At 41.1% G+C, this 254,360-nt stretch overlaps 5 protein-coding genes across 8 annotated transcripts; 1 reads left to right on the top strand and 4 right to left on the bottom strand.

Annotated features, from left to right (window-relative positions):
- Positions 1 to 7,679: 7,679 nt before the first annotated feature.
- Positions 7,680 to 8,550, top strand: lrrc10 (leucine rich repeat containing 10). The gene has a single exon (XM_078567566.1). It carries the CDS (start codon positions 7,708 to 7,710, stop codon positions 8,548 to 8,550), a length of 843 nt encoding a protein of 280 aa, XP_078423692.1. The 5' UTR covers positions 7,680 to 7,707.
- A 14,272-nt stretch (positions 8,551 to 22,822) lies between these two features.
- Positions 22,823 to 44,571, bottom strand: cct2 (chaperonin containing TCP1, subunit 2 (beta)). Its single transcript, XM_078567870.1, has 16 exons — positions 44,437 to 44,571; positions 41,768 to 41,842; positions 35,317 to 35,382; positions 34,993 to 35,104; positions 34,373 to 34,449; positions 32,026 to 32,138; positions 30,926 to 31,128; positions 30,123 to 30,223; positions 29,881 to 30,008; positions 29,645 to 29,748; positions 27,729 to 27,848; positions 27,448 to 27,576; positions 25,026 to 25,129; positions 23,675 to 23,774; positions 23,417 to 23,558; positions 22,823 to 23,072 (listed from the first exon to the last, which is right to left on the bottom strand). The coding sequence occupies exons 1-16, from the start codon at positions 44,437 to 44,439 to the stop codon at positions 23,042 to 23,044; spliced, it is 1,608 nt and encodes a 535-aa protein (XP_078423996.1). The 5' UTR covers positions 44,440 to 44,571; the 3' UTR covers positions 22,823 to 23,041.
- A 1,548-nt stretch (positions 44,572 to 46,119) lies between these two features.
- On the bottom strand, positions 46,120 to 143,287 carry frs2a (fibroblast growth factor receptor substrate 2a). Of its 3 annotated transcripts, XM_078567895.1 has the most exons (8): positions 143,184 to 143,287; positions 130,096 to 130,182; positions 78,630 to 78,740; positions 72,206 to 72,297; positions 66,001 to 66,187; positions 58,702 to 58,860; positions 51,859 to 52,022; positions 46,120 to 48,721 (listed from the first exon to the last, which is right to left on the bottom strand). In XM_078567895.1, the coding sequence occupies exons 4-8, from the start codon at positions 72,269 to 72,271 to the stop codon at positions 47,765 to 47,767; spliced, it is 1,533 nt and encodes a 510-aa protein (XP_078424021.1). In that variant the 5' UTR covers positions 72,272 to 72,297; positions 78,630 to 78,740; positions 130,096 to 130,182; positions 143,184 to 143,287; the 3' UTR covers positions 46,120 to 47,764. The 3 variants fall into 3 exon arrangements, with proteins under 3 accessions (XP_078424021.1, XP_078424020.1, XP_078424022.1); XM_078567894.1 differs by lacking the exon at positions 130,096 to 130,182 and having other exon boundaries at positions 143,184 to 143,276; XM_078567896.1 differs by lacking the exons at positions 130,096 to 130,182; positions 143,184 to 143,287 and adding an exon at positions 103,049 to 103,249.
- A 13,621-nt stretch (positions 143,288 to 156,908) lies between these two features.
- yeats4 (YEATS domain containing 4) lies at positions 156,909 to 172,935 on the bottom strand. The gene is made up of 7 exons (XM_078567868.1): positions 172,522 to 172,935; positions 162,508 to 162,627; positions 161,909 to 161,975; positions 160,706 to 160,800; positions 159,904 to 159,996; positions 159,420 to 159,507; positions 156,909 to 157,474 (listed from the first exon to the last, which is right to left on the bottom strand). The coding sequence occupies exons 1-7, from the start codon at positions 172,570 to 172,572 to the stop codon at positions 157,305 to 157,307; spliced, it is 684 nt and encodes a 227-aa protein (XP_078423994.1). The 5' UTR covers positions 172,573 to 172,935; the 3' UTR covers positions 156,909 to 157,304.
- Positions 162,510 to 247,294, bottom strand: cpsf6 (cleavage and polyadenylation specific factor 6). Of its 2 annotated transcripts, none has more exons than XM_078567867.1 (10): positions 247,142 to 247,294; positions 236,399 to 236,617; positions 235,479 to 235,582; positions 233,407 to 233,552; positions 232,392 to 232,562; positions 228,022 to 228,523; positions 226,852 to 226,967; positions 225,959 to 226,112; positions 222,694 to 222,894; positions 162,510 to 162,627 (listed from the first exon to the last, which is right to left on the bottom strand). In XM_078567867.1, the coding sequence occupies exons 1-9, from the start codon at positions 247,199 to 247,201 to the stop codon at positions 222,699 to 222,701; spliced, it is 1,668 nt and encodes a 555-aa protein (XP_078423993.1). In that variant the 5' UTR covers positions 247,202 to 247,294; the 3' UTR covers positions 162,510 to 162,627; positions 222,694 to 222,698. The 2 variants fall into 2 exon arrangements, with proteins under 2 accessions (XP_078423993.1, XP_078423992.1); XM_078567866.1 differs by lacking the exon at positions 162,510 to 162,627 and adding an exon at positions 209,434 to 210,540.
- Between the last annotated feature and the right edge of the window lie 7,066 nt (positions 247,295 to 254,360).

Below are 254,360 nucleotides of genomic sequence, written 5' to 3'. Positions count from 1 at the left end.
TCACTCATTGATTCAAGCCCCACTTCAGGGACTTGAGTACATAATCTAAGATGACACTTCAGTAAAGTTACGAGTGAGTGCTGCAGTGTCCTTTGGATGAGATATCAAACATAGGCCTGTTCTGCTCTCTCAGGTGAATATAAAGCTAGGGTGGTGGAGGGGGGCACTTGGGGGATGGAATGCAATGGCCAATATTTAGTCCTCCACCAACACAACTAAACAGGTTATTCTTTCATTTAACTCATTACTGCTTGTGAGACTTTGCTATACACAAACCAGCTGCTATATTTGCCCACACATCAACATTGACAATGCTTCAGGGCACTTGTCATGAAGAGATATAAATATTTATAATGTTACTGGAAATTATTTTTTTTAAATGGAGGTTTAGTCTGTGTCTGTGTTAATTGGATTAAAGCCAGCTAGTCTGGGTGCTTTGATGTATAGCAGTTTTGAGATGTAAACAGTAAGGTAGAGGGTACATTTGCATTTTGTTGAATAGAGCATTCAAGAGTGGGAGTGAAATCTTGCACCTAGCTAGGAGACACCAAGCAATGTTTATACTACTAATAAAATTGGTACTATGAAAGGGGTTCAAAGGGCCTGGTGAGGATTTACATTGAAGAGAAAAACTGGGTTTAACAGAAAGGAGTTTGTGTGTGCAGGTCAGATGCATGTAAGGTCTAAGCTTGTAAGCCGACCACTGTGTCTGCGAAGGAAGAAATTGAAAGGAACCTCATTTTGAATTTGTAAGGTGAAAATGCTTTGCCTGGTGTCTGTTTAAGTCTATTGGTTATTGTTGCCTTAGTGGAGATTAATTTGGGAATTTGTTAAAAGTTATGATAGTAGTAATTTGTAGCCATGCATGTCTGTTTAATTTGCTGTAAATTAATAAATGTTTCATTTCGAGAACTAGTGGTCTTATTCCTGAATTAGAGCTGCAACTCAAAACATACCAATTGAAATTTTAGGTTATGACAGTTGTTTAAAATTTCCCTCTGAAGGGCAACAATGGTGTCAATAATGATGACATTATTCCAATGAACGTAGTTTATGTTAGAACCTATTGTGGGCTGGGAATTTTGGAGTAACTGGAATTCCAGGGGAAGGAGGAAATGGATAGAAAGTAAAGGGGAGCTAATAGAGGGAAGACAGATACAGCAATTCACTGCTCCCACTTGAGTGGTAACAAAACATCCCTTGGATAAACATAGCTCTCTCTATATTCTAATATATACCCCGTTGTTACCTCCTATCAAAGGTACCTGATGTCAATATTCTCAAAGGTGACTCCAAAAAATACCTGCCTGATGTCTCTACTTGGTTGTGTTGATTGTTTTTGGTGCAATTCAACTAAAATCACAAACTACATACAGTGTAACTCAAGTTTCTATGATTGTCTGCATCAAAGCTGGCCCAGCTCCCAGGATGAGCTAATTACCATTGGGAGTTTATATTATTATGACCAGGTGAGGAGGAGTCTAATGGCTCCCCTCTTTGCCCTCTCTTCGTTTGACTGCAACAGATTATTTTGTTTGAAAACAATATACTTGCCAATTCACTGAGTACTTAATTGTTTTAAGTGCTGTGATCATAAAAGAACAAATAGACAAGTTTTATTGAGTTTAACAAATAAAGATGTACTTAAACTGATTGACATAAAATTATAAAATGCGCACCAACTTTCACACACACATATGCACACTCCAAGTTCCCCCACACACACATACAGATTACAGAGTGAGGAAGGATAAATTGGCCAAATTAAGAGTCCATAAAAAAAGTAAGAGTATGCAGTCTGTAGTTTGGTGACTCAGCTGACTTCAGGTTGAATTCAATGGTCTCAATGCTTCCAATTTAAAGATGTAGATGACTGAGTTGGTTGTTCTTCTGGAGACAGTAGTGCTGGATTGAATTCTTTGAAGAAATCTTTGTCTGCAGCAGGTGATCATGGTCAGAAAACAGGGCTCAAAACTTACCAGGTGGGTTGCAGGAAATAGGAGGCAGGAGGGACCCCATTTAGGCCTTCTCCCTAAGCAGCTTATCCTCAGTTCTGCTGGAAAAACATGTATTTAAAACATACAAAGGGTTGGGTTGTCATGTGACCTTCCTTCTCCAACTGCTGGGGGATTCAATAAAAGACTTCGTCCGTGTATTCAAAAATTGGCTTGATTAGCTCATGTCTGGAAACTAACTCAGCTGAGATCCCATAGTCCAAGCAATTAATCTTAATGGCCCATCTCCAACAATTGAATACCTCAGGTGATTGCCATAGATTATTGCATTGTTATTGCCTCGCTAATGAGATGTGAGTCCTTCTCACCGAAGAAGCACTACACAATATCCACAGCCGAAAGAATAGGCTGGTTCATGACTATTAAGCCTCCAACAATGCTGCTGAATCATAGCCTCCAGGAGTTGTGTGGCACTGACCTAGGGATAATGTATTCTCAAATTTTCTCCCACTACTTGGTGCATCCTCACAACAGCACAGAGATTAGAAACACAACATGTGCAGGTTGGTAGGTGCAAACATCTATGATAGCATGTTGGAGGGTTAGCCACTTACCCTCCCTCCTCTGATTAGCTACATGTGGTGATAAAAACTTGGTTTTATGAAATAGAAAATTAGGACGTAACGCAACAGAAACTTAGGACCTGTGTGATTAATTTTTGGTTGGACTATTCTCAGTGATAACTTCACTAAGTTATACTGGGTATTGCTGAAAAAAGAGACATGCTATTGAAGCTTTTCATCTTGCACTCATCAGAAAAGCTATGTAAGATAAACCAACAGTAAAGGGAACAACAGTTTATACTGCATGAGAAGAGACAGCGTGGTCATTTAAAGTGAAAGAGTGTGAGGGGAACTGGGACTTTAAAAGTGAGAGAGTGAGAGAAGCGTGTGAGACCATTAAAGTGCCTGAGAGGGAAAAGTGCGCGGACAGCAGCTGATTGGTGAGTAGGATTGGTGAGTGTTTCTAGTCTTTAAAGTAAAGTAAGGTCTTTAGTTTGTGTTTAGATGTCTAGTCTTTTTTTCTCTTTTTCTTAACTATAGCTTGCTAAGTATAAAATTGATACTGGTGTGTATAAAAAAGAATTATAATAAAGTGTAAAGAGTGGAGTAATTAATAAACTGAATAAAATACGATAGCGATGGCAGGACAAGTAATGTGGGAGCTGCCGGACACCAAGGTGACCTAGAACAAACACATCTGTACCAAGTGTATGCAGCTCAAGGAATTTTGGATCCGAGCTAAGGGGCTGGAGTCTGAGCTTCAGACATTGTGCCACATCAGGGAGGGGGAGAGTTACCTGGATACTTTGCTCCAAGAGATGGTCACACCCCTCAGATTAGGTCATTCAAATTTGGTCTGTGATCAGGGAGAGGAGGGTGTGACTGCAGGTGAAGTATGTTTGGGGACCCAGAGGGTAGCGTTCGAGGAGCCACGGCCCCTGCAACTGTCCAACAGTTACAAGGTTCTTGCAAGCTGTGTGGATAGAGCGGGGACTGCAGAAAGGATGAGCGAACTGACCACAGCAGGGAGCCATTCCAGTAGGGGAGGAAATAGGAGCATAGTAGTGGTAGAGGACAGTATAATTAGGGGGATAGATACTGTTCTCTGCAGCCATGAGCGTGAGCCCCGACGGCTGTGTTGCCTGCCCAGTGCCAGGGTTAAGGGCATCTCCTCAGGGCCTCAGGGCTGGAGAGGAACTTGGAGTGGGAGGGGAGGGATCCAGTTGTCATTGTCCATGTTGGTACCAACGACATTGATAGGACTAGAAAGGAGGTTCTGCTGAGAGAATTTGAACAGTTAGGAGCTAAGTTAAAAAGCAGAACCTCCAAGGTAATAATCTCGGGATTGCTACCTGAGCCACGGGCAAACTGGCATAGGGTAAATAAAGTCAAGGAGTTAAGTCTATGAGTCTATGGCTCAAAGATTGGTGTGGGAGGAATGGGTTTCAGTTCATGCGGCACTGGCACCAGTACTGGGATAGAAGGGAGCTGTTCCAGTGGGACGGGCTTCACTTGAAACATGCTGGGACCAGTGTCCTGGTGAACAGAATAACTAGGACTGTAGAGGGGGCTTTAAACTAAATAGAGGGGGGGGAGGGATCTGGAAAGGGGATATGTAGGCTTACAAAGCAAAAGGACATGGCAGTCTTGCAGGGTAGCTATTTAGGTAATGATACCCAGAGTGTGACAGGAAGGGACAGAGCATACAAACATTAAAAAAAAGCAGCAAATAGGGTCAAAATGGGGAAAAACTGTAAAAAGGCAAAAGTATTGGCTCTTTACTTAAATGCACATAGTATTTGGAACAAAAGATGACCAAAAAAAAGGGAGAAAATAAACTTTGAGGGTAAACTAGCATGTAATATAAAAACAGACAGTAAGAGCTTCTTTAAATGTATAAAAAGGAAGAGAGAGGCCAAAGTGAACATAGGCCCCTTAAAGAATGAAGCTGGGGAAATAATAATGGGGAACCAGGAAATGGCAGGAGAGTTGAATAAATACTTTGCTTCAGTCTTCGTGGTAGAAAATACTAATAGCATTCCAAAAATACTAAATAATCAAGGGACAAAAGTGGGGTTGGGGGATGGGGGAAATAAATACAATAACTAACATTAGAGAAAAAGTACTAGGGAAACTAATGGGGCTAAAGGCCAATAAGACCCCTGGACCTGATGGGTTGCATCCTAGGATATTAAAGGAAGTATCTACAGAGATGGTGGATGCACTGGTAGTAATCTTCCAAGAATCCTTAGATTCTGGAAAAGTCCCAGAGGATTGGAGAATGGCCAATGTAACACCCTTATTCAAAAAGGGAGGGAGGCAAAAAAACAGGTAACTATAGGCCAGTCAGCTTAATATCTGTCATTGAAAAAATGTTGGGGTCTATTATAAAGGATGTAATAGCAGAGCATTTAGAAATACATAATCTAATCAAGCAGAGTCAGCATGGCTTCATGAAGGAGAAATCATGCCTAACAAATTTATTAGAATTCTTTGAGGAGGTAAAAAGCAGGATAGATAAAGGGGTACCAGTAGACGTAATATATTTGGATTTCCAAACGGCGTTTGATAAGGTACCACACATAAGGCTACTTAATAAGATAAGAGCCAATGGTGTTGGGGGTAGTATATTAGCATGGATAGAGGATTGGCTAACTAATAGAAGACAAAGACTTGGGATAAGGGGGGAATTTTCGGGATCGCAACCTGTAACTAGTGGAGTGCCACAGGTGTCTCAATTATTTACAATATATATTAATGACTTAGATGAGTGAATGTACTATCGCCAAGTTTGTGGATGACACAAAAATAGGTGGGAAGGCAAGTAATGAGGATGACACAAAGAATCAACAGAGGGATATCGACAGGTTAAGTGAGTGGGCAAAAACTTGGCAGATGGAATATAATGTGGGAAAATCTTGAGGTTATGCACTTTGGCAGGAAGAATAGAAGAGCTGGATATTATTTAAATGGAGAAAGACTGCAGAAGGCTGCAGCACAGAGGGATTTGGGAGTCCTTGTGCATGAATCCCAAAAAACTAACATACAAGTTCAACAGGTAATAGGGAAGGCAAATGGAATGTTGGTCTTTATTTCAAAGGGAATGGAATTTATAAATAGGGAAGTCTTGCTAAAACTATACAAGGTACTAGTTGGATCCTAGTATATGGTGAACAATTTTGTTCCACTTATCTAAGGAAAGATATACTGGCATTGGAGGCAGTCCAGAGAAGGTTCACTAGGTTGATCCCTGGTATGGAGGGATTTTCTTATGAGGAGAAGTTGAGTAGGTTGTGCCTGTACTCATTGGAATTTAGAAGAATGAGAGGTGGCCTTATTGAAACATATAAGATTCTTAGGGGGCTTGACAGGGTAGATGCTGAGAGTTGTTTCCCCTTGTAGGAGAGTCTAGGACCAGAGGGCATAATCTCAGAGTAAAGGGGCGCCCAATTAAAACAGAAATGAGGAGGAATTTCCTCTCTCAGAGGATAGTGAATCTGTGGAATTCTTTACTGCAGAAGGCTGTAAAGGCTGAGTCGTTAAATATATTTAAGGTTGAGATAGACAGATTTTTAAACAGTAAGGGAATCAAGGGTTATGGGGAAAAGGCAGTAAAGTGGAGTTGAGGATTATCAGATCAGCCATGATCTCATTGAATGGCAGAGCAGACTGGCCTATTTCTGCTCCTACGTCTTATGGAGAGCTGATTGGTTGGCAAGTGGACTCTGATTGGTAGAGGCATTGCCATGGAGAATGCAGCAGATAACAGCTAACCGTTAACTTGTTTCCTTTACTGATGTTTTATCTTGTGTAGCTGTCCTGGTGAGTGCAAGACGAAAAGCTTCAATAGCGTGTCTCTTTTTTCAGAAATACTCAAGTTCTGTACTACCAAATGACAATAAGTTAGTCTATAAGTTAACCATATACATCAGCAGTATTATGATGTAATGTAAAAGACCGAAATAAGACCAGATTTTGCAGCGTACAGTTGTGTTTTCACATTATAATCTACATTTGCGTAACAGCTAGATCTCAAATTTCTTCTCTTTACCGAGGATTTGGTAGAATCAATTTATATCTCACAGAACCCAACCAAAATAGAAATGAATGAGGGCGGAGAGTGGGGTGGGGGTTAGGGTGGAGGTGAGCTTTAGATAATAAGTACCTGGAGAGCAGCCAAAAAATACACAGTATCATGGGATGGTATTCTGAAAAGATAACAAGAAGCAGAGCCAGCGTGTGTCCCTCCTCTACCTTTGTGTTTGTCAGCATTCCTAAACACCCAATCAAAGGTGCATTAGGCAGAAAAAGTAAACAGTTTCGTTGATTTTTAAAAAATTATATAGGGTGGATGTGGAGAGGGTGTTTCCTCTTGCGGGAGAATCGAGAACCAGGGGTCACTTTTTTAAAAATAAGGGGTCACCCGTTTAAAACAGAGATGAGGTGAATTTTTTTTCACTCAGAGGGTTGAGAATCTTTGGAACTCTCTTCCTGAAAAGGCGGTGGAAGCAGAGCCTTTGAATATTTTTAAGGCAGAGGTGGATAGATTCTTGATAAGCAAAGGGGGTGATAGGTTATGGGGGTTAGGCAGGATGCATAATTCAGGTTACTGCCATGATCTTGTTAAATGGTGGAGCAGGCTGGAAGGGCTGAATGGCCTTCTCCTGCTCCTTGTTCGTATATAACTCTGTTGACACTGCAGCATTTTTTTTTAATTAACGAGAATTAAGCAAGCAATTTATAAGGACAATCGTTTTGGGGTCTGCCTTGCATTCAGCGTTGCCTGAGCTATGGAAATGAAGTCATGTGTGTGTGAGACAGAGCCGGCCACATACATTTCAACGGAGTGTGTGACCCACTGCTTTCGGGTTTGGCAACTGTCGCTGACGAGCATCACTTAGGGACTGTAGATAAGGAATGTGTGTGCTGGATTCTTAACAGTGCAACTTAACTTATATGGTCCTCGCTCTAAGGTCACGTTCAACTCGCTTTTCAGCCAGCACTCCCTCGGTTATCAGCAACAAAAAAAAACCCCTTCCAAGCTGCGGAAACCTGTCCGCAATCCCTTTTTAAAAAAAAACATTGAAGGGGGGTGGAGGGGGGGGACTTTCAAAAGCTCAGAGAGCATTTGGTACCCCAGGAGCAGCGGTACGACTTGGACCGACTGAAAGATGTAGTGGACGTTTGGAATGGGGAACGCTGTCCTGTCTGTCGTTGCCCTTTTCCCGTCCAAACCGTGCCAGAAGTTCCTGCTGGGAGGCGAGGCGGAGGAGATGCCCCCGGACAAAACGATGGATTTGAGTGGGAGACACCTGAGGAGGTTTCCCCTCCAGGTCTGCGCGTTCACCGAACTTGTCAAACTGTACCTGAGCGACAACAGCCTGAGCAGCCTCCCCGCCGAGTTTCACCTGCTGGGCGCTCTGCAGATCCTAGCCCTGGATTTCAACCGCTTCAGGGAGCTCCCCCCGGCGGTGTGCCGCCTCCGCCAGCTCTCCAACCTCTACCTGGGCAACAACGCCCTGTGCGACCTGCCGGCCGAGCTCAGCTCGCTGGCCGGGCTGAAGGCGCTGTGGATCGAGAGCAACTGCTTCGAGCAGGTGCCCGCCGTCGTCTCCCGGCTGAGGCAGCTGCGGGTCCTCCACGCCGGCTGCAACCAGCTGGCCAGCCTACCCCGGGAGCTGGGGCAGCTGCGGGACCTGCAGAGCATCTGGATCTCGGACAACCTGCTCGGCGACTTCCCCCAGGTGCTGCTGGAGATGAGCAGCCTGGAGGTGATCGACGTGGACCGCAACAAGATCCGCTCCTTCCCCAGCCTGGCCCACATGCGGAACCTGAAGCTGGTGATATACGACCGCAACCCGTGCAGGAATGCCCCCAGGGTGGCCGGGGAGGTCAGGAGGGTGGGCAGGTGGGCCGACTATCGCCCCGAGGCCGAGGGCAAAGCCCCGCCGGAGAGAGCGGCGGAGCAAGCCGGGGAAGAGACGGGCATGGAAACGCCGGAGAAGAATGAGCGCAGCAACGATTGCGGTTAAAAAGGTGCTGGAGTTTAAACACTGAAAGCAACTTAACCCCACCTGGCGTCTAAGAAATGCCATTTTCAGATTTCCAGTTTCGCTTTAACTATGCAGAAATACATGCAAAACACATGCTAATTGCACCGTTTTTTCTGTCTCTGAGAAATGTCACATAACAGGGGGTACACTGTTCTGCTAGTGGTAACTTGCCCCCGAGGACTTCAAATCCTTCACCCATTAAAAACTGGAGATGCTCAGCAGGCCAGGCAGCATCTGTGGGAGAGAGAAACAAAGTGAATTGTTTCAGGTCAGTGACTTTTCCTCAGAACTGGAAACCAAAGTTCAGGGATGTAATAATATATGTTAAGCAAGAACAAATGCAGGGGATGGGGTGATGTTGTTAGGACAAGAGGAAAAGGGCGCTAAACATTAAAGGCAAAGGGGATGATGGTTGCAAGGCAAATGGGGGTGGTAATGGAATTTCTTCTCTGAGAGGGTAGTGAATCTGTGGAATTCTTTACCGCAGAGGGCTGTAGAGGCTGGGTCGTGAGGTGTATTCAAGGCTGAGATAGACAGATTTTTGATCAGTATGGGAATCAAGGGTTATGGGGGAAAAGGCAGGAAAGTGGCGCTGAGGATTATCAGATCAGCCATGATCTCATTGAATGGCGGAGCAGACTCGATGGGCCGAATGACCTACTTCTGCTTCTCTGTCTTATGGTTACAAGCAACGAAACAGAAGATGGATATAGAGGAGGTGAAAACAGAACAGAATAATCACCAACAGTTGCTGTCCCAAAATAAAAACGGAAACAGCGATTATGACTTGGAATTGTTGAACTTGATGTTAAGTCTGGAAGGCTGTAAAATTCCTAATCAAAAGATGAGGTGCTGTGCCTCAAGTTTCCACTGAGTTCCATGGGAATAGTATAGGAGGTTGAGGACAGTGAGGTGAGAATGAGGCAAACAATTACAACGGCAGGAACTGGAAGCTCAGGGTCATACTTGCAGACTGAATGGAGATGTTCTGTGAAGTGATGTGTTTGGTCTCCCCAGTGTAGAGGAGACTGTAACGTGAGCAGCTTGATCTTGGCCCACAGAACTGACTTCTTCCTGTATTGATTCTCCATTTGTCCAATCTCTTCCCACTTACATCCACGACTCTTGCTTAAAGCCTATTAAATCTCTTAACTTTTTCCAGTTCTGATGGAAGATCATTGACCTTAAAAGTGAACTATGTTTCCCTCTCCACAAATATTGTCCGTTCTGCTGAGTATTTCACACTTTCTGATTTCTCATGTATTTTTTAATATTGTAAATAACAGGGTCTTTGGATGGCGCAGTACTGTACATTGATAAATCATCTCTGATCAAAAGACAATGGAGAAAACATAAAGGCTGCCAGGCAGAGCGGGAATATTAGAGAGAGCTATGGTGGAATGCAAAAGGAATAACACAAATCATGCGTTTAATAAAACGATCCCCCACCTCCCCAAATGAACTTTGATAATGGGAGACAATCCATAGAGGCTAACATTGGGGAAACCCATTACTGGCCTTCATGAGCATCACCAGACCCAAAATGGTGGGTTGCTGATATTTGTCATTCACAGTACCCAGAGGTCAAAAGCACCTCAAGAAAACTCTAATCACAACAGGAATCTGATGCCTCCCACAACACTGCCATTGCTTTGTTTTACAGGGCTGCTTCTGATAGTATGCTTGACATTGAAGTAACTAGGGTAGACAGTGAAGTAAGTAGGGTATTACTGTACATCCAACCTAATCTGTATCTGATCTGTGAACAAATCACTTGGTATCCTAAGTGGATATGTGTTTAATTCCACAACATTGGTGCAACTCGAGCACAAAAGTTCAGAGTTTTGTTTTCGCGTGATTTCATTTTAGGACTGCTCTTAACAGCTTAACAGAAAGTCTTCACATAGCATCGAGCAATCCAGTTACTACTAACATCTCAGCAATGATTCAAACAGAAGGCGATGGCTGCCAGGCCTCCTTGCATTGCAGTGGGAGGAAAGTGCACTCCACTTTTACACTCACACATCAAATCGTACCTGCTATTCTTAATTTCTTAAGAACAGTTTAGAATGCAAGGCAAGGGCAAAGCAAGGCCGCTATTTGGAAGTATTTGTGTTTCCTCCTACACCTTTACATTAGCAATAATGGAGAACTTCTTGTAACAAAGAATCCTGGGCTTATGCCATCTAATGCATCAACACTTTCCAAGTATGTTTTTTGTTTTGAGTACCTCCTGAGAAAATGCTCATGGAGGTAGAGATGTCTGGTTCTCCACAGTGGCAATTGCTTTCATGCTGACTATTTTGGATTTTGGCATAACTGCTGGCATGAGGCTGCATGGCTAAAATGACAAAGAATTGCAATTTCTGAGCAACAGGCCCAAAACCAAATCCTGCATGTTCACAGTTGCCCTGTTGTTACCAATGTCCACTCCACAGAAGTAGGGTGATTTATCACCATCTAGAATCTATTCAATAGCAGAAGCACTTCTATATTATAAAACGGTCATCATACCATCTTTCTGTACCAGTGTGCCAAAAAGTTTGGTGCAACATTGGCAAAGATAGTGTAAATGCCACTATTAAACTGCGATGCAGATCTCAGTTTAGATGATTTGCCCTTCATTGTCCTTCAGATACTACCATAACGCTTCCTATCTCTGAACAAAATATTTTATATCCATGCATTCCCTAAAGCTTTAGAATTCATAATGTGTTAATGTTTCTTCTAAGATATGTGTTTTCATTTCATGAGGGATGGGAGAGGGTCCTGTACCTGAAAAATCTCTATGTTCACATGCCAGATGCTGCATTTCCAGTGCTTTCTGTTTTTGTTTCTGTGGTGATTTAACTTGCTTCACTATCAAAATATATTTGCACAGGAATAATGTTTATGCTGGCCCTTTGTATAGCACTGTAACATGCATTCTCTGTTGCCTGAGGAAAGCAGTCTAGCAATAACCACAGGTTCTAAAACCCTTTTCCCTTGTCTCCTTTACGCTCACCTTTTAACAAGAGTGAAGAGCTTATGGATTTCTTGATCATTGAAGTCATCCATGTATTTGCCTCTGTTGCACCTCTATCCCCCTCCCCCCATTTAACCCATGGTGTTTTGTCTTTCTGTTAGGCTCTCTTGTTGTAGGAACCTAAGTATGTACTTTTCTTAAAATGAAAACAGTATATTTCAAACAGGAAATAACTTTAGATGAACATAGTGCGTGTGGAGCTGTCCTGAAGGCTCAATTGTTAAAGGTGGCATTTACTAAGTCACATAGACCAGAAAAGCTCTGGCTTAATTGCTGATCTGTACCATCTATACTGATGTCAGCGAGGGCAGCAGTGGTGTTTATATTGGCCAACACCAATAAACTAGCCAGGTCATTAGCTTTTATTGCTATCTAGTGATTCATATATATGCCGGGTGAAGTAGAATTGAGATCAGCTGTGATGTTCCCTTCCCATCTCCTCTCACTCCCCAGGACCAAATAGCAAAAACATTTACACTCGAGGGAGTTTTTAGGATTTTAATTTGAGCCAAATGTCACATGATAAAAGCCATACCTCAACATATTTCAGTACCTCCGAGGATTAAGGGATGAGGGATAGATATGGCACATTGACGATAGTCATTTATTTTTATGTAAACACTATTAAAACAACAACCACAAGGTCCTTGAATATTACTAATTTAAAATAAAGCACTGAACTAGAGTAAAAGGGCATTTCTAATAAGATTTTCAGTCATAGTTTATAAATTAATATCCAAATTCACTTTGTCCCTCATTACTCGTGAGTCATTCTTTGGCTTTTTTTAAACAATGCCTTATTTGGTAATTTTCCAACAATAAAGGGAATGCATGTCAGTAGGGGAGAATGCTCCAATCATCATGCTTCTGGCACTTTCCAGAACTTGTACTGCGCTTGTCCACAAGCCTGTCATGAGTGCTTCGATCTGGACTTAAAATATGCAAAATTGCTCACCACGTCCCATTTATTGTTTCAAAAGAACATCATAGTTGAAGCATGCACAATTTTTACCATTTGAAGGTGTACTCAAATCAACTTTCAAAAAACTCAACCACTACCCTCAGCATAACCAAGATATAAATGGAACAGTGGGAAAATGTGGCAGAAACACCTTATACCAATCTGACGGGTATGCTTAAATGATGATAAAACAAGGTCACCTAGATTTTCAGCTTCCACATGGAATCTTCAGAAACACCAGCAAACATTACTCACTCATTGTCAACAGACATCTTTCCTTATATGGAAACTGCTTATCCTACTTGATGTGGCTTGCGTATAACATATGATTTCCCCCCCCCATATTGTGTATCGTTTTATTTTCATAATATTGACAAAAACATTCGTGAAACAACTTTTCCTGCCACAAACTTCTGATTTTTTGGGATTTGAAACAGAAAAGTTTTGAATTTGAGGATTAAACCAGTAATTAATATGAACTGATATGTATGAAGCAGGTTAAGGATTGTAGTTTACCCTTTTCTCGTTTTAAAATGTAGGATGCATGGAGGCATGGATCCATGGAGGAGAATGTTAAGCATTTTCATGCTCTATTTATACCAGGATTTGAAGACTGGAATCCTTCCAAATCCCTTATCGCTCTCCTTTTCAATTGACAATATTAATGCTCATTGTTCCAGACCAAGATTTGCTGCAGTCTGCAGAATCTGTTAAACCTGGGTCAAAGCCAAATTGAAGATTCACCCATAGAAAAAGGCACTATTCATAACACAATGTTTCCAACCTAGAAAATAGGTTATCAGCAAACATTTGAGATTGCATACTTCTAATGTCCCGCTGCCTAACAGCTTTGTATCAAAGCATTGTCACAACTAAATGCTCATAAGACTTCCCTTTAAACTATATGGGAAGCATCTCAAAGATTCAGCTCAATTCGTCTTTGATTTGACCATGTCAATATCCTGGGTTTTCCATCTTCTTTTGATGAGGAAAATAAAAACTGGGTCCAGTTTCCAAAACGTATGGAATAAGCCAGGAAACAAGTTATCTGAACATTTAATTCTAAATACTTTAGAGATAATAGCACAGGTTAGATTGGGTGGGGAACAAAAAGTAAAATAAATAAAAATAGTAAAATAATATGAGCGAGGTTAGAAGTAAAAACATGGATGTTAGTATAAGGAAAATTAAAGTAACTTTTTTATAACATTTCTCATTTACTATTAATTGGTATTCCATATGGTTGAGGGGAGGGAGGGAGAAGGGGTAACAACAGAAATACAGGAAATGGAACATACATAGATGAGGGCCCTGTCAACTGCATGGAGAAGAATCCTTAGTTGAAGAGAAGGGAAAACATATCAGAAGCACTGGGGTGTGGCATCATCTGAACAGATGCGATGAGGCAGAGAAACTAAGAAAATGAAATAAAGTCTTTACAGGGTAGACGAAAGTGTAGACAATGTAGCTGTGGATAGGAAATCATCCACTATCCACTGGTGTTTAGGAATCCATTGTGGACAGTGCTGTGGATAGTGGTCTTATCCACACAAATGGAGACAGCAAAACCAAGGCAGGGAAGTCAGAGATGGATTATATTGTTGGGTTCTTCCAACACAGAACAGAAACCCAATTCTGTATATATTTAAAAACTTTATCCTCATTACTATTTTATTTTTAAATTGGACTTTTCTGCTGAACAAAGACAATGAAGATGGTTCACCCTCTGTCTGGAAATTATCCCCAGCAGTCTCCAGAACAAATGGGTTCTCTTAGTTTCGGGAATGTCACACCTCATTATGCCCAAGGAGCTTCTAACAGACCACCTGGGACTGTACAAATCAATTTCAAAAGGAGCTACAGGGACAACATTTGCATTTGATAAACCAACCTTGCTAGTGGAGTCTGTAGGCCTGCTGAGACAATGTTTTCCCAAATACCAGATCTTCAACACAAATGGCACCTCTTTCAACCCATAATGGCTGAGACATTATCAGAGCTGAAAACAAAGTCAAATTCCAGTTGCTGGATAAACATCCTTTGTTGAAGTTACTGAGGAAGGAAGGTCACATGACCCAAGACCCTGGCCTTTTGAGCAGTTTAGTATTACCTTTCTGATCTGTGCAGTCTGCTGTTTAACATCCAACTAGCAGGCCACACAGAAGCAAGCTCTGTCCAGATTGGACCACTGGCCCATCTGACCTGACTCTACTGGAAGATTTCACATCATTGCCTACAGAACCTATGTAATTTTCACATGCCAACTTCATCATGCGACATCAAAAAAGCACCTGAAAAACGAATCTTACAACTCTGCCTCCAGCTAGCCAACTATCAAAGGCCTATCTGAAAGACTTCGTCATTGATCTCTGACTTTGGGACTCTGGAACTCACATGAACCAATATTCAGTTTCTCTGTGGTCCTCGTACTACAAAACCTCCTTTCCTCTATCCCTTCCTTTAATGTTTGAATGCGGAGTGGGGCGTTGCTAACACTCCTTTTTGTGGGTTTTGAATATGTACCATAAAGTAACCTGCTAAATTAATCCTAACTCAAGTTTGCTGTGGGATTATTAGTAAAATTGGATCACACAAAAACCAAGTGGTTGGCAAAATACACCACAGCTTGTTCTTTAAAAAAAAAACCTAATTCAAAACACCTTCTGTTTACGGACAGGTGATAAGAGGAAAACAGTGCCATTTGAACTGACCCCCTCCTGTCTGTAACAGAAATTGGGAGCTCAAGTCCAGGATGACCCATTCGAATTTGACCAGAATCCAAATTTAAGACATCAGCCAAATCTGACATAAAGGAGCCAACTGGAAGTTAAAAGTAAAACTTGATGGCTGGAACGTTAAAAAAAACCCACAAGGACTTACCACAGCAAGTTCCATTTTTCCTAACACTAAGGAAATGGCAACTTTTGATGCATAGGTTTGGGTGAGACAAGGAGACCTAAATGGTGAGACACTAGCATCCCTATGCTTAGAGCAACTGAAAGCTGTAGCTAGGGAGGTAGAGTTGAAATTACCCAGTAAGGTGAAAAGAAGTCAACTGATCCAGTTGCTGGTACAGCATTTGGAGCTCATGTATCTGACAGAGCAGGTAGATGGGGAGCTCAATCCTGACTCCGAATTTCTTCCCCTAGCCAAGTTTGAGCTGGAAAAGCTTATGCTGCAGCTAGAATTTCAGGAGACAGAAAGACAAACTGAAGAGAAAGAAGAATTCCAGCTCCGAAAATTGGAAATGGAGCTATAACCTTAAAAGGTAGAGACACCAAACAGCTAGAAGCTGCAAAGGAAAACCTCTCTACCTGGTAGCACCCTCTATTTCCCTACCCCAGAACCACTCTGAGGCCCTCAAGAATGCTGGATTCATTCCCAAATTCGAAGAGTGTGACATAAAGTCATTTTTTTACCACTTATGAGAAAGTAGAAGGACAACTAAAATAGCTTTCCGGTATCTGGACATTTTTAATTCAAGGGTAGCTGTCAGGGAGAGCCCAAGAGGTCTGCTCCATGTTGGCTCCTGATGTGTTCTTTAATCATGAACAGACCAAGGCTGCCATCCTTAGTGCCTATGAGTTAGTCCCGGAGGCATATCGCCAGCAATCCTGGAACACTCGTAAGAAGCCCACCTAGACCCACATTGAGTTTGAACAGCTAAAGCAAATTGGGTCCGTTCTTTAAAAATCCCACGCACCTACGAAGGATTGTGTGATTCGATATTATTGGAGGAATTCAAATACTGCTTACCCTCTAACCTATGGATGCACTTAGAGGAGCAGAGAATCCTCACAGCAGACAGCTACGATCTCACCCATAAGCCTAGGCACTTATGCAGACCCTTTCCAAACCATTCCCATGACATTGGAAAGGTAAGCGGGGTTTCATAGATAGGAAAGGCCCTTCATGCAGAAACACAACACAAACGAGAGTGTGAGAAGCCCTCCTGCAGCCCGAAAGGAGAGCACCTGGAGACCGGTGTGTTCCCACTGTAATAAGTAGGCCACTCAAGACTTAGAGCACTGCAGGTTGCGAGGGAAGCCTGTGGGTCTAGAGTGTGACTCTGTTTCAGGTCCTGTCATGGTGGGATTTGTCCGAGCAGCCAGTAGCAGAAATTGATTTACTCCTCGGAAACAATTTGGCTGGCAGCAAAGTGTTAGCTAGCGAAAAAGAAGCCAACATCAGCCATCAGAAATCAGGAGGAGCGCAGGGAGCTGGAGAATGTCCTGAGGCCCCAAAGGGTGAAATAAAAGCCATAACCATTGAACAACAGCTGCTAGAATTTAACAAAGCTTAAGTTCGACCTGTTGAGTTAAAAGAAGTCCAGGAGGGGCCAATAGAATTTAAATCGGACCCACAGAAAATCCCAGAATTAAACGAGGCCAGAGAAGTCCCTGAGCAGGGAAAGAGATAGTGAGGGAGATGCCCCACGTGGTTGAAGAGCCTGAGGGAAGGCAAATTATTAAAATAGGCAAGAAAAAGGTTAAGGAATTGCCTGAAGAATGGTGTAGAAACCTTTTTTCCAAATTTAAATAGAGACGAAGGGAGTTCCCAAGCAGACAAGCAGATAGTGAGTGAGACACCTCACCCAGTTGAAGAGCCACAAGGGGATATAGCAGGAGCTTAACCTGCACTTGAGGGCAGAAGTGTTCCAGGTGACATGAAACAAGTTAGAGGGAAACCCACTCCTAAGCCAAGCGCATATGCTAAGGAGCCAATGACTGGCTTAGCTGATAGCTTCATGGCAAATTTAAATGGAGACCGGGTAAGTTCCCAAATAGAACCAGAGTGAGGGTGATGCCTCAGTTTGTTGAAAATAACAGGTAAGTACAGCAGGAGCTTACCATCCACCAGGGGGCAGAAGTGTTCCAAAAGACATGGAACAGCTTAGAGGAAATCCCATTCCCAAAGCAAAAGGCTAAGCATGGAACAGTAAAATTGCAGAGACCTAGGTGAAGCCCACTTTGAACCTCCTACTGTCCAACTGACCAACGGTGAAATTCCAACAAGATTGGACCCGATGCTCACCCACCTTAATGCAGAATTTTGAGGCAACCTGACAGGGCTGCCCACCGCATTTAAAGCGACCTGTAAAAGCACACCAGGCTGCATCACTGTAACCCTACCTGGTATGGATCCCTTTCCTAGGGCAATCTCTTCATCATCTGGGTCCAGAAAGGCTGGCCCAGGTTTGGGAGAAGATTATCTGCCTGTTGCAGTGCCAACCCATAACACCTTGCTGGAGCATCTCCGTTATGCTCGCACCCAAGCAGGATACTGAACTGGGATCCCTGAAAGGGGCCAAAATCGCCTTTAAAACCCCAATTTCCTGGCAATCAGTGTGACCACAGTGCCTGGGTTTGAACAACTGAACCCACAAGTTACCAGGGAAGAGTTAAGCTGGACAAGAGCTGCTCAGCCCTATTATCAAAAGATTTTGTACTCAGAGTGAGAAGCCCAGAATCCTTCTACAGATAGCCCAGAACAACCTGACCATTATTAACCACCTGGATGCCAACCGCCATGTAAAACCCCAGGCCCTTTGGAACATACATAATCAGGATTTGGACACTGTTCTGAAAGCAATGGCTTTGTTTACACCTGATCCCAACAAAGAAAATTCAGAATTCTAACCCTTGAATAGACTTCCCCACCAAAGACAGATTTTGAATGCCCCCTCAGGTCAACCTAAACGTTACCCACATCGCAGGGAAGGAGGCCCAATCCCGGGTCCAAAAATGCTGCAGGGAACTGACATTGCTCTTCTAGCTGTGTGTTTGACTTTCAAGTGTGAATGAGAGAATGACTGCATACCTCTTCCTGGTTTTCTCTCGCAAGACCACATAGGAAAAAATGAATTCTATTTCATTTTTTCCTAAGAGGGGGAAGGCCTGTTGGGTTTCTCTTGACACTGAACCCAACCCTGTGTATATTTAAAAACTTTATCCTTAATGCTATTTATTTTTAAATTGGACTTTTCTGCTGAACAAAGTCAAAGATTGTTGGCACTCTGTCTGGAAATTATCCCCAGCAGTCTCCAGAACAAAATAATTCTCTGGGTTTTGGGAATGTCACACCTCATTATGCCTAGAGCTTCTAACAGGCCACCTGGGGCTGTAAAGACCAATTTCAAAAGGAGCTACAGAGACACCATTTGCATTTGATAAGCCAGCCTTGCTAGCAGAGTCTATAAGTCTGCTAAGTCAATGCCTTCCCAAACACCAGGCCCTCGAGATGAATGACACCCCTTTCAACCCATAACGTCTGAGACATTATCAGTCCCAAAAACTAAGCCAAATTCCAGACGCTGGATAAACATCCTTTGTTGAAGTCACTGTGGGGAAGGTCACATGACCCAAGACCCTGACCTTTTGAGCAGTTTAGTATTACCTTTCTGATCTGTGCAGTCTGTTAACATCCAACTGGCAGGCCACACAGAAGCAAGCTCTGTCCAGGTTGGACCACTGGCCCATCTAACCTACAGAACTGATGCAATCTTCACGTGCCTACTTCATCTTGTGATATCAATGCCACCTGAAAAACGAATCTTACAACTCTGTCTCCAGCTAGCCAACAATCGAAGGCCTATCTGAAAGACTTCGTCATTGATCTCTGACTTTGGGACTCTGGAACTCACATGAACCAACATTCAGTTCCTCTGTGGTCCTTGTACTATAAAACCTCCTTTCCTCTATCCCTCCCTTTACTGTATGAAAGCAGAGTGGGACGTTGCTAACACTCCTTTTCGTGGGTTTTGCTGCAGGATTATTAGTGAAGTTGGGTCACACAAAACTGAGGGGTTGAGAAAATATGCCACAGCTTATTCTTAAAAAAATCCAATTCAAAACATCTTCTGTTTAAGGACAGCTGGTAAGAGGGAAACAGAGCTGTTTGAACTAACCCCCTCCTGTCTGTAACAACATAAAAAGGAGAGAAGGATGGAATTTGGAAGCGAATTTGATGAAATTTTTTAACTTGGGCCAATAGCAGGAAAATTACACTATTAATTCAGGACCTAAGTAGCACTAGAACAAAGGATATTCCATATATCCCACAAAAGCAAAATACCGTGATGCTGGAAATCTGTAATAAAAATAGGAAACGCTGGAGAAACGGGTGCAGAGGCAGAAGTGAGAGAAGAGCTCAGCATCATGACAAGCTTGAAATTCACTGAGCTGTGGGTCTAAGGGGAAGAAACTGGTGCCTTTGCTGAGGGTTGATCATTTGAGGTCAGAGATAAAGGTCAGAGGAGATAGTGAACGCAAGGTAAAGGTTGAAATTGGAAGAAGCAACAGACCAGAGGGAAAAAGTGAAGACATCATATTGGTACCCAAGAGTTGTTGAAGCTTACGATCCCTGATGCCCGAATAGGAAGAAGAATCAAAGTTCTTTGTTAAAGCACTTAATGAGGTTAACAATGAAACTGTGGACCAGGATAGCTGAGAGTAAGAGTGCATCAGTGCTGAAGAGGGAGATTGAGAGCTTACATATGGTAGCGCAAGGCAATAAGCCTAAATATGGTAAATCAGTGGTTCAAGACAAGCTGAACATCTTGGAAACAGCTGTACTCCCGACAGATCTGTAAAATGAAGAGTGGGATTTCAGTTGGAATCCACATGGAATAAGTTGGAGTCTAGGCAGATTTCTTCCCATCTCAGCTTACTTCCCTTGACCAGTCTCTTACCACCTACATCCACGACTTTTCCAATGCCCTCTGCCACTTTAGTCTTAGTTTAATTTAGTCTTATGCCCCTAACCATGGGCATCCAATCCCTCTACATTGCATTCCCCACTATGCCTAAGGGTTCTCTGCTGCTTCCTTGAATGGAGGTCCAAACAATCCTCATCCACCAACACCCTCCTCTGCCTGGCTGAACTTGCTTTCATACTGAACAATTTCTCCTGACTCCGCAGAAAAGTGTTGCTATGGCATGGCCCTAGCTGGGCCTGCCTTTGAGATACACGGCATTTTGTTCCAGTGCTTCAGTCCCCTTTTCCTCTCACATTGTCTGTGTTGTTGCCATTTCCTACCTCGCCTCATTTCAATGCTGCTCCCAGTTTCCACCCTTCTCACCTCTTCACATGGTCCATCACTGAATCTTCCCTTTCTCGACTTTTCTGCCTTCATTTCCTAGCCAAGTGAGCCCACTGACGCCATTTGCTGTAAGGATTCTGTTCTATCCTCGTAATTTCTCTGTCTCCATCGCATCTGTTCAGATATTGCCACCTTCATACCAGTGCATCCGCTGTCGTTTTTCTCAACTGATCATTCCATTCCACTATGGGTGATAGGGCTCTCAACTGTGTCTTTTCTATTTCTTGCACTTTTGTCACTCTTTCCCTCCCTCCTAGAAGCATGATAGGGTTCCTCAGCTTCCACCTTTAGTCTCCAGTCAAAAGGTCATCTTCAACTACTTCTGCCACCACCAAATAAATCTTCACTTCCTTCCAATCCCACTTCAAAACCCTGGTCCACTCCTCAATCTGCACCCCCCACCCCCCCTCCAACCAAGCCCTTCCCACAGAAATGCAATATCTGCCCTTTTACCTCTTCTTTTCCCATTATCAAGGACCCCAAACACTTCTAGGTGAAGTAGGAATTTACATCTTTCAGTTTAGTATACCATATTCACTGTGCATGCTATCTCTACTTCGGGGAGACCAAATGCAGATTGGATGACAGTTGTGTGCAACATCTCGGGTCAGTCCACAAGTGTGACATGGAGCTGTTGATCACCTGTCATTTTAATTCTCCACTCGATTTGCATTCTGGTCCCTGCTCAGTCTCCTACACTGCTTCAAGGAATAGCATCACATTTTTCAATTAGGCACTTTACAACCTTCTAGAATCACTGATTTCAACAATTGCAGATTGTGAACCTCTGCCATTTTTTCTGGCAGATGTTGTGATAATTCTGCTATTCTTGTTGACACCTCCTGTAAACCCATCTTTTTGCTTACTTGTCCCATTTCCAATTTTTTTGCTTGCCATTCTCTTGGTCATTTAAATCACTCTTGCCGTAACCCCAAACTTTGCCTTTTAGTTCTCCCTCTGCCTGTATTTTTAAAACTTGTTACATCTCTAGCTTTTTCCAGTTTTGATGAAAGGGCATTGACCCAACACCTGAACATTTTCTTTCCACAGATGTTGCATGACCCAAGTATTCCCAGTATTGTTATTTCAGATTTCTAGCACTCGCAGTATTTTGCTTTTGTATACAATCTTTCCTTATGTGGGAATACCAAAGCAGGTTGTTCAAACTGGAGATCAGCTTATACCAAAACTACTTTGCACTGGCATTAAACTTGTAATTTAAACTCACCTTTAGAATCCAGATCCCTCCAAAGCCATTTTAAAAATAGCACAAATAAAATATTTCCCAGGAACCTGACAAACCAAGAGTTCGGAATGAGAAAGCTGCTCGTTTAAATTTACTTCACCCTCCCATGTTTCGCACCACAGTAATAAATGACAAATGCTCCAGCTCTTTGAAAGTCTGCTTAATATCAAAATATGTCACACCAAAAATATTCACTGCATAGTAAAACACTGAAGTTCAAAAACTAAAGGATTTACAACAGAGAAGGCGTCGCATCTGTTTGGTTGTAGCAACTCCTTAATTGGGGCTACATAAGCATCTCACTTCCCCATATCCTTTCACAGCCTTCCTTTGCATAAAGTGATCCAATTATCTCAAGCTATGCTGCAGCCTCAACCTGAAGACATCTGTAGTAAAATATTCTACACTGAACAACCTTCATGAAGTTATAACTCCCCCTTTGTGTTAATCCTGAGTTTACTACTACTGAACTGTCAAATAATAAGTAACTGCTCAAAATCTTAAAACTTCTGATGTCAGTTAATAATTTGTTCAGAGAGGATAAGATCCAATTTTTTGACCCCTTTTGATCATTGCTTTAACCATTGTTATACCTGGTATAATTCTAGTGAGTCTTTTCATTGCTGTAACATCCTTCCTCCAAGAAGCTACATAGAATACTCAAAAGTGGCCCCACCAAGGCACTATACATATTCAACATCTATTGTTTTATATTATTTTACATTCATTAACTCGATGCATAAAGTTAGAATTCCATTCATCTTAATAATATTTTTTGCTCACACTTACAGTTTCAAAGATTTATGGAAACCTGAGAGCAGAATTTTTTCTCTCTCCTATTTTGTTAATAATCTATAGTGGGTTTTGTTGATCTTTCAGGAAAATATAAACAGATGCTTCAAGTAAACAGCATAAGGATTTGTGATGACAAAACTTTAATATAAGACAACCTGAATACAGCCTCATCTTCAAGAGCCTCATCTACAAGAAAGATCTTGTAGTTAAACTGAACCAAGACTTTTACTTAAATGTGATACAGTTTTATAAATACAAATTTTCTATTTTAGTTCTATTGGGTGATGTCCCGTGTTCACTGTTGGCACGAGTCCAAATGTTCTCATTATTGATGTTCATGGCTCAGCAAGGATGGTGATCAGGTACCCGTTTCCTGAAAGAGAGATATAATCTATATTACCAATAAACATTACAATTGTACTGACCATCATATATAAATGACATTACCTGCAATGTAGAGTTTACAAATAAAAGATGCAAAGGTGCAATCAACATATAGGATCTTCTCCTACCATTGATGCATTATATATATTACTAGACTTCCATAAATTAGTGCAGGCAGGGAATTTTGAGTGGCAGCACGTGAACACAAAAAAAAACAGAATCCTGCTCAGGAAATGTTTTTCTTTTTGAGCAGATCATATGCACACAAAGCATTTTTTTGTATTTAACAGTTTTATTAATCTTAGTCAATGCCTGGCATATATAAAGCTTTACCTTGGTGCTGCTTTAATAATATCATCTACGCGAAGAATCATTTCAGCAGCCTCTGCTGCACTCAACAGTACTTGTCTCTTCACTTGGAAGCTCTCTGTAATACCCATCACTGCCATGTCCCCAATGGTGCCATTGGTCATGTCTAACAATAGAAATTGCAGATTTTTACTTATTACAGCAAATCACTTTACATAATAGCCCTGAAGTCAATTTAAATGCATTTCAAGCAAATTCAAAAAGCTCCGCTGGGTTGCTTACCTAATCCATATGTTGTTTTCCCTTCGCTATGAGCAGCTCGCAACTGAGCCACTAAATCTGCACTGTCGTACCCAGCATTATCAGCTATAATAGTGGGAAGCTGGGGGTAAAGAAAAGCATAAATGCACCATAGGTAGAGAAGTGGTTTTAAATTTAACTATACTTTTTTTTTTATACAAATAGTGTAAAGCTTAGAAATAGTACATCAAATTGATTTGTTTTTTCACAATTTGCAGGACGTATGATCCTTTTGGTACACAGGACACGTGAAGCTTTTAGATTTTCATTATAAGTACAAGAAAGTTGTGTACTCAAGCATGGTCAGGCATCATATTCAATACTGACAAGAGTCAGCTTCACAGTGTGCTAATGGTAAGCAGAGGCTTAAAATAGTGTGAGAAAATCATTGGTGTACCTCAGCCATATTTGATGTGTTCAATTCAGCACCAGTGGAACAATTTGCAGAATGACTGATCAGATGTTTATAAGCATGACATGGCTAATGTACAAGATGGAAAGAACAAGCATCGAGCCCAGCGCTATAATCTGGAACCACTGATGGGAGTGGTTATTGCTGACATTACTAACTTGGTAATTTTGTGTGGAAGAATAATTTCCCAGTAACTGGTTTTCATTGGTAGATACATTCTAGTTTTACTTGGTATCTGTGATTAGAACTTAATTTAAAAGGAATAAAGTATTAACATCTACAATCTTGTGCTTTATAGTGCAAGTGCAAACTATGACAGAAGATGGAACTCTAGGTGATTTCCCCTCCATTTCAGAGTGAATCTCAACTCTGAACACGATTTAAATTTGGTGCATAACATGGTACAGAATTGAGCTGCCCATTAAGGCCTTTCCTTTGCTCACATTGTACAGCAGCAAATGTAGGAACATTAAACCAGTATGGATAAGTACGGTCAAACTGCTACCAACTCCATTTCTGCCATAAGTGAAACATGCCTCTGGCAAAATCTTATAATATTCATAGGAACATACATTTTCTGGAATTATTGGTTTGCAAGTTATATCAGTTTTAGAAATCTGCAGTTATTAAGAAACCAAGTGGATGGCTGCAGTTAAGATTATCTACTCTCAATAGTTCAAGTTAATAGCAATCCCCATAAACACTTATTAACTGGCATGATTAAACAACAATTATAAAAGCTTAAACATCACAGGACAGTCAAGTTAGGTAACAATTGCATACAAAATTATTTAAATTATATAGTTGTGTGCATTGAACAACTCTGGTAATCAAAGCATTGAAAGTTAACTCCCTATTGAGGACAGAAGGTGGCAAGTTGGGACTGTGGAAAGCGAGGTACAACCCTGTACTGAAACTTACCATTCCTAGTGCTTTAGCGAATGACTCCATTGCTACAGCTTCTTTCCCTGGTGTTCTAACAGCCAAATCAGACACAGCTTGTGCCATTAACATCTCTGAGCTGCCTGGAGAAAGAAAAGAGTCCTATCAAAAAGGTAATTATTGTATTGCATGTTAAGAAAATCTGGAACATTAGTTGCACCCCTCAAACAAGTGAATTTGCTCAGCATTCTTTCTGAGGGTGCTTCTGATTTGAGACTAGCTTGGTGGGTCAGATGCAGGACAAGCTGACAACTTAAACTGTCAGCTTCCATATTGCTTTTGCCATTAAATTATATTCTTGAAAAATGTCAACATTAGATACACCAATCTCCTTGATGTTGGTTCACATTTTTTGCTGTGGGGTTGTGTGTACTAAGATCGTCATCCACCCAAGTCCCAACACCAATTCGGCATTCACCTCAAGCTTTCCATGCATTTAGAAATAACCTACAATCCCTTCATTTTAAAAAAGAATAAAATTAAGCAGAGAGAACATGCATCCGCCATGTTTTAAGGCAACCTGAAAATACTTCACAATTAGTGAATTACTTCTGAAACATAGTTCCGGTTTTGCATAGGCACACAGGACAAGGTGGAGAACTAAAATGTTGACCAGGACAAATATTTGCAGTTATATAACACATGTCTTTGGGTGATGTCACTAGGGGAAGCTTTTAGAAGAGAAAGCCAAGCATGGATCCTTTGGGTACCCTAGATGAGAGTGGAAGGGCACATACCAAAAACAGGGCATGGGTTTTACGAAATAAGTATTGGATAAAAATCTACGCCCATGAATCATTCAATATACAGCACTTAATCTGTTAAAAGTTTTAAAATTAGACAAATAGACAAACCATTTACCATCATTATTGTGGATTACAATTGGTAACACACATGTCAAAGTATAATAATTTTCGGAATATTTTTCTGGTTTATTGTAAAGTAGGTTTATGGGGGTAAGTACAGTTAGGTCTGTCTGTGTATGATTTAATTACATTCGGAGTCAAGTAGACTGCATGTGTTAACTCTTCAAAAGAAGCTAGGTGCTTGACATGCTAATGAGTAAAAATGAATGCTGGTTTAGCATAAAAACAAAATGTTCTGCCGAAGGGTCATGAAGACTCGAAACGTTAACCGATTTCTTCTCCACCGATGCTGCCAGACCTGCTGAGTTTTTCCAGGTAATTCTGTTTTTGTGCTGGCTTAGCATGCAAGGTGTGAAGGGGGTTTGCATTTTTAGATAAATGAAGGGAGATTAGGATTTCGAAGGGATCTCAGTCCATTTACAAACGGCCAGACAAGCAAGGGTAAGGAATGTGTTTATTTTTCCCCAAGGGTTACTGACAATGTATTGTGACAACGTGAAAGCTTTTATGTTACGAGGGAGATAGTTTCAAAGACTTATGAAACAACAGAATTTACATATTAAGAGAGAAACATATACAAAGGAGAATGAGGCTGTGTCAGGAGAAGGCATTGTGAGATCTAACAGAAGTGTGTGAAATAGTCTTAACGAAGCCTCCAGTATTTTTGCAAAAGTCTGTCTACTGAAACTGAAGCTAGAGAAAAGTCATTTGGAATTCCACAGTCCAGTGTATTGTGTTAATTTGCTGGAGCTGTTTAAAATCTAAAATTTAGCTTTGGACCGTTGCCTTAAAGGAGGTGTAACAGAGTCAGGTTACTTAGGAATTTTAGGAGTTATTATGGTAGTAATTTGTGGTTTTATGTATGTGCTCGAAGTCTTTTTTGTTAATAAATATTTTAATTTAGTTTTTTTTAAAAAAAAACTTCAAAAACCTTGGTGGGCTTCTTACTTCTGAATTCAGTGCATACATCTTGAAATAAATACAAATTGCAAAACTGTTGTGATCAAGTTTCCCTCATGGATTTGGTCCGCCTGGTACACATCTGCCATGTCATAACAGCGCATCACCAATTTCATGTAGAAACCAGTGTTTCTTGACTCATTCACTCATTAAGGAGAAATTATCTATTGAACGTAATCCCATCTAAGTGGTATTAGCAAAAAGTTAGGAGTTTTGTAAAATTCACTTGATACATTGGCTAATGAACTGGGAACCGATAAGCAGGAACTAGCATTTCCACAAATCATCTTTTTGCCATGTATCAGTTCAGTAACGAGTTTAAAAAAGCACAGCAACACAGTGGCATCAACATTCATACATTGGGTGTTACTAAATTTGTCCAAACAACACTTCAGCACTAATCAAAAACCTCTTTAAATCACTTATTTAAAAAGTGAAAGTTTGTAGGGATTCCAGTAGGGTTCAAAATGCACGGTGGGCAAAATCACAGTCCCTGTTTCAAAGTTGGCACCTTATCTAAACCTAAACTTCTGAGTGATTGGCAAGCCATCGATAAAAGTAAAAAAAAAACATACCTCCACCATGAACAGTTCTAGTTTCTTTCACTGTCTGAGCAAGTACACAGAGGGCATCATGCAAAGATCGTTCAGCCTCATCTAGAATCTGCTGAGTGGCTCCTCGAAGAACAATGGTACATGCCTCACCTTTAGGATGAGTGGAAAGATATAGTAAGTGATGCAAGTTAATATGTTAGAATTATTATACACTGTATTTTAACAACTTTATCAAGAATCTTGAAAAATATCAAATTTATTAAGCTACTTAAGGACTTGTATTAATGTGAGCAGTTACCTACCTAGCTCTACTCCAGAGAAACGAAGTAACTTGTCCTCACCAATCATGACCTCTTCAATAACCTTACAGTGTCCCAGTTTAACCAATTCAGGATGGTCAAAGGTGGAAGCAATTTCGCCACCTGAAATTAGTCACAGTAGTTCACTAAACCGTTTGAGATCAATATTCATTAAGTGCATAAACACATTTTGCTCTCTCAACACTGCCGACACTTTTTTCATATTTTAAGAATTTCAAAATTTAATTTCAAGGATGAAAATGTTACAACAGGGTGCTCTACTCCAGAAAGTCAGTGGTGAATGATAGAACTGCAGCAAATCTTTACAGACTTTTATTATCATTTATTTAGAGTTACACATTACAAGCAAGCACCTTCTAACCCAACAACCACAGTTTGTCTGTGTCTGTTTATAGTGGAATCACCAGTTAGTTAATGTCCACCACCTACATACAACTAAACAAAATAATATACAGAGATTTACAAATTTCTTCATTCTCTAAAAATGTAATGTACAAATTCAATATTTACAGCTCTGGCCTACTCAGCATTAAAAAGTATGCAAAATGCAGTCTATTTTATCATAGCACATTTTAGAGTCTGTGAAAATAGCTCTCTTGGGATTGAAGTACTCTCCTACTAGTAAAATGATCAGGGACACTGGTTTAGAGTCAAAGGTTTACTCAAAGTTCAGTGATCAGCTACTTGTGGATCACAAAAACATAGTACAATATGGCCCTATCCCTCAGTTTTTCATCACTGGAACCAGTTCTGGGGCAGGAAAGGCCTGTACAAAGGTGGATGGGTCACAACTTGGCACAGCTGGAATCAATGATCCTTGGGGAAAGGGGATATTTAAATTAATTTGGGTGGCCGCCACTGGCAGGGTCAGGATTTATTGCCCAGCCCCAATTGCCTTCAAGGTGGTGGTGGTGAGTTACTTTCTTAAGCTGCTGAAGTCTATGTAGTGTAGGATACACCCACAGTTGTTAAGGAGGGAGTTCCAGGATTTTTAGTTTCAGGACCAGAGAAGGCAAGGCAATATAGTTCCAAGTCTGGATGGTGGCAGTGTTCCCATGTGTCTGCTGCTCTTATTCTTCTAAGTGGTTGAGTCTGTAGATTTGGAAGGTGCTGTTGAAGGTGAAGGGAATGAATGTTTAAGATGGTGGCTGAGATACCAATTAAATGTGCTGCTTTGTCCTGGATGAGCAGGTTTCTGTAGAGCAAGAGCTGCTTGATAGCACTGCCAACGACGCTGTCCATCTCCTTGCTGCTAATTGTGAAGCAAGTGATGGGACGGTAATTGGCCACATTGAAATGGTCCTGCTTTTTGTGAACAGAACATTCCTGGACAATTTTCTACATTTTGAGTATAAAAGAGTTGTATCTGTACTAGAGCAGCATGGCTAGGGGCATAGCAGGTTCTGGAACACAAATCTGCAGTATTACAGCCAGGATGCTGTCAGGACCCATAGCCTTTGCTGTATCCAGTGACTTAAGCTGTTTCTTGATATCTCTCACAATTTAAAAGGTGGAGGAATAAACTACAGGCCAGGTCAGTCATTGCCAGTGATTTGGAAATATTTAGAGGCATTAATCCTGGAAGAAATTAATTGGCATTTGGAAAAGTATGGGCTTAGAAATAAATTCAAGATTTCTAGGCATTTGACAACAAATTCATCATATATTATGAAATACCAGGCAAAATTGCCACATAAACTGCTATTTTGAAAAAAGAAATTAAATTTAAGGTTTAAAAAAATTAAGACCAGAATGTCTGGAAAATAAAATACTAAGAAATTAAAGGATAATGAGCAGATATATGCAAAGCAGATACCAATCTTTTGAAAGAAATGGTTCTGATGCTGCCCACTCAACTACAGGGCAAATGTGTCTTACAAGTTACTTCTTTGCCTTACCAGTTACAAGTGCAAGTCGCTCAATTCCAGAAAAGTCAGCATGTTCAATAGCCATGACACCTGCAGCACCAAACAACTGTTCAGGGTAATTATAAATGAGCTGCCTGAAATAAAGAAATGGAAATGTATTCATATACTGTTGCTTTTACTGCAATACTGAATTGAAAGAAAAGCAGCTCATTAATACAAATGATTTGCAAATCATAATGTTCTTAAAATAAAAATGCCATGACTACCTATTGATAAAACAATTAATCCCATGTTTCAGGATTCGTTCCACCTTTTCTTTCATTTTTTCCTTTTCAGCCAGTTCAATTTCTGCAACTTTTGCAGTAGAATCTACTCGCACACGCGAACCAAATATCTGTCAAAACATACAATATGAACAAATGTAATTCTAGTCACTTGTCCTTGCCTACTGGAGGCATGCAGTTTCATTAAGACCACAGAAACTGAACCCCAGACAATTCTCACCCACCTTAATTTTATCTGTGTCCATACTGGTGTTCGCTATCAGTATTTTTGCATTTTCAATTCTCTTTGGTTGGTTAACTCCAATTTTCTTATCTAAAAGAAAACCTGCAAACAATTGGACATACTTATTTTAAGATTTGAACAGTCTTGATGAGATCGATATTATCTTGATCTGACTAATCTCATCATTGAACATCATTACCATTTTCCAAAAACTCAAATGCTCCTTGAACTACTCATATTTATGCACTAGCCCTGCAAAATTTGTAGCAAGGATGACAAAAAAATTCCATTAATTATTGGTCAGCAGAATGAATAAATACCATATGGCTCATATCAACATCACAGCTAATTTTAATCTTGCAGATTTGGAAATGAAGGCAAGGAGAATTTGTTCAAATTATCCCTTCCCTCATTTGTGCAACACAGAAATAAATATTCAGCCACAAATGCACAGCATACACCAGCAAAAGATCTTGAAGACTTGGATTTAAGTAGGGTGGCTTGGTCCCATAAACTATGGGGTTTCTAATTATGAAAACGAGAAAGCCTGGGAGGGGGTTAGGACAGATAGGAAATATAGTTGTGGAAATCCACAAGATGCGTGCAAGAATATTGTTGAAATTAGACACGCACTGTCATGAATTCGAAGTAAACTGCATCAGGATTACACTAAAAGCTATTTTTAAATTACATTCTGGTATCATTATTTCAGACATCACTTAATCATTCTAAGGGGAACTCAAATTTTTTCTACTAGAAACTTATCTAGATTATAACATTTTTTCATGAATTTTGAAATGTTACCTTCATCCAGGTAGGAATCAATTAAGCTCCCTCCAAGTTTCTTAATCACATGAATAGCTTCAAGGTTGCCAGAACCTTTTAGCCTGACCACAGCTTCCACTGCCAGACTAGAAAAGTGACTTTTGTGATGAGTCAGCAGCTTGGAAGAGAGCGTGGTCCTGGCAATATTCATCAGGTCTTCACAGAATTTTGCTTCATCATCCCTGATAATAAAAAGGAGCCAGAGGGACGTCAAGAACATTTATAATTGCAAGGTAACGTAATTGTACAAGTACTCTAATTTATTATTTGCACCACCAATCTCATTTCAATTCTTTCAACTACTCAATTATGCAATCCAATATAAAAAGCCCTAATGATTAACATCAAACGATGCAAGGGGTAAACTGTAACCAGTTCAGTTTTTAAAACTGGGAAGTCACAGTATGTATTTCTATACCCGAGCACGAAGATATGAAGATCAGCAAATTATATGCAATCATTCTCTCCCCAACCAATAAGAATAGTCATGCCCATGGACTAGCTGAATATGCTAAATTGAAGTTTATCCAAGGCCAGTGATATGTTGGACTTCTGTTCTATCGTAAATGCAAACTGAAGAGCAAAGAATGAGATATTCCCTAAAAAAAAAATGCATTCATACAAGTCTTCCCTACGTAATTGGAAAACTAAGGGAAAGCATCTAACAGCAGCACAGGCTATAAATGTGTTAATTATTGGCTGATGATCAAAAAATCTTTTTAAATAGAAAATCTGAACTACTTGAGATTTTTTCTAGCATCAGCATATGCTATCTGAAATCCAAGTATATAAATCAAAATTGAAAACTTTAAAAGATGGTTCTAGACTAGTTTCTTTAATTCAAAGCATTTTTAAAATAACCTATCAGATCCAAAATAACTTAAGACTAAGTAGTTATCAATGAATTTCCAAGATCTTAAAACTGGGAAATTTGGCTAAAGGAAAATTAAGATTTTGCCTTGCAACATTTACTAAATGTTGAGTTAGTTAGAATGAAACTGCTTGATAAGGAAGATCCCTTTACTTTTTATATTCTAAGTCTTTTTTTCTAAATAAAATAAAGTACAAAATGATCTCACCCATGATCCACTGCAGCTTTTTTCAAAGCATCTCTTGCTGCTTGAGTTGCTTTCCTCCAGCCTGCAATAATTGTCTGAGGATGAAGCTTTTTAGCAATAAGTAATTCTGCTTCCTAAGAAGATAAAAAAAGGCCTATAGAATCGAACTCAGAAATAAAATCGCTTAGTACCAAATTTTATTGACAGCTAACCAAGCATATTATAGTAACATTTCCAATCAAACAACTGACTGGATTATTTGGAAGCAGAAAATTCCTCAGCGATAGCGAATAGTCCATTAATTAAATATTTAAGGCCGACAATTAATACCTGAGAGCAATTTAAACAAAATTCACAAAAAACATTCCTTTGCAGTAAGATTGCTGATTATATATGATTTCTTTAAAAAACACAACCAATATGCAATGAGAACATAAGCACAAACAATACAGAAATGGAGCTTATGTTAATTACTTCCTATGTAAACAAAACAGATTATTACACTGATGCATTAAACCACTGTCAGAGCAGTGTTACAGCAGTGATTCACTCAACGTCAAGCTTCCAAACTCAATGACAAGACTCAATTTGGAGGCCATGTGAATTATCTTGTGCATCCCCTAGTGGCAGTTGCAAAGTGGCATTTGTGGAAGTATTAATCCAACTTACTCCAACTTTCCATTCTGCTGTCAGAGGCAAATGTACTTATTTACTGTTGCCATTAAGAATCAGTTAACATGAAAATTCACATTAAAGATATCTCTGACAATGCAGCATTCTCTTCATTATTAAGCATTATCCTGGATTGATGTTTGAAAACTGGCTCACAAGTGAGCACACTGCCATCGAGCCAAGGTGATAATGTAAAACTCATCAACTGGCTCAGCTTCACGGTCTCCAGCAGCTTCGATTCAGTCACCACGTCTTCCTAGTCAAAACTCCTTAATGTCAAGATTGTCCAAATTGCTTTTACCTCTCAGACCTCCAGCACTCCTTAGATAACATTCACAACTGAAAAAATCTTGGAACTTACAAGACCACCTCACTTAGACTTTGAAAACTGAATACTGTGTCCTTCATTTCCCCAACTTCCAGCTTTCCCTCTGGCCTTCCATCCTTTGCAGTTACTGTTTCATCATATCCCAGTTCACTTATCAGATCCATGAAATCCACACACTACTTGCTCCGTCAATGGACTCCAGTCCCAGATTCTCATAGCCAGCCTCCTCACCTGCATAATGGCAACATCAAACACTATCTATTTCACCTGCAACTGGCCCATCATTCTCTTCCTCAAAAATACATCCTAAACTTTGCCATGCTTTCCAACTACCAACCTGTATGTCAAACATTCCCATCCCCTCCAAAGACTTGGAAAAATTGTCTATATATTCTTATCTTTCACCACTCCTTATTGGAGACTCCCTAATACGGTTTCCAATTTGCCCAAAGCAACAAGGCAATAAATCAAAATCACAAATGATATTTTGAGAGTATGTTACTGCTGTGTCTCAGCTGCCTTCAATATTCAACCAATCTGTCCTCTATAAAATATGCACAGAAGGTCATTTAAAGCTATAGCTCTGAGAAAGTAATGATAGGACATAAATGTATAATGTGAAAAGGCGTGAGGCCCTAAATTCTGTTTGGCAATCAATTCAAAAAACGTTGGTCATATAACATCAGACAGCACTGCATGCTCTGGTAGCATCAGACACAAGACTGATGCATACTACTGCTCTGTAGAGGTGCATTAGATCAATGATTTACCAATAATAAATTAAGTGACAAAATAGTGTTTCTAGCTTTTAAAATCTGTTAAAAGGGTAAAAGACTTATCCAACCCTATGCTCTTGTGCTCTGGGAATTTTAGTCACACACCCCTGCCCCAACCCTATGGTCTCCATGCTCCTCCTACTTCCTGGCTCTTAGTATCCACTGTACCCCTTTCCTCACAATCATAAAATGCTCTGAGGCATGCAAAGAGCATTATCGACCTGGAAGTTGTTGCCCTTCATTATTCAAAACATTCATTAGAATTTCAAAACATTTAAGGCATTCTTGTGCAAAGAAATACCATTAGTGCAATTTGGAATATATAGCAACATAGCCATCAAAATGGAGATATATTAATGGGTACTCAATTGTTTGCATATTTTATTCTGGCATTTAATACACACCAGCAAATACATCCTATTTATAATACCCTAAGATTAACATTTTTAATCATTTCCCATTATAAATTAACAAGCAGGTAACCTCTAAACAATCAATTGCTGGCAAAATACAAAAATGTTGAGATTGCAAAAGGATTCTTTTTTCTTTTGGCAACATTTTGCAATTGCACAAACTGAAAGCATTCACTTACCCTCAAGAGTTCGGCTGCTAACACTGTCACAGATGTCGTTCCATCTCCAACTTCTTCATCTTGTACCTTGGACAGCTCTGTTGGTAAGAGAACAATCAACAAACTATTTTCATTTTTTAAAACTCTCCAGCTAGGAATGTCGCTCAGCCAAGGTAATATGCTTTTCCTTCTCTACTCTACCCAAAATTATTGGTCTACCAAGCACCAACCCCAAAAAAGTCCAAACCAAACAAAAAAAAAAATCCTTTCAAGTTAACTTTAAGCAAATTTGAATACAGTATGCCAGTGTTGCCTCCACAAATGTACATATCTTATTTGCTTGCCAATATGAGGCTAACTACATGGTGCTCTCTTTGGGAGAATTTCCTGCAACAACTCATTCACTGAGCTTGAAGTGCTTGTATAACAGTACATTGAAAAGCTACAGCATAATACTTAGGCTGTAGAAACATTCAACTCAGACTAATGCACATTTCTACCCAGGGACAAATTAAGTTGAAGGACGATAGAACTGATACATTATTTAACAGGTCTTTCCCAATTCTACTTTTGAATCTAGCAATATAATTTCAAGGATTGTTTAAATTTTGTGTACAAGATCAATAATCATATTAACTTACCAACCAAAATTCTAGCTGCTGGGTTATCAACACCAATAGCTTTAAGGATTGTTGCTCCATCATTGGTCACTGTCACAGAAGAATCTCTTCCTCCACTCAGCAGTATCTTGTCCTAAAACAGGAATAAAAATTATTTTTTGGGTCTTGTATCCAGTCATAGAATAAATAACACTTTAAATATGCAACACCAACAGAATGTTCTTTCCTGTAAATGTTCAATGCTAAAATTAAAAGGTAGGGCAAATAACAATAAAAAAGCCTATAAACTCATCAAAAAGTGTACACAGAACTAAATTTACATTAAACCTGAATTTGGCTACTTACCATGCCTTTTGGACCCAAAGTACTTTTAACCAAATCTCCAACTGCAATGGCACCGACAAAAGACGACTGAAACAAATCATATACATAATGCTGAAAAGGTTTTATCCAATGCAACATAAATAAAATTCACTACACAACAGGATAAATTGTCAATAGCTTCATTTCCTGTGTTTGGTCAGCTCTGGATCAGCTCTCAAATCAGTCCAATTAATTTCTAACAAGCCACTAAAAAGTGCATGTAATTGACATTGATTAGTGATGTGATGGAAGTGCCAACAGTAAGGAGAAAGGAAGAAAAATATACCAGTCCAGGATTCCAATGAAAGTTGGAAAAGTCACATTGGAACGAGGCTTTGAATAAGAGTGCTGGGAGTTGGGTGAGTAAGGGCACCTTAGTCTCTTTCTAAAAATCTAGTTTGTTTGTATTTAACATCTAAATGAAATTTCCTGTTTAAATTCGAAATTTCACCCAGGCTTAAGCAGGGATATACAAGCTCTCCACTAGAGAGCAGTTGAAGTTAACAAATTAAGGAAACTAGATGAAACTGTTTTTCTATACCTGGGGCTGAGCTAAGTCTTTAGTTTCAAAGTTTACAAATACAGGCCTCTCAGTGCAACTTGGCACAGGAGTGCAACTTTGAACAAGAATGCTGGGAGTTGGGTGAGTGAGAGAATTAGGTGAAGGAGGTGCTCCTTTGCTTTTCCAACCTTTTCGCCCTATAGGAATTGGTTCTTACTCTACTACAGGGGATGAAGTTTGGCGAGTATCTGGTAAGTGGTTAAGGTCCATTCTATCCTTAAACTTTAAAAATAGTCCACGAACTGGTGGTAAGGTTAATAAAATATATAAGGGGAAAATAATTAATTGAATTAATTAAATTCATTAATTAAACTAATTAATTAATTAAAATAATTAAGCAGCTAATTTAAACACATTAAGCATGGCAGGACAGGTGATGTGTCACAGCTGTAACATGGGAGAGCTCCTGGGTATCATTGTGATCCAGGGCAAACACGTCTGCAGTAAGTGTTTGCGGCTCGAGGAGCTTCGGCTCAGAATCATTGAGCTGGAGGCCGAGCTGCAGACACTGTGATGCATCAGGGAGGAGGAAAGTTACCTGGATGCTTTGTACCAGGAGGCAGTCACACCCCTTAGGATAGGGTCTTCTTAGGTTAGGGACAGGAGGGTATGACTGTGAGTAATGCAGGCAAGGGGATCTAGAGGGCAGGAGTCCAGCCTTTGCAATTGTCCAACAAGTTTGAGGTTCTTTCAGCTTGTTGGGACGTTAGTGGGGGCTGCCAGGTGGATGAGCTGACTGGCCATTGCACTGTGGCACAGGAAGCCATTCAAGTGGAGGGAGCAAAAAGGAATGTAGTAATAGTAGGAGACAGTAGAGTGGGGGGAATTAAACTGGCAAATTACGTTCAGGGATAGGTCAATAGGGATGCAGTGGCAGACATTTAAAGGGTTACATTCCAACAAGAAAGAAAAATTCCAAGGGAGGACCCAGCACCCGTGGTTAACTAAAGTTAAAGATAGTATCAAACTTAGTGAAAAAGCATATCATTGCACAAGAATATGAAAAGCAACAGAGAATGGCTAGAAGAATAATGAAAAGGCAAAAATTAGAACACGGGAGAAAGCTAGCTAGGAAGATAAAAGCAGATAGTAAGAGTTTCTATAGATTTTTTTTAAAAAGTTGAGCAATGGTCCTTTGGAAAGTGAGTCTGGGGAAATAATAATGGAAAATAAGGAGATGGCAGATGAATTGAATAAGTATTTAGCATCAGACTTCACTATAGAAGGTACAAGAGAGTAACTAGGGAAAGAGTAGGGCCAATTAGGGGCTATAAAGGTAATGTGTGTGTGGACCTGGAAGACGTGGGTGCAGTCCTCAATGAATACTTTACATCAGTCTTCACAATGGAAAAGGACGATGCAGATATAAACGTCAGGAGGACTGTGAAATATTAAGAGGAAATTAACATAGAGAGGAGGTACTAGAGGGTTTAGCAGCCTTAAAAGTGGATAAATCTGCAGGCCCAGATGAGAGGTATTCAAGGCTGTTGAGGGAGGCAAGGGAAGAGATATCAGGGGACCTGGCAGTAATTTTCAAATCCTGTTTAGCCACACGTGAGGTGCCAGAGGACTGCTAACGTTGTCCCATTATTAAAAAAAAGGAAGGTATAGACCAGGAAATTATAGGCCAGTCAGTCTAACCTTGGTGGTGGGGAAGTTACTAGAAAGAATTCTGAGACACAGAATACATCTGCACTTGAAGAGACACGAATTAATCGGGGATAATCAGCATGGATTTGTTAATGGAAAGTCATGTTTGACATTTGATCAAATTTTTTGAGGAGGTAACTAGGAATGTTGATGAGGATGCATTTGATGTGGTCTACATGGACTTTAGCAAGGCTTTTGATAAGGCCTCTCATGGCAGACTGGTCAAGAAAGTAAGAGCCCATGGGATCCAAGGCAAAGTTGTACGTTGGATCCAAAATTGGCTGAGAAACAGAAAGCACAGGGTAATTGTACAGAGATGTTTCTGTGACTGAAAGTCTGTTTCCAGTGGTGGGGCGCTTGCTGTTTGTGGCATACATATATGATCTGGACTTAAATGTAAGGGGTATGATCATGAAGTTTGCGAATAACACGAAAATTGGTAGGGTGGTAAACAGCAGGAGGATATCAATGGACTGGTCAGGTGGGCAGAGCAGTGGCAAATGGAATTCAACCCAGAAAAGTGTGAGGTAATGCACTTGGGGAGGGCTAACAAGGCAAGGGATTATACTATGAATGGCAGGACCCTGGAAAGTACTTGAAGATCAGAGGGACCTTAGTGTGCGTATCCACAGAGCCCTGAAGGTAGCAGAGCAGGTAGATAAGGTGGTTAATAAGGCATATGGGATACTTGCCTTTATTAGCTGAGGCATTGAATACAAGAGCAGGGAGGTTATGGTGGAACCGTGCAAAACACTGGTTAGGCCACAACTGGAGTACTGCGTGCAGTTCTGGTCACCACATTATAGGAAGGATGTGGTTGCACTGGAGAGGGTGCAGAGGAGATTTACCAGGAAGCTGCCTGGGCTGGAGGGTCTGAGCTATGAGGAAAGATTGGATAGGCTGGGGTTGTTTTCCTTGGAGCAACGAAGGTTGAGAGGGGACCTGATAGAGGTGCATAAGATTATGAGGGACATAGATAGGGTGGATAGGAAGGCACTTTTTCCATTAGTAGAGGGGTCAATAACCAGGGCACATAGATTTAAGGTAAGAGGTAGAAGGCTAAGAGGGAAGTTGAGGAGAAATTTCTTCACCCAGGGGGTGGTGGGAGTCTGGAACTCTCTGCCTCAAAGGGTGGTTGAGCCAGAAACTCTCGTAACATGAAATATTTATATATTCACTTGCTTTGCCATAGCCTCCAGGGCTATGGGCCAAGCACTGGAAAATAGGGTTAGTGTGGTCAGTCCTTTGTTGACCAACCCGGACATGATGGGCTGAATGGCCTCCTTGTTCTGTAGGCGTCTATGGGTCTACAAGCAACATCCCAATAGCTGTAAATAAGGAGGTGCAAAGGAGCTTCATGAAGAGATATTAATGCATATAATGTTTTTGGAAATTATTTTTTTAAATAGAGATGTAGTCTGTGTGCGTGTGTGTGTTAATTGGATTAAAGCCAGCTAGTCTGGGTGCATTGTATAGTAGTTTTGAGATGTAAACAGAAAGGTAAAGGGTGTATTTGCATTTTGTTGAATAAACCAAAGATTGGGGGTGCAATCTTGCACCTAGCTAGGAGAAATCAAGCAATATGTTTATATTACTAATAAAATTGGTACTATGAAAGGGGCTTTATTGTTAGAAGAGGTAGAGTTCAAAGTGCCTGGTGATACAATGAGAATTTGCATTCAAAGGGGAGGCTAGGTATAACAGAAAGGAGTTTGTGTGTGAAGGGCAGGGGCATGTAAGATTTAAGCCTGTAAGCCTACAACTGTCTGTGAAGGAACCAAATTGAAAGGAACCTCATTTTGAATTTGTATGGTGAAAATGCTTAGCCTGGTGTCTGGTTAAGTCTATTGGTTATTGTTGCCTTCATGAAGATTAATTTGGGAATTTATAAGTTATGATAGTAGTAATTTGTAGCCATGTGTATGTTTTAATTTGTGGTAAATTAATAAATATCTAATTTAGTCTGATATAAAAACCTCTGGCGAACTGGTGGTCTTATTCCTGAATTTAGAGCTGCAACTCAAAACATACCAATTGAAAATATAGGTTATGACAGTTGTTTAAAGTTTCCTTCTGGGATTTTAAATAACTCAGCCTTTACAAACTGCTGTATCATAACAGAGAGCAAGGAACTCAAAATTACAGTCACCAGGGAAGTGGTACCGAGCAAATTGACAGAGCTGTGGGCTGTCAAGCCCCCAGATCCTGATGGACTTGGTCCTAGGATCTTAAAAGAAGTGGCTAGTGAGATAGTTAATGCATTGGTTTTAATTTTCCAAAATTCCCTAGATTTGGGGAAGGTTCCATTAAATTGAAATATAACAAATGTAACTCTTTTATTCAAAAGGGAGGAAGACAAAGCAGGAAACTACAGGCCAGTTAGCTTAACATGTCATATGGAAAATATTAGAAGTCGTTGCTTAGACGTTATAGCACAGCACTTAGATAAAGTCATGATAATCAGGCAGAGTCAACATGGTTTTGAGAGAGGGGGAAATCATGTTTCACCAATTTACTGGTGTTCTTTGAAATAGTAACATGTGCTGTGGATAAAGGAAACCGGTGGATGTATCGTACATAGATTTCCAGAAAGCATTTGATGAGGTGCCACGTCAAAGATTGTGAAAAATAAAAGCCTATGGTGTAGGGATAGCAGATTGGCTAGCTAACAGGAAACAGTAGGCATAAATGGGTCATTTTCGGGTTGGCAAGATGTAATGAGCAGTGTGCCACAGGGATCAGTACTGGGGCCTCACCTTTTTACAATTTATATAAATGACTTGGATGAAGGGACCAAAGGTATGGTTGCTAAATTTGCTGATGACACAAACATAGGTCAGAAAGTAAGCTGTGAAGAGGACCTAAGGAGGCTACAAAGGAATATAGATAGGTTAAGTGAGTGGGCAAGGGTCTGACAAATGGAGTACAATATGTGCAATGAAATTGTCCATTTTGGCAGGAAGAATAAAAAAGCATATTATCTAAATGGTGAGAGATTGCAGAGCACTGAGATGCAGAGAGATTTAGGTGTCCTAGTGCATGAATTGCAAAAGGCTAGTTTGCAGGCACAGCAAGTAATTAGGAAAGCTAATAGAATGTTATCATTTATTGCAAGGGGAATTGAATACAAAAGTAGAGAGGTTATGCTTCAGTTATACAGGGAACTGGTAAGATCAGATCTGGAGTACTGTGTACAGTATTGGTGTCCTTATTTAAGGAAGGATGTAAACGCATTGAAGGCAGTTCAGAGAAGGTTTACTAGACTAATATCTGCAACGGGAGAGTTGTCTTATGCAAGCTAAACTTGGATCCGCCAGAGTTTAGAAGAGTAAGAGGTGACTTCATCGAAGCTTACGAGATCCTGAGGGGTCTTGACAGGGTATATATGGAAAGGATGTTTCTTCTTGTGGAAGAATCTAGAACTAGGCCACTGTTTAAAATAAGGAGTCATCCATTTAAAACAAGAGATGAGGAGAAATATTTTCTCTGAAGGTAGTGAGTCTTTAGGATTCTGATCCTCAAAATGTGGTGGAAGTAGAGTCTTTGAATACTTTTAAGGCATAGGTAGATAAATTCTTGATAAGCAGGTGAGTAGCTACGAATATGGAGTTGAGGTTATAATCAGATCAGCCATGGTCTTACTGAATGGTGGTGCAGGTTTGAAGGGCAGAATGGCCTACTCCTACTCCTAATTTGTAGATGTGTTTTTCCAGGACATTATGATGGAATACTTTGAACCATACAGAAATCTCCTTAGACCACTCATCCCATTATTGACCTCTGAGCAACAATCCCTCTAAGTTGTGTAACTGCACAGTAATCATGAAGGTATTATGCAGACTGCTCACAAGCTGTTCCCTTTAAGATGTCGTTCATATATAAACATTGAATAAGTGGAGCACAAAGAAAATTTAGGATTATTGCCTCTGAACATTAATTGCATTATAGGGAATGAAACTAACAGTTCAACTACACTACAATAATCAGTTATGTTCAATCCAAATCTTGAATTCAGACATAAAAGTGACAAGATTATTAGTAAATAAGTACAAAAATGATTTCATTCTGAGCTCTACTGCTATTTTCAGCTAATCACATCTGCCCACTACTGCTACAATTTTGCTTTTAAACTTTTTCCAGACTGAATGTTTGTTAGATGTATTATTCCCATTTGCCAAAACAAAAAAACTTGGACCTCTTAAACAAGGAATTATTGCTTACCAGACGGGCTGTCTCAGCTTTTTCTTCATCGGCACCAGCTTTGAAGATATTCACAGGAGCAAATGAAAGGGAAGCCTATATAAAAAAGAAACTTAAAAGTAATTTCAAATGTAGCGAATTACCATCCCCACAGCATTTTTTAATTTATTTATCCCAACTTCTAAATACTACTGTATTGAAAAGTTGAACCACCTGTATTTGCTTGAATAATGCCAATCAAGTGCAGGTGCATCAGATTTAAGTGCAGGGATTTAAAACCTTACAACCTTAAGCCGCAGTGCTCAATAGAACATAGCTGAGCAGCTCTAGTTACACAGCACAGCAATTTCCCTAACAGCTAGTAAGAATACAGCAGTAAACAGAAAAGCAGCCACTGCAATTATTTTCCGTCCTATGAGCACTGCACCAACTCTCTTTTTGGCTTTTCGTATCTCTAAACACGACCATGTCAATGTTCTGGGCGGCCTCCCATCTTCAACATTTCATACACTAGCACTCAACCAAAACTCTGCTTCCCATATCTTAATGCTTTATTTTCATTATCTATCACTGCTGTACTTACTGACCTACATTGGTTCCTAATCCACTAATATCAATTTTTAATACACAAGGAACACAATCCTTGTGTTCAAATCCTCCATAGCCTCACTCTTCCCTCTCCCGGTAACTGCCTCCAGCCCTTTAGCCTTCTGAGAACTCTGCATTCCTCAAATTCTGGCCTCTTGAAAATGCTGCATTTCCTTCGAAAGCCAAAACTTCAACTGTTTCAGTCCCGGACTTCCTAAGCTTTTCCCCTTCTTACAAGGCTCATCTTAAAACCTATAACTTTGACCAAGCATTTGGACACCTGTTCTAATGTCTCCGTCAATTTTTAAAAACATAAAAAATGTACAGCACAGGAGGAGCCCATGCAGCCCATCATGTTTGTGCCAGCTGAAAAGGTGTTATTCAGTCTAATTCAACTTTATTGGCCCGTAGCCCTGAAGGTTACAGCACTTAAGCTGCATAAGACAAAACAAAAAAACTTGGACCTCTTAAGAAGCAGACCGTTCAGCCATCAAGTCTGCTTGGCCATTCAATGAGATCATGGCTGATCTGCTAATCCTCAACTCCACTTTCCTGCCTTTCTCCCATAACTGTTGATTCCCTTACTGATTTAAAACGTGTATCTCAGCCTTGAATATACTTAACGACCCATCCTCTACAGCCCTCTATGGTAAGAATTCCACCGATTTATAGCCCTCAGAAGAAATTCCTCCTCATGTCTTAAATGGGCGACCCATCACTCTGAGATTATGCCCTCTGGTCCTAGACTCTCCCACAAGGGGAAACAACCTCTCAGCATCTGACCTGTCAAGCCTCATAAGAACCTTTTATGTTTCATTAAGGTCACCTCTCATTCTTCTAAATCCCAATGAGTACAAGCCCAGCCTATTCAACCTCTCCTCATAAGAAAATCCCTCCATACCCAGGGTTTTAAAAAAAAAATGCAAAGGCTTCTGCTTCTACCAACGTTTCAGGTAGTGAAATGTTCCACCACCTCCGGGATGAACTATTTCCTCAATTTCCCCTCAAAACCTTCTGCTACTAATTTTAAATCTATGCCCCTGATGATTGATCTCTCTGTTCAGGGGAATAGTCCTTCCTATCCACTCCATTTAGGCTTTGCAATTTTATCCACCTTGAGCAAATCTCCCTCATCCTCCTCTGTTCCAAAGAAAGCAACGTCAGCCTATGCAATCATTCCTCAATGCTAAAATTCTTTATTCCTGGCAGCATCCTTGTAAATCTAGTCTGGACCCGCCCTGGTACTTTCATATCCTTCCTTTAGTGCGGCGTTCAGAACTGTAGGCAGTACCCGAGCAGTGACCTATTATTGTACAGAGCTCTGGCACAACCTCAAGCTCCAGCAGAGGAGCATGAACTGCTGCGTGGACTAATCGGGCTGTTTCTGTGCCGATTATCCTGTGTTAAGTACGTAACTTACCAACTTTTGTATTGTGTACTTCTGCTAATAAAGTATCCCATATATCTAGAGAACCATTTCGACCTAGCCTGATAAAAAGGTCCATGAATTGACTTGGGGGCGTTTGGTGACGATACCGGTGCTATAAAAATGCAAGTAGCAGTGGTAGTTGCTGAGCGCGGTGCAATTTATTCGCATTTTGCAGAATTGAGTGTCTCGGAGAGATGGGCCGCGCCTGCGCACTGACTCAGGATAACACTCCACCCCAGAAGGGCTAGAACTTTCCGTGATGCCGCTTTGTCCGCTCTCCAGATCGACATCGGGACAACCTCCTGCCTCAGACTCCGCGTTCGACAAAATAAAACGGCCAATTTTCTCCCCAGGCCGGGGGCTCCTACACCACCGTTTAATTTTCTGCTACTCAAGCCGATCCCTAAATCTAAACGCCTAAACAAATCCTCCCTCCCTCCCCGGGATCAGCCACCGCCTCCACCGGGAGGGAGGAGGGAAAAGTGAGGCGGCCCAGAGACGGTGCGTGAGCGCAACACGTGCTCAGCCGGGGAGGACAAAAGGTTCAAATCCCCTCCGCCAACCGACCAAAATCGTGGGAAAATACACATCGCCGAAACCACTGTCGGAAGGGCCACCCCGGCTATAGCTGCCGGTGTCAAAGACCCCGGGCGCTCCGACACCAGCCACCTACCATGATGAAAGCCCAAGCGTCGCCGTTCCCTCTGCCTCTGCCCAACCGCCGGATGCTGCGTCACCTTAACCCGGCTGCTATCCGCACCCCGCGAGCTCTAACTGTAGTCTCCGCCCCCTGAGACCCGGCTGTAATCCGTGCCTCCCAAACCCCGGCTGTAGTCCCCACCCCGTGAGCCCCGCCCCCCAAGCTCCGGCTGTAATCCCCGCCCTCTGAGCCGGGCCGCGAGCTCCGGCTGTAGCCCCCGCTCCCCACCCGGCCCCGCTGTGATCAGAATTTTAACGGCACGGAAGGCCATTCGGCCCATCGTGTCTGCACCGGCTCACCAAATGAGCATTATGAGCTATGCCGTGGCCCTCCCCTTTCCCCTGCATATTGTTTCTATTCAAATAATCTAAGGCCCCTTTGAATGACTTGACTGAACTACACTTCCAGGCAGTGCATTCTAGACCCAAACCACTAGTTGTGTGAACAAGTTTTTCCTCATCACATTTGCTTCTTTAGCATATCACTTTAAATCTGTGCCCTCTTGTTCTTGATCCTTTTACCAGCTTCACCCTACCTACTCTGTCCAGCCCCCTCATGATTCTGAATATCTCTAACAAAACTCCTCTCAGCCTTCTTCTCTCCAAGGAGAACAGTCCCAACTTCCAACTTCTCCAATCTATCTTCATAGCTGAAATTTCTCATCCTTGGAATCATTCTTATGCACTCTCTCCAATATGTTCAAATCCTTCCTGTAATGTGGCACCCAGAACCATACACAATACTCCAGCTGAGGTCTTACATAAATTCAGCGCAACCTCCTTGCTCTTGTGCTCTATGCCCCATTAACAAAGCCCTGGATACTATATGCGTTATTAACTGCTCTCTGCACCTGTCCTGCCACCTTCAATGATCTATGCACGTATATATCCAGGTCTTTCTTCTCCTGCACCCCCTTCATAATTTCACCCATCATTTTATATTGTCCATGTTCATCCTACCAAAATGCATCACCTCACTTCTCCACATTGAACTTCATCTGCCACCTATCTGCCCACTCCACCAACTTGTCTATGTCCTCTTGAAGTTCCACACTGGCCTCCTCACAGTTTACAACACGCTCAAGCTTCATATCATCTACAACCTTTGAAATTGTCCCCTGCACACCAAGATCTAGATCATTAATATATATCCCCGCCTCCTGAGCCCAGCTGTAATTCCCGTCCTGAGAGTGGCTACGAATCCCAGCCCCTGAGCCTCGGGTGGAACAGGCACTGGGTTAGAGATAAGGCTAATCTAAATTGTGTGATCACTGTGCTGGATCCATACAACTCCCTGGATTAGGTTAAAGCAAAATACTGGAAATCAAATAAAAACAAAATACTGGAAAAACTCAGCAGGTCTGGCAGCATCTGTAGAAAGAGAAACAGTGTTAACATTTCGAGTTCAAAATGGTCATATTGGACTAGAAACATTAACTCTGTTTCTCTCCACAGATGCTACCACAGCTGCTGAGTATTTCCAGCATCTTCTGATTTTATCCCTGGCATTAGGTGGTGGATTATTTAGTTCTCGCATTGTTCAGACTTGCTCACCATCCAGTCAGTTGGGCTGGCATCAGGCTCCACTTTGTTGCCACCCTCCACCTTTGAGGGCAGTTTCCACATTAGAAATGAATGGTAACCACGTCACCAGAGATGGTTGTTATTCAGCAAAAAAAAAGTTTATTAATCATACACTAAGTACATTGCTCACTTCTCGTGATGCAGCTTATTCCACAGTGAACTTCAAGAGCTGTTAAACGCTGAATTTCTGGGCAGCTGCCAAATACATAAACAATGATTTATTTAAAAAATTTGGTTTTACTTCAAAACTAGAGGACTCTTGTAAACCAGGTGACTGTAGCAATGATAAATGTTTGTAAAATCATCATTCTCATGCTACAAAAAGTATTACAATATTGGCACTTTTGACATTTGACAACCTCAGGCACAAAACATATGGGCATTCCTCAAAACCAGCAATTTTGGCAAACATCAGTACCTGAAATTCAAATAATAAAACATGGCAACGTCTAACTAATTTTTGCTTGGAGTATATCCTAAACTTGGTTATGACAAAGAGCAATGCAAGAAAAACATGGAATGTTTGCAACTCAAAACACCAAAAATGGGTAAAATATATATAAAAAAATTTACAACAAAATTAAGCAAGGATGTGCGCCACTCTGAGCTTGTACTATTTTTGTGCCCTATGTAAAAATAATTTTAGAACTATTTTACTACTTTTATACAATCACTATATTTATGCAGAGAGACTAACACTTTATAACACGTTAGAAAATTTTACAGTATTGTACAATACAAAAATAGTCAAGAAACATTAGATGCAAGTTCCATCTTTTAGTGTATCTTATAGTCTAGGAATTGATAACTGTAGCGTCTGTGTTTTTTTTTACAATTACTAAATGGCACTGTGTCGCTGACTGAAGGTTTAATATGACCAGTTGCTAATCATGTCAAAAGTACTCTAATTTACAGTCAGAGAAAACTGCAATTTTATTTTTAGAATGTGATTCCATTCAACAAATTAGACCTGAATGAAACTGGTAGAACAAAGTAAACTAGCAAAAGGAGCAGCACTGACAGTAAAGTACTTTGAACATAATGACTACAAGGCACAAACATGGTGTTTTAATGTCCTCCAGCAAATTCCTTTGAAATTGAGGGACATACTGCATTATATCCTCAGTCATGTTACACTATTGCATGGTGAAAGTGATTAATGCACATTCATACTTGGATTTTGGTTAGCAAAATCTCAATACAAATACAAGTTGTAAGCCCAGAATCAGTTAAGGCTAATGAAACAAACAAACAAACAAACACACACACACATACCAATCACAGTAGAAACTGCAGAAATTAAATTTAGTTAGGTATGTCATTTGCCTGCAAAGAATACACATACCATAAAAATTCTGTAAGAATTGCTGGAAAAGCCATCATAAAAGTAGACTTAGATATCTGCATCAACGTCAATGTTTAGGGAAGCGGCGTTTAATTCCAATTCAGTTAAATGGAATTAACATTGTAAAAGTGATCATGTTCTATAACCTAAGTTTAAACTGCAGAATGATAAAGTAAAAAAGGGTGCTCTTATGGAGTTCCTGCTCTACATGAATTCCCTTTAAACTGGCATAGCATGTAAGGCTCAAAATACAATATTCCTATAACTTTTCCTTAATTCAGTCTATTAACTTGTTAGATTTTAGAAGAGAGAACTTAGTCCCTGTCTCTTTATTTAACAAAGGTGCAACTAAACAAAATAGTGCCTCCTAGGCTCACATTGGAAGGTCAGTACTGTTATGTCTTGTTTTTCTTGCTGTTCCATCATCTCTTGGCAGTGCTTTCTGTAAGTTTGACATAGCAGCAGTCTTTTCTATGTCTATCATAGCATATAGTTCTGTTCGCCTGGTTGGAGTTTGTGGAAGTGGAGTAGTGGGTGTTTTTGGAGTCTGTGGGTTGTCTGAATCACTACCACCTTCCAAGTCAACTTGGATGTAGTTCAGCTGCCTATGTTCAAGACTTGGTCGCCTTATATCAAAATTAAAAACGCTTGGGGAACAATCCAGTTGTCGTAAAAAATCAACCTTGTGTAAGTTAGGCTGAACAGTTACATTCTCTGTATTGACATAGTTGTGCATTTGATCAAGATTAGTGTGATAACCATTCTGAGAAGGCGTCTTTGGTCCCAAACTATCTTCTTCATCTCTGCTTAGTTTGCGTACTTCCCACACTGGAGGCAAAGAAGGCAAGTTTTCATAATTCAAGAGTGCAGTCCTCCTCTGAGCAGAATTGTTGATATTCTGAGCATCAGTACTATTATTTGATATTAGTCTACTCCTCCTGCCTCCTGAGGCATTGGGGATTGACAGGCCATTAAGGTTTTCATACACTAGTTTGTTAGTAGAGGGTGCTTCCTTGCGCTCATCACTGTCATAACCAGTGTCCCAATCAGTACAATTAGTGCCACTGCCAGCACTTGTCTGCTCACTTCCAAGGGCTTCCTGTTTCTCCTTTTCCATGAGCTGCATTTGCACAGGAGTTGGTCCCAAAACAAACTTAACCCCTTCGGGTTCAAAGACAACTTGGGGGTTTCTCTCTTCGATCGAACAGCAATGATCTCCTAATTCTCTGTTGACATCACCATTTAAGGGTCGGAGTTCCAATGATGTTTGCACAATGGATCTGCTTTTCAGTTCTTCATGTACACCAGAGGTATTGACATATGTATGAACCTGTGGATAGGTGAAACACAAAGATATCATTGTTTAAAGAACCATGTAAAAGTGTGTGTTACACAATAGAAAAAAAAACATCAGTAGCAGAGCAATAATGTATTCTTACTCATGATTCATGGTTTTTCAAATATTATGGGTCAAATTTTGCAGTAGTAATGACAGCAAAACTGTCAGTGTTCAACATCATCACGCCTCTGAAAACTGACAGCAACTTCTGAAGTCTGCAGTTAAATGCAGAAATGCAGAAGTTGCTGTCAGTGATTTTACAGTTCTCCAAAGGGTCCACTGTTGAAGACCCCCCCCCCCCCCCCCCCCCCCCACCGGACTGCAATCAAGAAGAAATCACTTTTTTTTTTATTCATTCATGGGATGTGGGCTTCGCTAGCTGGGCCAAGCATTTATTGCCCTAGTTGCCCTTGAGAAGGTGGTGGTGAGCTGCCTTCTTGAACTGCTGCAGTCCGTGTGGTGTAGGTACACCCACAGTGCTGTTAGAAAGGGAGTTCCAGGGTTTTGACCCAGTGACAGTGAAGGAACGGCGATATATTTCCAAGTCAGGATGGTGAGTGTCTTGGAGGGGAACTTCCAGGTGGTGGTGTTCCCATGTGTCTGCTGCCCTTGTCCTTCTAGATGGTAGTGGTTGTGGGTTTGGAAGGTGCCATCTGAGGAGCCTTGGTGAATTCCTGCAGTGCATCTTGTAGATGGTACACACACTGCTGTTACTGTGCGTCGGTGGTGGATGAAGTGAATGTTTGTCGATGTGGTGCCAATAATGCAGGCTGTTGTGTCCCGACCTGACAAAAATTTTGCTCTTTATTAGTCCCTTGTCAAATGAGAAGTAACTGGGTTATTAAAAGAGTACTAAGTTCATAATTACTGTTGAACAGCCTCACTGTCTCTGACAAACTAATTTTATATTTGTGGAATGTCAAATTTCTGTATTTTGATTAAACATTTTTAAAATAATAAAAATTTCTTCATGATTTTTCAGCTTCTACTTTAGTCTCACATGTATGTCCCAATCATTTATTTTGCTCTCTGGGCACCTTGAGAAACCCACAACTTGACATCAGATTCAAAACAGTCTCGGGAAAGAGAAAATCCTTGCCATAAAGATGGGTAGCTTTCTTCAAGGTCAGTGGTGAGCATTTTTGCTTAGACGCTGACTGCAAAATCTAGGCCTATATTTTCTCAGCACAAAGTACAAGAGTATACCCTATTTTCAGGAGCTTTCTACATTAAAAGGTTCTGTAGATATAATGAAGAGTTAAGTTGAATCTTTAAAATCCTGACTTTCTCTCTTCAACAATGGTAGATAAAGCCAACAAAAACAAAGTGCTGGAAAAACTTGCTGAAGGACCATACAGTCCCCATCCACCACGACCCTCCTCCACCGGGCTGAACTTGTTCTCTCATTGAACAATTTCTCCTTTAACTTGTCTCACTTCCTCCACATAAAAGGCCTGGCTATGGACGTGGGTGCTAGTTATGCCTGTCTTTTTGTGGGGTATTTGGAACATTCCTTGTTCCAGTCCTACTCAGGCTCCTTCCCACAACTCTTTTTCCGGTACATCAATGTTTCGGTGCCGCTTCCTCTCTCATCTGGAACTGGAAAAATTAATCAATTTTGCTTCTAATTTCCACCCTTCTCTCACTTTCACATGGTCCATCTCCGACACTTTCCTTACCTTCCTTAACTTCTGTGTCTCCATTTCTGGGGAAAGACTGTCTACTAATATTCATTACAAGCCAACCGACTCCCACAGTTATCTCAACTACACCACCTCATACCCTGTAATACTCCAATCCATTCCATTCTTCCAGTTTCTCCGTCTCCATCACATCTGTTATGTTGTTACCTTCCACAATGGCGCTTCCAACATGTATTCCTTTTTCCTCAACTGAGGAATCTCCCCCACTGTGGTTGACATAGCCCTCAACCATGTTCGACCCATTTCCTGCACTTCAGCACTCACCCCTACCCACCCTTCCCAGAACTTTCCATCCCACTAGCCTCCACATTCAAAGGGTTATCCTCCAACATTTCCACCAACTCCAGCATGATTCCACCACCAAACACATCTTCCCCACCTCTCCCGTCGGCATTCCGAAGGGACTGTTACCTCGGGGACGCCCTGGCCACTCCTCTTTCACCCCCAACATCTCATCCTCTTCCCACGGCACTTTCCATGTAATCGCAGGGGGTATAACACCTGCCCCATTACCTCCTTCCTCCTCACTGTCCAAGGCCCCAAATACTTGTACTTCTTTCAATTTAGTCTACTGTATTCACTGCTCACAATGCACTCTCCTCTATATTGGAGAGACCAAATGCAGATTGGGTGACTGCTTTGCAGAACACCTCCGTTCAGTCCATAAGCACGGTCCCAATCTTCCAGTGACTTGCCATTTCAGTTCACCACCTTACTCTCATGGTCGCATTTCTGTCCTCGGCCTGCTACAATATTACAGTGAAGCCCAACTCAAGCTCGAGGAACGATACCTCATCTTCCCATTAGGCACTTCACAGCCTTCTGGACTCAACATTGAGTTCAACAACTTCAGACCATGAACTCTGTCCTCCATTTTGTATTTTTTTTTTTCCCTTAGTGCCATTCTGTATCTTATTCTCATGTTTGCTTTCAGACAACATTGACCTTTATTCTGCTATTACACTGGACCAATGCTTTCTTGCTTTACCACTATCATTTCCACTCTCTTTGTTTTTGGTTCCATGACATCTTTGTAATTTAATCTCCATGCCCTCTAACCGATCCCTGACCTTCCCTTTTGCTCCACCTGACGCCCCATTTTTTTCAACAGAATAAAACCCATCACATTTCTGCTTCTCTTCAGTTCCGAAGAGTCGTACTGGAGTTGAAATGTTAACTTTGTTTCTCTCTCCACAGAGGCTGCCAGGCCTGCTCAGTTTTCCAGCACTTTGATTTTACTTCAGATCTCTAGCATCCACAGTTTTTTTGTTTCTATTTTAGATAAATTGCTTTTGCATGTGCAGTAATGTTTATTAAAAAAAAAGTCTTTCTTTAGTTACATGCACCAAAATGAACAGAAACATTTCCTTTTATGCAATTTAACTACAAAAATTATTTTGGGCTAAAGCGTCACACTGTTCTTACTTGTTCCTCTGAAACTATCAGAGGGTGTGTTGACTCTTCATCTACTGAGGGCAGGCGTGCACTGCCTACCGATGGATGTCGTGTTGAAGGATGAGAGGAGCCATCTCCAAACGACGGATACCGAGGATATCCATTTGGTAAACTTGGTTGCACAAAACCTGGAGCTGAAAGAAATGACAAATAATTGCAGAAATATTTGTAAACCCAGCCAAATTACATTTTTACAGGCATGAAACTTAATTACAGTTTCAAAACCCTGAAATATTTATTTCCCGTGAAACCTTTTCTATTTTCATGTGGTCTGACACAACAAAATGTCCGCTGTAGCTTCAGCAGAAGAGCTGTAAGACCCTACAAAAATGGAAAAATAGAACTTTTCCAGAGTTACCACGGATCCTCCACTGAAATTAGAGTAGATAACTCGAAGAACGCCCCTGGAAATTCGCTGCCAATGTGTCAGAAATTTGACTGCTTCAGTTATTCAGCTGGTAGTGTAAGACAGAAAGCAGCAAGGCGAAGTCTGGTTACAACAAATATTTGCATTCTAATCCGGAATCTCAACCGCTAATTTAAAAAAGTCAAAAGCTGCATCTGAGAATTAAAATGACCAAGTATATTGATTTAAAAGCTGCAAAAAGCAAACAATTTCTGGTTAGTGGTCAATTTTATTTTTAGATGCTCATGCCCACATAGTAGTATATCCTGATTAATATTAAAATATCTCTTTTCATCAATGAAAAAAATGCCACTAAGTTGTTTGGATTTATAAACAAAGGATTAAAATTATGATTGCATTCCTAACATCCCCAAATTTAAAGTGTTCCACCATTCTTATTATAATTTTAATCCTATGCCATTAGATCAAAATTTACCTTGAAAACAGGAGTTTCTGTAAATGAACTATTCTAGTTGAATCTAAAATGAATAAATTAGATAAATAGCTGATCTTAACACTCAAGGCATTGAAGAATACCAAAAGGATGCTGATACAGGCCAGAGGAGACCTAAATTGCTTATCAGAAACAATCCCCCCTTTACTAAACTTGCTACAAAACAGGATGACAAGCCGGGCAAATTTTGTGCAGCAAATCCATAACAGGATTACTGGGAACTGTAAAGTCATCCATTTTGGACGCAAAAACGATAAATCTGAGTATTATTTCAGTTCTGTAAAGCTAGGAACAGTGGAGGTCCAGAGAGATTTAGGGGTCCAAGAACACAGATCACTAGACTGTAGTCAGGTGCAAAAAATAATGAAAAAGGCCCTTTTCAATCTGCCTGCAGCCTTTGATTTGGTTGACCGTAACATCCCCCTCTGACGTCCAACTGGATGGGACTGCATTCATGTGATTCCACTCTTGTCCAACTAGTTCTGGCCAGGGAATTGCCTGCTATGGTTTCTTTTCCTGCTTCTGCACTGTGACCTTTGGCGTTCCCACAAGGATCTATCCTTGGCCCCCACTCATCTACTTGCTGCCCTCAGCGAAATTTTCTGAAAACACGATATCAGATTCTATACATACACAGACGACACCCAGCTCTAACTCACCACCACCTCTACTGACCCCACCACAGTCTCTAAATTGTTAGGCAGCATGTCTAACATCCAGTACTGGATTTCATCCAACTAAATATTGGGAAGACTGAAGCAATTGTCTTGGGTCCCCATCACACACTTTGTTCTCTAGCCACCGACTCCACTCCTCTCTGGCAATTGTCTGATGCTGAACCAGATCATTCACAACCTTGGTGTCGTATTTGACTCTGAGATCAGCCTTCTACCACATAGCTGCACCATCATCAAGATCTTTGTAACATATCCTGCTTCAGCTTATCTGTTGCTGAAACCCTCATTCATGCGTTTGCTACCTTGAGGCTTGACTATTCAAATGCTCTCCTGCCCAGCCCAACTTTCACTCTCAATAAACTTGAGTTCATCCAAAAATTCTGCTGTCCATAACTCGCACCAGGACTCATTTACCTGTGCTCACTGATCAACACTAGCTTCCAGTCCAGAACCGCCCCGACTTTAAAATTCTCATTCTTGATTTTTCCCATGGCCTTGCCTCTCATTTTATCTGTAACTACCTCCAGCCCCACAACCCTCCAAGATCTCTGTGCTCCTCTAATTCTGGCCTCTTGAGCCTTGGAAAGATTGCAGAGCAAGTTCAACAGAAGGTTTCCAGGGCTACAAGGGTTACTTTATGTAATCTCTCCACAACTACCTTTGTATTCCATGGAATACTGAGATTAAGGGTTGATTTGATTTGGACTTTCATGATTTTGAAAGAAATTGATAAAGCAGATAGAGAGAAACTTGTTCCGCTGGTGTGGGAGTCTAGGACTAGGGGACCCAATCTTAAAGTCAGAGTCAGTCCATTGAGGAGAGAAGTTAGGAAACACTTCCTCATGCAAAGATAAAAGTGTGGCACTTACTCCCACAAAGAACAATAAATGCCAGCTCAATAATTTTAAATCCGAGATCGATAGATTTTTGGTAGACAATTGCATCAAGCGATATGGAGCCAAGGTATCTGGAAGGATCCGGATTACCATAATCTCATTAAATTGTGGAACAATCTTGAGGGGTCTACTAGTGGCTTACTCTTATGGTCGAGCTGCAATACAACTGAATCAGACAGATTAGATTGATGAGCTGAACTTTTCCCATCCTTTTTCATTTGTTCATATGACCTAGCTCAGTGCTTTCTGGGCCTGCCCATTGGACAGAAAGGATCCCCTGTAACTTTGGTAATTCTGAAGCCCCTGTTTCACATCTCACCATAAACATGGCACTCTTGCTTACAATTTCATCTCTCTCGCCATTCACTGTTTGAGGCTGAACCAGAATGTTGCAACCTCAGTATCCTATTCCAATCAGAACCGGGCTTCTGATCCCTTATCTTCTCCATTACATAAACGAGCTCCTTCCATCTCCAAAACATCGTCCATTTCTGCTCTACCTCAGCCCATCTGCTGCTAAGGTCCTCATTCATCCCTCTGACACCTTCACACTTGACTATTCCAATGGTCTCCTGGCTAGCCTCCCATCCTCCACTGACCATACACTTCAGCTGATCCAAAACTCCGCTTCCCGCATCCTATCCTGCACCAAGTCCCACTCACCCTTCATTCCTGAGATGGGTTGGGGCACACTGTTGCAGGAGAATTGGGGGAGTTGCACTCTGCATCTAATCATGTTTTGCTTTACTGAGACTGCTTCAAGGTAACCACTGAGTGTCTGAAATAACATTAACATTCCTCACTGTGACAAGTAGAAATTCGCACAATCTTTATTCCAAGAAGTAAGACTTCTGTTTATCCAGCTACATGTTTACAATTTAAATTATCAAATGATTTAATTTGGTACATTGGACTGTCACGACGTAGGTATCATAGGCTGATCACACGATCAGTAATTTTAACTGCGGCATCAGCATCTTTGTGACAAAATTGACAATTTGTGGTGTCAAGAGGAATGTGGCTACGTTTGTGACTAAAAATTGTGGACGTTTTAGGTTTGCTGGCACATACCTTTAAGAATAATTTTAAAGTGGATTTTTATTTTGAAAAACAGAAGCAATATGTATTGTCAAATGTATAAGATCATAAACGGGAAGGCAGATTATTATCTGAATGGCTATAAATTGAGAGAGGGGAATGTGCAACCAGACCTGGGTCTCCTTGTACACCAGTCGCTGAAGGTAAGCATGCAGGTGCAGCAGGCGATAAAGAAGGCAAATGGTATGTTGGCCTTCACAGCCATAGAACCATAGAAAAGTTACAGCACAGAAAGAGGCCATTCGGCCCATCTTGTCCATGCCAGCCCGAGGACACCCAGGTGCCCTTTCTAATCCCACCTTCCTGCACCCAGCCCATAGCCTTGCAGCTTACAGCACCTTAAGGTGCAGATCCAGGTACTTTTTAAAAGAGTTTAGAGTTTCTGCCTCTACCGCCAACTTGGGCAGTGAATTCCAGACACCCACTACCCTCTGCGTAAAAAAGTTCTTCCTCATGTCCCCCCTACACTTTCTGCCACTTATCTTGAATCCATGTCCCCTGGTTCTAGAATTCTCCACCAAGGGAAGCAATTGTTTTCCGTCCACTCTATCTATTCCCCTCATAATTTTGTACACCTCAATCAAGTCACCTCTCAGCTTCTTTGTTCTAAGGAAAACAACCCTAACCTATCCAATCTCTCCTCGTAGCTACACTTTTCTAACCCTGGCAACATTCTTGTAAACCTCCTCTGCACTCTCTCCAGAGCTATTATGTCCTTCCTGTAATGTGGTGACCAGAACTGCACACAATACTCCAGTTGTGGCCTCACCAGTGTTTTATACAATTCAACATTATACCCTTACTTTTATATTCTATACCTCCGCCAATGGAGAGCATTCCAAATGCCTTCTTTACAACCTTGTCCACTTGAATGGCTGCCTTCAGGGACCTGTGTACTTGTACGCCAAGACCTCTCACTTCATCTACCCCTCTTAGTATATTCCCATTTATTGTGTAATCCCTGTAACTGTTTGACCTCCCTAAATGTTAGACCTCACACTTCTCTATGTTAAAATCCATCTGCCACTTTACTGCCCAACCCATCTATATCGTTTTAGAGATTATGGCTATCCTCTACACTATCTTTGTGTCATCTGCAAATTTCCCAATCCTTCCCCCCACGTTCACGTCTAAATCATTAATATATAATACAAACAGCAAGGGTCCCAACACCGAGTCCTGTGGAACAGATGATTCGAGTACAGGAACAATTGTCTTGCTGCAATTGTACAGGGCCTTGGTGAGACCACACCTGGAATAGTGTGCGCAGTTTTGGTCTCCTTATCTGAGGAAGGAGTGCAGTGAAGGTTTACCCGACTGAGTTCTGGGATGGCGGGACTGACATATGAAGAGAGATTGAGTTGATTAAGATTATATTCGCTGGAGTTCAGAAGAGTGAGGGGTGATCTCATAGAAACCTATAAAATTCTAACAGGACTAGACAGGGTAGATACAGGAAGGATGTTCCTGATGGTGGGGGAGTCCAGAACCAGGGGTCACAATCTGAGGATATGGGGTAGACCATTTAGGACTGAGATGAGGAGAAATTTCCTCACCCAGAGAGTGGTGAGCCTGTGGAATTCGTTACCACAGAAAGTAGTTGAGACCAAAACATTGTATGTTTTCAAGAAGGAGCTAGATATAGCTCTTGGGGCGAAAGGGATCAAAGGGCATGGGGAGAAAGCGGGAGCAGGCTATTGAGTTGGATGATCAGCCATGATCATAATGAATGGCGGAGCAGGCTCAAAGGGCCGAATGGCCTACTCCTGCTCCTAGTTTCTATAAGAAATAGGTGCAGGAGCAGGTCATTTGGCCCCGTAAGCCTGCTCCACCATACAATATGATGATGATCATGGCCATAATTCCACTTTCCTGCCTGCCCTCATAACCCTTGATTCCCTTGTTGATGAAAAATTTGCCTAACTCAGCCTTGAATATATTCAATAATCCAGCCTCCAAAGATCTCTGAAGAAGAGGATTTCAAAGTCAAACAACCCTCATTAAAAAATTCCTCATTTCCGTCTTAAATGGGAGTCCCCTTATTTTTAAACTGCGCCCCCTAGTTTTATACTCCTCCACAAGGGGAAGCATCCTCCTCGCATCCACCTAAGTCCCCTCAGAATCTTACATGTTTCAACAAGATACACCTTTGATTCTTCTAAACTCCAATGAGTATAAGCCTAACCTTCTCAACTTTTCCTCATAAGATAACCCCTTCATTGCAGGAATCAGCCAAGTGAACGTTCTCTGAACTGCTTCCAATGCAATTATATCCTTCTTTAAGTAAGGTGACCAAAACCGTACAAAGTATTTCAAATGCGGTATCACTAAGGCCCTGTAAAGCTATGGCAAGATTACCCACTTTTATACTCCAATTCCCTTGCAATAAAGGTCAACATACCATTTGCTTTCCCTATCACTTGCTATACCTGCATGTTAGTTTTTTGTGATTCATGTACCAGGACAGCCAGATCCTTCTGTGCCACAGATTTCTGCAGTCTCACTCTATTTAAATAATATTCTGCTTTTCTATTCTTCCTGCCGAAGTGGACAAGTTTACATTTTTCCATATTATACCCTACCTGCCAAATTTTTGCCCACTCAAACTATCTATATCCCTTTGCAGAATTTTTGAGTCCTCTTCGCAACTTGCTTTCTGACCTATCTTCGTATCATCAGCAAATTTAGCTACCATACACTTGGTCCCTTCATCCAAGTCATTAATACAGGTTGTAAATAGTTGTGGCCCAGCACTGATCCCTGTGACTCTTGACTAGTTACAATGTGCCAACCCAATTTGCTGCTTCCTCATAGCTAATCAATCTTCTGTTCATGATAATATGTTATCCCCAACACCATGAGCTTGTCTTGTGTAGCAACCTTTTATGTAGCACCTTATCAAAAGTCTTTTGGAAATCCAAATACACGTCTACTGGTTCCCCATTAACCATCCTGCTTGTTTCTTTCTCAGAGAACTCTAATAAATTAGTCAAACAGGATTTCCCTAGTATTCCCTCCAATGTGCAATGGAAGTTTAGTAGTTCACATTGACACTGGATTTTCTGAGGGCTTGTTCATTCATGGCTTGCTGATTGGTAGTCTGTATTTTATTAATTGAACATTGCACCCAGTTGGCAGGTTAGTCAAAAAAGAGAACCTCATAGCTTGGAATGACGCTAAGTCCAAATTCACAGCAGAGGCATCCTTTAGCCACTTGGCCTTCAAGGTGAAGCTGTTTGCTTGCAAGAAGTATTTCAGAACAAAAACATAAATAATACTCACTGGTAGGTGTCCGTGGAGTTCTTGGAATATCTAATTCATTTTGTTGTTCGTTTCTTTCTACAACTGGCTCTTCCACTACACTGATACTGTTAGACTGCATGATATCCTGCAGCAAGTTGAAAATCTCTTCTGCTCGTGCACATTTGAAAGCAAAAATTCCTAAAGAACAATGGGTGGACATTAATGATTCAACATGAAATCAGCATAAAAGATTTTGAAATATGTATGACAGAATTAATTAATATGTACAATGATATATATTTTTTCCATTGACACATTTCTACAAGTTGAATAAAAATAATAGCAACATAATTATATACCACCTTTAACATAATGAAACATCCCAAGTTTCACAGGAACATTATAAAACAAAGTATGATACCAAGCTACATAAGGAGATATGTCAGATGACCAAAAGCTTGGTCACAGAGGTAGTTTTAAGCAGTGTCTTAAAGGAGGAACGTGAGATAGAGAGGCAGAGGGGTGAGCATATTCCAGAGCCTGGGGCTAGGCAGCTGAAGGCATGGCCAACAATGCTGAAGTGATTCAAATCAGGGATGTACAAGAGGCCAGAATTAGATAAGCACAGATATCTTGAGGGTTGTGGGGCTGGAGTAGATTACTGGGATAGGAAAAGTCGAGGTCATAGGAGGGATTTGAAAACAAGGGTGAGAATTTTAAAATCAAGATGTTGATGTCAATGTTGAAATGATGAAATCAATGTTTAATCATTTGCAAAACATCTTCCTTCCTCTTTCTCCTGAGGGCATTGGATCCATGCTGGAGTTGTGGTCCCAAGGGCTCTGCTGACTCTCCAGCATCTCACCCAAGTTCTCTTGAGACTTGACATTGAGTGCCAGCAGGCTGTTAGTCCTATGGGGCTTTATAGCTGGACACGATCTTCACCCAACTTCCAAACAGATAAACTACCAGCAGGCATCACTAGATAGCAATCAGGAACAGTCCCGTCCCATAGAAACATAGAAAATAGGAGTAGGTCATTTAGCCTTTCGAGCCTGCTCCGCCATTCAATATGATCATGGCTGATCCTCTATCTCAATGCCATACTCCGGCTCTCTCCCCATATTCCTTGACACCTTGAGTCTAGAAATCTGTATTTTTCCTTCTTAAATATATTCAGTGACTTGGCCTCCACAGCCTTCTGTGGTAGAGAATTCCACAGGTTCACCACCCTCTGAGTGAAGAAGTTTCTCCTCATCTCAGTCCTAAATGGTCTACCTCGTATCCTGAGACTGTGACCCCTTGTTCTAAACCCCCCTGCCAGAGGAAACATCATTCCTGCAGCCAGGCTGTCTAGCCCTGTTAGAATTTTATACGTTTCAATGAGATCTCCTCTCATTCTTCTAAACTCCAGTGAATACAGGCCTAGTCGGCCCAATCTCTCCTCATACGACAATATTGCCATTCCCGGAATCAGTCTGGTGAACCTTCACTGCACTCCCTCTGTGGCAAGTATATCCTTTCTTAGGTAAAGAGACAAAAACTGCACACAATACTCCAGGTGTGGTCTCACCAAGGTACTGTACAGCTGCAGTAAGACATCCTTGCTCCTGTACTCAAGTCCTCTTGCAATGAAGGCCAACATACCATCTGCCTTCTTAACTGCTTGCTGCACCTGCATGCTTGCTTTCAGTGATTAGTGTACAAGGACACCCAGGTCCCTTTGTACATCAACATTTCCCAATCTATCACCATTTAAATAATACTCTGCCATTCTGTTTTCCCTAACCAAAGTGGATAGTTTCACACTTATTCACATTATACTGCATCTGCCATGTATTTGCCCACTCAATCAACGTGTCTAAATCGCCTTGAAGTCTCTTAACATCCTCCTCACCACTCACATTCCCACTAAGTTTCATGTTGCCAGCAAATTTGGAAATATTACATTTGGTTCCCTCATCCAAATCATTGATATATATTGTGAATAGCTGGGGCCCAAGCACTGATCCCTGAGGTACCTAACCAGTCACTGCCTGCCACTCTGGGAAAGATCCATTTTTTCATGCTCTGTTTCCTGCCTGCTAACCAATTCTCGATCTGTGACAATAAATTACCCCCAATCCCATGTGCTTTAATTTTGCACACTAACCTCTTATGTGGGACTTTATCAAAAGCTTTCCGAAAATCCAAATACACCACATCCACTGGTTCTCCCTTATCTATTCTACTAGTTATGTCCTCAAAGAACTCCAAACATGATTTCCCTTTCATAAATCCATGTTAACTTTGTCTAATCGCATTGATATTTTCAAAGTGTCCTGTTATCACATCCCTTATAATAGACTCTAGCATTTTTCCCACTACTGGTGTTAGGCTAATCGATCTGTAATTCTCTGTTTTCTCCTTTTTCAAATAGTGCGGTTACATTTGCCACCCCCGAATCTGCTGGGACTGTTCCAGAATCTACAGAATTTTGAAAAATGACAACCAACTAATCCACTATTTCCATAGCCACCTCCTTTAGTACCCTGGGATGTAGATCATCAGGTCCCTGGGCTTTATCGGCTTTCAGTCCCCATCCCCAATGTTACCAAGGCAAACTGTAGCAATCTACAATCACCTGGCTGAGGATCTGATAATGCAGAGCAGAGACCAGGAATTAAGTCTTCATGGGTCCATATGGCTCAGCTATCTACTGGATAAACAATAAACCACTGTGGGGAACCATGTGCAGACTTTTTATTGATGCATTTAATAATTAACACAAAGCAGATAAATTAGGTCATAAGGGACAGTACATATTTGATAAATTTGTCACAATAAAGAAAGAAAAAACACTAATCGCATGATACTGTGGCAGGGTGGGGGTTGCGGGCTGAGGAAGACAATGCTGTTTAAACAGATAAACAACTGGTTTGCCCCCAAGGGATCAATCACATACAGTCAATGCAGGCACCAATGCCAGCTGTCTCCCCAGTATTGTACCTCTTTGTAATAAACAGCAGAGGGAGCTTCACTTACCACTACAAGTATAGCCAGATACCCCGTGGCGTCCACCATTCCCAGCTTTTTGATTTATTCTTCCATTGTAAGCATTAAGTCAGAGTCAACATTCTTGTTAATTTAAGTACTCAGTGAGAAATTATTTACTTTCTAAATACCAAAGCTGAATCATGATCTTCATGTGCAGTAAAAAAAAAATCAATTCTGATAAATGGATGCCACAATAACGCCAATAAGCATTTGGATTCATGCAAGTCGTTTAATCCTTGATTGATATTGAATGGAAAACACATTACAGTGCAATGTTTCTCCAAGTGGAAAATCAGATAGTCTCGTGTCTCCGAAAAGCTTCAAAATTGGTTCACAAGTAATGAAATATTGTGGAGTACCGAGATTATTCATGGCCTTGGCTTTTTTGAAAACAGCTAGATCCCACAAACAGTAAAGTTAATGATTGGTTAACATGATTTTGATGGTACTGATTTAGGGGAGAATGCTGGCCGGGAAACTGGCAGCGCTCCTTCCTCTTCTGAGTAGCATCACGGGGTATTTAATGACCTCCTGCACCTCCAAAATATGCAGATGGGATCGAAGTTTAACATGTCATCTGAAGGGCAGCATCACCAACTTTCCCTCATGACTGCATTGGAGTGTTATTTTAGGTTGTTTGTTTAATTCTTGGATTGGGACTTAGACGAAGAATGATGACTGGTATGGCACCTTGGTGTTATCCCACACCCCATGTATTTTCAGGAAAATTAAATATAGAGCCAAAGTACATTCTGACTCTGCATGAAATTATTTGGAATTTCTATTTGTAACTCTCCTGATGATTTAATTACAAAGCAGTGTTCACTCTAAAATATCTAAAGGTGCTGACAGAATGAATTGTTTAAATTATTTATCAAATGCAATGATGGTTGGCAAAATGGAGACAGGTTGGACCAAAAATTCCTTAGCCTGTGCTCATTTAGTTCATTGTAATAGGGCACTGAAACTGGCCTCAACACTCCTGTTTTGGAAGAAGGGGAATTGGCAGGAATAAAAAACAAGAGTTCCTGCTTCTGATCGTTATCCAGTGGCCCTTACTGGCAATGCAGGTGTATTAGCCTGTAAAGCTCTTCTAAGACGAAGAAAAATCATTAGGTATCTAATCTATCCGGTAAATATTCTTTTTCAATCCTTTCTGTGCTGATTGAATGCTCTCAGTTTAAAAAAAAATTTCCCTTACTCTCCTAAAGGCATTGATTCCTTTTGGGTTTATTGATCCATGGGAATTGCTTCATTTCCACCACCTGAACCAAATGGCTGTTATTCAACAGACTAGTGAAACAGGGAGCTCCACTGTGATGCCCCCTATGGTTGAATAGCCTGCTGACATACTGTCAAGGCTCACACATGAATAAAGGCCACTTGAGTGAAAGGCAGTAAAATCCATTGAAATTTATATCAGCAAGGAATCATCGCCTCCAGGAACAGAGGGGAAATTTGATGAGAAAAGAGAAATCATTCTATTGCTGTTGGTACCACTGCTGTTTCTAATTAACATAAATGACTTGGATAAAGAAACTCAATGCAATGTCGTCAAATCACAGATGATACCAAATAAAAGGGACAGGGAAATTGAGAGAGGGAGAATTAGGATGGGTGTGGAAAGGATGTTTCCTCTTGTAGGAGAATCTAGAACTAGGGGTCACTGTTTAAAAATAAGGGGGTCACCCATTTAAGACAGAGAGGGGGAGAATTTTTTTCTTTCAGAGTGTCATAAGTCTCTGGAACTCCCTTCCTCAAAAAGTGGTGGAAGCAGAGTCTTTGAATATTTTTAAGGCAGAGGTAGACAGGTTCTTGATAAGCAAGGGGGAGAAAGGTTATCGGGGGTAGGCGGGAATGTGGAATTGAGTTTACAATCAGATCAGCCATGATCTTATCGAATAGCAGAGCAAGCTGGAGGGACCAAGTGGCCTACTCCTGTTCCTAATTCATATGTGCATGAAATGAAAGTAGGCAGAGCAGTAGCAGATGAAATTTTATGCAGACAATTCTAAAGCGCTGCACGTAGAAAGAAACCATTTGAGACACATCTACAAAATGAACAGTGCTGAAATTGCCAAGGATGAAGGAAAACAAGGCCTAGGAATCTGAATAGGCTCTTCACTCAGCATGTCCAATTAGTACAGGACAACAATCAACAAAGCCAATAGAATGTTGAAAAGTAGAATACAAGTTAGAGAAAGTCACAAACAAACTTTGCACTGTGGGTACTGCTTCCATTTCTAGTCTCCAAGAATAAGATGACATTAACGTGCTGGATGCAGTACAGAGCATAGCCTTGAGGATGCCCCCTTACTTCAAAGGTATGAGTTATGAGAAAAGAATGGAGAAATGCTTCAGCCTAGGAGAGACACCTGAGAAGGTAATCTTTTAGAGATTTTCAAGAAAATGGAAAAAGAAAATTTAGAATTTACTTTAAATTGCAAAAGAAGGGCGAGGGGACTTTTTTTATGAAAGGGAAATGGTGTTTGACAAATTTGTTAGTTTTTTGAGGATGTAACTAGCAGGGTAGATAAAGGGAAATCAGTAGATATGGTATATTTGGATTTTTACAAGGCATTTCATAAGGCATCACAGGAAAGGCTATTCCACAAGTTAAAGAGCTCATGGGGTTGGGGGTAATGTATTGTCTTGGATAGAGGATTGGTTAAAGGACAGAAAACAGGGTAGGAAAAAGTAAGTCCTTTTCAGGCTGTTGCTAGTCGGGTGTTGCAAGGATCAGTGCCAGGGCCTCAGTTTTGATAATCTCAATCAATGACAGGCGAAAGGACTGACTGTAATGTATCCAAGTTTGTTGATGATACAAAGCTAGCTGGGAAAATAAGCTGTGAGAAATACAGTCTACAAAAGGATATAGGCAGGTGAAGTGAGTGGGGAAATAGATGGCAGGTGGAGTATGGAAATGTGGAGGTTATTCACTTTGGCAAGAAGAATAGAAAAACTTTTTTTTTTAAAATAGTGAGTTGTTGTTCAGAGGGATTTGTATATCTCTGAAAAGACAATATCAACAATGCAGGTACAGCAAATGATGTGTTGGCCTTTATTGAAATAGGGTTGGAGAACAAGAGTAAAGATGTCTTGCTGCAATTGTACAAGGTTTTAACAAGATCACACCTAAAATACTGTGTACAATTTGGGTCTCCTTACCTAAGCGTACTTACATGGCCTGGAGGGAGTGCAAAGAAGTGTTATTAGGCTGGTTTGTGGGATATGGGGATTAGTCTATGAAGAGAGATCGAGTAGATTGGGCCTATATTCTCAGTGGTTTAAAGATGTGAGAAATGATCTCACTGAAACACAACATTCTGCGAAGGCTTGACAGGATACATTCTGAAAGGCTACTTTCCCTGGTTTAAGAGTCCAGAATTAGGGGGCAAAGGGGTTTGTCATGCGGAGAACTTTCTTCACTCAATGTGAATCTTTCAAATTCTCTACCCCAAAGAACAATGAATGATTGAGTCTATTCAGGAAAGGGATTGATGGATTTTAATGTACGAAGGGAATTAAAAGATTTGGGAATAATGCAGGAAGGTTGAGTTAAGGTAGAAGATCAGCCATGATCTTATTGAATGGCAGAGCAGGCTTGAAGGGCCAAATGGGCTACTCCAGCTTCTAGTTTTTTTATGTTCTTAGAGAAACAAGAAGAAAAATTGATAGATTTTAGGACTCTGAGGGAATCAAGGGATTGGGGGGAAAAGTAAAGTTGAGGTCCAAGATCAGCCATCTTATTGAAATGATGCAGCAGGCTCAAGAGGAGGGATGGCCTATCCTGCTCTTATTTCTTATGGGATACAAGCTCCAGCCTGATAAAATGTACATTCAGGACTGATGTCTGTAAATCCTTCACACAAAGAATATTCAAATGGAATAGACTTTCAGCTAGATGCTGAAATAGGGAATTTTAGAATTATGAATTAATTAAGATGGTCTGTAAATAACTTGGTAAAGTCTAAACAACTATTTGCATTTATATTAGATGCTTAACATTAGAAAATATCCCAAAACATTCAATACAGCATGGAAATAACCAGTAAAGAAAATTAAACCTAGTGAATAGAGGAAATGCTAAGTTGAAACATTAGACGACATAATTAAATAGTGAACTGTAGTTAAATGGAATTTACAAATAAATAATGTGCTTCTGATTCTACATATATAGGAACAGTTCCATAAAATTCAACTCAAGTTCATAACAGGGCAATCCATCAAAGCATACATTTGAACATAAATGCTAAAAGAGACAGTATTCTTCTAAACCAGTTAAATAAGTGACAAACATACCTTGCCCAGTTTGACATCTCCGGCCACTTTCAAAAGAGAAGAGATTAGAATCATAGCCATAACGGCGCAGGCAGAGGTAGGGCCATTTCACAGGATCTCTCTTCCGTGTATGTAAAATCAATTCCGTGTCTGTAAGTTCCATTATACCAGAACCCAGCTCATTACCATCATCATCCACATTAATCACCTGGGGAAAAAGTGCACTTTTAAACCTTGGTGTTCTACAAATGAGGTGCCACTTGTACAAAAAAAAAGTTCCAACACAATTGTGTGTCAATCTTATTTCTATGGAATTAACTGTATGAATTTGGACAATCTAATACTCTGCTAATGGAGAAAGAGCTGTCTGAGTTCAAAAATACATACGATATGGTTTCTGGATTTCCAGCAGCTTGGGAAATGCTACACTGTTAAAAGCAGGGACCCTGTTTGTCCTAGCAGCCTGCAAAATACTGGTTAGGTTTAGAATTCTATCTATGCCCTGATTATGGCTCTAGGAATTTTGTATAATTCATTAGCAACTTGACTGTAAAGGTGAGAGAACAAAGTATAAAAGATAAACTTCAATTTATAAATAAATCGTGGTTGGCAGTCTGTAATCAGCAGGGCACCACAAGGATCAGCACTCAGGCCTCAGCTATTTACAATCAATATTAATGACTTAGATGAGAGGGCCGAGTATAATGTATCCAAATTTGCTGACGTTACAAAGTTAGGTTGGAAAGTAAGCGGTAAAGAGGACGCAAAGAGGCTGCAGAGCGATATGGACAGGTTGAGTGAGTGGGCAGAAGATGGCAGATGAAATACAATGTGCAGAAGTGTGAAGTTATCCACTTAGGTAGAAAAAAATTATAGAAAGATTATTTTTTGAATTGAGAAAGACTGGGAAATGTTTGCATTCAGAGGGACCTGAGTGCCCTTGTACATGAATCACAGAAAATTAATATGCAGGTACAACAAGCAATTAGGAAGGCAAATGGTATGTTAGGTTTTGTTACAAAGGGATTGGAGTATAGGAGTAAAGAAATCTTACTACAATTATACAGGGCGTTGGTGAGGCCACACCTGGAATAGCGTGCAGAGTTTTGGTCTCCTTACCTAAAGAAGGATATATTTCCCCAGAGATATTTCAGCAAAGGCTCACTGGACTGGTTTTTCGGATAAGGGGACTGTCCTGTGAGAAAAGACCAGGACAGTATTCCCTGGAGTTTAGAAGGATGAGAAATGATCTAAGAATTTTTTATGATTCCATTAAAGGGCTTGACAGAGTAGATACTGAGATCCCTGTCTGAGACATCTAGAACACAAGGTCACAGAATAAATCGTTGACCATTTAGGACTGAGTTGACGAAACTTCCTCACTCAAAGGGTTGAGAGTCTTTATAAATTCCTTACCCCAAAGAGCTTTGGATGCTCAGTTGTTGAGTACATTCATGACAGAGGTCAATAGATTTTTGGATACTAAGGGAATCAAAGGATATGGGGATAATGGAGAAAGATGGAGTTGAGGTGAAAGATTAGCCATGACCTCTATGAATAGTGGAGCAACGTTAGAGAGCCAAATGGTCTACTCCAGCTCCTATTCCCAGTGTTCTGAAGTAAATCACAACTTATTCAACCACCGCAACTACTCATACTTATATAACATAATTAAACCAGAACAATTCCTAGATTGGTCATTTGGTGAAACACTGATCAAACCAGTAAGATTTTGTTAGAATAACTATAATCGCTCACAAAAGAGCAGAACTGGCATGGATAAATCATTGGTTTGCAATGGTTTAATATTTCTGCCAAACAGCTTGTATTTAACAGCATAGTAATCATAATTATTAGTTAAGCTTGCAAGGACCTACAAAACATTTGCAGTAAAATTAGTACATTAAGTCCTTGTTTTAAGTTGCCCCCCATAACGTTGTTTCATTTTAATGTTGTTTATTCTTTAGGGCCTGTTTTTCCAATTTGCATCACCATTTTCATTTTTACACTGTCTGCACTCATACCCTCCTGCGCTGCATTCTGGGCCAGCTGCCGTCATGTTCTGATGCCGGAGTTGCTGCCAGAGGCCAAGGCTGTGGGGAAAGAATGAGGCCCAAGATCCAGGAGCAGAAGTGCAGGGCAGGGAGCCTGACCCAGGTTTAGCAGGATAGTCACTGCCACTTGGAGCGGTGCCATGGCGGCTCAGGACTAGAAGCTGCCAACCTTTGGGGGGGGTGAAGTGCGAGTAACCCTGGATTTGGTGGGGGGTATGGGGGAGGAAGGGAGCAGGGCCCTCGGCTCAATTTGTGGTCTGGGACAAGGGTTCGGCCCCAACTCAATCCGTGTCCTGGGACAGGGGCTTGGCCCCCCCACAGACCGTGAGGAAAAGGTCCAGGCTCCGAGGACCAGACGCAGATTTGGACTGGGAGTTGGCCAGGGCCTTGGGTTGTTGAGTCACTGCCCTGGGGAAGGGGTAAGGATGAAGGGGGAGAGGATGTGGGTGAGACAGAGAAGGAAACAAGAGAGAGAGAGAGAAACAGTATTTCATTTTGTACATTGTTTTTTCCAGGTAAGAAATGTTCGAAGGAACCCAACTCTGGCTTTAACATTGATTCCTATTGGGAACCCATGATTCACATAAAGTTGTTTCACATAAAATTGTGATTTTCAGGAAAACAACCACAACTTTAAGAGAGGATGTACTGGATCTTTAATGACACAATACTTCTTTAAATGCCATTCCATCCTTCCTATGCCATCCCCATCCCATTCCTGTCATCCCTCATGTATCATCCCCATCCCAGTCCCTACATCACTCCTCCTCCCCATCCCCCCTCCCTCCCATGCATTCCCCGCTCTCCCCATGCCATGTCCCCTAGAGGACCTTACACCAGGTGCTTTATATCAGATGGGCCAAAAAATTGTTATACTTGGTACACTCAGTACTCAAATATTACAATAAAGTTTTAAAATATCTAATTAACCAACTGTCATCCCACAGATGCAGAGCAACAGAGTTTTCCAGAACAACCTCACCAAACAAAGCACTCTGCAAAGCAAAGCCCTCAAACCTGACAGCAGTCATCTTTTTAAGCGAGTCTCCCCTCTGGGTTTAGTGGGCAAATCCCTGGTCAGTAAAAGCTCGCGTAAATTTTACCCTAAATCCATTTAAGTGCTCCAATTTTTTTTCTTTATTCTTTCAGCATTCTTTCTCTCTGTTAGTGTGTAGCTCTTGTTACATTGGTTGTTGTGTAGTCTCTAATGCTCACCCTCATGCCAAATCCCCCTGGCGATCAGAGCTCAGATTTGTTAATGTAGATACATGATTTCTGATACTTTCAAAAAGGTTAATTCCTGGCGATTTTATTTCAACATTTTCCAGAAATCTCCTAAAATATTTCAATGTTTTTGAAGAGAATTCATTACATTGCCAAATGACAGTTTTCCTCAGAGCATTTTCTATTTTCCCAAACAACATCGATATATTTTCAGACTCACTTTAGCACACTACTTTCTGTAACTAATACTGAAGTCCTCAATTTTTTTCCTGCAGCTTTTGCAAGAACTTTTTTCTGTTTACTGTTAAGAACATGCTAAAAATAAATTCAGCAGCTCCATTACTGAGATCAAGCAGATTTTAAACAGTAAATGAGATTAAGAATGGAGCCACAGGGTAAACTGATATTGAAGCATGCAAAGCAATATATAGATTTATTTCCTTCTTGAGGAACCAAGTTGAAAAAACAGTGCAAAGCACCATCAAATTTGAAGACTGGGAGATACGGTAGTCAGAAAATACTGATTAAGTCATATTCAACTCCGAACTTAAAATACTGAATGCTGTAAAAGGAAGAACCGGGGAAAGTAAAGACTTGCACAGTTTAGAGGAGTTAGGAAAGAATGAGACTTATTCGATGAGGTTTGATTTCAGGGAAGAGGAAAGGAGCCAAGGACAAAGGACATAAATGGAAAAACAGAATACTGCAGATGCAGGAAATCTGAAATAAAAAAACAGAAAATTCTGGAGGGAAAAAAACTCAGCAGTTGTGGCAACATCTGTTGAGACAAACACAGTTGACATTTTAGGTCTCTGGCCTTTCGTCAGAACAGAAAAGTTAGAGATGTAATAGACTGAGCAGGGGGTGGGTGGGACAAGGACAAAAGGAAGGTCTGGAACAGGGTGAAAGACAGGAGAGAGTGAATCACAGAAAAGTTAGTCCTCTAGGGCCAAAGGGAATGGTGATAGGGTAAGAAAATAAACAAAGAAACAAAAGGTGTGCCTAGAGCAGGTGTGCTGCTAACCATAAGGAAATAAATCTGAAACAAGTATCATGTCCTTAAGACAGATCATAAACTGTTTGCATCAAACCTTACTTTGTCTTTTTTCAGGAGGAAGACTTTGCTGAACCAAAAGATGGCTGCTGCTACAGGTCACATGATTCACAGGTTGGCTACAGTTTCTGTATATTTTCAACAGCAGTTAAAGGACAAAAGCTCAGCCCTCATCCTTGAGGAATCTCACACCTCCCATAGTGAGGACACATTACAGTAATAAAATCATGGACCAGCAGACAATCTGTCTCCCCAGCCTGGTCCTATAACCAAGAGAGAGCCATCGATAGAGCCACCGCAGAGGCACTAACAGCCATCAACTACCTCCAAAGGTGAACAATGGATTTTGACCAGAGGCATAGAAACTGCTTGTTAGCTTGCAACTGACTCATTAATGGGCAACATCACTAAACTTCTAGTCTTTGGAAAGTTTAAATTTTACATTCCTAGACTCGTAACTCAGTCTGCTGTTAATCTCTAGCCTGCAAACATCACAACAGGATTGCAGGCTGAACAACCACCTGCATCAAGTCCAATCCTCCATGAAGCCTGTTTCTCTAGAAGATACCTGCCACTGCCTGTTGATCAACCCAAGTCTTTGTATACCAGCCACCTGAACCGTAGCTCCTCCGTGAAGGAACCTTACTGGACTCTGGCAATCGGGTGAACTGATACCCATAGTTGTGGCTATCTTCCTTTTTTAGTTGGTCATAGTTATAACAACTCGTGTGTGTGTGTGTGTGTGTGTGTGTTGTGTGTGTATATGAAGTTGAGACCATCCCCCGGGTTTGAATGTATGAATAAACAACAATTCTTATTCAACTCTCAACAGAGTTTGCTGCGAGTCACTTTAAAGATTGACTTCTCAAACGAGGGTTTGGGGAACACACCTCAACCTATTTCAAAAATTAAAACACCTCTGCTTGCTGACAGAAGGCGAGAAAATAAAGGAGTTCAGGTTTGCCTCTCTCCCCTGTCTGTAACGCAAGAAAAGGAAATAAAACAAAATAGAAGACAGAATTTATGGTCTGAAATTGTTGAACTCAATTCTGAGTCCAGAAAGCTGTAAAGTGCCTAATTGAAAGATGAGATGCTGTTCCTGAAGCTTACGTTGAACCTCACTGGAATAGTGCAGCAGGCCAAAGACAGATGTCAGCATGAGGGCAAGATGAAGCTTAGGAAAGAACAGAGATGGAAAATGCAGAGAAGCACTGATCATAGGCATATCAATAAAATAAGTATGTCGTGCACTAGAAGTACATGTTGTATGCAAGAATTTTGATATCCAAGATTCATGGGAGTTGGAGAACTGACCTCTTTCCAACTATAAAGTTCAGAAAGTTATACTGGAAATCTGGATTTTGAGTTTCATGTAAACATTTGCCGTAAACCTCAGTGTTGAATGCTTCTAGTGGGCATTGTTTCCAATATCAATCTGAACATCAGCTAATGAGATCAGGCAGTCTTCTAAAGTAGTCATAGGTTGCTGGGTACACAGCTACACCTACAAAGCAGCATCTCTGGCAAGGTACCAATTAAATGCTGCAGTCATTCACCATTTCTAATATATGCTAGTAATAAATATCATGAAGTATATCTGAATAACGCAATATGTATCCATTTATTATTAGAGTGTTGTGATGCTCAACTTCACAATTTCAGCCATAACAATGGTTCATCAATCTTAATATCTTTTCTTCCCTGAAAATTTGTAAGAAAATCCAAATATATATGACTCAGTTCCACACAGAGGGCAGACGGGCTGGCGAACGAGAGGGCAGGGAGGGTGCGCGAGGTGGGGGAGAGAAAGGCATGGGGGGGGGGGGGGGGTGCGCGGGGAGCGCGCAAGAGAAAGAGCAACACAGTCAAAGAACAGTAAACTTGAACATGTTACCTTAAATTTTGCTTGATGGTCATCTGGGACAGTGTCTTTATCTGGACAGCTACAACAGCTACCCATGACTTCTTCAAACGACCGCCTGATCTCTAAAATAAAAACATTTAAAGATAACATATTGTCAAGTCAAAAGAAAGTATTTTCTATTTACATGACTTTGATTTTATAGGAAAACGTCAGGAGAGAGTTACAAAAGGAAAATAAATTTCACCTTACCCTAGGTTTTTTCATTTTGATTCTGCTCATACATAGGTTTTAAATTAATTGTCAGATAACAGCAGGTTTAATGTTAAAAAAAGGAGAACAGTATTCCCACCTCAGCCATGAGTACTACTCAACTCCAAAATTAAAGAATAATTTAAAGATTGCTATGATCATCATATATGGTTGTTGTTTCTGAATTAAAACAACATAAGTAAGTTAATTTTAAGGAATTTACCAAATAGCTGGGAGACAGGCTTCCAAATATGACCTTTTTTAAGTCTTCCTTATCCTTTAACTCATGGAGAATAATAACCGTAATGTAAACAATTATAGGATGTTTATTTTTTTTTGAATCAATGGCTTTAATAAAAGTGATCGCTGAGAAAAATAAATTCAGAACCCAGAGGATAGCTCTCCATTGTGTCTTATGTAAGTTTTAGTCCTCAGACATGCCTAATTGCCCTCTGACAATTAAAACCAATGGCTCATCACATTGGATAATGTATTAAACATTACACCTCACTCAGCAATAAACTCTTCTAACCAGCTCCCTGAGCTGAAGTCATTTCCATTGCCATCGATCCAAAAATAATTTGTGAAACCTGCTTTAAACAGGTCTCTCAACCAGAAAGGGCCACTCAGATGACACATCTATTGGTGTTGTTCCAACTGTCTACTGAGGAAGAGAGCTGGAATCAGCATTCTTGCTGTAGCTGGATGCTAATCCCGGCAGTTTCTATAACCCAAAAGGATCTCATTATCTGCTTCTCTACTTGCAGTTTTTGGAAAATCAGAATAAAGCATTTTCTTGCTCAAGTTAAAATTTTACATGTAACATTATAAAGACAGTTTAAAACTGTTTGGCTCCATCAAATTCATCTATCACAGAAATTGATTCAAAATGGAGGCAGAGCACTTAAATTAAAATTCATTTTCTAAGTACTCCTAAACCTGAATAAACAATCAAAAATGACTAAGTGACTTTGCACAACCGAGGAAGAATTCAGATTGATTGGAAGAAAAGGTGATCTACTTCTTTTTTGCATAAATGGAGATCATGACCGTGTTTTAAAATTAAGATGGTGATGTTGCAATTCCTGTGTGTTAAAAATGCATTTCTAAAATGTACTCCCTTTACATTTTTACTGTGAAACTGAAAAGCTCAATTATTTTTGTCCAACGATGAATTGTTTGAAGTGGGATTGTCACAATTGAAAATTACTTGTTTTGACTATTGCTTGTTAAAAGTAGACTTTGCTTTTCTGCCATTGCTTAAACATTTGCACAATTTTTTCAACATGACTACAATATCGGAGGAGGTCATAGCGCACATCGTGAAGAAAAAAAACGTAAGAAACCTCTAATCAAATTCAGTGATTTAAGTTTATCGAGAAAAAATGAACAGAATAATGAAGTTAGATCCCCAAAACACTTCTAAAAATTCAAAAGTTTTAACATTTAGTTACTATAAACCACTTGAAAACAGATGGAATTTGAAATCTGGCCTCCTTACACCAGTTAAAATATCATGTAATAAAATCAGAATTTGATTTAGTCACCATAAATCAATGGCCCTGAACCTAGAAAATGGCATCCTGGAATACATCGACATCTTCGTAGAACACTAGAACAGGATACAATCCAAACCTGTTTCTTTCTCCCTCCCTAAAAGCCCCAGGAAATTAAGAAAGTCCTTCTCATTTTATGCTCGACTGGCTTTGAAATTCTGTGGCCTGCAATTTCACTACCCTGGGTTCCGCCTTTGCCCGATATCAATCTTCCCTTTTCCTCCTTATTTGAAGCTTGACATAATCTACAAAGGATATAACGGATATTCAAAGAAAGAGGAAATCGGGTGCAAAAAAAATTCCATCCAATCATTAATTTCCTCATTGCTAATGTCTCTCGCAGTAAGTCTGTGATATGTATAACCTTTATGATGTATAGCTGGAGTAGTGCATAGAGCACACATCCCTACAGCCTATGGTTCAGTACTTTTATCACTTACAACAAAAGCTTTAGATTGCACAGCCAGCTCCAATTCATTAAAGGCAGACTACAGTAATGTGCTACTACAGTAACACATACTGTTCTTTCAATGTCATAAGCATGCCAGCTACCACTTCATAGATAGCACAGTGCACCTGAACTGTAATGCACTGCATGGAGGATGGACCTCACTGATGCTCTTTTTCTGAAATTGTTCTTGCCCATTTTTCCCTTGTGCTACATTTATGAATGCTCAGCCACTCTTCTACAGATTCAGGTTGAATATGTGTTATTTTCCAAAATGTAGCAGTTGTCATTCCCCAAACCATTGGTAATTGACCCAAAAGGTCTTGAGAAATGGATCACTTTAACTACTGAAGTCAGTAGTTGCTTGAATAGTACTTTTGGTATGAGTCTGGATTAAAGGGGCCTTTTTAGCAAATACTATGTCCATTACCTCTCCTTATTCACAGAACTATGTTACAGTATTTCACCCCGTGTTAGAATACTATCTTTCACTAGATCTTGGAATCAGACAGTATCATTCAGTTTGGAATTGGTATGAGACTCTGGTAAGCTGATTTGATGGTTCTGATATTTGGAGGAGGAGGAGAATCTGGTACATTAAGGGTTAACCTGGGACTGCCCACTGGGAAGTAAGAAGGCACCTGAACTAGAGCTTAGGTCAGCAGTGTAGAGCTAGGTAGCAACATGTAAGGACATGCCATGGAGTCTTTTCCATATCTGTATCCTGTACTTTAAATATGTACATAGTTCAGTAATGTTAATAGGCTTCTTGGTAACTTCCACGAGACTGCTTAATGAACTCTAAGCAGTACACACTACGGGTAGCAACAACCCAACAAAACAATATTCAGGCCACCAGGGACAAAGGCTTGACTCTCAGCGATTGCTGCAGTATGTCTTTTAAGCTGGAGCTATGAATCAAGTCCAAAATGTCGATTCAATGGTGCTCTACAGCATTAGATATGATCTGCTTAATCTCAACTCAGCTGAAATCACAGGGGTTCTCCATGTCTCCAAGCCACAATTCTCCCTTTAACCAATGCCAACTGAAAGCAGATTTCATTCATCTCATGGTTGTTTTGGGGATACTGAAGATGCAAACTAGTTTGCATACATAACAACAATTATCGCATCCCCATTACAAAATGTAACTGATCGTGTAATACACTGAGGCATTTCCCTGTGAAAGGTGTTATGTAAAATTTGAAGATTATATCTAAAACTATGAATCTTTTGACAAGTACATTGGGTAACAGGACTAGGCAGCACCTTCATGCTTAAAACCAATCTAGCTGGGTGATAAACAGCTGCCTGGATGGCGACGCTAATTAACAATTGGCATCAGCTCAAAGTCCCAAAATGAGTTCGCTGGTGTAAAGTCAGTAGCCAATGAGCATTCTGGTCATTCATTCTTGTTAAAAAGTCATCATAACCAGTGAAGTCCCTGGTCAGTTCAAGACTGTGGACTATTTAAAGGTCACTAACAGCCAGGTAAAACTGGGAAGACAGCAAATGGATAAGTGAACTGCTGCCAGAAGAACACTCATCGCCTCGAGGGGCATTTTTATCCAAAATACCTTAGAGTACTTGATTCCAAACCTTGTCAACCCATGTTTGGAATGTAGTGCAGTGGGCTTGACGAAAATGATGATAACCAGGGATAAGGACAGCATTGTTCACTATCTTCTCAATGAGAACAGCAAGTCTTTCAGCATTGTCAAAGCTGCAGAACCAGGTTGCTCAACAACACCAGAACACTTATGAAATGCCACTTAATATTTAATACCAATCTGCAGAAATAACTGCCAGTTTGCCAACAGACATTGGAATCCACAACCAAGAAAAGATCCTAGTTTAGATAGTACAGAGAACTTCATATTAAAGTCCTTTCATTCATTCAACGGGGAGAATGAATGTGTAGTTGGTGCCCTGCAAGACTCCAATATATAAAAAACCTGACCTGCATTTTCTTTCCAATCAGCACCTGCCCCCAATTTTTTTCTTTTCCTATACAATGTTCAGCACTATTCCCACAGGTAGTGCATCATGGTAGAGGACAGTTCCCAAGTCCTGCAATACCTCACCCAAGTGGCTTTCTTCATGTATTTAAAAAACTGGTCTTCAAACTAATGGTATTTCATAGCAAACTACAAAAAGTTCACCAACAATCCTGATATCCTTTATAAGTTTTAGATAAACTTATTTAAGGAGCGGAAGGTTATCTTTCGTGCTGAATTGGCGCATTAATGGCTACAGAGTTATATTAAGAGGGTCATACTCCAGAATGCATAATCTATGTAACTCCATTAGCACCAAGGAGTTGAATTCCAATCATCTAGATATAGATCCCAATAAGGTTACAAGCTCCCAAAACAGGTTTGCTCTTAAAAGAAAGCATCCTTCTCAAGTCTAAGAATTAGCAAATGTTCTCTTACTGAGCTTTTTTTCCATTGGAATGGGAATGGCAGCTAAAGGTGTTATATTATGGATCTAGGTTTAGTGCAATCAGCCATTGTATTCCAGTGCAGTGACCAAAAAGGCAGTTCCTCAAGGAGTCCTATATTTTCATCTTGAACATCCAGGGTTTACAAGATAGTTGGAATTGTACAATGGCATGACTGAGAAATACCTCAGATTTACTGTTGATGCATAAAATTTAAGATGGTTTTCACATTGATGGGAGAAGACTAGAGGAGTGTCAAAAATTGTCTATGTGATGGTGCATTCAGCTGCAAAGTGGCACCCTCACCTGAAGCATAATCTACAGTATTGAGGTATTTTGAATTTTTAGTTTCAGGACAACAGGTTCTAAGGCCCTCACTGGGTAAAATTGGTCTATACTGCAGCAGAGATCAAAGGCTTAGCTAAAACAAAAACAAAAATGCCTGGAAAAACTCAGGAGGTCTGACAGCATCTGCGGAGAGGGATACAGTTGACGTCTCGAGTCCGTATGACCCTTCATCAGAACTTAAGAACATAAGGCTTAGCTAAGGTGTCCCTTGTGGTCTTGTATGCTTCTTTCCAACAGGTCAAGCATCCTGGTAAACTAGCTCGGGTCACTCTTGTGGTTTATCCAAAGCTTGTGAGAAGCAAAATTTCCAATAGATGGGTGAAATTAATCCAATTATCCAAAACCTAAATGAGTTTATAGAAGTTGGCAAACTTTGTCCCTAATCTGTCTTGTTATTTAACTTATTTAATGCCCATTAGGAATATTACAATTAGCCTCAGCTTCTCCCACTTAGGGGAAGGCCAAGGGAAAAATAACAAGCAGGATTCCCACTTATAACTTCTTCTGCAATTCTTTCTGTAACATGTCCCCTTGTGGACAGGGCAGGATCGTGCTCAAATTGTTGTACCCCTCTAATCAAATCACCTGCTGACAATCATTGTTGTGGTTCACACAGGGAAAACAACCTCTCGGATAAGGTCTCATATGACTGTCAGCAGGATCTGTACCCCTGGTGCGCTACCCTTGTGGGAGAAATGCTGAAAATTATAACAGAAGTGAGAAAAAAGGTGTGGGCAGGTGCTCCACCAAATAAACTGTTCATGGACTAGAATAAATGGTTTCTATAACATTTTTAATATGAATTCTAATCCCATTTGTATGCATTTAATATTAGTTTTAAGAGCAATCTATACAACAAAAGACACTTTGAAAAACAAAACCAGAGCATGATTAAGACAACCAAGTTAGACACTGCACAGAACAGGTTAAAAGGTTGAAAGACTGCCTTCAGATTAGCTACAGAACATTAAAGTGCAATATTTGTTTATAAAACAAACAGCTCTCTTGAACAAGAATTTAATGTTATATAAATTAATGGAAAAGAATCTGGGTGCAAAGAAAACTTGAAGGTAACCTGCATTCCATCAGAATATTTAACTTGTTTTAAATTTCTCTAATACATTAAATTTGTCTCTTCTGAAATTTGATTTAATTTGCAATAGGCAATGTGAACAGTTCACTTAGAATGTCAGTTAAAAATCAGGGCAAGACTCTTCTGTCTCTTAAAGCTGGCTGACGGAAAGGCAGGCACACACAAACACACAGATATATATGCTTTATACATTCAAATTCCAAAATTCTTATCTATAACTTAAAAAGTACAGTCCATTAAAAAATAGAATTACACGTATTTTAAAGTTGATGCTTTCTAACCCACATCTCAAGCAAAACTCTTAAAAAATCATTTACCCAGACTTGGCCATTAGAGTTAATGCTCCCAGTCTCTCTCTTAGTGTCATGAATCCAATCATATTTCAGAAGTTCTGTGTAATCGTTGAACAGCCATTTTATATTTTCACCCTGGTAAACAGAGAAAGCAAATTATTGAAAACACCAAATCAGACATTGTGTAATACTTCATGGAACAACTTGCAGATGAAATCACAATTTGTGTGTGTACATTTTTTAAGCTGTGATCCACCTCCATTTCAAATAAAATTAAGATAATGATCATCAAACCAAAGTAAACAGTTTTAATTCCAGTAAATGTAGTTGGAAAAACTGGGACTTTAAGTTTTGAAACCAAAATACAGCAGAATTCTTGTGTTCAAATGACTGATGATAATGCCACATAATTACATTTTTTACATTCCACTACATCAAGCATGGGTTAAATTTAGCTTAGGCAGTGTTTCTCCCACTGGCTTTGTGGGTTTTTTCAATGTTTAACTAAGCCACGAAGACTTGTAAGATACCAGATTTGATCCTTAGTCTGTTCTATGTTAACTGATCATAGCCAAGTGTGAGTGTAAGGATACTGCAACTAGTTTCAACACCCTTTTGCTTGGAGGGGAAAGTTAGCTACAATTCCCACATCTGACTACTCTTCAGTGATCCCTAATAGAATGAGCGTGTGATCAGCTGAGGAGCGCCCCCTCCCCCTCATTCTCAGTCATAAAGCACACTAACAATGACAAACAAGGCTTATACATGAATAACAAACACTCAATTAATTGAGGACCCCTGGTTCATATGAAATTGTCTCACAGCACTGTCAGGAAAGAAGGGGAGGGGAACAGAGGAAAAAAGAAAATAAAAACTAAAATTGCAAATATCCTGAACCAACTCTATGTGCCTCAATCACAAATGGAGGAGGAATCAATAACTGGCACCTTTTCCCATTTACCATAGAAAACAGTTTTACAGTAGCATTTCTGAAGAGTAACTGCCAAATTTTAGGCAGCTGTGCTGTGCACTTGTGTCCATTAGGAATTATTTTAAGCTCTTTATCTTGGACCCCATAACAGCTGTAGGGAGAAGAAATTTTCATTCCAAGCCATCTGAACTAGATTCATGCAGCAATTTTTTTTTACAGCAGTTTTAATTTAACAGTAAAAGTACTGTTTTTCAACCAGCCGACTTGTTGCCATATTATCAATTAGTGAAACATTCCATTATATGCTACTACAAAACTAGCCAATTATACTGTACTGAAGTGTGCATTAATCACACTGTACAAGTTCTGTGTACAGCATTTAAACAAGAGATCGATGAACTGCCTTTGATTTTGTCCAGTACTATGCACCATTTTAGCATCAACCTTCAACGTTTTAACTTCCAGTATTTTTTTTTACAGTTACAGAGCTCACATAAATGGACTGAGCCACAGGATACAGACCACAAGTGAGTTAGGTCTAAACAGCATAGAAGAATATTCATGCCTTGGAAATTATTTCAAATTAACGAGGCTGAATTAGTTTTTGGGAGGGGTTGGAATTTTTCAAAAGCTCACTGTTTCAATCTTATGGCCCTAGCATTACTAAGCCTTTTTTGTCCAATTGATGCAATCAAAAGCTGCACAAGATTAACCTTAACTTGTGCTGTGTCAATGACTTAGACATCAGACAATTATACAATATAGCTAACTCAGGTTAGCATGATAAATCCAGAACATTCAACAGCTTTTTACTTTTGAGGAAAGTTGAAAATATTTGTCAAAAGCACCAACAGTGGAAAAACTATTAGAACTATTATACAAATTTACACAATAGGGATCAGCTCAGAGGAAGAAAGAAATAATCAGCCAAGGTTCCTGCTCCTGTTCTCTATCTATGACTCTATACAAGCATCTGACGCACCGTGCGGTCAGATACTGGTGCTCACAAATGATCACTTGAGCATTACACCAGGGAGTGGGAGGTCCCTATGGGTCAAGACCCCAAAATCAATGAAGATTGCCAGGAAAGGGAGGACAGTTAATCTTTAAAAGATTCTAAAGCTTTTTGGAATGACCAGTCATTTTCTTCAAAGTTTGCATTTCGAATAGTCCCCTTAAATAACCATCAGCTACTGCTTAGCTACTTTGCTATTGGAAAGATTTTAATCTTCTGCATGCTGGTGATGGGCCTAATAGATAATGGGCTCAATTTAATTTATTGCAATTAAGAACTTTTATTGGGGAGGCAGGTACACATGGATCACAAATATTTTTATTCAAATCCGAGTTTTGAAAGTGTTTCGTGGAAAAGGAACCAAACAAGTGGAAATTTCAAAGGCACTGGCCATAATTTTCCAATCTTCCTTGTAGTGCAAGAGGACTGGAGAATTGCAAATTTTACACACTTGTCCAAAAAAGGGGTGTAAAGCTAAGTCCAGCAACTACAGGCCAGTCAGTTTACCCTCAATGCTGGCGAAACTTTTAGAAACAATAATTCGAGACAAAATTAATAGTCACTTGGGCAAATGCAGGTTAATTATGGAAAGCCAGCATTTTTTGTTACGCGCAAATCGTGTTTAACTGACTTGCTTAAACTTTTTCGATGAGGTAACCGAGGGGGTTGAAGAGGGCAATGCCGTTGATGTGGCATACATGGGCCTGAATTTTTAGCTCAGCAGGCGGGCACAATGGGTGGGCCCGGGATCGGCTGGGAAACGGATTGCCGACCACGATCGGCCCCCAACCACGGTTTCACACTGGCTGGGCAATTAATGGCCAGCCAGTGAAACGCGCACTGAAAAGCTCAGCGCTGCCAGGTTGGGGGAGCGGGCGGGAAGAGGATGGGCGATGACATCAACGTGGCCGAGCACTGAGAGAAAACTCCCTGAAGGCAGAGAGCTACCTCAGAGAGCTGCAGACCCGAAAACCATCAAATAAAGTTTCGAAATGTCAGAAAAAAATGTCCAAGCATCAGAATCAGGCACTTGAAAATATAGGTGATAAAAATGCTGCCCACAGGTTTTTATTTTATTTCATAACGGAAACCTCATTCCCCCTTGGATGAGGTTTCATGAAAATTGTAAAGGCTGCCTGGCCAATTTGTTTGTCTGCTAACCGCAAGGTTGGACGGACCACGAAAAATCGGTGTCAATTTCTCCGTTTATGGGCTTAATTGCCCTCTTAATTATCGGCAGGCGTGCCCACCGACCAAACCATCACACGAGTGTGGAATGATGTCAGGACACTTGCTCAACGTCATCTCGAGTGATTTCACGTCTGATCAGGTTGGGCACCGCTCACCCGATCAGTGTAAAATTCTGCCCGTGGACTTCCAAAAGACATTTGATAAAATGCCGCACAACAGACTTGTGAACAAAGTTGGAGCTCCTGATTGAGGTGTACAAAATTATGAGGGGAATAGATAGAGTGGACAGGATAAAATTGTTTCCCTTGGTGGAGAATTCTAGAACCAAGGGACATAGATTCAAGATAAGTGACAGAAGGTGTAGGGGGGACATGAGGAAGAACTTCTTTACGCAGAGGGTAGTGGGTGTCTGTAATTCACTTCCCAAGTTGGCGGTAGAGGCAGAAACTCTAAACTCTTTTAAAAAGTACCTGGATCTGCAACTTAAGTGCTGAAAGCTGCAGGGCTATGGGCTGGGTGCAGGAAGGTGGGATTAGAAAGGGCACCTGGATGTCCTCGGGCTGGCCTGGACAAGATGGGCCGAATGGTGTCCTCCTGTGCTGAAACTTTTCTATGGTTCTATGGAATAAAAGAGACAGTAGCAACATGGATACGAAATTGCCTGGGCGACAAGAAACAAAGTAGTGGTGAACGGTTGTTTTCGGACTGGAGAAAGGTTTATAGTGGAGTTCCCCAGGGATCAGTGCTAGGACTGCAGCTCTTCCTGATATGTATTAATGACCTAGACTTTGGTGCACAGGGCACAATATCAGAATTTCTGGATGATATGAAACTTCAAAGTGTTGTGAGTCATGAAGAGGCTAGTGTAAAACTTCAAAAGGACATAGACAGGTTGATGGAATGGGCAGACAAGTGGCAGATGAAATTCAATGTCAAGAAGCCTGAAGTGCTTAATTTTGGTAGGAAGAATTCAGAGAAACAATAAAGTGTTCAATTCTAAAGGGAGTGGATGAGCAGGGGGACCTGGGTGTATATGTGAATAAATCATTGAAGGTGGCAGGACAGGTTGAGAGAGTGGTTAATAAAGCATATGGCGTCCTGGGCTTTATCAATAAGGGCATAGTGTACAAAAGCATGTTGAACCTGCATAAAACACTGGTTCAACCTCAACTGGAGTATTGCGTCCAGTTCTGGGCACCACAGTTTAAGAGGGTTGTGAAGACATTAGAGAGGCTGCAGAAAGATTCACGAGAATGGTTTGAGGGATGAAGAACTTCAATTATGTAGAAAGAGTGGAGAAGTTGGGGCTGTTCTCCTTGGAGAAGGCAGAGAGGAGATTTGATAGAGGTATTCAAAATCATAAGGGTTCTGGACAGAGTAGATAGAGAGAAACTGTTCCAGTTGGCAGGGAAGGATTGAGAGCCAGAGGGCACAGGTTTAAGGTAATTGGCAAAAGAAGCAATGGCGACAAGAGACCTTTTTTACTCAGCAAGTGGTTAGGACCTGGAATACACAGACTGTGTGTGTGTGGAGGCAAGGTCAATTGAGTCTATCAAAAGGGAATTGAAAAGGAAAAATTTGGAGGGCTACAGGGAAAAGGCAGGGGAGCGGTACTAAGTGAATTGCTCCTTCGGAGGATCAGCACAGACATGATGAGCCAAAAACCCTACTTCCATGCTGAGGTCATTCTACGATTCTAAGAGAATTCACATAAAAAAAAACAAAGTAACAGCTATGCTACTGCAGGCAGTTGACAATACTACAGCCTTTTATTTCAGCTCAAGTGGGTAGAAGCCTTGTACATTTTACACAATTAATTTCCATTTAAATAGACAAACCTCTCTCTGGCAAGGTGATAATGAAGAGTTAAAAATAAATCAGTAGTAACCTGTGGCAGCATAGCTGGCAGATTAGAGTACAAGATGGCTTCATAGGCATCAACACTATTCTGAGATCTACTCATCTTACCGAGTTGTTGTTAACTGAAGTGGTACCTGATATGTTTTCCTGCTATGATCATTCCTTCCTATTTCCTCCAAGACACTTCCAGCAACTCTTTTTGATGAGTATATGTATATTAAACCACACTTTCCCTCTGGCAAATGTTCTAAGCAAAGCTCATTTAAAATTTTTGGGCACAGGATCAGTCAGAATGACTGGGGTTAGCGACTATTTGTTTGTACTGGACTAATCTCTCTGGAACGTCTGCAATAAATAGAATACACGTCAGCACAGACTTTGGGGTGGGGGGGTGGAGTGTGCAGAGCAGTGGAGGTGGGGCAGCGAAGAGATTGGAATATAAGGAAACTCCTTATCTTCCCACTGTGAGCAAAGACTGTTCACAGTTGACTTTGGGTTTTTTGATTGCTACACAATGTGTTGAACAAAGTTGGAGATGCTGTCCTGACCTACATACAAGTTGGGACCGTAACTTTTTAAAAACTAACCTAATAATCAGTTTAGGCGGCCAGAATTTTAAGTGGATTTTTTTCTGGCATTTGTGTTATATTTATTAATGTAAATTGTAGATCAAGACAGAAATATTTTGAAATAAAAACAGAAAATGCTGGAAAAACTCAGCACGTCTGACAGGATCTGTGGAGAGAGAATCGGGGTTAACGTTTCAAGTCCGCCTTAATTCTTCTTCAGAAGAGAAGTAGAAATGTGATGGAATGTATACTGTTTATGGGAGGTGAGCAGGTAAAGCAGGATTAAAAAGGTCAGCAAAACAAAAACAGAATTGCCTGGAAAAACGCAGCAGGTCTGGCAGCATCGGTGGAGAAGAAATCAATTGACCACCTTCAACACCTCTTTGATCCTTTTGTCTGTGACATCTTTTGATTATCTTCTCCTCTCACTGCTTGCTTATCCCCACAACCACCCCACCCTCAACTTCTCTCTCCCCCTGCCCCCCACCTTAGACCAGCTTATATTTCACCTCTCTCCTAACTATACTTCAGTTCTGCCGAAGGGTCGTGAGGACTCGAAACGTCAACTGATTTCTTCTCCACCGATGCTGCCAGACCTGCTGAGTTTTTCCAGGTAATTCTGTTTTTGTTTTAAAAAGGTCAGCGATGGGAGGGGACTAAGGAGAGATTGACAAAGATGTCATGGACACAAGACAAAGGGAGCGTTAATGGTAGTGATGAAGACTAAAGAAGGTGCTTATATTGGCATAAAGGTAAGAAAGCACAGTGTGTTAATAGCAAAACAAGGGTCAGCATTCTGTGAAAGAACAACATAGAAACAAGCGACAGGGTGGCCTTGTAGGCAGTGGTTGGAGAAAAAGGATAAAAAAGGGATAAAAAGGATGAAAAAATGAATAAATGAATAAAAAGACAGAGGAGAGAATTTGTGGTCTGAAGTTGTTGAACTCAATGTTAAGTGCGGAAGGCTGTAAAGTGCCTAATCAGAAGATGAGCTGCTCTTCCTTCAGTTTGCGTTGGGCTTCACTGGAACGTTACAGCAGGCCAAGGACGAACATGTGGGCATGAGAGCAAGATGGTGTGTTGAAATGCAAGCGACAGGAAGGTCTGGGTCATGCTTATAGAGAGAGTGCAGGTGTTCCACAAAGTGGTCACCCAGTCTGTGTCTGGTCTCTCCAATGTAGAGGAGACCGCATTGGGAGCGGCGAATGCAGTAGACCAAATTGAAGGAGGTGCATGTGAAGTGCTGCTTCACCTGAAAGCACCTTGGACAGTGAGGAGGGAGGAGGTAAAGGGGCAGGTGTTGCACCTTCTGTGATTGTATGGGAAGGTGCTGGGGAAAGGGGGTGAGGTGTAGGGGGATTGGACCAGGTGTCCTGGAGGGAACTGTCCCTATGGAATACTGACAGGTGGAAGGGAGAGATGTGTTTGGTGGTGGCATCATGCTGGAGCTGGCAGAAGTGGCGGAGGATGATCCTTTAAATGTGGAGGCTGGTGGGTGAAAAGTGAGGACGAGGGACCCTATCATGGTTCTGGGAGGGAGGGGGAGGGGTGAGGGCAGAGGCGCGGGAGGTGGGTCGGACGCGGTTGAGGGCTCTTTCAGCCACAGTTGGGGGAACGCTCGGTTAAGGAAGAAGGAAGACCTGTCAGAAGCGCCGTTTTAGAAGGTAGCATCATCAAAACAGATGCAATAGAGGTGAAGGAACTGGGAGAATGGGATGGAGTCCTTACAGGAAACAGGGTGCGAGTAGTTGTAGTCGAGGTAGCTGTGAGAGTCGGTGGCCTTGTAATGAATATTGGTAGGCAGTCTATCATCAGAAATGGAGACAGAGAGGTTAAAATATTTTGACTGCCCTTTCATTTTACCAAATTGTCCTTTGCTTTTGCATCACACGAAGTGCAGTACTAAAATCAGGTAAACTGCTAGAGGCGCGAAGACACCCAGAAGAAATTTTGCTTTTCCAACCTCCAGGATAATTAATTAAGGTATTAGACTGGTTCAAGTTTTCTTTAAAACAGCTGTTCTCTTCAACTGTAGTCAGGTGGCAAACAATGAATTCTGTGTTTGGAGATGCTACCTTCTTTTTGCCTCACCATCCTATTTAAATTATATTTACCATGTACCATTATTATTTCTTTTCAATATGTAAGTGAACTTTTCTCTTTCCAGGGTACTCTGACATATCAATTAATGTTGTGGACTGAAAACAACATTCCATTGATTATCTCAACATGGAATGCTTCCTTTACAATTCTTGTCTGCCTCCAAATCCCTCCATTGCTTCATTTTACTTTCAAGTCCCCATTCTCCTCCAGCTCTATGTTCAAGCACATGCTTCTCTACTCTAGTCAATGTAACTGCAAGTTTCTTTTTCTAATTTCTTTAACACTGGAATCAACATGTGAACAATCGCTATTCAAATTACCTGCATCTGTAGTACAGAAAATAACGGCACAGATTTCTCTTTCTCAAAAGCGGTGAACGCAGAGAAGATGACTGTTTTTGAGGGCCACAACGGCACTGCAACTTCTGACAAACTGACTTACGCCAAAATCCAGAAATTGCAGTCAGTGCCTCAATGGGCTCCAGAGCTCATTTTGATGGTCTCACCATTCTGATTCTTAAAGCGGCAGGGACCATAATTCAAGAATTTTGCCTATTTGCCCACAACTCGCAAGAATTTTAAATGCAAAAGTTTACGACTCACAATCACAGGCATTAGTCAGCAAAGTTACAAACTAGGAGGAATAGGCCACTCAGCCCTTCGAGCCTGCTCCGCCATTCAATAAGGTCATGGCTGAACTGACTGCAAACTCCCATCACTCCCCGGTAACCTTTCACCCCATTGTTTATCAAGAATCTATCTACCTCTGCTTTGAAAACATTCAAAGGCTCTGCTTCCACTGGCTTTTGAGGAAGGAAGTTCCAAAGACTCACTACCCTCAGAGAAAAAAATGTCTTCGCATCTCTGTCTTAAATGGGTGATCCCTTGTTTTTCAATGGTGATCCCTAGTTGTAGATTCTCCCACAAGAGGAAACATCCTCTCCACATCCACCTTGTCAAGGCCCCTCAGGATCTTGTGTGTTTCAATCAAGTTACTTCTCAGTCTTCTAAATTCCAGTGGATACAAGCCTAGCCTGTCCAATCTCCCCTTATAAGACAACCTGCCCATTCCTGTCATTAGTTCAGTAAACCTTCTCTGAGCTGCTTCTAATGCATTACATCCTTCATTAAATAAGGAGACCAATATAGTACACAGTATTCCAGATCTGAGTCTGTTAGGAAATAGAGATAGATTAAGTTATATTGGTATTTGTGGGTGTTAGCAATGAGTTTCAGTTTTAATGTTTAAGTTTGATTTGTATTTCTGTATCTGTGCGTTAAGAAAGGTCAAATTGAGTTTTAATTTCACTTTAAAAGGTGCCTGCATTTCTAATGAGTGTTTTACGATTCTAAGCTAAGTTTAACAAATGACTAGAGAAACTGAGCTGTTGTCTAGCCACAGGTGTACACAGAAGAAACTAGAAACAGCAGTTTGATTTGGAAGCTGCTTGAGTTCAGTTGGTTTTGAAAGTAGCCACCGAGAGAGACTGGAGCAAAGGGGACAGATAGCAAGTCCCAAGCTAAAGAAAAAATCCAAGGGAGTGGAACAGAAAAAAGTCCCCAAGCAGACCTTCTAGTCAAAGGAAGGACAAGAACCTGGAAAAGGTCCTGTTAAGTGAAGTTAAGAGTGAGGGGCAGAGAGAAAGGCTCCAAGCTTCAGATTTAAAGAGACAAAAGCTGCAGAAAGCTGGTTTAAAGCTAGAATAGCTTGCAAGAGACCAGAAGGTCCAAAGGGACGGTTGAAGGTCTGTAACTCTTTGCTATGGGCATATGAAGCAGTGGTGTACTGTTGTTAGCTGAGTCAGAGAGAGTGTGCGCGTGTGGAAGATAGCTTGAATGCATGTGGTGACCCAGGGGAGAGGAACATTGGAAGGAGAGTTTGAAACCCTGGAGGTGAACCCTTGCAGAAGAGATCTGAGAGGGAGTGTCGGTTTGGGAGAAGATTCCAGAGCAAGTTCTTGAGCTTTTATTTTCCATAATAACATTTGATGTGGCACCTTATCTAATACCTTCTGAAAATCTAAGTACAGCACATCCACCAGGTTCCCCTTTATCCACAGCACATTGACTCCTTCAAAGATCTCCAATAAATTGGTTAAACATGATTTCCCTTTCACAAAACCATGTTGACTCTGCCCGATTGCCTTGAATTTTTCTAAGTGCCCTGCCACTACTGAGGGGATACGGCACTGTTGGATGGGCCCCTTTCAGGTGACACATTATACCTGCTCTCTCAGGTGGATGCAGAAGATCCCCTGCCACTATATCGAAGAGGAGTAGGCGAGTTATCCACACTGTCCTGGCCAATATTTATCCCTTGATCAACATCATAAAAACATATTATCTGGTCATTATTAATTGGCTGTAAAGCATTTGAACATCCTTAAGCCTTGAAAGGCACTATATAAAAATACAAGTTTTTCTTCTTTTCTCATATACTGTAATTTGAAATCTTCCCAGAGAAGCATTTTAAGAAGCAAGGAATCAGTACAACCTCTTTACCTGGGAGGGCAAATTACAGGAGATTTATACAATCTTTTGCAGAAAACCACAAAGAATCATGCAATATTAGAGCACAGAAACAGTTCAGTTGGCCCATAAAGTCTCTCTCCAAGAATCACCAAGTTTATACCCACTTTCATGCTCAATCCTCAAATACCTGAATATTCCAGTTTTTATAGCCACCAGTTCCTTTTTAAAATATCAGCTGTGTTTCACAATGTGGCCCCTCAATATTTTCAATGAATTTCAGCAAAGTAATCAATCACAACGTGGATTCAGGTCACACATCAGCCATGATTTCAGTGAACGGCAGAACAGGCTCCAGGGGTTAAATGGTCTAGTCGTGTTCCTATGTTCCTAATTTTTCCTGATCATAACCATAATACTCTTGAATATCTGAAAGTAGTTCCTTAAACCCCTCAGGTCTCATGGATAAAAAAGAAACAGTTGATGTCTCTCCTTACAACTGTAATTGCTCACCTCTAGTAGCATCCTCATCAATCTATTCGCCATTACTTTTACATCCTCCTTCTCATGACGGGTTGCACAAAACATCGGCATGCTAATTTTAGACTGTGTTTATACCATGGCTTTTATGTTGATGGTATTGGATGCTCATTAATGCAAAAGTAGCTGATTAACTTGGGAGGCTACTGATTACATGGAAGATAAGGTGAGACAACTCACCAGGAACATACAAATGAGTAGGAGGCCACTCCGCCATTCAATAAGACCATGAGACCTAGGAGCAGAAATTAGGCCAATCGGCCCATCGAGTCTGCTCCACCATTCAATCATGGCTGATAAGTTTCTCAACCCCATTCTCCCACCTTCTCCCCATAACCTTTGATCCCCTTATCAATCAAGAACATATCTATCTCGGTCTTAAATACACTCAATGACCTGGCCTCCACAGCCTTCTGTGGCAATGAATTCCATAGATTCACCACTCTCTGGCTAAAGAAGTTTCTCCTCATCTCTGTTCTAAAAGGTCTTCCCTTTACTCTGAGGCTGTGCCCTTGGGTCCTAGTCTCTCTTACTAATGGAAACATCTTCCCCACGTCCATTCTATCCAGGCCTTTAAGCATTCTGTAAGTTTCAATCAGATCCCCCCTCATCCTTCTAAACTCCATCGAGTATAGACCCAGAGTCCTCAAATGTTCCTCATATGTTAAGCCTTTCATTCCTGGGATCATTCTCGTGAACCTCCTCTGGACCCTCTTCAGGGCCAGCACATCCTTCCTGAGATACGAGGCCCAAAATTGCTCACAATATTCTAAATGTGGTCTGACCAGAGCCTTATAAAGCCTCAGCAGCACAACCCTGCTTTGATATTCTAGTCCCCTCGAAATAAATGCCAACATTGCATTTGCCTTCCTAACTACCGACTCAACCTGCAAGTTAACCTTAAGAGAATCCTGGACTAGGACTCCCAAGTCCCTTTGCACTCCAGATTTCTGAATTCTCTCCCCATTTAGAAAATAGACCATGCCTCTATTCTTCCTACTAAAGTGCATGACCTCACACTTCCCCACGTTGTATTCCATCTGCCACTTCTTTGCCCATTCTCCTAACCTGTCCAAATCCTTCTGCAGCCTCCCCGCCTCCTCAATACTACCTGTCCCTCCACCTATCTTTGTATCATCTGCAAACTTAGCCAGGATGCCCTCAGTTCCTTCATCTAGATTATTAATGTAGAAAGTGAAAAGTTGTGGTCCCAACACTGACCCCTGTGGAACTCCACTAGTCACCAGCCACCATCCTGAGAAGGACCCCCTTATCCCCACTCTCTGCCTCCTGCCAGACAGCCAATCTTCTATCCATGCTAATACCTTGTCTCTAACACCATGGGCTCTTATCTTACTGAGCAGTCTCCTGTGCGGTACCTTGTCAAAGGCCTTCTGGAAGTCCAAGTAGATAACATTCATTGGCTCTCCTTTGTCTAACCTACTTGTTACCTCCTCAAAGAATTCTAACAGATTTGTCAGGCATGACCTCCCCTTGATGAAACCATGCTGACTTTGCCCGATTTTACCATGCACTTCCAAGTATTCTGAAATCTCATCCTTAATAATGGACTCTAAAATCTTACCAACGACCGAGGTCAGGCTAATCGGCCTGTAATTTCACGTCTTTTGCCTCACTCCCTTCTTAAACAGGGGGGTTACATTAGCGATTTTCCCTGACTCCAGTGATTCCTGAAAGATCACCACTAACGCCTCCGCTATCTCCTTCAGAACTCTGGGGTGTAATCCATCTGGTCCAGGTGATTTATCCACCTTCAGACCTTTCAGTTTTCGTAGCACCTTCTCCTTGGTAATGGCCACCATACTCACCTCTGCCCCCTGACTCTCTTGAACTTTGGGGATGTCACTCGTGTCTTCCACTGTGAAGACTGACGCAAAGTACCTATTCAGTTCCTCCGCCATTTCTTTGTTCCCCACTACTACTTCTCCAGCGTCATTTTCCAGTGGCCCAATGTCCGCTTTTGCCTTTCTCTTACCCTTTATATATCTAAAAATACTCTTGCAATCTTCTTTTATATTACTGGCTAGTTTACCCTCATATTTAATCTTTTCCCTCATTTCTTTTTTAGTTGTCCTCTGTTGGTCTTTGTAGGCTTCCCAATCCCCTGGTTTCCCACTGCTCTTCGCCGCATTGTATGCTTTCTCTTTAGCTTTTATGCTGTCCCTGACTTCCCTTGTCAGCCATGGTTGCCTCGTCCTCCCTTTAGTATGCTTCTTCTTCCTAGGGATGAATTTTTGCTGTGTCTCCCAAATTACTCCCAGAAACTCCTGCCATTGCTGTTCCACTGTCTTTCCTGCTAGGCTCATCTCCCAGTCAATTCTGGCCGGCTCCTCCCTCATGCCTCTGTAGTTGCCTTTATTCAACTGTAATACCGTTACATCTGATTCCAGCTTTTTCCTCTCAAATTGCAGGGTAAATTCTATCATATTATGGTCACTTCCTCCTAAGGATTCCTTCACCTTAAGCTCCCTTATCAAATCTGCCTCATTACACATCACTAAATCTAGAATTGCCTGTTCCCTAGTGCGCTCCACAAGCTGCTCCAAAAAGCCATTTCGTAGACATTTCACAAATTCCTTTTCTTGGGATCCACTACCAACCTGATTTTCCCAGTCTACCTGCATATTGAAATCCCCCATGATCACTGTAATCTTGCCTTTCTTACACACCTTTTCTATCTCCTGGTGTATCTTGTGCCCCACATCCTGACTACTGTTCGGAGGCCTGTACATAACTCCCATTATGGTTTTTTTACCTTTGCGGTTCCTCAACTCTACCCACAATTCTACATCATCTGACCCTACATCATTTCTTGCTATCGATTTAATTTCATTTCTTACTAACAAAACAACCCCACCCCCTCTGCCAACCTGCCTATCTTTTCGATAGGATGTATATCCTTGGAAATTTAGCTCCCAGTCCTGATCCTCTTGCAGCCATGTCTCCGCAATGCCCACCACATCATACCTGCAATTTCAATCTGCGCCACCAGCTCATTTACCTTATTTCGTATTGTGCGTGCATTCAGATACAACACCTTCAGTCCTGTATTTCCCGTCCCCTTTCTATTGTCATCCCTTTATTTGATATACTTGAAGTTAGATTCCAAGCCCTTTCCAAACACTCTGTCCTATTTTGTGTTCTGGAGACTTTAATAGCCTCTCCTGGGCTCTCCTTTCTTTTCAGTTTTTTCATAATTTTCCATGAAGTTGAATCCACCCCCAACACGCTAACCTGCTGCTTTGTTTCCCATTAGTCATGCTTCTTGGAGTTTTACCCTTCCCTCACCCTCCCCCCCCCACCCCCCAAACTTTCAAGTTTAAAGTCCTGTTGACCACCCTATTTACCCTTTACGCTAGAACATTGGTCACAGATTGGTTCAGGTGGAGACCATCCCAACGGTACAGATCCCTCCTGTTCCAATACTGATGCCAGTGCCTCACAAAATGGAACCCCTCCTTCCCGCACCACTCCTTTAGCCACGTGTTTACTTCCCTTATTCTCACATCCCTATGCCAATTTGCACGTGGCTCGGGTAGTAATCCGGAGATTATAACCCTTGAGGACCTGTTCTTTAAGTTAGTTCCTAGTTCATGATATCACCAAACAGGTCCTCTTTCCTAGTCTTACCTATGTTATTTGTCCCGACGTGGACCACAACAACTGGATCCTCCCCCTCCCTCTCCAATATCCTTTCAAGCCGGTCAGAGATGTCCCTCACCCTGGCACCGGGAGGACAACATAGCATGCGGGACTCTCGATCCTGCTTACAAAGGAAGCTATCAATTCCCCTAATTATAGAATCCCCAACAACTACCACTTGTCTTTTTGCTCCCCCCTCTTGAATGGCCTCCTGTGCCACAGTGCCGTGGTCAGCTGGCTCATCCTCCCTACAGCCCTGTTCCTCATCCACACAGGGAGCAAATACCCCGTATCTGTTGGACGAGGTCAAGAGCTGAGGCTCCTCTGTTCCTGAACACAGGATCCCTCTACCTGCCTCACATGCAGTCACACCCTGCTGACCCTGACCACTGACCGGACTTGAGGTACTTAATCTACCAGGTGTGACCGCCTCCTGATACATGGCTGATCTGATTGTAACCTCAACCCCACATTCCTGCCTACCCCGCCGATAACCTTTTACCCTCTATCTAGCTCTGCCTTAAAAATATTACAATACTCTGTTTCCACTGTCTTTTTAGGAAGAGAGTTCCAAAGACTCACTACCCTCAGAAGAAAAATTTCTCCTCACCATTGTCTTAAATAAGTGACCCCATTATATTTAAACAGTGACCCCCTAGTTCTAGATTCTCCCACAGGAGGAAACATCCTCTCCACATCCACCCTGTCAAGGCTCCTCAGGATCTTAAAGGTTTCAATCAAGTCTCTTACTTTTCTAAATTCCAGCAGATACAAGCCTAGCCTGTCCAACCTTTCCTCATATGTATCATACTGGTTTCAGTCCTTAAAAAAAAATGCAAAATATATCCCACTTTAAAAAACTGTTTTCATGCTTAGTTTAGCACTGCCTGCCCTAGTGCAGGGATTACCGCCGGCTGCATGAGACCCAACAGTAAACATAACAAGGTTTTCTACGGCTAATGGCCTGGCAGCTGGCATTGGAGGATCCACCAGGTCTATCTTCAGATTGTAGTCTGCTGCGCAAGCCCTATGTATCAGGAACCATTGTTCTCATGGTTCACCATGTGTCACACACAGCATAAAGTAACTTCAGACAGATCCTCACTGTCAAGAACAGTGTCAGTTGCAAAAGGGTAGCAGTGTTTCCAAAGTTGCAAAAAGGCACTGGGGCACCACATTTAGCGACCTCTGATGCTTATCCAATCAACGCTATAACTTGCACCCTGAGGATGAGAATGAATTGACATCTGACAATTATTTAGCAAAATTCTTAGGAGCTGTGACCAACCCCAATAATACAAGATTCTGTCTTTATAAGGGACAGCTGCTACCCATAATCTGAAAAAACTCTTGTGCTTCTTAATTTTGTGTATAAGATTTATCCTTGAGACAAATGGCGCAGCACACTCAGTCCAGCAGTGGCATCTCTGCGAGTTAATACTGATCATAACAGGTCCATACATTTGAATCTTGATACTCATGTTCCTCATGAACTTAATACTCATAAGATTTACAATGCTGATATATATTGACAGTACAGCCAGGAACAAACCTTACGAAAACTGTCTTCCAAGCACAAAGCTGGCAGATGAACTATTACTGCTTTTCATATCCTTCCTCCATTCTGTCCTCTTCATGGATTCATGAGAATTAAATCCCAGAATGTTTTAGCTCTGCTTGCTTTATTCTTGTGCATACCAAAGTGTAAAAATTGTCCTTATCGACTGCCAGCAGTATTCAGGCTATTGTAATATCATTCACTATTAGCAAATTCAACCAACAAAGCACCTTTGGGGGAAAGAAAAATCATATACTTTACAACCATATATTGTCTGCAATGACTAGATTAACACATTTTTACTGTCTCAATATCTTAATCTACAGGCCTCCTGTAGGATTGTAACAGTGAATGTGTAGCTTAATTTAGCACACACAAACAGAATTACTATCCATTCCCAGTCAGTTTACATAGGTATGCTTTTATTTGGATACACTTAATGAACAACAAATCAAACCCTAAACTGAAAGTAACTACTGCTTTGGTCTCAGTCAAGACCAGTAACTCTATTAAGAAATCCAAAATCCCAGTTATTTACTGAAAGAGTGAAACCACAAGCTTCCATGTTTTAAACAAAAGAATTTTTACTATATGAGAGCAAAACAAAGTAAATACTAAATACAATCTTAGCTAACCCTAAAACCCAGAATCAACGCAAGTTAAACATGAATTAACAGGCAAATTGCAGTCAAATATAAACTATAAATTACCTGTACACATTAAATAGCAGATACAAATAGGACAGTTCTTATAAATTGGCTCAGCTGTCCAGTCAGCGTATAGGTCAATCTCAGTCACAAAGTCCTTCAAAACTCTGGCTTCCTCAAAGAATTTCAGCTCCTCTTCTTCTAGGGTTTAACCTGGTCCTCAGCCGACAACCAACCAGAGGTCCACCATCACGGTCTTCACGAAAAATGACAGACGCCTGCAGAACCTCCTCAACTCTGCTTACAATGATCTGGATGGTGTAGATCCAGCATTGTTATCTTTAAGTCACAGAAACAGTTGCAGCAACTATATCCTTGTTTATTCTGTTTCTGGATCTAGCCTCTGTCTTCTTCAGCCTGCTTGCACTGCACCACTGGACTCATTACCATCTACTGAACTCTGATGGCTCTGTCTCCTTTTATATGGTTTCATACAGTTTCAATCTTCTCAAAAGCTTTGGTTTCCAATCTCAGTTTTAGTCTTAGTTTCCTTGGAAACTGGAAGGCTGTATTTCCTTTCTCAGTTTCCTTCTTCAGTTCCCTTTTTTACTTTTCTTTTTCAATTAGGGTCTGTTTTTAAAAAATACACACTCCTAAACCACAGATTCCAACACACTACCAATTCATAATTAAAATAATGGTCAGGATTTCACCTTGGATCCAGCAAGTGCTGAGCCTCTGGATCTGGGTGTCTCATCCACTTGGGCTTTTGTTTTAGAATTAAAAGGGTTTTATCCCCTGGTTGGTTTTTCACCTAAACATTCATTTAATGATAATTATTTGACCACACCTACATTATATACAATCACTTTTATCATCTGTTCATCCAAGCCCTGCAGCATTCCACGTATAGCTGGAGTTTTAGTCTGGAGCAGCCACAGTTCCAGCTTCAGCCAACAAAGCACCTACTGTTTTCCTAATGATGGCCAAAATTCTTCAAAATGCTAAAAAAGGCATCGAGAGGGTTGCAAACATGCACCATAATGCTACCAATACCATAGCATTTTTCAGCTGCAATCATTTCCATAATGTTCAAAGGCTTCTACACTGGCCACGTTTTCACAGCTGTGTGCTGTCAAAATGCAGCAGATTATTAATTTGTTAAAGTCTTTGGCAACAGCGTGGTACTGAAATTAGAGTAATCCAAACTCTCCAGAATACTACCATTGAAGGGAGGCTGAGAGACATTTCCTTCTTTTGGCTCTGCAGAGTTACTTCATTATTTTGAGCAGGAGCTGTACTTGTATGCTAATCTCACAAGATTCATTAAGGGTATCTGTTAAAAATTGTGGTCTGATAATTGCACCAAACTGGAATGGTCTAAGGTTGTTAACTTAGTTAGCAAGCGACTACACCATGTGTAACTTCATTCATTGACCCTTTCACCACCACATTCCACAGAACGTACTGAAGTTTGGCTTCAAAGCAGTGATTTGTAGGTCAAACGATTAAACACAGTAACCATTTTATTTAGAGACACTGTATTAATAAATATGTGGAAAAACCAAAAGGTATCTTGGCAACATTTAAATTCCACAGAGTACATGGTGCTAGTAAATCTATTCAAATATGTCATGGGCTCATTTAACAAATACAACAGAAAGAGCATCTTGAAGCTCCTTTTGTCTTTTCCATTATGTGGTGGAATGAACTCTGACCTGCTGTCTTGCCTTCAATAGCAAAAACACGAATATTTCAAATCCTTTTCAGCGGTACTCAGGTTAATCTACAGAGATTATGTCATAGGCTTGAAAATGTTGACACATTACTCTTCTCTTTTACAGCACCTAAAGCAATTTCTAAATATAAAACTGTACAGTATTACATTAGCATTTTTTTGTCTTCAAGCACAAGCCATTTTCTTCCCCTACCTCAGTCATTTGCATTTTCATAGCTGCAAAAGGGTTTGGTACGCCAGCAGTTGTTTGTTTTGTATCTGTCAAGAAACATTTTACTAGCCAAGAAAGCAGCAATGTTCAGAAGGCCAGGTCTGAGAAAAATCTTCTATTACGATTTCACCAGATTTGTCCAAAGAGAGCAGATCTTGGTACAATATAAATAACAGCTTTGACCTTTACGGCTACAAATGTGTACATGTGTTGAACAGTACAGTACTTAGGTACACTTCAATACAGGCAATCACCTGCAGTGATTCCTGCCCAAGGATCTATCCTTGACCCTCTATTTCTCATCTACATGCTATGCCTTGGAGACATCATCTGAAACACGTTCCACATGTATACTAATGACACTAGCTCTACCTCACCACCAGCAGACATTTCCTTTAACTGAATATCAGGAAGACGAAGCCATTATCTTCAGTCCCCACCACAAAACTCCAAACATAGCCACCAATTCCATACCTCTCCCTGGCAACAGTCTGAGGCTCAACCGAACTCATTCACAATCTTGAGACCATAGCTGGCCCTAACGTGAGCTTCCAACCACATATCCTCGCCATCGCCAAGACCACCTACTTCCACCTCTGTAACATTACCCCATTTTCAGCTCCTTTGCTGCAGAAACCCTCATTTAGGCCTCAATTACCTCTAGTCTTGACTACGTGACTATTCCAATGCTGTCCTGACTGCCCTCCTATTTTCCTCCTCCATAAACTCTAGTTCATCCATAACTCTGCTTCCAGTATCCTAATTCTCACCGTCCTTTTCACCCACCACTCCCATACTCACTGACCTACCCTGAAGTGTTCCTGTTAAAATTCTCAGCCTTATTTTCAAATCCTTCTCTGATTTCACCCCTCTCTTTAACCTCCTCTAGCCCTACAGCCCTCCAAGTTTTTGCACTCCTCTAATTCTAGCCTTTTGTATATCCACTATTTTAGTCACTCTACCACTGACAGCTGTGCTTTCAGCTGTCGAGGTCCTAAACTCTGGAATTCCCTCCCTACACCTCTCCTGCCTCCATTAAGATGCTTCTTGAAACCAAGCTTTTGGTCACATGTCCTGATATCTCCTTATGTGGCTCAGTGTCAAATTTTATTTAATAACATTCCTATCAAGTGTCTTAGAACATTCTACTTCATTAAAGTTGATATAAAACTGCAAGTTGTGAATGTAGCATTATAATAATTTGAAAAAACATGCTTTACCAATATGATAAAGGTTTGGCACAGTATATACACACATACATACACACATATTAAATGACAAAGTTGTATATCGCTAGAGCATCTCAAACTAAACCAAAAAAACATAAATGTTGAAGACTAAGTGGTACAATTAGTTCGACACTGGCCTTTCCTCTTTTCAAAAATGTTTGAATCTAGCCCCAGCTGATTGAATGAAAGTCTTCCCTATCTAGCTGTGTGAGTTGAATATGAAGAAAGTTCAGACATATTAGTCCAATTCTTACTGCACAACACTGCCCCTATTTACAATCTCAGGGGTACATGACAACTTTGTGAGCGACATGGAAAAATGTCACTCAGATGCGGTAGCGGGGTGTTCTTTTGAGGGTAGTATTAAGGCTTACTGATGCAAGAGTTGCTGAGGGATTTTCACTCTGCTTTTAACTGTGCAAGGCTTTGGAGTACCAGATGCTTGAAGTGGAAAGTATTTCATTCCCGAGCATCATCAGTTTTCACCATCACATAAATCAGATCAGATTTTTTCACAAATAGATTTAAAAACCATGAATCATAATTTAAAATCATTAGGCATTGGTGATAATATGCAGGATTGCCTGAATAATTAGTAACAATTTAAAGCAAAAACACACAGCCGGTTTGAACTAGAATCAGTACTCCAAACAACAGTCTTGACCTAAAATGGGTTTAGCACAACACCATGATAACTTGAGTTTAATTTTACAAATGTAATGGTAGGAGGCCCATCCATTTTATTTCTGGTCCATATGGACTTCTCAGGCCACTTAGCTCTTGTGGGCAAGAGAGCAAGAGAGTGGTTTCTGAGCTTGTAGAGGGGTTCAGAATGAAGCTAAGATTCTCCCCATAACAGTGTGTGATATTGGGGTTCGGCAACAGTGAGTTGTGCTGAAAGGTGTTGGTACTTCAGCAAGCTGTGTCACCTTGACTTCCTAGAAATACCTCCACTTCAAAATTATGGCAAACCACAGGTAAGGAATTTAACATCTTTAATTTCTAGTCTAATTATTTCCCTTATTTTACTTTTCTCTTCCGATATACTTGTCTGCACCGAAACAGTTTTGTGCCATTTTTTGTCCACTTCGAAGAACCATGCTTAGGAAATGTTTTATTTTCTGTTAGCACTAATCATCAGCTAGCACTGCAGTAAGAATAATTGTTCCTGGGCTCAGAAATAAATCAATACACTTGAAAGTACCTCTACAAAAGCACTTTCATTGGGAAACTATTTTTGATATTTGATACAGTGCAGCCGTTCAGTCTGCAACTTTGCAAAATGCTCGATTTAAATTAATTTCAGACCTCAATTCAACCATCATTTAGGTCACCGCTGTGACTGTTTTCTCCTTAAAGATTCTTAGTCACCATCATCTTGCTGTGCCTGCAACACTTGGCACATTTTACAAACTGGTGTGCAGTTTTGGTCCAAATGGAATTTTTAATGTCAAGATTACGTGGCAAAAAACAGTTTGTATTATGGCTGATCAGCCATTTTGAAATGCTGAGATTTGAATTAGTCAAATCTCATGACGTCTTCTTCATAAACTAAGTGAAGTGTGATGGGATGCATATGCATAGGATTGGCCTGCATCATGCAAAGGCTCCCACTATCGGGAACAGCTACATCTACAGGACCAAGAAAGCTTGTTTCTTTCAATATTCTGCCAAGACTGACGAGGGGTGCTACTAATTCAGAGATGAAATGTTTCCAGTACAAGAATAGGGGACGAACAATGGGCCTGCAATCAATAGAATAAATATTTGGTCAGGAAAGGTGACTGAAATGCCTGACACTTGGGAAGATCTAGCCATCCACTCACTCAAACAGTGCTATAAGCCAAAGATATATTAGGCCACATCTTCATGGGATGCGGCTCAAGTGTTGAAACACAGGAGCAGTGTACAATCCCCAATCCTTCAGGCCAAACCTTGATGCACACACATCAGAGCTGGTGTAGGATTAAGGGTATCTGGGTCAGTACTTTATGAGGGAGGGGTGCTGACGGTTTCAAATGAATTGTGGTGGCTAGGTAAAACTTCTAAACTGCCAAATTAGCAGCACCACTGGATTATTCTTATACCATTTCGGGGAACTTCTTCATGTTTCCCTTCACCAAAATGGCTTTTGCTACTTTCTAAAACTGCCGACTGAGAGGTTCATGGAACAGTTCAGGGTGATTTTTTTCTGGAAAAAGTATCATGCTCCTTCCAAACGATCAACCTGAGATCATGCATTAAGCTTGCCACTGGGCAGTCAACTGACTCCTTTACTGCCACTCACAGGTCACTTAGTTAATGGTAAATAGCACAGACAACTTTCAAAAGCAAAATATGGAACACTTAGCCAGCATAGTTTTATCTCTGAAAGCTTAAACTTAAAATTCTTGTGGGTATGGTTCAAAAGTTAACTATGTTCGCCCACATTTATCACTGGATTCAACTGCAGCTTTCTTTGCTCTGGCCACAGTGACATGAGTATCAGGAATGTGATTATACCACCACCTGTCAATGCTAGAAAGTTGCTTTTTAACAGCAGGAAAGACTTAGTGAGAGTTACACAGCAAACCCAATATGTGTTGGATATTGATTCTTCAATTTGCGCTCACATTAAAATTTAAGAACATTTAAACAAAGTCAACATATATACAGTGTGGAGTTTCAGCAACCAGGACTTATGCTTTCGTTCTTTTCACTCCCCATGACAGCAGACCTGTAACTCATTTGCCGTGCAGCTTGTGACTAATTAGCCATGACATCACTTTATCGGAACCTAACATTTTGCAAGAATGATTTACAGACCACAGTTAAAGCAAGGTATATATTGGGAGTGTGATTATATCATAGAATCATAGAATATGATGGAGGCAGTAACATTAAACTTGTATTTTGTAATGAAGTACTTCTGATGCTTGTGCTTTCATCAAATGACCAAGGAGCGTCGTCAGTCAGTCACCAGGTGAAGACTATTCAACAAAATTACACAGTCCAGCTACAACAACAGTCTCTGTCTGGTTGCAGTGAATAAAAGCCAGCTTTTAAAGAAAGTGTGCTGTCAGCCTGCCGGTCCATTTGAGAGAAAAAAAATACTATAACCACACACAAGCCCCACTGCACAGACTTGTAGTTTCTGCATTACACCCACACAGCTTTCTTTGACTGTGTGATTAGAAGGGCTGATGCATGATCACACCAAATTCCTTCCTTCAGCTCACACATCAAGAACTTGCCCTCTTGGCTGCATTCTTTTTCTAACAACCACAGTAACCTTAGCAACCAAGCACTCCTATTATGACCAGCTGGTCTTTTAAAGCTGTCTATGCTAGCATCTGAACTTTTGTATCACTTCAAACAGGGCCAAGAGTTTACTTCAACTCCCACATCATTTTTTTCTAAAACTAGACAGCGGCCTAGTTTAAGCCAAGCTTGGGTCACAATTGACACCAAAAGGAAAAGGCTGCATCTCCTTAAATCTTGGGTCAGATGTAATGCCCTGCTACATAGATTGTGCATGCAGTTGTGTTTAGCTTGGAACCGAATTGCTGGGAAAATAAAAGATGCCAGGATGAGAGATTATTGGCAAATTTTGTTCTCTGCCTATTCCTTATGGCAAAGTAAACTCTCAAATTAACCCCATGTTAACACTGCTACCAGAGTAGCCTGAACCTTCCACCACATTGTTAAAAATGAATTCCAACTGTTTCGGAGGTTTGCGAGTGTTGCTTGAGCAGGCTTCACCAGGACAAACTGGAGGCCTGTTGGTTTCAAAAGGTATAAAAGGCACATTCACAGTCTTGAAGTGCAGACACCCAGCTCCGCCTCGGCAAATGAGCCTCAGCTCCAGAAGCTGACGGCAGCTCGGTCGCTTAAAAACGTGGTTGGATGGATCGACTGTTGGGATAAGCAAGGTCAATTTTACTTGTGCAAATTCATGGAGCCAGCATTTACGTTCCATGGGTTTCTATACAAAAGCAAAGCCCAGCAACTCTGGAGTCTGACTTTTAAAGCAAGAAAGCAATGAACGGTGCTTGCTCTGTGGAAGCAGGGTGCAGTGATGGCATGACAGTAAAAGCAGCTGAAGTTATAGAATTGCACTTGGTCTTGAACAGAAAATCTCTCAATACTTGACGTGCAATTCCTATTAACGGAAATTAACTGGACAGTGATCAAATAGAATCATAAATCTATGAATATCACCTTGGTCATCAACACTCCCTCAATGTTCTGCTTAAAATGAGAAAGAGTCACTGTTTGTAATAATTTGTAAATAACAGCAGCTGCTTTTTACAACAAATCTCGTCCAAGTTCTATTTATGTAAACTCTGGACTGAGTTGACCACACTGTACAAACTAACAGGAAAAACTTATTGGAATTCATGATGTATTATTGGAAGTTCATTTTATTTTGCTCAATTTTTCCCTCCTTCCTTGCCCCCGTACTATTTTGACTATTTATATGAAATTGTGCCGAATATATACAACTCATTCCATACTGTTTTCTACTTCAAGTCTTCATTTAAATCGGAATGCAAATTCATTAGGAAAATTACTCATTAACTAAGTAATTGCAGGTTACATAAGTAAACATACTGTATGGCAAAATGCTATTGTAAAAACAGCTTAAAAGACACACAGCTAAGACAGGAAAGCGTACATCACACACTCCAACTATAATCAAAAACAAATGACAACTTTATTAAAAAAAAAACTGGTTTACCTAAGCAAGTGCTAAGACCTGAACCGCTGACTGACTGACTTCCATTTTGCCACACATGCTGTTTGACCTGCTGAGTATTTCCAGTCTTTTTTCTGTTTTTGCTGTCCAAATTCTAGCATCTGTGGTATTTTGCTTTCTGTTTAAGTGTTGCAACCAATTTATTTTGTAGGAAAATAGCTGCCGTTGCTCTGACCACGTCTGAAACTATTAAGGCTGTGACTCAAATCTTCTTCAGATCAAATCCAAAGTTATGTACGGCTAAAGTATGCAACACTACAAGGATGGTGTCATTAGCAGCTGCCTGTTCCAATTAATTGAATGGAGGTACAGTATACTCCACATTCCATGGGCAACCAATCCAACCAGAGAAAATATGATCAAACAATAAAATTACTGGAATGTTTGATCCAATATGACTGTGCCACCAATCCTCAATTTTTGTTGAAAAACACTGCAGATGCTGGAAATCTGAAATGCAAAGGGATTTATAAAAATTGAACATCTTCTTTCCTCCTAGTGTTTTTGCAAGAGACTTTAGACCTTAACTATAGACTTAAAATTAGTTGGGACAAAAATGGTTTCTGCAATGAAATGCAGTTGGAGGTAAACTATGCACAAATTTAGCACGGTAAGCTGGATAATTTAAATTTCTCTCTTTTAAAAAAAAACATGCGCAACTTTAGGAAATAGCCATATTTCTTCTGGCATTATTTAACTTAATTTGAAATCTCATGTGAACATTATGGTTAGCCATAGTAAATTCAAAGGTGATGTTAAATTATATAGTAAGGTAAAACATTTTCTGCCTTTGATTTCATACAGTTAAGTGAATATATTTTATACTAAAAGAAAAATATATTTGCTTCAAACAGTAATTATGGTCATTGCAGACTCCCACTGCAATGACTCAATTATACATTTGAATTCAAATTTAAAACAAGGCAGGTCTGCACTGGTCTTCAATCAACTATTTATTCCAAATAGTGATGAAGGAAAATAAGATTTTCTTTACCAAGAAAACATTCTCCTGGATTATAATTAGTCTGTTAATTCACCTCTTTAACAAGACAGTAAATGAAAGATTGTTCTGAACAATTAAATACCGCTAAATTTAAAACAGTCAGGTAAAGGTTCTTTACAGGAGTTAACTCTGTCAAATTAGAAGAGTTTGCACTCAGCAAGTTTGACAGTGAATGTCTCACTGCCCTATAACGCTCCTTCTACACACCACTACTCCTCTCACATTTATATGCAACTATGATGAGTTTCTGCAAAATTAATATTTATTCAGTACATAGATATAAAAGGCATGCAAAATATCCTTTGTTATAACCTTTTTTATGCACACTTTATGCCATCTCAAATTCATGCAGGCAATGACAGTAGATCAAACAGGTCTTCAGGGTTTACTCCCTCTTATGCCAGAAGACGCATCTTCAATACTATGCTGAACATCTTATATGTTAATGAAAACAGTGAAACCAAGTTGCCATGTAGCAATCTGACTGGTCCATCTAAATCATGGAAACATGGCTCCATTACATTTTTGGAAAGTTAACTAGTTTGTGCTTTACCCAAGCAGGGACATGCTGGATTGTCTTTGAATAGTAATAGCAACTGCTCTTCCATCTCACCTCTGTACAGCCACACTCACACCTCTACCTCTCTGACAGTGCAACAGGTGTCCTCTCCTGGCCAGTGGTCTCTCTCTCTCTGACCTCTTACTCTGAACACACACAACTGCCTCATTCTCAGTCCCTGGCATCTCCACTACACCACTGTTTAGCTACTCCTTCGGTGCATACACTCATGCTTTCAGTGCAATCTATTTGGTGACAACAAACACAATTTGGAAAAGGGGAAAATTGTGGCAACCACAAACTAATAATAATGAATAAATACAACATTGAGGGGAATAACAGAACTGCCAGGTGTATACTATAAGTGGTTATGCTACAAGACTAGTAATAGAGGCCTGTGAAACTTAAATCCAGTTAATTAAAGGAAAAAAAATCTGGAATAAAGTATCAGTAATGGTGACCATGTAATGATCGGATTGTTGTAAAGACCCACCTGGGTCACTAGTGCCATTTAGGGGAGAAAATCCACCATCCTTAGCAGGCATATATGAGAAACAGTCACTTAGTTGATTCTTCTGAAACAGTCTAACAAGTCACTCAGTCGTACTGAACCACTGCAACAAAATACAAGCACCCAGCATTGGCCTAGGCACTGAATAGGACATGATTTTTGCAAATTTCTCCTCACTAACTCTAGGGACTTGTGCCAAAATTGGGAGTGCTGTCTCAGAGACTAATCCAAGGAACAGTCTGACATAGCAATATTCTCAGAATCATCTCTTTCAGCCAATGTTCCAGAATCCTTCATCACCATCACTGGTAGGTCTAGGACAGACCCACCAGTGGGTATACATTTAGAAGGGAGTTGCCCTAGAGTCCTTAACAATGACTCCAGGCCCCATGAAGTCTCAAACCATCAGGCTCAAACATGGACAAGGAAATCGTCTAGTGATTATCACTCACTTACTGTTGAATCAGTACTCCTTCATACTGAACACCACTTGGAAGAAGCACTGAGGTACAGAACGTACTTTGGGTGAGGGTCCATCGCCAAGTGTGCTCAATAGCACCATTACTGACCAAGCTGGCCAAGTTCTGAAGGACATAGCTGCAGGCAGTGAGAGGACTAACACGAGGGAAAAATCTACCTGATCTTGTCCTCACCAATCTGCTTGTCGCAGTTGTATCTGTTGTACTGGCAAGAGTGGCCACCGCACAGTCCTTGAGGACCCAAAGCCCGTCTTACACTGAGAACACCTTCCACGGTTTTGTACAGCACCAGTTCTGTGCTAAGGGGATAGATTCAGAACAGATCCATCAACATGTGACTCCATGGGCCATGAGCAGCAACTGCACTGTATTCCACCACAATCTGTACCTTCATGATCTGGAATATCTCTCATTGTACTGTTATTATCAAACTTGATTCAACGAGGCATGAAGAACGCATGCAAGGGGCAGCACCAGATGTATCTAAAGATGTGGTGCCAACCTGGTGAAGCTACAGAATATACGCTGGATGTACAGAATGTACGTTGGATGGGAGGCCACCCAGGATTCTTTTTTCTTAGGCAGTCCCTCGGGATAGAGGATAACTCTGGTTCAATGGGTTCTGAGATGGCCAATAAGTCCAATGTATGATCTGCAAACTGTGCCACATGCGGAACTAGTGGTGCTTGAAGGGTCGGGCAGATGAGGTGGTTGGAGGTTTGTGTGCTCTCTCCCATACCTTGACTTACCCTCTGCATGCTCCAAAGTCTCTCCAGGCATCTGGTGCCATCACGAATAAACCTTCTCCATTTTGGACGGTCACAAGCAGGGTCTCCCTTGAGTCAGGGAAGATGTTCGATCTCTTCATGGATGCTTTGAGGACATTCCTCAAGCATTTCTGCTGTCCCCTTGGGAGTCTCTTTCCACGACTGAGTTCTGAGTAGAACAGTTGCTTCAGGAGTCTGGAGTCAGGCATACAAAAAACATGTCCCGCCTAGCAGAACTGTTTTCAAGTAATTAGCACCTCAATGCTGGGCACTTTGACGTGGGAGAGGACACTGCTCTTGGACCATCATTCTTGCCACCAGATTTGGAGGATCTTGTGAAGGCGCCACTGGTGGTACTTCTCCAGTACTTTGAGGTGCCTGTGATAGGTTGTCCAAGTCACTAAAGCATGTGGGGGGGAGGGGGGGGGCAAACATCACTGTTGCCCAGTAAACCATGACCTTAGTCCCAGGAACACCCCAACGAGGAATCAGCATGCCACCATCAACAGCGCATACACTCCTACACTTGGGGCAGATGAGGCCAAGGATGCATTCTTGAACAATCCCTAGCCTGATCCTCCTTGGAGATTTCAACACCAAAGTCATGAAGGATGTGAATTTCTGGAAGGGTGCAACAGGCAGGAAAGAATTGCGGAAAGGAAACTCCACTGGAGTCCACCGCCTGACAAAATATCTAGAACATGACCTCGTCATAACCAACACCCTGCACCACCAGTGCGACATGCAGAAGACCTCATTTATGGCAACACCCATGTTCCAAACACAGGCACTTGCTCGACTACATCATCGTTCAAGTCAGGGACTGCAGAGATGTCCACATTACCTGCACTATGACAGGTACTGATGACTGCTGGACAGATCATTGCCTTATCCGACCTACCAGTTCCATCAGCCTGGCCCCCAAACAGCGGAGGCAACAGAAGCAATATCGCAAGAAAATTAACATCGAAGGCCTCAAAGGTCATACCAATTAGGGCCTTCTCAATCAGAGGCTCACTTCAACACTAGCCACTGGGAGCTACAGTGTACCCATAGTGCCTGGTCGACCCTAACGTCTGCCATAACAAGCTCCTATGAGGAGTCCTTGATCTCTCTACCAGGAAACATTGTGAATAGTTTGACAAAAATGACCAAGAGATACAGGGCTTAATTGAGTATAAGTGCAAAGCTTTTGCAGACTGGAAACTTCACCACACCTCAAGATAAAAGCAGCAGTCTGACAGTCAGCTGAAGGCAATGGTACAGCATAAAACCCACGACAAAGAATAAATGGTGGGTAGAAAGAGCACAGGAGTTTCAACAACTTGGAAACACCAACAACTTGCGTGGTTTCATCAGCACTGTCAAAACGATCTGAGGTCCAAGCACTCAACGGTTCACCCTGTTGAGAGCCAAGCATGGAGGTGAGATCATCAAGGACAGGGAAGCAGTCAGCCCTTGCTGGAGAGAACATTCTGAAGAACTCCTAAGGACATCACTGCAGAGTTCCTCAGGGTAGTATATTAAGTCTAGCCATCTTCAGCTGTTTCACCAATGCCTACCCATCCATCATAAAAGGTCAGAAGTGGGGGTGCATGCTGATGAGTATTTTCCGGTGAATGATTCAACACCTAACTCCCCAAAATCTGTCCGCCATCTTCAAGACACAAGTATGATGGAATACTCTCCACTTGCCTGGATGAGTGCAGCTCCAACAACACTCAAGAAGCCCAACATCATCTAGGACAAAACAGCCTGCTTGATTGTCACTCCATCCATTCCCTTAAACATTCAATCTCTACCCCACTGGAGCACAATGGCTGCAATGTACAGCATGTACAAGATGCACTGCAGCAACTCAGCAGGCTTCTCGAACAACAACTCTCAAACCAGCAATCTTTACCAGCCAGAAAGACAAGGACAGCAGGCACATGGGAACACTACCAACTCCAAGCTCATCTCTAATCATACATCTTCCTGACTTGGAAAAATAGTTATAACGCATGGAATACAAGGGACAATTTCAACGTGGATACATAATTGGTTGAGTAATAGGAATCAGCAAGTAATGGTTAATGGATATTTTTCAGGCTAAAGGAAGGTTCGTAGTGGAGTCCCCTTTGGGACCTTGCGTTTCCTGATATAAATAAATGATCTAAATCTTGATATGCAGGGGACAATTTCAAAGTCTGAGGATGATACAAAACTTGGAAGCATTGTAAACTGTTAAGAGGGCAGTGTAGAACTTCAAAAGGACAAGTTAGTGGAGTGCACAGATAGGTGGCAGATGAAGTTCAATGCAGAGAAGTGTGAGGTGATTCATTTTGGTAGAAAGAATATGAAGAGGCAATATAAAATAAGGGGCACAACTTGCAAGGGTGCGTAGGAGCAGAGGGACTTGGATGTATATGTGCATAAGTCATTAAAGGTGGCAGGACAGGTGGAGAGAGCAGTTAATAAAGCATGGGGAAGAAGGCCTAGTGGTATTGTCACTGGACTAGTATTCCAGAAGACCCAGGGTAATTCTCTGGGGACCCAGGTTCGAATCCTACCACAGCAGATGGTGAAATTTGAATTCAATAAAAATCTGGAATTAAAAGTATGATGATGACCACGAAACCATTGCAGATTGTTGTAAAAACCCATCTAGTTCACTAATGTCTTATAGGGAAAGAGATCTGCTGCCCTTACCTGGTCTGGCCTACATGTGACTCCAGACCCACAGCAATATGGTTGACTCTTAAATGCAATTAGGAATTAGGGATGGGCAATAAGTGCTGGCTTAGCCAGTGACACTCACATCCCATGAACAAATAATAAAAAAAATACAGTATGCCAGGCTTGATTAAGCGGGGCACAGAGTACAAGAGCAAGGAGGTTGTGCTGAACTTGTATAGGACACTAGTTAGACCTCAGATGGAGTACTGTGCTCAGTTCTGGGTAACACACTTTAGGAAGGATGTGAACACACTGGAGAGAGTGCAGAAGAGGTTTACAGAAATGGTTCCAAGAATAAGAAACTCCAGTTATGAAGATATATTGGAGAAGCTGGGACTGTTCTCCTTGAAGAGGAGAAGGCTAAGAGGAGATTTGATAGAGTTGTTCAAAATCATGAGGGGGCTGGACAGAATAGATAGGGAAAAACTGCTCCTGCTCATAAAAGGATAGACGACGAGAGGGCACAGGTTTAAAGTGATTTGCAAAAGAAGCAAATGTGGTGTGAGAAAAAACATTTTCACTCTGAGTGGTTTTGAGTCTGGAATGCACTTCCTGGAAGTGTGGTGGAGGCAGGTTCAATCGAAGCATTCAAGAGGGCATTAGATGATTATTTATGTAGAAACAATGTGTGGGGTGACAGGAAAAGGCAGGAGAATGGCATGGAGTCATAATGCTCATTCGGAGAGCTGGTGCAGACATGATGGGCTGAATAGCCTCCTTCTGCACCGTAACAATTCTATGATTCTGTGATTCTATATCGCTGATCCTTCATCACACGGTGTCAAAATCCTGCATCTCCCTACCGAACTGCACTGTGGAAGTACCATCATCAAACAGACTGCATCAGTGCAAGAAAGCGATTCACTACCAACTTCTCAATGGCAATTAGGGATGGTATATATGCTGACATTGCCAGCAATGCCCACAACCCATGAATGAATTTTAAAAACCTTTTATTCAAGTAGTGATATGGGGCACAAGTTTATATAGTCATTTTTTAAAAAAACATTTTTCTTTGTGAGCAATGGCATGGGAAATCTCCCAGCGTCTCCAAAAGTTCTAGTGATCGTAGTAAAACTTAGGGAAAGGGGATATATGACATTTCTTCTCATTCACAATAGGCTCAGATATAGAAAGGTCATCAGCTAAAATGTCAGTCTGTGAATGCGTTATTCAAGAATTATGCATTGTACTCAATCCCGTGGCAATCCAAAGTCAAGACAAACATCAAACAACTTTGGCAAACCCAAAATACAAAAATCAAATGATGAATAAACAGAAACATGCTTTTAAAAATATACTGTTAAAAATGTACACGTTTGCCTTTGTACCAACATATCGTCCAACAAAGGACTCCAATCCAGGCATTTTTTTTTAAGTTTGCTACTTTGCTCCACACGGTCATCACCCCAAAAATATTCACCCAGTCATTAATAAATTCATGTGTTTTTGCTTAATATTTTCCAGTAAGGAAGCAAATGGTTACGTATCCCAAGATATGGTGTGGAGGTGGGGGTGTGAGCCGGAGCACAGCTTTGCATTTATTGCACTCATCTTCACAAACCTGCCAGGGGAAAAGGCAGATTCCTGGTCATTTCCAGATCTATAGAAGCTTTTTGATTGTGTTAAAAGTTTTCAAGGTACTGAAGCAATATCTTAATTTAGTTCTAGAATAAAAGAGCATGGGAAAGAAAGTATGTGGAAAGTTTTGTTTGAAAAAAATGGACTTTGCTTGCGCCAAATAATCTACTTTTCTTCATTGTTGGTTCATCACCCACATTCTGACTCCCTTCTCTGACCTCAAATTGAACTCCTGCCCTCTCATGTGAAGATCAATTTCCTGTTTTGTGCAAACAACTCTATTTTAAACAACTTAAAACACTCTATCATGACCAAATCTGTAAGGATTTGAAAACTGCTCTTCCAACATGTCTCCTTTACGGGATACAGAAAAGAAGCTCTCTGTCGGTTAGGGGAACCCTTTCTCACCTCTTGTCTTAAGCTTTTCTCTCCCTCCATTGCCTAATTTGTCTTTCCTCTCAACTTTACATTTTAGTATCCTTTGAACTTTCCCATTTTGTCCCTCAATGCAAATACACCATCCTACACTATCTTTCTCCTCTCTAGAACCTCAATGTTGAAGTCAAGGATCATCACAGTGCCTCCTAATCAAACTAATTTTGCTTAAAGAACTATGAAGCTGCTCAACTACTTTCCTCACGCAGTCTTCAGGCTTTTAAAAGAAAGCTGAACTATATGACCTAATCACTGTTTTTCATTTACTGACATGATCTTTGACACCTTTCAATCTTGGTAGCCTATACAATGGGCTGTAGATCTTCACTTTGGTTTTTCAATTGAAAAAATACAGTCTCTATGAAGTGCCTTTAGGACTATGAAGGCCCATGTTAACTGTGACTATTGGGGGGGGGGCTTAAAAATTGCAGATCCCACTTTATCCAAAATCAGGCAACTGGTAAAGAAAAGTCGAATAGCCCATAGTAATGGGTATCCTTAAAGGCTACCAGTTATCATTAGCTCTTACTGTGGCAATAGAAATGTGAAAATAACCCTTAAACTTTGTTGGAATAATCTGCCTAATAATTATCAACATTGAACACACACTACCTGATACTTGGCATTTGCTCCCCAATGAAGAAACAGAACCAACTGAACCTTTGGTAGGGATAAAATACTCAATGAACTAATTTTCTGCAGCCCCCAAAAAGTGCTCATATTTGGACAGGCTCCTATATTCCAGGAATATTGCAATGTGGAATTGACCTATTGGACTAGGTCAAACTCCCCAAACATGTGCAGCTTAGCATGGCTTTAAAGGGCATAAAGAATCCACCATCAGAACAAGATGGCATCAATGCTAATATATTATCCATGGCACAATTTTCTAACTCCTCCAAGTACAATATTTACAGGTCAGGAATATAGCTCAAGAAAATGGAGCTTTTAGAAATGTGAGAAATAGGGGAAAAAAACAGATATGATCATCAAAGGTCATCTCCTGTACATGAAAGCAAAGGGATGCTACTGGGTCACAAGTGGATAGCTGAGAGAAAGCAAAGGTATGAAACCAGATAACAACATATCCTGACAAACACAGAAACATAGGATCTAGGAACAGGAGTAGGAGTAAGCCATTCAGTCCTTCGAGCCGTCTTCGCCATTCAATAATATCACGGCTGATCTGGTTGTGGTATCAACCCCACTTTGCTGTCTGCCCCATAACCCTCGACTCCCTTGTCCATCCAACATCTGTCTAACTCTGCCTTGAATAAATTCAATGACTCAGCCTCCACTGCTTTCTGGGAAAGAGAATTCCACAGGCTAACCACCAGTTGAGAGAAAACATTTCTCATCTCCCTCTTAATTGGCAGACCTCTTATTCTTCAGCTGTGTTCCCTGGTCCTGGTTTCTCCCACAAGAGGAAACATCCTCCTAGTATCCACCCTATCAAACCTCCTCAGGATCTTATATGTTTAAATAAGATCGCCTCTCATTCTTCTAAAGTCCAATGGGTATAGGCCCAACTTGTTCAATCTTTCTTCATAAGATAAGCCCCTCATCCCAGGAATGAGTTGAGTGAGCCTTCCCTGAACTGCTTCTAACACAATTATACATTTTTCAAATAAGGAGACCAAAGCTGTACACAGTATTCCAGATGTGGTTTCATCAATGCCTATACAGCTGCAGTAAAACTTCCCTGCTTTTGTATTCCATTCCCCTTGCAATAAATGCCAACATTTCATTTACCTTCCTAATCACTTGCTGTACCTGCGTACTAACTTTTTGTGATTATGTACCAGGACACCCAGATCCCCCTGTACCAGAGTTCTGCAATCTCTCTTTCCATTTAAATCGTATACTGCTTTTCTATTCTTCCTGCCACAGTGAACAAGTTCACATTTTCCCACATTATACTCCATCTGCCAAATTTTTGCCCACTCACTTTACCTGTCTATATCCTTTTGCAGACTCTCTGTCTCCGCTTGACAACTTACTTTCCTACCTATCTTGGTGTAATTGGCAAATTTAGCTAGCATAATAATAATTATTATTATTATAATGTATTATATAATACATACTAAAGGATAAACTGGAATTGCGGGCAGTTCAAGATTCACTAGGCTGATTCCTGGGATGAAGGGGTTGACTTATCAAGAAAAGCTAAACAGGTTAGTCCTTTATTCATTAGAGTTTAGAAGAATGAGGGGTGATCTTACTGAAACGTACAAGCTTCTGAGGGGGTTTTACAGGGTAGATGTTGAGAAGATGTTTCCACTAGTGGGGGAATCTTGATCCAGGGGACATAGTTACAGAATAAGGGGACACTCATTTAAAACTGAGATGCGAAGGAATTTCTTCTCTCAGAGGGTAGTGAATGTCTGGAATTCTCTACCCCAGAGAGTTGTAGACGCTAGATCACTGAAAGTATTTAAAGAGGAGGTAGAGAGGTTTTTGAAATATCGGGGAGCTGAAGGCTATAAGGAGCTGGCACGAAAGAGAAGTTGAGGCCTGGGGCAGATCAGCCATGATCTTATTGAATGGCGGGGCAGGCTTGAGAGGACGAATGGCCTACTCCTGCTCCTATTTCTTATGTTCTTATTCAGCCCCTCCATCCAAGTCATTGATGTAGATTGTAAATACTTGAGGCCCCAGTACTGATCCCTGTGGCACTCCACTTGTTACAGCTTGCCAACCCAAAAAGACCCATTTAACCCTACTCTCTGCTTCCTGTTAGTTAACCAATCCTTTATCCATGCTGATATATTATCCCCTACACCATATAATCTTGTCTTGTGTAGTAATCTTTGATGTGGCACCTTATCAAATGCCTTCTGGAAATCCAAGTACAGATTCCCCTTTATCCACCTTGCTTGTTACTTCCTCAAAAAAACTCTAATAAATTAGTTAAGCGCACTTTCCCTTTTACAAACATGTTGACTCTCCCTGATCAAATTATGATTTTCTAAGTATCCTGCTATAACCTCCGTGATAATGGATTCTAACAAAGGGTAGCAGTTTAAAAGTGCTCATCCTATTGCCATGCTTATGCTGGCCATAGTTCTATCTTTATATTTAGCTCAACAGTAGTCCGTCTTATGATTGAGGTACAGAAACTAATCCAGAGCTGAACACAGTCATTGAAATAGTATAACTTGGATATAACTTTGCAAATAGAACACCAATGAAAACTGCATTTTAATACCCTCAAGCATATTTACCCAAATATCTATAGTATTTTCACCACATAATGGCTGCAGTTAAAAATTGCTTTGTGCAGCAATTATTTTGAATGATACAGTCACAAATTAACATGTAGTTACCACAAAATAGAATAAAATCCACTGTGTATTGTTGTAAAAAGAGACAAGGTGTTGAAGCTTTTATCTTGCACTCATCAGGACAGAATCGCAAGGGTGCCAAATTTCAAAGGGAACAACAATTCATGCTGCATGAGAAAAGGGTGCTGATTGGTTGGCAATTAGACTCTGAATGGTTGAGGCGTTGCCATGGGGAATGCCAAAGGGAGACGTTGTCTGACAAACTTTTGTATAGTTGAAAAAGAAGCAATGCCTGGACATGTTCTTTGTGTTTATAGAGGGTAGGGCCCTCTGTGTGAAGATAGCCAGCAAGCGTAAGTGAGCCCCATTGCAAGCCTGACTAATAATCTTGAATTGGCTGTTAGTGGAACTCTTAGCACACTCCGGATTGTTAAGTAAGTGCTGCCCAGTCACAGAATCCAACATTAGACCTGTTTCTATGTTCTGAGTTTTGAAAGCATGGGCTGGTTCAGTACGGTCTGTATTTTGCCTATTGTGAAAGCTGAAGAGGCATGCTGGTTGATACAATCCACCAGTCGTTGGGACATATGGCCTACATAACTGGCATCACAACGGCACTGAAATTCAATATACATGTTGGGACTCCTTCAGTTCCACGTGCTAGAAGATTGGCCTTATTGACAACCTTGTAAATAGAATCCAAGCCATTTGATCATCATGCAAGCTTGATGCTGAAATAGGGCACATCAAAACTACCTGCAAGATAATGGTTACCCCGATCAGATCACTGCTTGGTATAAATCACACATACTCACGAATGGGTCTAAGGCCTCCACTTTCGGCCCTGAGAAATGCCCAGTCTACCTCAAATTACCCTGGAAGGGTGAGTTGTCTCAAAAATTTGAACAGCTACGTAGTAGCAACATGAATGGTATTCTCCACTAACAGGATGATGCCGTCAAGCCATAAATACATTCTGCCTATCACATAAATGATAATGTGGTGTATGAATTAAAGTGCTGGTGTAATGCCAGAAATGTAGGCCACATGTCAAAATGACTGGTGGATTGTATCAAACAGCACATCCTTTCAGTTGTTCGTCTAAGTGCTGTTGTTACAGACCGTATTCAATCAACCCGTGCTTGCAAAACTCAGAACATAGAGTCCAACATCCGAAGTGATTCTGAGATTGGATTGCACTTAGTTAACAATCCCAGCAACCAATTTAAGGTCATCAGTCGGGCTCGCAATGAGGCTCACTTACATTTGCTAGAAACTACGTACCTTCACATGCAAGGCCCTACCCTCTGTAAACAAAAAGAACATATCCAGGCATTGACCTTTTCTCAACTAAACAAAAGCTTGGGAACAATGTTCCTCTAGGGCATTCCCCATGGTAACACCTCGGCCAGAGTTGACTTGCCTGGTTTGAATTTAAACAAAAGATTGGGAGTAACTGTTGCCTGGTTCATTCTCTATGGCATCATCTCGACCAGGATCCACTTGCCAATCAATCAGCACTCTTTGCCAATGCAGTATAAATTGTTGTTCACTTTGAAATTTGGTATTCTTGCAATTCTGTATTGACGAGTGCAAGGCTAAAAACTTTCGTCAGCATGTCTCTTTTTACAGCAATACTCTCAAGTTCTGCACTACCAAGTGACAATTTAAAATCCACCGCATTCCACAATTTTCCATTAATTAAAGAAGATTTTTTGCAATTTGACTCAACCCATAATTAGGACGATTATAAGCACAAGGACACTTTTAATAGCTTACATTTACCATTCAATATACTCCAGCAGTAACCATTTGAAAATGCCTTCTGTAAGAACAAACAGATTCATTTGGACACCTTAACCTGAAACACAACACAATGGAGCAGCAAGTCTCAAATTTACAATGCATCATATTTTTGAAAAAGAGCCAAAACCTTACTTTGGAACTTTAAATCAATTATTCAGTGTATTTAGTCAAGACAACTAATGAATGTTCCTCTTAATCCTTGCTGAAGGGATTTTCATCGTGGTAATGGATACAAAGATCTCTAGTGCAACTGCAGTTCAAAATATGTGCAAATTAACCTTCACTATTACATGTAAGGAATCAATTTTACATTCTACATAATTTTTCTTCTATTTACTTGCCATATATGTTACATCATTTTTAAAACCAATATCCATTGTAAAAATCCATAAAACCTCTCTATGTTCTGTGAAATCACAATATCAAACCATAACTGAAATTTAATGACACGAGAACAAAAAACAAATCAGATTCCAAAGCCATTTTACCTTCCAAGAACCTGTTAGTCAAAGTCTAATCAGATCCCAGAACCATGAGAGTGGCAACGTTTAAAATGCTAAGTATTGTCCTTCTACCCCCACTGCATTATCAATCTTGTTCTCTCGCTCTCCTCATCTCAAGCATGGGCTTTTTCCACCCTCAGCATATCAATTTAAATACTCCCTCACTGCTCTACCTTTTCTGCAAGGTTATTAACACTGTTTCAGTTGAACTTAAGGCAGTCCCACATGTATCACCTTTCCTTGTTCCAGAACTCGCTACAACACCCCAAGGCAGTGAACCCTCAGCACAGTATCAGCCCTGGACTCATGCGATGACCTTCCTAATCTTCCCCTCCTTAATCTGTCCAGCACATTAAAGAGAACGATTTGCTTATCACGTCCTTAGGGCATTCCACAGCCAGTTAATCATTACTGAAATGCAGTCACTGTTGTAACGTGGGCAAATGTGGCAGCCAACTTGCATATAGCAAGGTCTCACAAACAACAATTACATAAATGCCCGGACAATTTGTTTTAACAATGTTGATTTAGGGATAAGTCAGTCATGACATTTGGAATACCCAACTGTTACTCTTCAAACAGTGGAATGGGGTCTTTCATGTCCACTATGATAAATAAAGGCCTTAGTTAAACTCAGTTTATCTGAAGATAACTAAGTACACCCTTGGTACTGCACTGGAATGTCAGCCTAGGTTAGGTGCTCATGTCTCTGGAATGGGACTTGAATCCATGTTCTTCTGACTCAGAGAGAATATTAATAGTCATGCATGGCACAGAAAATGATCTAGAGATTGCTACCCATAAGGTCTGTTTTTATGAAAACTAGTGCCTAATTACTTACACTCCCTTTACAAGACATGTCATTCGTTCTACATGGCCCATGAATTTTGGCTTCTCTTCCTTCTATCCTAGATGTTATTTTATTCTTTCATGGGATGTAGGCATTGCTGACAAGGCCAGCATTTGCTACTCATCTCTAATTGCCCTTGAGGAGGCGGTGGTGAATCACCTTCTTGAACCATTACCGTCCATGTGTTGTAGGTAGACCTACAGTGCTGTTAGGAAAGGGGTTTCAGGATTTTGATTCGGCGCCAGTGAAGGAACAGAGATACAGTTCCAAGTTGGGATGGTGTGTGGCTTGGAGAGGAACTTGAAGGTTGTTGTGCTCCCAAGTGTCCTTCTAGGTGGTGTCAAAAGAACATTTGAGTTGTTGCAGTGCATAGTACATACTGCCATTGTGTGTAGGTGGTGGAGGGAGCGAATGCTGAAATTGGTGGATGGGTTGCCAATCAAGGGGGCTGCTTTGTCCTAGATGGTGTCAAGCCTCTTGAGTATTGTTGGAGCTACGCTCATCCAGGCAGGTGGAGAGCATTCCATCACACTCCTGACCTGTACCTTGTAAATGGTAGACAGGCTTTGGGGAATCAGGTGGTGAGTTACACACTTCAAAATTCCCAGTTTTTGGCTACAGGAGCAGGTCACATTATTTATATAGCTGGTCCAGTTCACTTTTTGGTCAATGGTAACCACAAGGATGTTGATAGTAGTGGATTCAGCAATGGTAATGCCATCAGATGTCATGGGGGGATGGTTAGGTTCTCCCTTGTTGGAGATGGTCATTGCCTGGCACTTATGTAATGCGGACACTACTTGCCATTTATCAGCCCAAGCCCCTGAACATTGTCCTGGTCTTGCTGCATATGAACACGGACTGCTTCAGTATGTGATGAGTTGCGAATGGTGCTGAACATTGTGCAATTATAAGAGAATATTCCCACTTCCAACCTAAGAAAGTTCATTGATGAAGCAGCTGAAGATGGTTGGGGTTAGGACGCTGCCCTGAGTCTTTCCTGCAGAAATATCCTGGGACTCCACCAACCCTCTTCCTTTGTGCTAGGTATGACTCCAACAAGTGGAGAGATTTTCCCCCACCACCCCACCCTTGATTCCCATTGACTTCAGTTTTGTTTGGGCTCCTTGATGCCACACTTGGTCAAATTCTGCCTTGATGTCAAGGGCAGTCACTCTCACCTCCCCTCGAGTTCAGCCCTTTTGTCCATGTTTGGACAAAGGCTGTTATGAAGTCAGGAGCTGAGTGGTCATGGCAGAACCCAAACTGAGCATCAGTGAGAAGGTTATTCCTGACTAAGTGTTACTTGATAGCATTGTTGATTACACCTTCCATCAGTTTGATGATTATTTTTTAAGCATTTATGACAGAGCTGACTCCTCACTAAGGTAACATTAGTACTTTGAACATGACAGAGACATAGCTATGGAGATATAAACAAGTGTTGTATTTCCTGGAATTTCGAAGGATCAGGGGCAACTCGATAAAAGTTTTGAGGAGAATAATGAAAACTGATAGGGTAGATAGAGAGAAACACTTCTTGCTGGTTGTGGAGTCTAGGGCTAGGATCATAGTCTAAAAATCTAACAATAGTCTGAAATCCCTTCAAGAGTGACATTAAGAAACACTTCTTCACACAAAGGGTGGGAGAAGTTTGGAACTGTCTTCTGTAAATGACCCCTCGCTATCTCCTCCAGTCCCACCATCCTCCGATAGCTGTTTGTCTTTAATTTTGTTTCTCTGAGCATCCCAAATTTTAATTGTTTCACCACTGGTGGTCGTGCCTTCACCTGCCTGAGCTCTAACTCTGCAATTCCTTTCCTAAACCCCTCCGTCTTCACACCTCCATTTCCTCCATTAAGCTTCTAGAAACAATTACTCGTGATAGAATAAATAGTCACATGGAAAACTGTGGGCTGATTAGGAAGAGCCAGCATGAATTTCTTAAGAGAGAATCATGTTTAACTAACTTGGAGTTTTTTGAGGCGGTAATAGAGAGGGTTGATGAGGGTAATGATGTTGATGTGGTATACATGGACTTCTAAAGGCATTCGATAGAGTGCCGCACAACAGACGAGAAAAGTTGTAGCTCATGGAATAAAAGGGACAGTAGCAACGTGGATATAAAATTGGCTGAGTACTAGGAAACAGCGAGTAATGGTTAATGGATATTTTTCAGGCTAGAGGAAGGTTTGTAGTGGAGTTCCCCAGGGGTCGGTATTGGGACCCTTGTGTTTCCTGATATATATTATTGATCTAAATCTTGGTATGCAGGGGAAAAATTCAAAGTTTATGGATGATACAAAACTTGAAAGCATTGTAAACCATGAGGAGGACAGTGTAGAACTTCCAAAGGACATAGGCAAGTTAGTGGAGTGGACAGATAGGTGGCAGATGAAGTTCAATGCGGACAAGTGTGAAGTGATTCATTTTGGTAGGAAGAACATGGGCAGACAATATAAAATAAGGGGCACAACTCGAAAAAGTGTGCAGGAGCAGAGGGTCCTAGTCATTGTGCATAAGTCATTGAAGGTGGCAGGTTAGGTGGAGAGTTAATAAAGCATACATCCTAGGCTTTATTAACAGGAGCACAGAGTACAAGAGCAAGGAGGTTACGCTGAACTTATATAGAACGTTAGTTAGATCTCAGCTGGAATATTGTGTACAGTTCTGGGTGCCACACTTTAGGAAGGACGTGAGTGCATTGGAGAGCACACAAGAGGTTTATGAATATGGATCCAGGGATGAGAAATTTATGGCGAAAGTTATGAAAATACATTGGAGATGTTGGGGCTGTTCTCCTTGGAGAGGAGAAGGCTAAGAGGAGATTTGATAGAGGTATTCAAAATCATGAGGGAGCTGGACAGAATAGACAGGGAGAAACTGTTCCCACTCGTGAAAGGAACGAGAATGAGCGGGCACAGATTTACAGTGATTTGCAAAAGAAGCAAATGCGATGTGAGAAAAAAATTTTCACACCGCGAATGGCTCGGGTCTGGAATGCACTGCCTGGGAGTGTGGTGGAGACAGGTTCAATCGAGGCATTCAAGAGAGCAGTAGATGATAAATTTAAATAGAAACAATGTGCAGGGTTACAGGGAAAAGGCAGCAGAATGGCACTGAGTCATAATGCTCATTTGGAGAGCCAGTGCAGACATGATGGGCCGAAAGGCCTCCTTCCGCAGCATAACAACTCTGTGATATCTTTCAGCCTCTGGCACCAAGGAGGTACTATGCCATTTGTGACTCCCAGTCACAAGTTTAACAAAATGAAATGAATGCCAAGCTTTTAAAGACACATTTTATGTAATCCAAACAGTGGGAACCTTCACTGATTTTGAGACAGCTCAGCTATGCCAAAGAAATTCATCTGGGACAGACAGAATTTGTTTGGCCCATTTTCTAGTACTCATCACTGTGGCTGCTACACTTTCTCAGTTTCTTTCTGCCTCATTTACATGACTGCTTCTATGTCATTTCAGGAATGCGGTTTGAAGCACAGTAGCCTAAAGATTCAAAAAGAAATTAATAAAGTCAGGCTTTCTGAAAGTCACTTCTCGGCTCAGAAAAAAATATTACAGTAATATTCAAGCCACTGTAGATCCAAATACAAAATATATATCCTCCTTAAAATGAAGGAGGTGTTCAACTATCAAAGAATGAATTTGGATTATTCTTGTCTTGCTTGGAATTCAAGCTTGGCAGAACGAAAACATTACCAATGTCACACACCTGAAACATCTTATTCAAAAGGTCCAAATCTGAAGAGCCAAATGCGTTGACGTGACACCTTATCAGAATATCCCAAAGAACTTCACGTCCAATGAAAAAATAATTATTGCTATGTAGGCAAACGTGGTGACCAACTTGTACATAGCAAGATTTCACAAATAAAAAAATGAATGAGTTTTTGGTGGTGCTGGTTCAAGGAAGAATGTTGGCCCAATACCAAGACAAGTTCCCACTCTCAAGTAGTGCCATCCACCCAAATCTACCTCTGGCTATGCAACACTCCGTCAGCATTACACTGAAGTATCAGTACAAGTTCTTAAATGAAGCCAAACTCTCAACCTTGAGACTCAAGACAGTAACAATAACAACTCAGACTTATATAGCAGCTTTAGTAGCATAGCCCAAGGCCTTGCACAGGAGTGCTATCAAACAGAATTTAACAAGACAAGAATCTATCAATTCAGTCAATTTGGCAGTTAATTGAAAAAATATAAAGCAATGTTCAGATTGCTTTCTGAGCCGTAACTATTACAATTCAAGTGAACTGTGCAAAATTAAAACTGATTGAGGGAAATACGTTGCTTCTGTGATAGTGGCACTATTTCAATAAAATTTTGAATCAAACCCGATTCCTTGAGGTGATTCACTCTTCTCACTTCTAGGTCCTTGGCTGTACATTTCCAAAAGCTTGGTAATATGAAACTCCCCATGGCACAAGCAGAGTTCATTTTGCATTCTATGTATGTTCATATTCTTATAATGCAGTCTGCCACATTTACAGAGCCAAATTCTAACACCCATATAGACTAAGTACTCTTTGATATTTTGTGTTTTACCTTCTTTTTAGGGCTCATTCTACCTACTCCTCGTTCAAACACCATATCTCGTCTATTACCAAGGCTCCACTCTGCTTCCAAGCCTACATCCCTACCCATGGTTCTTAGACTCTGACCTGTTCTGTCCCTCCATCGATAACACATTCTACAAACTGCCTTTGCACTTCTCCCTAAAATCCCTCTGCAAACCCCTCAATCTTGTTACATCTCTCTTCCTCCTTTAAAAACCTCAAAACCCAGCATGCTGGCAATTACTGTACTACTTAATGCTACTCAACATCTGTTTCTTCTCCGAGAAGCATCTTGTGGCATGTACTATGTTAAAAGCAATAAAATGCAAGTTATTTTTATTGTTCTCATCATTTTATTCTTCATAAAAAGCTTTGCATTTTAGGAGTTTGATTTTATTTGTTCCTGGGCAAAAAAAAATTAAACTTTTGCTCTAGGGTTTAAAAATTTGTAACTTTGGAATAAAAATGGCCATTTTAAATTAACGTATTATGGTAATTTAATAATTATAATGCTCTCTCATCACAAAGAATAAAAATCATCTCTGTACTGCTTATTGGGCCAATTAAACTAAATATATTCCTCTGGGTGTATCAAATAGCTCAGATTTCTTTAAATAGCTAATTTGTTTAAATTAGTAACTCATTATCTGTGTATTTCTGCCATATTTTAGCATGACCCTTTCCAAAAGGTCACTCCAAACCACTCAGCCACAAGCTGGGAACACCCTGCTGCTTGAGAACTTTCAAACCTTTCAATAAATCCTTTTGGTTCTTGCAAAACTCCAGCTTCAACTTCTAGTAATTGATTGCCCCCAAAGGCCATGATGAGCTGTTGGAGTAATTTACTTTAGGTTCAAATGAACATCTGTCCTGAGAAAATAAACATATGCATGCTCTGATCTGATAGAGACAGTGTTATAACTTGCTCTTGTGGATGGCACTGTCAGATTTAGCATCTCTCTTCACTAATTTCTGCTTTTAGTCAACTTTCTACTGATGCTTTTTTATTCCCTCCCTGCCACATCCTCATTAGCTCCTCTCTGAAACATGTCAAATCCTGCTGGAAGAGAGTTCTGTGGGTGCTGGATGCCCTCCAGAATCGGGCAAAGATGATCTGGACTAATCTTTAGATACAAGTCAGAACAGTGAGCATTCGCAAGCTGCACGATTGTGACGGGCATCACAAGTAAGCAGGTCAACCAAATGCATAAACTTTCTGTCAGGGGCTCACTGGACATCAATCAGAATAGAGGACGACGCTCAGCTGGGTTCCCGCTCCTGAGCTGAAAGGTGCCATGGATATGGCTAAGTATAGTCATACTGGCTGAACTGAGCTAACTTGGCACATAGCAGGAAGCGAACCTTGGACCAGCTAAGAATATAAGAACATGACTGAGCCATCAGTCCTTTGAGCCTGCTCTGCCATTCAGTTAGGTCAAAGCTTATCTGTATCTTAATGTGATCCACCCATCTTGATTCTGTAAACTTTCTGAATGACTCTGGTACACTCTACCTTTATATGTTTACTAATCCTTTCTTAATCAGCCGCTTTGCTTTTATTTTCACTTGCTATTTCTCGAATAAATTTAATTTCCATTTATTGGTGTATAGAGAACGGATGTAAAATCCTGGTTCGTTGTTTACAAGCTTGCTCTGCCAAGTGTACAGAATCTGTACAGCATAGCTCTTCTTATAGATTACCTAAGCCTATATAATACTCATCTTTTAACAAGCTTCAAACTCAAAGCCAGAATGGAGGGTAGTAAATCAAAGCATTTAATTTCCATAATCAGTTAAGTTAACTGAGATTTTTCTGACCATTTGGGACAAGTTCAAAATGAAATATAGATCTCCCACCCTTGCATACCTACATTCACATTCACATTCACACCCCCCTGCCTCAATAAATAGATGCACTAGATCAACAAAGTGACTCTCTTTCCCCCTAGAAAAGCACCATAGTCCAACTAGCTCATGAATGCAGAGTGGGAAAGCCATGAGCTAGCATCCTACTATTCCATAATATAGACTGTTCACCATGTGCCACTAACTGCGACCTAGCATAGATTATTTAAAATAGTATTGCTCATTTTGTTGGATGCAATTATAATAAATTCCAATCAAACACTACATTCTCTTATTTTTTATAAATTAAAATTCATTCCTTAATTAAACAGTTTGTCCAGTTAAAAATAAATGTATTAATAGAGTAGCTTACAACTCAATTACTTATTCAGTGGCAATTGGAGGTAATTTACAAGCAAAACATTCAGTTCTCCTGGAGCAAATCATCCCCAATAGTCCACAAGATCATCTTGCATGAACGAAATACCACGATACCAACTCATTTGAAACTGTAATGCCATGAGATCTTTCTGCTCAGTACAAGGTAGTTTCTGGAAGTTCAAACTATAGAAAACCTGACTTTTTATTTTGAGTTCCATTTCTGTGATTTAGAGCAGTGGCTGTGACTGATTGAATTGATAAAAAAGAAAAAAAGCAGCCATTAACATCCACCTCATGTTGGACCACTAATTTGTCCCAATATAACAGTACATAGATGCTTTCTCTCACACACATATCAGTTTGCCTCATGGCATGACATTTGTGCGAATTAAAAAATAAATTTAAATGCATACATCATTGGATATTTCTAAGTTACTCATCTAGTAACCTAGCCACCTGGTGCCATAGTCAGGTCTTAAATTCCAAAAACTAGATTTTAAAATTAAGATTCAATTTCTCATATTATACTTAACATTATTTTCCTTTGAAAGTGATTTGCTCTCATTCTTTGATAGCATTAGCTCTTATCCATCTTCTGAAAGTGCTATCATGGCTCAGCGGTAGAAATTTCAATTCCAAGGCAGCAGGACATGGATTCAAGTCCCACTTTGAGCCTTGAGCATATAATCCAGCCTGGTACTTTGGTGCAGTACCAAGGAAGTGCTGCACTGCCATAGGTGCTGTCACTTGGATAAAACAGGTGGATGCAAAAGATTCCATAGTGCTATTCAAAGAGTAGGGTCTCATGCCCAACATTAATTAACAAACAAGACCACCAAAACATTTTAACTAATCATTTCCAAGGATGAGAAAAGAATAAGTTCTGGTCACCAAGACATAAAAGAAACAACCAAGCCACGAGGGTGGTGCAGAGAAGACGTACAGGATAGATTCCTACTTCCAAAGGATTGGGAAAGCAGTGGCTCTTTAACCTTGAAAGGGAGTAACTGAGAGCCAATGTATTCAAAATACATAACAGCTTAGTTAAGATAAATCAGAGGAACAAAGAAAAGTATAGCACAGGAAGAGGCCCTTTGGCCCTCCAAGCCTGCGCCGATCATATTGCCTGTCAAACTAAAACATTTTGCACTTCCGGGGTCCGTATCCCTCTATCCCCATCCTATTCATGTATTTGTCAAGCTGCCTCTTAAACACCACCATCGTACCTGCTTCCACCACCTCCTCTGGCAGCGAATTCCAGACATTCACTACCCTCTGCGTAAAAAACCTACCCCGCACATCTCCTCTAAAGATTTCTCCTCTCACCTTAAATCTATGTCTCCTAGTAATTGACTCTTCCACCCTGGGAAAAAGCTTCTGACTATCTACTCTGTCCATGCCACTCATAATTTTGTAAACTTCTATCAAGTTGCCCCTCAATCTCTGTCGCTCTAGTGAGAACAATCTGAGTTTCTCCAACCTCTCCTCATTGCTATTAACCTCCAGACCAGGCAGCATCCTGGTAAACCTCCTCTGCACCCTCTCCAACGCCTCCATATCCTTCTGGTAATGTGGCGACCAGAATTGCACACAATATTCCAAATGTGGCCTAACCAAGGTTCTATACAGCTGCAGCATGACTTCCCAGCTTTTATACTCAATACCCCTGCCGATGAAGGCAAGCATGCCATATGCCTTGCTGACTACCTTATCCACCTGCGTTGCCATTTTCAGTGACCTGTGGACCTGTACACCCAGATCCCTATGCCCGTTGATGCACTTAAGGGTTCGGCCTTATAATTCCTACCTGTATTAAACAACTTTAAGCTGCGCCATAATAATGGAAGGGAGGGGGGAAATCGGTTAAATCCGCTAATCAATCAATTTTGTTTAAATATTAGGAATAACTTCTTCATACAAAGAGTAATCATTATTTTCAATAGTTTTCAAAGTAAGGTATTGACAGCATAAAGGTACATGACATGATGTAAGCTTATATTTATTCTGAATGGATGAGCTTAGGTAGGCCAACTGACCTCTTTATCTGGACATTTCTTGTGCAAGCCAGTTAGAAGAGGAGACCTTGTGCTATTGCTGTTGTCCATCAGCTGCAATTATGTGTAGCCTAATTTCTAAACTTCAAAGTTTAAAAAGAAAATTCAGGCACACATGGAATAATAACCCGCTCTTTTTTCTAATAATTTCTAACATTGTAAATATCACTACTGGTTCATAGAATCATAGAAATTTACAGCACAGAGGAGACTATTCGGTCCATCGTGTCTGTGACAGCAAAAATAGAGTTTATCAGCCAAATTTCACTTTCCAGTTCTTGGTCCGTAGCCTTTTAGGTTACGGTGCTTCAATTGTTGTTAGCATAGCATTAATACATCTATTCTTAAGTGAATAAACTGTTTAGTTAACGTGTTAAAACAAGCAGGGACAGTCTTCTACGTTCCTCAAGGCAAGAGTGGTATGAGCTGGCAACACAACACTTCCTGCTCACTTGCACCCCACTCCAAAAAAGAATCAGTCCGCAACAACTTTATCGACTTTGCTGGGGGAAAAAAAGTTTCTGATAAAAAGCGCACCTTGAGTAAAGACAGGTTACAAAGAGACTGAAGACCAAACACATTTAAGTATATATGGGATAAAAATAGTACATGCTTAACAATTCTGTAATTAAAAATAATTATTTTAAACCAAATGCAACAGTGAGACAAGACTGCAGAGTTAGACTTGGCCTTAACAATTAAAGAAAATTACATTGATTCTATGGAGGCAACCTTGTTTATATGAGTGCCACAATCTAAAATTTCTGAATTTTCAGATCACAATAGCTGCTTTGTCAGCAACACTGATCTGCAAAATGTATCCAAATTCTTTGTTGTTAAATTTTAAAATTGGGAATACCTGAATAATGAGATTCATAGCAATGCTTTCACAACTACTAGAGTTCCCTAACTCCCAAGTACTCCAGGCTATAGCAAGTTAAGACGGTCTTTCAAGCAAGTAAAAGAATGCCCGGAATTCACTGTACCTGGTGAGATGTTTTGTTTTATTCTATCAGCTCGCCCAGCTGAAGTGCCTTTTTAAAATCAATTCTGGAATTGTTTGTGCATAAATATATACTGATGTTTGGTTTGGTTTGCTTGTGTGAGCTATCATTACAGCAGTAACACTAGCAATCATGGAGGGTTTTTAAATTCACTTGAGATTGGAGAATTACTTTCATGCACAGGCTTATTTTTATTAACTTTGTTTTTTAGGTTATATCAAATCCATAGCTTTATCTCTGCTTAAAGAGTTAAAGTAAGTTCATAAACACAGTCTTTTACTTATTCCTTCCCACTAGCAAGGCTAAATATTTTTCAATACATAAAAGCTTACATTCTTCTCTAGCTCCTGGGTTACATCCAAATTTTGACATATTGGAGGACTAGCATTCCAGTGAACCAGTGATGGAAGAATTCAATTGGTTTAAGCTTGAATGCATCTATAACATCTAATGGCATGCATGACTTTCACTGCACCAGTACTTAACCATTCAAGCACTGTAATCAGTACTGAGATCAGTGGGACTTTTTAAAAACTCAACTAAAGTAACTTCCAAGTTGTAAAAGTAACCACGATTATGAACTTTAAACAAGATAATATAAAAATGAATTAATAAAACACATGTTTGGCACAGACAAAGGGATATATTTGTCATTCATGGTGGACAGTTGTAATAGGTCACAAAAAAATCAGATACAGAGAAAAAAAAATTAAGTCACAAAGGACTAATGAAAGAATAAAAACACACCAAAATTTCTCGCAAGCTGCAAGGGTTGCTTTGTTTTTTAGCTGGAAAGTCATTCACCCCTAACTGGCTGGCTAGTGGAATTTTCCAGTCATGTCTCAGACTGAGCTACTTTATACGTTTTCCTACTTCCATTAAACAGAGTAGACAGCCCTTCCAGCAAAAGGTGCTTAAACTTAAATTGCTACTATTTTTAAAAAATGCTCTTATTTCCAAAATGTAGAACTAATTTAGTGCACGTATATTTCAAACACAAAAATGCTCAACTGACCCAATAGAAAGCAAATATTTACTAGTAATCAAGAGTCAGACTTTTTCCAGAAAACATTAACTGGTTACTGTACTGTGTAAAACACTTCACCACAATGTTGGACCAACAAAGTCTTGTTTGGCTAAGAAACGAAAACTGCCAGTATACAAAACTGAGGGGCACAAGATGGCAAGCTGGCCCATCAAGCCTGCCCCATACTATAATGGCCAGACTATTATCACTAAACAGTTCTTCCTTCCTTACTTCTTTCTCAATCCTACCCGCTGCCTGCCCACCACTGTGCCCAACTCCCTCCCCCCCACCCCCAATCCTGGCCCCACATCCCCACCCGAAAAGGTCCATCTCCTGGGAGGAACAAAAAAAGCAATAAGAGAAAACAATACTTTGGAAACATAGGACTAAAACTTTTTGAGTTTGTTTTTAATCACGGTTTCAGCATTTAGTAAATGTATACACAATATCACAACCCACTGGTTGACTTGACAAGGTTTTTTTGACACAAAAGAAGTTCAGTCAGTGAATTCAGTTCAAATCTATCACTGAGTTTACAGCATTCATCATTTCATTAGTCAGCTAATGTATCAACAGCAAAGTTTTAACACGGTTACAAATGCACATATAAATACATTCTATGGCTATATTCCATCAATAATCATAGTAAGGCTGCAGCTAAATGGGCCAGAATTTCCTGGGAAAATAACAGAGAGTGAACAGTGCACACCATTGTTAATATGCAAATTGTCCAGCAACCTTTGGTGACGAAGAGATACCCTGTGCACTGTGAATCACTATAATGCTGTTTTACGATTTGCGCCACTCCATCATTGGTTTTGCAAAAACAGTAGCTTGATCTTAAGCTCTCCATAAATTACATGAAGTTGCTCCATTTGCACATTAATCGTCCATTAACCTCACATAAATAGCCTTTTAATGGCATTATAATTGTTAATGACTGCCAATCAGCCTCACTGGTCCAGAAAATAAACGATTAAACATGTGGAATCTCACTCCTTCAGGTAGCGAATTGCTGTTGGACTTTAAAAATGACAAAATTGTAAATTTTTCTTACTTGTCCTTTTTCTCTCTCTCAATCCAATCTTCCCCCCTTTTCTTTCTATACCCGAGCTTGATATTGAAATCACCCCCTCTAATGCACCCTCCTTCTCAGTCCTTCCTCTGTTTACTTCTCAATTCTTTGATCTCATCAGTTAAGAAGAAACATCATTGGTCCCATCCTTCGGAAAGATGCCAGATGCTCTGTTACCCTCGCTCCACCGTTACCAGCTCGCAATTCCAGCAATTTACAGGGGCAAAACAATTCTGAGCTGAAGGGCGCAGGAACAAGTGAAGCCAACAGGGCACACCATGAGGCCAGGGACTCCCCGGTGAAGGTGCTTTCAGTCTGCTTTGCTTCAGAGTCAATGTGAGCCTTGATACAAGTGACACAAGTTTAGCATTCACGCAAAACTGAAACAACTTTGCACCGACACAACATGCTGAGAGAGTCAGGGCAGCTGTGTGGGCAACTGAAGGAGAAAATGAACCATTGATTCTTTTTTAAACTGTGAACCAGTTACTGTGCCAGATGTTAAGCCTGTTTTAATTAAGTCTGTTTAGCGCAAACTAAAAGGTATAGGGTGCTGGTGAAAACAGACCTGAAATTGAAGTTCATAGACTGGATGATGAAGCACTGCTACAGCTGTTTGGACTCATGGGCACGGCATAAAATTGATCCACTGCACCTAATTGAAAGATGACAAATAATACTATCTAAAGGAAAGGGAAAAGAATAATGCAATGCACCCAAAACATGGCTAGATACCACCAGACACTCCTTCCTTACTACAGTACGGTAACATTCAGGTATGGTGGCAGTGTGGTTACATTACTGGACTAGTAATCCAGAGGCCTGGACTAATGACCTGGAGACATAATGCAGATATAAATTCAGATCCTGAACTGGCAGTTGGGGAATTAAATTCAGTTAACTAAAATAAATTTGGAATAAAAGGCTAGCATCAGTAATGGTGATCAGGGAGCTACCAGATTGTAGTAAAATGCATCTCGTTCACTCATGTCCTTTCAGGCATAAAATCTGCCGTCCTTACCTGGTCTAGGCTATGAATGATTCCGGGCCTACAGCAACGTATCGACTCTTAGCTGCCCTCTGAACTGTCCCAGCAAGGCACTTAAAAACCACAAAGTAAAAGCTTCAGGAAGAATAAAGCCTGCCATCAAAATTCTAGAACTCCCTACCTAACACTGTGGATGTAGCTATACTACACGGAGCGCAGTGATTCAAGGCGGTGGCTCACCACCACCTTCTCAAGGCAATTAGGGATGGGCAATAAATGCGGGTCTTGTCAGCAACGCCCACAACCCACGAACAAGCTTGCCAGCTAAAGGATTACCTTCCGTAAATGGAGAATTAAAAATAATTCAGCTTCTCCAGTCCCAAACACAATCAGCCCATTTAGGACGCTACCTTCTCTATATCATCCTACCCAAAAGCATTTTTAACCCCTTTACTTGAAAATACTCACAAGAGATTTGAACAGCTGTTATTATTGCACTAAAATAACTTCACACCGATGTAGCCTCCCTGTGAATGAGGCACAGCAGACAAAATTGAATTAAAAAAAACGGACAGGAAATAAGGAGGGAAAACATAAACAGTGAAAAAGAACTGAATTAGGTTCAATACAACTGACCAAACAATTGCTGCAATATACCACATTGGTAACTTGCCAAAATATTTTTTTGTGCCTTTGCTATAAATAAATGGTGCGTGAAAGAAAAAGTTGGACTGGGTTCAGCAGGCCATAGCAAGCCATGCTTTGGATAATCAATCTATTTCTGTGACATGACAGTAGGTGGCACAAACTAGAATTCACTGTCCAACGTAGCCACTCAGTAAAACAACTGCAATGTAAATCCAAGCAATTTTTACATCTGAATGGCAAGCAATATGTTGCAGATTGTAGTCAGCAGTCTTTTAAAATGAGGGAAATTCCATCAAGTGTTAACCATTTTTGATTACCTATAGCAAGCCTATCACATCAAAAATAACATTTCATAGCCAGCACCTTTTAATAAGCCAGGCTGTATGCTCAAATAGGACTTACTACTGTGCATCATGCAGACTTCACAAAAAGCTGTGCTTTGAGTTGATGTTCTGTTATTGGAGCCCCCTCCAATTATTTGACAGCTACTTTTTTTTTCCAAAAATACACTTTAATGAGCTGTTTGAGTTGTTTTGATTTGTAATATTTCAGTTCAACTACAAGTTACAAAATCAAGCCCATTTTAACTATAATGAGATAAACAGTCCAACCATAGAACTAATCAAGCTCTTCCACTGTAATTAACTTAAAGCATTTACCATAGCTTGTTTTTCTAGTTTGAGGTTTTAGCTTCTAATGTCATCAATGCAGAGTTATGTGGATGCAAGTAACTTAGGATCAACATTAAAACGTAAGGGTTGAGGCTTTTTTCTTTAAAAAAAGTTACATGGCATTCGTGTCTTCCAATTGAAATCAAGCTTCAAAAAAGTCTTAGCTTATCAGCTATATTTTTAATAACGCCACAGTTTTGTAAATAATTTCTGGGCTACTTGCAGTTTTCCTGTGGCATTGCTCATGGGTTGTCTGAAGTCTGCACATATGGTTACATTAATTTAGCTTGTCACTAGTCATATTAGGCAATTCCAGGCAATTGTAGCTACTTATAAACTGCTGAGACAATGAGAGGACTTGTAAAACTTCAGGTTTAAGGCTGTGACTGGCTCTCTATTTTTTATGATTGAATTGAACTTGTAACAAAATTTGAAGTGTGAAATCTGCAGCGTGACTGCTCTACATGTTGTGTGTGGTAAGTTGGAGGAGACACTATGTTCTAACAATGCTCTTATAAAACAGCTTATCCAGAAAATGGAGCATCAGGCCACTGATTAAAGAGCATTGAATAAATCAAATTCTATTTTTATGCCTTAGTATTCTGGAACTTTTGCTAATAGGCGAGACTGAATTTTGAAAACTTTAATTTTTCTGTGAAAATCATAAATGATTATTGGAGATGTCAGTTGTGCTTTAGCAGTATCTCACACACTTCTGAACCAGAAGGTTGCAGATTCCAGATATCTGAACATGAAATGCAAGCCAAAACTTCAATGCAGTACTGATGGTGTGCTGCATTGTCAGAGGTCCTCTCTGCAGCTTCACGCGGATATAAAAGATCCCATGGCAGTTTTCTCAGGTTCCTTCCTCTTGCAGAGGGTTGGATGTACTATTGCAACAGTCGCTTCTGCTGTAAGCATTCCTCACTGCCTCCTGATAACTCATGTTTGCCCATTCCTTGATGCCGCTTGTCCAAGAAACTTGGTCTTCATCGGCTCCTTTTACCACTGATGTCACCCTCAAGCAGTGTTCCTGGTATATTATCGCGCCTTATCAAGTGGCCAAAATAACTTAATTTTTGGATTTTGATAATATACTCTTCCGGATTTCATTCTCCCTGGGACATTCTCAATCTTCACTCTCTTTCCAAGATATTCCAAGCATTCCTCTGTATGCCCAAATTTCAAAGGCTTTGAGTCTTTTGATCATTTGGTTGCCTACCGTCCAGCTTTCACAGCCACAGAGAAATGTTATTTAAAGCATTATTTAAGGAAAATATACAAACGTTATCCTGGCCAACATTTATACCTCAACCAAGATCACAAACAAAATATCAAGTGATATGTCTAATTATTGGTTGCTACATGCAAAATTTCTGCCAGATTTCCTATGTTACATTAGTGACATCTGTAGACACTGCAATAGTATCTCATTGGCTGTGAGCTGCTTTGGATGTCCTTAAACATTCACCATATAAATCCAATTTTTTTTTTCTACTTATATATGCCTTACAATAGATTACGCACCATCAGCTTTGGTAGGGCACAAAATGGTAGTGGATCTACCACTTGTTATACATCCTGACCGATTTCTCTTTTCGTTGAAGTCATATACTAAACATAAGACATAGGAAAATAGTTAGCTTTTCATCTCCTACCTTCTTTTGAAGTCCACAATGCACCACCAAATGCACCAAGTTGGGGTTCGATACCTCCACTTAGCATTTTGGATCCTGGCGCCTGACAATATTGGACAGAGCAGCTGCCAGGTCTTTTAGCACTGCTTTGTAAGAGATTTCTCTAGCAATGCCGAATTGTGTTTTTTGATTGGTTATACTTTTGTTCAATAAATAAATAATTATCACAGTCCCACTGATAATGATTCCACTCCCTTTGTCTCGATTTCTACCTATCTGGAACAGTAAATAAACACGGGACTGCTTTAATAACATTTACTTTTACTTTCCGTTGGTGAAAAATTCTCAGATATTATTGCATTTTGGAGTGAGAGAAGGAGTGAGAGCGTGCAGTGGGACAGGGCTTACAAACTGCGGACTCTATATGAACACTAGTCTTTCTGTCAATCATAAACACTTAAATAATTCACAGGAAAGTTACGTTTTCTGCTGCAATAAGCATCCCAAAGCATTTCCTTTGATGAAAGCCAACATTATTGGGTTATTATACCAATTTTTTTTTTAACCTTTTACATTTCCAGAATACACCATCCTAGAGCAAACAATTGGTGTTTGGCTCACCCTCTGGGCTCGTATAAACAAATATTTTGTTTCATATGTGAACAATACATTATCCACCATGAGGGTATAATTCAGCTTTGGTAGGGCACAAAACGGTAGTGCATCTGCCACTTGTTATACACCCTGACCGATTTCCCTTTTCATTGAAGTCATATCCTAAACATAAGACATAAGAACATAGGACTTAGGAGCAGGAGAAAGCCTTTCAGCCCTTCAAGCCTGCTCCACCATTCAATAAGGTCATGGCTGATCTGGCCGTGGTCTCAAATCCACTTTGCCGTCTACCTCCACTCCCCCATAACCTTCGACACCCTTGCTATCAAAAATCTGTCTAACGCTGCCTTGAATAAATTCAATGACCCAGCCTCTACTGCTCTCTGGGGAAGAGAACTCCACATGCTAACGACTCTTTGAGGGTAAAAATTTCTCCTCATAACCTTCTTAAAGGGTAAAGCTCTTATTCTTAAGGTGGGCCCCCTGGTTCTAGTCACTCCCACAAGTGGAAACATCCTCACAGTACTTACCCTATCAAATCCCCAGATTTATATCAAAAAGTCTTTCACAAAAGAAAAGGGTCCATCACTTAATGGTCAGACCTGCAGCCTTAAATGCACACAGTCACAATCCCCTCACATTTTTGTCTGAGTATGCTGCTGTGAGCACTTTGGGGTGTTTCCCCTATGTTAAAGGCATTATTATACATGCGGGTTGTTATTGCTGGATACAACTGAGTCTGTTTACTTATTAAACCTTGTGGCTTTAATGGGACACAATCCAACCTTAGCAGCAAAATAATACATTGTGTTACCAAGTATGAATCTCCTGTCCAGATAATAATGGTTTTCTTTCTTTTTTGACAAGTATGATTGCTAAGATCAATTAAGAGGTTGTAGACATAGTGAAACCAGTACCTTCTGTCATTAGGGGAGTTTTCTATTGATTGTAAATGACTATATGCCTTTTTTCTCCCATTTTTTTTTCGCAGTGTGATACTTCCAGTGTAATGGCACTGCTCGCACTAAGATAGTGGACACACTGTCTTAGGATAGGAACATGGTGCCATGTAAAACACAATGTAATATTCATCTGCAAAAAAACTGAGGTATGTCTTTCCAAGACTACAAAATCTAATTGCTGTTAGGTAAACACTGGGTTCTTACAGTGGCCAATGAAGAGACTGCTGTTAAGTAAACATTGGGTGAATTCATACAGAAGTCAATTAAGAGATTGCAGACAGACTGACTGTTGTATTTTGTATTCCTGGAGAGTTCCTTTGAACAGTGATAAAGTCAAGCGTTCCATTTTAACTGCAACAGAGGAGAATATGCTAGGTGCAGTACTTTTTTTAAATATATGGAACCATAGCCAAACAAAATGCATGTAGGTTGAGAAGGTATTTGAGAGAATAAAGGGGTGAAAAAATTGCAGAAATGTAAGTTTTGTTTCGTTAAGCAAAATCATGAGTATTTTAACACAGATGTGCCACATAGTTTGACAAAAAGCACCCGACATTTTTATTATTGCATACTTGTTTGCTGATGCATCTAACAAATTTCCTGAACATTTTAAAATACATCACAAACTAATCTCCTCTCAGTGTATAATGCCATCACCTAATACATTATCCCACCACAAGTCCTCATTGTTCCGCGACTGAGATTCGAGATTGATGGCCTGTTCAGAGGCCTCGGTCACTGACAACAGTCAGTCTGTCAGCAATCTTTGAATTACATAATCTTTCAGCGCTGGGGGTGGCCATTCGGCCCATCACACTTTGAAAAAGCTATCCAATTAGTGCCACTCTGTTGCTATTTCCCCATGTCCCTGAAATGGGTTTCATAAGCTATGTGAGTGAAACCTCAGGTGATGCATTTGCCTACCTCCACTGTCTTTCTGGGAAATTAGAACAATTTACAATTTTGAACCTCATGTCAGCACTCCTCAGTCAGATGTAGCACAGGCTAGATTCAGGGCAGAATTTGCCCAACGCATCCTACCTTCTGAAGAATATTTTCTATTGCACCAGTAATACATTTCCATTCTCACAACAGCCATTCGTGTAAAACAACCAATTTGTCAAATTGTGGTGAAATTTGTGATGTTGTCTTAAAGATGACAAGGCAGGTGAAACCAGGTCCCAGAGGTGAAACCTCAACGTTCTAATTGTGTACCATCCAGTCCCTTAAAGGAATGAAGCAAGTTTACATTAGTAGACTAACATGGACAACCAGAAAGTAGGTGCCAACTCAATTAAAAAAAAATCAAACATTAACTTCTCCACTAAGCGCTGGGTAAATTACAAGCCTTTAAAATGATGGACTTCTGTTACATGTATTATAGCATCTCTGGACGTTGCGGGACAAACTCCTTCTTCCAACCACCATTCTCAGATCTAGCAAAGGCACTTTGAATTTACCCTACCCCTAAAAGCTGCTTAAACCTAATGCTCGCTAATCAAAAGTATGATGAATTTATTTGTTACTTTTCACACGTCTCTCTTAGATGTGTCGACTCTCAGTGGGATAAAGCTCCACATTATCTTTGTAGCTCGCCTGTGTCCACGTGGGCACAGAGCAGGCTATTGGGCTTTGGAAAGGCAAACCCAATTACCTTCTCAGCCTACATGCATTTTCCTTCAGGTGATACCCAATGGTGATCAGTAACAGGAAGCCCAATAGAATGTTTTCCCTTCACAGTCGAAAGGCACTGAGGCGAATTGCAGCACATCGGCTATTGCCTCAGTTGAGATCAGCTAAAGCAGGTTATCGACTTTTGTTGAACAGAGACAATATAAAATAAAAGGGGTGGAGGAGAAGAGGGGCCTGGGGTATATGTGCACAAATCATTGAAGGCAACAGGGCAGGTTGAGAAAGTGGTTTACAAAAGGAAGTTATGATAAACCTGTTTAAAACATGCGTTCAGCCTCAACTGGAGTATTGTGTCCCATTCTGGGCACTATTTTTTAGAAAGGATATGAAGACACCAGAAAGGGTGCAGAAAAGACTCATGAGAATGGTTCCAGGGTTGAGGAGATTTGATGGAGGTTTTCAAAATCATGAGGCATCTGCACAGAGTAGATAGGGAAAAACTGTTCCAGTTGGCGGAAGGATTGAGAACCAGAGGACACAGATTTATGGTGATTGGCAAAAGAACAAAAGGAAAGAATGAAAAACTGTTTTACACAGAGGGTAGTTAGGATCTGGAATGCCTTGCCTGAGAGTCAGGCAGATTCAATTGAGGCCTTCAAAAGATGATTGGATAATCATCTGAAGAGAAAAATTTGTAGGGCTACAGGGAAAGGCGAGGTGTGGAACTAGGTGAGTTGCTCTTGGAGAGAGCTGGCGCAGACATGACAGGCTAAATGGCCTCCTGTGCTCTAACCATTCCATGGTTCTAAGGGAAAATAAAGTCAGCAAAGGCAAAAATAAATTGGCTTTTGAATGCCTCGCATCGTACCATGACTTCTTTTCTGCCAAGACACCCAAGAGGACTCCCCTGCTCTTCTTGAATAGTGCTACTGAATCTTGTATTTCCACCCATGAGGGCAGACAATTTCTTGGTTTAAGGTTTCATCCAAAAGACATCACCGCAAAGGGTACAGTGCTCCTGTAGTTCGTTAGCAGAATATGTGTCCAGATCCCTAGGTTGGGTCTTGAACCCACAACCTTCTGACTCAGAGGTGAGAGCGCTACCACAGAGCCACAGCTGACGGAAAGTTGGAAAGCCAAGTTTCTGGGCTGAATGAAAGATCACTTTAAAATGATTTTTCCACCTCCTCACAAGCTATGTAAATCTCTCAAAATTCCATCTCGCAAAAATCACATGGAATAGAAAGTTAATTCTAAAAAAAAAGTATTACTATCATTTATCTACTGTCTGATATTTATGAACTGCAGTACTTGCGTCACAGTTTTTAATCTTTTAGTGTGAGCAGCACAAAGTGTACAGACAGCTTAGATCATCACTGACCACTATTACAAGAAAATGGAAAAAAGTCATTGAAGCCCAAGACACTATAAATAGATAGTAAACAGATGACTTATAACTCCAAACTTTCACTGTTTGTTTGGATTCCTTAATTAAATTACAGCTTTTGTAACCATTCCCCTGCATCCACTAGCCTACATATAACACAGGTCTCATCGTGAAATAAGTCCTGTAATATTGTGATAACCTTAACATTCGAGGATAGCACAGTATGTCGAAACTCCAAAACACCAAGTCAGTGATAGCTCATGGTTTTACATGTTTCCTCAACATGGCAAAGTCCCAACCTTAACTGAGGCAGTATGACAAGGCCAACAGAAAGAACAGGCATCCACACAGACAAGGAAAAAGAACACCAGAGACCAAGTCACCAGGAATAATCACACATACCTTTTATTAGCTAGTTATAGACTGGGACTAATGGAGCTCTCCAGAATGTATTCTCACTTAAGGAAGTGAGTTAGGCTGAATGGCTTTCGTCACTTCTAACTATATTGTGATCCCCGCTTATTTATCTCTCAACCCTCCTTTAAATCGTGCCTTAAAACCTACCGCTTTGACCAAGCTTTTGCTCAGCTCTCCTAACATCTTATGATGGTTGGTGTCAAATCTTTTTGGATAATGCTCTTGTGAAGCACCTTGGGTCATTTGGCTATGTTAAAGGTGCTATATAAATGCAAGTTGTTGTTGGCACATAAAGTCCATAAAGGGAGAGTACCCAGTTCTAGCAATTAAAACAAATCATTGGTCTGTCATAAATGCTACAACTTTTTATTTATGAAGCACCTTTCATTTAACAAAATATCCCAAGGCACTACACAGGAGCATTGTGAAATAAAGTATGACACCAAGCCACATAAAAAATATTAGTCAAATGGAGTTTGCAGTGGGGTCTGAAAACAATGTCTTCCTAATATTTAACTGGATGTTGGATAAACAGTCTGATATTTAGCACCAGTGGAAGAGTTACTCTTCCTGATTCACATCGGTATTTTTCTCCTGGCAGTTACATCTTCAGCCGTCTAGGCTGTAATCTCTGGAAGTCCCTCCCTAAACCTCTCTATCTCACCACCTCTCTCTCTCTCTCTCTCATTTAAGATGCGCCATAAAATCTATTAAAAAAAAACAAGTTTTTTTATTACTTGTTCTACTGCCTCCTTTTTGGTTCAGACATTTTACTACTTTAAAAGGTGCAACTTGTTGTCGAGGTGAACATCCACGGCTTAATTACACCAACGCAGCTCCCTCCCTCACACACAGGTTCAAACAGTAGAAGAGTCACTTGGCTGGTCTAGAAAAAGTGCGTTTCCAGCGCCTTTGGGACCGTAACCCAGCAGAAGTCAATGTTTCTTCAAAAGGAGGTGAGAAAAGATAGGGAACTTAGAGAAAAAAAAATTAAACATTGCCCGAGAGCGGGGAACGGGATAGGTTTGATCACCTCCATTGTCCTGGCAATTGGCATTTGACGTGGGCAGGTTATATCATCTCACGGAAGTTTTTGGCAAATAATAAAAATCATATTCTGACAGCGTGAAGGAAGTTATGCTGCACAGCATTCCAAACACTTTGAAGCACAACAGAACACTGGCATGTCACGCAGTTTTAGGCCAAGCTACATTCAGCCAATCTGTGCAAAGAGCTGATATGTAGCAGAATGCAACCGGACAGTGAAACTTTGATATAGTCAAAATACTCACTATCTGGTATTTCCATTCTGAAAATCGAACGTTCATTATCAGTTGATATGCACAGCTTGCAATAAACTTCTAAGCTTAGCAGTAACATTGACAGATGTCATCACGTGCCAAGTGGTGATCAGTCACTTCCTGACAATTCTTTTTACAAGCATTTCTGCCAAGAAACTGTTACCACAAATATAAGGTATTCTGCAAACATTTGAAAAATCAGCTGATTAGAGCCCAGACTTTGAGATATTCTAACAGAAAGAAAATCAGTCCCAAGCAACAAAATAACCACGATCGTACAATATGAAAAAAATCTGTAAACAGAACCAAACCATCTGTAGCGAAGTATGGTGCATAATTCAGAACTTTTTAAAAAAAGTTTAAAGAAATATAGCAATTATCCCATTTTTAAATATTACAATTTTCAAATCTATACACTAAAAAGCTTCAAGGTTTCAAATACAAATTATGACTCTCATTTTTGAGATCATTTCCAAAACACAATTATATGATTTCTAGTCTTCAAAACGTAAATAAAAGACAGTAGAATCCAAGAAACATAAAATACGTACATACACAATTTAACTCAGGCCTTTAATCATCATGAATAAAACATTGTAAAAAAAAGTCTGTACTGGGCAAGCCAAAGTGTCTCATGTGAAATTCAAGACATCCTCCAAACTAAGGCAAGAACTCACGTAAACTGTTGTGTTCATAAAGCTTGTATCTGCAACGTGCAGCTGATCACATTAAATACAACTAGAGAGATGATGCCAGTGTTTATTATGGTCACACTCCCGAGATACACAGCTAATTATTGACAGAGCTACTGTGATGCAAATTCAAATTTCTGTCAACATTATACATTTTAAATGAAGAAAGTTATCCCAAGAAAGTAATGTTTCCAAACATGTCACACAAAAGCTCTGATTTATCTTTTGAAACGGTACAGCAAAAATAATAAAACACTTGAGTATTTGCCAACAGGATAGCTTAAGACTTTCCCTCACTGTTGGACCTGTTCTGCACTTGCCTTAATTTTTTTTCCCCAAACACACTAATTAGTGAAAATCCGATGCTCTTGCCTAAACAACAATCAACAACTAATCTATGTCTCTTCAAAGAAAGGCATAATTTTCCACACAAAATGGAAACTCTGAACTGACATTTCAGGTTAAAATGACCCATTTAAATGAAATACGTTCTCTGGACTCTAGGAGATAACGTTCAAAACACAATTGTATGGTTTCTAGTTTTCAAAAATTACAGAATAAAAGACAATGGAATCTGGGAGCAAAGACCCAGCAACCCCCCCACACCCTCTCTGAAGTTGACAGTTCTGATAGGAACTTTGCTTTTTTTTCCCGCCAGCTACACCTTGCCAATGGCCATCCACTCTTCTTTTCTCCTCAAGATGGTGGTTTCAGAGTTATATCCATCGGGTTATAAACAAAAAGTACATAGCCAGTTCCTTTCATTGACACTTAGCAATGAGCTCCAGCATAAACATGGAAGCTTTATTTCACAAATGCTAACCTCGTATTACAGAGGTGAGTCAAGAAAAAATAAAAGTAATCACGTGTTACATATTTGGCTGAACACAGTGAGCTCAGAACTGGAAACTCCAAGGCATGGGGGCTATGGAGCCTTGACAGTCGGATAACAGAGGGAGGGAAAGAACCAGATGCAGTCTGGGACAACCCCCTGCAACCAGTTTGACGATTCCCCGGTCAAGATACTGGTGACAGTGGAGCTCGGGGTGGGGGCAAAGACTGAGGCTCAAGTGAGGGGAGTCTGAGTCTGGTTCAAACGATGGATGCAGGAACGGTGGGTGGACAGAGTTCAGCCTGGGGTTCAGATTGAACTTCCCCTCTCTCTATCTCTCTCTCCCCCTCCACTCTCTCGCTTCCTATCTGTATTTTTCTCCCTCTCTCCTCCCGTCTCTACCTCCATCTCTCTCCTTCATCCCTCACTCCCTGTACTATTATATCTCACTCCGAATGTATTGCTCTCCTTCTGTATTTCTCTCTCTATTCCCCCTTCTTGCCATATTTCTCTCGTCTTCATTCTCTCCCTGTATATGTCTCCCTCCCTCTCACTGTATTTCTCTCTATTTCTTTCCTTTCATTTTTGTATTTCTCTGTCCCACTCTCCTCCTGTTTTTCTGACACCCCTCTCCCCTTACATTTCACCCTCTTTCCCTTCCCTCGCATTTCCCACTCTCCCTCCTCGCTCCTCTTGCATTTCCCACTCCCACCTCGCATTTCCCGCCCTCCGCCCCTCGCTCCCCCTGCATTTCCCGCCCTCCACCCCTCGCTCCCCCCTCATTTCCTGCCCCTCACTCCCCCTGCATTTCCCGCCCTCCACCCCCTGCATTTCCCACCATCTGCCCCTCGCTCCCCCCACATTTCCCGCTCTTTCCCCCCTGCAATTCTCTCTCCCCCTACAATTCTCTCTCTCTCTCTGTCTCTCCCCCTCCAATTCTCATTCTCTCTCTCTCCCCCTCCAATTCTCATTCTCTCTCTCTCTCTCTGCAATTCTCTTTCTCCTGCAATTCTTTCTCTCTCCCCTGCATTTCTGTCTCTCTCCCCCTGCATTTCTCTCTCTCTCCCCCTGCATTTCTCTCTCTCCCCCTGCATTTCTCTTTCTCTCCCCCTGCATTTCTCTTTCTCTCTCCCCCTGCATTTCTCTCTCTCTCTCTCCTCCTGCATTTCTCTCTCTCTCTCCCCCTGCATTTCTCTCTCTCTCTCCCCCTGCATTTCTCTCTCTCTCTCTCCCCCTGCATTTCTCTCTCTCTCTCTCCCCTTGCATTTCTTTCTCTCTCCCCTTGCATTTCTCTCTCTTTCCCCCTGCATTTCTCTCTCTCTCTCCTCCTGCATTTCTTTCTCTCTCCCCCTGCATTTCTCTCTCCCCCTGCATTTCTCTCTCTCTCCCCTTGCATTTCTCTCTCTCTCCCCTTGCATTTCTCTCTCTTTCCCCCTGCATTTCTCTCTCTCTCTCCTCCTGCATTTCTTTCTCTCTCCCCTTGCATTTCTTTCTCTCTCCCCTTGCATTTCTCTCTCTTTCCCCCTGCATTTCTCTCTCTCTCTCCTCCTGCATTTCTTTCTCTCTCCCCTTGCATTTCTCTCTCTTTCCCCCTGCATTTCTCTCTCTTTCCCCCTGCATTTCTCTCTCTCTCTCCCCCTGCATTTCTCTCTCTCTCTCCCCCTGCATTTCTCTCTCTCTCTCCCCCTGCATTTCTCTCTCTCTCTCCCCCTGCATTTCTCTCTCTCTCTCCCCCTGCATTTCTCTCTCTCTCTCTCCCAAGTATTTCTCCCCTTTTCTCTCTCTCTATTTTTTTCTCCCTCAGCTCCGAGCTGATCCGAATCTGTAAATTACAGGCAGACTATTCAACTTCTCCACCCCCGCCCAGTACTCACATTCCTGGGTCGGCTCCGGCCAGTCCGGCGATCGCTGACAGTCCGGGATCAGGATCCGAACCCGCGGCGCTGCTTCTCGGAAGAGGTCAGGCCCGAGAGGGCGGGGCTTCCGGGGAGAACTTCCGGGTCACAGAGCGGGAGGCGGGGTCACACTGGAGAGGCCCTAGAGCGGTGGGCGAGGGGGCTCCAGAGCTGGGCGGGGAGAGGCTCCAGAAGGGTGGGGGTGAGGGTGGGGGTGGGTGTGAGGATAGGGTGGGTGTGAGGAAAGGGTGGGTGTGAGGATAGGGTGGGGATGAGGGATTGGGTGGGGGTGAGGATAGGGTGGGGGTGGGTGTGAGGATAGGGTGGGGATGAGGGATTGGGTGGGGGTGAGGATAGGGTGGGGGTGGGTGTGAGGATAGGGTGGGGGTGGGTGTGAGGATAGGGTGGGGGTGAGGGTGGGGGTGGGGGTGAGGATAGGGTGGGGGTGGGTGTGAGGATAGGGTGGGGATGAGGGATTGGGTGGGGGTGAGGATAGTGTGGGGGTGAGGGTGGGGTGGGGTTGAGGATAGGGTGGGGTTGAGGATAGGGTGGGGGTGTGGACGGGGTGGGGGTGTGGACGGGGTGGGGGTGTGGACGGGGTGGGGGTGTGGACGGGGTGGGGGTGTGGACGGGGTGGGGGTGAGGATAGGGTGGGGGTGGGGTTGAGGATAGGGTGGGGGTGAGGATGGGGTGGGGGTATGGTGGGGGTGAGAATGGAGTGGGGGTGAGGATAGGGTGGGGGTGAGGATAGGGAGGGGGTGGGGGTGAGGATAGGGAGGGGGTGGGGTTGAGGATAGGGAGGGGGTGGGGTTGAGGATAGGGTGGGGGTGAGGATGGGGTGGGGGTGTGGACGGGGTGGGGGTGTGGACGGGGTGGGGGTGTGGACGGGGTGGGGGTGTGGACGGGGTGGGGGTGTGGACGGGGTGGGGGTGTGGACGGGGTGGGGGTGAGGACGGGGTGTGGGGGTGAGGACGGGGTGGGGGTGAGGACGGGGTGGGGGTGAGATTAGGGTGGGGGTGAGGGTGAGGATAGGGTGGGGGTGGAGGGTGGTGGAGGGGATGGGGGTGGCGAGGGGGGAGGGGGTGAGGGTGGAGGGAGGTGAGAGGTGAGGGGGTGTGTGATGAGGGAGTGGGGCTGAGGGTGGTGGAGGGGGTGGTGGGGTTGAGGGTGGTTGGAGGGGGGTGAGGGGGGGAGGGTGGAGGGCGTAAGGGTGGAGGGGTGAGTGAGGGTGGAGGCAGGGATGAGGGTGGATGGGGTGAGGTTGGAGGGGTTGAGGGTGGTTGGTGCGGGTGGGGTTGAGGGTGGTGGGGTTGAGGGTTGGTGGGGGTGGCGTTGAGGGAGGTTGGAGGGGGGGTGAGGGTGGTGGGTGTGGAAGGGGGGTGGGTGTGGGGGTGGAGATGGGGGTGAGGGTGGGGTGGTGAGGGTGTGTGGGTGCTGGGGGGGGTGAGGGTGCTGGGGGATTGAGGGTGGGGGGGTGAGGGTAGAGGGGGTGTGGGGGCGAGGGTGGGGTGGTGGCATTGATGAGGTGTGTGGGTGCTGCGGGGGTGTGGGGGTGAGGGTGGTGGGGGGGTGAGGGTGCTGAGCGTGTGGGGGTGAGGGTGGTGGAGGGGATGGGGTGGAGGGGATGATGGGGGTGAGGGTGGAGGGGAGGGGTTGAGGGTGGTGGAGGGGGTGAGGGTGGTGGAGGTGTGAGGGGTAGGGGTAACGGTGGTTGGAGGGGGTGAGGGTGGTTGGGGGGGTGAGGGTGGAGGGGTGTGAGGGTGGGGGTTAGGGGTGGAGGGGGGGTGAGGGTGGTGGGGTTGAAGGTGGTTGGTGGGGGTGGGGTTGAGGGTTGTTGGTGGGGTTGAGGGTTGTTGGTGGCGGTGGGGTTGAGGGTGGTTGGAGGGGGTGAGGGTGGTTGGGGGGTGAGGGTGGAGGGGGTGAGGTTGGAGGGGGTGGGGTTGAGGGTGGTTGGAGGGGGTGAGGGTGGTTGGGGGGTTAGGGTGGGGGTGGGGGGGCGAGGGTGGGGGGGGGGGTGAGGGTGAGGTTGGCCCTGGAGCAGGGGGGGGAGGGAGAGGAGAGGACACGGAGCAGGGGAGGGGAAGGGAGAGACCCCAGAGCAGCGGGTGGGGGGTGGGGACCGGGTGGATAGGGAGCAGCTGTTCCCCTTAGTTGAAGTGTCAGTCACAAGGGGACACAAATTCAAGTTGAGGGACAGGAGGTTTTGGGGGGGGTGACGGTCTGGAATGCACTGTCTGGGAGGGTGGTGGAGGCGGGTTGCCTCACATCCTTTAAAACATACCTGGATGAGCACTTGGGACGTCATAACATTCAAGGCTATGGGCCAAGTGCTGGTAAATGGGATTAGGTAGGTAGGTAGGTCAGGTGTTTCTCCCGTGTGGTGCAGACTCGATGGGCCGAAGGGCCTCTTCTGCACTGTTTGATTCTGTGGGGTGGGAGGGGAGGGGGTGGGGTGAGGGGAAAGGAGAGGGGATCCAGAGCAGTGAGTGGGGTGATGGGGCTAGGCCCCAGAGCGTTGGAGGTGGGAGCCCAGAGCAGTGAGGGAAGGGGTGAGGGAGGGGTCCCCGAGCAGGTAGGGGTAGGGGGCCCAGTTGGGAGGGGGTGGGGGAGGAGAGGGGGTCCAGAGCAGCGAGGGTGGGGATGGGGATAGGGATAGGCCCCAGTGCGGTGGAGGTTGGGATGGGGATAGGCCCCAGTGCGGTGGGGGTTGGGATGGGGATGGGCCCCATTGCGGTGGAGGTTGGGATGGGGATAGGCCCCAGTGCGGTGGAGGTTGGGATGGGGATGGGCCCCAGTGCGGTGGAGGTTGGGATGGGGATGGGCCCCAGTGCGGTGGAGGTTGGGATGGGGATGGGCCCCAGTGCGGTGGAGGTTGGGATGGGGATAGGCCCCAGAGTGGTGGAGGTTGGGATGGGGATGGTTCCCAGAGCGGTGGAAGTTGGGATGGGGATGGGCCCCAGTGCAGCGGGGGAGCGGGAGAGGCCCCAGTGCGGTGAGGACGGAGGAGAAGTGGGAGAGGCCCCAGTGCGGTGTAGACAGGGGCCGGGGGGTAGGTGGAGAGGCCCTAGCGCTGCAACGGGGGATGGGGAGAGGCCCCAGTGCAGTGAGGGTTAGGGGGGAAGCCCCAGTGCAGTGAAGGGGTTGAGAGGGGAGATGAGGGAATGCAATGTTCCTCTCGTTACACCTTTGCCCCTCTACCCCTCTTTCCTCCTTTAAGGCCCTCCTTAAAATCTACTTCTTTGACCAAGCTTCTGGTCATCTGATCTAATATCTCTTTATGTGGCTCAGTGTCATGCTTTGTTTGAAGCACTTTGGGACGTTTAATTACCTTAAAGTTGCTACATAAACATAAGTTGCTTTTGCGAGGAGTGGTGGTGGCAGATTTGAAGGAGAGGGAAGCAGTACCTGAGGTGAGAGAGTATCAGCTTACATCAAGCCAGGGAGGGAAGTTGAGTGGTGAATAGTTTTGAAGGAATAGGGTCAAGAGAACAAGAACAAGCTCATCTACCAGGTGAGCTCAAAGAGGGCAGGAATGAAGTTGCCAGAGGAGTAGGGAAACAAACCAAGGTGCAATTTATAGGTAAAGACTACACCACCGCCACAGTTTCAGCAGGGCAGATGGTAGAAAGCATGGCCAAGCGGTGAAACTTCTTTAAGGAGAAAGGAGCACTACCCCTCAACCACGCCCCCATTAAAGCTGTGATGGCAATGGGATCGTCCACATTAAGGTAATGGGTGGCTAACCCCTCACTTACAAGTGATGTACATTCTGGAAGAAGATCTGGAGAGGAGAGGAGATAACCAGTTCACTAGCAGAGTCCAGTGGGTCTCAGCTGGGAGGGACTGGAAGGAGATTGGTAAGCCCCTGGTGGGGGGGAAGGGGGGGCAGAGTGGGTAAGTGTGAAGGTCAAAGAGAGAGTAGAATGGGGCAGTTGGGGTTGCTGCTGGATAGGAGGCAGCAACAAGTGTCTTGGTGGGCAGTTTAGAGAATCCCAAGAGAGGTACCGAGGGAAGCTTAGGTTAAGAATGAATAAAGCCTGGGAGGGCAGCAGGAGAGTAGGAAAGATGATGAGTAATGAAGGTTAGGGATTTGTGAATGTAGACAACCCGAAGGTGGACAAAATAAAGGATATGATGTCTGGAAGGATAAAGAAAAGAGGAAAAGGAGAATTAAAAGTGTTGCTCTCAAATCTGTAGCTGCAGCCAAAACGCGAATGCATATGGACACTCAATAGCTAAGCTACACAGACGTGATTACAGTGACAAATTGATGTCTAGGTGGTGAGATGGCTGATAGGCAAGATATATAAAGGCAGAGAGCATTGGGTGTGAATTCCAATCACTAAATGTTTCCTGAGACAATATTGTAAAAAAAAACTGGTGACTGGACCTCCCCATGGAGATAAGGTAGCCACTGGCACCCTTGGATGGCCCCCAGGAATCACTGTTAATAAATATAAAAGGTAGCAAAACTCCATAGTTACCAATGTGAATATGCTGGTAGGTCAAAAGCAGTACGAAGTTGCTGTTCAAAACATGGTCACCTCAGCTGCTGATTAAAAAAGGCTCTTGAGATGATGCGGCAGAAGAAACGAGCGTGGCCTCCCCTGGTCTGATTCCAGACATGGAGTTGGCATTTTTTTCTGCTGCTGAAATGCAAAATTAATGCTCGGTCTTTGCCAGTGACAGAGTCCAAAGTTTTGTCACCGTCACTCGGTCTGCTCCAGGGCAGCCATCACAGCTGGCTAATGTACAACGCGGTTAAAATGCTTCCCAGATCACTTCCATAATCGTTAGCTTACTATCTTTTTAAGTAGTTGGTTAGATTTTTCACGGTATTATAGATTACATTTAAAAGTGAAATTCTTCGGTGGCTAATTTGCTAAATGCATTTTGTGGTGCAGCTTGACATTGAGACAAAGTCAACATCCCTACGTTAGGTAGATAAAGGAATGTGAAGGTGGGAATTGAAATCAAAGTTTCCACTCCTGAACAATGTTCTATGGCCCAAGCTGAAAAATGGGTTATATGTGTTGGTTCAGGTCAGCAATGGGATCAGCTGTGATGTGCCTCCTCTCTCATGATAAAACGCTGCTCACATTCATTGTCTGACCTCACATATGTAGAATAGTTATTTGTGTGAAGGGCTTATGACTGCTTTTTCTCATGGAGTCATATCTCAGCATGATTCAACACCTTCTAGAAAGGGGACAATATAAAATCAAAATATTTTTTTAAATGTTTCTATAATGCTTCAAGATTTATTTTTTAAAGGAGTTTAACTATGTTCGTCCAAAAGTTACTCCACTGAACTGTTAAATCAACATATTTATGTCAGATAATAACAATTGTGAATCAGTAAGTTTATCTTAAAAGAAAATGTAATGGATCAGGAAAGTTTTCAAGTGTCATTCATAATCCTTCTATTCAATCTTTTCAACTAATTTGATTATTTTTATGACGATATTGCCCAAATTTTCCATAAAGCTGGGTACCAACAGTGTAATATTAGGCTACAGTCATAACACCATTGTGGTGCCCTGAAAGATTAGATTCTTTTTATAAATTATATTTAATGACTACATAATTAAACTTGTCTTCAGGAATGCCAACTATTCATTTCATTTAATAATGATCCGTTTTGATGTATGACACTTAAAGATAAACATAGCTCCATAAGTTTGTATGGCCTTGCAATGTCACCTTTAATTCTTTTCAGAATATTAATGTTTTACAATTGTATGTGTGATGTTCTCTGATCACTCAGCTCCTCTCCACAGCTCCGAAGGATTCAGGCATTCCAAGTTCCAAGTGTTACAATCCCCGTGGGGAAACCGTAAACCAAAATAACCAAATTTACTGAGTGGCCCCCAAGTGAGGAAATTACCAACAAGATTCCACTTTTAGTAGCTTTTACTTTAACATGAATAGGAACCAATGCAAATTGCACACGAATTAACAGGCAAATAATACTTCAAATAAAAAGGTAAATTTCACTTTACCTAATCAATGCAACACAGATGCATCTTGCACAGTCACAAGCATTCGCATCACTCCCTGCACAAATGTGGCGCTATGTAGTTACACAGTTCCACAATATGCTGTTCTTTATTCACACAGGGTAGGTCAGGAGTCGTATCCAAAACAGCTTTTTAGCCCTCAAGTTTCACAGGTACGATTATCGTAAGCAAGGCACACTTCTACAAATCCACTCTCCCTCGGGTCATGACAGTCCAGATGGTAAAGCTTTCCAGAGTTCCTTTTTTAAGCAACCAACTAATAATGCCACAGTTTGGCCATTTCAAGAAAAACACCCAGCTCTTTAACATCGCCAAGCTATTCACAGTTTTCCAGGTTTTAGGCTTTTTTTAACCAATTGCACAATGTCTCTAAGAGCTCCCATCTGCTTTTCGGTCAAATGGAGAAACTGACCTCTTCCTGAGAGTGATTTGCTTCTTCGCTCAAGAATTCTGTGTATTCCTCTTACCGTCTCTGTCTGCTTTCTCTTTGTGTCTACATCTGTACACTGATTGCCTTCGTCTTCCAGCTCCTCTGCTTGTAGCTCTCCTTAGTATCTGTCAACCACATGGCTTCTTTCTTAACTTCCTTCCTGTTGGTGCTGCTTCCAGGTTAAGGGTTGCCAGATCACGTGGACCAGAATTTCTTATTATCCAAGAAAATTACAATTGATACCTTTACAGAATCACACAGTGCAGAAGAGGCATCCCAGAGAGTTGTTTTTGTTTTTGTTTCAGGAGTTACAGCTAAATTAGTTTAAATCCTGAAATGTTGTAAAAACCATTTACTCATCAGATCCAAGAAGAAATTGTAAATGAGGAGTAATTAATCTAAAGATCAGTTTAAAGGCAGCCCAGAGCAGGCTATGTCACCATGGAGATGGGTGGAGCTTAGGGAGGTTCTCTGGTTTCAATTTATCAGGGTGTTTGGCGAGAGAGTTAGCTGTACTTTGGACCTCGTGTGGTTCGTAGCTCACAGAGAAGATAGCCAGAGTATATGACAGTTAAATAGACCTGCACTGTAAGCAGAGTAAAAACCTAACTTCGTCATTGATTGTGTGGAATGTGGGTGAGGCTTAATCTCAGTTTGAATTTTGTGAGGAAACGGAAGCTGCAAGATTGCCTAGTTTGAAGATAGTGGGGAAAATCTACAGTGGGCCTCAGTATCTTATTACAAAAGAAAGTAATCAGGTGATTTGATTACATTATTGAAAAGTAACCAGAACAAGGGACCAAGGTATCCACAGGCAAGATGTGGTAAATGAAAGTTTTATTTCAAGGATAGATGGAGCTGAGGAGAATTCTCCAGAGGACTGTGACTTATGGGTGGGCCCTATAGAAGTAAATAACTTTTAAGGTTGATATGTCTAATAAGAGAATTGTTGGAGGAAGTAATAAGTAAACCTGAGTGCGTAAGATATGCAGTTATAAACAATATTGTTAAGGTGACAGTACTTGTTTTGTTTAATTCTTTTGTATACAATAAAATTTGATTTGTTAAATAAAGTTAAATCTTTTAGTGCAGTTCCTTTGGTTAAAATGAGGTTTTCGGATTTCTCTTCAAATGTTAACAGTCCCTAACCAGATTGAGGGGATGAAAGTCTTTCTGCTTTAAGAGCCCCACAAGAAATTAATTTGAGCAGGCTCAGTCCAGTTCTGAGTAAAGATGAACCATAGCCCAAAACCACCAATCATCTGCCATTAATTGGTACACAATTGGCAATCTCACTTAGGAAGATCCACGAGGGCCATTTTTGTGGATGTTGCTCTTCTGGGTTAGGATACTGTACAGAATTTGTATCTGGTTGTGCTATACCTGACTGAGAGGACTCGATAACATTTGGTGTCAGAAGTGACATCACTTATCATTTTTATTTCAGTGGTGCTCAATTTTTTTAACAGGGTGCTGGGAAAATATAAGAGATCGCCAAGAGCTTCATTTTTAATAATAGGAATCATGCATATATGTTTGTTTTGTACCTTTTCCATTGATTTTAGTAGTTCTATTTACTTAATTTTAATATTCTGTTCTGGCTCTCAAACTCTTAGTCTGCCCTGTTGTCATCAAAGACACCCCACCAAAATTACGACTTTTATAATACTTGCACGTACAAATGTATTTGTACAAAATCCTATTCAGCCTGCATCAATGTTTAAAAAGTGAAGCTTTGCAGATCTGTCACAAGTACAAATCACCTAGCGAGAACTTTGGGAAACTGTACTTTTCAAAGTGAATCCTCAGCAAGCTTTCACCTGACCCATGAAAATCAACGTTTGAAAGAGAACAACCCCCTCTAGTGACAAATTCAGACCCCCATAATATCTATTATATAAATACTGGAGGACCAAAGGGAAATGTCTGCTATTGGATGTCCTCCAGTGGTTAACTTCAGAACTGCATACTAGTCTTTAAACACAAGTTTTCTTTATTCATTCATGGCATGTGGGTGTCACTGGCTAGGCCAGTAGTTATTGCCCATACCTAGTTGTCCTTGAGAAGGTAGTAGTGAGCTGCTTTCTTGAACTGCCACAGTCCATGTGGTGTAGGTACACCCACAGTGCTGTTAAGGAGGGAGTTCCAGGATTTTGACCCAGCGACTGAAGGAACGGCGATATATTTCCAAGTCATGATGGTGAGTGACTTGGAGGGGAACTTCTAGTTGGTGGTGTTCCCATGTGTCTGCTTCCCTTGTCTTTTTAGATGGTAGCAGTCATGGGTTTGGAAGGTGCTGTCTAAGGAACCTTGGGATTTCATGCAGTGCCATTGTGCGTCAGTGGTGGAGGGAGTGAATGTTTGTGGATGGGGTGCCAATCAAGCTTTGTCCTGGATAGTGTCAAGCTTCTTGAGTGTTGTTGGAGTTGCATTCATCCAGGTAACTGGAGAGTATTCCGTCACACTCCTGACCTGTGCCTGGTAGATAGTGGACAAGCTCTGGGGAGTCAGGAGGTGGGTTACTAGCCTCTAACCTTCTCTTGTAGCTAGTCCAGTTTAGTTTCTGGTCAATAGTAACCCCCCAGGATGTTGATAGTGGGGAATTCAGCGATGGTAATGCCATTGAATGTCAAGGGGCGATAGCTCAATTCTCTCTTGTTGGAGCTGGCCATTGCTTGGCACTTGTGTGGCGTGAATATTACTTGTCACCCCGGGCCTGGATATTGTCCAGGTCTTGCTGCATTTGAACATGGACTGCTTCGGTATCTGAGGAGCCGTGAATGGTGTTGAACGTTGTGCAATCATCAGCAAACATCCTCATTTCTGACCTTATGATGAAGCAGCTGAAGATGGTTGGGCCTAGGACACTACCTTGAGGAGCTCCTGCGGTGATGTCCTGAAACTGAGATGATTGACCTTCAACAACCACAACCATCTTCCTTTGTGCTAGGTATGACTCCAACCAGCAGAGTTTTCCCCCTGATTCCCATTGACTCCAGTTTTGCTAGGGCTCCCTGATGCCACACTCAGGCAAATGCTACCTTGATGTCAAGGGCATTCAGTCTCAACTAACCTCTTGAGTTCAACTCGTTTGTCCATGTTTGAACCAAGGCTGCAATGTGGTCAGGAGCTGAGTGACCCGAGCAGGACCCAAACTAAGCGTCAGTGAGCAGTTTATTGCTAAGAAAGTGCCACTGATAGCAGTGTTGATGACCTCTTCCATCACTTTACTGATGATTGAGAGTAGACTGAAATTGGCCAGGTTGGATTTGTCTTGCTTTTTGAGTACAGGACATACCTCAGCAATTTTTCACATTGCCAGGTACGTGCCAGTGCTGTAGCTGTACTGGGACAGCTTGGCTAGGGGTGCAGCAATTTCTAGAGCACAAGTTTTCAGTACTATTGCCGGAATATTGTCAGGGCCCATAGCCTTTGCAGTACCCAGTGCCTTCAGCCGTTTCTTGATATCATGTGGCGGGTTGAATTGGCTGCAGACTGCCACCGTGATGTTGGGGACCTCTGGAGGAGGCCGAGATGGATCATCCACTCGGCTTTTCTGGGTGATGATTGTTGCGAATGCTTCAGCCTTATCTTTTGCACTTGTGTGCTGGGCTCCCCCATCATTGAGGATGGGGATATTTGTGGAGCCTCCTCCAGTGTGTTGTTTAATTGTCCACCACCATTCACGATTGATGTGGCAGGACTGCTTAGATCTGATTCGTTGGTTGTGGAATTGCTTAGGTCTGTCTAACGCTTGCTGCTTATACTATTTGGCACAGAAGTAGTCATATGTTATAGTTTCACCAGGTTGACACCTCATTTTTAGGTATACCTGGTACTGCTCCTGGCATGCCTTCCTACACTCTTCATGAGCCAGGGTTGATCCCCTGGCCTGCTGGTAATGTTAGAGTGGGGGATATGCCAGGCCATGAGGTTACTGATTGCGGTGGAGTACAATTCTGCTGCTGCTGATGGCCCAAAGCGCCTTATTGTTGCCCAGTCTTGAGTTGGTATATCTGTTCAAAATCTATTCCAATTAGTACGGTGGTAGTGCCACACAACACGATGGAGGGTATCCTCAATGTGAAGGCAGGATTTCATCTCCACAATGACTGTGCGGTAGTCATTCCTACCAATACTGTCATGGGCAGATGCCTCTGCAGCAGGCAGGTTGGTGAAGATAAGGTCGTGTGTTTTTCCCTATTTTCGATTCCCTCACCATCTGCCACAGACCCAGTATATCAGCTGTGTCCTTTAGGACTCGGCCAGCCTGGTCTGTCGTGGTACTACTAAGCCACTCTTGTGATGGACATTGAATTCCCCCATCCAGAGTATATTCTGTGCTCTTACCACCCTCAGCGCTTCCTCCAAGTGGTGTTCAGCATGGAGGAGTCTTGATTCATCAGCTGAGGTGGGGGTGGGGGGGGCGGCGGCGTGGAGACAGATGGTCTGTGGTAATTAGCAGGAGGTTTCCTTGCCCATGTTTGGGATCTAGGGTCAATTTTGGGAACTTCCATGGCAACTCCCTCCCGATGTATACCACTGTGTTGCCACCTTTGCTAAGTCTGTCCTGCTGGTGTGACAGGACATACCCAGGGATGGTGATAGTGGTGTCTAGGACATTATCTGTAAGGTATGATTCTATGAGTATGACTATGTAAGGCTTGATTAGTCTACAAGACAGCTCTCCCAATTTTGGTACAAGCCCCCAGACATTAGTGAGGACGACTTTGCAGGGTCAATAAGGCTGAATTTGCCATTGTCGTTTCCGGTGCCTAGGTCGATGCCGGGTGGTTTGTCCGGTTTCATTCCATATTGACTTGTTTAGCGGTTTAATACAACTGAGTGGCTTGCTAGGCCATTTAAGAGTCAGCCACATTGCTGTGGGTCTGGAGTCATATGTAGGCCAGACCAGGTAAGGATAGCAGATTTTCTTCCCTAAAGATTAGTGAACCAGGTTTTTTTTAAACAACAATCGACACAGTCATCATGAGACTTTTTAATTCCAGATATTTTATTGAATACAAATTCCACCATCTGCCGTGGTGAGATTTGAACCCGGGTCCTACAGCATTATCCTGGATCTCTGGATTACTAGTCTAATGCCAATACTACCACTATGCCATCCCGCAGGTTTGAAGGTAGGGATTTGGTGATGGAAGGGTTAGGAAGGATGAAGGTGAAAACTATTTTAAACCAAGATTACATGATAAAGTTACATGTGTGTAACTAATTATGTAACCATGATTTAAATTAAACTATCTGAACATGATTGGCGAAATTAGATGTTATACAGCTTAATCTTTCCAGTGAGCGGAGTAGTTGCTAATCATTTTTAAAATACAAACTTTTGAAACCTGTCAAAATGTTAAGTGAACTAAATTTAATACAATCTATATAATCATACATGTCTGAAACACAAAGTAACTTATTTGTTTAATGTGAAGATTCAATTATACTAAACTCAAACAAATAACAATTGTACGTAATTTGCTTTAAATTTGGTATAAAACTGGGCTTAGAAAAGTCAGGTTGTACTGACTAAAACATTAAACATTTAACTATAATTTGTATGCAGTGGATTATTTAATAGACCCTTGTTTAAACTCTGCAACTTCAAAGCTGCTTCCAGATTATCTCTGGTCTTCAGGCTCAGCAACTTAAAAAGAAAAGCATAATTATTGGAAAATATAAAAATTAACAATTTTATATCTTTTTTGCACATAATTGCCCACAGGTCTTTGATCATGAAATTGCCAAGCTAATCAGTTTGTGTGTACATTGAAGCACTTTACAACAGCATATTTATCAACCTGGCTCAATCATACAATCAGTGATTGTTCTATCTGGGCTGTCTTTTTACAAACAACTGAGATCAACAATAAAAAGGTCGACTTGTGACCAGTGTTAGAATTTAATATGTATTACTAATAGATTTTACATAAATATCTCATCCAGTTCCAGTGAATATATATTTATAAAAGCTTTGATGGCTTCCAGCTAAATTCCTGTATCAGGGATGATCTTCTGGTCTGTGGTCATCCAGTGAATGAACGGAAAAAATCTTCTCAAATCTTAAGTGTTTGTCAAATGGATAGTATGAAAAGGAAATGTTGTATTCTGAGAAATCATGGGTGTGCAGCCCAGGTAAATGAAGATTATATGCATTTTGAATAGAGAAATACAATTTCAGGTTTTGTTATTTAATGTTTCAGAACACAAATTGGAAAAGCATCAGTTTGGTTGAATGAATTCCCTGGCCTGGGGCCTTACCCCACATAGTGTGGATAGGAGATCCATAAACAAGCTTCACTGCTGGCATTTTATGGAGACATTATCTAATTCACCACCGACCCTTCTGGTAGTTGCATAATACAATGATAATGGAGTTGTTGACTAATCATTGCTATCAATCTCTATCGGTTACAACGGACCCAGACATGACACACGGAAAAACCCAGTGACAGAAAGCTTTGGGAACCAAAGTTACCTATTCCTCTCAAGTATTGCTACATCTACCATGTCATGTCTCAATTACTCACATTACTGCCTCCCACATTGTTACTTTTGAAATACATTTAATTTACATTTGAATTAATCAATACTAACTGCTTCCACCATCTCTCGAGGTTCAGCTCAATGTTGACCTTTTAATGCATCTGAACAACCAATGTGACTTCTAGTGCCAGATCACCTTGATCGGTCTGAAGCCGTGCCACTGTTTTTCATGTTGCTGTCAGATTCCAGTAGAGAGTAAGCCATCTTCCTTCAGTCTATTCATCTACAATGATCTGAGTCCAACAGCGAGAAATTAATTTTCTCTGTCAAACACCAAACCAACATTTGTGTGGACAGTCAACAGCATCAATTCTGATTCAAAATCAAAATAAGTTTTCCTCCAATAATCAAATGAATATTAGGGAACCCAGACAAGCTGAACAGTTTGTCAAGTACTCTCATTTGAAGAATTTGAGCAAAGTTTTTGGAACTGTTACTGGAGTGAGGTGGGGCGGGGGGGGGACATTTATTTTTTAAAAAGCTTGTTGGTGAAGGCACATAGAAGGTGGGCATTAAGTACTGAAAGAACCCAATATTGTACCAAAAATAAAGTTGAACTGCTCTGTAGCTTTACGTTATCTTACAAAACTATACAGCTCATTGAAACATATAATCATAACAGAAGAGTGTTGTAATGCATAAAATATTGTCCCAGTTATTTCCCCAATACAATTCTAATGCATGTGTACAGCACTGCAAGTTTAAAGAAAAATTGATTTATTTACACATATGCTTTAAAAATCAACTTTAACAAATACTTTAAATATAAAACATAAAAACACATACACAGAAAGTCCACATACAAAACAGCCACATCCTTTCCCTTTTCTTCTTTGTTGGACAATGCCATTTGGACCACCAGTAAGCTTGTTCAAGACGGGGTTCTCAAGTTAGATGTTAACAAGTTCATTTCGAAATTTAAAAAAAAAATCATTAGCTCTGGATTCTCTGAAGTATAATTTGATTGAATGATTTGACCTCCAGTCATTGAGCAGGCAATGCAAACTTTTGCTTTATAAAGAGCAAAACTGTTCTCAGCAAACGGCGTTAAATTATTTTTGAAGATTTCCAGTTAACTTTAATGAACATTTTTCAAGTTTCCTTTCCCTGATCATCATCTTCAATCTTTTTGATTTCACTCTTTAAATAGTTGATGGCTTCACGGCTTGCTTTCAATCTTTCTTTAAACTCTGCAATTTCAAAACTGGTCTTCTTCTTGGCAGCTTCCAGCTTTTCCCTGGTTTTCACCTCGAGCTCTGCAACTAAAAAAAAACACACATAAGAAGCATAAATTTTATAAGACTACCAAATTTAGATATTTTACATATTTCACTTTTGTACAGAATTGCTGACAGTTGTTTAAATAGTCACAAAACTGCCAGGGCAACTATTTCTGTGTACTTTAAAGCACCCTTTTCAATAGCTTTGAACTTTTGGGTGATTTATATATTGAAAATGAATTGCCTTTGGACTTGGGACTCATTTAGAAAAAACAAGGAGTTTTAAAAAAAATTAAATCATTCAGTTTCAAATCAAGAAGTACTAACAGCTGAAAATAGATATACTGAAGCATAATCCAGCTTTTAACGATTCTCAAATTAAAGGTCTTTCTCAGGGGGAGCAGGGTTAAGACACATTGTTGGCCCAGTTAAGCAGAAGTTTTACTCTCCAGCTGGCCTATACTATACCCAACTAGGATGTGCTTGGCATCAAAACTGGTTGAACAAAATGGATAAATATTCTAATCATAGTACGGATTATCCTTACACGGAGGAGCTTTGAAAAAACATAACTTACAAAAATAAAGGAAGGCAGGAAGGGAGAATAAGAGATGAAGAAAATATACACAGATTATGACAATATCTATAATAGAAATAGTCAATGTCAATCACTGGCTGTTGAGCTCCTCACTGTGTTTAATAAATGTATCATCTAAAGTGTGAAGGAGTAATCCTGACCATCAATCTCTCGTGTGCTCAGTTGATCAGCTGATCCAACCTACTTTGAAAACAGGAGTAATACAAGTGGCTTCAGTGACTAGGGAGTGGAAAATCTGCCAGGGTTTTCACTTCCGACTCCTAAAACCAGTAGGTAGACTTCAGTTGTGGACAAGATTAAGCTTGGTGTAACTTGCACAGCTAATTAACCTGCTGAACAGAGTGTCTAGGTTCATACTTAAAGGGCTAAGATGTTGAGGGACTGGCAAATGGCCACCACCTGTGTAAACTACCCCGGGGGATTTAGGTCATACATAGCATAAGCACTTTCCAGATTCTCAGGACATCACAAAGTGCTTCAAAGTCAATAAATTACTTTTGAAGTGTAGTCATTGTGGTTATGTAGGCAACCACAACAGCCAATCTTTGCACAGCAAGGTCCCAAAAACAGCAACCAGTTAATCAGTTTAGTTGGTGTTACAAACTAAGAGCTGAAAGGTGGGAATTGGCTAGCCAGCTCTTTTTCAGCCAGCACAGACACCAGGGATTGAACGGTCTCCTTCTGTGCCATAAATCTTTCTATTTAATTTGGACTGAACATTGGTCAGCACACCTAGACAACTTGTTGCTCTTCTGCAGCAAAAACCTTTACACCCACCTGAACAAACAATCAGGACTTCAAATCAATGTCTCATGTAAAAGCCGGCACCTGTGACAGTGCAGCACTTCCTGTACTGCACTTAAGTATCAGCCCTGGTAATGCACTCATGATCTGGAAAGGGATCTGATTACTTTTATTGTTGAATTCATGCTATGGGTGCTCCTGCACTGTTGGCCCATAAAATGTATATAGGTGGGTGGTGAGAAGTAGCCTTTCTGTATTAAACTGGTCACATTACTCGTTTTCATCATTTACGATCATTTGGAGATGGTCATCTGAGTCACATCTACTACACAATGCCAAGTATTTACAACTATTTGATGCAGACTGCTCAACTGGCAAAGAGAACTTTGAACTTGCAATATTTGATAATCGGGCAGCACATTACAACAGTGGCGCTTAAAAAATATAATTGACTGTGAAGCACTTTGGAATATCCAGAGGTTCCAAAAGGCACTATATAGACGCAAGTCATTCTACTGTCAGTAGTTACAAAGAGCAGTCTGAATTTATACTTGAGGAAACATTGTAATCAGGATCATATATAAGAATTACATAATTGTACTTTTCATGTAATTTAACTATACGGATATATTAACAGGATCTTACACTCAGTTTCATGTTTGTAGGCTCCAAGTGTCAATTGTCGAGATGTTGTCAACAGCTGTTGCATCATTGCAGTGGGATCTTGGAAAATCTAGATTCAAACACGGTTAAATGTAATAAATTTTAAGTTAGATTATCTAGATTTCTCTGTACATTTTTAAAACCACAGTGGTAAACTGAAGGCATTACTGTTACTTTTCTGTCAGCGAAAAATAATTTTTTTTGCGAAAGATTTTGTTCTATTCCGAGTTACGTTACTTTGATAGTATAAAACGTTTCAAACTCGAGGTAATTGGCCTTCAGTATTCTGACAAAATTAGGACAGGTGTCCCAAGAACGTGCAATATTTTCAGGGAACTTTCACCCTCACAAGAAAGTTTGAAAACTACCATTGCAGTCCCTGAAATTTGAATAAATTGCAATTTTATGGAATTAGTGAAGAATCTTTACATTCAGTGACCCTACAAGAACAACTTCTTGTGCTTACCATTTCATCATAAAATTCAGAGACCACAGTCTTTTTGCCCAACATTACATTACTATCAGACTGAAACAGCTTCAGCAAGTGATAGAGAGTCACCTGTTTACAACAGAAAGAGCACAGCTAGTTATTTAAATACAGAACATTTGAACAATGCGATACTAAAATCAGCAAAATAAGATGTTACCGAGGAGTTAATGCATACAGGAAGAAAGTTCAAGCCTTTATGTTCAGGTGTACTCAGGCTAATTCTACAGTAGGTCAGACACTGTCTCCTTAGTTGTTGTAACCCACATTCAGCGACTTGAAACTGTGAAAGCACTGGGTTAAAAGGATGTGCTTGAGAAGCATCACCTCATATGGAACATTAACCATTGGGGAAGAATTTCAATGGCTATTATCCACATTTGCGCTGCAACTTTGACCATTTCTGTGCAGTTTCGGCTGAAGTCACAGAGTGGGGAAATACCCCACTACCTTTAAACACAGGTATAACACAATTTTGGAGAAAAATAGACTAAATTTTCACCTAACCCCCAGCCTCCTCTCAGTTTCCAAGCGCATGATTGCTATCACCTATAGGAAGATACCTCGCCTATATTTTGCCCCTTCTTGCTGTGAGGGGAAGAGAATCAAAAGAAGAGTTGTGGCTGAGACTGTTTGAGAGCAAAAAGGGTGAAAGGGAGAGATTTAATTTCCAAAAATCCAATTGCAAGTTGCTAAACTTAGGGTACAGTATCTATAAATGCTATTCTTTGCTATCAAGATTTTTGCTAAGTTTGAAATGAGAAATTTGCTAGTTTCTTACCGGCCTTTCATTCGGATCTATGAAGAAAATTTTGATTATAATTTCAAATTCACCCCATCCAGTTTCAGTGATTTCATATGGTGGCTTGGTAACAACTGGAGAGGGGATAAAGAAAGGTAAATCAACTTCTTAAAAAGGTGTTTTACAGAAGTCTACTGGATTGAAGTATTCAACATATAGAGCAGAATTGCTGCACAAAAATGTATTTTCATCTCCACAATTCCATTGGAAGTTTGTAAATTTTTTTTAAACAAAGCTTGTTCTGGAGATGCAGATGACACTAGCAAGGCAGTATTTAATGCCCATCCCTAGTTGCCAGAGAATATTAGAAGTCAGCCACATTGAGATAGACTGAAGTCACATATTGGCTGTATCCCTTCCTTGAAGGACATTGTTGAACGTTAATGATACCTGTATCTCATGCTAGCTGACATATGACCAGACTCGCTGAATCCAATTTTCTGTCCGTGGTGGAATCGGCACTCGCAATTTCTTGTTGTTAGTCCAATATCTTAAATCATCAAACCCTCCCTCCCACAACTCGCCAGATGTAGCAGCACTGAACTGGTCAGAAATTATCTTCCTGATATTTCCTATTACATTCAAATTGTAAGGCACCAGCCAAGATTCTCCATTACACGAGAAGGAATCCATTCATTCTCAAAAAAAAAAGCCAAGTGCTGATGTGCACCAAAGTTATGATTTGGTTGTATATTTTACAGTTTTAGAAACAACGCACAACTAGGAAAGACATAAAAATCACCTAAAATTTAGTATAGAATCCCTTTGACTTTACAGAATTTTTTTCTTTCATCTGAGGCTTTTGCATTATTATTGAAGTTTTTTGAAACCATGCGATTAGAATCATTTATGTGCAGTTCAGGATAATCATAGATATAACATGCTTTCTGTCTGTGTGATCTTCATGGCAAAACTTGACCTGTTGATGATGTCTGTTAACAGCATAACACCTTGTAACACATTAGTTCAGAATACCACACAGATCACAGTAATCGCAATTCTAGATTACAAAACAATTATTAATATGCCCAATTATCTTCCAATATCCAGTTCTGGCAACAAACTTACAACAGAAATATTAACCTGTCTTTAGAGATGAACCTGTATATTTCCAGCAATTTGTTTCTATTTTTCACAACTCTGCAAAATATGCTTCAGTAAGATTTTTAAAAAAAAACTTGCCTCTCAGGGGGTTTCCATAGCTTTCATGCAACTTGAACTGAATTTTCTTTACATATGCAGACATGTCCTGCAACAAAAAATATTTAGTGCTCATCAGGTTGGTCTCTTACAATTAAAAAAGTATACAAATAGTGTGAAGACATTCTGATCATAGAGTGGGGCTTGAACCCATAACCTTATGATTCAGCTGTGAGAGTGCTACCACTGAGCAAAGGCTAACACAACAAGGCAGCAAACCAATGACTTTCTTGATCCGTATAAATCAGTGACTTGCTGTTTTAACCTGAAGTTTATTCTTTGATATCAGGGGAATAGAAATTTTATAAACACAGAATACTCATGATTTAATTTTCCAGATGAGGCTTGTGCCGGGCTTTATTCACAAACTTGAAGCAGTACCAAAATTAATCACTTAAAACGTAAACCAAAAATTTTGCTAGAAAGGTCATCTTATTCAATTCATGTTAGAGTGTACAAGGAATGATGTGGTCTGAAAGAAAGCACGATACAATGAATTATATGTTTTGCATTACAATGTGTTCCATACACTGTTACAGTTTTTCTAATATACATACCAAGGACTAAATAGCAGAACTCACTTCATTCCTGTAAGGTTTTACATACACCGTCCACTGGTGAGTGTGTCCATCTTCCTCTCGTTTCTTTCCAAAATAACGAGCAACATTTCCAAAGACTATCGGTTTAACTATTGTGACACCCTATAGATGTAAGAATATTAAGAAAATATGTTTTAGTTTCTCAATGTTTTCTAAACCTTAGGGAATGTTGAGCTCTTAAAGAAAAAAGTACAGAAAAGAATGCAAGAAAGCAAAAAATTATATACTTTGATACCAAGTTGCAGCAGACAATGCAAAAGGAACATATTAAAAGTAGTCACCCCTCAATCACGAAGCAGCCTTTCTTGTTGAGAGTTAAGTAACTTACTCAAGAACAATCCCCATAAAGGAGTAATTACGATACAGTGATCAAATTCAAACATTAGCAAACCACAGATGCAAAGCTGCAGCAATTTACAACACTCACCTGAATTCCAAGGATTAAATATTGCCCAGTAATCAGAGGTCAACAGATTTTTGGTTGCTAAGAGAATTGAGGGATATGGGGATAGAGCGGGAAGATGGAGGTGAGATAGATTATCGGCCATGATTTTGCTGAATGGCTGAGCGAGCTCAAAAGGCTCAAATGGCCCACTCCAGCTCCTACTTCTGATGTTCTTACTTAAATCACTCTATAAATATGGTATGGTATGCATTAGTTTATTTTATGCCCAAAATTAATACACTCAGTTTTATGCTGGCCTTGACTCCAGACGGGACACTTGGACAGCATATTGGAAGGCACTTATGGACCTATGACCCAAGCAAGAATCAGTGCATATTATACATGTTGGCAACTGCACGCCATCCATCTGTACTGAGTAGGTTCAAGATCTTCACTCAGCACAAATCAAATTTATTAGGTCTAATGGTTAGGATTTGGCACGAACACTGCCGTGGCCCAGGTTTATTTACGAATATACAAACGAATTAAGAGCAGCAGTAGGCCACTCGGCTCCTCGAGTCTGCTCTGCCATTCAATAAGATCATGGCTGATCTGAATGTAACCTCAACCCCACATTCCTGCCTACTCCCCGATAACCTTTCACCCCCCCCCCACCCTTGTTAATCAAGGATCTATCTAGCTCTGCCTTAAAAATATTCAAAAACTTCACTTCCACCACCTTTTGAGGAAGAGAGTTCAAAGACTCACAATCCTCAGAAAAAAAATTCTCCTCATCTCGGTCTTAAATGAGCGACGCCTTATTTTTAAACAGTGACCCCTAGTTCTGGATTCTCCCACAAGAGGAAACATCCTCTCCACATCCACCCTGTCACGACCCCTCAGGATCTTGAAGGTTTCAATAAAGTCACCTCTTATTCTTCTAAACTCCAATGGATACAAGCCTAACTTGTCCAGCCTTTCCTCATGAAGGCAATCCACTTATTCCTTGTATTAGTCTAGAAAACCTTCTCTGAACTGCTTCTAACACATTTACATCTTTGTTTAAATAAGGAGACCAGTACTGTAGACAATACTCCAGATGTGGTCTCACCAATGCCCTGTACAACTGAAGCATAACCTCCCTACTTCTGTAATCAATTCCCCTCACAATAAATGATAACATTCTATTAGCTTTCCTAATTACCTGCTGTACCTGCATACTAACCTTTTGTGATTCATGCACTAGGGCACCCAGATCCCTCTGCACCTCAAAGCTCTGCAATTTTGCACCGTCGATAATAAGCTTCTTTTCTACCCTTCCTGCCAAAATGAACAATTTCACATTTGCCCACATTACACTCCATTTGCCAGATCTTTGCCCACTCACAACCCATCTATGTCACTTTGTAGCCTCTTTATGTCCTCTTCACAATTTACCTTGCTACCTACCTTTGTGTCATCAGCAAATTTAGCAACCATTGCTTTGGTCCCTTCATCCAAGTCATTTATATAAATTGTAAAACGTTGAGGCCCCAGCACTGATCCCTGTGGCACACCACTCATCTCACCCTGCCAATCAGAAAAAGACCCATTTATGCCAACTTTCTGCTTCCTGTTAGCTAGCCAATCTTCTATCCATGCCAATATGTTATCCCCTATACCATGAGCTTTTATTTTCTGCAATAACCTTTGATGTGGCACTTTATCAAATGCCTTCTGGAAATCTAAGTACAGTACATCCATTGGTTCCCCTTTATCCACAGCACATGTGACTCCTTCAAAGATCACCAATAAATTGGTTAAACATGATTTCCCTTTTACAAAACCATGTTGACTCTGCCTGATTGTCTTGAATTTTTCTAAGTGCCCTGCTATAACATCTTAAATAATAGACAGGGAATGAGGCTTTCCTGGCACAGACACGATGGGCCAAATGGCTTCCTTCTAAATTTCTATGATTATCTTGGCCCAGCATCAAAAGACTGTACAAATAAAAAGAGACCAACTCTCATTTAAAAAGAAAACTCTTATCCACCTTTTAGAAACACTGGCAACACTGAGCATGGTGGCTGGTACTATTTGCAGAGATTGGTGCTTGGCACAGAACCATAAAGTAAAGCCGTTTGATTGAAAGAGAGGAGCAACCTTAAAATTTCACAACACAAAATGTACATTAAGTTCATTTCCAAAGTTTCCTAACATTTTTCCCTTCTGTTTACTACCAGCTTGATCTGGAAATGCTACATAACGGATTCCATAATATACCAAATTTATCACGAGATTATGTAATTACAAACATGATGAAATGAGGGGTTGTCCTCCCAAGAAATGACAATGGTGAAGTTAGGGGAATTGCTGAAATACTTAACCATTGCTTTTCAACAATGCTCACACAAGAAATGGGAGAAATCACAGAATGGTTATAGCACAGGAGGCCATTCAGTCCAGTGTGTCTGTGCCAGCTCTCTGCGAAAGCAAATCGCCATTTTCCTATAGCCCTGCAATTCTTTTCTTTTCAGATAATTATCCTATTGTCTTTTGATGGCCTTGATTGAATCTGCTCCCATCGGGGAAGTGAATTCCAGATCCTAAACACTTTCTGCAATAAAAAGGTTTTCCTCATGTCACCATTACTTCTTTTGCCATTCATCTCAAATTGGTGCCCTCTAGTTCTCGATCCTTCCACCAACTTGAACAGTATTTCCCCATCTACTCTGTCCAGATCCCTCATGATTTTGAAAACCTCCATCAAATATCCAAAGAGAACGGTCCCAGGATTTCCGGTTTATCCATGTAACTGAAGTCCGTCATCCCTGCAACCATTTGCAAGAGTCTTTGTTGCACCCTCTCTAGTGCCTTCACATCCTTCCTAAAGTGTGGTGCCAGGATTGAGAACAATTCTCCAGCTGAGGCAGAATCAGCGTTTTATACAGATTTATCAAATCTTCTTTGTTTTTGCATTCTATGCCTCTATTTATAAAGCCCAGGTTCCAGTAAGCTTTATTACCTGCTCCGCCACCTTCAATAATTTGTGCACAAATACCCCCAGGTTGTTCTGCTCCTGCACCCAAAATGGCAAAATTGAAAGTATAGGTTAAAGGTGAATATAGACTGAAAAGGAATTAAATCACAAGAAAGGGCATAATTGGAGCGGTTGCTCTTGCTTGAAGTGGATTGGACTCCTGGCTCCGACAGCTCTCAGGTGCCCGAGAGAACTGGCTGCGAATACTCTAGGGAATGGGGTTCACAACAGGGGGGGTCTGCAACGCTCAAGATGTTCACAAGAAGATTTCAAGGGGCCCACCCAAAATAGTCAGAGAATGTGTAGAACGTGGGCCTGTGCTGCTCTCTCCAATGACTTTTAAACGCGCGCTTGAGAACCACGACCACTTGGTTCAGCCGTTGGGAGAGTAACAGAGTTTCGCCACTGGCACAGGTGCGAAAGGTTTGAGCTGCAACACGTTGCTTGTGTCTTTACACCCGCAACTGAGGCTTGATCTGCCCAGCACCAGCAACAAGGTTCACAATAAGCAAAACAAAAAATAAATACTCATGGTGTATTGTATAACAACTTTTAATCTGAAAATATACTTATGTTGTGTTATAGGGGATCAGTAGAATTTTTACAACACGGTGGTGGGGGGGGGGTGGCTCAGAAGGAAAATGGTCAAGAACCCTGCCCTAGGGGATATTTTTCACACTTCACTGGACACAGGCAAAATCACAAAGGAGTCGGAAAAAAGAAAAAGGATGAGGATGAGCCATCAAATTATGGACCTGTAAACCTTACTGACAACTGTTGAGCTTTAAAGTTTTAATGAAGGACAGTACGCGGGAACATCTCAAATGGTTGGTGTGGGGGAGGGATGGTGTGTGAGTTAACATTAGAGAATCAGCAGTTTTAGGAGTAGGAATTCATGCTTGACTAATTTATTGCAATTCCATGAGGAGGTGACATAGCTGGCAGATGTTATCCAGATGAGTGCGTATTACAATGGATTGCTAAGTGACTGGTAGACAGACAATAACTGGTCGTAAAAAATTGGCACTCCAGTCAATTACCTGCCTGAGTTCATTGCAGGGGCCACTTGTTTATAATTTTTATACATAATTTAGAGGAAGGGACTATGAACAAGAAATAGAAGGAGTCGACCATACGGCCCCTTGAGCCTGCTCTGCCACTTATTAAAATAGTGGCTGATCCTCAACCTCAATGCCACTTTCCTGCCAAACACCCAATTCCTTGGAGTCCAAGATCTATTGATCTCAGCCTTAAATATAGCCAACGACTGATCATCCACAGACCTCTCAGGTAAAGAATTCCAAAGGCTCGCAAACCCTCTGAGTGAAGACATTTCTCCTACTTTCATCCCCTTATTCTGAGATACTGCCCCTCATTCTGGGCGCTCCAGGCAGGGGAAACAACCTCTCAGCATTTACCTCGTCAAGCCCCTTCAAAATCTTATGTTTCATTGAGATAAACCGCAGAGTGTACAGGCCCAATCTACTCAATCTTTCCTCGCCCAGAAATCAATCTAGTGCACCTTTGTTTCATGCCATGTCCTTCCTTAGGTATGAAGGCCAAAACTACACACAGTGCTCTAAGTTATGGCCTCACCAAAGCCGTGTCCAATTGCAGCGAGACTCGCTTAACCCTTATGCTCCAACGCCCTTGCAATAAAGGCCAACGTGACTTTTGCCCTAAACAAAAACAGAAATACCTGGAAAAACTCAGCAGGTCTGGCAGCATCGGCGGAGAAGAACAAAGTTGACGTTTCGAGTCCTCACGACCCTTCAACAGAACTATGTAAAAATAGGAGAGGGGTGAAATATAAGCTGGTTTAAGGTGGGGGGAGAGAAGTGGGGCGGGGTGGGGGGTGGGGGCCTTGGTTGTAGGGACAAGCAAGCAGTGATAGGAGCAGATAATCAAAAGATGTCACAGGCAAAAGAACAAAGAGGTGTTGAAGGTGGTGATATTATCTAAAAGAATGTGCTAATTAAGAATGGATGGCACGTCACGCAAGGTACAGATAGCTCTAGTGGGGGTGGGGTGAAATAAGACTAAAAGGGCATAAAAGGTATAGATTTAAAAATAATGGAAATAGGTGGGAAAAGAAAAATCTATATAAATTATTGGAAAAAACAAAAGGGATGGGGAAGAAACGGAAAGGGGGTGGGGATGGAGGAGGGAGTTCAAGATCTAAAGTTATTGAACTCAATATTCAGTCCGAAAGGCTGTAAAGTGCCTAGTCGGAAGATGAGGTGCTATTCCTCCAGTTTGCGTTGAGCTTCACTGGAACAATGCAGCAAGCCAAGGACAGACATGTGGGCAAGAGAGCAGGGTGGAGTGTTAAAATGGCAAGCGACAGGGAGGTCTGGGTCATTCTTGCGGACAGACCGAAGGTGTTCTGCAAAGCGGTCGCCCAGTCTGCGTTTGGTCTCACCAATGTAGAGGAGACCGCATTGGGAGCAACGAATGCAGTAGACTAAGTTGGGGGAAATGCAAGTGAAATGCTGCTTCATTGAAAGGAGCGTTTGGGCCCTTCGACGGTGAGGAGAGAGGAAGTGAAGGGGCAGGTGTTGCATATTTTGCGTATGCATGGGGAGGTGCCATAGGTGGGGGTTGATGAGTAGGGGGTGATAGAGGAGTGGACCAGGGTGTCACGGAGGGAATGATCCCTACGGAATGCCGCCAGGGGAGGGTGAAGGGAAGATGTGTTTGGTGGTGGCATCATGCTGGAGTTGGCGGAGGATGATCCTTTGAATGCGGATGCTGGTGGGGTGATAAGTGAGGACAAGGGGGACCCTATCATGTTTCTGGGAGGGAGGAGAAGTCGAGAGGGCGGATGCGCGGGAGATGGGCCGGACACGGTTGAGGGCCCTGTCAACGACCGTGGGTGGAAAACCTCGGTTAAAAGAACTTTTGCCCTCCTAATTGCTTGCTGTACCCACTCATTTTCTTGTACGTGGACATCCAAATCCCTCTGAATGCCAACATTTAACAATTTCTCACCATTTAATAAAAAAAAGGTTATTCACTTTAGTAGAATAGAAAAACATTTACCAACATTATATTCCAACTCTCACCTTCTTGCCCACTCACAACCTACTGTAACAACCTTTGACCTGGGAGCAGTAAAGTAATAAAAATTTGTAATTTCCTTAAATTGTAGTTGTTTTTAAGAATGTTTGGAAAGAACTTTAAGAGTCTGCAACAATAGGAAAGGGATCAATTGTAATTTTCTTGGATAAGTAGCACTAGTCCATGTTACCTGGCAACTGTTGACCTAGAAGCAGTGCCAACAGGAAGCTAAGACCAGAAGCCATGTGGCAGGCAGACAGCAGGGAGAGCTGCTGACAAAGGAGAGCTACAAGCAGAGGAGCTGGAGGGTGAAGGCGATCAGTGCACAGGTGCAGACACAAAGAGAAAGCAGGCAGAAACGGAAAGAGGAACACATTCTTGTGAGGAAAAGAAGCAAATCACTCTCAGGAAGAAGTCAGTTATTTTGTTTGGCAGAAAAGGAGATGGGAGCTCTTGGTGACACTCCGCAAGCTGGCTAAAAAGGTCTAAAACCTGGAAAACTATAAATAACTTGGAGACGTTAAAGAGCTGGGTGTTTTCCCTGAAATGGCCAAATCGTGAACCAGCTGTTATTGGTTGGTTGGTTGAAAAGGTACTCTGGAAAGCTTCACCATCAGGACTGTCGTGACCCAAAGGGAGAGAGGGTTCACACAAGCATGTCTTAATGATAATTGTACCATGGAACTCAATGGTGAAAGCTGTTGTCGGATAGGACTCTTGACCTACCCTGCGTGAATAAAGAGCAGCATATTACAGAAATGTGTAGCTATGTAGTGCCACATTTGTGCAGGGACTGATGTGAATGCTTGTGATTGCTTAGGATTTATCTTTATTCTTTAGACTATTTAAAGTGAAACTTACCTTTTTATTTGAAGTATCATTTTACTGTTAATTCATGTGTAATTTGCATTGGTTCTGGTTTGTGTTAAAGTAAAAGCTACTAAAAGTCTTGTTGGTAATTTCTTCTATTGGGGTCATTCAGTAAATTTGGTTATTTTGGTTTACGGGTTGCCCCCAGGGATCATAACAGTATCGAAATCCTTTTCCAGCTGCTGTCCCCTCCTCACAGCTTGCTTTTCCACCTAGTTCTGTACCGTCAGCAAACTTAGATACATTACACTCACTCCCTTCACCGAAGTCATTAATGCATAGTTGAGGCCCCAGCACAGATCCATGTGGATCCCCACTAGTTACAGCCTGCCACTTGAAAAAGACATGCTTATTCCTACTCTCCATTTTCTGGCCTTTATCCAATCCTCTATCCATGCTATTACATTACCATCAACCTTACGAGCCTTTAACTTGTACAACAACCTCTTGTACAGCGTCTTTTTGTATTCATTCTTGGGACGTTAGTGTTGCTGGCAAAGCCAGCATTTATTACTCATCCATAATTGTCCCCGAGAAGTTGGTGGTGAGCTGCATTCATGAACCACTGCGGTCCATGTGGCGCAGGTACATCCACAGTGCTTTCTGTAACAGTTTGATACTGAGTGGTTTGCTATGCCATTTCAGAGGGCAGTTAAGAATCAAGCACATTGCTGTGGATCTGGAATCATGTGCAAGACAGGCTGGCTAAGGATGGCAAATTTCTTATCGAATGCCCTTTGAAAATCAAAATATATTACATCCATTGGTTCCCCCTTATCTACCCAGTTAATTACATCCTCAAAAAACTTTTTTCAAACACAATTTCAAACAGCATGTTGACGCTGCCTAAACATACCGTAGATGTCGATGTATAAGTCAACCTTCAAAGTCTAAAAAAGCCCTCCAAAAACAGGGGTCAACTTATACGTCAATATAAAAGTGAATTTGCAAAAAGTGTGGGTGGTCACCATTTTGAAATGTCATTGAAATCCGACGCAAAGAATGGGCGTGTGTTAAACCCTTGTGCATCTTCGAAACAATTGCCTGCTTGATCCCTTGCACCCAGTTATATGGTACTAGTAAGTACAACATCCATTTGTGGGGTGAGAAATTGAGGTTGACTAATAATATAACATATCATGGCTGAAAAAAGGTGAGGGGAGAAGGGGGGGGGAAAGAATGGGGGAATCAATTTATATGCTGAGTAGATGCAAAAACATTATTTTTGGAGGGCTGGAAAATGGGGTCATCTTAAACGTTGGGTCAACTTATACGCCGTCATTTACAGTATTATGATTTTCTAAGTGCCCTGTTACCAATTCCTCAATAATGCATTCCAGCATTTTCCTGACTACTGATGTCAGGCAAACTGTTTTCTCTCTCCCTCCTTTACTGAATAACAGTGCCCGATTTGCTATCTTTCAATCCACTGGGACAGTTCCGGAAACTAGCAAATATTGGAAGATCACAGCCAGGGCATCGCATATCTCTGCAGCGATCTCTTTTCGAATCCCAGGATATCGACCATCAAGACCAGGGCACTTGTCGTCCTTCATTCTCGTTAATTTCTCCAATACATTTTATTTTCTAATTTAATTACTTTTAAGTTCCTATACCACATGGGGACTGCAGGAGTCCAAAAAGGCAACTCGCTTATCACCACCTTCGGGATGGGCAACAAACACAACGATTCCCATTTTCCATAACATCATCATTAAAAAAAAAAACCTAATTAATTAATCCTGTCTCGTTACACAAAAAGTACAATCTTAAAACAGCTTCTTCCCAGTTTGGTTCCAACCCACCATCCATAATAAAAAAAAAGGGTCACAATTTGAATAGACGACTGGTCAACATGACCCTTAATAAAGGTGACCGGTTTGTGTAGAGAGAAATAGCTGATGAAATGTAGCAGAGGAGTGGGTGTGGATATGGCATAAGGGTTAGCAGATACGGCATAAGGGTTAGCAGATACGGCATAAGGGTTAGCAGATACGGCATAAGGGTTAGCAGATACGGCATAAGGGTTAGCAGATACGGCATAAGGGTTAGCAGATACGGCATAAGGGTTAGCAGATACGGCATAAGGGTTAGCAGATACGGCATAAGGGTTAGCAGATACGGCATATGGGTTAGCAGATACGGCAGGCAGGCAGAAAAGTTTATCGCAGCTTGGGTTCTCTGTTTTTCCTGGAGACCTACAACGAGAGTAATCATAACCATCCTGGGTGTTTAACTCCACATCCATTTCAAGCCAGTTTGCACCTTTTTCCCACCTCTTTCTTCGACAGTTTTTCACGTGAGAGACTAAAGGACAAAGCAGACACCATTGGTTATCTGTTGTGTTCTATCCTTGCTCACCCTGTATTTACCCCCCACCCCAGACGATGGGGCAAATACAGATGAACATCATTTAGTCAATGCAGCCCCTAATGTGACATCAATTCCCTGCGGAAGTGTAAAATTTTTACTGTGTTGTCCTATGTCCAACAAAAGGAGTCACTTATTCTGACTGGTTTGCGAAGCCGCTTATGGTCGTTAATAACAACTCTTATCATTAACTCTTAACACATTTTACAAATGCTAAAACTTTCTTATGTCTCCTGTTCTCAGAGGGGGGTTGGATTTGCTGCTGGCGAACCGGCAAAGACGCTTTTACCTTCACTCTCCCTCCCGAGTCAGGACCGAATTCCGCCATTCTCTTGAACATATTGTTGGAGCGACACCGCTTCCGGAATCAGACCCGAGCCCGCGGTTTCTCGGCAGCACCGGCTGGAGCCACTAGGCCGCAGCGGCCTTCCCTGCCCTGCCCTCGCCTTGGCCCCCGGCTTACCGCTCCCCCTGCTGGACCCTGGGGGAACTGGCCCGCTTCGCCTCACTCGCTCCCCGCCAAACGCTTGCTTCTCCCTCAGTGACACGGAGCGAAGCCGGGACCGCCCGCTTCTCGGAGTTACCTTCACTTTTTTGGCGCCACCGGCTTCACTCCCTCACCAAAATGGTTCCACCGCCTTCCCCTCATCGACATGGCGGCCGCATCCGCCCGTCGCGTTCCCTCATCGACATGGCGGGCCGCATCCTCCCGCCTCGTTCCCTCCTCAAGATGGCGGCCACATCCTTCTGCCTCATGCCCTCACCAACATGGCGGATACACCATCCCATCTTGTCCTCTTTGCTCCGATCTCCTTCATACTCTCAACTTGTTCTAACGAAAAGCCATCGGCCTAAAATGTTTACTCTCTTTTTCTCTGCACTGATGGTGCCTATCCTGCCGAGTAGTTTTTTTTTGCAATTATATTTAGCCCTAGGTAGACCTTCCTCCCACTTCCCTGTCGAGCCATTCAGCCAGAGATACCTGACCAGATTAACCAGCTGAATGGGGAGATTTCAGCTCCTCTGAAATGGAGAGGCCCAGGAACAGGGAAAGAAAAAATTAGATCATCAGGACTCTTGCAAAAGCAAGATTACTCAGAATAAAGCGTAGGCCCAGCCATTGTCAGCTGCTTCGTCAATGACCTTCCCTCCCTCATTAGGTCAGAAGTGGGGATCTTCATTGATGATTGTACAATGTTAAGTTCCGTTCACGACTCCTCAGATAATTAAGCAGTCTGTACGCACATGCAGTAAATTCTGGGCTAAGTGACAGTTAACATTTGTTAACACAACTGCCAATGACTCCAGCAAGAGAGAATAATGACATCCAACGGCATTATCATCAACGAATCCCCCACTATCAACTTACTGGGGTTTACTACTGACCAGAAACTGAACTGGAGCAGCCTATAAATACTGTGGCTACAAGTGCAGGTCAGAGGCTAGGAATTCTGCAGCAAGTAACTCTCCTCCTGCCACACCAAAGCCTGTCCACCATGTACAAGGTAAATCAGGAATATTGTCAACTTGCCTGGATTAGTGCAACTTCAACAACGCTCTAAAGAAGTTTAATACCATCCAGGACAAAACAACCTGATTGGTCAGCACTCCATTCACCACCTTAAACATTTACAGTAGTGTGTACCATCCACAAGATACACTACAGCAACTCACCAATGGCCTTCTGAGAACACTTTCGAAGCCCTTGAAGGACATGGGAACACCACCAGTTGCACGTTCCCCTCCAAATTGCACACCATCCCGACTTGGAAATATATCACTGTTCCTTCACTGTCTTTGGGTCAAAATCCTGGAACGCCTTCCTTAACAGCACTGTGGGTAGCACTATGGGTGTACCCATGTCTGCAGCAGTTTAACAAGGTGGCTCTCAATCACTTCTTAGGGCAACTAGGAATGGGCAATAGTCCACATCCCACAAACAAATAAAACAAGCAAATCTGAAAGATGTGACAGCACACTGCTGCCACTTTGTGCAGGTGCTGTGAATGTTTAAGGTGTGGATGGAATACCGATCAATCGTGTTGTTTTGTCCTGGATGGTCAGTGTCAAAACTCGTAAAATAAGCAACACCAATGAAAACATGGGGCACAAATGTGTAATTATATTGTTGTGTATTCAGTTTCATTTTATAATAATATGGATTTGTCAAATATATTTATACATGTTCCCTTGTACCTAGTTATGTGTGCATGGGTTATGACCATATTTGAGGAAGCATTTGGAGGAATAAGCTGGAGAAACAAAGAAAATATTGTACCAGTGGTGTTTAACTCATTATGTGTTGACTGTGAAGGATTCAACATTTATGAATTCAGAATGTTTCAAGTGAATTCTGTTTTTTTTTCCCTCACAAAATATAAATATTTCAAAAATCCAATAATTGCCAATACCTTAGTCTTAAATATTTATACTGCATTAAATGGGGGAAGTGGAATACTTTGTTCATGGTGACCCTTTGGTCTGCTTGCAAAAAGGTTAACACTGATTTTCATGATTTCCATGGTGATGAACGTTCAGGATCTTCTTACCTGTTTGTCATTCATTATTTTGACCTCCATGCATGAAGGTACTTTGCAGCATGTCCATATGACAGTGTCCTGTACATAATCAGATTTTTGTCCAATCACAATCCAATCTATTTTAGAATTTGCCATGGAAGTTAAAGAGCACTTATTTTTCTTTTGCCATATTGCAATGCCCTTGATTTTGTTTGGTGCATTTTAAACATAGACAGACATTATAAAACTTCTATTCTGGCAGGAGCATTTTTAGTCAAAAGCATTTTGGATAAGTTTAAGTAGGTTACACTACCTAATTAAAAATTGGGATTTCTCCTTCACCGTAGCAAAATAAAGTAGATTGTTAATCAAAATACATATTTAGGTGGTGTAGAATATACTACAGAAAATCATGGTGGAAGGTGTACAAAAAGTTAGCTAAATGCATTAAGCTTAAAAATACTTACGTGATAATAGTACATCTTAAACTACATACATATCTCTGTTAGCAAGAAAGATACTTCATAATGAATGAAACCAACCTGTAGTACCGATTATAGTGTCACCTCCAAAGAAATTGCCATTTTAGAACATCTGAGTCTTAATGTGCTAACAGGAGCCTGTTTGAAGGGAAGGTTCTGAGCTGCAGTTGAGGGATCCGAAGGGTGTTGTACATGTGTCGTCACTTCAAGAAGTCAGAGGGCAGACAGTGGCAAAGATTTTCACTGACAGAGTACAAGATCCCAATGTAGCAAAGGGTCCAATACTGATGTATTTGTGCGCACAAACAATTAGAGTACAAATTCAATTTAATATGAAATACAAACTATACATAATTTCCCTTTTTTGAATTTAATAAGCACTTCAGTGAAGTTGAATAAATATTTAAGTAGTTAGTTTGGTTTAGCAGTAATAAAGAATCACAGCAAAGTAAAGACATCGGCCTTGACTAAATGGTAAGAGTAGTTTGTGCAGCAGGTGAATGTGCAGCTGGGCCTTCAAGTACTTAGTTTGCTATAAAGCACTTTGCCATGGTCTGGGTTTATGAAATGCACTATACAAGTGCAAGCTCTTCTTCAGGGTCTCGAGTTTATTGGTGCCCACAGTGGGCAGGGAAGAAAGAAAGAGCATGGTGATTGACTTATCTTTCCTGCTCTGGTCAAGTCATTGAATCTCCTGCCCTCCTGGGGACTATGGAGGTGGCACGCAATACCTCTGATATCTCCTACCACACCCACCTCCATGTGAGGGGTGGGATGTGGGGAAGGTGTGAACGAGTCCAGCTTTCACTCAACTTTGTTCAGGAGGGCCCGCAGATCCCTCTTCATGGCAGCCTGCACCTGAGATTCAGCACTCATCTGTATGAGGGGAATATGCAGGTAAAACAAATCACTCAAACACAAAATAATGTTCATGTGTAAAAGCCAGGTGTTCTGTAAATAACTGCGAATGTTTTATTCGTCTTGCCACCTCTCATAAAGGTGTAATTTTCACGGATACTTCTGATACCTCGTCATGTGGCCATTATTTATTTGTGAGCTTTGTATTTTGGAAGATTATTCACTGCAGAAGCAGGGCAGCCAAGTCCAACAAAGCAATTTTTGATGGCAACGGTAAATAACTGGAAAAATAAATGTGATTCTACAGTGTTGTTCACTGAAGAATACATTGCCAGGAAATGTTATTTATTCCCAAAGCTGATGGTGGGCAAGCCACAGTATAATAGTTACATTTAACCGAAAGGTGAGCATGTGCTGAGTGCTTAGCTTCAGTTGTATTTTAAGCTGTAAAGGTGGAACACCTTTATGGTATTAGACCTATATCCTCCTCCAGTAAAACCACAAAAATTAGCTGTTCCTATTCATGGTGTAAATAATGAACTGTTACTCTCCTTGGAACGCCTCAATATACAAAAAGATACAGTAGCCTTTATAAATGTTTGTCTCACCTCTCAAATCCTACAAGACTAAAAAAAATCTTAATAAACTGTAATAACTTATAAAAACACATCAATACAGGATTTGTAGGTCATTCTACAAGATTCCGTACAATCTATTCAAAAATATGTAAGCCGTATATATATATACATAATATATACATTACATATATATATATATAATTAATATATATATACATATTATATATATACATATAATGTATATATGTAATGCTGCAAAATCCTTTAAGAAATATCCAAGATTATTATATTCATGATCCTGCATTAAAAAAAATGAGGATTCTTGTCCAGTGGAGGTGCAGGTCAGAGAGTCCGATGTTGTGAGCAATAGCTCTGACACGTGGAGTTGGATTTTACAGCTGCAAATTGGGTCAGCCATGCCCTCGTACTTATGTAAAATACGGCGTGATGATGTCGGGTTGGCAATCTGACATCGTCGTGCCAGTGTCCAATAATACCGAGGAGCAGCAGGCGCCAAAATCGGAAGCCCGCCTGCCATTTTGAAAAAATAATTAGCAGGCTGTTGAACTTGTTGAAGAGGCAACCCGGCTGCAACTTTATGCTGCCCATTCCATTTTTCAGTCGTCGCACGGGGAAAATGTTGCAAGTGGCTCATGCCAGGTATGTGAGGAAGTGGCACAAAGGCGGATGAAAAGGCTGCAAACAGGACCAAGGTGGCAGTGGCAACAGGGTTTGGCTGCTGAAGGTGGCATTGTTCAGCTGTTAGTAGACTTTATATCTTCTGTTTTTATAGGGTGACATTACAAATAAGAGAGTGAGAGGGAAGGGGGCCTGGAGATAGGGCTATCCTGGAGGGTTAACAAAGGGACCAGAGATCACTGTCCCCATGGAGACTGTGTACTCTGCAGGAGGCTTCTCCAGTGAGGAGGAAATGAGAAGTAGACAGAGGAGGCCAGCTGTCCAAGGACAGGGGCACTCAGGCGGTCCAGACAGGTGTGGGACCTCCTGCTGCACAAGGGCCAGAACAAGGCAGACAACAACAGCAGCCAGTCTGTGGTCGAAGAGGACCGACTTTCGGTTCAAGGCCTAACCCCGCTCCCACTGAATGTCCCTCCACACAGTTTGAGCATGGAGCCCCCCTCCCCACTGCTAAATTGCCAGCCTTTCCACTGGGCGACCGCTAATCAGCCGGCTGATGCTTGATTCGCCATGCTGAAACGGCAGGGGGAAGGAACAAACAGGCGGTGCGCTTCCTATTCCCCCCCCCCCCCCCCCGTCAACTCATCAGCAAGGTTGCTTGATGGGCGTGTCAGAGCTGGGGATTTAGCTCAGCTGCTCTGTTATTATGATGCTGAGTTTGCTCAACCCCAGAAATATTTATCTTTATGTATGCAGTTTCTCCTTGTACAAGAACACAGATTTTGTTTCCATTTGAAAGGACTTTGAAGAGTCAGTGCCTTCATTAAAATATTTGGTATACCATTTATGCTCTGTTTGTACACAATCTCTCCCCCTCTCTACAATTCCATAAACCTCATCCAAACATATCAACTTGCAGCTGACATTGTGATGAAAACGATAAGAGTCTTCTGACTCCTCTCCCCAAACTGTAAACAAGATTGGACAAACATTTCCTCACACTGACCTTCCCCTTGAAACTACACAGCAATGATACTGTGCTCTATGATTAACCAATGACCTTGTGAAACATTAATTTCTTTTTGTCAGTCAGCTGTCCGTCACATGTAGAAACCAATCACCATGCTTAAGTACCCAAACCAAACTACTGATAAATTCCCATGGGTAAGAGTTTCTAGCTGCACAATCTCCTTTGAGCCAAAATGCAGGTTAGTAGAACCAAGGCTTAGATCCCCCCACCTATACTAATGGAGTTTACAACTCAAAGTTTTTGGCAGTAATATTGTACCAGTTTGGCTAACTGATTTACATGATTATCTGTAGCTGACTGGAAGAATCTTAGCCCCAGTGACAGGCATATACTGTTAAGCTGTCAATTTATGAGCCAGGTTGGTGAATCATTCATATTCTGGACCATATCTACCACAGAGTGTTGAGTTGGTTCCATCGTCAGAAATATAATCTTGGAGCCTGGTAATTAGTTAGTCTTTTGACAACTAACAATCATTGGGTTGTGTTCTCATCAGGCAGTCACCTCAGGAGCTCCTCATAAGCAGCATGCTGAGCAGCACCCTGCATTGCAACCACCCTGTTGATAGTATAGACATACATTTAACCCATCAAACAGTAATTCCACAAGTTGGAGGTGCAGAGGTTCAGCAATGTCCCAATCATGGTGGGAGCTGAATCCTGGATAAATGAGGATGCGTCCATGCCTTGCTTCCAAATAACCTGTGTCAGCAATTGTCATCCCAAACTTAAGTTTCCTCATAACCGATATGTCTGACATCTGACCTTGATGTAGGGGAAGGACCTATGCAGGACAGTGTCCCAGCCTCCTTGATATTCCTGCACCCAAATCCAATGCCTACTTGTCACCAACTACTTAATCAAGGCTGTCATTTTAGCAGCCTTTGCAAAGAGACTCCCTTGCTACAGTGTCCGGTGGCAGGTCAGTGCAGGATGAAATCATTTTTATTTTGGCCAGAAATCCACTTTATAGTTCACTCTTACACTAACGGGTGGGGCCATCATTCTATTGAATGTCTTGGTCTTCTCATTAACTATGAAAATGAACTATCTGAACTCACAGCTATTGAGTTCAATTGGCCTCGGTCTATCAGGAAGGGGAAAATCAGAATCACTGTTTCTGATTATTATCCACCAGCATCTGTTAGAAATGCGCATGTCTGGAATAATGTAATTGGAACCCTTCAGTCAAATAGACTTAAGTCATTCACTAACTCGTCTCACAATTGAAAAATGGTCACTCTGTTGAGCTACCAGAGTATTTCCAGATAAAATTATCATTCAAGAGGTGACAATGCATGACTGGAGAAATTGTTTTTTTCTCTCATGCATTGTAAAACAAATTGTAAACATTTTGAATTTTTCTGAAATTACTAAAATTGTCATTTGCAGACTTAAACACAATCTGCAAAATTGCAGCCCTTGACAGTTGCATCTTATATAAAAGATAGACTGAGTGCATTTCCTCCAGACTTCTCTTGCTCCAATGCAGTAACTGTGGCATGAATTCAATAGAAATCCCACCTATATGCTGAAATTTGTGTTCTGTTGAGGCTTCTGGTAGAGCAGCAAAAGCCATGAGTAAATTCATCCCCATGCCCCAAATCTCATTATTGTATGGATCTATTGGCATGCTAGGCCATTCTAAGTGTTAAATACATATTTCATGTGTGGTTTTGAGTAGAATTTTTTAAAAAATCGCTTTCAAATACGATTGGGGAAATTCACAAAAAATGTAAATAGTCATTGCCAAGGTCTAGTCCATCTTGATCTGTCTTGCTTTCGCTCACTGCCATACTGCCATTGCACCTGACCCCAATCCTTCGCCTTGCTGATGGTGGGCACGCAAGGTGGCTCCACAAAGCCATTTTGGGCTGAGCCCGGCCAGGTTGCTCTCTCCAGGTGAGGGTGGGGAACAGCTTCCCTCACTGGAGGAGTTCAAGGGGCTCGGGATCTTGTTCACGAGTGATGGCAGGGGGAGCGTGAGATTGACCAATGGATCGGTGTGGCGGCTGCGGTTTTGCGGGTGCTCTACCGGTCTGTGGTGGTGAAGCAGGAGCTGAGTTTTAGGACGAAGCTCTCGGTTTACCGGTTGATCCACATTCCCATCCTCACCTAAGGGCATGAATTGTGGGTACTGACCGATTGTGGGTACAACCAGCGGAGATGAGGTTTCTCCAGGCTTACTCTCCAGGACAGGGTGAGGAGTTTGGCAATCCGGGGGAGTCTCAGAGTAGAGTCGCTGCCCCTCCAGATTGAGAGGCCAGTTGAGGTGGTTCGGGCATCTGATAAGGGTGTCCCGTGGTCGGCGCCCGCTGGAGCTGTTACAGGCACGGCCCACTGGGCAGAGACTTCAAGGCCGACACAGGACATGCTGGAGGGGTTACATCTCTCGGCTGGCCTGGGAATCCCCCAGGAGGAGCTGGAATCTAGCTGAGGAAAGGGAAGTCTGGTCAGGCCTGCTCAGCTTACTACCACCGCAAATCTCACCAGAAGTGGTGTGAAAATGGATGGATATTAATAGACATACATTTACTTGTAATTCCCCACATATAAATATTTACTGGCATAAATTGTACAGTGAAATATGAGCAGGCACAGTAAATTAAATATTTTTGTGAGGTGTCAGTATGTTGTTTTATGATACCTTGGGACATTCCAAGGCTCCCCACAACAACCATTAATTTGATTGCCTATTTTGGAGATCTCTTTTCTGGATTCAGTTGGGAGCAGATGGCAGCACCAATCCAGCAACTATAAATTTCAGCAGGTAATAAGTCCAGAAATGAGGCACAAGGCATGGGCAGCTATAATCTGCCTGGAACATATGAACAGGAGAAAGCTGTTCAGTCCATTGAGCCTGCTCTCCCATTCAATATAATCATGGCTGATCGGACACTTCAATGCATTTTAACCACACTATTCCCATAACCCTTTATGTCATTGTTAATCAGAAATCTATCAATCTCTACCTTAAACATACTTACTGACTGAGCTTCCACAGCCCTTTGGGGTAGAGAATTCCAAAGATTCACAACCCTCTGAGTAAAAAAAATTCTCCTCATCTTGGTCCTAAGTGGCTTCCCTCTTATTTTGAAATTGTGTTCCCTGGTTCTGGATTCCCCAACCAGGGGAAACATCTTACCTGCATCTACCCTGTCTATTCCTTTGAGTATCTTGTAGGTTTCAATGAGATCACCTCTCTTTCTTCAAAACTCTAGCGATTAGGGACATTCAAAGATTTATTGAAAGCTAGCAGGTATTTTTGTTATCATTATAAAATTCTTTTGGGCTGTTAAATAAATGAACCGAAAAATAACATGTTGGTTATACTAAACTATTTTCACACAGCTCTGCTCTGCACAAAGTTCCAAAATTCTGTTTTTGTTCCAACAAATATTTTAATCTAATTTGAATAAACAGTGCAACCTTTCTTGAAGGTATTACTTAAGTTACTCAATAAGAACAAATCACGTGTAACCAGTTTTATTTTTGAAAAAAGACTATTATGTTCACTTTGTGCAAGTTTCATGTGTCATTCTATTGGGCACATCTGTTCGGTTGTCAGGCTTGGCAGAATAATTTTTATAGCAAAGCACATTGTGATTCCATGAAAAATGCGAAGGCCGCCTGAGCTCTTCGCCTGCCTGCCAGCCTTAAGGTTGTACGGGTTGCTCAACTAATTGCTTTATTGGCTTTTTAAATGGCCTTAATAGGCCTTTGACAGTTCAGCGGGAGCACAGTCGAATCGGCTGAAAATCAGAAAACTGAAAATCTAAATGATGCGCAGTGATGTCGGGACGCACGCCTGATGTCACCCTGCATCATTTTACGCCTCGGCGAGCGGGCCCCACCCCCGCTCGCCAAGCCGAAGATTCTGCCCAATGTTATTATTCCATCTGAGTGGCATTTCTTCCTTTATGAATCTCCATTTTTACTTGTGCAAAAAATAATTGTGATAAGCCTATTGTGGTATTTCTGTCTATGCTTCAGTGGGAGCTTTGACGTACTAAATATGTCACTGAACTGAACTTCCCTTTTAAAAGGCTAAATTCACAGGATAGTAAGGCCTAGAGGCAATGAATAAGATTATGACGGGGCATCTGAACTAGCATGTTGAAGATACAGTATTGAAATAAAATTTGGCATTTTAGTGATTGTTCTCAACTCTATTCATCTGAACTCAACAGGGGGTCATTGTTGAGTTACGTTGGTGGATTTCATTGTTGGGTGGGGGATAGCTAGTTTGATGAAAAACTGACACTGGAGGCAGGATGAGGAGAAAAAGCAAGGTGGCTGCAAAGAGCAGTATTCTGGCCTTCAAACAGGGATATAAAATCTTTAGGCAGGCACAGAAAGTTAAAAATGCTGGAGGGACAGTGAGAAGAAGTTTAACTCATGTGAGATGATCCACTGATGTCAGAAAGTATGGTGTGTTCTTTATTTTCTGTCATTCATAGAATCAGAATCACGGAATCACAGTGCAGAAGACGCCCTTTGGCCCATCGAGTCTGCACCGACACGTGAGAAACACCTGACCTACCTACCTAATCCCACTTACCAGCACTTGGCCCATAGCCTTGAATGTTATGACATGCCAAGTGCTCATCCAGGTACTTTTTAAAGGATGTGAGGCAACCCGCCTCCACCACCCTCCCAGGCAGCGCATTCCAGACCGTCACCACCCTCTGGGTAAAAAATGTTTTTCCTCACATCCCCCCAAACCTCCTGCCCCTCACCTTGAACTTATGCCCGCTTGTGACTGACCCTTCAACTAAGGGGAACAGCTGCTCCCTATCCAGCCTGTCCATGCCCCTCATAATCTTGTACACCTCGATCAGGTCGCCCCTCAGTCTTCTCTGCTCCAACGAAAACAACCCAAGTCTATCCAACCTCTCTTCATAACTTAAATGTTTCATCCCAGGCAACATCCTAGTGAATCTCCTCTGCACCCCCTCCAGTGCAATCACATCCTTCCTATAATGTGGCGACCAGAACTGCACACAGTACTCCAGCTGTGGCCTCACCAACGTTCTATACAACTCCAACATGACCTCCCTACTTTCGTAATCTATGCCTCGATTGATAAAGGCAAGTGTCCCATATGCCTTTTTCACCACCCCACTAATATGCCCCTCTGCCTTCAGAGATGTAATAGACACACACGCCAAGGTCCCTTTGTTCCTCAGAACTTCCTAGTGCCATGCCGTTCATTGAATACTTCCTTGTCAAATTACTCCTTCCAAGGTGTATCACCTCACACTTTTCAGGGTTAAATTCCATCTGCCACTTATCTGCCCATTTGACCATCCCTTCTATATCTTCCTGTAGCCCAAGACACTCAACCTCACTGTTGACCACCCGGCCAATCTTTGTGTCATCTGAAAACTTACTAATCCTACCCCCCACATAGTCATCTATGTCGTTTATATAAATGACAAATAATAGGGGACCGAGCACAGATCCCTGTGGTATGCCACTGGCTTCCAGTCACTAAAGCAGCCTTCTGTCATCACCCTCTGCCTCCTACAACTAAGCCAATTTTGAATCCACCTTATCAAATTACCCTGTATCCCATGTGCCTTTGCCTTCTTCGTAAGTCTCCCATGTGGGACCTTGTCAAAGGCTTTGCTGAAATCCGTATAAACTACATCAACTGCACTACCCTCATCTACACACCTAGTCACCTCCTCAAAAAATTCAATCAAATTTGTTAGGCATGACCTCCCTCTGACAAAGCCATGCTGACTATCCCTGATCAAACCTTGCCTCTCCAAGTGGAGATAGATACTGTCCTTCAGAAATTAAACTAAGATAAGTTACACTGATTGAACTAAGTGAAATGCATCTGTTCTCTATGTAAACTCACTGTGAAATAAAGAAACTTACTAATTTGTACCAATCCTAAACTCAACAAATATCCTCTTGGTCTGTATATACAGAGGTTGAAAGAATCATTTGCCAAAGGCATGAATGTCTAATTTGGGTCACAAGGGCACATTGCTGTCACACTCATGGGTGAGTTACACTCATGATCGACTATTGTATGGTCAGATGTAAGGCAGCGTGAGCCAACTCACGACAAAAGTGCTCAGACTGCTTTTAAATAATTGATTGAGCTGGAGAGTTTCAGGAGAGATGGACATACTAGTGGATGTAAAAAAAAAACAAAGGGGAAAGAGAGATTAGAAAAACGGAAGTTGTTAGATGGAGAGCAACGATGGTGGCAGTTTTGTAAGGGGGAGGAGTAAAGTTTGAAGAAGGGGAACAATTATTGATAATACAAAAACAAAATGCTGGAAATCTGATCTTAAAAAAAACAGAAAATGCTGGAAATACTCAATGTCTAGCTGCATCTGTGGAGAGAGAAACAGAGTTAATGTTTTTTAAATTCGTTCATGGGATGTGGATGTCGCTGGCTAGGCCAGCATTTCTTGCCCACCCCTAGTTGCCCTGTTCAGAGGGCATTTAAGAGTCAACCACATTGCTGTGGGTCTAGAGTCACATGTAGGCTGGACCAGGTAAGGGCAGCAGATCTCCTTCCCTATAGGACATTAATGAACCAGATGGGTTTTTAAGACAATCTGCAATGGTTTTTGTGGTCATGAACAGACTTTTAATTCTAGATTTTTATTGAATTCAAATTCCACCATTCGCCATGGTGGGATTTGAACCCAGGTCCCCAGAGAATTACACTGGGTCTTCTGGAATACTAGTCCAGTGACAATACCACTATACCACTGCTTCCCCACACCCCACCCCAAAAACTGGAAAAAAGGTACGGGATGTACATAACAGGTTTTCAGCAGATGCAGGAGAAGGAGGAAGGGGAAAGAAGAGAGGGGTCTGTGATAGCATGGAAGGCAGGAGAGATTAAATGACAAAAGGGATGATGGTGCAAGGCAAAGGAAGATGGTAGTGGGACATGGAAAGAAACAATAGATGGGCCTAGGGGAGGTCATAGAGTTACACAGCACAGAAACAGGCCCATCGTGTCTGTGCTGGCCATCAAGCTTCAATCTATTCTAATCCCATTTTCCAGCACTTGGCCCATAGCCCTGTATGCCAAGGTGTTTCAAGTGCTCATCTAAATACTTCTTAAATGTTGTGAGGGTTCCTGCCTCTACCAACCCCTCAGATAGTGTGTTCCAGATTCCAACCACCCTCTGGGTGAAAAAAGTTTTCCTCAAATCCCCTCTAAACCTCCTACCCCTTACCTTAAATTTATGTCCCCTGGTTATTGACACCTCCGCTAAGGGGAAAAGTTTCTTCCTATCTACTCTATCTATGCTCATAATTTTATATACCTCTATCAGGTCCCCCCTCAGCTTTCTCTGCTCTAAGGAAAACAACCCAAGCCTATCCAGTCTCTCTTCATAGCTGAAACACTCCAGCCCAGGAAACATCCTGGTGAATTTCCTCTGCACCCTCTCCAGTGCAATCACATCCTTCCTAGTGTGGCGACCAGAACTGCACACAGTACTCCAGCTGTGGCCTAGTTAGCGTTTTATGCAGCTCCAACATAACCTCCCTGCTCTTATATTCCATGCCTCGGCTAATAAAGGCAAGTGTCCCATATGCCTTCTTAATCACCTTATCTACCAGAGCTGCTGCCTTCAGGGATCTATAGACATGTACACCAAGGTCCCTCTGATCCTCTGTACTTCCTAGGGTCCTACCATTCAGTGTGTATTCCCTTGCTGTGTTAGTCCTCCCAAAATGCATCACCTCACACTTCTCAGGATTAAATTCCATTTGCCACTGCTCTGCCCATCTTCCCAGCTCATCTATGTTATCCTGTGATCTAAGGCTTTCCTCCTCACTATTTACACCACCAATTTTCGTGTCATCTGCGAACTTACTGATCATACCTCCTATATTCACATCTAAATCATTAATGTACACTACAAACAGCAAGGATCCCAGCACCGATCCCTGTGGTACACCACTTGCCACAGGCTTCCAATTTTTTCACCCAGAAGGTGGTTGGAATCTGGAACACACTGCCTGAGGGGGTGGTAGAGGCAGGAAATCTCACAACATTTAAGAAGTATTTAGGTGAGCACTTGAAACACCTTGGCATACAGGGCTATGGGCCAAGTGCTGGAAAATGGGATTAGAATAGATAGGTGCTTGATGGCCAGTATGAACACAATGGGCCTGTTTCTGTGCTGTATAACTCTATGACCTCCCCTAGGCCCATCTATTGTTTCTTTCCGCATCCCATTACCATCTTCCTTTGCCTTGCACCATCATCCCTTTTGTCATTTAAAACAACTTCGACCATCATCCTCTGCCTTCTGCCGCTAAACCAATTTTGGATTCAATCTGCCAAATTGCCCTGAATCCCATGGGCTCTTACCTTCTTGACCATTCTCCCATGTGGGACCTTGTCAAAAGCCTCATTGAAATCCATGTAGACTACATCAACTGCACTACCCTCATCTACACATCAGTCACCCCCTCTAAAAATTCAATCAAATTTGTTAGATATGATCTCCTCTTGACAAAACCATGCTGGCTATCCCTGCCTCTCCAAGTTGAGATTAATCCTGTCCCTCAGAACTTTTTCCAAGTTTCCCTACTACTGATGTTAAACTCATTGGCCTGGTTTATCCCTACTACCCTTCTTGAGTAATGGTACCACATTTGCTGTCCTCCAGTCCTCTAGCACCTCTCCTGTGGCCAGAGAGGATTTGAAAATTAGTGTCAGAGCCCCTGCAATCTCCTCCCTTCCTTCACATAGCAGCCTTGGGTATACCTCATCTGGGCCTGGGGATTTATCCACTTTTAAGCCCAGTAAAACCATTAATATCTCCTCCCTTTCAATGCTAACTTGTTCAAGTATATCACAGTCCCTCTCCCTGATTTCTACACCTACATCGTCCTTCTCCATAGTGAACGCAGATGAAAAGTAATCATTTAAAACCTCATCTACGTCCTTTGGCTCCACACACAGATTGCCTTGGTCCCTAATTGGCCCTACTCTTTCCCTGGTTATCCTCTTGCCCATAATATATTTATAAAATGCCTTGGGATTTTCCTTTATCTTGCTCGCCAGTGTTTTTTCATGCCCCCTCTTTGCTCTCCTAATTACTTTTTATAAAGTGTGTTCCAAAATGGTCACCCAATTTGTGTTTGGTCTTCTCAAAGTGAAGGAGACCACATCATGAACAGCAAACATTGTATGCTAAATTGAAAGAAGTAGAAGCAAATTGATGTATTACAGAGAAGGAGTGTAGGACCTGGATGACAGAAAGGGAGGAGGGTAATAGGGCAGGTGTTTCATCTCCTGCACTAGCATGGGAAGAAGCTGTGGGAAGGAGAGGGGATTTTGGGGGTGATTGAAGAGTGGATCAGGGTTTTATGGAGGGAATGATCCCTTGAGAATTCTGAAAGGGGGGTGGGGTGGGGATGGGGAGAGACATATTTGGTAGATGGCATCACATTGGAAGTGGAGAAGGATGATCCACTGAATTTGGAAACTGAAGGTGGGTTGAGGTAAAATTTTTGCCCATCTATTAGTAAACAATATCTCTCAAAAACCAATGGATAGATTTCAACGAGACTTGGTAATCAGACAGGGTATGGTCCAAAGAAGAACTGATTTGTTTTTTGGCGAAGGTGTGGATCTGGATTCTGGAGCATTTTAACTGATCTGTTAACATTGGGAGAGAGGGCGAATTGACTTTTTTAAAAAAAAAGAATCCTGTAGGTTTTATTTAGAATGGTGTTGGTTGTGTTTTCAAATGTTATGGATTGTGTCAGCTGCTGCAGTGGAATTTGTCACTGCTGTCAAAATGTAAGCAGTGTTTTCAGAGCAGATTGTTGGGTGTGGATGACTTGAAGTTTCCTCAATGAGATGAAAGATCTTAATAAAAATATTTCTCTTTTCATCTTTTTAGTTATAACATCAGCCAGTCAGGGAAGAATCTCAAGGAAGAGCTGCATAATTGTAATAATGTTGAGTTACCACAGCATGGCAAAGATATGTGCTCTACTGAGTGTCCTCTTCATTTGTTTAGGATGGCGATGAGGAGAAATTTCTTCACTCAAAGGTTTGTGAATCTTTGGAATTCTCTACCCACAGAGTTGTGGATGGCACGTTGTTAAATAGATTTAAGGCTGAGACAGACCTCAGCCAGATTTTTGGCTCTCCACTAATCAAAGGATATAGGGAATGGGAGAGAAAGTGGAGTTGAGTCAAAGTTCAGCCATGATTGCATTGAAAAGCGGAACAGACCGGAGGGACTGTATGGTTCGCTCCTGATCCTATTTCTTATGCTCTTGAGAGTTGCTGCAGTGCATCTTGTATATGATACATATTGCTGGGACTGTGCACTAGTGGTGGTGGGGATTAATGTTTAAGGTGGTGGATGCTTTGTCTTGGACGGTGTTGAGTTTCTTGAATGTCATTGGAGCTGCTCTCATCCAGGTAAGTGGACAGTATTCCATATACCCCTGACTTGTGCTTTGTAAATGGTGGACAGGCTTTGTGAGTCAGGAAATAAGTTACTCTCTGCAGAATTCCCAGCCTTTGACCTGCTTTTGTAGTCACAGTATCTATATGGCTGATCTGGTAACGTTTTTGGTCTATGCTGTAACCTCCAGGTTGTTGATGGTGGGGAATTCAGCGATTCATTGAATGTCAAGGGAAGATGTTTAGATTCTCTCTTAATGGAGATGGTAATTGCCTGGCACTTGTGTGGCACAAATGTTACTTATCAGTCCAAGCCACAACGTTCTCCAGGTCTAGCTGCTTCAGCATCTAAGCGAAAAGTACTGAACTCTGTGAATTCAGCAATGAACATCCCCACTGCTGTCCTTATATTGAAGGGAAGGTATTTGATGAAACAGCTGAAGAGGTTGGGCCTAGGGCACTTCCCTGAAGAATGCCTGCAGTGATGTCCTGGGGCTGGGATAATTGTTCTCCAAGAACCACAGACAACTTTCTTTATGCTACATATAACTCCAATCAGTGGGGAATTTACCCCAATTCTCAAGGACTTCAATTTTCCTAGTGATGCCACACTCGATTAAATGCTGCCTTAATGTCAAGGTCACTCTCACCTTCCCTCTTGAATTATCTCTTTTGCCCATGTTTAGACTTAAGGCGGTAATGAGTAGCCCTGGCAAAACCCCAACTGAGGTGGTGGTATTGTCATTGGACTAGTATTCCCGGGTTCAAATCCCACCACGGCAGATGGTGAAATTTGAATTCAATAGAATTCTGGAATTTAAAAAGTCTAATGATGACCATGAAACAGATTGTTGTTGTAAAACCCATCTGGTTCACTAAGGAAATCTGCCATCCTCACCTGGTCTGGCCTACATGTGACTCCAGACCCACAGCAATGTGACTGACTCTTAAAATAAAATGAGCGATGGCAATAAATGCTAGCCTAGCCAGCGATGCTCACATCCCATGAACGAATAAAAAACTGATCAGTGTGCGTTAAGTGCTGCTTGATAGCATAGTCGATGACACCATGCATCATTTTGTTGATGTTTGAGAGTAGTCTGGGGCAATAATTAATCGGATTGGATTTGTCCTGCTTTTTGGGGACAGCTGGTTAATATCACATTGTTAGATGGACACCAGTGTTGTACTGGAACAGCTTGGGTAGGGGGTCCAGCTAGTTCTGGAGCACAAATCTGAGATATTGTCAGGGCCTTTGCTGTATCCAGTGCATTGAGCTGTTTCTTGATATCACATGGGGTGAATTGAAATAGCTGAAGACTGGCATCTGTGATGCAGGGGACCGCAGTGTGAGGGCAAGATGGATCACCCACTTGATACTTTTTGCTAAGGATGGTTGCAAGTGCTTCAGGTTTGTCTTGTGCACTGACCTGCTGAACTTTCCCATCATTGAGGATGGGGATATTAGTGGAGCCTCAACACATCATTTTGTGTAATTGTTCACCACAATTCTCATCTGGAAGTGGGAGGACTGCAGAGCTTTGACCTGGTCCATTGGTGTGGGATTCCTTGCTCTTGCCTATTGCATGCTGCTTCTGCTGTTTTACATGTATGTAGTCGTGTGTTGTAGCTTCAGCAGTTTAGCATCTTATTTTTAGGTATACTGGGTGCTGCTCCTGACATCTCCTCCTGCACTCTTTCATTGAATCAGGGTTGATTTCTTGACTTGATGGTAATGGTAGAGTGAGGGATATGTCAGGTCATGAGGTTACAATTTATGGTTGAATACAATTCTGCTGCTGCTCATGGCCCTCAGCACTTCATGGAGGCCCAGTTTTGAGCTGCTAGATCTCAGCATTAAGATGGAATTTCATCTCTACAAGATCTGTGTGGTGGTCACTCCTACCAATACTGTCATGGACAAATGCATCTGCAACAGGTAGATTGGTGAGGGCAAGGTCAAGCAGGTTCTTCCCTCTTGTTGGTTCCCTCATCATCTATTGTACATCCATTCTGGCAGTTATGCCCTTCAACATGGAGCACTGATGCAACAAATGGAGGAGGAGGTAGGTGGTAATCAGCAGGAGGTCAAGAGTCAATGTTGAGGACTCTCAGGGCAACTCCCTCCTGATTGTATACCACTGTGCACCACCTCTGGTGGGTGGAATGGTGACGGAGGAGTCTGGGACATTGGTTGTAAGGTATGCTTTGATGAATGTGAATGACTGTGTGTGAGACAGCTCTCCCAATTTTCACATAAATCTCTAGAGATTGGAAAGGAAGGTTTTGCAGGATCAACTGGTGCCTAAATCAATGGCAGCTGGACTGTCTAGTTTTATTTAACTTTTCTGAAACCATTTGGTATCACTGAGTGGCCATTTTTTTCACCATTCTTTCATGGGATGTAGGTGTCAAAAGCAAGGACAGTATTTGTTGCCCAACGGCTTGCTAGGCCACTACAGAGGGCAGTTAAGAGTCAACCACATTGCTGTGGGTCTGGTGGCACGTGTAGGCCAGATCAGGTACGGATGGAAGATTTCCCTAAAGGGCATTAGTGAACCAGATATTTTTTTTTTTAAACAAAAAGTGGTAGTAATAAGACTAGCTTTATAATTCCAGGTTTTATTAATTGAATTTAAATCCCCCTAGCTGCCTTGGTGGGTCTTGAATCCATGTTCCCAGAGCATTAGCCTGGGCCTCTGGTTTACTAGTTCATTGCCACTATACCACCATCTTCCCTTCCTCAGAGGGTAGTGAAGAGTTAACCATACTGTTGTGGGTCTGGAATCACATGCAGGCCAGATTTCCATCCCTAAATTACATTAATTCCAGATTAATTTGTTACCACTAGACAGACTATTCCAATTAACCAAGGCATGGATGAGGGTTTCAGCAGTAGATGAGTTGAAGGGCCGGGGCGGATTCTGTGACATTGCAGAAGTAGAAATAGATGGTCTTAGTGATGGCACTGATATGTGGAGTAGGAGATCTCAGCGTCAAAAGTGAAAAAGATTTTTTTTAAAACTGGAATAGCTGCAATAAATGTATGCAGGGTTCAAGATGCCCACATCAATCACTGATAACCTAAATATACAATATTTCCCTTGGATAAGTTTTACTGCCTATGCTACAGCTGTTCCTCAATGACTTTGGACTGATGGCTGCTGTCTGAAAACGTTTTAAAACTTAAGTTACAATGAAAGGCACAAGGACATTCATAATTAACTGTGATATCCTAATTCCAAGTAAAATGAAGATAATTGTCAGTAAACTTTTTTTTTGCCCCTTTCAGAAACTATGCACATTTTTCTTTGGTCACAAGGGTGCAAGGCCTCAGCCATTTCAAATCAGGAGGTTAATCAAGTCATCAGCTTCCACAAATGTGGAAAAGACTGCAGTAGTTGTTTCTTTTTGAAGTGCAGTGACCAGTATGTAATTTTTTGTGACACATTTTGAAATGGCTTGACATGATAATGCTTTCTTTAAGTGCACTATTAGCTTCTTCCTGGGCATTATGGCCTGTGAATAATGATCAGGAGGGGCAGTAAAGAAAAAACAGTATGGTCTCCTTGAAGGAAAAAAAACTAATTTTCAAATACTTAAATTCACAAAATTAAGACAAATGAATAGTGAGTGAGACAGAATTGAATCCTCAACTTGTTACTTGCTGGTTAGAACTAGTATTTAATTGTTTAATCATTTTAACTATTAAAACCCATTGACATGGATTTTTAACTGGAAATTGTCTGCATGACATGAAGTGCTCTATTTAAATATATTTTTCATCCAGAAACAAGTCTTCAAGTTAAAACTGATCTGTATAGTCAATTGGTACCAAGCATATGTGTAATATGATCATTTAACAATGTTTTGTACTGTGCTAAATAGCTCTATAGAAAACCTAAGAGTTAAAGCCAGAGATTCTGGAAACAAATGCAAGGAATAGGTGCACGACTAGGGTATTCAATAGATTGAGTACATTCATGGCTGAGGAGAATCTAGAGTTATGGAAGTAGGATGAGACCAATGACTGGAATTCTCAACCCAAGAGAACTTTGGACGCTCAAAAATTCACAACCCTCAGTGAAGAAATTCCTCATCTCAATCCTAAATGGCCAACCCTAGATCTTGAGATTATGTCCCCCTGCTTCTAGACTCTCTGGCCAAGGGAACCAGCCTCTCAGCATCTACCTTCTCAAGCCCCATCAGAATCTTATGTTTCAAAGGTATCACCACTGAAAACGCAGAAAGTATAGGACCACTGTATTCAACCTCTCCTCTTAGGGCAACCCCCTCATCTGAGGAATCAATCTAGTATAACTTAATTGCATCCCCTCGAAGGCAAGTATGTTCTTCCTTTGGTACGGATACTACAAGACACAGTACTCCAGGTGGTCTCACCAATGACCTACACAATTACAGCAAGACTTCCTCACTCTTGTACTCCCCAGCCCTTGCAAAAAAGGTCAACAAGTATTTGCTTCTTAATTGCTTGCTGTACCTGTATATTAATTTTGCATTTCTTGCATAAGGACACAGAAATCACTGAAGGCCAACATTCAATAGTTACTCACCATTTAAAAGATTGTTTTTTTCTATTCTTCATAGCAAAGTGAATAACTTCAATTTCTCCACCTCAATTTCATTGGCCTCATTCTGCTCACTCAATTTAACCTATCTATATCCCCTTGCAGACTCTCTCTGTGGGACTGGAGATGGTGAGGAATGAGTGCTAACTTGGGAATTTGGTGCAGAGGGGGAAGGAGGAGTTGCTTTTCGTATATTTTTTCAGCCTCCAGTCGCTGGTGAGTGTTCAAAGGCATTAATTAGGTGAGAAGATAGGCATACTAGTTAGTGAGTTTGAGATTTTATCCCTCTAAATGGGGGCAGTAGTTTAAACCAGTACTGGGGGGATGTGTTGCATTAAATTCATAACTTACTAGTTTTACCAGTTAATATAACTGCAGATATCAGAAACTGATATTTCCAAACTTTAAAACTAATTAGTTAAATAAAACACTATTAAAATGGTAGAGGAGGTGATAAAAGCAAAACACTGCAGATGCTTGAAATCAGGAATAAAAACAGAAAATGCTGGAAAAACTCAGCAGGCCTGGCAGCATCTGTGGCGAGAGAAACAAAGTTAACGTTTTGAGTCCGTATGATAAGGGCCTCAACTACTTACAAGTTATATTAATGACTTAGACAAAGAGACAGAATAATGTATCAAAGGTTGCTGCTGATACAAGCTGGGTGGAAATGCAAACTGTGAGGAGGATACAAAGTGGATGCAATAAGAGACAGACAGGTTGAATGGGTGGCAATAGTATAATGTGAGGAAGTGAGGTTATTCATTTTGGTTGTAAGAATAGAAAAGCATAATATTTTTCAAAAAGGCGTGAAATTTGAAAACTGATGTTCGGAGAGTCTTGGGTGTGCTGATACAAGGAACACCAAAATATCATGCAGGTACAGTAAGCAACTAGGAAAACAAATAGAAAATAGGCCATTATTGCAAGAGGGTTGAAGTACAAGAATAAAGTAGTCTTGATACAATTGTATGGGGCTTTGCTGAGACCACACCTGGAATACAGTGTGCAATTTTGGTCTTCATATTTAAGGAAGGATATGCTTGCACTGGAGGTAGTTCAGTGAAGGTTCGCTAGATTGTTCCCTGGGATGAGAGGGTTATCCTATGATGAGAGGTTGAGTTAACTGTGTCTATATCCTCTAGAATTTAGAAGAATGAGAAATGATCTGATTGAAACATTCAACGTTATGTTAGATACCGAGACGACCCAGATTTTCGCTTCTGAGTCGGTAACACAAGACTAAATTTCAGCAACTCCATACGCCTGCCTTGGGAAAAAGTGCCCTGAATGGTGTGATTTTTGCACTGAGGCCAGGTAAGTGCAGGGTGAAGACGGATTGGTGATAGCCCCAGGAGCTACTGTGTAGCAAGGCAGGGGCCTGCATTGATTCTCTTGGGACTTCACTCCAGTTGTTTTGCTAAATAACTTTAGCCCTCACCCACGACAACTCATTTCCCTCCCACCCACCCCCATGAACCTTCTTGCCAATTTAATCCCAACTCATGAAAACCCTCTCTGATGAAGAGTCATACGGACTCGAAATGTTAACTGTATTCCTCCTCGCAGATGCTGTCAGAAAGACCTGCTGAGTTTTTCCAGCTATTTTTATTTTTGTTTCAGATTTCCAGCATCCGCAGTATTTTGCTTTTATCATGAAAACCCTTATAGACCCCTGTCAACTTATGCCCTCCATCCAACATCCTTCATGCCAACTCACTCAGTGTCCACCATGGGCAGACATTGGAAGCCATGTTGAGATGAAATAAAAATTAAAATTAAATAAAAAATAAACATCTATTACTTCTTTCAGTATAATAAACACCATTCATGAAAGCCCATTTGAAACTTTAAAAAACCCTCAATACTTAATCCCTTATCAAAACAGACAGACTTGTATCCCTAAACCCACAAGGGCAGCTAATCCATTAATAACCACTGAACTGTCAGACTGTGAGCTTACAACACCCCTGCTGAGATAATTGTTTGTTGTGGAAAGCGGCCAACAATTAATATGATAGCCTTTGGATCATATCAATAACTATTGCAACTGCTAGAACAGATTTTTCCAACTCTCACTGACACAGGCAGGCTGGCTGTTTTTTTAAAAAAAGGGCTGGGGGTTTAAATAACTTAAGAGTTTGAGTTCTTTTAACACTCATAACACAGACAAGCTGTTGTTTTTATAATCTTTAAAGGGTTGGCATTTAAATAACTTGACAGTTCTACAGACCTGACCTGCCGCATTTATGACTAAAAATTCACACTTCCACACTGCCGATTAAGGCCCTTGGCATTGAGTTCAAATTGCCCTGCTAAGTTTGGGTTTCCCTCACGTGTGGGTTCTCTATGGCAACAATGAGGGTAGGAGTTCAAATCCTGTGCTGTCCACCATTTTTTAAAAGGGTCCACAGAGTCTCCATGACTCCACAAAAATCTGGCTCATTGTTTTCCCTGGCAAGAGAAACTAGAACAAGAGGACAGAGTTTCAGGGTAAGGAGCCAATCATTTAAGACTGAGATGAGGAGAAATTTCTTCACTCAAAGGATTGTGAATCTTTGTAATTCTCTACACATGGGTTGTGGATCTGCCATCACTGATTATATTTAAGGCAGAAAAAGACAGATTTTTGGTGTTCAGGGAATCAAGGGATGTGGGGAAAACAGGTAAAGGGAGTTGAAGCTCAAGATCAGTCATGGTCATATTGAATGGCAGAATAGGTTAGATAGGCTGTATGTTCTTCTCCTACTACTATTATGTTCTCATGACTTACTTCCCCACCCAGCTTTGTATTGTCAGCAAACTTGGGCACACTGCTTTAATCTAAGTCATCAATATAGATGGTAAATACTAATTGAAGAAAAGCTGGTTGACATTTTACAACTTCAAGAATTGCAAACTCTACTGACCATTACATTTTAAGTTATTAATTACATCCATACTTACATTTCCCCATTTACTTTTTAATGGTCTTACAACACAGCAGCCATTTGGCCTAATAGTGTCTGTACTAGCTATTTTCAAAGGTTGTGTTGTGTTCCATTCATTCCCCATAACACTAGTTTTTTCCCTTCACATTTGGGTTCTGCCAGGGTAACTCAGCTTCTGACCTCGTTACAGCCTTGGTTCAAACATGGACAAAAAGGCTGAACTCCAGAGGGGAGGTGAGAGTGACTGTCCTTAACATCAAGGCCGCATTTGACTGAGTGTGGCATCAAAGAGCCCAAGCAAAACTGGAGTCAGTGGGAATTGGGGGTATTCTCCACTGATTGGAGCCATATCTAACACGAAGGAAGATGGTTGAGGTTGTTGGAGATCAATCATCTCAGTTCCAGGATATCACTGCAGGAGCGCCTCGAGGTAATGTTTGAGGACCAACCATCTTCAGCTGCTTCAATGATCTTCCTTCCATAAGGTCAGAAGTGGGGATGTTTGCTGATGATTCCACAATGCTCAGCACCATATGTGATTCCTCAGATACTGATGCAGTCCATGTCCAAATGCAGCAAGACCTGGACAATATCCAAGCTTGGGCTAACAAGCGGCAAGTAACATTCGCACCACACAAGTGCCAGGCAATGACCATCTCCAACAAGAGGGAATCTAATCATTGCCCCTTGACATTCAATGGTATTACCATTGCTGAATCCCCCACCATCAACATCCTTGGGGGTGGGGGGGGGGGAAGGGGGGCTACCATACACTAGAAACTGAACTGGATTATCCATATAAATACTGTGGCTACAAGAGCAGGTCAAAGGCTAGGAATCCTGTGGTGAGTAACTCACCTCCTGACTCCCCAAAGCCTGTCTACCATCTACAGAGCACAATAATGGAGTGTGATGGAATACTCTCCAGTTGACTGGATGAGTGCAGCTCAAACACTCAAGCAGCTGGACACCATCCAAGACAAAGCAGCCCGCTTGGCTGGCACCTCTTCCACAAACATTCACTCCCGCCACTGCCAAAAAACAGTGGCAGCTGTGTGTATCATCTACAAGACACACTGCAGAAACTCACCATTACTCCTTAGGCAGCACCTTCCAAACCCACAACCATTAGGAGGACAAGGCAGTAGATACATGGGAATACTACCACCTGGAAGTTCCCTTCCAAGCCACTCACCATCCTGACTTGGAAATATATTGTCATTCCTTCACTGTCACTGGGTCAAAATCCTGGAACTCCCTCTCTAACAGCATTGTGGGTGTACCTACACCACAAGCGCTGCAGCGGTTCAAGAAGGCAGCTCATCACCACCTTTTCGAGGGCAATTAGGGATGGACAATAAATGCTGGCCTAGCCAGTGCACCAAAATCCCATAAATAGATTTTAAAAATATATAATTGCATTTTTTTCTATCACCCCTTCAGGCAGTGATCAGAACTCACCTTGTAAAAAAAAACCTTGCACCTGTTTCTTTTGCCAATCACCTTAAATCTGTCCCATCTTGTTATAGGCCCACTTGCCAGTGGAAAGTTTCTCATTTACCCTATCAAAGTTGTTCATGACATTACCCCACTTATCAAAACTATCCTTTCTCTGCTCCAAGGTGAAGGATCACAGCTTCTCTAGATAACTCAGGACACCTGCCTAGTAACATTTTAGTAAATCTCTCAAAGGCTCGACATTCTCTCTAGAACATGGTGCCTAGAATTAGATACAGTACTCCAGTTAAGGCCTAGCTATAATTGATAAACAATTATAATAAACATTCTTGCTTTTGTACTGTATGCTTTTACTCACACACATCTTTAAAGGATCTTGGCTTTGCAAGTAATCCATTCCCACCCCCCTCCCCCACCTGCCCCATTACCCCTTTTAAAATTATCATTCAGTTTATAATACCTCACCCCAATCTTCTGTCCAAAATGCATCACTTTAATCTAGTGCTAATTTGTGTGAGGACCATATAGATAGCATGTCTAACCCCTAGGTGTTTATTTTTGCGACACAAATAAAAGCAGAAATAGTGAGCTTTTACCATAGACTTCAGGGCCAAATAGGAGTCCCAAGTCCACACCTACCTGCAGTGGGACACACTCAAATGATTTTCCCCAGAGATGCCACCTAGTTGGCTGCCTCCAGGCCCACCTTCTGATTAAGGGCGGCAGGCAGGCTCCCAATGCTGCTGGCCCGGAGGACTGACAACTCTAAAGCCCCAGCAGCACTATCGGGAGGGGTAGGCATTGATAAGGTAGCAAGGAGATCAAGAAGTGTCAGAGGGGTGTTAAGTTAAAAAAAAAAGTTTTGCCCAAGGACAGAAATCCTTCACAGATCATAGCATCTCTCCACCATTTTATTGGCCAATGCTTTCACTGCTGCCACCCAGAGGCTGGTAAAATTCAGCCCAATATTTTTTTGGGGGGGTGGTGGTGGTGTGGGTGAAGAGGAGGAGCAAAGTTACCACAGGTAACTGTTTCATAAACATGGAAAATTGTAGGCTTGCGCTGGAATCCTTTTAACTGCAAAGACAATTCCTTAATATTTTTAGTGTGTTTATGAAGATACACAATATAACTAAAATTAGCTGGAAAAAGCTGCTTTGTATTTACACGGGATAACTTAAGACTCAACTTATTTACTGCTAAAAATGAGGTATGAAATACTTCATAAAATGTTCAGTTCAACTGATATATGCTTTCACAAAAATTAGAAGACTATGTATATTTGACTAAAACTACACCAAATATTCTTATATAGGAATGAGCAGTTTGGATTGAGAAACTTTACATATAGTACACATGACTTTAAAGGACTGAACATCAACTCAAGATAATGTTGATTTTGTTTTATTTTTTAAAATGCCACAATTCCTGTAAACTAAACGTAAGAAAAAATGCACACAGAAAATACACAGATCTAAGAAAGTCCACAACACAAAAATGTAAGCTACCAGTGCCTCTCAGATAGAAAAAAAAATATTTCTAAGTATTAGTCACAACAACATACCGTTTGAAAACACGGAAAATATAAAACTACTCTGCAAACCTAGAGATCAACATCTTCACATTGTCATTTTCTGACTAAACTGGCATGCATTTCTTGTGATCCACAAACCAAAGTTGTCAGAACAGCCCTGGAGGTCTCATGAGCTGTTGAACATAATATCAGGTTAGTGAGGGTTTGTGAGCTAATTTAGTGACATGAAAGCCAAATTGTTCCCAATATTTTTTTATTCACGCATTGTTTGAAAAATCTAGCTGGGTCACTTATTATGAACACCATCAACGACTTTGTAATATACATTTAATAAAGACAACTTATCTTGTTTGCTTACCTTGGAAGATATATACTGACAATAACTTGTATAATGAAGCACCTTTGATAAAATACAGCATAATAAAACTGTAATAAAACAACCCAGGGTATCATCAGATGAAATCTGACATGGAGCCACGGAGATATTAGGACAGGTGACCAAAAGCTTGGTCAAAGAGGTAGGTCTTAAGGAACAACTCAGAGGTTAGAAGGGAAGAGGTTCTGGGAGGAAATTCCAGGTTTTAAGGCACAGCCATCAATGGTGGGGCAAAGAATATCAGGGATGAGCAAGCAGAATTAGAGGGCAGTGGAAATCTTGGAGGGATATAGGGTTGAAGGTTACAAATAGAGGGGTGAGGCCATGGAGATTCTTGAATATAAGGATGAGAATTTTAGGCTTTGCTGAACCACAGACCAATGTAGGTCAGTAAGCACTGGGACAAAGGGCGAGCAGGATTCAGTATGTGTTAAGATGCAGGCAGCAGAATTTTGGATGAAATACTGAAAGCAAAAAATATCTTCATATTCAATAACCTTAAAATTGCACTGCCTGGATGTTTAATGCCATCATATGATTACTTAGTCCATTATTTTAACAGAGGGCTTAATCTATTTAAATACAGTGGAATTTTATGAGCTTGTACACTCAAGTCTTACAGAACTGTTTCTAGGCCAGTATTTTAAATTTAATTAACTCTTTGAGATGGATGCATTATAGTCCACTTTTTTAAAGTTACATAAAAGACTTAGAAATGTTATTGAATTTGTATTGAATGACACTAGAAGAATTGAGATTATATTGGACCTAATAATTCATAGGTTGTATATTGTGGTGAATTTCCTTCCAGTGCGTATACACCCCTACTTTAGTATAACTGGGAATTATGATGCATTCAGGGTTTTGGAGTGAAAAAGTATGCTTTTAAAATGAACTTAACATTGGTGGAGGTCACTGTTGTGTATACCTTTATGGTGTTCCCGTGATTGACTTCAGCAACTGCCATTAATTGAAACTCCACATTTTTGTTCCTATGGAATAACAAAACCTACAGGAATATAGTTCCAGTGAGAACTTGATGTGTGGAATAATAAATAATCAAAGCCTTTTCATCTAAGTATTTGTTATGGTGAAATAAAATGCTTAGATTTTCCCCCCATTTTGGTGTTGATAATTTTTCAGTACTCAAAAAGAGTTTAGAGAAATTATTTACAAAGTACATCTATTTGTTCTCATTTATGTTTCTTACATAGAATATCTCCGAATAATATTTAGAACTGACTCACTTGATTCCTGCAGTAAATCACGTTAACTTACATGGTGAACCGTAAATACAAAAACATCACGTGGATGTGCAATAGTATCTTGATTTGCAGATTTCATTACTCCAGCAAACCATTAAAGTGACATTTATACACAAATACTTGATTAATTGGAAATAGATGCTACAAAACCCCTTTATTGATGCAAATTACTTCCAAGTCTATTATGAAGTTTGTTACCTGAAGCAGGACCCATTTGACCCAGTGTTAACTTTCCTGATTTTCCTACACTTCTGTTGTGAGGGGCTAAGGGGATACTTATCAGTGCTATAGGTCAAGATTCAATTGCGAGATTTCAAGCCATGGATTCCAGGGTCCAATGAGTGCACTGTTCCTCATAATTCAATAGTTGATTATTTTGTGTTTCGTTTACAGTTGCTACATGGATTGCGTGCTGTCTTTCTTCAAAACATTTAAAATATTGTATTCAACATTTTTAATACAAGTCACATGCTAGAAGTTCTCGCTATACTTCACAGCAACTGGCATACAACCTACTCAATATAGCTTCAAAACAACACGTGCAATCCAGTTATTACTCTGATAGTTCAATGTGATCTTCAACATGAGGTTAAGAACTGCAGTATGTTTAAAGTGGATTGGTTTCCAAGCTACCAACTGTAGTTTTAATGAATAAATGCAATGGGACCATGGTAATTTGCCATTTTCTTGCAAACAAAATGTCATAGTGTGATGCATCATGTATCAATTATGAAATACTGTAAAACATTTTAATGGAGTGGTCTTTCTGAAGTCTTCACCATCCTATTGGTTTCCCTGAAATATTCTTCAGAAAACCATGAGCCACACTTCTGCATTTACCACTATGAAATTCAATGGAGAAAGCATTTATATCTACCGCATACAAAATCATTCTATAGAAAAGAATCTGTAATGTAAAAATGGTTATGAACAGTACATGAAGATACAGCACACTCCTTCAACTTCAAGGCCTCATTCACAGACCAAAGCTGAGAAAAGTCAATTTATTCTTTAAGAGAAATAAAGAGGAAATGGCAAAGACAAAACTTGTCAAATGTTTGATACGTAAATATTCAGAGCAGTTTCACTGTAAACTTTACATTGCTAAAAAATAAATCTTTTTGTAGCAATGAGTGAACTGGAGACATTTTTGAACTTTGCAATACACATATCCTCATTTCAGGAAAGTTATCAAACTGTCTTTTTGGTTTTGCACAAGTTACACTATAGCAATCCAATATCTATTTTCTAATAGAGCAGATCTTGCCTGCTGCTTGATCCACTTGGATTACTCTAAAGAATTTCACCTACAGTGAAAATGTGAAGGCTTTTGGATATGCTTCTGGCTCAGTGAATGAATGCACTAGCTGTTGATCCATAAGGACCAAGAAAGCCCAGGTACAATTCTTAGTGCTCAGATCTCAACTGCAGACTTGGGAGTGGATAAAAATACACGAAAATTAACATATCCAGCACAAAAATAATGAACACAGAATAACTCAGCATTAAATAACTGAATGCATTAACTAAGGTCGCTCTTTGCTTAACTGTTAAGAAGTGACAGCAACATTAGTTGCATGGGAAGTCTGCAGAGTAGCTTGAGATTGTGCCTCTTCACCAATTCCATCCATCTTCTTGGCCATTGACCCCCACCCCAAAAATTCAAGCCAAATTCATGTAGTTTTCAGTGCACATTAAGGCCTTTTGTGTTGGTTTTTAAAAAATGACCAAAGTACTTTTCTTTAGTCACTTATATAACATACATTATGCAATACTATAGCTTTATATTTTGTTTTTGGGTGCAGATAAGTGTATCCTCATTGTCAACTATGTCCTTGGAATGAGGCCTAAAATACAGAAACATTCTCTTGAATTACTCATTGTGGTTTTTCTCCAACATTTATACCATCACCTCAATTGTCATAATTTACAATGAATTAGAACTTAAGCAGAAAGCAAATCTTCAATACTTACAGAAGCAGCAACTCTGGAATTTCTGAACTACCCCTTCGTGCGTAGCTGTGTGCTGCAGTAATTAACTGCAATTAAATCGCTGCAGTAATTAACTGCAATTAAATTTACATAACAAAAATTAAGTGTCACAACTCATCGCACCATTTTCCATTTATTGGTTAAGGCAAATAAACTTATACTTGAAACCTATAAACTGGAGTTGCAAAGCAGATTCAAGATAATCATGAAATCCTACCATTAGCATTTCACAAAAAATATAAAAATGGGTTGCAACTACACCAAAGCAGATTCAAGATAGTCATGAAATCCTGCCATCAGCATTTCACAAAAAATATAAAAATGGGTTGCAACTACACCAAATAATAGTCCCACTTTGCAGGAAAAATCAAAGCTTTATGTAATTATACTGATGTATCTATAGTAAATACCAAAAATGTAATTACTTACACGTTAACGATTGCACTTTTTCCTTTTGAAAAAGACCAATATGGCCAGGTTTTTGACCCAGTGACTATGAAGGAACGTTGATATATGTCCAATTTGAAGGCTTTCAAGATGGGGAGGCACTTCTGAAATAGTTCTGGCTATTTGCAATATATTCTCTAGGCGGTGTACAATGTAAACATGTTATGCTGGTGATGGATGTTTAAGCAGGGATTAACTGATCAAGTGGACTGCTTCATCCTGGATTGTGCAAGCTTCATGCATTTCACTGCTTCTGCACTCATTCATCCAAGTTGTGCATATTCCATCATGCTCTTGTAAGTGCCTTCTGAGACCTGGGAGAGGTTTCAAGGTGAGCTACTCAGCATCAACTACCCACCGTCTGACTTGCTTTGATAGCCGCAGCAACAATGACACCAAGAATGTTGATGGTGAGGGAATTTGGCAATAACGCCTTTGAATGTCATGAGGAGCTGGTCGTTACCTTGCCCTCGTATGCAGCAAATGTTACTCGTCACTGATAAGGCCAAGCCTTGATGTTGTCCAGGCCTTGCAGCATGCGGGATATTTCAAGGCGAAAAATTTTACTCATCTTCAAGCACTGCAAGGTATCAGTAAAGTCATCAATTGAATTTCAGGTTAGTGATAAGCCTCCTTCTCACTTGACTGACCCAAGGAAACAGCATTGACTACCAGCTGCTATTGTGCCTGTGATAGCAATTTTAAGAACTTTGATGTGGAGTCAGTAGAACTTGCTTAATCCAGAGCATGTCGTGTAGCACTTTAGTTCACCATGACTTTTTGTGGTTTTGGGGGTACAAAAGTATATGGCTAGACAATGCCCGAAAATAAAGGATTGCTCATTTGGCAGTTTAACTGCTTGATATTTATAGATTCAATGTTTAGCATTGATTGGATTGTTGTTGTTTAATTACTTGTTCTTGTTCCCTACCCGTGATCTCAAAATTCAATAACTCCCATTTGTTTCACACTGGAATGCCAAGGGCTTAAGAGCCGAAAAGAGAATAAAGTTTTCCTCAGCAATGTGTAGGATACCTTTATTACAATGCTTTTCTCCTGGTTGAATATTATGTTATCTGTGTCCCAAACGTGGATAAAATTGATTGAAAATGGTGAGTCCATGAATTCAGTGGCTATGCTTGGAGGGCATCTTAGAACTTGTATGGGCTGAACTAATACACTGAATTAAGTCTAGATGGGCACCAGATATACTTCACTTCAAAGGACGTTGCTGCTTGTCAATTAAATCCCAGTAATATTGTTAGCCTATTACTGATGGCTACTCAAGTTTTGAGATGGCTTATTACCAAACTGCCCAGCTTTCCATACGTTGTAGAAAGGATTCCCACATTTGGCAGAGTTATCATTAAAGTTAATGGGGTGTTGATGCAAGGTGAGCTATCGTGTTTGGGCCTGTGAAACGTTTTGGAGGGGGGGGTGGGGGGGGAAAGAGATGCACATTCAATCTGCTGTTAACGAGAATGGTTGGTGTCACAATCTGCACTGTGGTGTGGAGAACACTGGGCCTTCTCATGATGTCCAGATCTTAGGTGACACCATGTGGTGATGTCTGCCCTGAAAGATGGCATTGATGATGCAGCAATCATGGGCATAAAGCTCAAGAACGCGTTGTCCGTTATTGATGATCTTGCCTAGCCCATGACAACCAAGGCACGTTAGCAATGAATCAGTCTGCCCCAACATATGCATTCAAGTCACTCAGGGTGAATAGCCTCTAGCTAACTGGAATGTTCGCCTGAATGTCATCTAAGGAGTCACAGAAATGCTTTTGCCAGAGATGCTGAATTGGTGCCCAGGCATATGTGATGTTGATGGAGCCTCCATCAGATGATAACCACAGGGAGATGATTATAAGCATCTATAACCATGGCTATGGGACAAGGTGTTGCATGTCTGCCCCTGATCACACTAGACACCCCACCATTGGAAGTGGTTAGCGAATTCTGCTACCTCTGATCCACAGTGACAGACCATCTATCCCTTGATGCAGAACTTGATGCACACACAGGGAAAGCAGTTACCGCCTTTGGTTGACTTATGAAACATGTATAGAATAACATCAAGCTGAACCTTAAGAACAAGCTGATGGTTTATAAGGCCTGTGTTCTCAGAACTTTATTGCATGGCTGTGAAACATGGGTTTACAGCTTTTCAAGAAAATATTAATTCCCATCTCCACTTCCACTGCCTGCAGTGCACTATAGGTATATCCTGGCAGGAGAAAAATTACGAATTTGGCAGATCTCTCAAAGGCAGAACTCCCAAGTTTGTTAGCACTCAAAACAGAGGTGGCTTCGTTGGCTCAGGCACATCCACTCAATGGAAGATTGTCACATGCCCAAGGACTTTTTGTATGATGAGGTCGTCAGAGGCACACAATCAGTGGAATGCCCAAAGCTCCGCTTCAAGGATGCTTACAAGCATGACATGAAAACTCTAAACCAGGGGTTCCCAAACTGTGGGTCACAATGATAAGATTTTGGGGTCAAGAGCTCCGAGGCAGCAATGGCAGCTGTTGACAGCTGAGTGACTCCTTTAAATGTTTCTTTTCTCTGTTGGTAGGTGTGGCTTAAGCACCAGTTCTGAAGTCTGTTACAACCACAGCCTGTAAAATGCTGGGTCTTCACTTTTTCAGGTCAAACCCAGCAGCTTTAAACGCCCTGCCCTCAGTCAAACACCCACTCCCCCCAACAAACCCCCCCCACCGAGCTCAACAACTCTCCAACATCTCCACACCCCCTGCCACCCGAGGCATTAAAATAGTGTCAGATTGGGGAACACAGCCCTAAATATAGATTATCACACCTGGGAGTCATGAGCTGATGACAGAAGAAAATGGCGACACCTATGTGCTGGCGTGCACAATAGCCAGTGGCTATTGCGACTTGGCAACAGGCGCCAATGCCAAAAACAAGCCACAACATTTGGAACCTTCATGCGTGGCACTTGTGGCAGAATATGCCTCTCAAGGGTTCAGCTATTAGCAAAGGTACGCAATATGAAGACACCACATCTAAAGTGGATTGTTCACTGCGTGCCCATCATTTCTCATAGGCAGAAGGATCCCGCACATGACAAAGGTTAACGGGAGCAGAGCTTGTGGACAATGCTTACACTGAGTACAAATGCTCTGTGGAATCCAGGTTGAATCTTCAAAGGATGAGAGCTGTGACATGCAGGTCACACCTTTTTGTTCCCTACACATGCTCTAATGAAAGTTGAGGTTTTCAACAGTGCAAATGTTACCTGAGAAGGCTCTCCTAAAACACTGCAAATACCAATTAACATGGTTTAAAAGTATTGATCCAGCATGAAATATAATTTTCCAAGGACTGAGTTTTAACATAATTTGACACTAACAGGAGATATCCTATCAGCCCAGATTTTGCAATCAGCAGCCAAGCAACAGCATTTGCCAGTGACTTCGAAGAAAGCATCTGCTGTTAAAAATGATCTCTCTGGCATGGATTTCATCTCTGAGCGATATTTTTAATTCTGGCGTCAGCTCAAAAGGATTGCCAGCATCTAGCAGAGATGCCATCAGGCAAGGCAAGCAACCAATCACTTTCAAGAATTCTCAGCCAAAAAAATGTAAAAACCACTTCACATTCTTCAAATTTTGGCATCAGAAAAAAGCTTGGGACATATGCATTGGATTAAGGTAGCTGAAATATCAAATTAAAAAATCTAAATGACATTCCATAAAAAAGTGTTTCAGGGTTAGAGAGATTGTAACTGTGAATGTAGAAGGCTGTTAAAAACCCAGTCACATCTCATTCAACAAGGTGCAACTCTTTTCAACAGGTTTACAGCAAGACCAACAGTGCGGAAGTGGAAATACAAGCAATTTCAGAAGATTCCCATTTGTAGGGTCTTCTAACCCCGTGGGGGAGCAGGGAAATCACTGGCCACAATTTCTGGATTTCCATGTTTAACTGCACATGTGTGGATGCCAGAAGCAGCTGTCAGTTTTATAGTTGTAATGAAGGTGAAAATTTTGCCGTTAGAACTGCAATAAAATCTGGGCCAGTAAGACAAATGTTGTGTGTTTGGTCTTAAGTAGAATATATTTTCTTTAATTAAAAACTATTTAACTCAATAAATCAACCCATTTACACAATCTAACCTGTTTCAACACTGAAATATCCAATATTCTTTCAAAACTATAGACAAATCTTTGATACATTTATACATTATCCAACTGCATACCACTTAAATAAAAACACTGAATTTTATATAAAACCTTTTATTTAAAAAAGCTGTTTAAAAATGTGCAACAGAAGTGCTTAGTCAATAATTTAAAAGCAGATAAGCAAACTATCCAAATTTAATTTTTTTAAAAAAAACTTATTTTACTTACCTGAGTCTTGTTTTTGAACACATATTTAAAGAATTTTTTTGGTAAATGTCCAACATTATTTAATTAAAGATCTCATACCTGTGGACTGGAAAACCCTATGAGCTGTCTGGTTTCTTGGTAAACACAGCTTGCAAGAGTTAGAAAGGTTAACGTTCACAACTAAGCAAAATTCATCATTTTAAAAAAGACAATGTCCAACCCATTACAGCTCTAGTTACAAAAGCAGTAAATTATGAAGTAATTTCATGTAAATATGATCTATTTTCAATGCCTGGAAATGTACTTTTCAAATACTGGTTCAGGTCAAAGGTTTTCCAGCAGAACAAAATATAATGCTAAACCAAAATTACCAATTTTAGAATAAAAAAAGTTAGGGTAGACATTGTCTTTTTTTTAATAAAAAAACTGACTTGTGTAAAACACGAAAATTTTGCACATTATAATGACACGAAACAGTGAATAATCTGTTACACGGTCTAAGGAATTACATCAATGGCACCCTGCCGCCACCACCGCGCCCCCCCCCTCCAAATAAAAACACACACAACATTGCTTGCGAGTTGTTTCCTTGTTTTCCTTCCTTCCAATGCTGATACGTTTAATGTAGTGAGGAACCATAAATAACTTGGATACTGAAAAACTGTTGCTGGCTAAGTTTGAGAATAAAAAGTATGACCAATCTTTTTTTTTTACAGAAGAAAAACACATTTACTCTCACTTTTTAAGTGCTCCAATTCTAGTGCTGAAATTTGTCCGTTACAGTCTGATCAACAAACTTCTCCACAGATGCTATCTGTAACGCTTGAGATTAGCCAAAAGGAAGCAAACTTTACATAATGGGATTAAATCTTCCAATTGATTTTTCAAAGTCAAATCATTGATCATAAAAAGAGACTCCTATCTAGCTATGAGGGAGGTCTCTGGTACAGTGGATGGCGCATTTGCCCGAGTCAGAAGCTATGGGTTCGAATCACACCACAGGACCTGATGACCAAAAATGTGTTTATGACAGGTTGATTATCCTTCCAACACATGCCAATGGCAGACAGCAAGACTGGGAGAGATTCCTAGTCAGCTAAACGTTGGGAAAAAATTTGGAGCCTCTACCATCACTCTAGGCTGCAACACGCATGTAAAAGTGCATGCTGCCACAGCAACTCTGACTCCGACATCCAGCTATGAGGGACTGAGGAAATAATTCTCAAGAAAGTAGCCGAGTCCCAAGCTCAATGGACACTAGATCTCAAAACCAGGGCCTCTAAATGGGAGTCAACCACTACCACTAGTTCAACCAGTCACCCATTGAACTGACATTTTTATTACACTCAGGACATATCATTTTGCAATGTGCATTAGACTGATCACACCTCAGCCCCAAAGCATTCTTTCTTCAAAAAGCTTAAACATTTTTTTGTATTTGGCCAGTAGTCAAGTTTCACACATTTAACATTTAAGACTTTTCAGTGCAAAAATAGTGCTAATATACAGACAGTTAAAGCTGTGCTATCCTTGTTTCGTTCTGGATTTGTACAATAACATTAAAACTATCAAAAATTAATCTATACGAACTGCCCTTTTAACCATACATGCTTTTAGACACCTTTTTAGCTAATTTTTAGAAACTAAGGCTACCGAAAAGTACTTGACATAAGTGCATCTTCTACTGAAAGCTAGAAATCTATTCACAAAGTAAAAAGCAGTGTGTAGAGGTTTTGGTGGTTTTTAAATTCAAACTCAAGACAAAATGAAAACAGATACACAGCTTTCAGTTTCAATTACCACAACAAAAACTTAGAACATGGGCTTCTACTTCTATATTCAGATTGTCTGTACTGAGTTCAATTATTTAAAAAAAAATCTAAATATTTGGTAGTCCCAAATAGTCTACATTAAAATACAAATGCAACTGTTGTACATTTTTGAAGTAAACCATTCCTCTCCCCATTTGAGGTAGCAGAGGCAGATATAAACAATTAACACAGGACATTAAAAAGTCCTTTCACTAAAATCAGAATTTCATGTCCAACACACTATGCTTTGACATACAAAACAGGAAAAATGTCTTCTACACAAGTAGTGTTTGTCACAGATTATATTACTGATTTTATGTCCAAGACGTGTAGTGAACGTGTTAAAAATGTCCTTAATCAGCCACATCTGGATTTCTTTATCTACATTTCTGATGCTTCTGTATTAAAACTACAACGGGAGATTGACTAACACAAGGTCCAAACCAATTGAGACAAATTACACATGTTGGAATTTATCAAATTAAAATACCACAACATACAGCCTTCAAAAGGAATTCAACATCAAGAAACTGAATCTGAGAACTTGCATAATCTACAACTGTAGGCTCCATTTAACAGTTTATTACAACACTAATAGTACATCTATTTTGATAAACTGAAACTTAGCTGTTTACAGTCATTATTTGAACATTAACATTTTTGTAACAATTTTGGTAACAAGATGAAAGAACTATAAAAACAGTGAAGCTAACGACTTTTAATTTTACATGTCATGTACTTCTAACGCTTAGAATACGAAGAGTTGCCAAAGCTTTTAGTAACTTTTAAGTCACACAGGTTGTGTCCAAATAAAATGGTTAATCAAGCAACATAAAAAAAATGTAGAGCAATCAGTTACCATTACAGTGGATTTGCTTTATTCGTTACTGTTGCTCCGTTTAACCACGTAGCCTGAGAATTCCTGTTCAACCATGAAATTCCAACAGATGGATAAAGGGCAGTCTTTTCTGTGAAGAGCCTTTGTTGTTTCTTTTATCTGGAGACGTTTCTCTTCAGACAGCTGTAATGTGTCAAAATTCATGATGTAGATTTTGTTCTTCCCTGACTACGTTTGTACATACTTTACACCTTCATACTGAATTTACTGAAGTACATATTATAAATCATGCATTTGTGTATTAATATTGGTGGCTTGAACAATTTTTCCCCATTAATGTTCAAATACTACAGATCAAAGAAATCCGAAACAATTTAAACTTTCGCTTTCAGCAGTTGCAAACTTTTCCAAATATTTTTCCACACATTCTAAAAATCCCAGAATATACCAAAATATGCATTTTCAAGACCAATATTACTCTACACATCAGTAAATTAATTGATGAACATACGTCAGAAGTATTTTTCAATAACATTTAGAAGTAAACCATTTAAAAACTTGAACCACTCAGATTCATTAGAAAACATTTCAAGCATGAAAATTGAGCCCAATTGTGACCTTTCACCAGCTGACTCAGTAAATAGTGGTAACAATTTGTCCACTAGTGCCAAGATGTGATGGCTGAGTTTTAAATTCTTTATTTTATTTCAAAACAGTTATTGAGCTAACAGTCACATTTTACTGAGTGCCCAGTCATAATGCATGAATTGACAACTAAAGTGTATGTTAATGTTAAAATATTCTGTTTGTTAGTTTTGGGAAAGTTTGCACTTAACACTTAAATTCTTGAAAACAAAAGAGGCAGTTAAAGAGGGAATTAAAAGTCATACAACAGCATATTAAAAAAAGAAAATTAACTTAAAACCTAGGGAGATTCTTGAAATACAGCTCAAGGATCACAACTGGGTTAATTTGTGGAAATACTCCCTTTCAAACTTGAAACATTTTCAATATAGGCATTAATTGATAAATGGTATTTGCTGGAAAACTGTCACTATATCGCACCTTACAAAAACAGACATGAATTGCGTTCTTGCATAACAACCAGACATGCAGATATACAATGTTTCGAGCTAAAACTCTTAACATTATCTTCAATTTAAATATCATCTAGATTATTGCAATGTGAATAAAAAACATTAAAGCAATTTTACAAAGTTTTGCAACAACCACAAGTTTCCCCAAGTCCTGTAATTCATGGTTTCCTCAAGTATTTACACTAACTACTATCAACACCATTAGTTAAATTAAGTCTTTTGACTATGAATTCCATTACTTAATAGCAGGAATAAATAAACTAAGATTTTGTGTTAATTACTCTTGAAACCTAGCTGCTGATGCAACCACTGCTTAATAGAAGTTACTGTACACCACATTTTCCCCTCAAGTTACACTGTATTAAATGCATCAGACTAGGTCTTTTAATAAAATTCCTTAAGAAGCTACAGCTTTTGTACTACATTCAAACAGTATTCAAGCCTGTTTATGTATATTTTAATGCTTAGCTGAACTATGAATAGCACAGTCTATTAAAAAGCAAAGCCATATAAAGTATAATTTTATCAAGAGATCCAATCCAGTTTTGCAGCAATCTAGAAATGTTGCAATACCACATCCGTTAGCACACTAAATTTTCAGTAATCATCTGAACCAGAAATTTGTTTGTTGGTGGGGGGCGGGGGGGATGAAAAACTTTTACACTCAATAAAACTGAACCTATTTTACGTAATCTTCATGAGACAGCATTTCCCCATGTCGCACCATAACCAAGCTCCACCACCCACCCCAAAAAGTTGCTCAAATTGCACCAACACGGATTAACCTTGAAAATCACACCTTTGTGTTACTTCAGAATTTAAGACTATACGCAAATCTACATTAAAACATTGTTTAACCATAAATCCAAAAATTAATGCTACAGTTCAAACTAATTAAAATTCTCCCAAGTATTTTGGTCACACATCGAAATGTAATTACATTGAAATCCAGTGAACAGTGATGCTTGTGTAGAGGTAATAGCTTTATGGAGGTTAAGAACTGTGAATCCTTGGTCACACGAGGTGCAAGGATTCATCCACCACTTAATCCAGTATCACCAGTCTATAAAAGGTACCAGGCAGTAGGGAAATATAATGACCAATCTAAAAATAACTAATGCAACGTGTTAACTCTCTCAACATTTCAAACAAAGTAGATTTATTTGATTAAGTGGTATGCAAATACTACCGAGGACAACTTCCACATCTAAAAGTAAACACTGTGCCTTCACAGTTGACCAGTGTGCAGATTACAATGACTGATCCTAAACCAAAGCAGAGCTGAAGTTTTTACTGCTGTTTGTGGTTTTGAAGGATAATTAAAAACCCTCCCACCTGCCTCAGCAATGAACAACTGAAGTGAAACACACATCTAAAGTGGATAACAGCTAATCCAATACATAGATCAATTGTTCAACCAGTGCAGTGCCCAAGTTACCATCCCAATGTTGACAAATGTACTGTAAAAGCACTCTTAAAAATACTGGTTGGAAGTTATAAGGAGTCTTGGAGTTCATGATTCAAATTTGTCAGCCATTTTCAATAAATCGAATATGCTTTTGTCTTTCTACTGAGTCAATTTATTTCTTCATCTTCAGACAACTCCATCTACATCTTATCATCCATGATAAAAGATTATTTATCAATCTGCACGAGCAACAGGAAACCTGCTTCCAGCTCAAATGCCTAAAAGTTGCACAAAATGACTTGGCCCTCGAATTGTTAAAAGACTGGAAGCAACTGATTCCATATCAGATAAAGGTTGCTAGCTAAAGTAAAACGTAAAGAATTTTTGATACCAAAATTGGAACATTGTGGATAGTTTGTGGATCCAATACAGATGATTAATGTTCACCAAACTGGTGTTACAATGCTTGAAAATTATAAGTGGGCCATAATAAAAAATTAGTTACTGGGATAATAGAAAATGTTGATACAGAAAATGAACATGCTGGTAATATTAGTACAGATCTTGCTCAAATCTTCAAAAGATTACAATTATAGACAACTCATGTTAGGCCACATTATTAAATAGAAAATGTACACTATTTTTTAGTATGGTTACAATTTAGCAAACATTTATTTCACAAGTGGTTTAATGCAACAATACAGAAAATCAACTCTGCTCAATAGGAAAGGCTAAAATTAACATGACAACCCTGACATTTACAAATTCAGCACATTTCCTCTGTGTAGTTGTTATTTTGGTTATTTTATTTATTTAGGCCATGTGCAGAGGTTAAAAGTGCTATTAAACATTAATCTAGTGAGGCAAGAATATAGACTTGAAAATATGGTGTTTGGACATTTTATCTGGCCACATGGTTGCCTTATCCATTTGCATAAGCAAGACAAAATTTATCCGTAGAAAATGATAGCAATAAGTGGTAACTAACTCCCTGCAAAGGAATCAAGTTTACTCTGGCTAAACAACACTCATGAGAATCTCAAAATCCACTGAAGTTTAGAAGAGTAAGAGGCGGCGTGATTGAAACATATAAGATCCTATCATATAAGACCCCCTGACAGGGTGGATATGGAGAGGATGTTTCCTCTTCTGGAATATTCTACAATTAGGGGGTCACTGTTTAAAAATAAGGGGTCGCCCATTTAAAACAGAGATAAGGTGAAATTTTTTCACTCCAGGTCACGAGCCTTTGGAACTCTTCCTGAAAAAGATGGTGGAAGCAGAGTCTTTGAACATTTTTAAGGCAGAGCTGGATAGATTCTTGGTAAAGGGGTGATGGGTTGTCGGTGCTAAGTGGGATGCAGATTTCAGGTTACTATCAGATCAGCCATGATCTTATTAAATGGCGGAGCAGGCTCGAAGGGCTGAACGACCTACTCCTTGTTCGTATGCTCACAAAAACAGTTTATGATGTTTGAATATATAAATAATAATGACTCAAATTATGCCATTAGGCACAACAGTTGGACTACAGGAAATTAAAACTAAGATCCATAAACTCCATGCTGTAGTCTTGAGTGGGAAGTTATAACATCCACTACAGAAAAGGTCTGAAAGTGATATAATAATGATAGATAAAAGGTCCAAAGAACATTTTTTTTTTAAACTGATGCACGCAATGGAGCTATTAAGATTTCCACTTTTTGGGGGTACTTTTAAAGGTTAGATGCTGGACTAGTGAATTTAAAATGAAATAAAAATAAATTTCAGCACACCAGTCCAATATTTGCCAATCCCAAATACTTTCATGGTGTTTGTAAATACTAGATATTTCAAAGACAAAAGCATATTTAAATAGTGATCAACCTCACAGCCGAAGGCATAGTTATGTTACCTTCTACAATTGCGATGGAAATACACCCGAAGTCAATTGCAGCGAAATTTCACAACACATTTTGGCCACAGAACAATGGTGGTGCAAAGTCTTCCCTGCTTCTCCCCTTATAAAGCAAATGTTTTTGATCTCATTTCTACATGAGAATTTTGAAGATGTAGTAGTTTTGTACAAGACTTTTGTTGAGAGAATGATGCTGAGATGCATGTTACAGAAAGAGTTGGATTCATAAATTGTGGCAATGCTTTCAACAGTATTCAGGTATTAAATTGAAATTACTAGCGCAATGCAGAGGTTCTTATACTGAAAACAATGCTGCAGAGAAAACTATTCCATTCATGATTTACAACCTCACTCTTCCCTCATTTCTAATTCATACACAAGAGATCACACTACCAGATTTAGAATAGGTTCTCAACTCAGGGGAAGAGTATTTTGCAGAGATTAATAATCATAAATGTTGTTCAAAAGATGGTAAACATCTGAATACACCTTGACATCAAGAAAAACAACTTGCAGAACTGTAGCCCATCCATCTTGCCTCCTTCCCCAACTGTTAACTTTAAAGACCTTTGTGCTTTCCAAGGCTTAATATCAGTAACTGCACCAAAAACTTCACAAGGATTAAATGTATTGCAAGGGGCAGAAGACCAATGCTCTTTTTGTCCCACTTTCTTAGCAGATCTTGTAGTGATGCTCAAAGCTCGGATTTTTTTCCTATAAACACTCTTAATGTCTATGTCTGTCATCTGCAAATTTTGAAATTGAGCCCTGTACACCCAAGTCCAAGTCATTAATACAGATCATGAAAAGCAGTGGCCCTAATAACGACCTCTGGAGAACCTCATTATATACTTTTATCCCATTCAAAAATCAACCACTATTCTCCATTTCCTGTCACTGAGCCAACTCTGTATCAATTATGCCACTTTTCCTTTTATTCCATAGACTACTACTTTGCTGACAAGCTTTTTATGTGGTACTTCATTAAAGGCCTTTTTGAAGTCCACGTACACCGCATCAACCCTATTTACCCTCATGAATCAACTGTTACTTAAAAATCTCTAGTTAAACATGATTTGTCCTTAACAAATCTGCACTGCCTTCGCTTAATTAATCCACTTTTTCCCAAGTGACTGTTAATTTTATCCTGGATTATTATTTTTAAACGCTTTCCCACCACCAAGGTACTGAGGTTAAACTCACTGGCTTGTAGTTGCTGGGTTTACCCTTACATCCATTTTTGAACAAGGGAGTAACATTTGCCATTCCCCAGTCCTCTGGCACAGCCCTGTATCTGAGGATTGGAAGAACGTGGCCAATGCCTCCGTAACTCCAATCCTTACTCCCTCAGTGTCTTAGGCGGCATTTGATTGGACCTTGGTGGCTTATCAACTAAGTACACCAGCCTTTTCATTAGCACCTTTTTAGAGATGGTTGAGATGTTATTTGACAGTGTTCAACATCATTGAGGGGTCTAGACAAAGAAGATAGGGAGAAACTGTTCCCATTAGCAGAAGGGCTGAGAACCAAAAGAACTGATATAAGGTGAATGGCAAAAGAACCAAAGGCAACATGTGGAAAAACCAATGACTGGTTAACATGTGGAACGTACTGCCTGAGTATGGTGGAGGTAGATTCAATCGAGCCTTTTAAAAGAGAATTGGATAATTATGAGGAGAAAATATCTGGAGACTTACAGGGAAAAGGCAGCATATGGGACTAGCCGAATAGCTCTTAGACAGCCAGAATTAATACGATGGGCCACACGATTACAACACAAAAGGAGGCCATTCTATGATCCTAGTTCTAAAAATCTCTTGCTCCCATTCCAGTGTTTTAGGTATTCACCTGATAAGCAACAGTTAATTGTGTAACTCATTTCCAATGATATCAATAAGTAGGTCAACTTTGTGAAGTGACCCTATTAAAAATGATCCTACGGTGCCTCTGACCAGCAATTTTGAAAGCACAGGCAGATAAAGACATAAATTTGGGTTCATCTATTATCTTTTGTACAATCCTTAAGATTATGGTCAGAATAGCCTCCTCTGTTGATTGCAATGAAATTATGGTAGTAAATTTTTAGTCAATTTATCCTGACTTTTAAAAAAAAAGCTCGTGTCAAATGACTTGGCATGTGGCAAATGATACCAACAGTTTTAAAGCAATTCCATGCAATGACACGAAGGTGGGTATAAACGTGTGTGACAGGGCTAATGTTAAATGTTACAAACTTGTTCACAGACTAACTATTTTCATCTCTACTACCACACATTAAAAAAAATGTTTTTGATTGTAATTTTAATACATGCTGGAGCAATAAGTCCTTGGAGATGGTTTTGTGGTGCAACGTGTTGAAAGAAAACTTTGATTAAATGAATAAACCAACATATAAAATCACTTCCATAAACTTTATTAAATGCTCATATGTGAATATGGCAAATCCATGTCCCAGGATCTCCAGATGGGAAATAATGTCTCATGGTGATTATATAGGTGCTTACCAATATTAAAAAAAAGCTTTAAAAAATCTTGAAACCAGAAAATGGAAATAATCATCTGTCCAGCTTTTACAACGAAAATTCTGCAAAGTAGAAACCTTTTAAGGCACACTGGAATTGTAAAATATTGAAAAAGGTATCATAGTACATTTATCCAGGCATTAACACCTATAAATGCTTTCTACACTTAATGTTTAGTAGAAATATTAAACATTTGAAGATTTGATGAGTTTTGTAAAGAAGCAAGTAGAATGTATTGTTTGTTTAGCAACATATAGCCAATAGGCAAAGCTTTGTCCTCTTTCTGGGCAATGTGTCCAAAGGAACAGGGTTGGGAAATACAGAATTCAGTTGATTAAGCCATTTAAAAGAAATAGATTTGAAGCTGAATCCAAATATGGATCACAAAACAATGCACATAATTTCTATTCCACCAAAAAATGTAATCAATTCAACCATATGTAGCTTTAAGGATTATCAAAACATTCATAATCCACAGATATAATTAAGAAATCAACTAATAATAAAAACACAACGAGAAATGGCACAGAACATAAGTGATTTGATATTTAAGGCTTTGAAGTAAGAGGGATAATTATTGAATTTTAACTTGTAGAGATCACATTCGAATTATATTACAAAGCAATTTTTCACACCCATGTAACAGGTCATTAAAAAAATTGTATTTATACAGGTAACAAAGCCAGCATTTTACAGCGTTTACACAATATACAAAAATTTTACAAGCGTATTTTGTACAAGTCTCTAGTTTTGATTACTGTGGATAATTCCTCATGCAAATTGTGGCCTAATTTTTGTATACAAGATAACCATTAACAATATTTTATTCACCACTTTAAGGCATAATATCCTTAATTGGCTTATAAAGATGAAATAGAAATTTTCTGCAACTGTGAAATGACACAATAAGCACTACATAGCTACCAGTTTACAAAACAAAAAACACCAGGCTAGACAGGTTTCCTAAATCTGCAGAAAAAGTTGACACAAGTAAATAGTGAAAGAAACACGAGACTGATTTTAAATTGGGATATCTCACTGGAGTATGTTTTTAAACATTTATATCTTTAAGCAGCTAAAATAATTCAAAGTTCTGAAGCAACGTAAGAAATTGATTTTATTTTGAAATTTGGAATTAGTGAAGATTAAATAATTAGATTTTTGTTAGCTGCAAGGCACAGCCAACTTTTCATTGCAGGGCAACAGCAACTTCTTTAGTTTTTCCATTGGAAACCCAAGGGAAAATTTAATAAAGGCAAAAGGTAGTATAGAACTGGTAACCTATAAAAAGTCCAATTTAGTAGCTTATAATTGACAGGACATTAGATTGCAGGGAAAAATATACGAACCATCCAATTCAACCTTTCATACAAGGCAAAATTTTACAATCAATCAGTCTCAGTTACAGGTGTCAACCACCATTGAATTATGTTGTCAGAACAAGTATTTGTGCCCTTGGAAGTTCGAAAGGATGTGTGCAAACCATTTGAGAAATTTGGTGAAATTTTAAACCTTAGATCAAATTTATTTAAAAGTTAGTTATAACTTTTTAACAAAACACAGAACTTAAAGTTACCAGCAAGTGGGAAGTTCTTGGAGAATACTGTATAGCTTCAAGTGCATATGTTCAATGAACATTCTTCATTTTTCTATACAATGCATTAAAGATTAACTCCCCATCCCGGCAAAGAACCTCATTTGCTTTTTACTAATGGACTCGCAATTCATCACACTCATTAATTCAAGTTACCAGATGGATCATATTGGGAAAAATTATTATAGCTTCTGTTTTAATTAATTTAATGTTATTTGACACTTCATGTGGCTTTCACCGTTTCTTAATTCTGAAGATAGCTCTAGGATATACTGTGCAATTCAGTTGCATAGATACGTACTGCAGGCAACTTACAGGATACACATAGTGAAAGCATGCAGAAAATAAAATGTAGGTAAGCCTACAACTCGTGGCACCCAAGTTCCATATACTTATAGACTATGCATTAAGAACTTTAATAACTACAATTAAAATTGGACCTATCTAGTGCCTGGTTGTGCAAATAAATTGTGTTTTCTCATATCATGGCTTTAAGGCAGCATTACATCACTGATGCATGTTTCATCCGTTTATGATTGTCTGTAGTGATGTACACATTCTTAGAATGACAACTTAAGGAATTGCATTGCCAGATTTTTTTTAAAAATCCTTAAAAATCAAACAGCCTTCAAATGTACACAAATATCAGACTAAAACAATTAATCTTTGACAAGCTAAAGTAAAGCTGAAACTTTGAAACCTGTTTACAAACTAACAGTGATGCATCCATCAAGGGAGACAGGTCTTCAATTGAGGATGGGATTGAAGAGCAAGGGGCAGGACAACTATCCAATAAGTTTAAGAATAGTGGGCAATAATAGTCAACAGCCAAATATGGCAGAATGAAAATGTGCAATAAGATTTTTGAGTCAATTTTTCTCATTTTCGTATAAATCACTGGCATCTACCTATTCTCCTCTGTCCATAGGGTTTAGGACAGGTTTCCCCCACAGCTACAATTAGTATAGTTCCATTTGTGAATAATTGGGAACAACATAGAATATAAATTTAACGTGGAACGTTTGCAGCACAACAACACTATTAACCACATCCAACCAAGGCAAGTAGGCTTAAGTGATAAAATTCACAACCTAAATTCCTGAAATGCCCCGCATTAGAATCCTTAAATCAAAAGTGTTCTTAATATTAAACAGTGCCATTCAATTCGGGTGTAACAATAGTGAGAGGGTGTGTGTTGATATACAGCAAAGTCTTTATGACTAATTGGGTATTATTAGTTTCATAAGCTTTGTTAGTTTCAATACATTAAAAAGGTTAAAAACATGTTGGTTTGTTACCAACATACTTTGAGTGAATCATCAATGCAGCAATACTAGGGAAATGACCAAATCAGTGTCATGTATAGATTTCACAAAATAAATTGCACTCAGCATACCAGAAAGGCATTTACAACTTCTTGAAACTATAATACAAACACATTTCCCCATTATGGAGAAAACACTGATGAGGGTGAACACACTGAAATTTACAAGATTTAAAGCGAGGGAAAAAATAGTACTTTACATACAAACAGTGCATACAATGAACTTTCACCAGCCTGGGTCTTTTTAACAATCTCACTAAAAGAAACCATCAAAGCAGGCCTTAAAACATCCATGACATTATCTGTAATACTATACCCACTGAATTAAAAACTGCAGAGTAAAAATTTCTATAAACAAGTCTTTTTACCAACAGTGCCTATTTAAGTTAAAAAAACATTAAAATTACAGTACTTCTCTAATAACACTGATGGCTGGATTTGTAAACTTCTCAAAAAAGTGTTTCACTGAGCAATTTTTATCAAATGGACTTTTAGAACTTAGTCACTGCTTTAAAAAGTGCAAGTCAAAGAGGTACGAATGGATGTATAATTTTTAAGCTAGCTTTACAATAAGCTGAGACAAAAAAGCAAAAATTAAAACATCCCATAGTTATATTAATCTATTTACCTGTGGGAAATAAGTAAACTCAACCAATTTGCTATTTTACAGTTTTTCTGCATGTGATACTTGAAGACTGCATCACAAAACCATCACTTGAACATCTTTTTTATATTGTTACTCATCATTACTATGCTCCCTTTGCCTATTCATTATGGGCTAACTCATAAATACTAATATCATAAATACAAGTAAGTTATGGCATAAAATCTTGACAGTAAATAAATTAAGATGTAACTTGTTGAATAGATATATCAAAGCAAAAAAAAAGGCCACAAAGATACAAAACTGAACATTAGGAAAAAGGACATGCTCCATTTTGAAAATTATTCCAAGATAATTGTGCAGGATTGTCCTCATTTGGAAAGTCTATTTACACCAATTGGTGTAAAAGAGTGAAAAGCTTTAAATGGAATGTTTATCTACCAAACAGGATAAAACCTGAACAGTCACAGACTAGAAAACAATTTGGGGGAAAAAAATAAGAGCTTCACCTGAAAGTTTCTTTGAGGTAAAATATATTCCTGTCAGCCAACACTTAGTGCAGGACACATCAATTTGCTCTTTTCATAAATGTGTCACAAACCCCCAAATCCTTCAAAAGGGTTTCTCCTTTCTCAGGCACCATCAGTTGCCACAAAGGTCAACAGGTAATTTGTTACAAGACCTTTGTAAATGCTGTTATTAACTGGTTATGATATTTGTGACTTTTGTTCAGGGTAACATGGCCTCTTGCTTTCCCTGTGGGGAATTTCAATGCTGCTGCTTCCCATCCTCACAATGGCCTAAATTAGTCAGTGGACTAATTATACACAATGTTTATAAATCTAGCCATTTAATTTTTTTTTTCAAAGCTTCTGAATATTAGATTGCTGTGAAAATCTGTTTCTCAGAATCTGAAGATAATACCTGGCAGAGTCCCATCGCCCGAGTATGAAGGTCACCACACGGTTACAGAAAAGAAACTTAAATTTAATGCATATTCAAACCTCAAAACATTAGTGACAAAATGACTTGTCTATTTAACCAAAACTTAGTACTCCTCTATCCTTTAGAGGCCAAAACTATACTTCTAGTAAATTGGTCAGTTTATATCACAGAACCACTTTTACTTGAAGCATTCCTACAATATGCCAATTGCCCAGGAATCTACCCTGCTTAAACAGTTGGCAGAGAAATAACTGAGCATATAGAAGTTTTTTTTTAATGTGAGTCCAAATGGAACTTGATTTTCTGGTTGTAAACCTTCCCCACAAGTTGGAAAAGAGGGAGATTTGCAAAAGTCAGCGTTCCTGCATGAATGGGCTTAGCATTAAACCTATTAGCAATGGAAATTAAATGGCAGCCCACAGCACCTCGTTCTGAAGGCAGTTTGCTTGAAATGGCACAAAGGTGAGGATGGTGGGGAGCAAAGAATGGATAAACATAAAAATCATCATTTGAAGTGGAACTCTATGCAACCAGAGACACCCAGAATCACAAATCTGTGGTATTATTTCTGCAAAGAATTATTTCAATGCAACATACAGCACCAAACAAAATTCTAAATTGTAGAAGAAATTGAGAAAACGGTATGAATCAGTGGCCAAAGATTTTTTTTAAAAAATGTCTTACATGAAAAGCAAGGCTTTAATCTGTGAATTAAAGAGTAAAATTAAGTAAATAAACTGCAATTTTTCATCACTAGACAGGCGATAGCTTCAATACTTACCAAAATTAAGAATGTTATTTGACAAATGTGCTAAACAGCTTGTGTAATTTAACATAAGGCCCCAGTCGAATGTTGCTGCATAAAATTGAAGAATTATCAAATCTGCTTGTAAAATAGGCAAAAAAAAATCGCTTTATAGTTATAAAGTGAACAGAGCAACCCACCTATTTTAACGATGACGATACTCTCGTTCTCTGTCTCTCTCTCTGTCTCTATCTCGTTCACGATCACGATGCCTTTCCCGCTCTCTACTTCTTTCACGGTAATAGTCATCATGCCGATCACGGCTTCTTGAGCGCTCTTTGTGGCGTCTGCTTTTCTCTCTCGATCTACTGTGATCTCTCTCCCGTGAACGTTCACGTTTTCTAAGAGTTTAAATAAATTATTAATCTAACGTTTATTAAAAAGTTACATTTGCTTTGTCTGTTTGTACAGGTTCATTAACTAAATTCTACCACTAGTAGCGTCACATCAGGACGACTACTTCCAGTATTTTGCTACTGGTTGCTCAACCAATACAAACTTTTTTGTATTGTAACAGGTTATGAACCTCCACCTCAAATAAGCTACTGTCTAGAAAACAGAAGCAGTATCACTTGGGATGCAAAGAAAGCTACAATGTATTTTGTCCTGAAAAGTTAATGAAGTGAAAGGGGGGGGAGGGGGCATGTTGATTGGCAAAATGGAAAGAATGTCCAGTTTATTTGGTTCAGACTGAGAGCACTGATCACTGGAACTTTGTGGAACAGTGTGACCATTTTTACTTTTTTAATACAATGTATTTAAACTGTGACAAAGCTTCCAATTAAACTAATCCAGATCCAGAGAAGCAGAGTTTAATTGAAGGGTATTACAATGTGCATAATTTTATCAAGTGGTCTGAAACGGTCCACGCAACATTCCGTTTAAGCCTTTTCTCCTTCTCCCACACTTTCCCAATGCTTTCTCGCTCTCCCTTGCCTTATGAAGTATTGGCTGATTTGAATCTAACATTAGGGTCTGGAACTCAAAATCTGTCCACTTTAAAAACAATAAACAGGCTCCTGTACAAATTAAGATTTTCTAAAATTCAGATACACAGCATTTTTTTTGTACTTGCATCGTATTTATAACACAGAGGCAGGCAGTTCTGCCTAACAGGTCCATATACACAAATGCCCTTCCACCCCATCAACACACTCATCTAGTGTCTCCCTCATGTGTTTACTTCCTCTTTGATGCAGCTGTGCCAATTGCCTCAACTACATCTATGGTAGCGAGTTCCAGAATCTAACCACTCACTGGGAACACATTTTCACCCAAATTCCTTTTGGATTTATTAGTGACTACCTTATATTATAGGTACCTAGTACAGGTACCCTATGGAAGTGGAAATATCTTTTCTATTTCTACCCTATGAAATCCTTTCATAATCCTGAAGACCACAATCTGGTTATCCATCAGTCTTCTCATTTCTGGAGAAAAGAGCCCCAGCCAGTTTAATCATGCCTGATAGGTATAACCTCTCAATTCTGGCATCATTGTAGTAAATTATTTTTGCACCTTCTTCAGTGTCTCCAGGTCATTTTTATAATTTCTAAAACTGTTCATGGTACTCCAAGTATGACCTAATCAAGATTCTATACAAGTTTAACATAACTTTTCTACTTTTAAAACTACCCCGCTAGAAAATGAACCCCAGTGTTTTTAATATAAAATAGCCTTATTGATCAACTAGCGATTTTTTGTGTACCCCCAAATTACTCTGCTCATTTCTTATTTTCAAAGTAGTATGTAGCCTCATTATTACAAAATGTATCGCCTATACTGAAGCTCATTTTCCAATTACATAACCATTGCACAATATGTTAATGCCATCCTGTTATTTTGCTGCAATCCATTTCTGCATTAAACACACCCCCACAACTTAGCACTGCTTGCAAATTTTGAGATTGTACTTGAGTTCAGAGTCCAAATAATTTATGCAAATGGTGAAGCATCACCAGTGGTCCGAGCATCAATCCCCATTGAACATTACTTCCCACTTTAAGACAGTCTGACTGACTACCTTCAACTCCTACACTTCTGTTTTGTAGCCAGCCTGTTATCCATTCTGCTACATGTCCCAGCCTTAAACGTCTAATACATGGTATCTTATCAAGCATCTTTTGAAACTCCAGAATGATTTTAATAGTAAAAGTGTTCTTAGCTTGTGGGGAGCGAGGTTTTTTTTGAGAGATGCTAAAAAAAAATGTTTTTGCATGCCACTGTATATATGGGTGCACAGGAACACGAACAACCAAACATTACTAACAGCCTCTTCACTTTTATTAGACTATTTGGAAGGAAATTTTGAGAGAAAACTCAGTGACAATTATGGTCCAAGGCAGTATTTTTTTGTTGCACGGTCATGCTTAGAGCTGAAGCCTCAGCTGTGAGGTTATCCTGACACCATAGTGAAATTAATTTCACTCCAGTCTTAGCCAGAATTCCAACAGGGGAATTTAACCTTGTTTCCTTTTGTCTTCTCCTCAGTTTAATCTTCAAAACTGTGATAACAAAGAGCTCCTTTGTGTGCAAATGTTAATTTTCATGAGAGAACTTTTGCTCTATTCTCAATGGGTAGGTTGAGGAGGGGACATTACTAATACTAAACAGGGAAAGTGACTGCAAGTAAATATCGTTGGGGGGAGGGGGAACAAGAAAACAAAAACAAAAAGTGTGTTCTGGTTTCAAAAAATTCTAATGGCCCCCATCTCAAATGAAACAGGCACTGAATTAATGGACAAGGCCACATGAAACAGACCTAGCTGCAATGGGACTACTAGTTTATTTTAAGAAGGCTGACCCTATGCTGTGGCAAGCTTTCAAATGGCTAAAGACAATCTCTAAATGGAATAAAATAAAATACTCTCATTTGATGATTGGATCCTTCTCTTATGGGAACATTGTTGTTCAGCTTGTAGGAGCATCAAATCTAGGATTGGAGGCAACTGCTCCTGCAGAAGCCAACTATGTTAGTACAGAATATAACACTGGAGAGCTCAGATAACATCGAACATCAGCAAATACAGGACAGGACCAGATTCCAAGTTCTAAGTTTAGTCAATGCAAGTTTGTTGCTGCTAAAACTCAGCAGCCCATTCCCAGCCACAAGGCTGGACAGTCAATCAGCTGTTTGTAAAAAAAAATTGCAATTGCTCTCTGCCTACAACATTCTGGTGTGAACATCCTCTTCAAAGCAAAATTCGGCTCTGGCAAGCCCTTCCACTTAGAACAAAGCAAGTTTTACAGTTCAAAACACAGTCATTTTCAAATGATTAACTTGTACAATCGATTATATTTTGGCAACTGATAGTCACACAAATTAAATGCAACACAACTGTTGTTAATTTATTAACCCCAGCAACATTACTGAATTTTGATTAAGGATGGAAATTATCACCTTACCGTGACCCAGAACCATATGACTTTGATTCTATTCCATGAAGACAATCCTGTAGAGAACTTATGAGAACTTTACAACGGTCATCAGCAGATACTTTAGACTGCTTAATCAAAGAAATAGCAGTGACCAGGGTTTCAATAGCACTCCCATAATCACCTGCAATTCAAATGAAAAAAAAATGGCCATTAGTCTATTACAATTGTTCAGTGATCTGCATAATAAATGTAGACACTCAAATAATCCCTGAATTCACAGCTGAAATTCCTCCTTTATTACAGGTATTGCATCTTATTCAACCCCAGTCCTACAACTTGTACTTTTGATCTTACCTTCCAACATTCATTTTGATTTCAAAATTAAATTAATTTCTGGTCAGTTAATGGCCGAATGAATAAATGAATGGCTTAGTGCTGCACTAAGCCGTACAGACCAAAAGTGTCCTAATTTAATCTCCAGACTCATTTGTTTAATTAGCTGATCTCAGCTAGTCAAGCAGTTGGGAAGGTACAACTGGCACGTGTTTCTTTTGGTTGGAGATTGGTGGGGAGGGGGTGGGGTGCACTCTTTGCTTTCCACTGTGAATGCTTTCCAAAGGTTTCTCCTAGAACATACACATGTTGACATATTGAGTCAGCATTAATAATTCTGAAGTTAAACAAAGGGTAATTTTTCACATGTAATGCGCTCCATCTGAAGATCTACTACAATGTGCTTCAATAAAGCAGGCTGCCAATACTCACTGTTTAAGTTCACAAGAGCAATAAACCAGGTGAGGCACTAGGTGGTTACTGGAATCAGTACAATCATATCTTGCACAAGTTTCCATTTTCAGAATAAAGATATATATCGGTTGGGGGGGAGGTGAAGGAGAAGGAAAGAAGTTGTTGCAATTTACCAGCACTAGCATCTGATACAGCCCTCGATATTGCACTGCTAGAAATGGCTCTGTTTCGATTCATGATTTCCTCAAATTCTGCTTCACTCAGTGGAGTCCTTGAAGAATCCATGTCTCTGTCATGAAAAGAAATAATGCAAACAATAGCAAAATTAGTATAAATTTATTTCCCAATAACCACAGCAACAAAATTCTGGTCAACATTCTAAGCTGAAAAAAGAGAAAAAAAATTATGAAGTAATTTTGATTGAATTTTTTTGTGAATGCTGATGATGGAATTTGGTTCCACATTTGGGAATGATGAATGGCGACATTGCAAAAGTCAGATGAAGACTAAAGTTCTATTCATACTGCATCTGAACCTAACTTCTGAAGATCAACTCCACTGTGTGAGAATACTATTTCATACATGAGTTATTACTGCCTTTTGGGGAAATCGCAAAGCGATTTCAGTCTGGCTTAAAAATGCCAGAAACTTTAACCTGATCGCAGAGCAAAGCGCAGCAACACTTTCTGAAAGGAGAGGTCACATGCTACTTCCTGTTACTTTACATTGAGTACAAATCCAGCACAATGTCAAAGTTGGACTATTAGTTCTACTAGCTAGGTACTTTAAAAAAAGGAAAATTTTAATTTACATGTTAAGAAAACAGGAATTCACCACTCTGCTTTCTAAAACATTTGAATTTCTAATTGCTGGAAGGTAGCTTTGCCCATTTTTGCACCCACAATTGCAGTTCTCTCCAAACATGCAAGGTGAAACTCCAATCAGGCAGAAGCCAATCAATGTAAACAAGGTGCTGCATGGCTGAAACCCAAACTGCATCTATTAATCTCAGACCAATAAATGCAATGTAAATGAAAACTTGATGATTTCCAACGTAGTTATGAATTATAGGCAGTGTTATATCGTGCATTTAGCCTAATGAATAAACATTGAAACCACAATCTTATTTAAAAGGTCACTCACCACTGCTGAATTTGAACCCAAGTCTTAAGGGTGAAAGGTTAGTACTGTATATAAAATCTAACTGCCCCCTTTCCCCACTATTCCCAGTTAAAGTCAACTTAAAACTATTTGATATTTGCATAATTCGTAAAGAATTTTTCACTCTGATGATCAATAATGGGACATTTATTAAAAATAATTCAAGTATACACGAGACTTACCTGCCAGCAGGTCCATAGTCTCCTCGATCATATGGTGGAGGCCGCCCATATGGATCTGATGGAGGCGGTCCACGACTGTCAGATGAGGGAATTACATTATTGGCCGGTGGTGGGAAGAAAGCAGGATTGACATGAGGGGCTGGAGGTGGTGCACCAGGAGGGGGTCCAGGAAGATGGGGTGGTGGAGCAAGATTAATAGGAGGGCCAAGTGGGCCTGGAGGACGTGGTGGGAAAGGGCCAGGTGGTGGGGGGGGTCCTTGTTGAGGAGGGGGTGGGCCAGGAGGAGGGCCATAGCCTGGAACAGGAGGGGGAGGACCAGGAGGGAGTGGTCCCATGGGAGGTTGCCCGAATGGTTGTCCTGGAAAGAGAACTGGGGGTGGAGGACGATCACCACGATTTGGTGGCCCACCTAATGGAGGAGGAAGACCTTGCCCAGGTGGAGGCGGACCCGGGGGCCCTGGTGGACCAGGAGGACCTGGAGGTGGTCGTGGTGGACCTTGCCCTGACAAAAATAAAAAGATGCCGTCACATTCAAAGGAATGAAATTTATAAGAATCATCTGCACTAAAAATTATATACATTATATTTAGAACCACAAAATTCAACTTTGAATATTTTTAGGAACCTAGGAGCAGGGGGCAGTCATTCCAGCCAGCTCTGCCATTTAACAAGATCATGGCTGATTTTCTATCTCAACACCATCTTCACGCACAACCCCCATATCCCTTAATGTCACTGGTATCTAGGAATCTATCGACCTCTGCTTTGAACATACTCAATGACTGAGGCTTCGCAGCCCTCTAGAGTAGAGAATTCCAAAGATTTTCCATCCTCTGACTGAAGAAATTCCTCCTCACCTTGGTCCTAAGTGGCCTACCTCTTATTCTGAGACTGTCTCCCCAGGCTCCAGATCCCCCAACCAGAGGCAACATCCTTTCTGCATCTACCTTGTTGAGCCCTGTAAGAATTCTGTACACTTCAATGAGATCACCTCTCATTATTCTGAACTCTAGAGCATTTAGGCCCAATCTCCTCAATCTTTCCTCATAGGGAAATCCCATCATCCCCAGGATTAGTCTGGGGAACCTTCATTACACACTCTATAGCCAGTATATGCTTCCTTAGGTAAAGAGACCCAAACTACACATAATACTCCAGGTGTGGTCTCACAAAGGTTCTATATAACTGTAACAAGACTTCCTTATTTCCTGAAGCAGTCCATGTCCAAATACAGCAAGACCTGGACAATATCCAGGCTTGGGCTGATAAGTAGCAAGTAACATTCGTGCCACAAAAGTGTAAGGCAATGACCATCTCAAACGAGAGAGAATCCAACCATTGCCCCATGATGTTCATTGGCATTACCATAACTGAATTCCCCACTATCATCCTGGGGGTTACCAATGTCCAGATCCTGAACTGGACTAGCCATATAAATACGGTGGCTACAAGAGCAGGTCAGAGGCAAGAAATCGTGCAATGAGTAACCCACCTTCTGACTCCCCAAAGCCTGTCCACCACCTACAAGGCATAAATCAGGAGTGTGATGGAATACTCCCCATTTGCCTGGATGAGTGCCGCTCCCACAACACTCAAGAAGCTTGACGCCAGCTTGATTGGCACCTCTTCCACAAACATTCACTCCCTCCACCACTGACTCATAGCAGCAGCAGTGTGTGCCATCTACAAGATGCACTACAGGAATTCACTAAGGCTCCATCGACAGCACCTTCCAAACCCACAACCACTACCATTTAGAAGTATAAGGGCAACAAACAGATGGGAACACCACCACCTGGAAGCTCCCCTCCAAGACAGTCACCATCCTGACTTGGAAACATATCGTTGTTCCTTCACTGTCGCTGGGTCATAATCCTGGAACTCCCTTCCTAACAGCACTGTAGGTGTACCTACACCACATGGACTACAGCAGTTCAAGGTAGCAGCTTACCAGCACTTTCTCAAGGGCAACTAGGGATGGGTAATAAGTGCTGACTCAGCCAGCGAAGCTGTGACTGAATAAAAACTCAAATTCCTTTGCAACAAAGGTGAACGCACCATTTGTTTTCCTAATTGCTTGTTTCACTTGCATGTTAGCTTTCAGTGACTTATAAAGACCACCACCCAGGTCTCTTTGGACATCAAAATTTCCCAATCTCTCCCCATTTAAGAAATACCCTGTATTTCTGTTCCTCCTACCAAAATGGATAACTTCACATTTTTCCACATTATATGCCATCTGCCATGTTCTTGCCCAGGCACTTAGCTTGTCTAAATCTCCTTGAAGCCTCTTTGCATCCTCCTCACAACTCACGTTCCCACCAAGTTTTGTGTCATCAGCAAATTTGGAAATATTACATTTGGTCCCCACGTCCAAATCATTGATATATATTGTGAATAGCTGGGGCCCAAGCACTGACCCTTATGGTAGCCCGCCAGTCACAGCCTGCCAACCTGAGAATGATCCGTTTATCCGTACTCTATTTTCTGCCCGTTAACCAATAATCAATCCATGTCGTCGTATTTCTCCTGATCCGATGAGCTCTTATTTTGCTTACTAACCTTCTGTGCAGGACCTTATCGAAAGCCTGAAAATCCAAATACACACCCACAGGTTCTCCCTCATCTATTCTGCTAGTAACATTCTCAAAAAACTCCCCAACAAGTTTGTCAAACATGATTTCCCTTTCTTAAATCCATGGCGACTCTGCCCAATCTAACCATTATTTTCTAAATGCCTAATTATCACATCCTTTAGATTAGATTCTAGCATTTTCCTTACTACTGATGCCAGGCTAACAGGACTTTGGTTCCCTGTTTTCTCTCTTACCTGCTTTCTTAAATAGTGGGATCACATTTGCTACCTTCCAGACTGCAGGCACCATTCCAGAATCTACAGAATTTAGAAAGATGATCGCCAATGCATCCACTATCTCTACAGCCACCTCTTTCAACACTCAGATGTGGATCATCAGGGCCAGAGGATTTATCAACTTCCAGCTCCATTAATTTTTCCAGCACTACTTTTTTTTTTTAAAACTAATTTCATTCAGGTCCTCAATCTCACTCGTCTCTTGGCTCCCCAATTATTTCAGGGAGGTTTCTTGTATCTTCCTCCAAGAGGACAGGCACAAAGTATTTGTTTAGTTTCTCTGCCATTTCCTTATTACAAATTATAAATGCTCCATTCCCTGCCTGGGGCCGACATTTTTCTTTACTAACCTTTTCCTTTTTACATACCTACAGAAGCTTTTTGCAGTCTGTTTTTATGTTTCTCACTTGTTTAATTTCATATTCTATTTTCTTTCTCTTAATCAATTTCTAGGTTCTCTTGTTGAAATTTTAAAATGCTCCCAATCCTCAGGCTTACTACTTTTTTTGGCAACTTTATATGCTTCTTCCTTAGATCTGACAGAATTCTTAACTTCTCGTGTTAGCCATGTTTGGATCATTTCTCCTACTGGCTTTTTGTACCTTAAAGGAATGTAAATTTGTTGCAAACCATGTATTAATTCTTTAAGTGCTAGCCATTGCCTGCCTACTGTCTTTTAATGTAGTTCCCCAATCTAACTCAGCTAACTTGGCTCTCATACCTTCGTAGTTTCCTTTGTTTAGATTAAAAATCCTAGTTTTGGATTGAACTACATCACTTCCAAACTTCTTGTAAAATTTTATCATATTCTGGTCACTCTTTCCTAAAGGCTCCTTTACAAAAGATTAATTAGCCCTTTCTCATTGTAACTTATATTCCCATTAGAATTTCTTAAAACTTAAATCCTTGACACTTAAAAATCAATGAAAAACAGCACCTAAGCATGTCAACTCTCAGCACTAAACATTTTTTAAAAATTTGCTTTGGCAGCAATGAAGTTTAGAAAATGAATTAAATTTTTGAAATTCAGTGGAAGATATCTGAACTTGACTATTACCTGTTCATCTCCAAAGAGTGTATGTGGGGTGGTGGGCAGTGAACTTACCAACTAAGCAACTGCCAGAATAATACTTTTAAGTCCAATGACTTAATGACACTCCTAATAACTTGAGAGCAAAGAACAAGATGAACATGTGGAACTTGCTGTCATGCAGGAGTAGTTGAAGCAGATAGCTTTGACGCAGTTAAGGTGCAGCTTGATGCATACATGAGTGAAAAAGGATCTAGAAGAAATGTAGGAAGAAGTACTTGGAGCACGAGAATGCTCACATGGAAGAGGAACGCTCAACCTAGGTCAGTTGTGCTTCTGCACCATGGATATGATGTAATATCCTCAGGAATTTAGAATCCAAAGATTTGGATATTAAAGCATGTGTCACACTTTGTTACCATCTTCCCCAGTAGTGTTCATTAAATACTGATAATCATTGACACTCACCAGGAAAAGGTGGAGGCCCTCCTGGTCCAGAAGGCCCTGGGAATCTGTCCCCACCAGGGCCAGATGGTGGGAAACGACCGCGTCCTCTTCCACTTTGGGAAAATGCTAAGCGACTATTGGCCCCAGGAGGCCCAGCTTTGCCTTCCCCTGACATCTGGCCAGACTGAGTAGCTGCAAGAGTGATCAATACCAATCGCATTGTTTAAAATCATGATTTAATAACTAATATGTAGTATACAAATATCAAAAGTAGTTACTGTACCTAATATATATTGAGATCAAGTTGACATAATCCTGCAACTGATGGATAACTCTACATTTGTACTTCTGCAAAGTTGCAGTGTCAGAGAGCATTCTATAGGCAGGTGGTGGTAAAACTCACATATCCTTGTATCTGTTTGGTCATATATGTCAAGTACACTAATGTTTAAGCGCATTTATTTTCAAGTGCATGCACTACAGAAAGAGTAGAACATCCAGCTTCATTATAAAAAAAACTGCATTTATGTAACAGTTATGTTCCAAGAATTTCAGATAGTCAGTGTCCTTATGCAGGCAAAGTCAGTTAACACAAAGCTGCCAGAAACAGCAAAACAAGATAAATGGCTAGTTAAATATTTTCAGTTGGTTCAAAGAAAAATTGTCTGACGCCAGGCACGTTCCTTATTCTCAACATAATGACGTGGGTTTATGTTCACCTAAACAGGTAGCTGGATGGAGGTTCTATTAAAACACATCTGAAAGACTGTACCACTAATATTGCAACAATCCCTTAGAAATTACATAGAAGCACTAGATTAGGTTAAATGCTCATATCTTGGTATGGACGTTGAAATCAAAGCCTAGAGTGAGGTGAAACATTTTTAACCGACTTAGCTAAATTAAAAATGCTGCAATTAGTATTAGTGAAGTTAATCGTAAATCTCACAAAAAATTAAACAAGTTTATACAACTTCTCCTTGACAGAGCATTTGTATATCAAATAATCATCACATTAAACATTGTGTAAACTTACATTTTCTAGATTGCATTTCAAACTGACTGAGTGACTGCTTATTGCATGGTGTGACGATAGGGTTCTGTCCATGCATGTCTCGTTTAGGAAGCATATCCAACAATTTTTTAGATGAGCTTTCAGATCCCACACAAATGAGAGCAAACCTGGTTTAAAAATAAAGAAAATATAAAGTAACTAAATGTAATTACACTTTGATGACCATTTAAAATCATTGTTAATGTTTTTTTGTCATTCATAGGATATGGGCATCACTAGCTAAGTCAACATTTATTACCTATCCCTAATTGCCCTTGAGAAAGTGGTGGTGAGCTGTCTTCTTGAACTGCAGCAGTCCATGTGGTGCAGGTACACCCACAGTGCTGTTAGGGAGGGAGTTCCAGATTTTGACCCAGCAACAGTGAAGCAATGGCAATATATTTCCAAGCCAGGATGGTGTGTGGCTTGGTGGGGACCTTCCAGGTGGTGATGTTCCCATTCATCTGCTGCCCTTGTCCTTCTAGATGGTAGCAGGTTTGGAAGGTGCTGTCTGAGGTACCCTGGTGAGTTCCTGCAGTGCAGGAACTTATAGATGGTACACACTGCTGCCACTGTGCGTCAGTGGTGGAGGGAGTGAATGTTTGTGGATGGGGCGCCACTCAAGCAGGTTGCTTTGCCCTGAATGGTGTCAAGCTTCTTGAGTGTTGTTGGAGCTGTACTCATCCAGGCAAGTGGAGAGTATTCCACCATACTCCTGACTTGTGCCTTGTAGATGGTGGACAGGCTTTGGGGGAGTCAGGTGAGTTACTCGCTAGTCTTTAACCTGCTCTTGTAGCCACAGTTCAGTTTCTGGACAATGGTAATCACACCCCCCCCCCACCAAGGACGTTGATAGTGGGGGATTCGGTGATGGTGATGCCACTGAATGTCATGGGGCAATGATTAGATTCTCTCTTGTTGGAGATGGTCACTGCCTGGCACTTATGCAGCGCCAATGTTACTTGCCACTTGTCAGCCCAAGCCTGGATATCGTCCAGGTCTTGCTGCATTTGGACATGGACTGCTTCAGTATCTGAGGAGTCGCGAATGGTGAACATTGTGCAATCATCAGCGAACATCCCCACTTCTGACCTTATGATGGAAGGAAGGTCATTGATGAAGCAGCTGAAGATGGTTGAGCCCAGGGTTTTACCTTGAGAAACTCATGCAGTGATATCCTGGAACTGAGATGATTATCTCCAACAACCATAACCATCTTCTTTTGTGCTAGATATAGTTTTACCCCCACAATTCCCACTGACTCGAGTTTTGCTAGGACTCCTTGATGCCACACATGGTCAAATGCTGTCTTGATGTCAAGGGCGGTCACTCTCACCTCACGAGTTCAGCTCTTTTGTCCATGCTTGAACTAAGGCTGTAATGAGATCAGGAGCTGAGTGATCCTGGTGGAACCCAAACTGAACCTCAGTGGACAGGTTATTTCTAAGCAAGTGCCGCTTGATAGCACTGTTGATGACCCTTTCCATCACTTTATTGATGATTAAAAGTAGACTGATGGGGCTGCAATTGGCCAGGTTGGATTTGTCCTGCTCTTTATGGACAGGACACAACTGGGCAATTTTCCACATTGCCAGGTAGATGCCAGGGTTGCAGCTGTGCTGGAAAAGCTTGGTTAGAGGCAGAGCAAGTACTGGAGCACAAGTCTTCAATACTATTGCCGGAATATTGTCAGGGCCCATAGCCTTTGCGGTAAGTTTTATAGCAATTAAGTGGCAAATCCTGCTTTATATAATATTTATATAAATCTATATAACTAGTTAACTTTCAACATGATTTATTATTAAAAGCAATTTTTCTCTGCAAAAGCTACTCAAAACTTTTGCAGCTTATGTCACTTGCTATTACATATTGCTGATGAACATCCTGGAACTACACAATTCAGGTTTTACTCAACATATTGAAATTACAGTTTATTGCCGATCTAACTCCTTGAACTCAAATAAATTACAATTTTAACACTCAGGTACAAGTTCCTCTGTAAAGCAGCTGCCAACACAATACCTAAAAAGCTTCAATCCATCATATGCTCTCACCCTTTTGACTGTCCATTAGCCCGGTTCTCAAAAAACTTTATTTCTAAAACATCAGTAATGCCCATTGAATGAAGAGCTTCAGTCAAATCCTCATCTGTGGTCCACTGTAAAACAATGTAGGAAAAAAAGTGCTGAATGTGAAAACGGACACATCGAAAAAGCAACATGCTTTAAAATACACATCTCAATTACACTTACCAGATTTTAAAAGAATAGTTTCTGAATTTAGAACAATGCTTGACAAGTAAATATAGAGGAGTGGAGTGGAGATAACTGCATTATGAAGTGTGAACATCACACGAGGATTTTCAGAATACAATCAAAATCCTTCAATATCACAGTACTGAAATGCAGTTTTATGAACAGGTTCATTAAATTTTGTTCTCAATTCTTCAGAATCTGGGTAGCAACCATAGGTTTCTGACATTAATCTTCAAAACTCTTAGTCTTAGAGACAATGGACATGACACACTTGTTCTGTAATTGGGGAACAGTTAGTATATATCTCATGTTAGATAGACAGCTAATATATGCAGATCCTAATTCTTAATTATGTCAATCTTTGGCTATTGATAATCAGATACTCAAGGAAAAGGTGGAGGCCCCTTCTGGTCCATAGGAACCTGGAAATCTATCCCTAGGGTCAGATGGTGGAAAATGACTTTTACTAGATAGGATAGGTCTTTTAAAGTTGCTTTCAACTCACTGTCAGTACACCTATACAACTTCTATTGCAAAGAAGCATAGAACTCTCAATTCCACCTAAAATATTTTGTTGATCTGTTATTGAGCTAAATAAGAAACCTTTGAAATTTGAACTAATTGTATTTGCAGCTGCCTAGAGAGAGGATGTTCTAAAGTTCAGAACCCATTGGACAAATAAAATTCTTAGCAAAGTTAGAGACAAGCTAAACACTTACCCAAGTCAGATTCCCAATATACAAAGCTATTCTCTTGCCGGTATAGGTATAAACAATATTTGGACCCAATGAATTGGGAGTTTTGCCACCATCATCTGAAACAGACTGTGGCATGCTGTCCATGTAATCACGATCCTCTGGTGCATCTCCATTATTGGCAGATGGTGATATGACATCATCATACAAATCTATCTGATCATGACCACTGTACTCAGTTTCCTAAATAAGATAAGAACATAATTAAGGTTTTTTAAAAATAAAAATGCTCAATTAACTAAAATTATCATGATTAAACAAAGTGTTCTGCATGAACATAAATACAACTTGATCCTCTAGAATAAAGCAACCTGAAGTGTAAGTCTGTCAATAAAAGACAGCATAACCAAAAGAAATTAAATGCAAAAACCCAACTCTTCTACAACATTATGAACTCATTGGAGACAAATTCAAATTCCCAATTATTAACTGAAAAAATTACACCATAAGATTTCACTTTTTAAAACAAACTTTTATTGTACAAGAGTTAAAGTACTACTAACTAAACACTATTTTTTCCGCAAATATTTACACTCGAAAATCTCAACAGCACATATCTTATTCTATTTAATTTCCACCCAGGAGTTCCCCCATATTTTACAGATTTTAGGGTTCTTTCACTTCTCCTGGGACCAAATCAAGGTGTGCCACAGCTCCCAGAGATTCACTTTGATTCTCCTCGGTGTTCCCACTATTCTCTGATGTACAAGATTTCTTGGGATCCTTCCACTAGCATCCGGCTAGGCAACTCTCCAACTCTCCATCAAACCCTCACAATTATAGTTTCTCTAGCTCAAGCATGGGCTTCTTGCTTAGTGATTCAAAATCAGAAAACACCCTTGGCCTCTGCTACTAGTCTATAGCTCCTAGCAGATTCTCTCTCTACTTGTTTCAAAGCTGCTTCCAGGCTTCAATTGCCTGTTTCTTTGAGAAAACACACAGCTAAGCCAAAACAAAAAAAAGTCTCCCTGTAATCTATCCCCACATCATGACATACCTGGGATGCCCCAGATAAAGATTTAAAATCTTTAAAATTTGTGAATCATCTCAGATTCCAAAACCCTCCCTTTGTTCTGGGAAATCATATGAATAATTTAAATCTCTTATGGAGTCAGCTGCAGACATCTCATCTCCAGCAAGAAACTCAAGAGTGGGGTCACCTATGGTTTAGTGTTTGTCTACTTCCAACTCTAAAAAATTACATATTTGTTAGGCCTAGAATTTCCTGAGTTGCATTTACACAAATATTTTAATTTAATAATATTACAATTCCATTAATTCTGATGAGTCTTTTGGGGTGGTAAGCAAAGGTGGGTGAGGTAGAACTGGTACATGGCCCGTGGTGTCTTTTCCCCCGCTTTAAGTGGTTACCGGACAAAAACATTTGAGAATCACTGTTCAAAACTGCAGATAATTTGGGCCCAATTTACTAAGTCTCTTACAAACAAAAGACTACTGACAATCCTCTTAACCCAGGAATCAATCTAGTGAACCTCTGCATTATCGCCTCCGAAGCAACATCGTTCCTCAGGGATGGCGATTGAAACTCTGCAAAGCACTCCAGATATGGTCTCACCAAATCCTATACAACTGTAGCAAGACTTGCTTATTGTTATACTCCAATTGCCCTATGATAAAGACCAACATGCCATTTGTCTTCCTGACTGCTCGCTGTACCTAAAGTTTCCATGTTCCTTGAATGAGTACACCCAGGTCTCTCTGAACATCAACATTTACAAGTTTCACACCTTTTAAATGTTTCAGTGCACCAAGACTGAAGGACTTTAGTCAATAAGGTGCAGAACCGAACATGATATTTTCATCGTTAAACTTGAAAAACTGCAGTTAGGTTAAGAGACTGATATCGAGCTTTGCCCAGTTTAAATTCTGGACATAAATCTAGGGTCCTTGCAAGCTGGCCTTTGGCATGTAGCCAGATCTCAAAGTGAGTGGCAGAGGGTTTCGGAGGATGCATCTTAGAATCCGCATAATTGCGAAAATTCACACAGAAATATTAGTGTAAAACTATCTTTCATCAGTAACAAATGAATTTCCATAGAACAAAATGGAGCAACCTGTGCCACACCTTCCAAGAAAAAAAAGCTTAAATTCACGTTCCCTCAATTGTCCTACTTAGTTCAAATCACTAACAGATTTAGATGTTTTGAATTGGGTTTTATTCACCTATAAGACACCAGTACAAAAAAACAGCTCCTAAAATATCTCAAACTCTTTAAACTCAAGCAAGACAAACCAGTAAAGATGCTAAGTACAGCAATGTCTTCAGTTGCCTGAAGTTCGATGGCCAGCTTGCAGGGGCTTAGGGACCACTTACATTGCAGGAGGCACAGGCAGAAACTTTGACAAAAAGAACCATTTACAAGTACATTATAGCTTATTCAATGAATTCCCATTGCAATTCAGAAAGGATGTCAAGGAAAATGAAAATATTCATATCGGGAAAATTTCAGTTAAAAAACCTGCCCCTTGTGAGAAATTGTATCTTCTCCAAATACCAGAAACCATTCTCCCAAAGTAGTTCAAGGTCTCATTAACAGGGACCAGTTTTGCCAGATATCATATACAGATATAAGTTTAATGTCAGCTCTGATTGTGGCTACTGGTCTTGCTGCCTGGCTTAGCTTTCTCAGAAGAAACTGTCAGCTGACAGCATTGAATACCACCCAATTATACTGTTCTAAGATCAACCGACTCAACGTTACTCTCTTGCTCCATGGAATGCAAATCTTGCACCAAGCCCACCTAGCCCAAGCTACTGAAGGAGGCCACTTAGCCCATCAAGCCTGCACCAGCTCCTTCAAACGAGTAATCCAGTTAGTTCCACTTCCCTACTTTGCACATGTCCCCACAGTATTTTCTCCTTCAGATATTTAGCTAATTACTGAGCCCGCACCCAACACCGAATCAGGCAGGGCATTCCAAATCCTAACCAGGCGCTGCATAAAAATGTTTTAGCTCATGTCACCTGTTTCTTTTTGCTAACCTTAAATGTATCCTCCAATTTTTGAGCCTTCAGGCATTGATGCTATCTAAACCCTTTATTTTAAATGCCTCTATTAAATCTCCTCTTAGCCTTCTCTGCAGTAAGAACCACCCCAGCTTCTCTAATCTATCCATGTAACTGTTAACCCAGAACTATTCCAAAGGTGTCACATCTTTCCTAAAGTGTAGAACCCAGAATTGGATACTCCAGTCAGGGCCAAAATAATGTTTTACATAGGTTCAGCCTAACACCCTGGCTTTTTGCACTCTAAACCTGTATTTCTACAGCCTAGGATCCCATATACTTTGTTAACCTGTCCTGCGACCTTCAAAGACATGTGCACAAGCACCCCTAGGTTTCTGTTTTCTTGCATTCTCTTCAAAATAGTACCATGCCCAAAGCAGCAAGGAACTTTGCTCACAACAGAATTTATACTTTTATAGAAGCAAAACAAAAGGCCGTTGACTTGAAATGTTAACTGTTTCTCTCTTCACAGATGCTGCCAGGCCTGCTGAGCATTTCTAGCATTTTCTGTGTTTATTCCAGATTTTATCTGAGCCAAGAAGCTAGAAAAAAGTGAGATGATAACTTCAGGTAAGAAATTAAACTTGGAAATCGTAAGTCATTTGGGATTTTGTAAGATTGTCAGAAGCAATAGTTCTTAAAATTTTTTATTCATTTATGGGATGCAAGCTTCGCTGGCTGAGCCAGCTCGTCCCTAGTTGCCCTTTAGAATGTGGTGGTGAGCTGCCTTCTTGAACTGCTGCAGTCCATGTGGCGTAGGTACACCCACAGTGCTGTTAAGGAAGGAAATCCAGGATTTTGGCCCAGCGACTGTGAAGGAACAGCGATATATTTCCAAGTCAGGATGGTGAGTTACTTGGAGGGGAACCTCCAGGTGGCGGTGGTGGTGGTGGTGTTCCCATCTATCTGCTGCCCTTGTCCTTCTAGGTGGTAGTGGTCATGGGTTTGGAGAGTGCTGTCTAAGGAGCCTTGGTGAATTCCTGCTGGTTTCCATTCAGGGCGAGGGTAATAAAGGTCTATAATGAAAGCTTTCCCTACTTCCTTGTCAATTATGTGGTTACAAGTTAATTTTCCAAGCTCAATAACATGATAAATGATATATTATAGCTGCCAAATTCGCCTAATAAGCTTCATTGGGCCAAATGCGTTATAATCAACATCAAAAACATAACTCTTGACCAGAGTATAGTCACATTCGTATAAGTAGAAAAACTGACCCAACATTTCAGAGAGCGGGAAACTGTAATGTAATTAAGTATTTCATTAAAATTGACAGAAGAACATTGAGAACGTGCCCATGACCAAAATGATCAAAAGAACTTTATGTTTTTGTGGCAAACAGTACAGGTGTGATTGATTCTAATTACAGGGAAAATAACAGAAAGCAGAGTGGAGACAACGAACGTGTGCCAACTTGGGAATTTGATGCATGGGGACCTCTGGTAAATTTTTCTCAAGCTATAATTTATATAATCCAACTCTTGACTCAGAACTTGAAAATTGCAAAGCAGTTAAAAAGCCTAGTGTAACAGAAACTGATTGCCAGTGGCAGTTATCTTTCAATCAATTGAAAGTGGTTGCCTGAATTACTGTAGCAGGGAGCAGACTTAGCAGTTGCAATGAGGAATGAGTGCTAACTTGGGAAGTTGGTGCAGGTGGGAATTCTGTGCAGAGGGGCAAGAAGGTGCAGCTTTTTATACCTTTCTTTCAGCATCCACTAGCTGGTGAGCCTTCAAAGGCATTAATTAGGTGAGCAGGTAAGTGACTGGTTGGTGAGTTAACATTTTATCCCTCTAAACAGGGCAGTGGTTTAAATCAGTACTGAGGAGACACAAGTATTGCATTAAATATATAGCTTAATTCATTAAACTACTTAATATAACTACAGATAACAGTAGAGTGATTTTTAAAAATCTTTTCACGGGATGTGGGCATCGCTGGCTAGGCCAGTATTTACTGTCCTTGAGGTAGTGAGCCACCTTCTTGAATTGCTGTAGTCCATCTGGTGTAGGTACAGCCACAGTGCTGTGAGGAAGGGAGTTTCAGGATTTTGACTCAGCGATTGTGAAGGAACAGAGATATAGTTCCAAGTCAGGATGGTGTGTGACTTAGGAGGGGACTTGCAGGTGATGGTGCTCCCATGCATCTGTTGCCCTTGTCCTTCTAGGTGGTATAGTTCACAGGTTTGGAAGGTGCTGTCAAAGGAGCCTTATTGAGTTGCTGCAGTGCATCTTGTAGATGGCGCACACAGCTACCACTGTGCGTCCTTGGCGGAGGGAGTGAATGTTTAAACTAGTGGATGGGGTGTCAATCAAGCAGGCTGCTTTGTCCTGGATGGTGTTGAGCTTCTCAAGTGTTACTGGAGCTGCACTCATCCAGACAAGTGGAGAGCATTCTATAAAACTCCTGACTTGTGCCCTGAAGATGGTGGATAAGCTTCAGGGAGTCAGGAGGCGAGTCACCACAGAAATCCCAGCCTCTGACCTGCTTTTGTAGTCACAGTATTTATATGGTCCAGTTCAGTTTCAGGTCAATAGTAACTGCCAGGATGCTGATAGTGAGGGATTCAGTGATGGTAACACCTTTGAATGTCATGGGGAGATAGTGAGATTATCTCTTATTGGAGATGGTCAGTGCCTGGCACTTGTGTGGCACAAATATTACTAGTCTTAATTCAGCCCAAGCCTGAATGTTGTCCAGTTTTGCTGCATATGGACACAGTTTGCTTCAGTATCTGAGGACATTCCTAATGTTGAAACCTAATTAGTTAAATAAATAAAACAATAAAACTGGCAGGGCAGATGATACATCGCAGATGTATCACGTGGGAACTGGTGGACACCAGTGTGATCCAAGGTAATCACATCTGCAGTTAAGTGTCTGCAACTCAAGGAACTTCAGCTCAGAGCTGATGAGCTGGAGGAAGAGCTTTGGACACTGCGTTGTAACAGGGAGGTGGAAAGTTATCTGGGCACTTTGTTCCAGGAGGCAGTCACAGGACCCAGAAGGTGGCAATGAAGGAACCTCAGCCCGTGAAATTGTCTAACAAATATTAAAATCCTTGCAGCTTGTGCACACGAGAGGCAAAACTGCAGGGCGGATGAACAAAATTACCATGGAACCATGGTCCAGGGAGCCATTCGAGTGTTTTGGTGGGGGGGGGGGGGGAAGAGAGAGAGAGAGAGAGAGAGAGAGAGAGAGAGAGAGAGAGAGAGAGAGCAGTGAAAGAGAAAGGGAATTTAAAGAAATGTAGTTGTCATAGGGTACAGTACAAATCAGGGGGACAGACACTGTTCTCTGCAGCTGAGAGCAAGACCTGAAGGCTGCATTACCTGTCCAGTGCCAGAGTTAAGGACATCTCCTGTGGGCTAGAGAGGAACTTGGGAGTGGGAAGGGAAGGATCCAGTTGTTGTGGTGCACATGGGTACCAATGACATAGATGTGACTAAGAAATAGGTTCTGCTGAAAGATGAGCAGCTTGGGGCTGCATCAAAAAGCAAAACCACAAAGGTAATCATCTCTGGGTTACTTCCTAAGCCACAAGCAAATTGGCATAGGGTAAATAAGATCTGCGAGCTGAATGCATGGCCCAGATTGGCATGGGAGAAATGGTTTCGATATGGAGATAAATGGATTATACCTAGTCACCATTACAGAAACATGGTTACAAGATGACCAAGGTTGGGAAATAAATATTCCAGTGTACAAAAAACACTTTAAAAATGTGGCAGAATGGAAAAGGAGGGGAAGCCCCGATAATAAAGGATGACATAAGGACATAAAAAAGGATATTGGCTCAGAAAAATCATAAAGTAGAATCAGTATGGGTGGAGATTAGGATTAGCAAGGGTCAGGAAAGACTGGTGAAATAGTTTATGGACCCCTTAACAGTAGTTATACCATTGGACAGAGCTTTAAACAAGGAATTATTGGATCTTGATGGCAATGTAATGGTTGCAGTTTAACCTTCATACAGACTGGACCAATCAAACTAGCAAAGGTGGTCGGCAAGATGAGTTTGTAGAATGCTTATGTGATGGTTTCCTGGCGCAATATCTTGTAGAATCAACTAGGGATAAAGATCTTTTAAATCTAGTACTGTGCAATGTGGTATGATTAATGTCATAGTAGGAGATCCGCTGGGAAATAGTGATCATAATACAATTAAATTCCACATTGAGTTTGAAAACATATGCCAATCTCAAACATGTATCTTAAATTTAAACAAAGTCAATTAATTAGTTATGAGGGGAGAGCTGGCCAAGGTTGATTGGGTAAATAGACTAAAAGGTATGGTGGTAAATAAACAGTGGGAAACATTTAAAGATAATTCAAAATCTTCGATAAAACTCCATTCCATTGGAAAACAACAGCACAGCGAGAAAGATCCATCTGTGGCTTACTGAGGTGATTAAGGGTAGTATTAGATTAAAAAAAGAGCCTTATAATGTTGAAAATAATAGTAGTAAGTCAGAGAATTGGGAATGCTTTAGAAACTAGCAAAGGGCCACCAAAACGTTGATAAAAAGGAAAAAATAGAATGAGTAAACTAGCCTCGAATATAAAGAGATTATAAGAGCTCTTGCAGGTATATAAAAAGGAAGAGAGTCGTTAAAGTAAATGTTGGTCCCTCTGAAGCAAAGCCAGGTGAAATTATAATGGAGAATGTGGAAATGGCAGAGACACTGCATAAATATTGTGTGCCTGTCTTCAAAGAAGATATGTTACATACCAGAAATAGAGGGTAACCTCGGGGCTTAAAAAAAGTGAGGAAATTAAGGTAATTAATATCAGCTGAGAAAAAGTACTGCAGAAATTCAAGAGACTAAAATCTTACAAATCCCCAGGACCTGAGGCCTATATCCTAAGGTTCTAAAAGAGGTAGCTGCAGAGATAGTGGATGGGCTGCTTATGATTTTCCAAAATTCCCTAGATTCTGCAACAGTCCCAACAGATTGGAAGTTAACAAATGTGACATCGCTATTCAAGAAAGGAGGGAGAGAAAAATTAGGGAACTACAGGTCAGTTAGCCTGACAGCCATCAGTAAAGTGCTGGAATCTATTATTAAGGAAGTCTTAAAGCATGATATGGTTAGAACAAGTTAACATGGTTTTATGAAAGGAAAATCCTGTTTGACAAATTTACTAATTACATCCTCAAAAAACTAATAAGGTCGATTAAAGGTGAACCAGTGGATACAGTATACTTGGATTTTGCAAAAGGCACTAAAAAGATTAATACGCAAGATAAGGGCTCATGGAGTTGGGGGTGATATATCAGCATGAACGGGAGATTAGTTAACAGACAGCAAGCAGAGAGTAGGGATAAATGGGGCATTTTCAAGTTAGCAAGCTGAGAGTAGGGGAGCGCCACAATGATCAGTGCTGCAGTCTCAGCGATTTACAATCATAATGACTTAGGAGTGTAATAGATCTAAGTTTGCTGATGATACAAAGCTAACTGGGAATGCATGCTATAAGGAGGATACACTGAGATATTAAGCAGGCGCACAACCAGGTGGCAGATGTACTATAATGTAAGTGTGAGGTGATTCACTATGGTCACAATAGAAAAGCAGGATATTTTTTAAAAGGTGTGAAACTTGAAAACATTAATGCTCAGAGAGACTTGGGTGTGCTCGTTTAAGGAACACCAAAATATCATGCAAGTACAGCAAGCAATTAGGAAAACAAATAGAATGTTGGCCATTACTGCAAAGGGATTTGGTGAGGCCACACCTGGAATACCGTGTGTAATTGGGGGAAGATGATGGGGTAGTGGTAATGTCACCAGTAATCCAGAGGCCCAGGACAATGCTCTGGGGACACATGTTCAAATCCCACCATGTGAGACTATCATTGATTGGTATAAAAACACATATGGTTCACTAATGTCCTTTAGGGAAAGAAATCTGCCACCCTTATCTTGTCTGGCCTTACACATAGCTCCAGACCCAATGTGGTTTACTCTTAACTGCCCTCTGAAGTGGCCTAGCAAGCCACTCAGTTCATGGGCAATTAGGGATCGATAATAAATGCCCACATTCCATGAAAGAAAAAAAATTGGCCTCCATATTTAAGGAAGGATGTACTTGCATTAGAGGTATTATAGCAAAGGTTCAGTGGATTGGTCCCTACATAGTAAACCACCAAAAAGTGAAAGTGTAATATATTTACATTTCTGCCACTCATGCATAGCCAGTCACAATTTCCTGTTCTGCTGCTAGAATTCTAAATTGCACATTACCTTTTCTTTCTTCTCTCTCCTTCGCCCCACTCATTTTTTGGTTCTCTACCCAAACAAAATATGTAACGCTCTCACTTTCTTCGGACTTTTAACAATCTAATTTGTACTAAAAATCTATGCCTTCTTCAAGTGAAATGCTATACCTGAGAATTACTCAAGCTCACAACTAATTAGCTTTAACAAAGGATTTATGGAAAAGTTTATTCACGCTGACTTTATGGAATTGTAAACACAAAAAAAAATTACAACTGTGTAATCATATCGCATGGGCAATTATTGTACGAAATATTTTTTCAATCTCAGGACACCCTACTTCATGATAAATTACTTTCTCCAAAGCACGAATGAATGCTTTCACAAAATTATGTCAAGAAACACGCAGTAATACGCGGGGAGATGAGGGCTCTGAGGAACTGGCACGAAAGAGGAGTTGGGGGGGGGGTGCCTGGGGCAGATCAGCCATGATCTTATTGAATGGCGAGGCAGGTTTGAGGGACCGAATGGCGAGGCAGGTTTGAGGGGCCGAATGGCCTACTCCTGCTCCTATTGTTCTAAGGGCGCTCCTGCTCCCATTTCTTATGCTCCAGGGGCCCAGAAAGAAACAAATGAGCCCACCATCTCAAAATTTCTTGAACTCTTAAAGCAATCATTTGAAACTGCATTCCAATCGTGAAAAAGACAAAATTGCACCAAAGGAGTTTGTTAGGCCCAATCACCCCTCCCTTTTTAAAAAAAAATATAAGGGTTGAGAGAGGTTTCAAAGTTGAAGGCAGGCCCCAGGAATGTGTTGAGGGAGAGAATACGCAATCACTAGCTGAGCTGCTGTTTACTCGCCCGCCACCCTCTCCCGGACGCCATGTTGTCCTGTTTTGTCCTGACAAAAGCGGCGCCTCGCTCAGCAGCGCGGGATCCGCCGGCCGGGGACGACGCAAGCAACGCCAGCCGAGAAAAATTTAAAAAATCCACAAGTTTCCAAAATAATAAATAACAGCAACAACAATAATAATAATAAACGCCGCCGGGGAAAAAAATCCCCTACAAATTAATCCCAGGGAGGAAAAGAGGCAGGGGGGTGAGTGGGGGGGGGGGGGGAAGGAGGGGAACTAGCGGGGCTCAGCTTCCTCAACCACCCGCCACCCCCCCCAAAAAACCATGTGAGGGTAGAAGCGGCCCGTCCTGTGGGCCCTGCGGTTTCGGAATTATTCTTATTCTAGCCGAGGTGGGCGGCTCGGTTCAAGCGAGGGAAACAGGCCGACTTCCCCCTCCATCGTGTGTGTGTGTGTTTGTCTTTTTGGGGGGGGGGGGGGGGGGGTTGTGTGTAGAGGAGGGACGAGGGTTGGGGGTGGGGGGTAAAGAGCGGAGGCCTCGCTCCTTTTCCCGAAGCGCACCGATGCCATCCGGCCGCCGCCACCCCCCCCGCCCCGACCGTTACCTGGTTAAACTCCTCGCCGACATCGGCGTAGATATCGATGTGATCCACACCGTCGGCCATTTCGGCGCCTCTCTCTCTCGCTCGCTCGCTCTCTCTCCCCCCCCTCTGCGCCTCGAGCGGCCGTTTGAAGGGTCATCGCATCACTTCCGGAAACAGCGCCCCCGCCCTCCCCTCAGGCCGCCGTCGGAATCACACCCCCCAGTTCTGCAGGCACACACACACCAAGACATACACCAGAGCAAACGATTGGACAGGTCCAAAGCCAAAACCTCTTGGGGACCAAAACACTGCCACCGTCTTTAAGATTTGGAGTATAACTTTGCCTGTTTTTCTAACCATCATAATTTACACCTGCAGAAACCGCCTGTTCTTTCCAATAGGTTTATACTCCAAGGAAAACAAAAACAGAATTACCTGGAAAAACTCAGCAGGTCTGGCAGCATCGGCGGAGAAGAAAAGAGTTGACGTTTCGAGTCCTCATGACCCTTCAACAGAACTGAGTAAAGTTAGGAGAGGGGTGAAATATAAGCTGGTTTAAGGTGGGGGGAGAGAAGTTGGTGGGGCGGGTGGTTGTAGGGACAAGCAAGCAGTGATAGGAGCAGATAATCAAAAGATGCCACAGACAAAGGAACAAAGAGGTGTTGAAGGTGGTGATATTATCTAAGAGAATGTGCTAATTAAGAATGGATGGCAGGACACTCAAGGTACAGCTCTAATGGGGGTGGGGTGGAAAGACTGACAAGGCATTAAAGATATAGATTTAGAAATAATGGAAATAGGTGGGAAAAGAAAAATCCATATAAATTATTGGAAAAAACAAAAGGGAGGGGGAAGAAACGGAAAGGGGGTTGGGATGGAGGAGGGAGTTCAAGATCTAAAGTTGTTGAATTCAATATTCAGTCCGGAAGGCTGTAAAGTGCCTAGTCGGAAGATGAGGTGCTGTTCCTCCAGTTTGCGCTGGGCTTCACTGGAACAATGCAGCAAGTCAAGGACAGACATGTGGGCAAGAGAGCAGGGTGGAGTGTTAAAATGGCAAGCGACAGGGAGGTTTGGGTCTTTCTTGCGGACAGACCACAGGTGTTCTGCAAAGCGGTTGCCCAGTTTACGTTTGGTCTCTCCAATGTAGAGGAGACCGCATTGGGAGCAACGAATGCAGTAGACTAAGTTAGGGGAAATGCAAGTGAAATGCTGCTTCACTTGAAAGGAGTGTCTGGGCCCTTGGACGGTGAGGAGAGAGGAAGTGAAGGGGCAGGTGTTGTATCTTCTGCGTGGGCATGGGGAGGTGCCATAGGTGGGGGTTGAGGAGTAGGGGGTGATGAGGAGTGGACCAGGGTGTCCCGGAGGGAACGATCCCTACGGAATGCCGCCAGGGGGGGTGAAGGGAAGATGTGTTTGGTGGTGGCATCATGCTGGAGTTGGCGGAAATGGCAGAGGATGATCCTTTGAATGCGGAGGCTGGTGGGGTGATAAGTGAGGACAAAGGGGACCCTATCATGTTTCTGGGAGGGAGGAGAAGGCGTGAGGGCGGATGCGCGGGAGATGGGTCGGACACGGTTAAGGGTCCTGTCAACTACCGTGGGTGAAAAACCTTGGTTAAGGAAGAAGGAGGACATGTCAGAGGAACTGTTTTTGAAGGTAGCATCATTAGAACAGATGCGACGGAGGTGAAGGAACTGAGAGAATGGGATGGAGTCCTTACAGGAAGCGGGGTGTGAGGAGCTGTAGTCGAGGTAGCTGTGGGAGTCGGTAGGCTTGTAATGGATATTGGTGGACAGTCTATCACCAGAAATTGAGACAGAGAGGTCAAGGAAGGGAAGGGAAGTGTCAGAGATGGACCATGTGAAAATGATGGAGGGGTGGAGGTTGGAAGCAAGATTAATAAATTTTTCCAGGTCCCGACGAGAGCATGAAGCAGCACTGAAGTAATCATTGATGTACCGGAGAAAGAGATGTGGGAGGGGGCCGGAGTAGAACTGGAACTAGGAATGTTCCACATACCCCATAAAGAGACAGGCATAGCTGGGGCCCATGCGGGTACCCATAGCCACACCTTTTATTTGGAGGAAGTGAGAGGAGTTAAAGGAGAAATTGTTCAGTGTGAGAACAAGTTCAGCCAGACGGAGGAGAGTAGTGGTGGATGGGGATTGTTCGGGCCTCTGTTCAAGGAAGAAGCTAAGGGCCCTCAGACCATCCTGGTGGGGGATGGAGGTGTAGAGGGATTGGACATCCATGGTGAAGAGGAAGCGGTTGGGGCCAGGGAACTGGAAATTGTTGATGTGACGTAAGGTGTCAGAGGAATCACGGATGTAGGTGGGAAGGGAATGGACAAGGGGAGAGAGTCAAGATAACGAGAAATGAGTTCTGTGGGGCAGGAACAAGCTGACATGATCGGTCTTCCGGGACAGTTCTGTTTGTGGATTTTGGGTAGGAGGTAGAAGCGGGCCGTCCGAGGTTGGGCGACTATCAGGTTGGAAGCTGTGAGAGGAATATCTCCAGAGGAGATGAAGTCAGTGACAGTCCTGGAAACAATGGCTTGATGTTCAGTGGTGGGTGGGCTCATGGTCCAGGGAGAGGTAGGAGGAAGTGTCTGCGAGTTGACGCTCAGCCTCCGCGAGGTAGAGGTCAGTGCACCAGACAACAACAGCACCACCCTTGTCAGCGGGTTTGAAGACGATGTTGGGGTTGGACCTGAGAGAATGGAGTGCAGTAAGTTCAGAGAGAGACAGGTTAGAATGGGTGAGAGGAGCAGAGAAATTGAGACGACTAATGTCATGCTGACAGTTCTCAATGAAAAGATCAAGAGAAGGTAAGAATCCAGAGGGATTGGTTCAGGTGGAGGGAGAATATTGGAGGTGGGTAAAAGGATCTGTTGAGCGGGGAGAGGACTCCTGCCCAAAGAAGTGAGCATGGAGACGAAGGCGGCGGAAGAAGAGTTCAGCATTGTGCCGAGCCCGAAATTCATTGAGATGAGGGTGTAAGGGTATGAAATTAAGTCCTTTGCTGAGCACTGAACGTTCAGCATCGGAGAGGGGAAGGTCAGGGGGTATAGTGAATACGCGGTCGGGGCTGGGATTGGAAGATGGGGTGGGGACGGAGGGACAAGCAGGGGTGGAGGGTCCTAGATGGGTGTTGGTGTCGATGAGTTGTTGGAGCTTGCGTTCCTTAGCACTTGAGAGAAAGAGAAAAAGTTTCTTGTTGAGGCGTCGGATGAGACGAAGAATAAAATGAAACTGGGGGCACACGCAGCTTTGAAAAAGGATGCGGCGGTGCTGCTGGAGGGAGAGGTCGAGTGTGTTCATATGGCGGCGCATGGCACTGAGTGGATCTCAGAATGCACTCCAAGGAACCTCCTATCCCTCCTCATCTCACCCTTTCAACATAGCCTTCTATTCCTTTCTTCCTGATACACTTGTCCAGATTCCCTTAAGTGCACCTTTCATAGAATGATGGAGTGGTTACAGCACAGAGAGGCCATTTGGCCCATCATGCTATATAACTTTGTTATTTAACTCAACTACTCTCAGAATCACAGAACGAGGCCACTTGGTCCATTGCGCCTGTGCTGGCCGAAAAACAAGCCACACAGCCCAATTCTACTTTCCAGCATTTGGTCCATAGCCCTGCAGGTTACAGCACTTGAAGTGCATATCCTGATACTTCTTAGGGTTTCTGCCTCTACAACTCTTTCAGGCACTAAATTCCAGACCCCTACCGCCCTCTGGGTGAAAAATGTTTTCCTCATCTCACCTTTAATCTTTCTACCAATCACTTTAACTCTATGCCCCCTAGTCACTGACGTCCCTGCTAAGTTAAATTGGCCCTTCCCAACCACTCTATCCAGGCCCCTCACAATTTTGTACATCTCAATCAAATCTCCCCACAGCCCCCACTGTTCCAACCCCAGCCTATCCAACCTTCCCTCATGGCTGCATCTTTCCAGTCCTGACAACATCCTCATAAAGCTCCTCTGTGTCCTCTCTAGTGCAGTTATATCCTTTCTGTAATGAGGTGACCAGAACTGCACACAGTACTCAAGTTGTGGCCTAACTAACAATGTATACAGTTCCAGCATAACCTCCCTGCACTTATATTTTATACCTCGGCTAATAAAGGAAAGGATGCAAAACAGAAAATGGTGGAAAAATTCAGCAGGTCTGACAACATCTGTGGAGAGAGAAACAGAGTTGACATTTTGAATCCGTGTGACTCTTCTTCAGAGGAAAGGATTCCACATGCCTCCTTTACCACCTTATCGACCTGTCCTGTGACCTTGAAGGATCTGTGGACATTCATTCCAAGGTCCCTCACTTCCTCTTCACCTCTCTCAGTATTTTCCCATTAATTGTGTATTCTTTTGCCTTATTTGACCTCCCCAAATGCATCACCCCACAGTTCTCCGGGTTACTCTATGAGAACACTTATCAGCCTTCTCTTGGTGTACACGGACTTCCATAATGCATTTGATAGAGTGCAGCATCAAAGACTTGAGTAAAGTTAGAGCTCCTGGAATAAAAGCGACAGTAGCAACATGGTTATGAAATTGGCTGATTGAAAGAAAACAGTAGTGAATGGTTGTTTTTCAGACTGGAGGAATGTTTATATTGGGATTCCCAATAGTCGGCTAGGACCCCTGCTCTCTCTGATGTGTATTAATGACCTAGACTTTGGTGTACAGGGCACAACTTCAAAATTTGTGAATGGCACAAAACTTGGAAGTATTGTGAGCTGTGAAGAGAAGAGTGTAGAACTTCACAAGGACACAGAGAGGTTGGTGGAATGGGTGGACAAGTGACAGATGAAATTTAATGCAGAGAAGTGTGAAGTGATTCATTTTGGTAGGATGAATGAAGAAACAATCCAACAGGTACAATTCTAAAGGAGGTGTAGGACCAGAGGGACCTGGGAGTATATGTGCAAAGTCATTGAAGGTGGCAGGGCAGGTTGAAAGAGGGTTTAATAAACTATACGGAATCATGGACTTTATAAAGAGAAGCATAGAGTGCAAAAGCAAGGAAGTTATGTTAAATCTGTATAAAACTCTCGTTTGGCTTTAACTGGAGTATTACGTCCAGTCCTGGGCACTACACTTTAGGAAGAATGTGAAGGCATTAGAGATGGTGCAGAAAGGATTCACGAGAACGGTTCCAGGGATGAGGAACTTCAGTTACATAGATAGATTGGAGAAACTGCTGCAGTTCCTCTCGGAGAAAAGAAGGTTCAGAAGATGTTTGTTAGAGGTGTTCAAAATCATGAGGGGCTGGACAGAGTAGATAGGGAGAAACTGTTCCCATTCGTGGAAGGATTGAGAACTAGAGGACACCAATTTAAGGTGATTGGCAAAAGAAGCATCGGTGACATGAGTAAAAACTTCTTTATGTAGCGAGTCATTAGGATCTGGAAACCATTGTCTGAGGATGCGGTGGAGACAGATTTGATCATGGCTTTCAAAAGAGATTTGGATCATTATCTGCAGAAGAGAAATTTGCAGGGCTATGGGAAAAGGACTAGGAATTTGTACTAGATGCATTGCTCTTGCAGAGAGCCAGCATGGTTATGATGGGCTGTAACAATCTATGGTTCTTTTCTGGAGAAAAGGGCACAGCCTGTACAGCATTTCCTAATAATGGTATCATCATACTTCTTTTTTGCACCCATTTCAGTGTCTTTTTATCCTTATTATAATATTGTAACCAGTACTCCAAGTACAGTATAACCAAGGTACCATACAAATTTAACTTAAACTCTCTTTTAGGTTCACAGTGGTAGGGAATCAGAAAAAAAAACTTGTGGTTGCAGTGTTTGCAGTTGTTCAGTCATGATAAGCTTGAGCTGAAATGTGTGCATGAGTGATCATGCTGTACTATAGTTGGCCTCAATTGGAAAAATTTGATGGTTCAGGGGAATGGAAGTGTAAGGCAGGAAATTCAATGGTTACCCGTATCTCATACAATTTCATGTTGTTCATATCTTCAATAATGTTCAAAAAATTAGAAAATAAAACAGCTGATCTTATTTAAAATCTTACTTAAAATGCAATTTGTTAGAAAGGGGGACGCACCTTTTGTAATTTTTGATGCTGGTGCTGTCAACTCAGAATTTTGCCTTTTTTTTGATATTCATATCAGTCATTGCAACTCTGCTATATTACTTAGATTAGTTTCCATACGGATGCCAGCAATGTCACATGTTCACAGCCTCCGAGTTATTTAACCGCTGTTTATTCCAATCTTCCAAAAGTAATGTATCAATGATTGTTGATGATACAAATCAATGTGGGAATGTAAACTGTGAGGAGGAAACAAAGAGGGCACAAAGAGGTATAGATGGGTTGAGTGAGTGGGCAACAAGATAGCAGATGGAGGATAATGTGGGGACATGTGACGTTATTCCCTTTGGTCATAAGAACAGAAAAGCAAAATACTTTTTAAAAGGGATGAAATGTCTTAATGTTGATGTTCAGAGAGACTTGGGTGTACCTATACAAGAAATACCAAAAAATAGCACACAGATACAGCAAGCAATTAGGAAAGAAAATGGCCATTATTTTATTATTCTTTCACAGGATGTGGGCAACGCTGGCTAGGCCAGCATTTATTGCCAATCCCTGTTTACCCTTGAGAAGGTGGTGGTGAGCCACCTTCTTGAATCACTGCAGTCCATGTGATGTAGATACACCTACAGTGCTGTTAGCGAGGGTGTTCCAGGATTTTGACCCAGTAACAGCGAAGGAACGGCGATATAGTTCTAAGTCAGGGTGGTGTGTGGCTTGGTGGTGGTGTTCCCATGTACCTGCTGCCTTTGTCCTTCGAGGCAGTAGCAGGTTAGAAGGTGCTGTCAAAAGAGCCTTGGTGAGTTGCTGCAGTGCATCTTGTAAATGGCACACACTGCTGCCATGTGTGTCAGTGGTGGAGGGAGTGAATGTTTAACATAGTGGATGGGGCGCCAATCAAGTGGACTGGAGTTGAGTTTCTTGAGTGTTTTGGAGCTGCATGCATCCAGATAAGTGGAAAGTATTCTATCACACTCCTAACTTGTGCCTTGTAAATGTTGGACAGGCTTTGGGGAGTCAGGAGGCGAGTTACTCTCTGCAGAATTCCCAGCCTCTGACCTGCTCTTGTAGCTACAGTATTTATATGGCTGGTCCAGTTCTGTTTCTGGTCAATGGTACATTGACTACATTGTGGATGACTGAATTCGCATCAAGACGGAAAACAGCAGC

The sequence above is a fragment of the Cetorhinus maximus genome, chromosome 22 (assembly GCF_964194155.1).
Source record: "Cetorhinus maximus chromosome 22, sCetMax3.hap1.1, whole genome shotgun sequence".
NCBI lineage: Eukaryota > Metazoa > Chordata > Chondrichthyes > Lamniformes > Cetorhinidae > Cetorhinus > Cetorhinus maximus.
This window is presented reverse-complemented; position numbering and strand designations above follow the sequence as displayed.

Coding starts and splice junctions, on each gene's coding strand:
- frs2a (XM_078567895.1), bottom strand. CDS start 72,271: ATGGGTAGCTGTTGTAGCTGTCCAGATAAAGACACTGTCCCAGATGAC. Junction 58,861..66,000: donor GAGATGTCAAACTGGGCAAG/GTATGTTTGTCA, acceptor ATTGTTCTTTAG/GAATTTTTGCTTTCAAATGT. Junction 48,722..51,858: donor TGATAGTTTCAGAGGAACAA/GTAAGAACAGTG, acceptor ACCTATCCACAG/GTTCATACATATGTCAATAC.
- cpsf6 (XM_078567867.1), bottom strand. CDS start 247,201: ATGGCCGACGGTGTGGATCACATCGATATCTACGCCGATGTCGGCGAG. Junction 236,618..247,141: donor TCGGCGAGGAGTTTAACCAG/GTAACGGTCGGG, acceptor TATCTTATTTAG/GAAACTGAGTACAGTGGTCA. Junction 222,895..225,958: donor TCATATGGTTCTGGGTCACG/GTAAGGTGATAA, acceptor TTAAACTCTTAG/AAAACGTGAACGTTCACGGG.
- cct2 (XM_078567870.1), bottom strand. Junction 35,105..35,316: donor CTTTGGGTCCAAAAGGCATG/GTAAGTAGCCAA, acceptor TTCCTGTTTTAG/GACAAGATACTGCTGAGTGG. Junction 30,224..30,925: donor TGATTCCTACCTGGATGAAG/GTAACATTTCAA, acceptor AATTGTTTGCAG/GTTTTCTTTTAGATAAGAAA.
- lrrc10 (XM_078567566.1), top strand. CDS start 7,708: ATGGGGAACGCTGTCCTGTCTGTCGTTGCCCTTTTCCCGTCCAAACCG.
- yeats4 (XM_078567868.1), bottom strand. CDS start 172,572: ATGTTCAAGAGAATGGCGGAATTCGGTCCTGACTCGGGAGGGAGAGTG. Junction 160,801..161,908: donor CTATGGAAACCCCCTGAGAG/GCAAGTTTTTTT, acceptor TCCCCTCTCCAG/TTGTTACCAAGCCACCATAT. Junction 159,997..160,705: donor TAGATCCGAATGAAAGGCCG/GTAAGAAACTAG, acceptor TGTTGTAAACAG/GTGACTCTCTATCACTTGCT.